Here is a 288,358-nt window from a genome sequence, read left to right on the forward strand (position 1 = left end):
TCTTCAATACACCTTGGCATATATATCTATATATATATATATATATATATATATATATATATATATATATATATATATATATATATATATATATATATATATATATATATATATAAAGAACATATTTCAACTTTACAGAAACACAGTCACTGGATGATGTCATCAGTGATGTAATTTGAGATGTCATCAGTGCTGTTATCAGTGATGTCACTGACCATGCCATAAATAATGTAGTATGTGACATCATCAGCAGTGCATTGCGGGGTCGCAAGTTATAATTGGCTGAACATACTATAACGGCCAAATTTCTCTGGTTTTGTACAAGTGAAATGTCCAACTAACTATAATGTCCCTGAAACCTGTGTTTTTTTCAGTGAATATCTATATAAATAAAAATGTAAATGTTCGTTTGTGCAAAATCGCAAATCTCCGAAAGTTCTTCACCGATTGCTTTGAAATTTTGACACAACGTTGGATTCGATTAAGCGCATGTTTATATATACACAACGTGGGATTCGAATAAGCGTGTGTCCAATACGCACGTGTTCTTAATCGAAATGCCGAACAGACCCTATTGATGTGGTTGCTGCGCAACAACTACAAGGGACGCATAGAGGCAATAGTCTACATTTATTAGGATGGACAGTTGGTGTCAGGATGGCAAACCGGGAAGTGAGTGAAGGGAGGGGAGAGGAGTTGGTTCACTTTGCAACATTAAGAAAGGACACATAGAGACAATAGTCTACATATATTAGGATGGACAGTTGGTATCAGGATGGCAGACCGGGAAGTGGGTGGAGGGAGAGGGGAGGAGTTGGTTCACTTTGCAACATTAAGAAAGGACGCATAGAGACAATAGTCTAAATATATTAGGATGGACAGTTGGTGTCAGGATGGCAGACCAGGAAGTGGGTGGAGGGAGGAGCGGGGAGGAGTTGATTCACTTTGCAACATTAGCGCGTGTTTATATATAAACAACGTTGGATTCAAATATGCGTGTGTACAATACACGTGTGTTTTTAATCGAAAGGCCAAACAGACCCTATTGATTTGCTTTCTGCGCAACAACCACAAGGGACGGATACAGACAATAGTCACAAACACATATTGTGTACCCACAAGCATTGTGAAATTAAACATATTAGAAACGCGCGATTACTCTTTTCTTTTTCTTCCATTTAACCAGACTGAGCCACAGCAACGCGTTGCAGTGTACAGCTAGGATATATATCTATACTAATATAATAAAGAGAGAGCCCAAACCTTTGAGGCGGGTAATCTCAGGAACCACAGCACCAATCACAACACCCAATACAGCGTTGGGGACGGGCAGTTGCAGCAGAAGGACATAGGTAATGCAGACGCCCACCATATACATTTAAAAGGTAGAAGAACTGTGCCAGCAAAATAGTCCCTTGTGGGCGTGTCTGCGTTGTGCTGTGGGCGTGTGCTGGGGGCGTGACAAATGCTGGGGGCGTGTGGTACGTTCTGCCCATCATGCCATGTCTCATATTGTGTGCTGTGGGCGTGTGCTGGGGGCGTGGGATTACGGAAAAAAAGCGAGAATTGTGCCCAATATTTCATTGTTTTTTCTTCCCAGGTTCTGTACATTCCAGCTCCGGGTGTCCACCCTGCTCCCTTTAAATACCCCTGCACCCCATAATCATAACCCACCCTTACTCCTTAAAATACCCCAACACCCTTAAACACTAACCCATCTTAACCCTATAAATATACCCTGTACCCCAAAACCCAAACCTATCCCTAAACCCTAAAAATACCCCTGTACCCCAAAATTTAAACCTAGCCCTGAACCCTATAAATACCCCTGTACCTCAAAACCCAAACCTACCCCTCTACCCTAAAAATACCCCTGTACCCAGGGGTATTTTGCTCAGTAATTTTACCTAGTGCCGGGAGCAGGGAAATTGGGCGCATATTGGAAAGATCTGTTGGGGGTTTATTATGTTTTTTCATTAGAGGCTTTACAATGGCTTTCTTCCATTCAGCAGGAACAGTGCCTGAGCTGAGGGATTGATTAATGATGGAGTTGATAAGAGGGTTGACAGCCTCAATAAGAAGATGGAGAATAGCCGGGGGGCAAGAGTCGGTGGGGGCTCCCGATCGGCAAGTCATGATGGCCTTCTGGGATTGAAGCAGGGACACTGGTGAAAAATTACAAAAAGAGGGTAAATTTGTGTTAGGGTGAAACGGAGGGATGGCGGGGGAAGGGAAATCCTTGTGGATGTTATTAATTTTCTCAACAAAGAAGTCAGCAATTTGATCACAAAGTGTTTGAGATGGGGGGATTTCCAATGCCAGGGCTTTGGGGTGGGTAAAAGACTTGACAATATTAAAAATGGTTTGTTGTTTTTAATTGGCTACTTCTATGGCTGTAGTGAAAAACTCTTTTTTGGCTTTCTTTATATGGGACAGGTATAGTTTCCTCTGCCGAATGTATAGGGTTCTGGAGGTGGGATCGTATGTTTTCCTCCACTCTCTTTCAAGAACCCTGCACGTATGGTGGCTATCGGTGAGGGCCTGGGTATACCAAGGGGCGTTGGGCTTCCTTTTATGGGAGATTGGTTTTTGGGTGGTTGAGTTGGAATTATCCAAAATCAGTTTATTGATCCAGATATGGAAATGTTTGGAGTCTTGCGATACGTCTCCTACGATAGTGGGAGGATGGGAGGGGAGCTGGGGATGTGACTTAATGGACTCAGTTACTTTCTTCCAGTTTATCGCAAAGGTTGAAGAGGAATTCTTAATGTGTGGTTGGGATGAGGATTTTGCCTTGATGAAAAAAGGTATGAAACAATGGTCGGTCCAGATTTGTGGGATTGGGGGAGATACAGTTAGAGTGACTGAATTTGTGCAGATGCCATCTAATGTGTGGCCAGCCGAGTGCGTGGGGGGAACGACCAACTGAGAAAGTCCAAAAATATCAAGAGATTGTTGAAAAGTTAAGGTGTGGGGGTCTACGCGGGATTCCAAATGGAGATTGAAATCGCCGAGAAGAGTAAAGCTGGGGTAATGGGTCAAAAGAGATCCAAGGGTGTCATCCAGGGAGTCCAGGAAAGGCGTAGCGTTTCCGGGGGGGCGATACACAAGTCCTCCAGTAAAAGAAGTAGAGGAGTTAATGTGAATCACAAAGCCTAAACTCTCACAATCCTTAAGTGAGGTCAGTTCAAATGTGTGGTACTTGATATCTTTTCTAATGATGATAGCTAACCCACCTCCCCTGCCGACTGGTCTATCTCGTCTGAGGATGGTAAAATCAGGGGGAAGGGCAGTTGCCAGATCTGGATTAGATGCGTCATTTAGCCAAGACTCGGTGATAAACAGGGCGTCTAAATCATGGGAAAGTACAAGGTCATGGATGTCTTGTCCATGACAGGCTAAGGATCTGGCGTTAATAAGTCCACAACGGAAGATAATTGGCTTATGGGAAGGTGAAGAGGAGGGGTGTGAGGTGATGCCAGTGGGTCCCAAGGATGACCATCTGCAGAAGCGGCATGAGAATGGTCCCCAGAGGTGGGCAACAGGAAGGTGATCCCTACAGCTATAGCTTGCTGTTGTCGGGCGCATAGAGAGCAGCGCGTTAGAGTCATACCTGAGAACAGGATGTGATTGGGCAGCATGGCCCGCGCCCGGCGCAGTCCTGGCGCGGACGGGCGCAGACGGGCTTGGCTTAGGCGCGGCTTCGGCGCGCAACCGGCGCGCCCGCTGCGCCAGCCCGCTGCGCCGTCTGGCTATGACACACATATTATAGTGTGAGGAGGGTGGGAGTCCTGCGCGACTAGAGCGCTGACCCCGCTCCTCCTAAGATGGCGCCCACCGCCGGCCGACGCCTGAAGTCGTCTACGTCGGTGGTGGCTGGAAGAAGGAGCGTGAAAGAGTGTCAGAGTGCCTCACTTTATTTTCCCATATATTTCTAATTAAAAGCCCCCCAAAATACAATTAAAAAATGCGGTCAAACAATTTTGCTTTCAAAGATTAAAGTGCGTTAGCTCGTTCTCTTAAAATACTGAAGAATCAGCGTTAGCTCGCAGCCCCTGCAGCTGTCTCGGGGAGAGCTCTTAAGGCAATGCGGCCTCTAAACAATACGATTAAATATCAAGGGAGGGCGGGAGTCCTGCGCGACTAGAGCGCTGACCCCGCTCCTCCTAAGATGGCGCCCACCGCCGGCCGACGCCTGAAGTCGTCTACGTCGGTGGTGGCTGGAAGAAGGAGCGTTAAAGAGTGTCAGAGTGCCTCACTTTATTTTCCCATATATTTCTAATTAAAAGCCCCCCAAAATACAATTAAAAAATGCGGTCAAACAATTTTGCTTTCAAAGATTAAAGTGCGTTAGCTCGTTCTCTTAAAATACTGAAGAATCAGCGTTAGCTCGCAGCCCCTGCAGCTGTCTCGGGGAGAGCTATTAAGGCAATGCGGCCTCTAAACAATACGATTAAATATCAAGGGAGGGCGGGAGTCCTGCGCGACTAGAGCGCTGACCCCGCTCCTCTTAAGATGGCGCCCACCGCCGGCCGACGCCTGAAGTCGTCTACGTCGGTGGTGGCTGGAAGAAGGAGCGTGAAAGAGTGTCAGAGTGCCTCACTTTATTTTCCCATATATTTCTAATTAAAAGCCCCCCAAAATACAATTAAAAAATGCGGTCAAACAATTTTGCTTTCAAAGATTAAAGTGCGTTAGCTCGTTCTCTTAAAATACTGAAGAATCAGCGTTAGCTCGCAGCCCCTGCAGCTGTCTCGGGGAGAGCTCTTAAGGCCAATTTCCCTGCTCCCGGCACTAGGTAAAATTACTGAGCAAATAGTACAAGCAGAGTTAAAAGCCTTTGTGGAAAATAACCATATTCTCCACCCACAGCAATCTGGTTTCCGCTCTGGCCATTCCACTGAAACCGCTTTGATCGAGTTATCCGACACTATTAAGTTCCTGCAGGATGAGGGGAAACACGCTGTACTCATCCTGCTCGACTTAACCGCAGCATTTGATACCATCTCTCATGCAATCCTTATCCACAGAATGCGAGAAATCGGTGTGTCGGATACTGCTCTAAAATGGATATCTTCATTTCTATCCAACAGAACACAAACAGTTTCACTTGGCCCTTTTCTCTCTAGCGAAAGAATTATTCCATCAGGTGTGCCCCAGGGGTCCATTCTTAGCCCTCTTTTCTTTAATATTTACATGGCCCCCCTGCTCACCCTGATTGAATCTCACGGCATCCTCGTAACATCTTACGCGGACGACACCCAACTTGTCGTCACCTTAGACAAAAAACTTCCCGATGCCGCCCTTAGATTCCAGAATTGCCTCTCCCAAGTCTTCGCGTGGCTCAGTAATAACCATCTTAAGTGCAATAGCGCCAAAACTGAAATTATACCCTTAGGCAAAGACACCCTCTTCTCTCCTAAAGATTGGTGGCCTCAACACTCCGAAGCACCCCCTAATGCAGTTTCATCGGCCCGCAATCTGGGTGTCCAATTTGACTTGTCTCTCAGTTTTGACGACCATGTGCGCATCACTGCAGGGTGCTGTTTTAATCTCATTAGACAGCTAAAGAAATTCTTTGACTTTCTCCCTATTTCTGCCAGAAAATCAGTTGCCGTGGCTCTGATCTTGTCCAGGTTTGATTATTGTAATTGTCTCCTGGCAGGCATAAAGAAGTCCACCCTCAAGAAGCTACAGAGCGTCCAGCATGCGGCGGCCAGGCTCGTTCTTGGACTCCCGAGAAGGTCCTCGGCCTCTGCGGCCCTCAATACCCTCCATTGGCTGCCCCTTCACAAAAGGATCCTTTTTAAACTCCTTGTTACTGTCTTTAAAGCCACCAAGAACACAGGCCCCTCCTACCTTGCCAAGCGCTTCCCTCAGTATATTCCATCGCGCTGCCTGAGGTCATCAGGAGCCAATCTGGTTATTATACCCAGGTTTAAGCTCAAAACGAAAGGTGGAAAAACCTTTTCATTTCTGGCGGCTAAGGCATGAAACGGCCTCCCCTTTGACCTCAGGCACGCCCCCTCAGAAAGCCTTTTCAGGAAACTCCTGAAGACACGGATTTTCCTTCAGCCTGACTCTTTGGTCCTCGCAGCCATATGATTCCTGTTCCCACCAAGCTGGTCTCTTCTGATTGTCTCTGATTGCTCAGCGCCAAGATGCTCCTTCCGGAGCGATAGTCGCGCTATATAAAAATCAATAAATATCAAATTAAATACCCCAAAACCCAAACCTAGCCCTGAACCCTAAAAATACCCCTGTACCCCAAAACCCAAACCTACCCCTGAACCCTAAAATACCCCTGTACCCCAAAACCCAAACCTAGCCCTGAACCCTAAAACCACCCCTATATCCCAAAACCCAAACCTAGCCCTGAACCCTTAAAATACCCTTGTACTCCAAAATCTGGAACTTCCTCCCAGTTCAGATCGGGACGAACCCCTCATTTATGAGCTTCAAAAGAGGATTAAAACACCTTCTCCTCAACCAACACTTCAGCCCTTCGGACTACAACACCTAGCTCTCAACTGGACTCTTTTCCTCTTATTACTTACTGTATGTATGTTTCTTTCCCGCGAACTTCTGCGACCCGACAACGAGTCTATTCTGTAATCTATGCTCCCCAAAATGACTTTGTCCATAATCTGTTATGTGCTTTGATACCCCCGGTTCTCGCCAGCACTATGTAAAACTCTTCAAATAAATAAATAAATCTATGACCGCTCGGGATTGTACCTCTCAGGAACTCAACGAAGAAAGAGTCAAAGGGTCCTAATTAAAAAGCATGTTTTACCCTATGACTGTTCACCTTCCTTTACCCTAAGACATAGGCGGACGGGGGAACAATGATTACTTTGGCCAGTGCTTTACAAATGGATCAGGCATCCTCTGAACAAGCGCACAAGGAAGGGATGCTAAGAGTGCAGGTCCAGTATAGATAAGGAAGTATGTGTCACTCTTTCTATGCATGCAGGCTTGATGTATTTTTGGGTGGGATACCATGAGAGTCCAGATTGCTCTTTGAAGCAGAGTCAGGGACACTTTTAGGCATGAATATTTCTCTTGCTTGCATATTCTCTACACTGAATGAGACACAGTACTCTATGCATGTAGTACTTATACTCTGGTGTTTATGGGCATGCCAAAAAAGAGGAACATTTTCCAAGAAGGGACCTGAGCAGCCTTAGGACAAGGGCCATGGGCTCGCATCTGAAGGTTGAAGGCACCAGTTGGTTTCTAGTCTACCCACAACACGCTAAGAACTTCGAAAAGACAAGTGTCTGCAGCAGCCGTGTTTAGTGTGGTGACGCCCGATTCTTTCCCCTAAACGATGGGTGGAAGTCTGTGGAATTTTGTGAAGAACTGGCATGCAAAAAAAGAAGCATTTTGTGGGCTTTGGGGCTGTGATTGATTACAAGATAGAATTTTACTATGTACTTATCAATAAAGGACTAGCTTTGTTGTGTTTATAGGGAGACTCAGTACGTATGATGGCAAACCATTTGGTTTGGTTGTTAAGCCCTCACCCACCAACCTAGTTGGTGGCATGCTTCATCATCGGGCCCTCCACAGTGACACCGAATGTGTCCCGGGTGTGCTTCGACTCCAGATTACTGAGGAGCTGGTATACTTCTCTGAGTGTGCTGTGAGGGGGTGTGTAAGAAAGTGATTTAAAAGCTATGCAGTAGGTCCCAGTTCCCGAGGGTATATAGAAAACTTTAATATCTGGGCCCACGCTAGCGAATAAAAAGGCAGACGGACGCAGTGGAGTGAATTATGAACTCCCACGTCCTATGTGGTCGACATGTTTCACCAGATTCAACCATCATATCCTTCTGGGATGATCTAAAACTCACAGTGGACAAAAACGGAGTAACTGCCCTATTACATCCGGATATACCAGCTGCATTTGACACTGTCCACCACCACACGCTACTGCGAAGAGTTCACAGTATCGGAATCCGTAAAAATGCTTTAAAGTGGATTGCTTCTTTTATCACAGACAAAGTGTAGTCAGACTACCACTGTTCACATCACGTCTTCACACACAACACTGTGGCGTTCCTCTGGGCCCATCATATCCGCTCTATTATTCAACATCTATAGGGGGTTACCCTTACCAAATCTGATTAAATCATGCAACCTCACCTGTTACAACTATGCAGGTGACATCCAACTCATTTTAAAAATGGAAAGCCCCAAGGACCTCTACAATTAAAAATGTGATGACTGTCTTTGTGCCATAAAAGCATGGATGATAAATAACCATCTAAAGTTCAATACAGCAAAGACAGAAATTATGACATGCGGCCGAAGGAAAAGTACCAGCCTACCGCCATATGGCCTAAGGAGCTTGAAACCCCTTCGACAACATCAAAAGAAGTTAGAAACCTAGGATTAACCAGACCTATCCCTAATACCGGATGCTAACAATGTCACAAAGAGTGCCTTCTACACAATGAAAACACTACATCAGTTACCACTTGCACATTGAGCAAGCAAAAGTCAAAACTCTCCCTCAAAATCACATGTTTTCTCTTAGGTTCTTCTGAAATGACAAGCTGTCTTTGTTTCCAGGGTGACTTTGCATCAAGGTGTTAAGCTACAGAAGGTTTCCATCCAGGATGAGACTTGAACAAGAGGAGTGCTGATTGTCATTTAAGTGAGGCATTTGTGTTGGGCCCAGATGGAACTGAAAATAAGAGACCTCCCACAACTCAGGTTGCTGCTCAAAAAAGTAATGTAAATAAAGTGCAGGCACCGCTGAATATGTCCAGTGTCAGTAAATTGTACCGACACACAGCACATTTCACTAGTGCTCACCTAGATGCCAAATCTCAAAAGTAGCCGCAAGAATCTAGCTGACTCCCTATTTAACCAGCATTTTTGCTGGCCCATGACTGCCTACTGCTATTTCACTGGTGGCACAGTACTAACTTAGCCACAAATTGTGTCAGGCCAGCTGCTGACGTGAAAATGTGTGACATCCACTGATGGAGGAGATAGGAGCACCTCTACCAGGGCACAAGTCCTAAAAAAAGAAGACATGGAGCAAAGAGGCTGGAATGATGGAAGCTGGACGGAATGTCAGACAGAATCTCCATTCCTGGCTTACTGTAACTCAGCCTTCTAACATCTTCAGTAAAATCCAGATTCTGCCAACAGGTACATGAAGAATGAAAACTGTCCTTGAAGTTAGCCCTTCTTAAATGAACATATTTCAGCTATTGAATCACCTCTTAGCTCCAGAACTCTGAAGCAGTTTTTAAAGGCTTGAACAGGTCCATGCTCTAGAGGTGGGCGGAAGAGATGTTATGAAGTTTCCAGCTTTAAGCGTTGACTTCTGTTAGGGATATCAGAAAATGCAGCTGTAACATGTGGGTGCCCGGTGCTTGCGCCCCAGAGTCACAGGGGACAAAATGGCGGGGCCAGGCACAGAAAGATAAACAGGGCTTCAAGATAGTTGTTTAGGTTCTGAAGTTGCATCTCCCCGCTCTTCTCCTCAGCATCCCTCAGCAGCACCTAGGAGACTGTAAGGCAGGGATCTTCAAACTAGGGGGCCTCAAGTTATCCTAGGGGGGTGCCAAGTGCTGGCTAAAGAACGAATTTGCTGATCACAGTGCCTTTGTTTTCAGCAGAAAAAAATGAGGAGCAATAAACCGCTTTGTAATGGGCCCTCACTAACATCTTTTGCCATGTATGTCCTGGCTGGGAGAAGGTGTCATAAGGGAAGCGACTCAAAATGTTCTTCAAAACAAGAACTTAACTACAGTGTTTAAATATGTCCAGATATATCTAAATATTGCCAGTTTAATAGAATAATTGTGAATTTTTTTAAGGGGGGGGGCAGTGATTTTTTTCTCCCAGTCTGAGGGGCGCAGCATTAAAAAATGTGAAGACCATTGATGTAAGGTGTGTGACAAGGGGTCGTCGAATTGTGTTGTCAGTTGCGCCATCCACGGCATTTTGGCCAATTGCCAGATTTCTGCTGGATACCTGATACACCGGATGAATGCACTTTATCATAGGTGCTGGGGACTTGTTTCCTCGACATCATGGGCGTGACACTCATAGGGTGTACGTCGGGCTATATTGGGGGAGAAGAATTTCTTCTACCTACTGTTCCGGTCTCTCGTTTTTGCAACGGTGCCCTATTTTAGGCAACTATCAGCCAGATTCATCATTGAAAATTGCGCTCGCAAAGGGCCAGATTCTGAGAATCTGGCCCTTTGCGAGCGCAATTTTTGCATTTGGGATTCATCATCCCAAATGCAAAAATCGCTAATAGCAAAATCTCAAAATTGCGAGGAATTGCATTTAAGGAATCTCTATTTGAGATTCCTTAAATGCAATTCATTAACCATTTTTAATTTGCGAATTCGCAATTTTTGGCCGCTATTTACCGCAAAGTCTGACTTCGTGGTAAATAGTGAAAACTTAGAAAAAAGCACTTTAGTGCATTTTTCTAAGTTGTATGTTAGCCAATTGCTAATCGCAAATAAGGAATAACTCCCCATTCATTCCTATGGGCCTAAAGGCCCATAGGAATGAGGCCCATAGGAATGAATGGGGAGTTATTCCTTATTTGCAATTAGCAATTTGCTATTCACAAATAAGGAAGCTGTAGGAATCGCAATTTATTTTGCGATTCCTACATGAATCCCGTTTTGCAAGTCCTTAATAGCGATTCCTTAATAATCGCTATTAAGGACTCGCAAAACGGGAGAATGATGAATCTGGCTGTATGAGATGGTAGCCCTACTCCGCTGAACATTGGAAAAGGTGCTTTTTTATGATCATTTAGCCCCTTTGGGCAAATACCTTGAGACACGGGTTATTTTTATAGAGGCATATTATCCATGAATCCGGTTCTCTTCATTTGATTGCGGAGCTCTTTATAAGATACGGTGAGAACATTGGCATTGTTCCTTGATTATTTTGAAACATAGGTGGACTCCCCTTATAGGAAGAAACTAACTATCTACCATTGAATGAGGATACTATCTTTGGAAGCATCTTTGATGTGGATTGTATGATCAGTTTGAGAACGTGAATACCCAGGACGACTCCACCCTGGTGACGCACAGCATTGAGGACTCTTACTTAACTGATTGAGATCACCATAAATCAAGGTGCTCTCCACGTAAGCCCTGGCGAAGTTCCTGTGGCACTAGGGTAACGAAACGCGTTGGCTGTGCCATTTTTTTATGAAAAGAAGGAATATGAATAAAGAAAAGAACTTTCAAAAAACTTTTTCACGCAACTGACTTTTTCTATGAACATTTGGTTTCTTATACATCTTCTGGCAGTGGGTGTTGGGAGAAGTTGCACAAGCATATATTTGAAACAGACAGAATTATTGTGCTTGACCTTGGTCTGCTGCTGTGCCTTTTGTATTTTTTGCAAAGTGTGTCCTGTGCACACGATTCTCTTGAAATCTTGGGACATATTATCGAGCCTGGGCGATAAAATTATCGCCGCTTTATAGGCAGGAAACTGCTGATAAAGTGGCGATAATGGGCTTGATAATATGCTCTATGGAATTCCAATCGAAGCTCATGTTAGTTGTCCTTCACATTTAACATGAGCTTCGATTGGAAGTCCATAGAGCATATTATCAAGCCCATTATCGCCACTTTATCAGCAGTTTCCTGCCGCTAAAGCGGCGATAATTTTATCACCCAACCTTGATAATATGCCCCCTTGTTCTCAAGTGAGAACTCACGAAAACTTGGTAGATGTTCAGTATATGATTTCAGAGTCCATTGTCATAGAGTAAGTGTATTTAATAGTACAGTCTTGATCAGTACATACAAGAGAAGATAGCCGACACGTGTTTCGTCACACCGTGTTGTGGCTGTGACTCTTCAGGGCTGTGGATGGTAGTGGGGCATCTAGTATTGTAGAACGGCGCGCCAGAGATGGACGGATCGCGGTCTGGCAGTGTCAACGGAACTTCTGTTGATGTGATGCATGTTACAGGGCAGGTATGTCCTGATCTGTGTGCTGTAGGAGTGCGGTGTCTAACACGGGTATGTGCAGACAGCACGCTCATCATACGGGTTGTGTATTTTTTGGCCAATCGCCACCCATTATTTTAAGTGAGGAAAAACTTGGCGCCCTCACCAGGAAACAGACGTCTTTTTCTTTCCTTACTCCCCCTAGGGCTTCTTACGCCTGTAATTACCTATAATTAACTGTGAACTTTATGGTTTCCGGACAGAGAGGGGCAAACCAGGGGATTTTTCAGTGGACGAAACGCAGAGGTGTGGCGGCTGCGCCCAGTCTTGGAAAGGCTGCATCAGGCGATGTGCGAGGCTTGGCCACGCACAAAATGTTTCTTCTCTGACATGGCTCAAGAGCGCGCCAGTAAAATGACCTCCCCTGGGCAGGTGCAGCCCTGAGGCGAGCACTTGCTAGTCACACCTTCGTTACTCCTTGGGATGCAGGGCTGGGCTCTGCTCCAAGCACACAAGGCGCATGGACAGGCACTGAAGGTACCAGCCTGTCCGGCCTGCCCCAGCACAGTCGGCATCAGAGGGCAGGCTTCCAAGCGCTAGGGCCTTAGGACGCCCCAATATCAATGACCTGTCAGTCTGCTGCCCCTCACTTTCCTGACAGGAGGCACTACAGTAGCTGAGCGGCTAAGGGGGCGTGCAGGCAGGCTCCAAGAGCTCAACCCTTCCATACTCCCACCGGCCACTAGGTGTCACTGCTCACAACTCTTCATTCCCAAATTCCGTGTCCCTGCTATCTGTAACCCGAGAGTGCTCTTCCACTAGGGGTCACTGTTTGTTAATCACCCCATACAGACCTCTTCGGCCTGACTGTATCCAATGGTATATGTGTAGAAACATGGCTGACATTACTACAGTGTCTCTAGAACATTGACTCACAAAATACTGCTAAGGCAAGTATATCTGGTAAATACTAATTTACTATACTCAGGGCCACTGGAATTTTGTAATTGTGCGGTTGCGCACAATTATAGATTAGCGCATTTGACACATAATCCATCATCTGCGGCATAATCTGCTGATAAAAAAATTAGTTTTTAGCTCAGACGGTTCAAAAGGTACTAAAAGGCAGTGATATGTGTTGCCATTGCCAGGCAGTAGAAGACCTTTTAAAAAGGTTCGCTGGTTGCTTTTTAGGTCTCGGCGTCAACGCGCGGAAGCGCGTCTCCGCCGAGATCTTTTGTCAGCGACTATCATTCCCAGGAGACAGTCCTGGCCACGCGCATCCTTCCAGGCGATTTGTAACTGGAACGCGCGCTGTGGCCAGGCGCTGTCTCCTGGGAAGCGCAAGCACCACACACGCATGCGCAAACACACACACACAAGCGCCCATGCACGCACACACATAAAAACATACAGAGACACCACCCCTGACTCATACACACACGCGCACACACACACAAGTGCACCGAGGCCCCCCCTCCCCCTCCCCCGCCGTCACCGTTGCACACATACATACACACACACACACGAGCATACACACACACAAGTGCACCAATCGCGCTCCAGCCTTTTGGAACTTACCTTACCTCAGCTCGCGGCGCCCAACCTCCTGCTGGCGCGGCCCCGGGGCTTTACACCGCTCACAGGAGCCCCGGGCCGCGAGACGCAACGACTCCGCCTGCCTCCTCTTCCGGTCTGAACGTGGCCCCGCCCCCGTCACAGGCGACCGTGCCTGACTTCCGGGGCGGCCGCGATACTAAGAATGCGTGAGGCACTGGTAGGAGAGGAAGCTGTTGGTGTTGCCGAGGTGAAGACCTTGGACGGCTGCTGCCACGCTGCCTGCCGCGATCATGGAGGGAGGGTTGGAAATGAACTTGATGTCTGTCGCGCAGAGTGCCACAAAAGTCTGAGCGTGCTTGCGGATAATCTGCCTCGTGTCCTCGCCGAGGGGCATTTTGGAAAGGAAATGTTCAATGAAATCGTGAGGTTGTGACAGAGGCCAAGTCCCACTTGAGTTTGTTCAGCGTCAACAGCTCCATTTGCACTAATTCGTCGGGTCCGATGGAGTTATCAGTATAAATGCAAAGTTTTTCCGCCGTTAGAGGAATGGTTTCTTTCATTTTTGAGGCCACGAACATGCAGGTAGCCCCAGCAGCTGCAATCTGTTTTTCTTCAGCGGTTCCACCGACAAAAATCTGTCCAAGTAATTCATGGCTAATGGGAACACCTCCTCTTCACATTTCTGCTCTTCACAAACCTCCAGCATCCAGGTGGCCACGATCTTCCGCATGTAGGGTTGCACTTCACGCTGCACGCACTTAAAGTAGGAAGCGGACGGCGGGCAGTTCTCCTCCGCCTTCAGCATGGTGTGCAGCACCCTGTCGTTCAGGAGGTGCTGATCCAGGTAAGCCCTTCGGATGGTTCCCACCTCACAGCACAGCACCTGATGTTCCATGTCGCCCCCGGCGCGCGGTGCCTGCTCTTGAGAGGGGGTGCGGGGTGCCCGTGCTGTCCTGTGAGTGAGAGAGCTCCGGAGTGCAGAGTGGTGAGTGCAGAGTGGTGAGTGCAGAGTGGTGAGTGCAGAGTGGTGAGTGGTGCAGAGTGCAGAGTGGTGCAGAGTGGTGAGTGGTGCAGAGTGGTGAGTGGTGCAGAGTGGTGAGTGGTGCAGAGTGGTGAGTGGTGCAGAGTGGTGAGTGGTGCAGAGTGGTGAGTGCAGAGTGGTGAGTGCAGAGTGGTGAGTGCAGAGTGGTGAGTGCAGAGTGGTGAGTGCAGAGTGGTGAGTGGTGAGTGGTGCAGAGTGGTGAGTGGTGCAGAGTGGTGAGTGGTGCAGAGTGGTGAGTGGTGCAGAGTGGTGAGTGCAGAGTGCAGAGTGGTGAGTGCAGAGTGGTGAGGGTGAGTGCAGAGTGGTGAGTGGTGCAGAGTGGTGAGTGGTGCAGAGTGGTGAGTGCAGAGTGGTGAGTGCAGAGTGGTGAGGGCAGAGTGGTGAGGGCAGAGTGGTGAGGGCAGAGTGGTGAGGGCAGAGTGGTGAGTGGAGAGTGGTGAGTGTGCAGAGTGGTGAGTGGTGAGTGCAGAGTGGTGAGGGTGAGTGCAGAGTGGTGAGTGGTGCAGAGTGGTGAGTGGTGCAGAGTGGTGAGTGCAGAGTGCAGAGTGGTGAGGGTGAGTGCAGAGTGGTGAGTGGTGCAGAGTGGTGAGTGCAGAGTGGTGAGTGCAGAGTGGTGAGTGCAGAGTGGTGAGTGCAGAGTGGTGAGTGCAGAGTGGTGAGTGCAGAGTGGTGAGGGCAGAGTGGTGAGGGCAGAGTGGTGAGTGCAGAGTGGTGAGTGCAGAGTGGTGAGTGCAGAGTGGTGAGTGCAGAGTGGTGAGGGCAGAGTGGTGAGGGCAGAGTGGTGAGGGCAGAGTGGTGAGTGCAGAGTGCAGAGTGCAGAGTGCAGAGTGGTGAGTGCAGAGTGGTGAGTGCAGAGTGGTGAGGGCAGAGTGGTGAGGGCAGAGTGGTGAGGGCAGAGTGGTGAGGGCAGAGTGGTGAGTGCAGAGTGGTGAGTGCAGAGTGGTGAGTGCAGAGTGCTGAGTGCAGAGTGGTGAGGGCAGAGTGGTGAGTGTGCAGAGTGGTGAGTGTGCAGAGTGGTGAGTGTGCAGAGTGGTGAGTGTGCAGAGTGGTGAGTGTGCAGAGTGGTGAGTGTGCAGAGTGGTGAGTGTGCAGAGTGGTGAGTGTGCAGAGTGGTGAGTGTGCAGAGTAGTGAGTGTGCAGAGTAGTGAGTGTGCAGAGTAGTGAGTGTGCAGAGCAGTGAGTGCAGAGCATTGTGTGCTGTTGAGTGCAGAGTGCTGTGTATTGGCAATGTTAATGACAATGCCCATTTATTTTTGATTTAAAGAAAAAAAATGTCATGAGCAATGCCAATAGCTCTACCTTTAATGATGCCGAGACCATTGCATTGCAAATGCTTGTTGCTATAAGTGGGTATTAAAAGGAGGTGCAAACAATGCCCAGACACTGTTAACAAGGGTACACATGTCAAACTATCACAAAGTGTTTGCATTACGCCGCACGAGTTGCCTTTTCTTGCCACATAATTTACTCAAACCTGCCACATAATTTGTCCTCCCCTGCTCCCTAAATCCAGTGGCCCTGGCTATACTTCAATCAGCATCTCTGAATCTTGAAGATGTATTGCATAGGTAATTAGAGGTGGAGATGTGAACAGTAAATATATACGTACCTTCGGTCGAGTTCGCGCTGCATAAAACTGCACAGAAAGGGCAAACTCCGCCCCTTCCCACTCAGCGTCTTAATTACATACTAGGAGCTTCCACTGGAGGTCGTGACCCCAATGTTATGGTATGTAAATAATTCGTTTGAGGTTTGTATAGCGCCAGTTCACCTGTCAAGGTTTCAAGGCACCGAGGGGGAAACAAAAACCTAACATTCAGGAGTCTGTTGAGTGCGGCAAAGACACAGGTTGTCAAGGATTTGCCAATGTCACACTCCAAATACAGGGGGAGACGGAAACCAGTGACATAAAGTGACCTGCCGTCAGGGTAGAGGGTGTGGTATCAGCTCTGAGTCACTAAGCACATGACGTGCATATTTCCACACTCAATCTATGCAGAACATGTCTCCCTCCCTGTTCCTAGAGAGGGCATGCACACAATAAAAAGTGCATTAATGGCGTGTCTGCAGGGCAGACAGTCACCTCCTTTGTAGATGAATTCCATTAATGGGTCTGTCATGCAGGAAATTGATAAAAGTCACAACAGGAGGCATCTGAGACAGTTTGTAGCAGCCTCACTAAGTGGAGACTGACTTGGCCTCAGGATGCCCTCGCATTAAAAGGCTGCAGGCGCCGGAACCCTTTAACCCTATGTTTGTCTGATCAGAAGGTTTTAAAGTTTCCAGTAACTGAACTGTGTTCCCCTCAGATTACCATGAAATGTGATTTGACTGGGGGGCGCCGTCTTTGTCTGATGGGCGATCTGTTGAAAGTAACAGCCCTCGAAGAATTAATGTATAAGGTGCACATTTTATAAGGTTGGATTTATTGTGATTTAGTAAAGATTTTTATTAATTAACCAGAGACAATATTACTTTCACTAGAAAGAATAAAAATGTAACATTGCACATCAAAGCAACATAACACCACAAAACAGCCAAGCCCAATACTAATATAACACTAAAAACAGAACCATAATGAGAGATAATAACCCACAGCAAACCAAAGTAAAACATTAGTACACGTCACGCAGGCAAAACTCGCGTTCTCGTGCTGGTTGGCTGTTTTTGTTGTTTTATTGAATTGTGCTATTGTTTTTTGTGAAGGTATTGCTGTGTTGTGTTCTTGTGTTGTGTTGGTATATGTGATTGCAGTGTACTATTATTTTGTTTTGTTGGCATGTAGTAGTGTCGTCCATCTTTGTGTTCTAGTCTTCTCTCCTGATTGTGATATGGTGTTGATTTAATGTGATGTCGTGTTGTTATTGTACCGCAATCCACTTCATCATGCATTTGAGAACTTTTCCAGGAGGTCCCAGTACAAACGGGGCTACTGGACTTTGACTGTGACAACACTGGTGTCCATGACCTAACCTTACAATTGAGCCCAGGACTTAATTTGATGCAATTTAATTTGTCATCAATGAAGCTATTAATGATGTCATATGTCACGAGTGTTGTCATTTGTGAGGTTATAAGCAGTGCATGGAGAGGGCACCAGTTATGGTTACCAATGGCAGTAGAGCATTCATGTCCCCAGACGTCAGAGTTTGATCTGTGGCCCGAACTTCATTCTTCTTTTTTCTAATTTTTGCATAGTTTTCCATGTTTTTGTTTTCCTGGAAGATTTTGGCTAGTTTGATTTTCCTTATATACTTATATATATATCAATCCACATTTGTGCCATATTCATTGGTTGTTTGGGACAAAAGTTTATACTGTGTTTCAACAGGGTGGTTTCACTTTCGTTTATCTTACGTTTAGATAGGTTGATCACAGCCAATTCATTGTTATCCACTGATGTGTTTTCCTCTTGTAAGGAAGACTTCATTATTTGGCAAAGGTTTGTCGCATACCCTTTGTTTTTAGTCCAGTTCTTTCCTCCGAACCACTTCCTCATTTGTCCCCTCCTGGTTGATTTTTGGTTGTTACTGATGGCTCCCATTTGCGGCCTCTTCCCCTTCCTCTTCCTTTTGGGGTATAGTGTTGATTGCGGCTCTGCTCCCACTGTCTTTGCTGTAGGACGAGCCGCATATCCCCTAAAAAATTCCGGGCTCCTTGATCCAAATTAACTTCCTGCTCGCCTTCACTGGCTTCTGTAGATGTTAATGACATTGCACTGCCCGGACTTTGGGCTGTTCCCGACGTTGCTCCATATTGTGTGAGCATGTCAAATTTTTTAGCATATTTAAATATGCGGCCCTGCGCATAATCCTGCTTGTCCCTCTGAAACTTTGTTTGTTTTCGTAGCTTTAGTTTCCTCATGTTTTTCCACATATTTTTCAAGATCTTCCTTTAATTTTTTCATTTCCGGATTCATATCGGCGGTTGCTAGCTCCTTTTATAATTCCTGCAATTCCTGTTTGATTTTCTCCAAAGCCAGCTCTATATGTTTCAGCAGAATTTTTATTAGGCCAAGCGATGAGTTTAACACAAATTCACCCCACTCCTGTAGAAGATCATTTGTTGAGTCCAGTTGGCTTGGCATAAGTGAGATCCTTAACCCTCTTGGTACTCTCTGTACGTCTAAATATTTCCTTAATGTCGTAACTCCCACCATTTGTTTATTTCTTTTTTACTCAGTCTTTCTCAATTTTCCAGTTTACTCCTTAGGTCCGTTTTTGTAGATGGAATGTTTTTGTCACTTGATTATTTTTGTTTGTCCACTTCTTGATCAAATAAAGAATCTAGTTCTTCAGTTCTTTTTGCTTCTCTTTTATCCATTTTTGTCTCCTCCTATCTTGCCTTGGATTATCGATTTAATTACTTTTTTTTTTGTTTATAGCCTTTTTAAGGAAAAACAACCCATCCGCTCAGTTGCAATCGAAAAGTTTTGCTCACTTGTATGTCCGTTTGTTTTTCATCAAAACACAAAATACAGGATATTTTTTAGCCCAATCCCAACTCTATGCGGAAATAACCAGCTTTGGATGATCCAATAACAATTCAAACGTTTAGGATTTAACACGCTCCGCACTCAAACACTCGCTCACCTCCACCCTCCGGCGATCGGTTGCGTGTGCTTGCTGTGTTCCGCGTCTTCTTAAAATGTCTCTTTTGTTTGGTTTTCACTGGCGGTCACCCGGTCTGGCTTTTTCACATTTCTCGAAAGTAGCTCCCTGTCACACAGACCCTGGGCGCTTCTAAATCCGGTGCGCCTTCGGCAGTAGAGCCTTGCCGCATTACATTTTCCCAGAAGAATCTCCGGTTGGAGATCAAATGAATACGCACTCACGGGTTGTTTATATCCTTCGGATTTAAAATTTTAATTCATTTGGCATAAGGTAACGGAGACAACCGACGCATTTCGCTATGACAAATAGCTTGATCACGGTTACATGGTTGCTTTCAAATTAGCTAATAAAAACAGTGCACAATAATCACATGTTCACGTTTTTTTCAGTGAATTTCAAAGGTTTTTAAATGCTAATTCCTAACTATAACATGTCTGAAATCTATGTTTTATTCAGTGAATTTCAAAGGTTCTGTAAATGACAATTTTTAAATGTATTAATTGTTATATTTATTTTTTGATACTGATTTTGCACTACATTTTTTAAACTATTTATTTTTAGATATTTTATTTTTTGAATTACATTATAATTACATTATACATTACATTACATGATATACTTTCTAAGAATGAATTACTTTAGTGTAAATACTTTGCAAATAGGCAATAGACTTTTACTTGCAGTAGTTACAGTTGTTGCAATGGGCAACAAAATTTCTAACACAATGCAACATTGAGCTCAATGTGAATTTCTAGTTAAATGCAATTAGTTACTTTATGGCTTATTCTTCTAACCACAGGACTTGAGCCTAGATTTAGTCTTTGGACATCTCCTGTAAACAGTTGAGTAAAAGCGTTTTGGTTACAGTAGTGATTTTTAAGGAATATTATTGTATTTTAAAAGTTGAAACTTGGAATTTTTTTTTACATAGAATCACCAATGTTACCCTAAGGCAGGAAATTCACTTAGCAGGTAAGAAGTGTTATCGTCACTTTTTCTTACTCAGTGGTGGATCCTGGATCCAGCACTGGTGCATCTCCTGTAAACAGTTGAAAGAATGCGTTTAAGTGATACAGCCGATTTTTTAAGAATATTTTTAGTTTCTGAAAATAGACACAGAAACTTTTCTGGTGAAAACCTGGGGAGCAACTAGCCCACCAGATACCTCCAGTATGCGCCAGGGGGCTGCGTTGCAGAAAGGGTGTTCAGAGGCCACGCCCCTTTTTACAACACTCTGCAACGCCGCTCCGTGGTGCTTACTGGAGGTACCTGGTGGGCTAGTTGGCCCCCAGGGACCCTCAGGATTGACAACAAATTTATTCCCCAACTTAAACCGCGCCCCAGGGTGTGTTTGCACACATGTGATACTAGGCCCGCCCCCTTCCTTCACCACTGTGCAAACGCGCCCGTGGCGCATTTTAAGTTGGGAGATTAACTCCCCTTGAATACTGAGGGTCCCTGGGGTGCAACTAGCCCACCAGCTACCTCCAGTAAGCGCCACAGAGCTGCGTTGCAGAGAGGTGTAAAAAGGGGTGTTGCCTCATAACACCTCTCTGCAACGCAGCCCCCTGGTGCATACTGGAGGTTCCTGGTGGGCTAGCTGGCCCCCAGGGACCCCCAGTATTCAAGGGGAATTTGTTCCCCCTCTGCAAAGTGATGCTGGTAGGGGACATGACCTCCAGCACAATGCTGGTCTTTTTCTTTTTTGTGTTTTTTTTTTGTTTTAAGAAAGGGGGCTGTGTGGCCCCCCTTTTCCTAATATTTTGGCCCTGAGGACCCCATCCCCCAGGGCCTGCCCCCTATATTTTTTTTCATTAAAAATTCTGGAAGGGGGCCCGTGGCCCCCCTTCAGAGGCCATATCCAGCCCATGGGACCCCATCCCCCAGGGCATGGCCCTTTTTAAAAATAAATAATAATAATTCTAGGAGGGGGGCTGCCTTGCCCCCCTCCTTAGTCCATTTATGGCCCCGGGGACACCATCCCCCGGGGCCGGCCTTTTTAATTTTAATTTTTAAAAAAATTATATTTCGGGGAGGGAGGCGCGTGGCCCCCCTCCCGGGCCATTTCTAGCCCCGGGGACCCCATTCCCCGGGGCAGGTCCGGAACACTGCAGGAGCCGGCCCTGGGGTGTGGCGGTCCCCAGGGCCATCACAAGGCTCCAGGAGGGGGGGCCGCGCCCCCCCCCATCATCTGCAAAGCCCCGGGGTGCTGGGGGGTCCGTCATGGACTCCCCAATTTAAATATTTAGTGCCCCGGGGATGTGGTGGTCCCCGGGGCGTGTGGGGGAGCTTGAGTCCCCCCCTACAGGGTACACATATTAAAAAAAAAGTCCCGGGAGGTGGCGGTCCCCGGGGCTGCGGGGGGCAGTGTGCCCCTTGCAAATAAAAGTGCATTTGAGCCCTGGGGGGTGGCAGTCCCTGGGGCTCAGGGGGGCTTTAGAGGCCCCCCTACATTAAAGTATAAGCCCTGGGAGGTGGCGGTCCCTGGGGCTGCGGGGGGCTCTTGTGCCCACCGCAATTATTCAAACTTTGCCCCAAGGGATGGCAGTCCCAGGTGCAGTGTGGGGGTGGGATTGGCCCCCCAAAACTCATTTTCCAAAATGCCCCCGGGATTTGGTCCCCCAGATGCTAATTAGATTTGAAGCGCGGGAGCCCGCGCTTCGTTTTATTTTTTCATCGGCAGGATTTGCGCATCCTGTGCGGATTTTGCCGATTCGTAAAAAATAATTTAAAATATTTTTGGCCTTTGGGGTCCCTGTGAGACCGCCTGAGAAAGCCTAGGGGATCAGGGTGTTTCTACCCTGCCCCCTTTTCGTGTTTTGCGTGTTTGTTTCTAAGGTTTCGGTTTCTTGTGCCTCGGTTCTACAGGGGCACAAGATGGCTGCCAACACTTCCTGATTTGGAGTGTTGACAGCCAATTAGCATACAGCTCGTGCACGGCAGGGTGTGCTTCGGATACGTTGATCCTGCGCGGCCATAGATATATAAATGCTTTTAACAGTCATTTTCTCAGGAACTACCAAACGGATTTACACCATTTAAGCAAAAGGCACGAGTCTGAACTGAGGACTGCCTCTTTGCAAAATTTGGTGTAATTCCGTTCAGCAGTTCGGGCTGTATCTGCGTCAAAAGGTCCCTATGGAAAATTGCATGGGGAAAACACATTTTGGGACCCCCTTTTTTCTCGGCCCCCGCTTGACGAATCACCCCGAGACTTTCAGGAAAGGAGTGGAGCAGAGCTGATAATTAGTTGTGAAAATTTCGCAAATATTCGTCAACCGGCGCCAAAGTTCTTCCAGGTAGAATGTTGCGGATTTGCTATGGAAAATAGGTTCTAACTATATCTACCTACTGGCGGCCAGTAAGTCATATATATATATATAAATAGAAACTATTGATTGGTTCAAAGTAACATACAGCTATTCATACCGTAATTATGTCCAACAACACAAATGAGTATCAGATCTAGGGCTCTAGATTTCCCCCCATGTACATATTATATGTGTCTTATTAAGCGCATCTCCCACTATATGTCGAGATTTTTAAGGATTTTTTATGGGTATTAAAACCATAACTGACATAATTTTAAGTGAAAACTTGCTAAGGAGATTAAACAACAGATTGCGAACTTTGCACTAAAGCTCTATATTTTGCACATACACTTTGCACTTTATTTGATTTGCACTAGCACTTTTTTAGGGACATAGAACTAATATACGCCAAAATGGTATAGCATGCAACAATCAACAGAATGTACCTCAACATCCATTTTGTAATACCTCTGGCAGCAAGCAATTAGCATGGGTTGATGTCATGTCTATTGATTTTAGATAAAGCAAAGCATGCCAAGAATGTCGCACGATAAACTAACGCATTGATATGTTATCGATAGGACAATGGCACAAAATGTGGAAGCTAGATGGCACATACCTATTCATATTTCTGAGGAGATGTTTTGATATTGTGTATTCCACATGAGGATTTACAAATTCTTTGCTTATCCAAGAGGTTTTATAATCGTATCTGTATTAATACAGTCATATTAACAAATCTTGTTTTTATCAAAATACGAAAGAGGTTACATTCATATGTATTGTCACAATTACATAAGGCAGTGAGAATGTGTTTTCTATGTCCATGATATTATTTGCACATATGGAACCAATGAATGAGCACCTTTCACTTTAAATGACGGCAACTGCGCGTATTTCATGTCATGTGATCAAGGCCTGTAACGGGCTGAAACGCGTAATGGCGAGACTCTGAACCCTATTGGAATAAAAGCAACAGAAAGCACAGTACTGTGGTCGCGTTCCATTTTTTCCTTCCCGAGGACGAGTGACGGTGGTTTGGAATATATACATATATATATATATATATGATCAAGGCCTCTGAGCAGGCCGAATGTCAGGCTCTGTTTTAGCTCACATATCGCGCCAGGATACTCTGTAGTAGCAGAGCGCGTAATAAAATGTTTTATACATACATACATACATACATGCTGGCAAGGTGCGCTTCTCTTGAAGTAAATCTATAATTGCTCACCTGCAAACTCTGGGTCAACCACTCTTTTCTTGCTTCGAATTGTTCCTGAGATAGGGGGCTCGGCGATTTGGACTGAGTTCTCAAGCATATATATATATATATATATATATATATATATATATATATATATATATATATATATATATATATATATATATATATATATATATATATATATATACACACATTCTGGCAGATACCACATGGAGCCCAACATAAATGATGGCAACAATAGATGTTGTATCTTCATACAAATTGATAGATCATGGCATAGGGCTACAGGCCTGCGCACACGGTTTGAAACAACGTAGTATATCTGAACTCCATCACTCAGCAATGCTATCCTCAATGATTGAAATATGCTTCAAAAACAATGTGTTTCTCTTCAATCAGAGTCTGTACCATCACCTCTGCAGCACCACCATGGGGATTTCTTTCACACAAAATTATGCCACTCTTACAATGGGATATTGGGAAAGAGAAATAGCCTGCGGGCCAAATAACCATCAAGCTCTAGAAAGATCATGTTATGGGTCAGATATATAGATGACCTCTTTATAATTTGGAATGGAGAAAAAAGAGAATTCATGGAATATTTCAATGAACTAAATACAAACTCCTAAGGTCTACGGTTTACGTGTGCCACTAGTAAAATTACATTTGACTTTATGGACACTACATTATACATAGACCAAGGAGAAGTACATTCAACTCTATACAGGAAAAAGACCTCCACAAACAGTGTACTGCATGGCACCAGTTTCCACCCAAAACCATTACTGAGGAGTATTTCCTATGATGAATTCATAGGAATTAGACGCAACTGCTCCAAGGACACTGATGCCAAGGAAAAGATAACAGAGACAGCTGTAAGAATAAAAAGGAGAGGATATCAAACTAAAGATCTGAGAGTAGGACTACAAAAGATTGAGAAAGTAACAAGAAAAGAAATTTTGATAACACAAAAAGAAAAAGCAAAAATGAATGCAGGAGTAAAAGACAAACAAGAAACACCAAGACTTAGCTTAATATACAGTAAAGAAAGTCACAAAATTACAAGGACAGTACAACAGTTCTGGCACCTAATGTCACAGGATCCTAACATTGGCAACATTCTAGGCAAACAACCTCTGATAACATACAGGAAAGCAAAATCATTACAAGATCAACTAGTACAGAGCCACTTCACAGACAAACCGAAGAAAAACTGGCTTGAAGACCAACAATTGGACTCTGAGAAATGCAATAAATGCAAAGCTTGTGAAATAGCAACCAACACCAAAGAAAAATCGGATACAGAAGGAAAGAAAATTAAGATCAACCGCATAATTACTTGTACTACTCAATTTGTGGTGTATGCTATACACTGTGCATGTGGCTTACAATAAGTAGGAAGTACTGTATGTATGTTAATAAAACATATCCTAGAACATATAAGAGCAGTCAAAAACAAAGACTCAAGCTATGAGACAGCAAGACACGTGGCACAGTGACAAAACAATAACTGAAACAAATGGAATTCTTTGAATTGGACACCATCCCTCAAAGCGAAAGAGGAGGGGATAGAAAACAAAATTGAGACAGCTTGAGTCACGCTATATCGTCAGGATCAGGCTTCGTACAAAGACTCCTAAAGGGCTGAACAATGACAAAGAACTGTACACCCATCAATAAAATCAATCTGTTGGATAATAAGACCATGATATAAACTTGGAAATATATTAGAATTAGTCTAGGGTACTAGCCCAGTACTGATGTATGATATACGGCAATCTGACAGCTCAGTTATAGATTATAAAAAGTACATGATCCACATAATTATCATCTGAGGTACTATAACCAAAGGCATGAGATATATAATTAAAGATAACTAGTGATATGCAGGGTGCAATGCATATACGTGTAACCATTTGGGAACTTCTAACTGCTAGATGTATACTCTGTTAAAATGACAAGAACACTAATTTGGTACACCCCATTGATCAGATGAGAAACTTTAATGTACAGACTGGTGGGTACTATACCAGCAGATAATTGAAAATTGGAAAATTTGAAATAAATGTCATGCGCCCGAATGTAAAAACTGGGGATTGATAGAAATTCTAAAATGTACATACCCATTTTCTATCGGCTAGCAATCAATGTTAAAATTAAATCAACCCATTCCTGTACAAATTATGTATGTACAAGGTTAACTGCCACCTTTTGTATTTGACAACAAGCATATTCATATATGTAATAATACAACTCCCAGCATGCCACATTATGGGCCTGCAAGGGGAGAGGTATACAGATACGACTTAGCCAATTGTCACTCAACCGTGAGCAAGGCTGTGAGGCTGAAATGCGTTGGTGGAGGCAGACTGGCTCTGCTTATGAAATAAAAACATCTTTCCAGATTCCTTAGTGCGACGTACCTTGATTTAGCAAAATAAACAGAGGTCACTGGTTCGGACTTACAAAAAGGCACCCGCTGTCGAGCATGCCGAGTTTGAGAACACATTGTTTAAAAAAAGTAAATAAAAAAAAAATATATATATATATATATATATATATATATACGAAGATAATAAAGAGAGAGCCCAAACCTTTGAGGCGGATAATCTCAGGAACCACAGCACCAATCACAACATCCAATACAGCGTTGGAAAGGGCGGTTGCAGCAGAAGGACATAGCTAGGCTATGCAGACGCCCACCATTTACATTTTAAAGGTAAAAGAACCATGCCAGCAAAGTAGTCCCTTGTGGGCGTGTCTGCGTTGTGCTGTGGGCGTGTGCTGGGGCGTGACAAACGCTGGGGTGTGTGGTATGTTCTGCCCTTCATGCCATGTCTCATATCGTGTGCTGTGGGCGTGTGCTGGGGGCGTGGGCGTGTGCGGGGCGCAGGATTACGGAGAAAAAAAAAGCGAGTGGTGTGCCCAATATTTCATTGTTTTTTTCTTTCCAGGTTCTGTACATTCCAGCTCCGGGTGTGCTTGCCCCGCGCTCCCAGTGACGTGCACCTGCTTTACTGTATGGAGGTCAGGCATGGCTCTATTCCCAAGGGCCGGAAGGAGCGCAAACAGGGGCCATTGTGCAGGAAATGTAATCTCGCCTTAACTTCCGGTGATGCCTGAAGCGCACACTGGATTTTCCACTTCTGTTGCGCACAGGCCTCGCGCCACGCACATACGGACACAAGGCCAGCCTCCACAGAAATAGCAAGAAAGGGACTATGCCTCCCCCGGGAATATGTGACGATATTCCACAAACCAACATCCCGCATACCATCACTCCGCAATTTTTATAACGCTGGACTATTACTCCGCAAAGACATCATTTCTAAAACTTTTACAACGCATATGACTTTATCACACATGCCATTATAACGCAAATGCATGTGTGGTAAAGTCATACACATTGTAAAAGTACATTATTAAAACATCAAATATATGTTTGTATTTTTGTGTATATATATATTTATATATATTTATATCCCGACTGTAATGGCGAATTCAGCCTGCGCCGCTTTTTTCTGGTGGGCCTCAACGGGGTTTCGCCTTACCCCCGAATATCCGCCGACAGGGTTGTCATATCTTTGCTTAAAAAGACAACAAATTGAGGCCCATTTGCATTTCACAGTGAATCTTTATTGGCGTTTCATACCCAACGCGTTTCGCAGCCGCTTGATCACGAGTGAGTTCAAGTGTTGAACAATACAGTTATATACAAGTGAAACCTTCATCATGTGACTCTTTGATCAGTAGTGAAAACATACTCTCTCACCTTCGGTTATAATTGATATTACATCACTTTTCGTCATAAGTTGTGTTATTTCACACAAGAACATTATTTACAGTTTTAACAAGTTTAAACTTATCTTTTAGTCCAAACTGTTATGGTGATAACTAAAGATCGAAAATAATCCTTGGGGTAGCTTAAAGGATTATGGGACTTGTAGTTCCTGAATACAGGGATCACCATAACAGTTTGGACTAAAAGACAAGTTTAAACTTGCTAAAACTGTAAATAATGTTCTTGTGTGAATTATAAGCCCACTCGGGTGGAACGATGTGAAAGGCATCGCATGCAGTGAATGGGCGCTGATAAATGTGTTGACGATAGACGCATTTAAGTTCGGAAATGTTTAAATGCAAATATTGGTTTAAGCCCATTGGGGCGGAATGTAAATATTGGTCGTAAATCAAGGTGGTGACTAAAGATCGAAAATAATCCTTGGGGTAGCTTAAAGGATTATGGGACTTGTAGTTCCTGAATATAGGGATCACCATAACAGTTTGGACTAAAAGATAAGTTTAAACTTGTTAAAACTGTAAATAATGTTCTTGTGTGAATTAACACAACTTATGACGAAAAGTGATGTAATATCAATTATAACCGAAGGTGAGAGAGTATGTTTTCACTACTGATCAAAGAGTCACATGATGAAGGTTTCACTTGTATATAACTTTATTGTTCAACACTTGAACTCACTCGTGATCAAGCGGCTGCGGCTGCGAAAAGCGTTGGGTGTGAAACGCCAATAAAGATTCACTGTGAAATGCAAATGGGACTCAATTTGTTGTCTTTTTAAGCAAAGATATGACAACGCTGTCGGTGGATATATATTTATATATATATATATACACACACATTTTTTCAATTTAAAACATTTATTCTTTTGAATTGCATTATTTATATTATTTTTATTTATTATTTTATTTTATTACCCCTTACACCCTAAAAACGAATTCCACCCTGCTCCCTTTAAATACCCCTGCACCCCATAATCATAACCTACCCTTACTCCTTAAAATACCCCAACACCCTTAAACACTAACCCATCTTAACCCTATAAATATACCCTGTACCCCAAAACCCAAACATATCCCTAATCCTTAAAAATACCTCTGTACCTCAAAACCCAAACCTACCCCTGGACCCTAAAAATACCTCTGTACCCCAAAACCCAAACCTATCCCTAATCCCTAAAAGTACCCCTGTACCTCAAAACCCAAACCTAGCCCTGAACCCTCTAAATACCCCTGTACCACATAAACCAAACCTACCCCTGAACCCTGAAAATATCCCTGTACCTCAAAACCCAAACCTTGCTATGAACCCTAAAAATACCCCTGTACCCCGAAACCCAAACCTAGCCCTGAACCCTAAAATACCCCTGTACCCCAAAACCCAAACCTAGCCCTGAACCCTTAAAATACCCCTGTACCCCAAAACCCAAACCTACCCCTGAACCCTAAAAATACCCCTGTACCCCGAAATCCAAACCTAGCCCTGAACCCTAAAAATAACCCTGAACCCCAAACCTACTCCTGAAGCCTAAAATACCCCTGTACCTCAAAACCCAAACCTAGCCTTGAACCCTAACAATACTCCTGTACCCCAAAACCCAAACCTAGCCCTGAACCCTTAAAATACCCATGTACCCCAAAACCCAAACCTACCCCTGAACCCTAAAACTACCCCTGCACCCCATAAACCAAAACTATATCTGAACCCTTAAAATACCCAAATACCCCAAAACATATACCTCAGAACCACAAAACATATACCCCTATACCCATACTTACCTTATCCAAACATTAAAAAAGCATGCTTTTACCATTCATTTCGTTGTAAATGTATGCGTGGTAAAAGCAAATAAAATGTAATGCCATGCGTTATAATGGCATTGCGGAGTCATGGTACTTTTGTAATGAAAGTATGCAGAGTGATGGTATGCGGAAAGAAAGTTGCGGAATAATGGGTGTTTACCCTCCCCTGGTAAGTACATTGGTGGCACGGCGGCCCACATCTCCAGCAATATACTCATATTTTTTCACCTCCCATTTGAAAAATGCACAGGTCTCTCTCATTGATGGCCAGCACCGACATACACTTTTAGACACACCTCCCGCCACAAGTTCTAGAATCTCGAACTTTAGAGCTGGGGAGCTACGTTCGAATCTCGGCAACGGCTCAACATCCTGTGATTCCAGGCAAATCGCTTTGTCTCCCCGTGCCTACCACAAATGAATGTGTTCTTCTGTAATGTAAATTGTGCTCATGCCATGTTGTCGAGTTCGCCCTATATAATATTGTAAGGAAAAATAAAGTAGGGAAACTTGAGTTCACACACTACTGAATGCACACTCTTAAGGGCATCAGTGGTGCACTGTGAATCGGAGCGTTTCACAGGCCTGTCACAGATAAGGAATTCTATGAAAACGAAATCCAACAAAACAATATACTACGGGCCGGCAGCAATTCATACCCGGACAACGTAGGGACGGGCTGCTAGTAAGTAATACAAGCAGACACTCATTCATACAGCTACTCTCACAATCACTCACTCTCACATATTGTCATTTATAAACTCCAACACTCATATATACTGCCTTTCACATACGTAGTTACCCACACATATACCACTGAGACATCTAAACACTCACCAACACACCCATACATACACTCACCCAACCATACAGCCCTTTACAGATGTACACTTGAACCCATACACCCAGTGAATCACCCACTCACACATCTATACACAAAAACACCCCCATCCAACCAAACAGAGACACACAGGTACCCATACATATACTCAGACAACTAATCAATGACCCATATAGACAATCATTTAGCTACTCACCAACCCATGCAGCCACTTACATACCAACTGACAGACTAATACAGACATCCACACAGTTTAGTCACTAACCCATGCATTCAGACACGTTAGGTTTGGGTTTTGGGGTACAGGGTTATTTTTATGGTGAATCATACTACCTTATCCAAACATTAAAAAAACATGCTTTTACCATTCATCCATTTACAACGAATTTCGTTGTAAATGTATGCGTGGTAAAAGCATATAAAATGTAATGCCATGCATTATAATGGCATTGCGGAGTCATGGTACTTTCGTAATGAAAGTATGCGGAGTGAACCTACCCCTGGACCCTAAAAATACCTCTGTACCCCAAAACCCAAACCTATCCCTAATCCCTAAAAGTACCCCTGTACCTCAAAACCCAAACCTAGCCCTGAACCCTCTAAATACCCCTGTACCGCAAAAACCAAACCCACCCCTGAACCCTAAAAATATCCCTCTACCTCAAAACCCAAACCTTGCTATGAACCCTAAAAATACCCCTGTACCCCGAAACCCAAACCTAGCCCTGAACCCTAAAATACCCCTGTACCCCAAAACCCAAACCTAGCCCTGAAACCTTAAAATACCCCTGTACCCCAAAACCCAAACCTACCCCTGAACCCTAAAAATACCCCTGTACCCCAAAATCCAAACCTAGCCCTGAACCCTAAAAATAACCCTGAACCCCAAACCTACCCCTGAAGCCTAAAATACCCCTGTACCTCAAAACCCAAACCTAGCCTTGAACCCTAACAATACTCCTGTACCCCAAAACCCAAACCTTGCCCTGAACCCTTAAAATACCCATGTACCCCAAAACCCAAACCTACCCCTGAACCCTAAAACTACCCCTGCACCCCATAAACCAAAACTATATCTGAACCCTTAAAATACCCAAATACCCCAAAACATATACCTCAGAACCACAAAACATATACCCCTATACCCATACTTACCTTATCCAAACATTAAAAAAGCATGCTTTTACCATTCATTTCGTTGTAAATGTATGCGTGGTAAAAGCAAATAAAATGTAATGCCATGCGTTATAATGGCATTGCGGAGTCATGGTACTTTTGTAATGAAAGTATGCAGTGTGATGGTATGCGGAAAGAAAGTTGCGGAATAATGGGTGTTTACCCTCCCCTGGTAAGTACATTGGTGGCACGGCGGCCCACATCTCCAGCAATATACTCATATTTTTTCACCTCCCATTTGAAAAATGCACAGGTCTCTCTCATTGATGGCCAGCACCGACATACACTTTTAGACACACCTCCCGCCACAAGTTCTAGAATCTCGAACTTTAGAGCTGGGGAGCTACGTTCGAATCTCGGCAACAGCTCAACATCCTGTGATTCCAGGCAAATCGCTTTGTCTCCCCGTGCCTACCACAAATGAATGTGTTCTTCTGTAATGTAAATTGTGCTCATGCCATGTTGTCGAGTTCGCCCTATATAATATTGTAAGGATAAATAAAGTAGGGAAACTTGAGTTCACACACTACTGAATGCACACTCTTAAGGGCATCAGCAGTGCACTGTGAATCGGAGCGTTTCACAGGCCTGTCACAGATAAGGAATTCTATGAAAACGAAATCCAACAAAACAATATACTACGGGCCGGCAGCAATTCATACCCGGACAACGTAGGGACGGGCTGCTAGTAAGTAATACAAGCAGACACTCATTCATACAGCTACTCTCACAATCACTCACTCTCACTTATTGTCATTTATAAACTCCAACACTCATATATACTGCCTTTCACATACGTAGTTACCCACACATATACCACTGAGACATCTAAACACTCACCAACACACCCATACATACACTCACCCAACCATACAGCCCTTTACAGATGTACACTTGAACCCATACACCCAGTGAATCACCCACTCACACATCTATACACAAAAACACCCCCATCCAACCAAACAGAGACACACAGGTACCCATACATATACTCAGACAACTAATCAATGACCCATATAGACAATCATTTAGCTACTCACCAACCCATGCAGCCACTTACATACCAACTGACAGACTAATACAGACATCCACACAGTTTAGTCACTAACCCATGCATTCAGACACGTTAGGTGTGGGTTTTGGGGTACAGGGTTATTTTTATGGTGAATCATACTACCTTATCCAAACATTAAAAAAACATGCTTTTACCATTCATCCATTTACAATGAATTTCGTTGTAAATGTATGCGTGGTAAAAGCATATAAAATGTAATGCCATGCATTATAATGGCATTGCGGAGTCATGGTACTTTCGTAATGAAAGTATGCGGAGTGATGGTATGCGGAAAGAAAGTTGCGGAATAATAGGTGTTTACCCTCCCCCGGTGAGTACATTGGTGGCACGGCGGCCCACATCTCCAGCAACATACTCATATTTTTTCACCACCCATTTGAAAAATGCACAGGTCTCTCTCATTGATGGCAAGCACCTACATACACTTTACGACACACCTCCCGCCACAAGTTCTACAATTGCGAACTTTAGAGCTTGGGAGCTACGTTCGAATCTCGGCATCAGCTCAACATCCTGTGATTCCAGGCAAATCGCTTTGTCTCCCCGTGCCTACCACAAATGAATGTGTTCTTCTGTAATGTAAATTGTGCTCATGCCATGTTGTCGAGTCAGTCACGTACCTACTAAATCATCCATTCAGACACTTATACACCCACTCATTCTTCAATACACCTTGGCATATATATAAATAAAGAACATATTTCAACTTTACAGAAACACATAGTCACTGGATGATGTCATCAGTGATGTAATTTGAGATGTCATCAGTGATGTTATGAGTGATGTCACTGACCATGCCATAAATAATGTAATATGTGACATCATCAGCAGTGCATTGCGGGGTCGCAAGTTATAATTGGCTGAACATACTATAACGGCCAAATTTCTCTGGTTTTATACAAGTGAAATGTCCAACTGACTATAATGTCCCTGAAACCTGTGTTTTTTTCAGTGAATATCTATATAAATAAAAATGTAAATGTTAGTTTGTTCAAAATGGCAAATCTCCGAAAGTTCTTCACCGATTGCTTTGAAATTTTGACAACGTTGGATTCGATCAAGCGCATGTTTATATATACACAAAGTGGGATTCGAATAAGCTTGTGTCCAATACGCGCGTGCTCTTAATCGAAAGGCCGAACAGACCCTATCGATGTGGTTGCTGCGCAACAACTACAAGGGACGCTTAGAGAAAATAGTCTACATATAGTAGGATGGACAGTTGGTGTCAGGATGGCAAACTGGGAAGTGAGTGGAGGGAGAGGAGAGGAGTTGGTTCACTTTGCAACATTAATAAAGGTCGCATAGAGACAATAGTCTACATATATTAGGATGGACAGTTGGTGTCAGGATGGCAGACCGGGAAGAGGGTGGAGGGAGGAGCGGGGAGGAGTTGATTCACTTTGCAACATTAGCGCTTGTTTATATATACACAACGTTGGATTCAAATATGCGTGTGTACAATACACGTGTGTTTTTAATCGAAAGGCCAAACAGACCCTATTGATTTGCTTTCTGCGCAACAACCACAAGGGACGCCTACAGACAATAGTCACAAAACCATATTGTGTACCCACAAGCATTGTGCAATTAAACATATTAGAAACGTGCGATTACTCTTTTCTTTTTCTTCCATTTAACCAGACTGAGCCGCAGCAACGCGTTTCAGGGTACAGCTAGGATGTATATCTATACTAATATAATAAAGAGAGAGCCCAAAGCTTTGAGGCGGGTAATCTCAGGAACCACAGCACCAATCACAACACCCAATACAGCATTGGAAAGGGCAGTTGCAGCAGAAGGACATAGGCTATGCAGACGCTCACCATATACATTTAAAAGGTAAAAGAACCGTGCCAGCATAGTAGTCCCTTGTGGACGTGTCTGCGTTGTGCTATGGGCGTGTGCTGGGGGCGTAACAAATGCTGGGGCCGTGTGGTACGTTCTGCCCATCATGCCCTGTCTCATATCGTGTGCTGTGGGCGTGTGCTGCGGGCGTGTGCGGGTCGTGGGATTACGGAAAAAAAAGCGAGTGTTGTGCCCAATATTTCATTGTTTTTTCTTCCCAGGTTCTGTACATTCCAGCTCCGGATGTCCACCCTGCTCCCTTTAAATACCCCTGCACCCCATAATCATAACCCACCCTTACTCCTTAAAATACCCCAACACCCTTAAACACTAACCCATCTTAACCCTATAAATATACTCTGTACCCCAAAACCCAAACCTATCCCTAAACCCTAAAAATACCCCCGTACCCCAAAACCCAAACCGAGCCCTGAACCCTATAAATACCCCTGTACCTCAAAACCCACACCTACCCCTGAACCCTAAAAATACCCCTGTACCCCAAAACCGAAACCTACCCCATGAACCATAAAATACCCCTGTACCCCAAAACCCAAACCTAGCCCTGAACCCTTAAAACACCCCTGTACCCCAAAACCCAAACCTACCCCTGAACCCTAAAAATACCCCTGTACCCCAAAACCCAAACCTAGCCCTGAACCCTAAAAATAACCCTGTACCCCAAAACCCAAAACCTACCCCTGAACCCTAAAATACCCCTGTACCCGAAAACCCAAACCTAGCCCTGAACCCTAAAAATACCCCTGTATCCCAAAACCCAAACCTAGCCCTGCACCCTTAAACTACCCCTGTACCCCATAATCCAAAACTGTATTTGAACCCTTAAAATACCCAAACACCCCAAAACATATACCTTAGTACCCCAAAACATATACCCCTATACCCATACTACCTTATCCAAACATTAAAAAAACATGCTTTTACCATTCATCCATTTACAACGAATTTCGTTGTAAATGTATGCGTGGTAAAAGCATATAAAATGTAATGCCATGCATTATAATGGCATTGCGGAGTCATGATACTTTCGTAATGAAAGTATGCGGAGTGATGGTATGCGGAAAGAAAGTTGCGGAATAATGGGTGTTTACCCTCCCCCGGTAAGTACATTGGTGGCACGGCGGCCCACATCTCCAGCAACATACTCATATTTTTTCACCACCCATTTGAAAAATGCACAGGTCTCTCTCATTGATGGCAAGCACCTACATACACTTTTCGACACACCTCCCGCCACAAGTTCTACAATTGCGAACTTTAGAGCTGGGGAGCTACGTTCGAATCTCGGCATCAGCTCAACATCCTGTGATTCCAGGCAAATCGCTTTGTCTCCCCGTGCCTACCACAAATGAATGTGTTCTTCTGTAATGTAAATTGTGCTCATGCCATGTTGTCGAGTTCGCGCTATATAATATTGCAAGGAAAAATAAAGTAGGGAAACTCGAGTTCACACACTACTGAACGCACACTCTTACATGCATCAGCAGTGCACTGTGAATCGGAGCATTTCACAGGCCTGTCGCAGATAAGAAATGCTATCAAAACGAAATCCTACAAAACAATATACTATTGGCCGGCAGCAATTCATAGCCGGACAACGTCGGGGCGGGCTGCTAGTATATATATTCAGAAATATGTGGGCTCTTTAAAACTCAGAGAGACTGCCTCCCGTGATCAAGGCTTGCATGAGCTGAAACGTTGGGATTAGGAAGCCTCATGTCCTTCGTGCTGTTCCACCATTAAAGCAGTGTTGATTTTCACCCCAGCCAGTGTCGGTGCACCTCTTTTTTACATGAGAGGAGGACTGGGTGGTATGTTTACTGGAAGCCTCGCACCAGATGCACTGGCCGCCCCTGAAAGTTCGGGCTAATTGCGTGGAAAAACTTGGTTGGACAATATATATATATATATATTCAATACCAATTGCCCTTAGCAATAAGAGGTCACACAGCAGCATTCTGCCATCCGGCTTTTGTATGCAAACAGCCTGTCACTTGCATCGTGGTTCTCGGTTATGCCAACGCGTTTCGAGGCAGGACGCCTCTTCATCTGGGGCTGCAATTCACCACATTGAAAGCACGCATTTGAAATATACACTGCCTTTATTTATTTCCATGACCCCACTGGGCGTTATTCCAAGTCCATAGTGCATTGTGGGACATGCAGTTGTCAATGCGAGTGTTTGTTTGTTCGTTTTCAAAGAATTTCAACGTGCTGAAAAAATTATTTGTACCTTTTCATTCATCCTTAAGTAGGCGATGTTTGTGAAGGCTGCGTCGTTAAGCATTTGTAGAACGTTGCGCTTTAGGTCCCGAACTGTTCAGAACCAGGCTCCCCCAGCTGGCAAGGGTTTACGTGTCAACTGGTGACGGTGCTCCTCTTCACGGCCGGGCCGCCGTGGAAGTAAATTCAATACCAATTGCCCTTAGCAATAAGAGGTCACACAGCAGCATTCTGCCATCCGGCTTTTGTATGCAAACAGCCTGTCACTTGCATCGTGGTTCTCGGTTATGCCAACGCGTTTCGAGGCAGGACGCCTCTTCATCTGGGGCTGCAATTCCCCACATTGAAAGCACGCATTTGAAATATACACTGCCTTTATTTATTTCCATGACCCCACTGGGCGTTATTCCAAGTCCATAGTGCATTGTGGGACATGCAGTTGTCAATGCGAGTGTTTGTTTGTTCGTTTTCAAAGAATTTCAACGTGCTGAAAAAATTATTTGTACCTTTTCATTCATCCTTAAGTAGGCGATGTTTGTGAAGGCTGCGTCGTTAAGCATTTGTAGAACGTTGCGCTTTAGGTCCCGAACTGTTCAGAACCAGGCTCCCCCAGCTGGCAAGGGTTTACGTGTCAACTGGTGACGGTGCTCCTCTTCACGGCCGGGCCGCCGTGGAAGTAAATTCAATACCAATTGCCCTTAGCAATAAGAGGTCACACAGCAGCATTCTGCCATCCGGCTTTTGTATGCAAACAGCCTGTCACTTGCATCGTGGTTCCCGGTTATGCCAACGCGTTTCGAGGCAGGACGCCTCTTCATCTGGGGCTGCAATTCACCACATTGAAAGCACGCATTTGAAATATACACTGCCTTTATTTATTTCCATGACCCCACTGGGCGTTATTCCAAGTCCATAGTGCATTGTGGGACATGCAGTTGTCAATGCGAGTGTTTGTTTGTTCGTTTTCAAAGAATTTCAACGTGCTGAAAAAATTATTTGTACCTTTTCATTCATCCTTAAGTAGGCGATGTTTGTGAAGGCTGCGTCGTTAAGCATTTGTAGAACGTTGCGCTTTAGGTCCCGAACTGTTCAGAACCAGGCTCCCCCAGCTGGCAAGGGTTTACGTGTCAACTGGTGACGGTGCTCCTCTTCACGGCCGGGCCGCCGTGGAAGTAAATTCAATTCCAATTGCCCTTAGCAATAAGAGGTCACACAGCAGCATTCTGCCATCCGGCTTTTGTATGCAAACAGCCTGTCACTTGCATCGTGGTTCTCGGTTATGCCAACGCGTTTCGAGGCAGGACGCCTCTTCATCTGGGACTGCAATTCACCACATTGAAAGCACGCATTTGAAATATACACTGCCTTTATTTATTTTCATGACCCCACTGGGCGTTATTCCAAGTCCATAGTGCATTGTGGGACATGCAGTTGTCAATGCGAGTGTTTGTTTGTTCGTTTTCAAAGAATTTCAACGTGCTGAAAAAATTATTTGTACCTTTTCATTCATCCTTAAGTAGGCGATGTTTGTGAAGGCTGCGTCGTTAAGCATTTGTAGAACGTTGCGCTTTAGGTCCCGAACTGTTCAGAACCAGGCTCCCCCAGCTGGCAAGGGTTTACGTGTCAACTGGTGACGGTGCTCCTCTTCACGGCCGGGCCGCCGTGGAAGTAAATTCAATACCAATTGCCCTTAGCAATAAGAGGTCACACAGCAGCATTCTGCCATCCGGCTTTTGTATGCAAACAGCCTGTCACTTGCATCGTGGTTCTCGGTTATGCCAACGCGTTTCGAGGCAGGACGCCTCTTCATCTGGGGCTGCAAATCACCACATTGAAAGCACGCATTTGAAATATACACTGCCTTTATTTATTTCCATGACCCCACTGGGCGTTATTCCAAGTCCATAGTGCATTGTGGGACATGCAGTTGTCAATGCGAGTGTTTGTTTGTTCGTTTTCAAAGAATTTCAACGTGCTGACCTCTTATTGCTAAGGGCAATTGGTATTGAATATATATATATATATATATATATATATATATATATATATATATATATATATAAATGCTCAGAACTTCGAACAGCTTTCCGAAGCTTTCCGAAGAAAAGACGACACAACGTGATGGAGAAACCTTCTTTTTATCCCTTAGTCGCTTTCAACGCGTTTCGCCTGACCCAGCAGGCTTGGTCACGATATATATATTTCAAAAAATCTTCCTCCATAGAAGTCGGCAAGGGGACACGACGGGGCTGAAAACACAGTTAATTCAGAGCCTGGCATGATGCCTTTCGGCGGAAGCCTTTCTCAAATGCCTCTGGCGCTGAAGTTCCATTTGGTTCAAAAGTGTTGGGCCATCCTCCTAAAGTAGTGTGGGACCCAGCTGACCACGTTCTCAGACACGCCCAAACAGTTCGTGTTCAGAGGACTGCATTGTCCATAATGCAGTTTGTTCATGGCGTTTTGGGAGTGTTACTATCAGCCTGAGTTTTGATGTGCCCAGAAAGCAACACCCTCGCCAGCAGAGGCCTGACCTCGCTGCATCCCAAGCCATGACGCGCGCCAGAGTATAGTACTAAAAAGCGGCTACCTTAAAGGCAGATTCCGCCCCAACAGTATTAGAGGCCGTGTGATGCGCTTGATAAAAGATATGTTCCCATTCTTTACCCGACAAAGGGCACCCCAATTCAGTCTCCCAACAGACCTGGGATTCATACGCTGTTTGTTAGGACGTCCCAAGATCATGGTATATAATTCCGACATAAGTTTACGGTCATCCTTCTTGCAAACAAACCATTTTTCAAAGACGGTCAGAGGGAGAGACATCAAAGCAAAGTTGGACAGTTGAGTCACCCAGTGTGCTAACTGTGAATAATGAAAAGCATTGAACTCTGGCAGATGGAAGTAGTCTCCACTCAGCTGCGGGAAGGGGATCAAGCCGTCAAGGATGAACAGGGAACCCACCCTTTTGCAGCCCTCCTCTCTCCAGCGGTGGAAGACTGGGGATGCACACCCGATGGAAAATCGGGATTCTCAGCAATGGGAGTCATAGGGGAGGGAAACGTAGTCCATCCCTTGCGCTGCGCTAATTGCTCCCAAGCCTTTATAGTCGGGGACTTCACCGGGGAGGAATAAAGGCCCCACGCTCTGTGTTTCCGCGGCAACCATAGCTCACGCCAGATATTACAGCCTGCCACCGTCTGGTCCATAAAGTTCCAATGTTTGCTAGACAAGGTTCTGTGAAACTCTGTGATATATCGGAGACAGGACACCTGATAATAAGCCATCTGCAGAGGAAAGCCCAGACCACCCTCAGCCCTCGGTGTCGTGATGAATGATAACGCGAGCCTCGGCCATTTGTTGTTCCACAGGAATCTATTAAGAAGCACTTGTAGCTTCCGGAGGGTGCCCGGCGGTGGGCTAACTGGTAGCTTCTGAAAGAGATCGTCAGCATACATACAAATTTTGTGCGTGCCGGCACCAAACTAAGTCGAGTGATACCCGCATTGGAACGTATACGTTGGGCAAAAGGCTCCATATAGAGCGCAAAAAGCAACGAGGATAAGGGACACCCCTGTTGTGTCCCTCTAGTGATAGGAAACAGGGCTGATTTGCACCCGTTTACTCGCACCGCCGCCATAGGGGCCGCTTAGAGGCATTGAACCCACCGAACAAAATTATCACCCATCCCAAAGGCACTTAAGACCGCAAAAAGGTAATCCCAGTCCACCCGATCAAAGGCCTTCTCTGCGTCGATGGAAAGGAGAAAAGCCTGAGCCCTATACCGGTGGGCCAGATCTATTTTTTAAGTTCAGAAATACATTTATTAGGGGAAATATTACAGCAATATAGATCAAGTGAAAACAATGTATACTAGACAAATTACATACAATATATGAAGTATGGGCGAATTTTGCGGATCTGCGTCCGCGGATTCGTGCGAAATTGCAAAAAAATCTGCGAGTTTGAGGAAAAATCTGCGAACTCGCGTATTTGCAGAAATATATACTGGAGTACTTTCTACTGGCTAATCAGTAAGTGCTAGCTCATTGGGTAAATGTATAGTGCTTTTCCTACACTGCAGCTGCGTAAAGGGCCAGAAGAGTTGTCTCCAGTGACCATGTGTGTGTTACTACGCCATCGCGCCGAAGGGCGCAGGGGTCCCTTGAGTGAGCTGTCCATCATAGTGCGTAAATGGTGGGAAGACGATGCACACCGCTAGTGTGTGGGCGGGGCCAAATGGGCGGGGCTTCTATGCGAGTTCACATGCTTCTTGTGTGTATAAAAGATCAGAAAACGATCAGAGCAGCAGATGAGGAGAAAGAAGCTCCTGGTCACAGGAAGTGCACGGGGATTGCGCTCGTGAAAATGAAGGATGAAAAGGCCTCCATCCAGCATCATAGCTAATTTTCGACTGTAGATATGGGGAGAAAGCACAACTGCCCAGCCTCGCCAAAGCTCACGATTGTTTTTGGGCTGATGAATACATTACTGAATTTGAGCTTCAACTCGGGCACTGTAATGATTGAAAGCAGCGCAAGAATTCGCAGGCGCCACTAACCTTAATCCAATGCCCAGCAGGGACGACTGGATGACAGTCCTCGCCACCTCCCACTGCACGTCACCCAACAATGGGACAATCACCGCTATTGGAGCGAGCACAGCCGGAGGCCGCAAGGAAAAAAGGTGGAGGGATGTGGGTGTGTCAGATCTCTTCAGTTCGGGTTCTAGGTTCAGCGGCTTACTGGTAAGACCTCCCTGGAGGTGGGTGAGAAGACAGAGAGAGGATAATGTAATTCTGTACTGCCTCAAATAGTCCCACTTCCCCTGTGTTCCGGGACTTACCACTTTCGTGAATGTGTACTCCGTGAATGAAGTCTGTATCATATACTGGAGAAGGTATGTCTGCCCCAAAGGTGTCGAAAAGTTAACTCACTTTCCAAACAGGATCCGGCAAGGAAATTCAGGGAAGTATTACTCTCCACGATAAGTTTTGTAGACAAGGTAATGTTTGTAGAAAAGACCCAAAATACACCTTTTGGGTATGTATACCGTAGTGTTTCTGCAGGCTCAAACAAGTCTGTTGTACTAAGATTCCAATAGAAAACAAACTAAGAAAGGTGCGACCTGCACAAGTCTCGAATGAGGCTTCAAAACAAACTAAAAGAAAAGGTAGCGGAAGAGAGCGAGCCCACTCTCCTCGATGATTCCAAACAAACGCGGTTCTGTTGTACTCACAGGGACGCGATGGGCATCTAGTAATCTGACCACGCAGGCACTTCATCGTCGCGGCGGGTGTCTGCAACTCTGACCACGCAGGCACTTCGTCGTCGCGGCGGGTGTCTGCAACTCTGACCACGCAGGCACTTCGTCGTCGCGGCGGGTGTCTGCAATTCTGACCACGCAGGCACTTCGTCGTCGCGGCGGGTGTCTGCAACTCTGACCACGCAGGCACTTCGTCGTCGTGGCGGATGAAGGTAACTTTGACAAGTAGGCTTAGTCACGGATTCTCCAGGGCAAAAACTCCGGATGAACAAACATACAGAGGACGAACCAGGAACAGGATTGACAAGCCCCATTTTGTTCCAGGGGTGGAGCTTAAGTAAGTTCTTCCCATTGTGCCAGATCCCAGCGCCGCTTGGCCTTCTGGGACTGGTAGTTTTTCCGTAGATGACCTGAAACATGATGTCTGCGGCAACCTGCCGCTCTGCCAAGGGTGATCGCTACAGAACCCCCTCTCGAGGACTGCCATCCCGGCGGTCGTCCTGGCTTACCGGGATAGCGTTCATGAAAAAGAGCAACCAAATCAGGACAATGCAAGTGATCCACAGGTTCCCATGTGCAGTCTTCGGGGCCGTAGCCTTTCCACTCGACTAAATACTGGACACGACCCCGTACTGTACGGGAATCCAAGATGGACCCTACTTCATACTCCTCCTGCCCTTCCACTTCCACAGGGCCAGGGCGCTCAGGCAACGGACACCAGGTAGGCAAGGTCGTAGAAGCGATACGTGAAAAACCGGATGTATGGACCAAGACACGGACAAAGAGAGTTTCATGGCCACAGTATTTATCACCTCACAGATACCATACGGACCTATATATTTAGGTTTCAATCTGTTCATTCCTTTCAGGTGCAAGTTGCGAGTAGAAAGCCATACTTTATCGCCTACCTTATATTCGGGTTCCTGGGACCTTCGTTTGTCAGCGAAGGTTTTCTGGGCGTCTTGAGCCTTTTTCAAATTGTTCCGAGCCTCTATCAAGATCGCCCGGAGATGAGCATGGTGTTCATGGATGGCGGGAACTAGGGAATTAACAGGCCACTCAAAGGGGAGCATGTTCGGGTGGAATCCGTTCAGACAGAAAAAGGGAGAACATCCCAGGGTGGAGTGTACTGCATTATTGTACGCAAATTCTGCCAACCATAAAAGGGTGGTCCAGTCGGTGGCGTTTTGTAAGGTGAAACAGCGAAGGTATTGTTCTAGGGTTTGGTTCAACCGTTCTGTCTTACCATCCGTTTGTGGATGATAGCTGGACGATAGGCGAGCGTCTATCTGTAGGATGGTACATAGCGCCTTCCAGAATCGAGAGGTGAATTGTGTACCCCGATCTGTTATCACCACACTTGGTAGCCCATGCAGACGTACAATATTTTGCAAGAATACTGTCGCTAATTCTCCAGAGGTAGGCAAACCCGGTAGAGAGATGAAGTGTCCCATCTTGGTGAGATGATCTACCACCACTAAGATGACTGTTTGTTTCTCACAGGGAGGCATTTCTACAATAAAATCCATAGACAAGGTATGCCAGGGTTTAGACGGAATAGGTAAAGGGTGCAACAATCCCGCTGGTTTAGCATGACAAGAATTTCCTTGCGCACAAACCGCACAGTTTTTTACGTATTCCTTCACATCAGTCCGGATACTGGGCCACCAAAAGGACCGTTCCACAGTAGCGATAGTTTTATATATACCCATGTGTCCTCCCAGTAATGAATCATGGGCCCATTCCATCACTTTGTTTTGCAACTCAATTCGGGGAATGTATAAAGCATGGTTATGATACGCTAATTGATCCTTTTCACAGCGATGATCTGGCTCTTCAAGGACCCATGCGGGTATATCAAAGTCAGTGAGGGCGATTTTGACGTCCTCAAGAAAGTCGTCTGAGGTGATCAATGCAATAGAGGCCTCGGAGTTCTCGATGCCCTGAAGTATAGAAGGGGTTTCAACAGGTTTCAATGTGTCATCCTCCCCCAACCGAGAGAGAGCATCTGCCTTACCATTCCGAGTTCCAGGTCTATATCTGATAACAAAGTCGAAGTCAGAAAAGAAAAGGGTCCACCTCAACTGACGAGGCGTCAAGGCCTTTGCTGTTTTCAAAAACAGGAGATTGCGATGATCCGTAATGATCTCCACTGTATGCACGGCCCCAAGGAGGTAATGTCTCCACTCTTCACATGCTCTTTTAATGGCCAGGAGCTCCTTGTCCGTAATGGTATAGTTCATTTCACAAGGAGTGAGCTTCTTTGAATAAAACGCCACTGGATGAAGCTGTCCGGTGTTAGGGTGACGCTGTGACAGTATCCCACCAAGAGCATATTGGGAGGCATCCGTTTCAAGAATGAAAGGCAGCTGTGGGTCTGGATGCCGAAGAATAGGTGCTTGAGTGAACCTCTCCTTGAGGGTTTGAAAGGCCTTTTCTGCTTCTGCCCCCCATTTGAACAAAACGTTTTTTCTCAAGAGGGACGTGATTGGATGTATTATCTTGGAAAAATCCTGAACAAAGCGCCGATAATAATTGGCAAAGCCAAGAAAGCTCTGAACGGATTTGACAGTCTGCGGTGTTTTCCAAGTAAGAATGGCCTCGACCTTTCTCATGTCCATCCTAAATCCTTGTGCATCGATCACATAGCCCAGAAACGCCACCTGTTGGACGTGGAAAAGGCATTTCTCAAGTTTGGCATACAAAGAGTTTCGTTGAAGCCTCTCCAATACTTCCTTGACATGTGTGATGTGCTCTGGGAGAGTGGCAGAATAAACCAGAATGTCGTCGATGTAGACGATACAAAAAGACTCCAAACACCCCCGCAACACCTCATCCATGAAGAACTGGAAGGCAGCAGGGGCGTTACATAGGCCAAACGGCATCACTCGATATTCATAGAGACCAAATTTGGTTCTGAATGCCGTTTTCCACTCATCCCCGGTTTTTACTCTCACAAGATGGTAGGCCCCTCGAAGGTCGAGTTTGGTGAAATACTGTGCCCCTTTGAGTTGGTCCATTAAAACGGGAATCAAGGGCAAAGGATAACGGTTTTTAATCGTCACCCTGTTGATGGCTCGGTAGTCTATACATGGACGCAACTCCTCACAATCCTTCTTGGGGATGAAAAACATAGGTGAAGACACAGGGGAAGTGGAGTGTCTGATAAACCCGGTGGCCAAATTGTCGGCGATATAGGTTTTTAGATACTGTGTCTCCTTTTCAGTCAAGGCATACACTCTGCTGCAGGGAAGATCTGCACCTGGAACAAGGTCCACACGGCAATCATATGCCCTATGTGGAGGCAGATGAGTAGCTTTTTTCTTATCAAACAAAGAAGCGAATTCGTGGTACTCAGCCGGTAAGCGTGGCACAGCAGAATCTGTCGACTGAGCAGGCCCCTGCTAAGTAAGAGGCCGGCGAGGGTTCAGAGGAACTGTGGAGAACCTCCTTGTTCTGACAATGTTCATGGCAATATTTGGATGTCATCCTTACCGTGCGAGTTGACCAGCATACTGAGGGGTCATGTAAGGTAAGCCAGGGCATGCCTAGAATGAGCCGGAATTGAGGGGCATCTATGAGGTCGAATTGGATGTATTCATAGTGATTAGCTTCATATTCCATTAACAATGCAAGGGTGTGTTGAACCACAGGCCCTGACGACAGGACTGTGCCATTCACTGCCTTGACCGTCTCGGGCGTTGTTTTCTTATCGCAGGGGATACCCATGTTCAATGCATAAGCTTGATCAATATAGTTCCCTGTGGCCCCCGAATCCAACAGGGCGTCAACCTGGAAGGGTTTCTGATTTATCACCTGTAGAGACACATTAATATTCATGTGCGCAACTGCAGGGTGAAGGGTGTTAGCTACATAAGGGGAGACCGGAGTGGACGGGAGTCTTGAATCAGAGGTCTCTTCCTGATCTTAGACCTTCTGTTTTCCGACGGCTCCTCCATCCTCAAGGTGGCCTGTGCTCTGGGAAAGGTGTTCTTCCCAGATGTAGAAGCCCGGGCTCTACATTCATTATTAAAATGTCCGCTTTTACCACAATACATGCATAATTTGAGTCTTCTTCTCCGGTCCCTTTCTTCCTTGGTAAGGGGGCCCCGGATTCCTCCAATTTGCATGGGTTCTGGCCCTTCTTGGGGCTTGGCTTTCTCCTCACCCGTTTGTCGGGGTCTGACCAGAGGATAGGAGTACCTAGCATCCCCTCTGCTCCGATCCCCTCTCCGCTCCAACAACCTGTGGTCCAGTTGTACTGTTAAATCAATAAGTTCTTCACATGTAGAAGGCAATTGCACCACTTGTGCTAACACGTCCTTCAATTCACCCCGAAGACCCTGATAGAACAGAGAGATCCGTTTCTGAGCCGGCCAGTCTGTTTCTACTATGAGACGATTGAAGGTTGTAATATATGATAATAGATCCTGTGATCCTTGGCGTAATGTCATCAACTCCCGGTCTAATGATAACATGTGGGACTTTCTGTCGAACAGTTTTCGCAATTCAAGACAGAAATCGGCAAAATTGTGTAGTACGGGATCATTCCGTTCCAACAAGGGAATGGTCCAACTGGATGCGTTTCCTCCCATATAGGACATTACGAAGGCTGTCTTGGATGATTCATCCTGAAAGACTTGGGGTTTACAGAGGAAGTGAAGGCGACATTGGTTTAGGAATGTCTCAAACTTTCTGGGGTCTCCATAAAACCTTTCGGGAGGAGCTAGAGGTATGCCATGGGTCTGCAGTATGTGTACCTTGGGGGCTGCGTCCGTTGACGTGGAAGGGGCTGCAAACGATCCTCCAGGTTGGAATGAAGGAGGGGGCAAGGTAGCAGGCCGAATCAAAGGTTTGGCACTCGGCTCCTTATGGGCAAGATCGGACATTTCTCTGCGCAAGTCCGACACCTCCTTATATAAAGCTTGATTCTCGGCACGAGATGTCTGGACCTCGTTTTGTAATTCTGTGAAACTTTCCAACAAGGAGGTGAGGATGGTATTGGTATCCATCGTCCGGGCTGGTTAGCGTTCTTGGGCTTGTCAATCTGTAATGATTGAAAGCAGCGCAAGAATTCGCAGGCGCCACTAACCTTAATCAAATGCCCAGCAGGGACGACTGGATGACAGTCCTCGCCACCTCCCACTGCACGTCACCCAACAATGGGACAATCACCGCTATTGGAGCGAGCACAGCCGGAGGCTGCAAGGAAAAAAGGTGGAGGGATGTGGGTGTGTCAGATCTCTTCAGTTTGGGTTCTAGGTTCAGCGGCTTACTGGTAAGACCTCCCTGGAGGTGGGTGAGAAGACAGAGAGAGGATAATGTAATTCTGTACTGCCTCAAATAGTCCCACTTCCCCTGTGTTCCGGGACTTACCACTTTCGTGAATGTGTACTCCGTGAATGAAGTCTGTATCATATACTGGAGAAGGTATGTCTTCCCCAAAGGTGTCGAAAAGTTAACTCACTTTCCAAACAGGATCCGGCAAGGAAATTCAGGGAAGTATTACTCTCCATGATAAGTTTTGTAGACAAGGTAATGTTTGTAGAAAAGACCCAAAATACACCTTTTGGGTATGTATAGCCGTAGTGTTTCTGCAGGCTCAAACAAGTCTGTTGTACTAAGATTCCAATAGAAAACAAACTAAGAAAGGTGCGACCTGCACAAGTCTCGAATGAGGCTTCAAAACAAACGAAACGAAAAGGTAGCGGAAGAGAGCGAGCCCGCTCTCCTCGATGATTCCAAACAAACGCGGTTCTGTTGTACTCACAGGGACGCGATGGGCATCTAGTAATCTGACCACGCAGGCACTTCGTCGTCGCGGTGGGTGTCTGCAACTCTGACCGCGCAGGCACTTTGTCGTCGTGGCGGGTGTCTGCAACTCTGACCACGCAGGCACTTCGTCGTCGCGGCGGGTGTCTGCAATTCTGACCACGCAGGCACTTCGTCGTCGCGGCGGGTGTCTGCAACTCTGACCACGCAGGCACTTCGTCGTCGTGGCGGATGAAGGTAACTTTGACAAGTAGGCTTAGTCACGGATTCTCCAGGGCAAAAACTCCGGATGAACAAACATACAGAGGACGAACCAGGAACAGGATTGACAAGCCCCATTTTGTTCCAGGGGTGGAGCTTAAGTAAGTTCTTCCCATTGTGCCAGATCCCAGCGCCGCTTGGCCTTCTGGGACTGGTAGTTTTTCCGTAGATGACCTGAAACATGATGTCTGCGGCAACCTGCCGCTCTGCCAAGGGTGATCGCTACAGGCACCTGCATTATTTATATCTGTAAGTGCTTCCTGTTGAGGTTTAATTTTTGTGACAGGAGCATCATGCCAGAATGAACCCTGCCCTTCATATTTATCCAAGAATACGCCATCGTTTTGTGCGATACCTCCACTCAACTGGAGTACTTTCTACTGGCTAATCAGTAAGTGCTATCTCGTTGGGTTAATGTATAGTGCTTTTCCTACACTACAGCTGCGTAAAGTGCCAAAAGAGTTGTCTTCAGTGACCATGTGTATGTTACTATGCTGTCGCACTGAAGGGCACAGGGGTCACTTGAGTGAGCTGTCCATCATAAAAGGTAAGTGGCGGGAAGACGGTGCACACCGCTAGTGTGTGGGTGGGGCCAAACGGGCGGGGCTTCTATGCGAGTTCACATGCCTCTTGAGTGTATAAAAGGTCAGAGACCGATCAGAGCAGCAGATGAGGAGAAAGAAGTCCCTGGTCACAGGAACTTCACGGGGATTGCGCTTGTGAAAGTGAAGGATGCAAAGGCCTCCATCCAGCATCACAGCTAATTTTCGACTGTAGATATGGTGAGAAAGCACACCTGCCCATCCACGACAAAACTCACGATTGTTTTTGGGCTGATGAATGCGTTTCTGAATTTGAGCTACATCTCTGGCACCTGCTTTATTTATATCTGTAAGTGCTTCCTGTTGAGGTTTCATTTTTGTAACAGGAGCATCATGCCAGAATGAACCCTGCCCTTCATATTTATCCAAGAATACGCCATTGTTTTGTGCGATACCTCTACTCAACTGGAGTACTTTCTACTGGCTAATCCGTAAGTGCTACCTTGTTGGGTAAATGTATAGTGCTTTTCCTACACTACAGCTGCATAAAGTGCCAGAAGAGTTGTCTCCAGTGACCATGTGTGTGTTACTATGCCATTGCGCCGAAGGGTGCAGGGGTCCCTTGAGTGAGCTGTCCATCATAGTGGGTAAATGGCGGGAAGACGGTGCACACCGCTAGTGTGTGGGCGGGGCCAAATGGGCAGGGCTTCTATGCGAGTTCACATGCCTCCTGTGTGTATAAAAGGTCAGAGACCGATCAGAGCAGCAGATGAGGAGAAAGAAGTCCCTGGTCACAGGAACTGCAGGGGGATTGCGCTCGTGAAAGTGAAGGGTGCAAAGGCCTCCATCCAGCATCACAGCTAATTTTTGACGGTAGATATGGGTTGAAAGCACACCTGCCCAGCCTCGACAAAGCTCACAATTGTTTTTGGGCTGATGAATGCATTACTGAATTTGAGCTTCACTCGGGCACCTGCTTTATTTATATCTGTAAGTGCTTCCTGTTGAGGTTTAATTTTTGTGACAGGAGCATCGTGCCAGAATGAACCCTGCCCTTCATATTTATCCAAGAAGATGGGGCTTCTAAAAAAAATCCGCCCGCGAGCGGATTTGCGTTTTTTTCGGCAATTTCGCGAGATTCGCAGATCGCGAAATTGCGAAAATCCGCAAATTCTGCGAGCGGAACGGATTTTTCGTGCATACTTACAATATATCAATTATATAATGAAAAAACAAATATGGTTCAAGTGAGATATAATGTACATCATGCATAAGAGAACAACATCAGTATATAAACACAATTGCATTGTGCACAGAACATGAATGTAAAAAAAAGAGAACAAAATAAAAATAAGGTAAAGTATATAATATTAATCTAAAAGAATGTCATGGGGGCTTAGCAACTTCTTGTTGTGTAGGAGTCGGACGATGAGAGCGACTTGCGCTTGTGTCAAGGAAAAGTGTAACAGGTGACCAAAAATCTAAGCGCTTTGGTGCCATGTGTAATGGATATACAAAGGATGTATCTAGTCTGTGATTGTAACAAACAGCATACCACCATGCCTGATAAGATAATTTAGTAAAGTCTTTCCAATTCTTGGTGAGTTGCTGGAAGGCTACCACCAACAATAAGTCTATGATCTTGACATTGGACTCTGAATTTGCCCAAATAGGGGACAAACTACCTAGAAAGATGTGTGAGGGGTGAGAGGATGGTTGAATTAAAATGGAATTGATTTGAAACCATACCTCTTCCCAAAAACTGTGGACAAATTTACATGTGAAATAAGCCAGCATGTGGTAGCCATCAGGACCAACAAAGATCTGGAAGATGAGAATGTCTTGCATGAAGTGTAAGTGGAGAAAGTAATAGTCTATTATAAATTAAGAAAAGCGTTTGTGTGGTGATAGCTGTCTTAGAGGATTTACAAATTTTGAGCCAAATTTTCACCCAAAAATCTGTCGGCCAGGAGACTTCTAAATTAGTTTCCCACATCAATTCAACCATGGTTTTGTCTCTTGGGCGAGATGAAGTATGAAAAAATGTATAAATAGTGGATGCCTTGGATGCATTAACAACAAGGATCCGTAGGTTGTCCGTATGAATAAGCGCATGTGAAGTAGTTGGCTGGGACGACGTAAATTGGGCATGGGCATTACGAATAGCTTCCAATAAAAGAGAATATTTGGACCTAAAGGTTGAAGGTAGGGTAAACAAAGTACTAGCCCGTTCAAAGGACATAATTTGATCTTGATCATAAAGTTGATGAACCCAAATAATACCACGTTGTCGCCAAGATTTCCAAAAGAAAGGTTTAATAATAATCAAAATATTTTTATTATGCCAAATTATGCCAAATAGACGAGGTAGAGAATGAAGTTTGGATAACAGGCGGTATTATCCTGCAAGTATATTGGGGTAGAGACAGATTGTGGTGTATGCGTAAAGGAAAGATACTACTGAAATGAAAATGGTAGAAGGAAAGATCTTTCAAGCAAAGCCCATTTAGGGAGATACATAGAGGGGTCAGAAAGCCATTATGACGCTTGGTGTAAAAGGAAGGATTTGTGATAAGTAGGAAGATCAGGAAAATTCACCCCACCATCTGACTTTGGACGAATGCAAGATTTTTTGGTGCTTCATAAAAAGGAAGATAAAATGGAGATGAGTTTTTAGAAATATTTGGAGGGGGCACAATGGAATATTGGAAATTGTATATAATACTATGGGCGAAAGCATCATTTTAATGGTATCTAAACGAACCCACCACAATAGGTATGGGGGTGCCACTTCATTGTTAAAGACGACAATTTTTTAATGCAATTTTCCATACAACGGGAGATTGTCCCTGAAATGGTGGGTGTAAAGTGTAGACCTAGGTATTTAATATATTGGGGGCTCCAAGTAAAACCTGATGCAATGAAATCAGCACTGAGAGTGTATTTGGTGAGGTAAAATCTCACATGTATCTTTGTTTAACTTATAACCAGAGACAAATGCAAAGGAATGAACTTCTGCTAAAAAAGCAGAAAGAGAAGTTTGAGAACATAATAAAAATAAAAGGACATCATCTGCATATGCTGCCATCTTTACAGTGGTGTCCTTAATAGTGAAGCCAGGAATATCGGCATTTTCACGAATCCTTAACAGAAAAGGTTCCAAAGCAAGATTAAAAAGGAAAGGAGAAAGTCGACATCCTTGTCTAACGCCTCTACGTAAGTGAAAGTAAGAAGGAACAGCACCATTTGCGGATACAGCTGCCCTAGGATTGGGATATAAAAGAGATATTAGAGTAGTAATCTTTGGGCCAAAGCCAAACCATTTACGTACTCGGAAAGAATAGGGCCATTCAACTCTGTTGAATGCTTTTTCCGCATCCAAAGCTATGGCTGCTAGAGGATGTGTGAGGCCTTAGACAAAATATCAAAAAATAGGCGGGTATTGTTCGTGATGAGGCGCCCTTTAACAAAGCCGGACTGTTCAGTGCCTAACAAATCAGGTAACTGAGATTCTAAACATAAAGCTTTTGAAAAGATTTCATAATCGATATGGACTAAAGAGATAGGTCAATAATTCTAACAATATTGGGGATCTTTACTTTCTTTAGGTATAAGACAGATGAGAGCACCTGCAAAAGAGTCAGAGGATTGACCAAATAAAAAACATTGAGGAATTCACTAACTTGATATTTGGACCGCTATGTTTTCAACCAATATCTCACAGGCTGCGCAACATTATATGGGAATGAAATCGAAATGCTCATGTAGAACTGAATACAAGGCTCAGCTTTCTTTTGGTTTAACTAGCATCTCTGAAATATGTTCTACATTGATTAAGGTTGATGTGTTGCAAAGGCTGTAGAGGATGTGGTTTCCTTTCTGGGTAAGTAGAGCACATCACATGCATATTTACACACTTACTCAACCAGGATAGAAAATGTCTGCCCCCCTACTTTCTTAGAAAGGGCATATGCACAATTAGATTATTTGGATGTTGAGTGCTCCATTGATAACAATGCAGTTCTCTGGGCGTCCAATGGCCAGTAGAGGGCCAGACATCAACATTCCAATGTTTATTCAGGGCTCTTGCAATGAACCAAGGTTTCACGAAGCCTGAAGGAACTTCAACACCCTTAGGCTCCGGGAGGCCTTTATTTTACAAATTAGAATAATCTGCCCTCTAGGGGCGGAATGTTCAAATAGCCTTAGAACCCTCGGCAGTGGGCTCTACTGGCCATTAAGGGCCCTTCTCCCTTGTTAAAGGCCCAAGCCAAATGCTGGAGTGGGCCTTTCAAGGCTGGAAGCCTGCTGTGGCAGACTCCAAGACTATATTAAAACAGCTTTAATGACAACTCTGCAGGGCGTTGACAGTCAACTAATCCGTAGATTTAAGTTAGTAGGATCTGGCATCCAAGGAGCAAAATAAATGTGAAAACAAGAGGCATTCTGTGGACTATTTGGAAATAGTCATGTCTAAGTAAGTGGAAAATAGGTTGGCATCAGGATGTCCTCACACCAAAGACTGTCTGGATTGGGAACATTCAAACCTATATTTGGCTAATCAGGAGGTTTTTGAAGTTTCTAGTATTTGGACTGTTTGCCCATAAGGTTACCACTACATATTACGTAACTGGTGGGCGGTCACTTTTTAAAATGATGGGTGATCAGTTTAATGGAACAGATGTAGAATGAATTTATGAGGTGCAAATTTCATACTCTTGGTTTTAATATGATTTTTTAATGATTTTTATTAATCATACAAATAAATTATTGCATACTTACTCGCTTACTTACACTAGAAAAAATAAAAATGTAACATTGCACCACTAAGCAACACAACACTATAAAACACCCAAACACACATTTAATATAACACTAAGAAACATAACCACAATAAGTCAATAAGCCAAAACATACCACAAGAAAATATAAGTACACATCTCTCAGACAAAACACAATTGTATTCTTGTGTTGCTGCGTTATTTTGATGGAATTGTGGTAAATTCTGTAGCAGTATTACTGTTTTGTGTTGGTATATGTTATTGATGTGTACAAATATTTTGTTTTTTGGTCTGTTGTAGTGTTGTGCAATTGTATTGTGATGCCTTTTTATGTTGTCATGCTGTGTTAAAATTTGACATGGTGCTATTTTATTGTGATATAGTGCTGTTATTGGACCCTAATACACTTCAGTATGATTTCAATAACTATTGTTTGCATAAGGACATGCTGTGATTTGAGCTTAAGAACAAAATCTTAAAAATGAACTTTAAGGATGGGACGAAGAACTGTGCTGAGGTTGTAGTTTCACTTACTCGCCACTTGTCCTGCTTTTTGATATTTTTGTTGTGAACCATTTGTTCTTGGGTGCCATGCACCTCTGTAAAATATATCCTCTTATTTTGTCTCTTGTGACATTGTTCCTTCTTGTTTACTGCCCTCCCGAAGGCCAGCAGGACATTTACATTACCTGCGAAGGTCAAAATTGAAAGCATTAACAGTGTGAGCTCTGGTCCCCCACACTCTCAAAGAGCTATAAAAACATTCTTTCCGTTCATGTTCTGCAGCCCAGGCTCGGCCACCAATTAACCCCTCCTTCCCCGGCTCTGTGTGGAAATGTCACTTGCACACATGCAAATGGGTTCAATTTAAAAACAAGAGGATAAAGGTATGCAAGCAGCGTGCACGTCCCTGCTCGCTCCCTCAGCAAAACTCCATGGGAGTGAACTTGGGAGAAAGGGTGGGACATGCGCCCACCATTAGCAATTTGCAGGCTACGATTTTTAAAGGACACACACACTCCAATCCAAAGTGTGGGAGGAGTCATACCCCACAAAGTACAGACAACAGATTACCTAACAGTGCAAGCGCTGTTTAGGCTCCACCTTAAAAAGGATGTGCTCTTGCCTAAAATTAAGATTCACTAGCAGAAGTCACAGATGAACTCAGCGAGTAGAGTGAACTAAGAGCGAAGGCCTCCCTGCCAGCATGAGGGCCGTGCAGAATCCAGTAACCATCACAGGGAACTCTGCCACCCACGTAGCTTGGACGCCCACACTGGAAAGTAGTCGGCATTGGGGAATCACCCAGCAGAAGTGGATGGAGAGAACTAGTCCAGAGCCCAACAGTCTCGGATCCAACAGAAGATTGTCAAGCACCGGAACCTCAAAAAAGGGAAATACTTAAGCCTCAATGTTCATTACCGTGATGTGTTGCAGCTGAGGCACATTTGCACCATCGCAGAGGATTCTGGGAAATGAAGTCCTTTCCCAGTTTCAGTGTCTCTTTACACACAACTCGTGCATTCGTTTCCCTGTAACCCGTCTATACTTCCTGGGCTGTTCTAGGGGGCAGCCACTATGGTGAAGGATCATGACAGTAGTCCAGACAATTGTAGATGACTGCTAGATGAAATCCTAGAAAAAACAGCCTTCAGCTTCTGGTACTTCTTATATCAGCTAACTCTCGAAAATCAGAGCATGGGCAAAGTACTTCAGAAACAAGAGAGGTATTGGTCACATTAAGTCACTCTGAAGAATAATCTAATGTCTATCTTGGAGCAGAGATCACAGAGTGCCCCATCATTAGGTGAAAAATATAAGGTGACAAAGGCAAAAATTAATAAAGAGGCCACAACTTTATCCATAAGCAAGGCTAACCAAACAAGGAAGAAATTGCCAAAAAACAGCTGAACCTGTCTCCTTACAAGAGGAGACGATAGAAGATACAAGGTTGTTGGTAACGCACACCCTGGCCTGGTGTGTGACACCATTTACAAACTCCATTCTTACATTCACCGAATCCCCACAGGAAAATGCGATAATGAAACAAAAACATGTATATCAACTAAAAACACAAACCAAAATCATATACAAAAAAACACAAGTAACAAGCAAGGATGACTCACACTTAAGTTGGACATGAAAAATATAGAGTGCAAGGAGAAATTGGGTCAATGATATTATTATTATTATTATTGCATTTATTGAGCGCACAGCTACCCGGAGGTTTCCCGGCGCTTGCCTTGGGAACCCGTCCTGGCTTTTCCCTGTGAGATAGCCCCTACAGGGCATCCCCAAGGTGAAAGCCAGGCATCCCACCGCAGGGGGGCCGTTGTGGAGATTAAGCAAGCTTAATGCCCAGAGTTGCAGAGTGAGAACCCATGATTAGAGCAGGCACCGAAGCGAGAATTATCGAGTCTGTGGACATTTGAGCTCAAGACCCTGCCGCGTCGGGAATTGAACCCTGGTCCCGGGTCTGACCTCAGCTTCCGGGTCTGCCTGCTCTACACCGTGAGCCACACTTCTCCACAATGATACAATCTGACACATCCAACAAGTACTCACTGCAAACACCCCACCTCGAATAACCACTCCATGTAAATCTGTCCAGTATCCCTCGACAAGCTCCAGGGTCACAAGAGCTTTTTCATCGTTATCAGGAAGTGAATAGCATATACCAAGATCTTGAACTACAAAATTCACATTTGTAGAATCTGATTCCTGTCAGAGGAAGTAACCCCCCAAAGTGATCCTCTAATCTATCCCAAAAATTGCCATATAGATAAACTTAACATTGGATTTTGATTGCAAACACATCCAATAACAGCCATCCCAAGAAATAGTAGACATTACCAGGCCAAGAAGTTGACTGGAATAGACTTAACTTAAGCCCTGATACGAAAGTGATCTTTCATGGCAAAGAAACTATGGAGGGGAATAATATCCTGCTAAATAAAATTATTTCCATACCGCAGCATCAAACTAAAGGAGACAATGACAACAAGAGAAGGGGGACATCCAGACTTGACTCAAGAGACCTCAGAAGACCTATTGTCAGTGAAATTAAAGGAAACAGATCAAACACTGGATGTGAGTCTATGAAAAAGACACACAATTGATGGACAGAATGCAGAACAAATCAAAACATTCAACCCCTGTTCAAGAGATCTGGGTTAAATCCATCATTCTTTTGCTCACCATGCCACCCCAGTTCAGACCTGGCCATATGCAAATCAGTCTTGACCCTGTGCCTCATTGGAAAATTCCAGCCCAAACTGCCAAGCCAGGTCCTCCCTGGACCGGAACCAAGCATCCTGGAACCGGTTCCAGGGTTTCACCCCTCTTCAGCCAGAATAGCTTGATTCCAGTGGCACAGTGAGTCCAGGACCCACGTCTGGGCATGTGGGTCTATGAAGCCTTTACAGTTCACTCAACCCTGACAACAATAATCTTAGCCAATAGTGATATTCTTGGGGGGAGGAGCCAAGATGGCGACCGGAGTAGAAGCGTAGGCTCCCGGCTCCGCCTGCCTTTGAGCCCCGCACCGAAATCCTGCTCACTATCCTGGTATATTTTTGCAGCGGGACGCCTGCGAAGACGCGCTGACATCGCTCGCGTTCCTCCGAGGTCTCTGCCTGCCTGGTGACCGGAGATATCTGCGAAGCCGTCTGGCGGCCTCCGCGGCCCTGGAACCGTGCCTGAACCGCCGAGCGCTGCCGGGCTCGGATGGATCGATAGCGGCCAGATTGGCCCAGGCGGTGCCGGTGGTTGGGAAGCGTGGACTCCTGAAGGGGACACGGACCGGATTGCTTAGCTCCGACATTGTTTATCGCACATCGCGGTTGCAACACGCTTGCGAGGAAGGGGCACACTGTGCATGCATTTTCTTTGTTGTGCGCTGGAGGTGTGCCGTGTAGACTTCATTATTGCTCTTGTCCGACATCGGCGGACCACTCTTGGATTTGCCCCAGCTCTGTACCGGAGACGAGATGGCTCTCTGCAAGGGTCGTTTAATTGCAGTTGGCCTTGCTAGCATCAGTGGCTCAGATTGCAGCTCGCCCATGCCGCACTCGCCCCAGCTCTCCCATTGCCTTTCCGGCGGGATGGACATGCCCGATGGCTTACAGAAAGGGAAAGATCGCTTACCCCTGCCCTGGGACTGCAGTACCCTGACTGATGTTGAGCTGGGGGACGGATTGCATGAAACCTCTCGTGATGTTGAGATGGGGGGATCGCAGTCTGTACTGTCCTATGGGGCCGTCCTAGTTGCCCTTTGTGATCTACGGTCTGCGCTGGAAGATGGCTCCCGAGTATTAGGTGAGAAGTTTGATCACATCGCATTCGTACTGGGGCGGACGCGGCGGTCCTGCTCCCAGCAACGTCTGGATTTGCCTTTACCGGTGATTGAAGGGGCTATAGTGTTTCCACATGTTCACAGCGAGGAGTGGACTGTTTTTGACTGTACTGGCACCTGCGGACGGCCGTCCGCCAGCTCTAACTGTGCTACAATGTTTCCCCCTCCTCCGAGGAATGAGTCTTTGTCTGTTTTACCACCACTATTGACTCGGGCACCGCCTATGCAGCTAATGGCCCCCTCGACTGCTATTTCTTTGCCGACTCCGTTCTCCCCACTGTGGAACTTGTGCCATCGGGTGAACCTGGAGGCGCTATTCATTGAGGAAGACGGAACTAATGGTGACTGGCGACGTCCATTTTGTATTTACATGCCTCTCCTCTCCCGTTCGTGGCCATTTTGTCTCTTTGTCTCAGGTGGGGCTGGCTTTCCCCAGGGGGTATGTTTCGGGAGGCATCCAAGATCGGGCCAGGGCTAGGTGGTTTCCTTTGTAGTTGTGAGTTACCGGCTGGCGGAGGATAGGGTTAGAATGCTTTTGTAACTGATTCGGACGCGCAATATGTGATGACTCTCCCCATTTGCATTTGTAACTGTTATTTGCTATTTTGCTACTGTTTCATGGGGTGGAGGATGTATGCGTGGCTGGGGAGACCGGGAGCACATAGATTTGGCCCTCCTCTCGGTTCATATGTGACTCCTTTTTCCTTCCTTTTCTTTCTCGCCTGTATTTCGGGTACTCCTTTTGGACGACAGGCACACTGCAAGGGGGGGTAGGCCGTAGCCTCTGCATGCGTGTAGGGTGGGGGGAGGGGGGAGGGGCTTCCGTTTGTCTTCAGTTCTATGGGCCTTATTTTTTCTTCCTTTTTGATCTTTGTTCCTTTCTTACTTCTTCTTTGGATCGGTGGGTTGGATAGGTGGGGGGGGTAAAGATCGACACGCAGTATGACTATTCATGATCTATCCTTATATATTGCTTCGTGCCGCTACATTGACTATGTTTTTGCTTGTTTAATGACTGCTGGTGGAAGTTGCCCGCTCCGGTTCTAGATGGTTGTTTGGTCCCTGATCCTTCTTAGTCTCTATTCTTCATAGTATATTTTAAAAGTTTTAAAAATTAACCTTCATACCTCATGTTTCTCGGCAGTTCAATTATATCCAGTGTAACTCGGACTGATTGTTAACTTGTACTGCGATACTGCTGGGATCCGTCTACCTGCAAATGTGCTTACAATGTCATTGAGGCCGGCCGGATGGTTGTAGGCCCGTATTTGTTTTCTATTTTCTGCACAATAAAGGTTTCCAAAAAATTATAAAATAAAAAAAAAAAAAATAGTGATATTCTTGATAACTGGGGTGTAAACGTCACAAATAATGCAGATGAGACTTATTCAATGATCCTGGAGCAATCAGGGAAAAAAGCATCCAGCTGCGCGAGTTTGACATCACTGCAGCTTTTAGATCCGAGTCGTCATTCCAATAATAGCCTGACTAAGAAAGATACAACCAAGCTCTTTGTTGTTCTTCAAGATCAAAAAAGGAGAAAGAAGTTATGAACTTGGGGAGAGGATGTAGCCTTATGGCTAGAGCGATCGACCTCGAAGCTGGGGAACTGGGTTCGAGTTTCAGCAGCTATGCTCAACATCCTGTGAATCTGGGCAAATCAATTAATCTCCCGGTGCCTAACAAAAATGAATGTGTCCTTCTGTAATGAAACTGGTGCTCATGCAAAGTGCTCTGATATCCGATGTCTCAGGTCTAGTTTGAGGTATATCAAACTCTTTAAAAAAAACTTGAAACCTGGCAATGCTGGATGGAAAAGTAATGACTGGACAAGTCTAGCCACTGCACTATCAATTTCAAAATTCAGCCAACCATAGATATTAAAGACGGCCAGGCATCCAGCCCAGACAAGTAAAATAATTATTTTAAATATCGCTGGGATAAAAACAAAAACAAAAGTGAGAACAAAGGTTGGGACACCTTCATAAAAATTGCTACAATCCTGCTGTAATCCATTAATTCCAAGAAACCAGAACAGTAGAAGATATGCCTATGGATGGATTCATTTTTTTCCTTGCTAAGACCAAGTCAACTGTCGGTAGACTGAGTGCAGGCTTGACCATCTGGGCTTCAGTTTCACTTTCTCTTAAGGTTCAAGTACATGCAACCACCAATAACAGCATACGTCTTACCTTTTTGCAACAATTATACAATAAAAAATCTCTTTAATATATATTTGCCTCCTGACAACTGCGATAGAAAGCAAGAGTTATTGCAAATCCTGGGATCTCTCGTCCTCCAAACATGATTCTAGGAAATTCAGACAACTCAACCAAAGTAATGCTTGTATGTGATGATTTCAATGTAAAACCACATGAATCTCTAATAGATTCAGGCAACATCAAGGAGTAAATTCCTTGGGGTATATCATCATTAACAACAACAAAAACGTTCTGAACTTTCAACAAAGATCTGATATTTACAACCTTTAGGGCATCTTGTGATTTCCGCACATTAAACAGAAGGATATCCTGCAGGAGAAAGTTGCTCAGGTGCCAATTGCAAAAGTCTGATTGATTACATATTGATTAATAAGGAAACTTGGAACCTTATGCCAGTTCTACAAGTTGTAAATCACCTGAAAAGCGATGATGACCCATTAATTGCACTGGTTATGAAATATAAGGGAGATAAAAATACGCTCTTAGTCGATAACTCAAATTTGGGAACACAGTATATTACTTAGCAAGAACACCACTCTAGAGGAAGTACTCCAAGGAAAAATAGAATTGATTACCATGCTAAATGAAACTTCTGGCAAGACTACAGAAACCTTAATAGCCTATGAGGCCTTGATAAACTTGTTCTTGCAGCACAACCAAAAAGCATTACTTAGAAACAAACTGGATAGGCTGGAATAGTTTGGCGGCCATTGCCTGATGGGAAAAAGAAAGGTTAAGCAAGGCCTTCAGGTCATGACATTGGTCTCCAACTGGAAATATAAAGTTAGGAATGCAAGCATGTTTTTAAACTCCTGCTAAAAACTCAAAAGAAACAACTACAACTACATTTTGGGACCTGTTTAAAAGGGTGTCAGGAATAAAAAATGACAAAAACATTCTGGGACCTAGTCAGATGAGGATGTGTTTGGACCCTCCTCAAAATTAGAAACAGGAAATGGTGGGATCACTTTTCATCCATCTACTCAAATACTAGTTCAAAGACAATGGCCAATAACTTAGACTTCAAATGCACCACCCAACTCGAAAATCATAGACATTATATTTAACAAGGAAGCGATAGAAGAGGTAATGTTAAGCCAAAAAGCAAATAAGGCACCCCACCGGGATGGAATTTCCTCTGACACCTACAGAGAAGATGTCAAGCTCTGAAATCCACTTTTACAAAATGCCTACAAGGCAGCCAGGGACTGCACAAAAGCTAAAACGGTCTCCATTTTGTGAAAAAGACGTTTGTTCAGACCCTATTAATTATTGACCCATCTAGATAGTGCTAGAAATTTTATGGGAAGCTCGTTCTAAATCATGTACAAGAATGGCCCTAGAGGATCATTATAGTATGCAGCCTCCAAGAGGAATTCAAATATAGAGTTCGTACCAAGGACCTGTAGACCGTACCACATACAAATAGCCCAAAAGTCAACTCTTTTCTTTGTTTTTCTTGACTCCGTTGGTAGAGATCTTCTATGGACCACGGTTAAAGATCTGGTGGTTACCTAATGGATTACGAAGTGTGACACAGTCTCTCCCTCAAGGCACAACAGCAATGGTGAGATCTGGGGTGTAAGAAGAATGTACAACAGAAATACTGATACAAAAGGTAGTCCATAGAGGAAACATATTAGCCCCGACTTTATTTTCTTCTTATGCAAAAGATATGGGAAGAGTTCTTAAAACCTAGATCTGGAGGTCCCAAAAATCAGAGGTCAAAAAGCTCTAATCCTACTGTTCCCTCACGATGCAGTGATGATGGCACAAGCAGAACTTTCAATCATTGATTACTCTAGGGCTTTGAAACTTATTGTGTCACCAAACAACTGAGCATAAACGTGGAGAAAACGTTTATGCTGTTGAATCCATAGAATCCATACTACAAGCATATAGCATGAAAGTGGTAGCCGCCACGTAATATGGAGCCAATTCCTGGGGTTAGAAAGAAGTATCAGAGATACAAAAATTGTAGAATTGATTTCTACAATGCATGCTATGCATGGGGACCCCAATGGAGGCCGTAAGACTGGAAATAGGTATAACTATTATTGAGTCTCAAATCCAGAGTTGACCTGGATTAGGAAAGCCAGGTGGGGGGGAGGGCTTTTTCACTGATGGGAGCTAATCTGTAGAACTCCCTTCCTTCCCCAATTTCCACTCTGGAAACTCACTCCTTATTTCGTAAGGCCTTAAAGACCTGGCTTTTAACCTGTCCTTTTCTGTAAGCCCTGAAAAACAAGGACATCTCTGACTTTGATCTCTCTCCGCAGCGCCTTGTTGCCCAAGGGCTAAGTTTGCGCTCTACAAATTTTATATTCATTCATTCCTTCACCTGTATTGTGCTGGGGCACAATATGGACCACCCTGTGGCTCAACTCTACATAGGGACCGTCAGAGAAATTATTGATCATAAGAACACAAGAAAAATCGAAAAACAAAATAAATTAGTAACTTCTCCATTGGTTTGAACCAATGATTATACCTTATTAAATAATGAATTTGTAATATTTTCATAGAAATGTAACTTAAACGATTTAGATCTCGGCTGACGGATTGCTCTGTCACAATGGTGATGGATATCCAGTCCACAAAAATATAAATCCCAAAGGATATAAGGGGATTATATTTCAGCGAACGGGATATCGGACATAGTAACCCATCCGTCAAGATCTAATCAAGCCCATAGTTTTTATGGCTTATTAGCTGAACATAAAATTATTTTTTTTTAAAATGAGGTGGAGACACAGCTAAGGCTCAATGCAGATCAGATCTGCTAAGTGCTGGGAACCAGTGAAAAAGTAAACTGCTAAAATAACTCAAATACTATATCACATTTTCATTAATTTAAACTGGTGGAGTACTGCTGTTTCTACCACATGCTTACTGCACCCCGCTTCACAGCTAAAACAAGCGGGTGGATTACACAATTCAAAATAAACGAGAAACTATAACCCATTGTTACATCTTAGCAGAACATAAGGAAGCACTGAGCATAGGCAATTTTGTTTTCTCCTGGAGGGAAATTGATGAGGTTTCCAGCTTGCTGTGAATTAGGAGTTTATCATTGGAGAATGCAAAGGACCAGTAGTTGTTTCATGTCTTTTTTGAATGTGTGAAGTGAGCACATTTTATATTTCCAGGGGGGCACCCTGAAACATTCAAGACAAATGTTCTTGTATCTTACTTCGCAGGTAGCCACTACCTCCAGAGTGGGTGAGGTTTCATGCCAGGTATCTCAGGGCACACAATGCATGACGCTGTGTGCTATGCAGGTGACTTTGGAATGTCTCACTTCTATGGGAAGAGTTGTAAATATAACAGTTTCACAGCACTTGAAGTGCTTCACTCCTGCTACCAGCTTTGCTGCTGCTTGGTGAGTTGCCTTTAGAAGAGCCATGTCTACTTTATGAATACCCCTCAGAAGGTCCAGACATGGCCAGAATTGTACTGCATTTTGGGGTCCTCTGCAGTTAAAAAATGCATTGATAGCTCAGAAAAATGTTCAACAGGCGTTCTGGGGGGTCTTAGATTTTGCATGTATGTGTGCATGTGTGAAGCCTAAAGGTTAAAATTTGTCTTGCGCGTAAAACTAAGTAACTTTGTACATCCGATGATCTTAGCTTTGCAATCCAGTATGTTAAGTGGGTCAATCCATTTGTGTATTAGGATTGAGCTCTGTGGAGGGGAAAGGAGTAGGAATTTGGACTTTCCGGGCTTTAAGTGGTGGAGAAGCATCTAGGAGTCAATATTTCCTAATATTTGACCCAACAGGGTTACGTAATGAGCGTTGGAAACTTTTAAGTAAAGTTGTGTACCATTAGCATGAAAATGATGTGATATGCTTGACTGTTTCACCATAGTTGTGAGAGATTCAACACACAAATTAACACTATTTGTTGGTACAATTCAGCCCTCTGGCACACCGTGTAAGAGGAGCATGGGATCTGAAACAGTCATAGTTAGGGCCTCATTTACAACAATCTGAGGCAGTGCAGTGCTGCACGTCACTTTGCTGCGCTGCCTTGCATCCAAAGAAAAGGGCAGGAATGTGGCGTTCCATGAGATACAGCGCATTCCTGTCCTCTTACATTGTGCTGGTGCAGAAATGGCTGCTTTGCACCAACACAGGCACCATGTGTCACTGTGACTCGAGGGTGTATGCGTTGAAATCAGGTTGTTTTTGTGCAGGAAGGGACACCTTTCTTCTCGAAAACAACCTTTACACCCTCCCTGGGGAGGCGCAGGGGTTTGATGCACTCCCGGATTTATGCTATGATGTGTATCTAGGAATGTGTCAAAAACCATGGGCGTTGTGGTGGGTGTTCCCACTCAACGCGCATGGCACGCCTCCCTGAGGCAGAGTGAGGCAACGCAGTAACTTGGGCTATGAGTGCCTTACGCCATATCTACGAGGCCATGAAAAGCCATGCAGGGTGGCTTTCCGTCCTCTTAGGTATGGATCTGCACTCTCAGCCCCCTGATGGTCAGTGAAAGTGATGTGCAGGTGGCGCACAGGGCTTATAAATAAGCCCCTCAGTTTTACTTGTTGAGATTGGTTCTCAAGGCAAGAGGGTCAACGCAGCCAAGAGCCTTTATTATTCACATTCTTCACTGAGTGCCTTTATTAGCATGCGCGGTTGTAGGTGGACCTTCTCCGTCCCTCCTGATCTGTCCGTCAGCTCTGACTATAAGTATGTTGTGGTTGACCATATCAAAGGCTGTCGACAAGTCAAGGAGGATGAAACACGACTCTTCCCTGTTGGTTTGTAGAGTAATAATTGTTGTGCTGCAGCCTGTTCAAAATAAAAACTTGCACATTGGGGAGCATAAAGTCCAACTAGCATTCACTGCGCAGGAGCCGGCAGTGGCACAAAAGGCCAAAGACAATTGTCATTTCAAAGCACCACGGCTCTCTGGAGCCTCGAGCAAAAACCCATGGAAAACCCGCCTTGTATTTTTATATGGTTTCACTCAGTAAAAGTCAATGAAGGTTAACCGTGTGACAGAAACTTGTTATTCTCAGTGGAAACTTTTTGAAAGGGCAGAAGGCAGGATATTGCCCCAGACTAGGAAACACAGACAGCCTTGAGGGGAGGATGTAATACATATGTACAATACCAGCCTCATTGGGCTGAAAACTCTGTGGTAACGCACTTGCGTTAGCGCACTAGTGTTCCGCTAGGCGGAACAGGAAACGCGTCACGCGAAGACGGAAGGCGGCCATTTCTAGTCATTGGCGCCGACCGCTTCACGTAGAGCAGAAGTGTAACCCCGGCGCTCCGTCTGTAATAAAGAATCACTTAAATCCAATGAGCGTTGCTCTTCTTTTAAGATTCCATAATGGCGACGAGACATCGGAATCGACACAGAACCCCGGAAGCAAGCTGAAGGGCAATTGAGGTCAGAGGACGCTGATTCTACCGGCGGACTCGAATTCCACGTGCTACATATCACGACGGAGCGTGGCAGAGGCCTACACCTGGCTCCACACGGCGCTCAACCCTACCGAAGCACACAGGAAGGCCCAGCAGAGGAGGTAGGCCTGCAGACACTCAGGGCACCAAGCACCGCGGAGGCTCGAACGAGCGAGCGAGCGTAGCGACTGAGCCCGCGCCAACAGAGGCGAACCCAGGGGCAGTGGGGAGCACCACCCCAGAGTGTGCAGGACTAGCCAAGCAAGCTGGCGGAACAGAGTGAAGGCAGGGGGGAGTCTTCGACCACTCACCCTGAAGAGACCACAGGAGTGCAAGCAGTAGGAGGGGCAGGGGCGCAAACACTACCTACCCCTTCCAACGCACAACTAAGGGAAGACAGCGAGAGTGACCCGGAAGAAGGGGACCCCACCAGGCATAACGCCCCGGGCAGCCCCCAAGGGAAGACAGTTTCTGCCCAACCCACCAGGAACAGAGAGGGCAGAATGGCGGTACACTCGTCGTCCCTCACGCAACTGGTGCCGTTCCTGACCAACCCAGGGGAACCGGAGAGACAATGGGAGGACTGGAAGAGGTACTTCCTCAACTACCTCGACGCTTTAGAGGAGGAGGCAGGCGCTCCATACTCAAGTAAACGCAGAAAGAAAATCTTGCTACACAACTTGGGCCCGGAGGGGATAAGAATCTACGACACCATCGTGAAAGTAGAAAGAGATGCCGCAGACACCGATGTTTTCAGCCACACCATTGCTGACCTAGACGCACACTTCCGGCCTGTGGTTTGTGTCGCGATTGACCGCTACAATTTTTTCCAAAGGAAACAAAAGAGTAGCGAAACTGTAGATGAATATGTTGTTGCCCTGCAGAAACTCGCCATCTCATGCAAATTCGGCGCTCTACACGACGAGCTCATCCGAGACCAAATTATCATGCACACGTCGAGCTCCCATGTCCAGGAGAAGCTATGGGTAAACGGAGATGCCCCAGTCAAAGAAATTTGGGCCATGGTCAAGAAAGCCGAACTATCAAAACGCTGTGCCCAAGCAGCTAAAAAAGACTCAGGAGGCACGCAGTCAGTGTGCCAGATATCGACACAACAGAAAGGGGAACGCCCGAGGCAAAAGGAGCCACAGAAAAAACCGGAGGGCAGAAAGCAGAAGTCCACATATCCCGCCGACCAGAGAGGAGCTAAGGGAGGACGTCTGAGTTGCTACAGATGTGGGAGTGTCAATCATCTTGGAAATGATAAGGCGTGCCCGGCGTTCCGAGCAAAGTGCTCGTTTTGCGGAATATTTGGCCATTACGAGAAAGTATGCCGCCGGAAACCGAAAGGGACAACAGTGACATTCGTTGACCGAGACGATACCAATGAATCTGAGGGAACTGACGACCAGGAGGAAATACTGTACATTGATGTCCAAGTATTGGAGATGGACGACTCGGGTAACGACAAGCCCCGATTGGACATGCACATCGGGGGTATACCGTTAGAAATGATAGCGGACAGCGGAGCCCCCATCTCGATCATCCAAAGGAAGTTATGGGAAGACAAATTTGCGTCCACGCACGGTGAGAAACTACGTCCAATGGACTTGCGTCCTGTCACGTACACTGGGCAGAAGATCCCAATGTTGGGGTATTGTCCCCTGTCGTTCGAGTTCAGAGACCGCCAGGCTATATGCAAACTGTACGTAGCAGAGAAAGGCCATTCAGTCCTGAGCTGGAGAGACCAGGGAGCCTTAGGGATCCAGTTGAATCCGGGTGGTATCGAGAAAATCCTACTTATGGACATGGAGAAAGGAGACGATGTGGAGTCATGGAGGAGGGCGTACCCAAGAGTGTTCAATGGCCAAATTGGGGAGCTGGCGAAATGCAAACACCTAATCAGACTAAAGGAAGGAGCAACGCCAGTGGTGCACAAAGTAAGGAACATCCCGTTCAGGAGCAGAGAGGCAGTACAACAAGAGTTGGACAGACTCGAGAAGGAAGGGGTGATCAGAGCCATAGAAAGTGCAGAGTGGCTCTCCCCCTTGGTGGTAGCTCAAAAACCCAACGGCAAAGTCAGGCTATGCGTGGACCTGAGAGAATTGAACAAAAACATACTTGTTGACAAGTTCCCCCTGCCACGCATAAACGAGATGTTGTCAAAGACCAAAAACATCAAATGGTTTTCGACAGTGGACCTGTCATCGGCATACCATCAGGTCAAGCTACACCCCTCCTGTACACACCTTACCTCCTTCATCACACCATTCGGCTGTTACAAATTCCTAAGGATGCCATTCGGCCTAGCTTCGGCAGCCGCAGTCTTTCAAAAGATGATGCACAAATTGCTGAGAGGAGTGGTCGACGTTCAATTCTTTCAGGATGACATCCTTGTAATGGGGAAGTCCATGCACGACCACAATGAGAAGCTCCACAAAGTGTTCAAGATCCTACAGGACAACGGACTGACAGCAGAATGGTCTAAATGCAGATTGGGAGTGAAATCAGTCACTTATTTAGGTCACAAAATAAGTGAAGAAGGAATCAGGCCTAAAGCCGCCAACATGAAGGCCATTCAAGACGCACCCACCCCAGGCAAAAAGGAGGACGTTCGGTCATTCTTAGGAATGGCCGAATACTACAGCAAGTTCGTGCCACAATTTGCCTCCAAGACGCACCACCTACGACAACTGCTCAAGGAGAGGAACAGATTCCAGTGGGGTCAAGCGGAACAAGAAGAGTTCGAGACTTTAAAGAAAGAGATGAGCGCCACCATCCCGCTCAAAGGATTCGATCCCCAGGCAGAAACAATCCTCACGACAGACGCAAGTGACCGAGGACTGGGGGCAGTCTTAATGTAACGTACTGAGAAAGGAGATTTGCACACCGTCAGCTTCGCATCCAGGTCTCTAGCCCCCAACGAAGAGAAGTTCAGCGTGGTGGAGAAAGAGATGCTGGCAGTGGTGTGGGCCATGGAGAGATTCCGCCAGTACCTGTGGGGAGCGCGATTCTTAGTAAAAACGGATCACAAACCCTTAGTCCGTGTGTTGACATCAAGTGGCCATGCGCATGCCACGCCTAGGATCGCAAAGATGACCCTGCGCCTGTTAGACTTCCTCTACGACGTGGAACACATCCCTGGGCCACAAAACAGAGTGGCGGACTTTCTCAGCAGGGCAGCTGCCATGGAAGCGAGGAGTGACCAAGAAGTACAGGAATGGGCAGGCTATGTGGTCGCCACAATCCAGGAGGCAGAGAAGGCGATAAGTATGCAAGAGTGGGAAGAAGCATACAAAGAGGATGTTGATCTGGAAGCTATCAAGGGGTATGTAGTCCACGGGTGGCCAGAAAAGAGGCACCTAAGAGAAGAACTCCGAAGGTACTGGGAGGTCAGAGAGGAACTATCGCTAGCCGAAGATTCTATCTTCCTGTTGAGAGGAGACAAGGTGATACCACCCAAGGGAGTACTGGAACGCCTGATGGGACTACTACATGAAGGACACCAGGGCATCACCAAAACCAAAGCCCTTGCCAGACAAGCTTACTGGTGGCCGGCTGTCGATGCGCAGATAGAAAGGCACGTGAGACAGTGCGAATCTTGTGCCAAAGCAGACAAATCCCAAAACCTGATCAGACCACCCCTGGGGAAATTCCCCATACCGGATGGCCCATGGGAAGTGCTGTCAGTAGACATCTTAGGACCAGTCCTAAACAAAACAGGGACTCAGAAATATGTAGTAGCACGTTGGACAAATACTCCAAATGGCCAGAAATCAAAGTAAGAGAAAACATGGACACGGAGGCGGTGGTGAACTTCTTACAGTCCACATTCCTAAGAGAGGGCATTCCAAAGATCATCGTTAGCGATAACGGCCCTCAGTTCACTTCGACAAGATGGACAACCTTCACCGAAAGGAATGGGATAGAAGTGAAGCACCCACCCATTTACCACCCCGCAGGGAATGGCCAAGTGGAGCGGTTTAACCGCGTGATCATGGGAACCATCCAAGCGGCCATCAACGATGGGTTGGATTGGGAGAAGGAACTGGAGAAGATGGTGTGGGCATACAGGATCACCCCGGGCAGCACCGGGTACAGCCCTTTCAAGATTTTGAGGGGGAGAGAAGCGTTCACCAAGGACAATCAGGCGTGGAGGAAGTTGGTGATACAGAGCAGATGGTCTCCGGCAATAGTGAAAAGGAACCTGGAAAGAGCACAGGAGATCTATACGACTCACTTCAATAAGAACCACAAAGTAAAGAAGGCAGAGCTGGAGAAAGGGTACTGGGTAAGAGTCAAACTAGCAGTCCACAAGAAGAAGGGTGAGAGCAAGTTCTCGCCGCCATTACAAGTCTTGGAACCGTATGACCGATCAGCCTTGCTAAGCGACGGAAAGGTATGGTCACAGGACAGGATGGCCAAGTGCAGCAGGACAATCAAAGAGGAATGCGACGTGGAAGATGGTCTAGAGAATGTCGGAAGAGATGGAGAAGAAGAAAGTAACAGAGGAAGGAACGTGGACGTGGAAGAAGGACCGAGGAGGAAAATGGTGCAGGAGAGCGAGAAGAACAGAGAAGCGAAAGGAATGGAGAGAAGGACAAGGACTTGACAGACAAGAGTGGTACTCAAGGTAATGAAAGCATGGAACAGGAGTGCAGAGAGGGAACGATGAAGGTGAGAACCAGAGTGGGAAGAGAAGTGAAGACACCAGAGAGATTCAAAGACTTTAACATGGACTGGAAGTAAGAACTTTTATTGTTGAGTTACTGTGTGTAAAGGGGGGAGATATGTGGTAACGCACTTGCGTTAGCGCACTAGTGTTCCGCTAGGCGGAACAGGAAACGCGTCACGCGAAGACGGAAGGCGGCCATTTCTAGTCATTGGCGCCGACCGCTTCACGTAGAGCAGAAGTGTAACCCCGGCGCTCCGTCTGTAATAAAGAATCACTTAAATCCAATGAGCATTGCTCTTCTTTTAAGATTCCATAAACTCTTGCTCCCGCTTGCCAGGTCTCAAACAAGGCTACTGCTGTTAAGAAATGTGAAAGTTACAACCATGATCTCGTCGAGTTTGCTCCTGAACCCCATGTGTCAGTCCAGTAACTAACCTGACTTCCAATTAAAAATCTTCTCCAGTTGTAGAGCTGCTCACCTCGATCAGTTCAGCATGACATGTTTAATGAACTTCAGTCACAATTCAGAACCGGCTTTTGAAAACTTAAATCTCACCTGCATCATGTTCATATGCTCCTGTGTCACCTAGTGTTAGTAATCACGTATTGTGCAACGTGTTCAAAACGCGGCTGCCAGGGCTTTGTTGGGGCTTCCATGGACCTGTCCCACAGCTGGTGCTAGCAGGAAACTCCATTGGTTGCCCATGGCTGCACGTATTCATTTCAAGGCGCTGTGTCTGTCTTTTAAGATTCTGAAGCTGGCCACGCCTAGCTTATTGGCTAATCTTCTTACTCCCTGTGCTCCCTCCCGCCAGTTGCACTCTCGGGGGCAGCACTTGGTTACTGTCCCCCGAGTGAAACGTATTCGTGCTGGTGGCCGGCCCTTTCGCTATCTGGCGACTAACTGTGGAACTCTCTACCTCTTCGAATTCACAGAATGGAAAGCTTGCTGGAATTTAGTTAAACCAATAAAACCTTCCTCTTCCCCTCTTGCTAGGCTCTGATTTCTTCCTTCTCTTCTCCGCGTTTTCTGCCTTTGGTGTTTTGCTTGTTGTTTGGATGCTTGCAGCGCCGGGACGCCCCTTTGTTGGGGCAGCTGTGCGCTATTCAAATCCTAATAACATAACATAACATATCTAACTCAGCATGTATAACACTTTTTAATCAAATACAAATGTCCTTTTAAAGTTGTTTACATCTTCTTGTGGGCTCAATATGCTTGCTAATTTTCTTGGCTCTAGCCATAGGGCTGGATGATGCACCTTTGCCCATTTCCTGTCCGCGCAGCCTCGCTTTTGAACTTGCAGGTGGAAGAAGAATTTTAGGACAATAATGAACCTAGTTTAGTATTAATGGATGATATCTTGTCCTCAAGGACATCTAGCACTTCCTCGGGGGGAAGATCCTGCCACTTGTTCATTAGATACGTTTTCCCTGAGACTAACAAGTTTCTTTCACGTCTTTAAACAATATTGACTTATATTGAGAAAAAACATTACCGACTGGCGGTCACCAGTAGGTAGTTATAGTTATGTACATATATATATCCAAACTATCATCACAAAGGTCAAAGAAACGATGTCCAGGCCATTTTATCTTTATCAGCGTGTTTTTATTTCATAAACGCCCAGTCACTCGACGCGTTTCGGAGGGAAAACTCCTTGCTCACGATATATATATGCCTAATTTTCTCTGAATTTTAGCTCTTTGCTCCAAATGACTATTTTCTACAGGTATTTAGACAGAATATTGGAAACAGAACTAACATGGACCAAGACACTGTGTCAAGACTGTCGAGGACATAAATATTGTGTACGTAGGTTTATATAGGTAAGCAAATTTCTACTATATATATATACCTACTCTACATACATGTACCTTGATGATATATATATATATTCAAGGTATGTAGATGTGGAGTTAAAAACAGTAAATCTATACTTACCTACTTGCGCTTCCCCTCTGCGCCTCAAACTTGGTAATGTAGGAGAGCTTCCTTCACTCTCCATTTGGTCTCCGTTCTCCTCTCCACTGCTTGGGCAGATCTTGTGAAAGGAGTGAGACATCAGCCCCCACTGCTCCAAATTTAGCATCTAATGCATTTTGCGACCAGTTGATGGCAGCAATAATGATATTTGTCTCCGATCCAGTAACCTGGGCCCCCCAATCGACTCCTGCTGGCTCAGCATGCCTTACCTGGCACGTACCTCCCTCCTCCACAGGCTCCTTTAGTCAGCAGCAACAGGATACCCAGGGCTCCTGAAGGTTCCCCCAGCCCCTCTAGTGCACCAGGGGATGCCATTGGCTTACCTCAGTGTATGGGTTTCCCCCATTAGTCCCTCTTACAGACTCCATCTGTCCTGCAGCACCGCATACAACTTGAGGCCACTCGGCTACCATGGGGCCCAGCGCAATCCCTTTCGCAGACAAACTCAACCTGGTACTTCTCCTTAGCTGGCCTACCCTCCATGTCCAAGGCAGAGGTTGCAAGGCGGGTAGTCCGAGGCGTGCGGAGCGTGAGGATATGCACTCTGTATGGCCAGCACCAGGCCTCTTCCTCTCTATGCTGCAGCTTCTCACCAAGCATCTGTGTTGCAGGAAAATCAGCCCCTCCTGGAGGTCCAGGTACACGTCCACATGTCTGTTGGATGGGCAGACGCTAGGGGTGCTCAGGTCGGATTCAGGAGGAGTAAGGGTGGAGGGCTCGAAGCCTGTCTAGGTTGCGGCCGCCATGTTGGCGTCCAGACCATGCCCCAATCATGCTATTGTTTAATGTTTGTTACTTATGTATAGATAAGCAAGAACTAGATGGAACTAAAGGGTTGACAACTTTTTAGTTGCTTCAAAGAATGGTTGAGCATTTTGGACAGGAGCTGATGTTTCCGCAGTAATAAAGCATTTGTATGAAGTTAAATAGACGTATTTTCAATGCTGAGTAAATGTAACCCTGGTCTATGAAAAATTATTCAGAAAATTGTTGAAATGAAAAAGTCATTAACAAATCAGAAGTCATTTAAACCAACACAAAAGATGTAATAGATTAAAGAAGCTTAGTTAGCAATTCAAAAAAATTAAGTTGACTTAACTATCCCAATTGCGGTGCCTAAACAAGTATCGGCAAGCCTTTTGGGTATTCTTGTTTTGTTATGGATTTTGCAAAACGTTATTGTTTGGGAAGCGAATAAAAGAACACTGACAAAGACAAAAATGTACTTCAACGGCCATATGTAGGTAAATCTCATTTACCGACTCTAAAATACCGAATTTTACCGATTCGGTATTTTAGATTCGGTAAAAGAGATGTAGGTAAAAATTCGGTAAAAAATACTGAATCGGTAGGATTCGGTATTTACCGATTCGGTAATTACCGAATCAGTAAAATTACCGAATTGTCAAGGGGAACAGGGTGTCACTTTGACACCCTGTTGCACCCCTGATTCTGGCTTGTGTGCCATGTGACACACAGACATGCCCTTAGGGCATGTCTGTGTGCTACATGGCACAGGTGTACATGCACAGATGTGCATGTACACAGGAATTCGTTATTTACCATGCAATAGTATTACATGGTAAATAACGAATTCTTAGGGGCCTGTGGCACTGTTTGCTGTGCCACCTACAAATAGATTTACCGATTTGGTAAATTTACCGAATCGGTATTTTACAGAATCTGTAATTTTACCGAATCAGTAAATTTACAGATTCTGTAAAATTCAGGCCCCCTACATCTCAATCACCAAATACCGGTCGGTAACAGCCGAAATCGGCCGTTACCGACCGGTATTTGGTGACCTACATCTGTCCCCAAATCTTTATAAAACCTCACTCTGCCACAATACTGCAAGGCACTGAAGGGAAATGCTTTGTGTGTTGGTGTGCTAATTGACAAAGGGCAGCAATCATTAACTGATAGTGAAGTGAGCCAATGGCTGAAGTGGGCTGACACATCACCCTTTGATGCATAGGCTGAATTGGGTGGAAGAAAATGTGAATGATACAATCACATACCAAGGGATGAAGTCTGGTTGAAAACCTCTATAAGTAACTATGTATACACATAGGGCCATAATATCAAGAATGGCGATAACATTATCGCCGCGTTAGCAGCAGGAAACTGCAGCTAAAGCGCGGATAAGGAGCTTGATAATATGCCCTCGTGAATACCCATAGAAGCCCAGGTTTGATGTCCTTCACACCAGAACCTGGGCTTCTATGGGAATTCTCAAAGGCATATTATCAAGCCCCTTATCAGGGATTTAGCTGCCGTTTTCTGCCGCTAAAGCGGCGATAATGTTATCACCGTTCTTGATAATATGGCCCATAATGTTTGTACAATCAAAAGGTCTTTACTAACACAGACTTATATAAGGAAATTGATCTGGCATTGGCTGCCAGCTTCTTGAATTTTGGAAGGGCAAGGAAGGAAGGAAGGAAGGAAGGTAGGAAAGGGTGAGACATGAAAGAAGGAAAGAGGGGGTAAATAAAGAAAGAATGAAAGAGGGAGGCATGTAAGAAAGAAAGAAAAAATGTAAGGCACAAAAGAAAAAAGGAAAGAATGTAAAGCATGACCGAAAGCGGGAAAGAATGGAAAGCCCAAAGGAAAGAAGAAAAGAATAGAAAGCACAAAAGAAAGTAGAAAAGAATGGAAAGCATGAAAGAAAGAAGGAGCAGATGCAAGAAAGAAGGAAAGAGGAAGACAAGAAAGAAAGGATAAAAGAGAAGAAGGAAAGAAAAAACTAAAAAAAGGAAAGAGGAAAGAAATAAAGACAAAAGGGAGGAAAGAAAGAAGGAATTAAAGACAGACAAGGTTGCAAAACTAGAGGACCCTTGTGAAAACACAGCAATCCCGAACTGATAGTGAAGTGATCCAATAACTGAAGTGGGCTGACACATTGCCCCCTTGAAGCATGATAGAGTGGGTGGAAGAAAAATGTGAATGATACAACCACATACTAATGGATGAAGTGTGGTTGAAAATCCCTATAACTAACTATGTTATACAGATAATGTTAGTACAATTAAAGGTTCTTGGCTAACGCATGCATAAAAAGGCAATCTGTCAGGTATTGGCTGCCAGCCTTTTGAATTTTGGAAGGAAAAAAAGAAAGAATGGAAGAAAGAAAGAAAAAAAGAAAGAAAGAAAGAAAGAAAGAAAGAAAGAAAGAAAGAAAGAAAGAAAGAAAGAAAGAAAGAAAGAAAGAAAGAAAAAATAACAAACAAACAAAGATTGACAAACAGACAGGGTGCAAAGCGAGAGGACCCTTGTGAAAGGGCAGCTAATGTTATCTCATAGTGAAACCAAAGCAGTGGCTGAAGTGGGATGATGCTTCCTGAAGTGGGTGGAAGAAAAATGTGAATGATAAAAACACAGACTAATGGGTGAAGTCTGGTTCAAAAGCTATATAGTAACTATGTTGTACATATAATTTTAGTATAATCAAAAGGTCTGGCAAATAGAGACATAAATAAAGGCAATTGGTCTGGAATTGACCGCCAGCTTCTGGAATTTGAAAAGAAAGGTAGGCAAGAAAGAAAGACACATGCAAGAGAGAAAGAAAGACAAGAGAGAAAGAAGGGGAAGTAAAGAAAGAAGGTAAGATGGGGAAGGAAAGATAGAAATAAAGAAGGGACGAGGGAGGAAAGAAAGAAAGAAAGAAAGAAAGAAAGAAAGAAAGAAAGAAAGAAAGAAAGAAAGAAACGAAAGAAAGAAAGAAAGAAAAAAAGAAAGAAAGAAAGAAAGAAAGAAAAAAAGAAAGAAAGAAAGAAAGAAAGAAAGAAAGAAAGAAAGAAAGAAAGAAAGAAAAAAAGAAAGAAAGAAAGAAAGAAAAACAGACAGTGTTTCAAAGATAGAGAACCCATATGAGCTTATGTTCAGAGTTCATCTGAGCTGCTTTTATGGTGTGAAAAATCAGCATCTAGTGAAGAGAAGGCCACTTCAAAAGGAGTTGACAGCAGAAGTGACAGAAGACAGGAACTGTTAATGCTGGAATATACCTAGCGCTCACATCAGGCTATACAGATAAAGATAAGACTAAAGTAATAAGGTAAACAGAAAAATACTGGCCCTAAAGGGAACTACCTTGCGTGTAGATGTTAAAGGGCTGAATGCAGTCCCTCAAAGTGAAATTAGTCAGTGGCTGAAGTAGGCTGGGCAACTGCTCCATGCTGTAGTGGGCCGAGAGACAATGCAAATAACACTAGAACTGAGCAGTGGATGAAAAGAGTTGAATGAAAGCCCATTTAATTAAATATATTATACATATCATTTTAGTAAAATCAAAAGGTCCTGACTGCTGTCAGACCTAAAAATACCATTGAATTTGTGAAACAGCTCATTATTTTTTTTTATTCAAATCATTTTTATTGAGGAAAAAGAAAGGAAATACAATACAATAAGGCTTCAGCTACAGAGATCGAATCAAATGTGCTGTTCGACAACAATACAAAAATTTAAATAAAAGCAAAAAATACAGATGTCTGGTGATGCCTGGAGGCAGGACTACATGAAGATAATTAAACAGAGCAAGTATATAAATAGAGAAATGTAAAGTTACTTCAAATTCCAAGCTGTCAGTAATTAGGTCAGGCACAGTACTCTGCAGTATACAAGCGCATCATGGAAGGATACAGCATTAAATGACACTTCACGGAGGATCAAAATGAAATGAAGACGCATCAAGTGATTTCCAGAGTCTCATATTGGAGGATGGCCAGGTGGAAGATTGCAACGCCGGATTATCTGCTCCTCTCAGAAATGAAAGCCAGTCCTGCCAGATTTTAAAATTAACCTCTGACGCGCTTTTCCATTTACTTAAAACCACTTTACACGCCAATGTGAGCATCAAATCTAAGAGTTGGCGATCTTGTGTATTTGGCAAGTTTGGTTCAAGAGCCCCTAATATGTCGTATACAAATTCCCTCACGGGGCGCAGATTGAAAACATGTCGTATGCAGTCAAAGATTTTCCCCCAGTAGGTTTGTAGGGAAGGGCAGTGAAAGAGCATATGGGCTAGATCGCCAATTCCAGTCTGGCAATTCCAACACGTGGGGGCATCTCTCAAGTGGCACTTAAAAAGTCTATCCGGGGTCCAAAATGTCCGGTTCAATAACATGTATTTTGTCTGGGAGAGGATTGGTGATACCTTATTGGATAGGGCAGTTCTATGAATTATGTCCCAGTCAAACGCAATACCTGTGGAATTGGGTTCTGATTCCCATTTGAGTTCAACTTGTCTGTGTAATCTCTTGGGCAAAGGAAGTAGTTGCTTATATACTTTAGATACGAAGTGACCTGTCGCCATGAGACGTGGTAAGTGGGTAATGAGCCAAGGTGTGTGAGGATTAAGGCCACGAGTTGATATGATGGCTTTCAATTTCAAGAACTCATAGAAGTCCATGGGTGTTAAATCATGTGCTGCCTGTAGTGTACAGAAAGGAAGGGGCTGTGACCCATCATAGAGGTCTTTTACCATATTAATTCCCTTCTTGGACCAGGCTTCCAGGTAGGTAGTTTTACCGTTAGATTTAAGGTTAGGTTTCCTCCATAGGGCCATGAATGTGTGATAGCGCGCGCAGGTCACCCGACTATTATTTACCAAAGTATGTACACCTGGACCCATAACGTATTTATCACTATAATTTATTTGGTCAGGTAACATACACACTACTATCAGTAATACTTGTGTTTTTATTTCCGTGTACCTGACTTACCAAATCCTTGTCACAGGCACTAATGATCACGATAGATCAGGAGCTATCAGGGGTAGGAAAATAACACCAAACAAAATACCATATACCTTGCAAAATGTTTATACCATGTAATAACCACAAACACAAGAAGTTTTCAAAGCTTTATCTAGTTATCATTTTCTTCATATGCCATGAGAATGAAATTTACACAGATCAAAACATCAATAACTAAGATCAGAAATATAGTGTAACTATGAATCAAAGTAAGAATCATCTATATAACTTGAAAGAGAAAGGAAGGGGGAAAATAAGGAACACGCTAAGTTTTGTCTACCAGACTTTCACGACGTTGCTAAAGGTGGGTAAGGAAAAGGAACATACTAATAAATGTTGACTCGAAACATACTAATGATTCAGAGGAAAACGAAACTTATCAAGATGTACTTATTTTCTATAGGAAAGGAAAAAATGGGAACATGCTATATATGCAGACAGTTCAGTATTTGACTAAAGGTAGGGAGAAGATATGGAACATGCTTGAAAAAAATACTTTACATGAGAGTTACATGTCAGAGAAAGTATACATAGGCAAGTTTGCTTTATTTAAGACAAAAGAGAGAAAAGATTTAGATAGACAACCACCCACACAGGATATATTGACCTAGAACAGGACGGAGACTAACCCTGGCCACGGGTCAGTTTTGGGAAAAGCGGGAAAGGACCCTCAAGGACTTAGGATGCCAGTAGGCGAGCAGGTACAGTTCATGGACAGTCAGGACAGGATCACCCCAGGATTTGGATCAGCACTGGGCTCACCAAAGGGTACGACCAACACCTGCAGCTTCGGATGCAACGCCTGCGCTACTCCCTCTCTGCAAGGAATCTGCCAATAACCCCGATTGGGTTCTCGAATCTCCCAGCAAAGTGCTTCGCCAGCACTTAAGGTTCTCCACCCCAGACTGAGTTTGTGGAAATTACGGACAGAGTGCTCCGCAGCTCTCTGTATCAATCACCTATAGCGTTCGTAGGGTCAGTGACAGGTCAGCTATTTGGACAAGTCGGACAATTTCTTTAGCTAAACCTAGGCTAGGTATACTGTTTTCGGGTCAGTGTACCACCCACCAATGTTGCAAGTGAAAGGATCCCCAACTTCGGATTGGACAAGAGAGGTGGTTAGGTCATGACACCACCTATAATTTTAACTTTCCCATACTAAATATTCAATTTTCGAACCCACCCCTTACATTCCCGTTCCCATGGCATAGAAATTCAGAAAACAATAGCACACACATTACAACACTACAATGTAGCAAACGCAGGTATGAGTTTTGAGTCTTCTCGCTGGGGCATGGTTCAGGTTCCCATGAGCATCTCAGCTTCGGCAGCCAGCTGGCTGGTTTCCACTGCTGCAAGACTCTTTTCCCTCATCACGTGATTGGTACCGCACAGGCTTCAAGATGGAAGGGCGCACCTCTCCCAGGCCTGCACAAAGATCGATACATGAAAAGTAAGCGAAAACAATTTAGAAACACAGAAAAAATTAATACACTGTATACCATGATTGGCTATACTACATCCCTTACTTTATAATAACTATAGCATTAGGAGTTAAGCAGAACAAAACGGCTGAGCAAAAGCAGCGGTGGCAAGCGAGGAGCATGGTAGAAACAAAGCGGCCATTTTAGCTGTACTGCGCATGAGCGAAAAATTCCCTCCAGAACTGCAAGTGCGTCACATCACATGGGTATGACCGATGCATGCGCAGACTAGAATCCCACATAGCAGCGACCATTTTAAATGCAAGCGTAGTTAGGATTAGTAAACACATAGGCAAGCGTCACTGGGACACCCCCGTGTAGTGTAAAAGTGCAATATTAATAAGACAAAACAGGTTGATTATGACGTTACATTATTCGAGGTTCATGAGTACAAGCAAGTCGCGTAACATGCGAATCCTTGCTCCATCATGTGGACTTTCTGATTTTTAGGTTAGATTTGTTGGACTGGTCAAACCTTAACAGAGCTCGCCTGGTATTTAACAAAATATATTTGGAGTGAGGCAAGTGAGATAGATCCATGGTAAGTAGGGTCGGTAGTGGCGAGTGGTCTAGGATAGATTTCTCAATATTTAACCACATTGGGACATAAGATGGAGTGTCAATCAGCCACTGTGCCCCCTGTTTGCAGAGGAAAGCTGTCTGGTAATTCCTGAAAGAGGGGATACCCAGGCCGCCCTTTTCTTTCGCTAATTGCAGCTTTTTCAGTGATATCCTGGCTTTCTTACCCTGCCACAGGAAACCACCAAACAGCTTGTCTACCTTATTGATAAAGTCATCAGTGAATGTCATTGGGAGCATGCTGGCCAAGTAGTTCACCAACGGAGGGGTCATCATTTTAAGGGTTTCCGCCCTGCCCCACCAAGAAAGAAACTTGGGTGACCATCCGTCCAGTAAAGTGGAGATCTTTTTTAGGGTTAGCGCTTCATTGATTTTTAAAGTGGAGATTAGATCTTTGTTAAAATCGAGTCCTAGATACTTAAAGCAGTGTTGTTGCCAGGTTAGACCTGAGCTTCCCAGGATATCTCTATTGCCTGTATTATTAAGTAATTTGACCTCCGTTTTGACCTTGTTCAATTTGTATCCCAAGACTAGGGAGAACTCATCAATGGTTGCCATAAGTGCGGGGATAGCCTCACCTGCTCTCTCTGACATAACTAGTACTTCATCCGCATAAGCGGTGAGTTTTATGTTACATTCCTGAAATGGGATACCAGCAATTGCATCATTATTTCTTATGTGGTAGAAGAATGGCTCGATCGCCAGCAGAAATAAAGAGGGGGATAGGGGGCAACCTTGTCTTGTTCCCTGCTGTAAACGTAATGAGGAGGAGAAAGAGCCACCTGCTTTAACCTTCGCCGTGGGACAGAAATAGAGAGACATTACTAGTTTTGTGAATGTTGCCCCCAGGTTAAATGTATGTAGGATTGCTTCCAGAAAAATCCAGTTGACTTTGTCGAAAGCCTTTTCGGCGTCTAGGGTTATTGCCGCTGTGGGTGTGTCTAGGAGTTTCGCTTTTTCCAGAACATGCGCCAATACCCTGGTGTTGTCGCTGGACAGTCTGTTTTTTAAGAACCCTGCTTGTGAAGGGTGGATTAGTGAGGGAGTAATCGCTGAAGGCGAGTGGAGAGGATCATGGCTAGAATTTTACAATCAAGATTAATGAGGGAAATGGGCCTATAGTTTTTTGGGAGAGAAGGGTCTTTACCTTCCTTTGGGAGCACTGCGACTATGGCTTCAGACAGTGTGCCTTTAACTTCCCCTGTGTCATATATTTCCCAAAAGAGGTGAAGAAGAGGTTCGCCCAGCAGAGAGGGAAAAGCTTTATAGAATTTGGCCGTGAACCCATCGGGGCCAGGAGCCTTTCCACACTTTAATGATTTAATCGCTTGTTCTATTTCAGTGGTCGTGATCGGTGCATTAAGGTTTAGCTGCTCTTCTGATGAGTGCGTCGGAAGGTCACATTCATTTAAGTAGTCCTGAATCTTGTTCTCCTCTACCAACTCGTTCTTAGCATATAAAGCTTCATAAAAGTCATTAAATACCTCGGCTATCTTATCTGGTTCCGAATTGGCGACCCCTGATGTGTCTTTAATGACATTAATTGTGTTCTTCTGCATTTTAAATTTAAAGTACGCGGGCAGGCTCTTACCCACTTTGTTTGATTCGCAGAGTTTAAACCTCCTTCTCCTATCCAACCGTACCCCAGCCCTTTCGCTCACTATTTTATTATATTCATACTTCTTGCTGGCCAGTGCATTCAGTGTCATGCCATCCCTGTCTATTAGATGTTTGCTTTCTAGGGCCAATATTTCACATTCTAAGGTTTCCAATTTCTTATTGTGGTCTTTATTCATTGCTGACCGAATCTTAATGCACACCCCCCTGATAGTGCTTTTAGGGCCTCCCAGCGAATGAGTTCGGAAGGGTCTCCCTGTTTATTAAGTTCCAAGTATGATTTAATAGCAGACTGGATAGCAGACCGGTGTTGCTCTTTATCCAGTATTTCGTCATTCAGCCGCCAAGACGTTTGTCGGGAAGAGGGCTTCACATTGGTGATCGATAATGAGATGCATGAGTGGTCAGACATAACCCTTGGTTCTATTGATGTTTCTTCTATTCTTGGGACACCATTTTGTGTTATCAGGAGATAGTCGATACGAGAATAAGGATCGTGTGGGGAGGAGTAGAATGTGTATTCCCTGCCCGTGGGGTTTTGCAGTCTCCATGAGTCGACAAGGTGAAAGCCGCTGAATAAGTTAGTAAAGGCCTAGTGGGATTTCTTTGGCCGAAAGGGACACCGTAAATCTCTATCGAGGGTAGGGTCCATGGGAGGATTAAAGTTTCCAACCAGTATGTGTACGGCTGAGCCTGAAATGGTTTCAATTTGTTTAGCTAGGTCCGACCAGAATGTTAGGTCGCTGGTGTTTGGGGCATATATATTTGTAACATAGAATTCTGTGTTGTCTTTGGTTAGCCTAGCTGTAACCCACCTTCCCTTATTATCTGCTGTAGATGAGAGCAGTTCAACCTTTGATTTTTTCCCTATTAACACTAGTACTCCATTCTTTTTCCCCACTGCTTCAGCCCCCACAACCTCGGAGTAGTATTTATTCCTTAATGTGTAAAACTGTTTAGCATCAATTTTAGTTTCCTGCAGAAGGACAATATCCCCTTTCTGCCTACGCAGATAGTCCAGTATTTTTTGTCTCTTGATAGGATGGTTCAGGCCTTTGACATTAAGGGAGAGTACTTTCAGTTTGTCCGTCGTGGACACGCCAAGCGGTGTATTAATTGTGGAGTGCACCATCTTAGAATGACACAATCATTACATAATCCACATGCCACAAAGTTAGACATACGTGTGCCTGGGGCTTCAACAACCCATGCCAGTGCTCATGCCAACAGGGGACCCCTGAGTCCCGTGACGATGTTATCGCCCACCAAATTATGTATGAGTCTCCTCGTGCAATAGCAGTGATCTTCCTGAAAGTGTTGCTAAGTACAGTGACAGACCAACCTAGGTAGCGAGTAGTCGTATCAGCTCATAGATATGACATGTAACAGTCAAACAAAGTCAGTACAAAAAGTAAAAGAGAAAAAAGAAACATACCACACATACCCCCTCCCATCCCCCTGTCCCCCCACCCAGCCCTCCCCAAAAGTAAGCAAAAGGTATGGTGACTGGAGAAAAATCGCAGCATTTTCCCCCCGTGGGTACTCGAACAACATTGTAAATATTGGAACTGTATCATCAAGTAAATCTTTTGCTAACTTTAACAAGAGATGTAATCTAACATCAGAAATCTCAAACGCATGAAGGTTGAGGCAGAAGCCACTCTATTTAAAAAAGAATGTGGCGAACCATGTGAATTGGGTTTACACAGTGTGCAGACTTGCACTTTGTACAACAGCTAGAAAACAGTGTAGCTCTAGGCCTGGGATTTTGAGCATAGATTAAGCTTTTCCTGTCAATGCCAACAGAGCTAAAACAACGACAATATCTATAGAGACAAATTATATTACAACAGCTGGAGGCCAGTGCTTCACTTCAACATTTCCGTTGTGTAACGGGAAACACTATAGTAGGCCAGGGCAGTATGCTGTGAGTAAGTCAACATAACACATAACGTAGAAAGGCATCAGTTTGATTTTAACATGGTTACTATTTCATCGTGCTGCCTAGTTAGAGGATGATAGCAAGGTACCAGCAGGTACTCGACTGATTGTCAAGAGTACCATAATCTCACGTAAATATCAATACTACTGCCTATGCCAGATACATAGAAAGTCTTACTATTGACCAAAGCATAACAATAATAACAGAGAGAATGTCTTTAGACACAGCGCATGTAATTAAAGGATACTAATTTGTAGCCGGCCACTGAGGCAGCCATGTTGTCTGGACCGTTGGTATCCATATAATGTTCTTCGGGACCACCCAACATTCTCTTGAGCTTCAAAGGGTCCGTAAAGACATGTGGGGCTCCCTGTATGATCACTCTGTATTTAGATGGACCTATGAATCCAAACTGATACCCCATTGATCTAAGTTGTGGACGAAGCGCTAGAAATGCCTTCCTTACATTCACCGTTTCCTTGCTGTGGTCCTGTGAAATGTATATTTTGGCGTTCTTCCATAAAATGTGATTGTGCTTCCGAGCAAAGGCAAGAATCTGTTCTACGTGCTGGTAGTGTAAGGGTTTGCAGACAATGGGTCTAGGACCTTTCTGGTTTTTGGTTATCCTACCCGGCACTCTGTGAGCCCTGTTGAATTCTAGGGGTTGGTTGAAGGTCATGTTGGTGGCTTGTGTGAACCATGATTCCAGAAACGGTACACAGGAACCCTACGAATCTTCGGATCCCTCCGGAATGCCAAAAATGCGGCGGTTCCCCCTCCGATTCCTGTCCTCCAATTCAGCCAATCTCCTTGTTGTCTGGTCCGAGGCTATGGTCAGGCGTTTGAGAGCTCCGCAGGTTTTGGTTTCTGCATCCTCTAGTCGGCTGATCCTTGATTCCGTTTCGGTTAGCCTTGCGTTGGTATCTCTTATATCCTGTCTACTTGCCACTACCTCTTCCTCGTTGCCTTGGCCAAGTCTTTTACCTCTTTCAGTCTGTTTAGAATCATTTCTATTGCTTCACTAGTGTCTTTCTTGCCCTTGCCCTTGATGGGTGACCCTGGATTCGAGTGGTCAGATTTGACCCTTTTCAGGTTTTTTGTTTGCTCTTTGTTGTCCATGATCACTGCTTTTTAGCTTTAACCGCCAAAGTGTGGAACAGTTGGCTAACAGTGACAGCCGGTTCGTGATGCGACAAGAACTGATGTATGTGCCACTTCCTTGTCGGAGCGTAGATGTATTCCAGCGTGTATCACTAGCCATCAGTGATTTAGGGACCAGCTCACAGGCTGTAGCCGGGCACCAGCTTGAGACCAGCTAGCGTAGCGCACTTGCGAGAGATGGGGACCGGTCAGAGTGTTACAGGTATGACGCAAAGGTTATTGACCCTCAGGAAGTGTTCGCAGTAATTTAACCCTGTGTGAGGTAGCTGAATTGGTTAGAGTTGTGACCAATATCCCAGCCTTCGCTGTTCAGATCAACTCTGAGGATGTAATTATCAGTTCCACAGCGCCGGCATTGACAGCATTGCAGGCAGTATGTGGATCCCTTATTAGAGGTGATCACCCGTGATTGTCGCTGGTATGCTCACTTCCGCCCTCAGTTTAATCGGACCGGTTCACAGTGCACATTGTGGGACATGACTGAAATGTCTTGCAGACTCGTTCGCTCTTCTGATTAGTAGAACCTGTGCCCGCCATTTTGTGGACGCTCCCTTCCACCTGTTGCAATCAGATCTAATGGCGGCGCACAACACCTAAGGACTGTGCATTGGACATGTATTCTCAAGCCTCGTTAATCCGGACTTATTTCAGCGCTGGCATGGCATTGGTGGTGACGAGCCCTGGCATGGCACAAACCTGTGCACATTAACTTTCAAGACTCGAGTCCCGGTTATAAAGACTTGCGCCCACCATCTTGATAGTGCACCATGCGTGTTATAAGTTCCGCGCGGATCAGCCTGATAGTAGCGGATACAAAGGCAGACTCTACTCACTCGTGGAAGTCCACGGAAGCCCAGCTGTTTGTCCCCTTCGCGGGAGACCGTATCACATGAGGTACATGCGTGTGGGCTGTTCGCTCGACCTTCGTCAGCAGTCAGCTGGTTCCGCCGTGTGTTCGTTCTCCCGCCGATGCCAGGCGCAAGAGTTCTCAGGTTTTCACGATTTGCATTGCTTCTCAGCCACCTCCACGCCTGTAAAACCGCTCATTGTATTCCTCTCACATTCCGATCCAAGAATATAGTAACTGTGCTGTATTTGGACCGACGTACGATGTTCCAATCTCGTAATTAAGCCTTCGTCACGGGAGGAGAAAGCTCTAAGCCGCCATTTCTCTCTGCGTCCAAACCAGGCCCCTCGAAACAGCTCATTATATTTCAGCTTGTGCCAAGACAGCAGAAGGAAAGAATATTGTGGAACTCCACCTAGACGGCCTAAAAAATTAGCTCTGATGCTGGTAGGGAATTGCCAATAAAACAGGGATGATGGTTACCAGTTAAAAGGTTTTAATTCTGGAAAGAGCAAGTGCAATTATCTTACATCTTTGTTTTCAGTGAACATAGGGCCAGTGCCATTTGTCATTTGGGTTTATTGGATCCTGAAAAATTTACAGTCATCCAAGATCACATTGTTTTTTTTGTTTTTTGTTTTTTTAAAACCTTTATTGCAGCATTCATCAAATACAAGTATGGGCCTACAACCACAGGGGCCGGCCGCTAAACATAAGTAGAACCCACTATATCATGGTACAACACAGCTCCTCAGCCGACAACCCTGAGGTTCGGCAGCGATTCAGGATGGAACTTGTATTAGAACGCATAGATAGATCACAGGATATAATAAAGGTTTTATTTTATATTATTTAAATGAACGGATCAGGTGCCATACAATCTAACAAAAGGATACGGGGGACAGGCCAAGAAAACGGGATATGCATCTAGAAACAGCCATTCGTGGACTTCTGGCGTCACTGCTTATGAATCAGAGTAAACAACAATACAATATACATTTTCGTGAACGCCAGTTCTTAGGGCCTGCCCACCCAGAAGTCTGACTAACGTAAGAAGCATGGGCACTAAATTCCAGATCACAATGAAATCAAAATAAAGCACAAAACATACTGATCCTAAAGGAATAAAGGGAAGGGAGAAAAAGGCCATAGAAAATAAAAAAGGCAAAAAAAAAAACCTCCAACCCCCCACCCTGCACCCCTGCCGATGGCTATAGCCTAACCCCACTAGCAGCGTGCCTGTCGCCCCAAGTAACTTAAACTCTAAAAGAAGGAAGAAGAAGAATGGAGGAGGGCATATTCGTACGTGCTCCCAGCCCCTTGGCCCCCCGGCCAAAAACAGACACCCCCTGTCGCAAAAGACGGATGTAGAGCGACTCTTTCAAAAGACAATGGGGGCACTGTGATACACCGCCCAGGCTCTTTAATCAAACAGTTGCAGTTCGAGCATCTATAATAAGAGTTCCAAACCATCCCGATTTAATTGATCTTAACCTTGACCCTTTCGAACCAGCACACGAACCCTCCCCAGCGAGACCCATAAGCACACAAACAAGTCATAGAGGAGAGGGAAGTCATCGAAAGTCAATCCATTACCACATGTAGCTAGTAAGTCCACAAGAACTTCAAGCGCAGAAAGTTTCCCTCTCCGAGCTGGACAGTCCCGATGTTTCTTGCCCCGGGATCGTAAAATCTCCCCAAAAAGGAAGAGACAACCACAAGATGAGAGAAGAGTCTACAACACAAGTTTCTCGGGGGGTGGGGAGGGAACGCCATTCGATACCTCCTAAGTCAATGGTGATGGAAGGTATGGTGGTACACTCACGGCCTCTGGGACACCATCTTCCAGGGCGCCATCCGTTGGTTTCAATACTCGCTTCAATACTCGCTCCCACACGGGGTCCTCGCACAGAGTCAAAATGGCCGCGACTTGAATGGCTGTAGATTGCTGTTTCAACCGTGGGGCAGGGTCCGGTACCTCAGAATCCCAGTTAGGCTTGCATCCATTTTAGTCAATAAAACTTCCACTTGCGAGTGAAACGCCCAATGTTCTGCCAATATTGACCTCAGCGACAGCTCAGACGCCGTTCGATTCATGGTCTCACGCCCGATACCAGTCACAATCAGCTCCCCGGGTGAATCTGGCATCTTCGGGGGGAACAAACAGGATCACGAAAGGGCAAGCATGGACGGTGACCTGTCGTTATCCACAGCCGCGTTTACCCGGCTTAACACCGCAGGCCGGGGTCCCGACCTGCCGAACCCCGGCCGGGATCCATACCGGGTCCGCGGGACGGGGATCCCCACCCACAGTCAGCAACAGCAAGGTCACCTCTCTCTCAACGCTGGGCAAAGAAAACAATCGCCACCAAATTCGGGCGTAGACGAAGTCTCCACTACGATTGACCAGACCCTGCCAGGGTCTCTCAGCCGATGTTGTTGCACTGCAGCCTGGCTTTGCAGATACTTGAGGCCCCTTGCTTCACCGCTGGAACAGGCCACGATCTTTAACTCGATGTAATTTCGTGAAATCAGCCGAGAAAAATTTGGGGATTTCACCATCGGAATGAGGAACACTTCATCCACGCAGAGGCTGTGCGTAAAATCAGGATATTGTACAGGATCTTGTGGCGGAATACGGAGGTCGGCGGAGCCGGGAGTCTAAGCAGCCATCTTGTTTGCCGTCGTAGCTCCTCCTCAGTAAACTCCAAGATCACACTGTTAACCAAGTCATGAGAACCTAGGGGCACAGGGTCAGATAATTTACTTATACAATTGATGAAAGGTCCTGGCCTATAAAAATTCTTTATAACAGGTAAAATCCAACGTTCTTGGAGGAGGACCATACTGATCTCAATGCAAAAAAATTGCCTAAAATTTGACACAAGAAATGATATGCATATCACCCATTTTGACACTTCAGGCAAAATATTTGCTAAAACAATCTAAGATTATTTACAGAACTGAGTAAATGAACATGACATCTTACCAAATGAGTAATTTGGCCTTCTCAAACAATCTTGTTTTGAGTGTTTCAAAAGTGGCCAATGTCATGTTGGATAATTATTCTCGTTATAAAAGGCAGGCGATTTGTGTTGCCTTTATTGTGTTTTTGGGATGTTTTTTACAAGGTGGATATACCTACACTATGGTGAAAACTATTGTCTGTAGACATCTCAGTTCATCCTTTAAGAGCGGGGATTTCGCTGCACACTGGTACCTGGTGCGGGATATGACATGTTGCTAGAGTGGGCATTTCAGGAAAGGTGTAATACCTAAAGGGTTAAAGCACAGGTGTATTTTCAGTTTGGCCTTTCTGCCTATGTCATCATCACCTGCCCACCATTGTTACGAATCTTCCTAATCCCCCCGTGATTGGAAGTTGCGGTTTACACACATTATCATTATCATTCTTGACGAAACACATTATCATTATCATTCTTGACGAAACTCAAATCAGTCTTCAGTGAAGTTAGAGGATTCTTCTTACTATGCCGTTACCCTTTTTTTTAAATTAACATTGGTGAAATCAACATTGTGTTTTTTTTTAATACAACAAAAATGGGACCTCCAATTGGAAAATTGAGAATGTAGTATTAGAAACAGTTGCAGCTAGGCATATTAGGATATGGCTCTACCGTGGAATTTGTCATTTAATCTTGTCAAAAATCAATTTATAGAGAATGTTAGTGTCCATGTTGCTAGTTTATGGGTTCTCTACACTGTTTCTGATAAAGAACAACTTACTGGCACATGTATCAACGTAGGCTTTTCTGATTCCTAAATAGCGATTTTTAAGGAATCGGAATTTAGGAATCGCAAAAGCCTATGCATGTAGGGATCGCTGTAAAAATAGCGATTCCTAAACGTTCCTTAATTGCTACTCGCAAATTGCTAGTCGCAATTAAGGAATGCTGTCCCATTCATTCCTATGGGCATACAGGCCCATAGGATTCAATTGGAGATTGCATGAGCAATTTGCGAGTACCAGTAGGTACTCGCAAATTGCTCATGCTATTTCAGGGTGCAAGGGTGTCAAAATGACACCCTGTTGCACTCCTGAAATTGGTGTCTGCACATATGTTGCACACACACATGTCCAAAGGGCATGTGTGTGCGCAACATGAAACTTTGTAAAATGCACAAAAGTGCATTTTTTAAGTTTTTGCAAAATACTATGAAGTTCAACTTCATGGTAATTTGCTACTCCTATTAACGAAATCGCTAATTTTTTAACTTTCATGCATTGCATTTAAGGAATCTCAATTTGGGATTCCTTAAATGCAATCGCAATTTAAGGAATCGCAATTTAGAGATTCCTTAAATTGTGATTTTTGCATTTGGGATGATGCATCCCAAATGCAAAAATATCGGTGGCACAGGGGAGGATTCTGAGAATCTGCCCGTTTGCGACCGGTTTTTGGTTTGATGCATAGGGCCCCTAATTCTTAAAGTGTGTGATTAACAAAGTCCTTCAACCTTTATAAATGGGCTTTGATGCTTTCGACATTGTCTTTTCCGACCAAAAACGATGACAAGATTCTGATGCATTTTAACAATTAGAATTAGCCTATCAGTTCTAGACATGAGACTTGAACTCGAGCAAATAAATCCTTTTGCCAGAAGAAATTTCAATTAAGACTCAAGCATAATCTTAAGCAAGCATGTCTAGTTTGTGTTGAGTCATTCTTCCCATATTGATTCATAAAAAATCTCAATTAAAATGCGACAATTAGTTGAAATGTAAGTATCTCAAAACAATATTAATAATGGGCTCAAAATATTTACGTTTTATTTTGGACAAACGCCCTTGTATGTCTATCTCTGGTTTTATCTATATTATAGATTCTGCCAAGCAGAGTAAAGTATTTAATCTGTCAATTATTTTTAATTCTGTGCCCAATTAACTCCCATGATGATCAAACTTCGGAAAAAGCTACTGTATTAAAACTAGGATCTGAATTGTCTCCTGTGTCAATTTTGTAAGCAAGATCTGTCATATGTTCTTTTACAGAAACTCACAGATCCAGTCTCAGTGATCAGTGTTAGTAAACGTAGCCACTGCACGAAGTTCTAAAAGAAATAATCACAGGAGAGAAACTTCCAGCCAGCTGCCATGTTTTCCCTACAAGGAGTGCAGGGTTTCCACAACAGTGGTGACCGTGAAACGCGATATGCTCCAGGGTTGGGGTATGCACTGGAAACTTCACTTGAATGAATGAGTAAATACATTATTTTATAGAGCGCAAACAGCTGCTCAAAAGGGCTTTCCGGCACTAGAAGTAGAGTGCAAGGCAAGCTAATTACTTAAAACCACTACAAAGAAGTAAAGAACCTGGGGGCATATTATCAACGGCCAGCGATTATTATCGCTTGCCGTGCTTAGCGATAATTTTATTATCGCAGGCTATCTCTGGAATTTATTGCCCTGGTAGCGCGCTAATTAACATTGTGTTACTCCAGGGCGATACAAATTTCAGAGATAGTGAGGTTATTGCCGTTTTGCAGGGAACATCGAGGGTTTTCCAGCGATGTTCCATGCAAAACGGCAATAACCTTGCTGATACGACCCAAAGGGTCGTATCAGCATAATCCATCCCAATGTTAGGGATAGGTAAGTCTGCATTTTAGCAGATGCTAGTTTTTAGAGAAACCCGCTAACGTGTGGTAAAATGCTGGGGCAGCCTTGTAAGTATCGCAATGTGAACATCAGCGATATTTGCAAGGTTGTCCATCCGGGGTACACCCACTGACGTCCACTTTGCATCTCATTAGAGATGCAAAGGGAGGCATTGGGAAAAAGGGTGCTAACATGCGAATATGCATGTTAGCACCCTCTTGTATATAGGGTGACAGTTTTATCTTTGCTTTTTTGGCTTTTTAAGCCAAAAAAGCGGAGATAAAGCCCTTGTAAATATGCCCCCAAGATTTATTTTTTTTAACGAAACTTTATCCTTAATCATGTGTCCCGATAGAAGGTCATTCTATGATTTTGCTGCTAAGAACGAGAAAGATTTACCTCCCATTCTTTTTAGTCTAAACGTGGGCAACTTAAAAAGCACCCACGGCCAGATCCTGAAACCGGGGGTCTTCATCATAGACTGCCAGCAGAGGTGGCCTTCACCGTGCTTCAAGGGAGTGCGCTCACCAGCTGCTCAGGAGTGACACTTCGGTGCTTTCCCACAAGGAAGCTGCTGCTCAGAAGGGGAGAGCTGTGGACGAGCTGAGGTGGGACGAGCTGAGGGCACCTGCACTGCTCCACAAGGGGGAGTCCCATGGATCCAGAAGTGTGAGGGGTTCTGGGTACCAGCGGATGGAGGATGGTGAGGACCTCATGTCAGATATGTTCAGTTACAGAACTGAGTGCAAAGAAGCCACACAGCTCGAAGGAAGAATGGACCTGAGGCTTCAGAAGAAGGACCACCAGGGCCTGAGGAGAACCGCTCTGACCAAGAGTCCTGCACCAAGGTCCAGGCATTCAGCGATATCAATCAATCAATCATGGGCACATGTAGATCGCACTACATACCAGTGAGGGTCTCAAGGCGCTGGGGGGTGGGGGGGAGGAGGAGAGACGTGCTGGTACTGTTCGACTGTTCGAAGAACAAGGTCTTGAGGAATCTTCTGAAGGTCAGCAGGTCTTGAGTCTGGCGTAGGTGGATGGGGAGGGTGTTCCATGTCTTGGCGGCGAGGTGGGAGAACGATCTGCCTCCGGAGGTCGCTCTTCGGATGCGGGGGACGGTGGCGAGGTCCTGGTCTGCGGAGCGGAGCCGGTGGGTGGGGGTGTAGAAGCTGAGTCGGCTGTTGAGATTTGCTGGTCCAGTGTAGTTGACAGAAGGGCACGTGACCAGGGTGGATGCCCGGCTTGCGTCAGTCATGGGTTTTGTTTATGGACCCAGGATGAACCCAAGCCACAGGATCTGCTGAGACGCGCACATTGTTACTCCACCGCCTTCTTGACTGATGCTGGTGTAACCTCTGATTACCTCACTGACTGGTAGAACCTCTGCTTACCTTATGACAACACCTTAGACACTGCCTGGGCATCAGGTGGCAGAGCTTGGGCAAGTTGACTGTCCTTGAGCTGGAGGCCAAATGATGCACACAAAAGAAAGTGGGCGCTGCCATGTATTGTTCATGAAGGAAGGACCCCAGACACGTTCTACTGCTTGAGACAAGAAAGAGACGATTCGTGTGGAATCTGATCTCTACTTAGGCAGGGAGAGGCTCACTTGGGCTGAGACGCAGGTGTCACCTGAAGGTCACAGGTTCGAATCCCAGCTTCTGCAGGTTGTTGCATCTGCAGAATTGAGCTTTGTGTAACCACAGGTCTGATGTACAAATATCCGAGTGTGAACTCGCATGAGACTGAGCGTTCACAGCGCTTTGAGCCAGTACCGTCTTGTGTGCGTCGTTGGTTTCACAGGCCTGATACTTCGGTTTGGCGGGTTCCTCGGCTGTGAAAATAGCCTGTAGCTGCTGCTTCTTTGAGGAATGTCTGCAGAGAGAATGCTTTGATCAGCGAGCACGCGCCCTTCTTCTGAGTGCTTTTGGGCTCTCCTCCCATGAGCTCTAAGAAAGCGCCTGGTGTCAGACCAAAGCGTCTAACGCTTTCCAATCCCTACTCAAGCACCAGCTATCCGCACGTGCTCCGGGCCAGGCACCTCTTACAGACGGGCGCGTGCACCAAGAAGAGGCCCTGCCTAGGCCACGTGCATCGCTCAGGTGGGAGGAGGGGGCACAGATCTACCTACCAGGCTCTACACTGCCACGGAGGGGCACGCGGTGCTAGAGGAGGGCGACCAGATATTTGAAGCCAAAACAAAAAATACAAGTAGGACCGCAATTTCACACCCACCGAGGTACGCAGAATGACTTAAGAGCAGTGGTGGAAAGTAGAGGGAAGTTAACCGGTTAGACCGGGTTCCAGCAGCTACTTTAAAGCCGGATCCAGAGAAATATCCCGAATGTGTCCTGCTGTCACTTTCAGAGACTGGGGGCATAATTCAGCAGCGCCCTCATCTTGCTTGCATCCTGTTCGGGGTTGCAACCTGCAGGCAGTGAGTGAGGGGGCTTTCTTACTATTACTTCCACCTGGGCCTAAAACAATGGCCTGAATTAAAATGGAACACATAGGGGATATGTACAAGGAAGTGACAGAGCGTGTCTTTAGCCTCCTTGACTTAACGCCTCTCTCCGCCACTTCTGAAACGCAAGGCTGCACCATATTTATAAGAATGTGGTGCAGCCTTGCATTTCCCCCAGCGATGGCGCTGAGTTTAGCAACTTAACGCCAATGCAGACACCCTGGCACCAGAGTGCAAGGGCGTCTGCATGCAGGGGAAGATTGTTTATGTACAGGAAGGTGTCCCTTCCTGCACATTAACAATCCTAGAAATGCCACCCTGCCACTTCCATGCGTGCTGCTTCATGCAGCACACATGGAAGTGATAAAATGGCATTTTAAAAAAAAGTTTGTTTATCTGCAGGAAGGGACACCTTCCTACACATAAACAAACAATGGCATTTTGCTTTTTGCATGTGTGCTGCACAAGGCAGCACATATAGAAAAAGAAAAAACGAGGAGAAATAATGCATTTCTCCTCGTTTCACCATCTTAACCATCTTAAGACCAGTTTTTACTTGGTCTTAATTTTGGTGCTGCCTTCTATGTACGCCACCCTTGTACATAGGGGTCAGCGTCAAAATCAATGGGTGTTGAAGTGGAACGCCCACCACAACTCCCACTGCCCACCCCTTTCACGCTAACCATGCATGAAAGGTGGGCCTTATTTACCGGGCAGTGTTAAGCCATGTTAAGTACTTAACGCTGCCTTGTACATAAGGTGAATCCCCTATCACCACCACACCGTCTCTATACGTGACGTTGTGGTGGCAATAGTGGCTTGTACATATGCCCCATAAAATCTTGTTCTGGAGACCCTCTCTAAAAACAGGCACAAGTGCTGAATTTAGTGGAATTTGCCGGGACAGATGATCAAAAACTTGGACTGTCCGGACAAGCCTGGTCCCCCTACAAAAGAAACACCAGTGTAGTGCCCCTGCACCTGGAGGTGGACGTGCCAACAAATTAACAGGATGAGCCCTTCTTTTGTTTCACTATCCTCTTGCCTGGGAGCCAACTGGAGCCTAACACCCAGATGACAGGTAAAACAACTGCACACAGCACACCACGTCACAAGAACTTTAGAGAATGCCTTGGGGCAGGTTTTTGACATTGTAAGAGATGTGCATGCACTTGTCGAATGCATGATTTATTTGTGTGGATGGGTGTGTACACAAATAATGATATAAAAGGCACTTTCTATCTTTATAATTAATTACTTTATAATGCAACTCATCCTAGTGACTGGACACAGCATTGACCCTTCCAAGAACTGCATTACCCACTAGAGTTCTCTAACACCTATTATAACCTCTTAAGAGTTGCTGGGCCCACAAAGACCTCTGCAGCAGGTGTCTTAACCCTGTAGGATGTTTTAAAAGGCAGCCTCGTTGTAACCAAATAAGTAAGCATACATTGATTTACTATTGAATATGTCCTTATTGTCAATTTCTTTCCAGCAGATAAATAATGTATAGGTTGACTGTCTGACTCTGCTTTTCAAGGTCCGCCCCCTCAGGACTCCACCCCCTTTTTGCCTTTGACCCTCAATTTATTAGTTCCCAAAGTCATTTTTTTCAAATCCCAGCACTGCTTAAACAACAGGTCTCCCTAATGTAGCAGACACAGACTCTGAGGCACTAAGAGGCATAAAATAAATACAACTTATACACAGACTATAATAGGTGCTAATTAATTGGTTTCTGAAAAGTAGGATACTTAAACTGGCACTGGAACACATGGAAGCTTGTTCTGGGGACCCTCGCTAAAAACTGACACAAGTGCTGAATCTGGTGGAATCTGCCGGGACAAATGATTAAAAGCTGTAACTGTCCGGGCAAATCCTGGGCACCCGGTCACCCCACAGAAGAAACACCACTGTAGCGCCCCCTGTACATAGAGGTGGGCAAGTCAACAAATTAACGGGGTGGGCCGGCCATAGCCGAGCCAAGGGTCTGGTTTGGTACTTAAGAGTCGATCTATGAACATGGTTACCATGTAAACCATTTAACAAACCACATAAAATATGATAACGTCTTTTCAAAATTCAAAAAAGTGAATTTCTTAAACATGTGTCACATTATAGCACTGCACTGAGGATAACTTAGCCCCACATGGTTTGGCTCATGAAGGTAGAACTCAGATGACGTACACTGTTACGAAGAGACACCAGACCTTTTTATGACATAAAGTATCCCCTGCTGTACATTATAAGGCTATTGTAACCATGGAGTGGACTGAGGCCGAAGGCTGAGTTGATTTATAGGGCCGTGGAACCCTGAAGTGACTTGTAGTATCCTTATAATGTAAGTCAGGGCCAGGGTACTTCATCATAATACATCATCACAGCACAACTCTTACCACACACCACTTAAATACTTAGTGTGGTGCTGTTTCATGTGAAAGAGAAAGAATGTGTGTTGACATAAAGAATCGTTTTAATACAAGTCGGATTTTAAAAACGTTTCAGCGCGGAATGTGTAGAACCATGCAAGAGCAGGGGATTTGTTTCTGTTTCATCAAGTGACAAATGTAGTTCTTTTGTCAAGTGAAATATATTTCTCCAATGGGAAAGCTTGCAATTAGGAATTGGATTCCTCTTTACTGGCTAAGTAATTATGTAGCTCATCGTCCTTTGGTGCTATATTCCAGGTCTGGCGGCTTAGTGGACTAATACATCCACTGTGGGGGCCTGTGTTTGACCCCGAGGTCACAGGTACAAATCTCGATGGGTCCACTCAGCTTTTTACCTTTCTAAGTTTAATAAAATGAGTACCATTGAGTTGGGTAACAAAAAACATCTGTTATACAGTGCCAGATACCCTGAGTTGAACATGTGCATTGCAAATACATATGCCATGTAATGAGTATATACAAGCATTATAAAAAGTCTTCAAACTCTTAAAAATATTCATTTCTTTACAGAGATTAGCTCTGTCTTATTTATTAAGGATTGTAGGAAAATGCCCCTCTTTGTGTGGTTGCCCCCATATTTTTAGTACTGATGCTGCTAGTTTTTGGCTCTGTGCACTGGGACGCGGTTAACCAGGCCCCAGTGCGTGTTCCCTGACCCCTAAAACATGTTGAAATTGGCTGCACTCCTGATTGATATATTTAACTAATATATCTTTGGTATATGATCCAAAATGTTAGCCAGGGTCTGTGAGTAAAATCTCACTAGTGGACGTCAGCACATGAGGCGTCACCTCTAAAGTGAAAATGCAGCCCCTGCAGCCTCAGTAAGCAGTTTTAAAACTGCCAATTCAACCTGGCAAAATATGCCTTTTACCAGGCCTAACCCTCCCTTTTTAATATTTATGAGTCATTCCTAATGTACGCCCTACATGCCCATTGGGCATGGTGTGTGGTATTTGAAAAGGAGGCCATATGTATTTATGTTATAGGTGCCCTGGTAGTGAAAAACCTCTAGTCGCTTCTCATTGCAGCAACGCTTTTTCTCCCATATGAAAGCGCTGGGTCAAATTATAACACCTTATAATGCATAACTTCAGTTCGGGACTGGTCAGAAAAATTATTCAAGGATTCATTTTATTAGTAATTCAAAATCCAATCTGTCAAGTCAGATTCTATATATATATTTTTAAAAATCCTATTGGTACATAGGTTGTTCACAAGTTACCACACTGGTCGCAAAAATACTGGTCACAAATTGAGACCAGTACAGTATTTCGCGTACATGTCCTAGTGCATCTGGCCCTAAGTACTAATCATAGCTCCATTTGCTGTTTAGAGTAACTGGAATAAAAGAAGGACATTCCATCTTGTATTACTACAGCAGAAAGGTCATCATATTACCACAGTGCTGCATCATGCAGAATGCAATAAATAGCATAGTACACTCAGCGCTTCGGCATGTATAGGTTATGCCGCAGTATTTTTTCTTGTATATTAGTAAGAATGAAAGGTATTTCTCCATAACAAGGGATCGAATACTTAAACAGACACCTAAACTACCCATACTCCCCCACCCTACGCTTCGGCAAAAAGAAGTATTTATTGTGGGGCAGGGTTTCATCACTGCAACCGAGCAAAGGGGCTGCCCTGCCCCAACATGTACCCAAACCAACTGGTCAAGTTCAGCCCTCAACTACCCACATTCGAAACACGTTCATCCAGGCACAGAGGCCCTCAGAGCACCGGGGGGTGGGGGTCCCAAGTGATCCTCTTACTGCTCAAGATCACACACTGTGAGTTGGTCAGCAAGGTTAACCTCAGTGTGGGGCCAGGAGAGAGGAATTCCATCTCCCTGCACCCTCTTTCCTTAAAAGCAAGTTATATTCTTGAAGTCTGTGATGACTCCGATGTTACAAGACTAATCTCGACCTTCTCCTTAATCATGGGCACAGCGGTCACTGCATGGTGCTCATTCTCCCATCTATCTTCATTGCTGTGTTGTCTGCATATCCACGAAGAGCGTGAGCGGCTCCAGAGCTGACTGCGGTAAAGGAACCGCAGCTGGGAAGCCCAGGTCCCCTTCCCCATGGGCTGGTCATTAACCCCTTCCCCGCGGTCAAATGTCAAATGTTGTATACATGTAAAGCGCACAGCTGCCCCAGCAAAGCGGCGTCCTGGCGCTGTATACCGCTGGTGAACCCATCCTGGTTTTCCCTGTGAAATGGTCCCTCCTGGGCATCTCCAAGGCGAAGACAAGCATCCCCGGCGCTGATGGGGCCGTTAGTAGAGATTAAGCAAGCTATTGCCCAGAGTTGCTGAGTGGGACCCATGGTTGGAGTAGGCACCAAGGCGAGAATTATCGAGTCTGCTGACCATGGCCCAAGACCCTGCCACGTCGGGAATCGAACCCTGGTCCCGGGCCGACCTCGGCTTCCGGGTCTGCTGCCTCTAACCAGTGAGCCACACCACTCCCCGTGGTGCGGGGGGAGGGGGCCGCGTGTGGTGCTGCGGTGTTTACGACTCTGCCCACTCAATGGAACGCCCCGCACAGGAGGGGAATTAGCCCCACGTAAGTGTTCCACGGCCGTTATGACGGGCTCAGCTCGACATTAGCACAGCTCCACTGTGCCTCATGACGAGCTGAGTTCGTCATGAGCGTCCAACGGGTTAAGCCATCAAGTGCCCCGGGGAGGTGGTGGTCCCTGGGGCGCAGGTGGGCCTAGTGAGCATGTTCGCATACATATATTCCAGTGCCCAGGGAGGTGGTAGACAGTCCGCGTTTGTCTTTTAAGAGTGCTTGAATTAGATACAGGAAACAACAGTTAACTAACTGCATTTGCCTCTCCAGTCTCGTGAGCGGCCAAACCGGAAGTAGGCAGATAAAATCTACCCCTACAAGTCATAAGATGGAGTTTAAATGATTTTAAATCCGATACATTTGTTGGAACGTCATAGTAAAAAAAAGCATAGCTGGGGAGCTATTTGAACATTCTTCATAATCTGCAGCGACCTCTCTCATTTTGTTTTTATCAAATGTTAAGTTTTTGTATCTAATGAAGGGCTCGCCAAACACTGATGTCCAAGGAATTAGTTACATTTCTGAGGACTTTTTTGGAAGAGGACTGAGGGGTTAAAGTTCACATACAATTCCGGTCAAAGACAGGGATCTGGAGTCCGACGCAGTTTGGGAGGTAAGTCAAGTTCCTAGTGGGTGGCAGTCGCCTGCACCACCACACCACCAGCAGGGGGAGACTAGTCTTCTAGAGGCAACCTCTTTGTCACTTTATTGTCCGTCATGGAAAAAATGCTCGAAACTGCAGCAGAGTCTGTGGACAGTTTGTGCACACAATTTTTTTCCTCTTTTTAGACCTCTTTGCAAACTCTGTGATTTAAGATATCTGGCTACTCATTAAAAAAAATGACTGGGGAGCAGGCTGGGCCTTGTAGAATACTGACTTGGGCCTATGCATAAATAACTGGAGGCCACACGTTATCTGTGTTAGTGGTCAGTATGAAGCCTGCCACGCCCAGAGCCCTGGGCTATTTATTGCTAACCTAGTGTGCCCTCCGTCTCCACGTAGGGTGAGACCACTTGATACACTCTTGAGGGGGGGGCGGAGCAGTAAGGCACTCCTGTTCTTTGGTTACCGTGGTTGCGCCCACCTCCGGCAACATTACATTCCTCCTTTACCCCAACATAAAACAAATATGAACATAGCATAAACTGTTACAACTTTTAACCATTGTCTCTGGAACTGGCGGAGAGGTAAGAAAGGAACAGTCTTACTTTTATGCAGGAAGTTGCACAGCACGACCCCTTCACCTTCTGCAGCGGGCCACGAAGTCTCGGTACCTTTGGGATGGCTTCGGGCAGGGGCGCAGATTGTACTGGCTTTGGCTGCGCTCGCCCGACAGGGTTTGGGCTGGTACTCCTGAATCATTGGTCTCGGCAGTTTCTGGGTGACTCTGGGTCACTTGCAGCTCATGTCTGCTCAGGGTTGGTTCGACTGAGTCTGTGTCCGGGGCCTCTTCATCGCTGGGAGCGTCCTCTTCTTCTGCTCCTCTTGGGCCTTGTGTCGGTCTCGTGTAGGGTTCTGCCGGGTCCGGGAAACCATCCTCTTCTTTGCTCCTGATCTTTTTGAAGAACGACACGTTTCTGGTGACTTTCTCTCTTCCTTTAACCGCTGTGATCATGGTGCCATTGACGTTGGTGACAGTCCATGGGTCCAACTCGAAAGGGAGGCGGAACTTCCCCCCGGGATGGCGGTCTTTCACAAGCACACAGTCGCCCACTTGGATGGGGCTGTCCACTGCTCTCCTTCTCCGGGATGCTTCCTTGTTGGACTTTGTTCGTCGTTCCTGGGAACGGTTACCGGGAATCGGAGCTGATGCCCACAGGGGATGGTGTGGGAGAGTGTCCATAACTGCCCTATTGAAGCAAAGGCGGCTTGGAGGGATCCCCGTGGTGCAGTGGGGCGTTAGCCTATATTCTCGCAAGAACTGGAAGAGGGCCAGCTCCATGTTCTGGCCGTCTGCTATCGCAATCTGGATGGTATTATTTAGAGTCCTCATTAGTCTCTCGACTTCTCCGTTAGCTTGAGGCCATCTGGGAGTGATCTTCCGGTGTTTGATGCGGTGCGATTGCAGGTACTCCGCTAGTTTGCAGCTGGTGAATGGGGGTCTGTTGTCGGTGCGCAACTCTTCCATGAGGCCATGGGTCGCGATGATTTTTTCCAGTTTTGGAATTATCTCCTGAGCTGCGGTGGATGGCAGGATCTCGATTTCGGGGTATCTTGAGAAATCGTCCACTACTACAAACATGTACTTCCCACCGGGAAGGCTGCCAAAGTCTGCGCTGGCACGCACCCAGGGGGCGGTCGGTCCTTCTTCGGTGATCACAGGTGCTGGGGGGTTGGGCAGGCCGGTCGCCAGACACACAGGGCAGCGTTGGATGACGTCTTCGACTTTCTTATCAAGCCCCAGAAACCAGAGCTTGTTCCGGATGCGATTCTTAGACTTCACAATGCCTTGGTGGGCGCCATGGGCCAACAGGACTGCTTGCTGCGTGAGACTGTCCGGCAGTACCAGGCGAGGGCCCCTCAGGAGGCACCCTTCCGGCGAGATGGATAATTCACTTCGGACTTGGTGGAGTGCTCTTAGCGTTGCCTGGGCCTCCGGGGTGCGGAATGACTCTGGGCTCTGGAGTGGTTTCCAGTTTCCTGACTGGATTGCTTGAATAGCGATCTGTAAGCAGGCGCCGTCTTTGGTGGCTTGTGTTACGTCCCCTAGGGAGATGGGCAGAGGTCTTGAACTCTCCACGATCATTCTGACGTATTCTTCCGTGGCGTCGGCTTCCGCGGCTTCTGCTTCAGTGACCGGGCGGGCGTGCCTCGACAGGTAGTCGGCCGGATTCCTGGTGCCGCGGCCGATACTCCACCGTGAATTGGTATTCCTGGAGCTGGAGCACCCACTTCTCGATGCGAGGAGGAGGTCGCGAGGATGACCCTTGGAAAAGGGGAAGGAGTGGCTTGTGGTCCGTGATCACCACAAACGGGTGTCCGTATAAGTAGATGTGGAAATGCCGGCACCCCCACAGGATGGCCATGGCCTCTCTCTCAATCTGTGAGTATCGTTGTTCTGTCGCAGTGAGGGTCCTGCTCGCATACGCAACAGGGGCCCATTCTCCGCACTGTTGTTGTTGAGTCAGGACTGATTCAGAAAAGGGGGTGGTGATGAACAGAGTGTCTGAATTAAGCAGACTACTCTTACCCAGTCCAAAGACCAGTCCTTGTTGTAAATATTTTTGTCCACCCTAAGCGTGGAAGGGTATACTCAGACATGAGTCCCTTGCTCATTGCACCATCAGGATTCAAGCAAGCCGGGCCGAAGACGGCTGTAATGCCAGAAACCGGTCCCCGGTAGCTTGTTTCCTTCCCAGTGTAAGAATTGACTTTTGTAGTTTGGTTTGCCCTGTTCCCATCATGCACTGGGACAGGAACAGACTAATTTGCATACAGCCAGGTTCTGAAACTGGGATGGTGCAGTGAGCTAAAAAACGGTGTTGGATCTAGCCCTGATCTCTTGACTGGGTGAGAGTATTCTGCTTAATTCAGAGACTCTGTCCCTCACCACCCCTTGTTGTAAATATTGTTGAGTCAGGACGGCGCCTAGGCCGGTCGGGCTGGCGTCCACCACAAGTTGTGACTCGTAGCGAGGGTTGAAGTAGGCCAGGGTCGTGTCTGCTGAGAGTGCCGCTTTAGTTTTCTGGAAGGCTTCTTGCTGTTCGGGCCCTCACTCCCACGTGGCGGTGGATTTCGTGAGGTTACGAAGAGGGCCAGTGAGGTCCGAGAGATCCTTAATGAAGCGCCCGCAGTATGTGACCATCCCAAGCAGGGGCGTAACACAAGGCCCCGCAGCCCCCGCATTGCGGGGGGGGCCTCGCGAGGGCCACTGGCTCCGGGGGGCCCCTCACGTATAATACATGCTGCTTGCACACACAGTAGGCTGTGAAAAAATGGTGCGCAGCGTGGGCCCCGGGCCGGGCCCTTGCTAGTTTGAAATGGTGGCGGCGCCGGGGCCCCTGTGAGTCTCCGTCTTTAGTTTTTTAAATGGTGCGGGGGGGGGGGGGGCGGGGGCCCCGCCCCCGGCCCGGCCGCCGGGGCCCTGGGAGTCAGTGAGTGACTGTAAGCACATTAATTCGAATTAAATGTTATTGTGCGCGCCGCGGGCGGGCCGAGTCAGACTTCGAAATGGTGCTGGGCGGGCCCCGCCCCCGCGCCCCGAGAGTCAAGTCAAGTCCGAATTGGTGGGGGTTCGGCCGGGGGCCGTGTGAGTGAGGCACTCTGTCAGCCGCCTCCTCTGTCTGATGCTGGCAGGGCGGGCCAGTCACAGTGGCACGGCACCCCGGGCACAGTCACTCTGAGTCTGATGCAAATATTATAAATGCCGAATCGATTGATGAATCAGGCGGCGGGACAGACTGTGGATGCGCACACACACTTGTTTACTCCCAGTCGGTCCTGTCCAGTCCTGACTTTCTTTCACTTTCAATTCCGACACTTATGCACGTTCGGTGTGGGTGGGGGTGTGGGGGGGGTTGGGGGAGGGCTAGGGGCAAGTCATGCTGGCTGGTGTCGTGAGTAGTGACCAATGATGCCCTCATTACATTTGTCGGCACTCGGTACAGCACATGCGCAATCGCCGGCGGCGCGAACTCAAGGTGTGACATCAGGGGCCAGGGGCGCGCATAGCCCGCCCACCGAACCAGGCCAAACCCAAGCCGCCCATCGTCAAGACAAGAAGAGAAGAGATTAGAACAAGAGAAAGCCAGCCAGGCCCGCCGCCCACCGCTCAGACAGACTGTCTGAATTTAAGTAAGTTTGTCCCTGTGACACTGACCTGCGGGGCCTTCCAATCCTGATTGAAATTGCCCGGCCCCGGCCCCGGCCCCTGCCCTGTCCTGCCTGGCTAGCCTTGCGCTCTGGGTGTGTGCGCTGTGCGTATTAGTAGAGCTCAGGACTGGTAGAACTTTGAATGGGCAATTAATTCAATGGCATAGGGCGAACGGGGCATATATATGGGCGTCTGTGAGGTGTGGTAGCGGCCCATAAGAGGAGAACATTTGTTAATCGATTCGTGAAGTAAAATCAAATGTGGAGGGGAGCAGCAGTAGTTGGATTGGAAGGCAGGGGCCCAGGGGGTGGTGGGTGACGGGTGTGTGAACTCTGGAAGGTATCGCTATCATTCCAAAGGACCAGGGGTTGGTAATGGGCTGGGGGGAGGGAGATGGTGAGTGGCACTGGCGCGGCGTTGGATGTCTGTGCGGGTAGGAAGGTTGTGTGAGGTGGAACGCTTGCATTGAGGTCGGAAGACGTGACGGGTACCCCTGAAGTGTAAGTTCGGGTGTCCGTGAAGAAGTACAGCCAGGGTAAGTGTCCACGGGACCAGAGATTCAACCAGGTAGATGACGATGTGTTGTCATGGGGTCAGAATTGGAAGGGTAGAATGGTGCAGTCGTGCTGCCAGGTGCCTCCTCTGTCTGACTCTGATGCAGGGCACCCGGCCCGGGCACTCTGGTCTGCCGCCCCCCTAATTTAACCTCGCGTTTCACATTGTGATGATTAAAGACTTGAGGTGCAGACCGGCTGGTGTGTAGTGTACCCTACACCCACGCAGCACGTGCATGCAGCATTCACCAGATATGGGGCGCTCCCCTCCAAGGGAGCAGTTGTGCTGCTCCCCTTCCGCATGAAAGGCTGAGTCCGGCCTGACCGGCTTGGAAGCTGTGACCTTCAGGTCACTTACAGACCTCAGTAGCAAGTGCTCAACCGGCTGAGCTGTCTTAGCAGCTGTCGAGGTAATGGCCCCTGCACACTCAGTGACAACCTATCATTAGTTGTCAAAACCCGGAGACGGAGCTGATTGCTTTCAGGGGGGGCTGCAAGTGGCCCTGGGGTTTCTTTCCAGTACTCGGTGTTCTAATAAATCTGTGACTTTGTGGATGGGAAATAAAGTCACTTTGATCCTTGTTTAGAAGCATCTATTTAATGATTCTGTATTCAAATTCTGAAAATGATTCTCTGTGCTGAGAATTTTTAATGTCGTTAGAAAGTGCCTGATGCCCGAAGAAACATCTGAGAAGTTACCATTAGATGCAACTGGAATACAAGTGTTTGTCAAGAAATCGCTGCCTACGTGTGCAGTTCCCATAAATGAAGGGCCGATATCAAGGAAAGGGTGCAGCGCTGCAAAGAGGGTTGAGTGAGTCTTATGGCAAAAATCGCTATATTTGTTGAAGACGTCTTGGGTCTTGATCGTCTTATTTGGACTTATTAAAAGTAATGTGCCACGGTAGAGCAATACACCTTGTTTGCTGTCCCAACGGCAGTGGAGAGAGAGAGAGAGTGGACAGCTTGGAGAGAGAGAGAGAGTGGAGAAAGTGAATGGAAAGAGATTGAGAGAGTGGAGACAGAGAGTTGTCAGAGAGTGGAAAGAGAGAGCGGAGAGAGTGAAGAAATTGGAGAGTGAGAGTGGAGAGAGAAAGTGGAGAGAGAGAGTGGAGAGAGAGAGTGGAGAGAGAGAGTGGGGAGAGAGAGTGGGGAGAGTGAGTGGAGAGAGAGAGTGGAGAGAGAGAGTGGAAAGAGAGGGTAGCAAGAGAGTGGTGAGAGAGTGGAGAGAGAGTGGAGACAGAGAGGGGAGAGAAAGTGGTGGGAGACAGTGGAGAGAGAGAGAGTGGAAAGAGAGAGAGTGAAACGAGTATAGAGATTGGAGAGAGAAAGTGAGTGGAGAGAGAGTGAGTAGAGAGAGAGAGTGAGTGGAGAGAGCAAGAGTGGAGAGAGCGAGAGTGGAGAGAGCGAGAGTGGAGAGAGAGAGAGTGGAGAGAGCGAGAGTGGAGAGAGAGAGAGTGGAGAGAGAGAGTGGAGACAGAGAGAGTGGCAACAGGGTAGAGAGAGATAGTGGAGAGAGAGACTGACAGAGAGAGTCAATGACTGAGAGAGAGAGAGACTCACTGAGAGAGACTGGCTGACTGCGAGAGAGAGAGAATGACTGACTGAGAGAGACTGACAGACTCAGAGAGAGAGACTAGGAGAGAGAGAGACTAAGAGACTGACTGACAGAGAGAGACTGACAGAGAGAGAGAGAGAGACTAACATAAAGAGAAAGACTGACTGACAGAGAGACTGGGAGACTGACAGAGAAAGAGAGACTGACCGACAGAGAGAGAGAGAGACTGACCAACAGAGAGATAGAGAGACTGACAGAGAGAGACTGACTGACAGAGAGAGTCACTGACAGAGAGATAGAGACTCACTGAGAGAGACTGGATGACTGTGAGAGAGAGACTGACTGAGAGAGACTGACAGAGGAGAGAGAGAGAGACTGTCTGGAAGACTGACAGAGAGAGAGACTGAGAGAGAGAAACTGAGAGAGACAGTCTGGCAGAGAGAGGGACTGGCAGGGAGAGAGACTGACTGAAAGAGAGACTGACAGAGAGAGAGAAAGAGAGACTGACTGACTGAGAGAGAGATTGAGAGAGAGAGAGACTGGGAGAGAGAGACTGACAGAGAGAGGGGCTGACAGAGAGAGACTTTCTGACTGAGAGAGAGACTGACAGAGAGAGGGAGACTGACTGACAGAGAGAGAGAGAGAGAGAGAGAGAGACACTGTGATGGAATTTGGGTCAAAGTGAGTATGAAGCTTTGCAATGCCTCTTAAGATTGCTATTGTCTACTAATAAAAATGTATTATCAAAATGTGCTCTTTGTAGTTACATCTGCTTTTGAAATACTGCATTGTCGCTTTGTCTAATGTTTTAAAACGGAAACGAGAAGGAGCAGTGGATGCACTTTTGTCAAAACTGAACGATGAGTGGGCCCGACGTTGTATATCATGACAGGAGTCTGCATCAGAAAACCCACCTATAATTGGGCAAACTACCCTGGCGTACTGATGGCAGGGACCCTGTAATGAATGGACCACCACCTATGATAGCCTGCGGGCAGACTAAGCCCAACCTTTAACTCCACCATCCAGTGTTACTTATCACTGCTGTATTGGTGACAGTGGGGTAACAATCGCCCCGCATCCTCTGCAGTATGGCCGGTCGCTGGCCTGACAGCTCTAGACTGGCATGGATGATGGGAGGGGGGCCCCTCCATGTAGTTTGCAGGGGGGCCCCCTCAAGTTTCGTTACGCCACTGATCCCAGGAAAACTGCGGACGGCGGTCACTGACGTAGGGGCGGGGGCTTAATGGATGTCCTTGACTTTGTTGGGGTCTGGTCCTACGCCTAGGTCAGAGAACTTGTAGCCGAAGAAGCTGATGTCTTTTCGTAGGAACTCGCATTTTTCCCTGTGAAGGGTTAGGCCCCGCTCTTGTAGCCTGGCGAATACAGCTTGGAGGCGCTGGATGTGTTCGTCCAGCGTCGCTGCGTGGACCAGAATATCGTCATTCACATTCAGCACGCCGTCCAGACCTTGCAGGACGTTCTGGATAATGTTCTGAAATACTTCTGCTGGGCTAGAGATCCCGAAGTTGAGTCTAGTATATCTCCACAGGCCGGCGTGGGTGGAGAAAGTTGTTATCGGGCGGGAATCAGGGTGCAGGGGGATCTGATGGTATCCCGATCTCAGGTCCATCTTCGAAAACCACTTTGATCCTGATAGCTCGCCGATGATGTCGTCTATGGTCGGCGTCAGGTGGCGCTCCCTCTTGATTGCAAGGTTGGGAATGCGCATGTCCACGCAGATCCACACAGCATCCGGTTGTTTCGTTTTTTTGGCTACCACGATGGGGGATACCCACGGGGTGGGCCCGCTTACCCTTTCGATTATTCCGGCCCTCTCAAGCACTCGCAGTTCAGCTTCTACTTTGGGTCGCAGGTGGAACGCGATGCGTCGGTGTCTGAGGGCCACTGGGGCGACTGAGTGATCAATGTGGAGGCGAACGGCGGGTCCTCTCAGGCAGCCAATCCCTTCGAACAGTGACGTGTGTTGTAGCACGAGGTGGTCAAGGCCATGGGCTTGAACTGTAAGGGCGAAATGGATCAGCCCTAGATCTTTGGCGGTTCTGCAGCCAAGCAGGAATCCAGATCCTTCTTGCGATACGTAGATGTTGGTGTGTAGTTGATTGGAGTCATGTGATACAGCTGTTCGGAAGACACCGCACAGGCGTAGGGGTTTGACTGGTGCCATAGGCGTACACCTGCACCTCTGTGGGGTGGAGCACTGGAGGAGCGTTTAATGTCCGGTATACGCTGGCTGCCATTAGGTTGATCGTCGCTCCAGTGTCGATCAGAGCCGCCACCGCTTGATCTTGCACGTGTACTGTGCACATAGGCTCTGCGGACGGGGATCGCGGCCAAGGTGTTGAGCATTCGCACCATGTGGACGGAAGCTGCGTCCGCATCGTCGTCGTCCATGTCACTGCTGGTGGAGGTGTTTGGCAGTGGTTCTACCTGTCTTACCCTCCTGGGCGGGCCGTTGAGCTTTTTCCTTTGCATCGTTAAGCACACGCTAGCGAAATGGTTGGCTTTTCCACAGGCGCTGCAAATCTTCCCTTGTGCAGGGCATGCTCCATTGTGGGGTGTTGCTCCTCCGCACCATACGCAGGCGCGGTCGTGAGGTGACTGAGCTGGGCCTGGTCGTCCTCGTCAGGGTGTCTTTGTGCGTGAGTCGGTGGTACTGGTTTTGATGGCGCACACTGGTTCCACCTTGATAGCGACTGGGGTTTTGGTTCCATATGCGCAGCTCTGGCTTTCGATAGTTCCTTGGATCGCCCTAGCGCCAGGATGTCGCGCATGGGCATGTTGTCTGTTTCTAGTACTCTTTCTCGCAGTTTCGACGAGGCGCATCCTTGTATGAATTGAGCGCGGATCTCGTCGTCAGCGTCTGGAAGTGTGCATGTGCTGGCTAGCTTTTTAAGCCTCGCATAGAAAACGTCCGCCGACTCTTCTGGGAGTTGGCGGGCCTGGCGGAGTAGGAACCTTTCATAATCCGCGCTGGCGAATGGTTCGAAATACTCCGTTATGGCGTCGCGTGGCGTAGTTCCGGGGCGGGCCTCCTTCCACCACGTCCTTGGAAATGTCGTGAATAGCCTCCCCTCCAAGGTGTAGAAGAATCGCTCGCCTACGTTCGACAGCGACCTCAGCCGCCACAAAGTAGTTTTCTAGGCGTTCCACCCATTTTTTCAGCCTGGCTGCTTGGGATGGGGGCGTGCCCGTGACCGTGAAGGGCTCCAGCGCGGGCACCGCGGCCATGGCCATGAAAGAGAGTTGGAGGAATGTGGGGCCAAGAGTGCTCCGTTACTGGATGGCCAGGCGCTTAGGAGCCTGTTGTGGAGAGGATTGGCAGCTTAGCAAAGTCTCAATAACGTTGCACGCGAGATGCGTGAGGAATTGCAGGGTTTCCCGCACGCGAGATGCGTGGGAAACGGCAGGGCGGCCGCTGCGTAGCACGCGTGAGGCGTGGGGAGGCGTCCGGCGGCAGCACGCGGCAGGCACAGCAGGCCGGCGTGGAGGCGGGAGCTGGGGCAGACGTCTGCCGGATAGCGGGCTGGGTTCAGGGCTGCAGGCACGCACCTTGGGCTGTATGGCCGAGTCGGCTGGTGGAGCGGTGAAGCCACTGCAGGCGGGGCTCACGTCGCTGGAGGCACAGGTGCCGAGGAGTGCAGGAGGAGCAACGGTGAGCACGATGGCCGGGGTGCTGGTCGGTAAGGCAGTCGCTGGGCGGCAGGAAGCACTCCGCTGGCGGGTTGCGCCGCGCACGCTGAGCGGGGCGCACTGCAGGGCTGCAGGTGCTGGCTCGCGTAGGGCAGGGCGGCGGAGAGCTTGGCACGCGATGGGGGGTGGTGAGACCACCGTCGTCGCCAATGTAGAATACTGACTTGGGCCTATGCATAAATAACTGGAGGCCACACGTTATCTCTGTTAGTGGTCAGTATGAAGCCTGCCACGCCCAAAGCCCTGGGCTATTTATTGCTAACCTAGCGTGCCCTCCGTCTCCACGTAGGGTGAGACCACTTGATGCACGCTTGAGGGGGGGGCGGAGCAGTAAGGCACTCCTGTTCTTTGGTTACCATGGTTGCGCCCACCTCCGGCAACATTACAGGCCTCGTGCCGAGAAGTACCAAAGATAAATAAAGCAAATGTAACAGATCCCTTGCCCCTACCCAGACTGCGAAATGCAAAAATGAGTTTGCTCAATTAATTCATACAAAATCATACAATATAACCTCATAACATTCTTTTTACTCAAAGACTAAAGTGAATTTGTCTTCATAACAATATTTACACTGCATACTTTCCACACCAAATTCAGAAGTATGCTGAACAATTGTAAACATAGATTAGGAACATTATGCATGAAATTAAAATATGAACAAAGTATATGACATCAATGGCCTATGTCAGGGGGAACTTTAAAAATAAGAAAATTAAATACACAATGTTTAAAACACAACAACGGGGGAACATGTCACATTGAGACATGAGCCACATGCAAACAAATAGTCCTTGTGATATGTCAGTACCATCAAAGAAATGCAACTTAAAAAAATGACAGCCAACCTTCACCAGTGAAACACAAACCACGCAAATGTGCATATCAGAATCCCACCAGTTATCTGTATGAAAAAAACGGGCAGATTCATGAAAGACCCGTTTTGCGAGTCTGAAATAGCGATTCATAAGGAATTGCTATTACAGACTCGCAAAACGGGATTCATGTAGGAATCGTAAAATTAAATGCGATTCCTACAGATTCCTTATTTGCGATTAGCAAATTGCTAATCGCAAATAAGGAATATTCCCCATTCATTCCTGAATGAATGGGGAATATTCCTTATTTGCGATTAGCAATTTGCTAATCGCAAATAAGATAGCGATTTGAAGGGTGCCAGGGGTGTCCAAAGGACACCCTGTAGAACCCCTGAAATGCACATTTCAACAGGTGTTGCGCACACACCTGTCCTAAGGACATGTGTGTGTGTAACACGCAACTTAGAAAAATACTTTGAAAAGCATTTTTCTAAGTTTTCGCTATTTACCACGAGGTTTGACCTCGCGGTAAATAGCGGCCGAAATTTGCGATTTCGCAATTTTAAAATGTTTCAAGAATAGCATTTAAGGAATCTCTAAATAGAGATTCCTTAAATACTATTCCTCGCAAATTTGCAAGTTTCTAAATAGCGATTTTTGCATTTGGGATGATGAATCCCAAATGCAAAAATCGCACTCGCAAAGGGCCAGATTCTGAGAATCTGGCCCTTTGCGAGCGCATATCAGCTTGATGAATCAGGCTGAAAGTGCGGACTTACTAAAACAATAACGTCAACTCAATGCAGGGCCAATTCTGGCAAAACTCCGTCAAACCGCTGGAACGACAAGACAATGCGGCCCCCAGGGGAAGCGAAGGTCGCAGACCAGTCTTCCCCCGGGGTTTTCGCGCAATACGGAAGGACAAGGTGGAGGGCGGGACTACAGGGGTTAAAGGAAGGGGTGGGATGGGGGAGGGCATATAAGGTGTCAGGAGAGGAAGATCCGGCCTCTTCCTGAAACCTGAGCACCACCGGGAGGGTGTTTGTTAATTTTGTGGTAGCTGTAGGGTAGTTTTGAATGGGGGGGCCGATTTGTCGATCGGCTTTGTGGTTGGTCTTAGCACTTTTAGCCCTGTGGCTATGTGGAGATGCCCCTGGGGAGTTTGCGGCGTGACTGGGGTCTTTCCACCCCGAGGAGACTGCGGAGCTTGAGCTGGCCGAGAGGAGAGGCAGCGTCGGGCACGGCCCCTGGCCTGGGGGTCTACCCGAGTAGTAAGTGGTGCGCGTGCGGGGGAGTGGCCGGGTGCGGAGGCGGGGGTCTGGACTGCGGCCTTCCTGCTACTGTGCGCGTCGGTGGGGGCTGGTAGTGAGGGGTTTCCCTGGCGGGAGCGGGCGGGGGCCCTGCGCCGCGTGTGTCTGGTTCTGCTTTCACTGAGGCTTTCCCTGAGTTTTTCCCGGGTTTCGGGTGCTCTGCCTTTGTTGGGGGCGGGGGGGGGGGGAAGTGACACGTGACCGGTGCGAGGCCGATGGGGGCCCCGCAGCGGGGGCGGGGGGGGGGTGTGCTTGCATCGCCGGCGGCCTCGAGGGGGTGTTTCCTGCTGGGTGATGGGGGGGGGGGGGCGGGAACAGCCCCAATTTTGGCTGGGGGGTGGGGTTTTGGTACGGAGCTGCCCCTTGCCTTTGGTAGCATTCCTTCCTTCGGCAGATAGGCGGGCCTGAGTTTGTGGCGGGCATTTATCGGCAGAGGTCGGGTGGTGGGGGTGGTGGGGGCGGGATACAACGCTGCCCTACCCATGACGGGCGGGCCGGCGTGGCGGCGTCACGTGGGCGCCAGAGTGGACTGGAGAAGGTAGAGGCGGGGCCTGGATGCTCCTGGGGTGTTGGCCAGGTTTGGGTGTACCATGTAGGTGGAGGACTGCTGCCCATCTTGACTTAGCGGATGCGCAAATGGGGGGGTGGTCCGGGGGGGCTGCTCACGCACGGACAGGGGGATGATTGTGCAGGGCTATGCTGGAGGTTCAGAGGTTTTCGTTTTCAGGACTTGGGGATTTGGCATTTGTGCTTTCCTAACTGCTGACGTATTCTGAAATATTTCTGTAGTTCCTTTTGTGGTTGAGATAAACTCTGACGTCCCACGACTTTCCTTTCGACTCAGTGCAGTCTAGCAAGATTATGTGAGAATTACCTTTTCGGAAAGTCTCTACCTTTGCAGTGCGATAAGGAAAAGTAAACGCAAGGGTCCTTGTTAGAAGGATAAGAACCAAACTGCGAGAATTTTGACCTCTATAATGGCCGGGCCTTTCACCTTTGTCTTTCATAACACAGCAACTGGGACATGGTAAGACCAAAATATAATGGCATCTTTATTGATCATTCAGATTCTGATCTCCAACATGTTTCTTTTGGGGTTGCTGCCCCAACTTCCGGTGGCAATATATCCATGTACGTTCACGACTCGAAAAGCGTGCATTCGGTTTCCAAGTGAGTCTATATTCTGAGAAATGGGTTGGGTGAGAGTACTGGACCAGAATGAGGTGCAGTGTGAATAGAGTCCAGAAATCCCAGAGGTGTAAAGGAGGTTAAAGCCAGGCGTAACCTTACTCTCTAAAGCGGTAGCTTGGTCAGGCAGTAAGGCAGTACCAGAGGACAGTGTGAGCATGTGTCGTGCACACTCAGTCAGCAAACTGTTTCGGATACAGAATGAACTCCAGGCCGATTGTTTATATCAAAATATAGTTGCTTTCTTTCTAGACCCAACAGGGATCAAAAATATGCTGTTCGCAATCTGGGAGGTCTCGGATGAGTTATTTGCAGTAAGCCAATTAACTTTGTAAAGACAATAGGTACGGGGTTGGAGTAGGCAACACACTTCTATACACAATTTAGCAATTTAGCATTGGGCTCAATGGATTTCCTTATATGAACGCAGTTGATTACTTAGTGGATTATTTTGGTAATTCCAGAACTGGCTCCAGGGTTGCATATCTCGGGTCTATAGAAGTTAGTCTGTACGAATTGTAAGAGTGCATTGTACCTGATTTCGGGAGTCTTGCCGGGTCTGCTCTCTGTTTGATGCTGGCAGCGATTTTCATACCTGCTTCCTTATGTTATGTGAATAAGCCGTAAGGGGGCTGGGGGATCACCATGTATTCTTGGGGACGACTTCTTCTTTAATACCAAGGGGTCAGGAGGTGAGACAGGAGCCAGGTTTGTCGCCTGGAGGAGGAGGGGGGGGGGGGGGTTTCTCCCAGCAGGTGTGTAGTGAGGAATCCACACATGACATGTAGTAATTCTAGAAATGACATCATATAGGAATACAACAAGGTGATCGCCACAGGAGGTGCGCTAGCGGGGGTGTGGGCGTTTAGGGGCAGGTTCCCCGATGATTGGGTGGTGGACGGTAGGAGAATGGGGCGAAGGACATTGGAAGGTGTTGGTGCCGTTACGTTTGCCATACGGCGCAGGGGATGTACGGTTGCCTTGATTTGGGGACACATGCAGGGGAATGGTTGCTGGGATGGGTCAAGCTGGCAATGTCCTGAGGTGCTTGGCAGGGGAAGTGTTTCCAAGGAACGGAACATGGGGCGTCCTGGTCGGGCGCAGTTTTTGTGCTTGGGGGAGACAGTTTGGTTGGCTGAGGATTTGGAGGTCCAACACATGACGCTTGGGGTGATGGGGGCGGTCCGGTGTGACTTGATGGTGGGGGCCTTTGGTCAAAGGGAGCCGCCTGTCATGGTCCAAGAATGGTGGGGACTGTTGCTCATTACTTGGGGGTGATGGTACAGGCAGTGGATGGTCGTCCACGGGCGCCTAGCTTGGCCAGGATTGGCCAGAGACCATTTTGGGTACGGAATGCAGGCACGGATTGGTGAATGGTCGTTCACTGAGTGTGGTGGGAGCCACAGTAACTTATCTGACACATGGGGAGATGGGGGATGAGGTGTGCATGGCCGTGCAGGATTTCGGTTATTACCAAGGATCGATTTGGTTTGATCGGGGATTCCTTCTTGGACCGCGAGCGGTCTACGGATGCTATTGTTTGCCGAGGGAGGCAGAGGATGGGGGTATGGGGTGGATGGTCGTTCACCTCGGAAATGGTGAAGGGGCACCTTGGGTGCCTAAGGTATGGCCCGGGCCGGTGGTGGTTTTTGTGAGCCAAGGACGCGTGGTGGACGGTCGTTCACCACGAAGGGGGGAAATGTACGACTCGCGTAGATGTACAGGATGACGTGAGGGAAACAGGCTGGGTTTTTTATGCTTACCTCCGTACACAGTTGTTTCATTGGCATCACTTGTGCATCTGATGTTGGCGTCACGCTCTTGACTGTTTCTTTGTCTTGAGCTTTTGGGGCTACTCATTCTGTGCGGAGGGGATGCACTTACATATGGGGGGGGGGACATATGATTGCATGTTCCTCGGCTTTGGGGGGGGCTCCTTTTATGGGCCAGGGGCGGTCAGAATAGTTCATTGGCTGCCGTAGGGGTAATGGATGGTGGCGCCTGGGGTGGATGGTCGTTCACCCCAGGAAAGGGGGGCACCTTGGTTTGACGATGAGTGGTCCGGAGCGGTCGCTTGTCCTGCTGGACATGAGTACGGGTGGTGGGAGCAGGCCTGGTGGTGGATGGCCGTTCGCCACGGGGGGGAGGACAGTTTTTGGTTCACAGGATTGGGGCCGGACATGTGGCTAGTCTATTTGGGGGTTGGTCCAGGTGGTGGATGGCTGTTCACTGAGTTGTGGGGGGTACCGTTTCCGGCTGGGGTAGGTCCTAGGTGGGGTTTGCTTGCCCGACACACAGACACAGGCGGGAGTGATGGAATATCACTGCATTGCGACCAACATTCATGGGGGGTTTTTTGTCCTGGGGACGTTCCTGCCTTGCAGGGGACGGATGTTGAGTGGACGGTCGTTCACCGGGTGCTGCTGTGGGAGGCTGCCTTTCGGCGCGGGAAGGACGGGCGCGTGGGCCCCTTCTGGAAAGGGCACCTTTCGCGATTCATGTTGGCAACGAGAGTGGTGCTTTGCTGCAGGACGCAGGGGGAGGTGGTGGATGGTCATCCACTGGGAGGCTGTAGGGTCGCTGGCAGGAGGCGAAAGGTGCACAGGACAGGGGGGGGTGGGGCAGGTAACCGCCCTCCGGGGGTTCCCTGGGTGGCGGTACTTTGGAGGGGTGGGGAGTCACATACGGGCAGATCCACCCCTCGGGTGGGGGGAAAACGGTACACAGGTGAATGATAGTGGGGCATGGGAGGCAATGAGCGATAAAGGCAAAGTCAACAGAGGATGCTTGGAGGGCAAGTGAAGGTGAGAATGGGGAAAGGAAGGAGGTTATCGAGTGAATGGGTGAAGAGTCAAACAGGTGAGATGGTTTTGGAAAGGCAGAAAGGAGAATGCGTGGGTATGGGATGGAAATGTATATTTCATACATTGAGATACTGTTAATAAGTCTAAATGATTATGGAAATGTATATTTCATGCATTGATGTACTGTTAATAAGTCTAAATGATTGCAACCTTGTCCTAATAAAGGGCCTTTTACGCTTCAAGTAACAGCGTGGAGTGTAGTTATTGCGCGAACATGTTATCGCCTACAATCTGTAACCAGGTTGTGGATATTAATGCAGGATCATATTTCCAACTCATTACCTGGCTGAACATTTGTTGCCAACATCTATGCCACAATATAGGAATCCTGGTGCACCCGGTCCAGGCAGTGTAAAAACATCTGCAGGAATTTTACAAAATCAACATTACCAAACTTTCTTTATAAAAGATCTATGATGGTTGATAAACTCAATGTCGACATTCCATAACATCAATTTCCATTTTAATTCAGAAAGCTGTTCACATCCACATCGCGTTCCAGATATTTCAAATGTTTATTGCAAGTGACGCCAGATTCAGTAAAATAAGTGTTGTCTGTAAAAAACGATATGTTCTAGAAAGTGGTATCTGCCAAAGAATTATACTAACCCATATCTATAAGAAGACCGCTGCTCTTACCTTACTGTTTGCAAACAATCTCAAAATTCAGCCTGGTTCATGGGTTCATCCCGACTGAATGTACAAACGCGCATCCGCTCATTTAAACCACGGCACAATGCCCGAGCTCCCCATGTTCAGGGGCGTAACACAGGCCCCCGCAGCCTACGCATCTGGGGGGGGGGGGGGAGCGTGCACCAGGGGGCCCCCTCAGCAGAGCAGCAAACCTCCTCATTAATTAAAAGGTGCGCGCGCACGGGGCTGGGCCGGGGTGCCGGAGGAACTACCCCCATTCTTCCTCTAGCAGTGCGCCATTGTCCGTGTAAACAAACAAAGCTATTTCTTTCATTTTCATAGCCAGTAATGCACTAGAAAAGCAACAATCATTGCTAGCAACTCTGGCATACTTAACATAGAAAGAAAGGGAAAGGAACGGAGGCCCGATCCGAAGTGCCTGAGAGACAACAGACGTAACACAGGCCCTCACAGCCCTGGGCAACGTTGCGGGGAGGGGCGGGGGGAGGGGGTCAGTGAGTGCTCCGGGCCCCCTGGCGGGGTCAGTGAGTGCTCCAGTGGCCCCCCTCACTCAGCGGAGATGGAGCCAGCACGCATTTTCATGATTTAAGTAGTAAACACAGCGCACTAACGGCCACTTAATTAATGAAATGATGCGCATGTCCACTGTGGCCCCGGCCGGCCTCTGATGTTTTTATGAATTATGGTGCACAGCGCGCAGATGTCTCCGCGTCTTCAGGGTGAGGCATAGGGTGGAGCTGGTGAGCAATGCCATACAGTCATGCGCAGTGCCCAGCGCGCAATTGAAAGTGCGCATGACGAGTGATGAGAGGCATCCCAGGACCCAGCCAGACTTCTGAGAAAGACTTGCGGCGCCCCCGGCCATAATTGAGTTATTACTAGCCCTTGCCTGGCTAGCCCTCTTCTGCTGCCCGCTCACGCCTGCCACTGAAGCTGCAAGCCAGGCCTCAGAGTCAGATGAGTCCAATTCTTTGTTGCAGGTGTCGAGTGCTTTAGCTCTCAGGTCATTTCAAGGGTTGCAGCGCATTAAGTCCTTTTTTAGGTCTCGCCTGTCGATGCGCATGCGCATCGAGCAAGCGAGAGTATTGGGACTTATCCACTCTTTCCCCAACTTGCAAGGAATCGTGGCGATTCCTTGCAGTGCCCGTGACTTTTAAGCTCAATGCGCATGCGCATTGAGCTTAAAAGCGCGTGCACATCAGTTCCCTCAGCCGCACTCCAGGCCCCTGCTGCTTTCACACCCCCTCCCCGCTCCGCCCCCTCCCCTGCCCGCCGTCTGTTCCCTCAGCCGTCTGTACCCTGCTGCTTAACACCCTCTCCCCCGCTCCGCCCCCTCCCCGCCATGTCGCATTTCTCCTCCCCCCTCCCCACAGCAATGCCCTCCTAACAACACACACACCCTCTCCCCCGCTCCGCCCCCTCCCCGCCATGTCGCATTTCTCCTCCCCCCTCCCCACAGCAATGCCCTCCTAACACACAGAAGCCCACCTCCGGCCCGCCTTCCCCTTGCTGACTATGGTTTCTTCTGCTACCCCTCCTCCCCCCTCCATTTGCTGCTGACGCCCCCACCACCCCTCCCCGCAGAAACGGAGGTTCCCTGTTGTTGCGCCCCCGGGCTGAGGTTACTTCCGCTGTTCCATGTTCGCTTTCTGCTGGTTGTTTGAGGCACTCGGTGCTTTTCTCATCGTTACAGACCTCGCGTTGTCCTTTGTTTTTGTTGTACCCTGTGCTCTGCCAGGGGCTGCCAGTCTCATTCCTCCCATTGGCGGGGTTTCGATGACGTCCGATGCGACGACCAATAATGTATTTATTGATTATTGTAGACGTCCCCTGGCTTATACGTACCACAACCTATCAGCAGTGCACTTTGTGACCGGTTGACTCAGCACTTGTCTGTAATAAGCGCCACGCAGCGCCGCAAAGAGTCATTCATTCAGCACCAGAGGCTGAGACTTGTTTACGTTTTCATGTTCATGTGGTGACAGGAAAGAGCATCATTCCTCATGAGGCAGAGCGTGCCGGGTAGGAAACCCGAGGATTGTGCGTTGTTCCACACATGGGGGCAGGGGTGGGGTCTTTTGCCATTGACGATAGATTAATAAGAAAATGTGCTATTCTCATTGGCCGGCGGAGTAAAAAAAAATCAGACTGTGACAGTATTTGATAATGGTAATATGCAATTGTAGCCTGCAGAACGCCAACCAGGTGTACATTATAGGTCAATTTTGCAAATGCCTTCCTGATTACGTGAAGTAGTGGTACATGATCACTCTTACATGCCTTTGTGTATTTGCCCCAAAAGGTCCGACGCTCTGTTAATAAAAAATACAAAGAGTGACTGGCATTTCGTTTTGTACTAACTCCGTGTGAAGATTCCCTATTAAGGTGTTTTGGGTCAAGTCGCAAAAATGTGTACAAGTATGTGAACGCAGTATTGCAGGAGCTTTGGTCCCTTTCGGAAAACATTCTGTGAAAGTAAGTACTACTGGAATCAGACCGTTGTAGAGTTCCCTTCGTATGAGTGGCATTTTTAGTGTATTCCACGAAGTCGAAAATTTGCTCCAAATTTACTTGTAGCCCTATTCGAGCAAAAGGCACATTTCCCAAGGTAATTATTTGTGAGTGGGCCTTATTGTAACAAGGTAAACTTGTTTTGATTTCTTGCATGGCTGCCTTGCTCACAATCTACAGTCTTGTACAGAGGAGATGGATAATTATGTTTTATTTTCTTAATTTGCATTTCTTCACATCTGTTCTCCACCTTATGGCTACTGTGCATCCTTATGTGTCATTTTTGGCCTCCTATGTGCTACTGTCCCGGTGATTCATCTGAGCAAAGTCCTGTCTTTTGCCAGAATTCTGTTTTGTTTTTTGCATTTGACAATCTGATAACTGTGTAGCCTGTTCTCTTCGGAGGCTGAAAGTTGTGTAAACCTGCTGCCTGCCAGGGTTGAAGGGAGTCTTGGGTTTTAAGAACTGAGATACAAGTGCGTGCCGTGCTTTAGCATAGAATATGTTGTTCCATTTATTTATTGCACAGCTGTCGCTGGTCCAGCAGTCCAAGGTGACTTTCCAAGCGATTCTGAGGTTTCCATCCTATACTGGAGTTTGCTTCGGCTTGTGAAGATGTTACATGTAGTGAGTGGTTGTGGTTCTATATGTTAAGTGACTGGATCAACCCCACTCACCCTCACCCTCACTCACCCTCAACCCCTCACCCTCACTCACCCTCAACCCCTCACCCTCAATCCCTCACCCTCACTCACCCTCAACCCCTCACCCTCAACCCCTCACCCTCACCCTCACTCACCCTCACCCACCCTCACCCACCCTCACCCTCACTCACCCTCAACCACTCACCCTCACTCACCCTCACTCACCCTCACTCACCCTCACTCACCCTTACTCACCCTCAACCCCTCACCCACCCTCACTCACCCTCAACCCCTCACCCTCACTCACCCTCACTCAGCGCAACCACAGCATCTTCACTAAATATATTTAATAAACTTTAAGCTATTGGCAATATAAAATAAAATCCATTTTATTTACGTATTAATTATTAATTGTTTTTTAAAGCCATTGAGTTTTTTAATATCAATACATATAAGTCCAGTTAATACAAAACATGTTGCTTTACAAATGCTAGAGGTGTCACATTTACAAAAATTATAACTATTGGCTTTGTAAAGAAGAAAGCTATTAATTTAGCCATTTAGAAAAAACAACACATAAATAAAAAACAAAAAAATAAATAACACCTATAGCTCAAACTTTACTACTGCGAGACCTATTGCATTTCCAATGCTTGTTTCTCTGGCTTTTCCCCATTACAAAGTGAGGCCCTTGTGCCTCATAGGCACCCTCTGCCAATATAACAAGCATTTACAATGCAATGGTTTCGCCTTTGGAAAAGTTAGAGCTATTGGCATTGTAAATGACAAAATTTGTATTTATGTGTTGGTTTTGAAAAGAGATAAATAAATGGCATTGTCATTTATGTAGTGCTGTTAGCACTCTAGTGTATGCACGCCCTCACACACCCCTACATCCGCAGGCCAGGCGTGGCCTGCGGGGTGAATAAATGGAAGGCGTGCGCTCGGGCACGTCACTTCCGACTAAGGCTGATGGTCCGAGCCACTGGCTGTCGCACCGCGCTGCCACCCCTGCGCAAGCGACAATCACTAGGCAGGCCCAGAATCCTGCCACACCACATTGGCGACGAGCGGAGGGGGCCCAACCCTCGCCCGTTCACCTCGACCCCAGCGGAGCAGCCTGCCCGTTTTCCGCGGTGCACACCGCGTGTGTCCCGGCGGTTTCGCCGCATTTACTGGAGCCGGCGTGCTCATCCCTGCTAGCCTCCTGCCTGCCAGAAAGTGCCTGCTTTCACCCCTGCTTCCCTGCGGTGAAGGTGTGTGTCACCGCGCTGCCCGCCGCTCCACTGCTGAGCCACCCGCGGAGAAGTCTGCCGATTACCACGCATCTCGCGTGGTACGCGAGGGCTACGAACCCTGCCATTTCTCACGCTTCTGGGGTGAGGAGCAAGGATACTGCCAAGCCAACCCATCTACCACTGCACATCTCACGTTTCCGGCCTGCTGAGGCCTGGGGAGGCCTGGTTGCACCTGGAGGAGTCCCAGCAGACGCTGTCTGCCCGAATAAGACCTTTCACTGGCCAGCCACGAGGCACGTGGTCTTGGCGGCAAGCTCGTCGACGGGAGAGTGGACGGAACGACTGCCGGCTACAGGTACGGACACTGCTGCGTCCCTGCATAGGAACCTCTGCCCTACCCATTTGTGGGAGTCGCCGCCATGGGGGATGGTGATGCTGTGGCGCCCGTTATCAACATTCCGTTTCAGCACGCTGCTGCTGGGGTGCTACCACTATTCAGTGAGGCAAGTGACCCGTCCACGGCCTTCCCCGATGGAAAATTTGGCTGGAAAGGTTGGAGAATTACTTTGTGGTAACGAGGGAGACGGATGACGCAGTGAAAAGATCCCTCCTCCTTCACTACGCAGGGGACGAGGTCTTCAGACTTTTCAAACACCTCCCTAACCCGGGCGCAGCCACCACCTATGCTGCCGCAGTCACAGCCCTCAACAACCATTTTGACCCCCAGTTAAACATGAACTTTGAGGTCTTCAAATTAGGGCAAGCTTGCCAGCGGGATGGAAAACCCATGGATCAATTCCACACCCGAGTGAGGGAGCTGGCCAGCTCCACTAACGAGGACCAGCCAAGGGCCATACAACGTCAGCTGAAAAGGGGTGCCGTGACAAAACGTTAAGGGGTCATATCCTGCGAAAACCGGGGATCTCCCTGGAAGATATCCTCATCCTAGCGAGAGCTCACAAACTTTCGGATGTCAGAGCGACGGCCATGGAACAGGCCCTACACAAGACTCCCGCCAAAACCGACACCGTCAAAGTTGAACGTGCTGACGCTGTGCGGCCTCGGACACGTGGCCAGGCACAAAAGGGATACCGGAGAGACCCGCCCCAAGCCCGCTGCGGATACTGTGGGCATGAACCCCATGCGGCCAAGGACTGCCCAGCTCAAGGACAAACCTGTGGGAACTGCGGAATCCCGAATCATTTTGCGTCAGTCTGTCGCAGGAAGAGCCAACCCAGGAATCCCAAGAAGCCATGGACGCCCACGAAAGCCGTCCGTCAGCTATCACTAGCAGACCCACCCCCGGAGAGGGCTGAAAAACACCTGCCCACAATCTATGACGATTCGGACTCGGAAGACGAGGAAGCATACGTGATCTCTTTTGCCCGGGAGCTGAAGCAGAGGCGACGACCACAACCGACGAGTGTGGTACAGATGGGGGAGAATGCGGTAAAAGCTATCATCGACACAGGCGCCACCGTCAACGTCATGGGGCTGCAACAATTTAACAAGCTACGCCCTCGACCCGAGGTCCTGCACTCAATGACAAGAATCTTCGCTTATGGAGCGGACACACCACTACCTCTAAAGGGGAAAATTGTGATTCCCATCCGGGCCGATGAGGCAGAAGTAACAGCGACGGTGCACATAAATAACCGGGAAGCCGACACCTTACTGAGCAGCCACACCGCTGAGGACCTGAAGCTAATCGCATTTGCTAACCGCATCAGAACCCATCAAGTGGATGAGCTGCTGGAGCGCTTCCCTGAACTGTTCAAAGGGCTAGGATGCATCAAGTGCGACCCCATCAAACTCCACATCGACAAGTCCGTCACCCCCACAGCACTACGCCACAGGCGGATACCTTTCCATCTTCGGCCGTTGGTGGAAAAAGAACTGGAGAAACTCGACAACCTGGGAGTTATCGAGAAGGTAACAGGACCCACCCCATGGGTTTCCCCCATGGTCATAGTCGAAAAACCTAAGCAACCCGGTGAAATCCGACTATGTATCGATATGCGACTGCCGAACACCGCCATCAGAAGAGAAAGGCACTTGACGCCCACTATGGATGACATAGTAGCCGATGTGAATGGCTCGAGATGGTTCTCAAAAATCGATCTCAATGCAGGTTACCATCAACTACCCCTCGCAGAGGAAAGCCGCTTCATCACTACGTTCAGTACTCACCTTGGCCTCCGGCGATATAAGCGCCTCAATTTCGGAATATCTTCCGCAGCGGAGGTATTCCAGAACACCATCAGAGAGCTTTTGTCAGGTTTGCCGGGGGTAATTAATGTCAGCGACGACATTCTGATTCACTCTGCCACCGCGTCTGACCATTACAAACACCTGCGGGATGTTTTGAAAAGACTGAGCACACACGGAGCAACCCTCCATAGAGACAAATGCCAATTCTTTCAACCATCAATCGAGTTCTTTGGTTATGTCTTTAACCAAGAAGGGGTGCAAATTGACCCAAGAAAATCCAAGTCAATAAAGGATGCTCCGGCGCCGAAATCACCAACGGAGGTGAGGAGCTTCCTTGGGATGGCCACATACTGTGGCCGGTTCATACCGGGCCTGGCAACCCGCAGCGAACCTCTCCGTGCACTGACGAAAACGGACGCCAAGTGGCAGTGGGGCCCGAAAGAAAATGATGCCTTCCAGGGGATAAAGGATGCTCTCCTTGAAAATGCAACACTATCATACTTTGACCCCGCCAAGCGGACCAAAGTGATTGTTGACGCCAGCCTGGTGGGCCTGGGGGCAGTTTTGACCCAAGAACACGAGCCCGGCCAATGGACGGCCTTGGCTTTTGCCAGCAGAGCGTTAACCCCAACCGAGACCAGATACGCTCAAATTGAGCGGGAGGCCCTGGCAATCAAGTGGGCCTGCAGTCATTTTCACCTCTACCTACAAGGACATTCATTTGTAATGGTGACCGACCATCAACCCTTAGTGCCTCTCTTCAAGGGCACAGCGCCCCACCCCCCACCACGCATTGAGAGGTGGGTGATTCAGCTTCAGACATATGGCATGGAAGTAGTGTACAGACCGGGAGCCAAAAATCCGTCCGACTACCTGTCGCGCCACCCACTACCTCAAGAGCCAGTGCCTGTTGATGATGACTGCGACGAATATGCCCGGTGGGTAGCGCTCACGTCCTGCCCTCAATGCATGACCATCGAGGAGATCAAGGAGGCGACGGTGGATGACAACCCGTACATGAGGCCGCTGCAAGCCGTGCAGGAAGGATCCTGGACCAACTACCTACACCCTCCCGACACCTGGACAGCGGCAGACAAGGAAGCCCTCACGAAGTTCTGGCACATCCGCCACAAACTCAGCGCCACGGAAGAGGGTGTGCTGCTGAGAGGGACACGCCCGGTAATACCAAAACGCCTCAGGCACCGAGCCACCCAACTTGCTCACGGCGGCCACCAGGGAGCCACGAAAATGAAGGCACGCATGCGTGAGAAGGTGTGGTTCCCTGAATTGGAAACGATGGTGGAGGACTACGTAAAAAACTGCATGTCCTGCCAACTGACGAGCGATCCCGAAAGGCCAGCCCCGATCATCACTGAGGAAGCATGCACGACCCCCTGGACCAAAATCAGCGTGGACTTCGGGAGCTTCCCGGGAGAGGGACACACGTTGGTTGCCATTGACTCGTATTCCAAATACCCTTTTGTTGAGAGGGTGCAATCCACGGCATTTAAACACGTGGGGCCGGCGCTGGAAAGACTGTTCTCCATGTTCGGTTACCCTGAGGAGCTAAAAAGCGACAATGGACCACCGTTCCAGGGAGCTGAATTCGCCACATTCTTGAAGAGCAGAGGCATCACCCACCGGCCCATCACACCCCAATGGCCGCAAGCCAATGGGGAGGCATAAAGATTTATGCGGACACTCAACAAGATGTTCAGGATAGCGGTGGTAGAGGAGGCCGACCCTGAACAAAGGCTACATGAGTTCCTAAGGGAATATCGAGGAACTCCCCACTGCACCACCCAGAAGAGCCCGTGGTCCCTCATGTTCCAAGGCCGACACCGAGATCTCCTCCCCACAGCACCGGAGCCGGCGCCGGCTCCGAGCAACGTGAGGGAGAGTCAGGAACGTCGACGCCGAAACAATCAGCGGATGAGCCAGCGGCGGAGAGCAGCACCACGACGACTATATCAAGGGGATCGGGTAGTCATCAAGAACAGACGCCCGGGAGGAAAATTCCAGACCCTCTACGAACCAGGTCCATGGACTGTAAAGGCCACAAAAGGAACTATGGTGACCGCTAGAAGAGAGGGGGAGGAAGTACCAAGAAACACGTCGTGGTTTAAAGTGGTTCCCCCAGGCCGAGGGCAGATGCTGAAGACCCGGATGGAGTCAATGAGTCACCCCGAGCCGCGACACAAGATGGAGGAAGCAACTCATCAGCCGAGACCCGAGGGCCAGTGCCTGAATCTGAAGGTGGGCTCTCAACCATATCTACTCCCATCAGAAACTCACCCCGCAACAGAGAGCAAGGACCAGATCACATCCCGCGGTACAACCTGAGGCCGAATCCACCACCCAGCCAGAGACTAATGGACTATGCCTGTCAGCTGAGACCCTGAAGTCATCATCAAAGGGACACGCAAGTACAGAGTGATTGATTAAAATTGTTGTTATGTAACGAACATTTAGGGTTTGGACGTTTTGCAAAAGTTGCCATAGTTGGATAGAGATGTAGTGCTGTTAGCACTCTAGTGTATGCACGCCCTCACGCACCCCTACATCCGCAGGCCAGGCGTGGCCTGCGGGGTGAATAAATGGAAGGCGTGCGCTCGGGCACGTCACTTCCGACTAAGGCTGATTGTCCGAGTCACTGGCTGTCGCACCGCGCTGCCACCCCCGCGCAAGCGACAATCACTAGGCAGGCCCAGAATCCTGCCGCACCACAATTTACATTGCCATTAGCTTAATCTCGGCAGTCACTCTGCAATCCCTAGCACTCCCTAGCAGTTACTCTGCAGTCACTATGCACTCTCTAGCACTCCCTAGTCACTCTGCACTCTCTAGCACTCCCTAGCACTCCCTAGTTACTCTGCACTCTCTAGCACTGCCTAGCACTCCCTAGTAACTCTGCACTCTCTAGCACTCTCTAGTCACTGGGGTTTTGACTGTGAGGAGTCGAGTGTGGGTTCTAGGGGTACACTGTCAGGATGAGGAGGTGTGAGACGTATGCAGTACAAAAGGGGGTGGTGATGGACGGAGCATCTGTACCAATCAAACACTCACAGCCAGTCAACAGATCTGGGTTTAATCCATCACCGTTCTTTAGCTCACTCCGCCACCCCAGTTCAGACATGGCCACATGCAAATCAGTCTGACCCTGTGCCTCATGGGAACAGTCCAGCCCGAGCTGCCAAGCCATGTCTTCCCTGGACCGGAAACAAGCTTCCGAGGACCGGTTTCTGGCATTCCAGCCGTCTTCAGCCCGGCTTGCTTGAATCCAGTGGCAAAGTGAGCAAGGGACTCATGTTTGAGCATACCCTGCCAACTTATGGCGAACAAAGCGGTACAAAAGGGGGTGGTACCGCTGTGTGAGACGTATGGACAGGACTGGTTTAGGAGAGTCAGTCCATGGGCGTGGCTTCAGGGTGGTATTTGGGGGGGTTACACCCCCCTAAAAAATGTATTCTGTAGTGAGAAGTTTGGATATTAGGACTTTCAGTTAGGTATGATGAAGCGTATGTCGGATTTCACCCGGGATTTTTAAATGCCCACTTTGACAAAAACACACACACTCTCTCTGTCCTTTCTGTCCTGAAGGCCCTAAGAAAGTAGTATAAAAAAATGTCCCGAACAATACACCCTACTCTCTGTTACCACGGCCCCTTAAGCCTCCACCCCCTCCTCCCATGTCCTGCTTCTCATATATTGTGTTTTAACAAGATGTCCCAGCGCGACTTGGGAAACCTGAAGCTCACACCCCCAATCTTATTGACTAAACTACGCCCCTGCGCGTCATGCACATGGGGCTGGTGGTGGGTGTGGACAGCTCGTGCTCCCGTAGTCCGTGGCTGACTGCAACCTCCAAATGAACGTGTCCTTGTGTAACGTAACTGGTGCTCATGTAAAGCGCTCCAGTACCTTCGGGTCGAGTTTGCGCTATATAAATCTGAAGCCAGTGATTAAAATGGGCCGGTACTGTCCGGTACTGAGTACCAGCACATTTCTATTTTGAGAGGGAGAGTGCCTACACTTCTCAAGAGAGTCGCAATACTTATAATTGTAGAGTACCAGTACTTCTCAGAAACAAGCTGGCACTCTTGTACAGGGTACCTGCACTTCTATTCCTCCATTTCAAACATTGATCTGCACACAAAAAAACACACAAGTGAGGAGTGAAGCCCCGCATCCCGGAGATGATGACCTCAGCGTGCTTCACCCGTGCCCTTCACGCTGCATGGCGCCCTCAGGCCGCTAGGTGGCAAAAGATCTGCAACAAGTCACACAGGATGCAATTAAAACATATGAACAAGCTATCAACCTCAAAATCAAGTCAAGTCACTAAAATGTATTATAACATTAAATCAAGAAGAGCAGGGGGGGTATAACTGACTGAAACAACGTGACTGGCGCTATGTGAGTGAATATGGGTGAGTGAAGGTGTGTGTTAATGGTCTGGGTGACTGTGTGTGCGCGCGCGTTATGTTAGAGAAAAGGTTGAATGCCTGAATTAGTTTTGTGCGGCTAAACGGGATTCCGTGATCTGAGTGGGCTTCCAGTGGATGGGTGCACCATTCACTGTGACTGAAAGAGTTAATACATGAGGGAATGAGTAAGCCGGGGTTGGAGCTTAGATTTCTCTAGTAGCGCTCGCTGCTGACCTCCAGGCGCTTTGTGACTATGTGGATTGGGGGTTCCGTGTTACTTAAAGGTAGGCGCTATTCATTTAAAGCGCCTACAGTCATTGGATTGCATCTGCGCCCGGTGAACATGTCATGATGTCAGGGTATGTGTTATTACACATCTGGACAGGCTTTGAGTTCTCTACCTCGAAGGATAACGGGTCCCTTGTGCCCTGCCTTGGTCCCAGCATCGCGCCCACAGACCACCCCAGCGGAGGCTCACTGTACAGACCTCACGGTTATACTGAAAACACTACAATTGAGGGGCGCAGAACCCCATATTTTCACTGCCCCGCAGGGCTGATTAGAGACAGCTTGTATAGTCGGATTAAAGCCCCACTGGTGCGATAAAACCTGCACATTTCTTATTAAACGACTCCTTCTTGGGGGGGGGGGGCTCCGGAGCAGGGTCTGGGGCGGGCAGAGGTAGGAGTACAGGCAGGAAACCCAATCAGGCACCTCCGATTGTTCCAACACATGTGTTTCCACTGAAGGGCGCGTGTTTCAAGCAGTGCACATTGGGGGCTTAGGGACAAACATGCAGTGCACCGGGCCAGCATCCCCTTGGAAGAGTGGGGTACATGTGCCATGGGGCCCTGCAGCGTCCAGGGCCAGCTCTGGCTGCCGCATCACCCCTCGAAAGAGTGGGGTACATGTGTGCTGGGCTTCCCCTAAGCTCCGTGCTGGGCTGGGCGGTCTCACTCACCAGTACCCCTCAGAGGAGTGGGGTACATGTGTACTGGAGACCCCCTAAGGACTAGGCATCTCTCTGCTGTTTCAGACGGCAGCCTCCTGGGGTATATAAGTACTGTCTGGAGACCTCTAAGCACTAGACCAGCTCGGGCTCCCTCAAACGGCAGCACGCTTGCGGAAGAGTGGGGCACGCGTGTTCTGCCCCCCCCCCCCCCTGAACACCGAGCCAGGGCTGGGGTTTCTCAGGCCACTTCTCACCTCAGGAGAGTGGAGAGGATGTGTTCTGGGGCCGCCTGAAACTCGCCTGTAACCCACATACACTGCCCCTGACTTGACCTAAACTTGGCCGTCCACTGAGTCCCGGAGACAGCTCAGTGGGTTAACACTCACGCAGCAGCGATCTGCGTGTAACCTCTATGCTACGGATAGGAATCCTGCGTGATGGGCTCAGCCGTTCATTGCCCTCGGAGTTGTTCTATGACCATGTCTGCTGCCGCTATCAGTCTTGGTGTAATGAATGGGATAAATTGTTACCTTGATGTTGCAGCTCAGGACAACAAGCATTAAACACGAACAGCGGGAGGGGGGGCGGGGGCACAAAGACGACAGCCACGCACGATAACCGGAGCATACATACCGGGCAAAGACGGAAGACGGAGACGACAGCCACGAGCCAAGTACGACATAACACGGAGACCACAGGCAACCAAATGACAAAAAACGGCTTGAAAAAGAAAAAAAAAAACACCGCCCACCGCCGCATGACGTAGGGAAAGGGGTGGGATGAGAAAAAAATCGCCGGGAACGCCCACCAATGGCCTTGCTGAAAGACGGACGCCTCTCTCTTCCAATGGCTAGCCTTCATTTATGGAGCTAGCCAATGGAAGACAGAGGCGGGACTAAGCCCAAACTGTAGGAACATAAGATTTCTCCTGGGCGGAGCTAGTGCTCCGGCCCAGGCGAAAGATAAAAAGCGCCGACCGCACCACCTGTCCTTTTGTGCCAGTGAACACTATGGGGTGGGGGAAGCGTGCTCGCTCCAGTGAGTGTTGTATTTTATTCCATTTTGCACAGCCCAGTGCAGGCGAGCGACTGGAGGATTTCTGCGCACCTGGGGATGGGCGCGGTGCGCGTGCTCCATGTGGGTCAGTTCCTCACAGCGCAATGCCAGTGATCGCTTGGGGCAGCATAATGGCGTTGGTTCTGGGCAAGTTAAATGTGGTAAGTCCACATCTAGTATATCAGCATTTTCACTTTTGGCTTTTAATTAACTTCAAGCTTAGCCTGTGGTGGGTTTTGGACTGTGGTTTCTGCATCAGGTGGTTTGGTAGACTTACCTGACATTCGATATTATGCCATGTGTATTCCTTTTTATGGCTTTGGTACACATGTTTAACTGCATTCTTATATTTGCTGCTTGTCGAATGTACTATTACGGCGGAACAGTTCTGTATCTAACTCTTCTCCTATTTTTGCCAGTAGACACATTGAGATACTGGGCATGCCTATTGGAAATTGGTCGGGTAACTCCCGTTTCAGTGTTATTGTGTTGTGGGTTTGTGAGTTAATTAGGGCCTAGTGCAATGCAGAGATGTTTTATGGCATGGGCAAAAGGGGCTCTGGCCCAGCCCTCCCATCTTTCTGGGGCCCATCATTAAGCATCCAGGACAGTCCCAGAAAGTGGTAAAAATTATAGGGCCATATGAAAAGGGGACACCCAGGTTTCCAATATCTGGTAAATATTCAGAGGCTTTGCACTGAATGGGGGCCCCGTGAAGGACTGGGGGCCATTAAAGGTTTTTTGAGCCAACAAAGAGGGTTGTTGATAATCAGACTAGAGCTGCTGAGGGATTTTATGATCTGAAAATGGATAATAAGTTCAATATTGTTCTGAGCAGGGGACCCCCAAAATAATGTTTGGACCAGGACCCCCAAAATCCTTAGGATGTCCCTGGTGGAATGGTCTTAAGGTCTCACTTGGTTATGTTCTCGCTGCTTCCGTACGGCTGGAGATCTGCAGAGCATTTCTGGGGTGGCCGCGGTGGCGGTGTCTCCTCGGTTACCAGGTGATTGGTCCACAGGGCTCTCTGTGTTGAACCAAACCGGTCTATTGACAGCAGCCTGTGTAGCTATATTGCTGTCCCTGAGCAATTTTGGTTGGGAGTCTACCACTCTGGTGCGGGTGCTGGCATTATGGTACATTTAATGTTGCTGTTCCTACGGGCCAGCAAGGGAAGCGGCGCTGCACGCAGTGCAGCAGACTTTTTCTTGCTCCACTATTCTGTTCGCCCATCTGGTGATCTGAAAAGCCTCTCTCGGTCTGGGATGAGTATGTTTGGGATGCCATGGCTGCCTTCTGATATCCTGGCGGTTTAGCTCAGGATCATTAAAGAAAAAAGGGTTCATAATGATAAAACATTTTGTTTTGCGCAACAGCTACGTCTAAGACTGTCCCCGTATATGTGGCAAAAGGTCTGAAGATCTAAAACCATCACTATTCCTGCACAAAAAATTACGTTTTCAACTTTCTTTTAAAATGTTGTACTGTTCCTTGTAGCTCGAAGCTTCTGAGAGGTCTTATTCCATGCTTCCGCTCCTAGGTAGGTCACTTACCTTCCTCCGGTTTGAGCCATTAATTTGGGCACCGCTGCCAACAGTTTATTAACTGATCTCAGTTTTTTTGTGTGGGCAATAAAAGCTAAATCTTACTATAAGGTAAGCTGCTCCCGCTTGATATAAAGCCCCATGCACTCAAACTACATGCACTAAAACTAGTGCTTCAAACTGAATCCTTTACTTAATGGGGAGCCAGCGGTAATCTCGCAGATTTGAGGAAATCTGCGTTCTGATTGGTAGATTCAGAAGCAGACGAGCAGGGGCGTTTTGGACAACTTGCAGCTTACCCACCAGCCGCTCTGGTAATCCAAAGTATAATGCATTGCCATAGTTTAGCCTTGACGTTATTAGGGCCTGAATTACATGTTGGGAAAGATAAGAAATGTAGAAATTTCCTCAAGAGAACGTAGGACCCCAAAACCAGTGCCCACCACTGATCCAATTTGAGACTTAAAGTAAGAAAAAAACAGAATCAGATTTTTCCGCAATACACTTTGGAGAGCTTACTTGCACCTGGATGCCCTCCCAGGTTAATAGTGTGCTATACAAATCAACATAATAACTGAGTATGTTCCATCTTATTGTGTATGGGCCTCCAACTATGCCCTTCTGTTGTCCTGATCTCCTTTTACTCTGTTGTACTGTGTTTCGTAGCCTTCTTTTGTTTGGATTGGACTTAAAGCATTTTCTGGCGCTTGATGAGACGATGGTCTCTGTTTCTTGATTAACCTGTGCCTTAGAGATACAGGTGATGCTGTTGCCCCATTCCACCTGATTGGTTCCCCGTTTTTTGGCAGAGCTTCATTAATTCAATGGGGTCAGCGCCTTTGGTTCATGTGGGTCACAGGGAGGATGGTGGCCTGCCATATTCTTTCATGGTCTCTGCTTCGGTGGTAAGGGCAGCTTCATATGGGGCATTGACATCAAAAACCTTAGGGAGGGATTTTGAGGCTATGGCAGGGGCTATTACAGAGGGGGTGAGTGTGTTTGATGTCCGGGTTCGTATGGATCGGGAGATTGCATTCCTAGCTGTTACGTCTGCAGTTTCTGTTAATGGCGTCTGTGGCATCCTCCTCTGCTATCATGGCCTGACGGTTTATCTGGTTGGAGGACTGGTAGGCGGATATGGCTGCAACTTCTTCATTTCTTAGGCTGCCGTTGGGAGTGTCTGGCTGTTGGGTGAATGGGTGAGTGGTCTGCCTGGATGTCCTTCATGGATTGGTTGCACGCCTGGTCCTCTTCTATTGATTTTTCTTGTTTGGCTGCCGGGGTGCCCAGGAGTTTCCCCCCATTTCAATTCCTTCCATATGGACTGTCTCTGCCCAGTTGGGTAGGAGGCAGGACATCTTTCCTGACATGGGTCCCTCGGGCAGTGCTCCTGGCTTAGAGCCTTGGGCTGTACAGTCGGCACATGATCTGTGGAAGGTAAAATGCTGTGTCCCTTCCTGCATCGGTGCTTGACTTTCCGTCTCGTGGGTGTGGAGCTTCGCTTGAAGCTGCCATCTTATCGACTTCATCTTCCTTCCTCCAGTTACGGGGTACCTCCCTGCTCTTTTTCCAAGATGGGTCATCCCAGTTTCTCTGGTTTTGATCGGTCTGGGGTGTATACTGTCCTTTTTCCTGGTACTGAAGGTTACCGGGGGGATTTCAGTCAGGGGTATTTTAGCTGGTGCTAGGTCTGTGGTGCTTCGTCTAATGGGTGGAGCCAATTCCATTCAACTTGTATCCTTACAGCAGCTACTTCCCCCAAGGTCTCTTGAGGTCCTCATGACTACGATCGGTTTGCAGGTAGTGTTCCTACATGTTCCGGTATGGTGTACAGACAAAATATCGACTCCAAAATATCGACTGGACATAATATCGAGTTTTAAATATAGACTGGACAAAATATCGACTGGACATAATATCGACTACAAAAATATCGTTTTTCAGGTAAGTGAAGTAATATCGACTGTATAAAATATAGATAGCAAAAATATCGAATTTTTAATAATATATAATATTTTATAGTGTATTTTTATGTAATAATATGTGTGAATAGTGTGTATTAATGTTATAAAATATTTTATTAAATTAATTTTGTTTTATAATAATTGCATAATGTAATTCTGTAGCGGGTTGTGGGTTTATAGGGGAATAGGGTGGGAAGTAATTTAATAATAATTAATTAATTAATATATGTTTGTTAATATTTTTAATTAATAATTAATTGATAATTAATTAATATTAATTAGTTAATTAATTAATATAATTTTGAACATATTTTGTATTAGTAATTAATTGTTAATTAATTAATTGTAATTAGTTAATTATATTAATTAGAGTAAATTTTTTTTAATATATATAATTTTGTGTTATTTTTAAGTAATTTATTTGGAAAAAATAATATTAATTATTAAAATAATTACAGCTAATGTTCTAATATATTTACTTTATTGTTATTGTTAATTAATAATTAATTGGTAATTAAATAATATTGATAAATTTTGGGTAAAGGAGCATTTTTAGGGTTCAGGGTCAGTTTTCAGTTTTAGGGTAAAGGGGTATTTTTGGGGTTCAGGGTCAGTTTTCAGTTTTTGGGTAAAGGGGCATTTTTAGGGTTCAGGGTCAGTTTTCAGTTTTAGGGTAAAGGGGTATTTTTAGGGTTCAGGGTCAGTTTTCAGTTCATGGGTAAAGGGGTATTTTTAGGGTTCAGGGTCAGTTTTCAGTTCATGGGTAAAGGGCTATTTTTAGGGTTCAGGGTCAGTTTTCAGTTCTTGGGTAAAGGGGTATTTTTAGGGTTCAGGGTCAGTTTTCAGTTTTGGGGTAAAGGGGCATTTTTAGGGTTCAGGGTCAGTTTTCAGTTTTTGGGTAAAGGGGTATTTTTAGGGTTCAGGGTCAGTTTTGGGTTTTTGGGTAAAGGGGTATTTTTAGGGTTCAGGGTCAGTTTTGGGTTTTTGGGTAAAGGGGTATTTTTAGGGTTCAGGGTCAACAAATAAGATTGTAAAAAATTATTTTTATTATTTTCATTTATTATTTAATTATTATAATTTAATTTAAGTCGTTTTAAGTATATTTTAGTAATTAAAATTTAATATTAATTTAATTTAACACTGTTTTTAATAAAGTCGATATTTTTTACATCTATATTATTGTTAACGATATTTTGTACTCGATATTTTTGTACTTACCTGTTTGTAGATACAAACTCGATATTTTGACTGTCGATATTTTGTCCACGATATTTTGGCAAGTCGATATTTTGTCCCTCGATATTATTTCAGTGATCCGTTCCGGTATGTCTGTGTCTTCAGTGGTTCCTGGGGTTTGCTGTGTGTGTGGGGGGAAGGAGGGGTTGAGGCTTTTCCATTTCCTGGTCCTGCCGTTCAGGTTGTAGGCCTATCTACTGATTTTTGCCATAATGTTGGCTCCACTGATGGCTGTTCTTCTGTCTCATGACTTTTTAGTCTTTGCAGGGCAGTTGTTTCTATGGGCTCAGTCGTCGTTAAGTTCTTCTTGGCTTTCTTGCTCAGCAAGATCTGGACTGTCAGTCTGTTCACCTATGCAGGGGATTTCATTCTCTCTGGACTTTTGCCCTTCTCCTCACATGTTTGCCAAGGTGTGTTGGTTGTGGGGTCGCCTCTAGGTGGGCCGGTTTACGTGCTCTGTCATTGCACTTCTTCCCTGGTTTTGTTTCTGGAAGTTGGGAGGATTGGTTTTGAGATTGGGTCCCCTGATGGGTCCTTGGCCTGTGGGCCTAACGTTTGTTTCCGTCCGTTTCCTTGCTCCTGAGGTTTCTGTTTTGAGTTCAGAGGGGGAAGGCTCAGGTTATTCTGGTGGCTCCAGTGTGGCCAGTTCTGTTTGATTTCCTCTGTTGATGTAGTCGGTGGTGTGTCTGGAGTGGCGGGTTCCACTGGTTTGCTCTGCCCTGTGGTTTCAAAGTCTCTTGGTGCCCTCTCCGGCGATTCCAAGTTGGTGTCTTGGCGATTGATAGGGGTAGGATCACGTTGCAGTGTCTCTTGGCTTCTATCTCCTCTTTTGTGCTGGCATCCAGAGGGTGTCTGCCAGGTATTCTTCTGTTTAGCACTGGAAGTTGTTTGTGGTTTGGTGTGTTCTAACACCTGTGGTTCCATTTTATGTTTCTCTACCTCATTCCTCCAGGATGGGCTTTTCAGACTTTCTGGTTCCCTTGAAAGGGGTTTGGTGGTTGTTCTGGGACTGTCTCCAGATTCTTAGAGAGGTTGTTCATTCTACGTCCATTCCCTCAGGTAGTGTGCCCCTCCTGTACTTTACGTCTGGTTCTGCAGGCTCTTCAGTACGCCCAGTTTGTATCTCCATAGTCTGTGGGACTGCACCTTCAGACTTTGCAGGTGTTTTTTTCTGGTGGCGGTAAAGTCGGCTTGAAGCAGGGGCATTTCACAGGCCCCTGCAGACCCCGAGGTATGGGGTCCCCAAACTTCGGCTGAAGAGCTCCTGCTAGAGTCTGGAGGGGGCCCCTCCACTTATCTTGCAGGGGGGCCCCCTCAAGTTTCGTTACGCCACTGCCCACGTTTCTGCCAAAATACACGAAATCAGTGCCACTTTGCTCACGTACAAGCCTTCCCAATTACCATGCGAAATATATCTGCAGCGTTTAACTTTGGCCACCACAATCTCTGTCGTAAGCCTTTCATATACTCGACCAAGAACACGAAACGTCAACACCATCGCATTCGCGATGATTCTAAACAACAGACTGCGCACCTTTGTTCCTACCATAAAATAGTCTAAAGCAGCCGCCATCTTCAAACATATCTCGCAAGCTCTCAAGCGAACGTAATTCAAAACATACTGCTAGATTCATGAAGCATTTTTGCGGGCGCAAACGTTGCGAATCGCAGAATTCGGCCGTTTGCGCCCGCAAAAATGGCATTAGAAATTCATCAATGGGTCATGAACTCGCAATTTGAAAAATCGCAAAAAAATGCGATTTTTCAAATTGCAATCGCATTTAAGGAATCTCAATTTGAGATTCCTTAAATGCTATTCATGAACCAATAAAAAATTGCAATTTCGCTATTATTTTGCCGCAGTTTACCGCAAAGTCAGACTTCATGGTAAATAGCGAAAACTGAGAAAAATGCACTTGTGTGCATTTTTCTCAGTTGTATGTTACACACACACACATGTCCTTTGGACATGTGTGTGCGCAACATAAGTCTACATTTTTATTTCAGGGGTGCTACAGGGTGTCTTTTGGACACCCCTGGCACCCTTGAAATCGCATCCTTATTTGCGAATAGCAAATTGCTAATCGCAAATAAGGAATAACTCCCGATTCATTCCTATGGGCCTTTAGGGCCATAGGAATGAATGGGGAGTTATTCCTTATTTGCGATTAGCAATTTGCTAATCGCAAATAAGGAATGTGTAGGAATCGCAATTTATTTAGCGATTCCTACATGAATCCCGTTTTGCAAGTCCTTAATAGCGATTCCTTAATAATCGCTATTAAGGACTCGCAAAACGGCTCTTTGATGAATCTAGCAGATAGGGCCATATGTATCAAGCAAATTAGCATTCGCAAAGGCCGAAATTCGCAGAATTTCAGCCTTTGCGAATGCTAATTTGCTAAATGGTATGTATGACACATTTTGGCAGAAAAATAAGGAATCGCAAAATTTGCTATTCCTTATTTTGCGATTGCACTTAAGGAATCGCAAATTGTGCGATTCCTTAAATTCCTTCATTCCTATGGGCCTCCTGGCCCATAGAAATGAATGAGAAATTTGCGATTAGCAATTTGCTAATCGCAATTTAGGAATATTTTCAAGGGTGCAGGGGTGTCACAAGAACACCCTGCTGCACCCCTGAAAATGACATGTGTTGGCATATGGCGCCCATACATGCCCTAAGGGCATGTATGAGCGTCATATGGCAACTTTGGATTTTAAATAAATTGCTTTATTAAAAGAATGTTAGTGTTAGTGATCGAGGCCCTCCTCCACCTGCAGGTTTCCCTGCGCCTAATCCCTAGTGGTCCAGTGGACCTCTGTCTCCTTTCTCTCACTCTGCTCCTTCACTCGTTTTTCTACCCTTTCTATCTTTCACCCTTCTGCACCTTTCTGCATCTCTGCTCTTTTGTGCCTTATTTCTGCCCATTTTCCCTTTCTCTCCCTCTGCTCCTTCACTCGTTTTCACTCGTTTTTCTACCCTTTCTATCTTTCACCTTTCTGCACCTCTGCTCTTTTTTGCCTTATTTCTGCCCATTTTCCCTTTCTCTCCCTCTGCTCCTTCTTTTTTCTACCCTTTCCATCTTTCACCTTTCTGCCCTTTTCTGCATCTCTGCTCTTTTGTGCCTTATTTCTGCTTATTTTCCCTTTTTCTTTATCCCTTCTTTCCTCCCTTTACCTTTCCCCGCCGCTGCTGCCCCCGCAGCCCCTCCCCCCCCAGCGCGACCGGCCCAATCCAGCTCCTCTCCCCGCTCCCGCCTCCCAGCTGTCCAGCCCTCCCCGACCCCTACTTAATGGCAGCGGGCGCGCCGCTGGTGCACCGAAGGCGCGTCAAAGGCAAGCACGTCTGCGCCCCTCCGCGACCCGTCCGCGACCAGCACCAGGAACCCTGGACCTCCGCCCCGCCAACGCTACGACCCAGCAGCACTCCACGCACTCAACCCAGGCTGCAACAACAACTGCAAGCTAGCATCACTAGCCGACACCCATGGACCCTTCAGCTGTCACCGCTGCCGGCACACCTGCAGCACCGCCAAGAACACGGATCCAGCACAACCCGCCCACAAGAACACAACCGAACCGAAGACCCTGCAATGTATCCTCCTCAACGTCCGATCCCTCCACAAACACGCCACAGAAATCTGGGACCTCCTCGACAGCACCACCCCGGACGTAGCATTCTTCACCGAAACCTGGACCAACGCCACCTCAGGACCGGACATCGCCATCGCCATCCCCCAAGGATACAAGATCTACAGGAAGGACCGCCCCACCCACCCAGGAGGAGGAATCGCCATTGTCCACAAATCCAGCCTCCGCCTGAGCACACTCCCTGACAAGTCCACAGAACTGATGGAACACCTTCACTTGAAGATACTGGCCAGCCCCACTGCCGCCCTCCGAGGAACCCTCATCTACCGACCCCCTGGACCCCACGGACCCTTCGCCAACTCCATCACGGACATTATCTTCCCGCAGGCCATCGCATCCACCAACTACACCCTGCTGGGAGACCTCAACTTCCACCTCGACAATCAACTGGACCCCAACACCACATGCCTCCTGGGCAACCTCCACAACATTGGACTCTGCCAGATCGTGACCGAGCCCAGGCACTCAGCAGGACACACCCTCGACCCCCTCTTCACTACAGGAAACTCCATCACCTTCAGCCACACCACCGAACTCCCATGGACGGACCATCGTTGCGTCCACTTCAGCTTCAGAACACCCACCATCCACAGACACCAGCACCTGCTTCCACAAAGAAACTGGACCAAAATCACCGACGACCAGCTCATCTCCTCACTCAACAACTCCACCCCAACCATCGCGGAAAACGACGACCCCAACACTGCAGCCCGAACTCTGCATAGATGGATCTCGGACAGCACCAACACCATAGCCCCCCTCAAGAAAAACAACAATACCCGTGCCAAGAAAGCCAGATGGTTTACCACCGAACTTCGAGAGTCCAGGTGCACATGCCGCCGCCCCGAAAAGGCCTGGAGAAACACCAAATCCACAGAAGCCCACAACAACTTCAGATCTGCCACCAACGCTCACCATCAACTCATCAGAGAAACGAGGAAAAAAGCGATTGAAGACAGAATCTCCACCCACGCACACAACAGCAAGGAACTCTTCAGCATCATCAAGGAGTTCGCCCAACCCACCAGCGAGTCTACCGACATCCCTTCCTCACAAGACCTCTGCGACAAACTCAGCACCTTTTTCCACCACAAAATCAAGAGCATCTACGACAACTTTGACGAAGACAACCAACACACTGAACCCTCACCAACCACCCGCGGAGTCCCCCAGGGCTCCTCCCTCAGCCCGACGCTCTTCAACGTCTACATGGCTCCACTTGCCCATATCGTCAGAACCTACGGACTCAACATCGTGTCATACGCAGACGACACCCAGCTCATCCTCTCCCTATCCAACGAGCCCAACACCGCCAGACGCAACTTTCGAGAAGGCATGGAAGCCGTCGCCAAATGGATGAAAAACAGCTGCCTACAACTAAACACCAACAAAACAGAAGTACTCATCATGGGCCCAAACCCCGACGCCTGGAGCGACACCTGGTGGCCCACCGCCCTCGGAAACCTGCCAACCCCCACAGACCACGCACGCAACCTGGGAGTCATCCTGGACTCCGAGCTCAAAATGGACCGCCAGATCAACTCTGTCTCATCTTCCTGCTTCCACACCCTTCGCCTCCTTCGTAAGACCTTCAAATGGATTCCCCTCGAACACCGAAAGACAGTCACTCACGCCCTGGTCACCAGCAGACTCGACTATGGCAACGCACTCTACGCCGGAATGAACAAAACCTCATCCGCAAGCTGCAGAACATCCAGAACGCCGCCGCAAGACTGGTCCTCAACCTGCCAAAACACTGCCACATCTCCCAGCACCTGCGCACACTCCACTGGCTCCCCGTCGAGGCGAGAATCACCTTTAAGATGCTCACCCACGCACACAAGGCCCTCCACTGCACCGGACCAGCATACCTGAACAGCCGGCTCAAATTCCACGCACCCCAAAGGACCCTATGATCAGCCCAGCTCTCCTACGCCGAGGTCCCCCGCACCAGAAAGACCCGATCGGGAGGCCGCTCCTTCTCCTTCCTCGCGGCCAAATCATGGAACGCCCTTCCGCCCCACCTCAGACAGACAACATCGCTCCCCATCTTCGCTAGAAACCTCAAAACCTGGCTCATCTACAAACCCCCCTCCTTGATGGAATGGAACCTGCACCCCCCCACCCCTAGCGCCTTGAGACCCTTACGGGTGAGTAGTTGCGCTTTAACAAACTCCTGATTGATTGATTGATAGGTGTGTCCCAACAGGCAGACAGAAAAATGTCACAGTGGTCACTGACAGTAGTCAGGAATGAGACCCAGGCCTTATGCCTCTCAGGGCTCTCAAACCTCTATGGCGTTTATTTATTTATTTATTTATTTGCTGGTTTATTTAGCGCTTGAATCAACTCCAGCTGGAGTATCTATGCGCTTTTGGAAACCGGTAAAACCGAAGGCGTGAGTTGAATTGAGTGGAAACTAGATCTCATTTTTGAACAGTGTGGTTTTCAAGAGTTTTCGGAATGTAAGGTGTTCTTTACATTGTCTCAGAGACAGAGGGAGTTTGTTCCATAGATTGGGTCCAGTAATGGATAGAGCTTTACACCTGTGTCTGTTTTTTTTGGCACGGGGGACCACTAGAAGGAGATTGTTACTGGACCAGAGAGATTGTGTTGGGACGTAAGGGACAAATTTCCGCTCGAGATAGCCCAGTCCTTGTCCATTCAGGCATTTGTGGATTAGGCAGCATATTTTAAATTTGGCTCTTTGTCGGATTGAGAGCCAGTGCAGCTGCTCAAGAAGGGGTTTTGAAGCAGTTCTCGGGGGGGGGGGCGTTGAGAACAAGGTGAGCTGCCGTGTTCTGAATGACCTGTAACTTAGCCAACACCCCTTCGTTGGCAGAAAGCAACAGGCCATTACAGTAGTTGATCCGACTAAGGATCAATGTCTGAACAAGGGTTTTCCTAGCAGAGTCTGGTAGCAAAGGGAAGACTTTGCGTAGTAGGATGATGGTATGGAAGCATATTCCTGAAATGTAGTTCGAGTGACAGGTCTTGGTCAAACCGAATCCCCAGATTTTTCATGACCTGTTTGGGTTCAGGAACTGCTCCTAGGTCTAGTGGCCACCACTCCGGAGTCCATAGCATTTTAGCCTCCCCAAACAACATTCCCTCCGTTTTGCTGACGTTACATTGAAGGTAGTTGGAGGACATCCAGTTTGCCACTGCCTTCATGCCTGAAGAGAAGGAGTTCCTGACATCAGCGGAGAGAGTCTTAAAAGGGAAGAGGAGCTGCGTATCATCTGCGTATGATACGGGGATGAAGCCATACCTGCGCATCACTCCTGCCAGGGGTGCCACGTAGATATTGAAAAGGGTAGGGCTCAGACAAGAGCCCTGTGGCACCCCCTTCGAGATTTCTACTTCCGCTGAGCAGTACGCCCCCATGGTGACTCTCTGGGTGCGATCAGATAGGAAGCTCTTCAACCAGTCAAGGGCTTTGTTCTTAATGCCAGTGTTCGACAACCGTTCAGTCAAGATGATGTGAGACACGGTGTCGAACGCTGCCGACAGATCTAATAGAACCAAGATGACTGAGAAGCCCTTGTCCTGGTACATGTGTAAGTCATCAGTGACAGACAGGAGGGTGGACTCCGTGCTATATTTGGGGCGGAACCCTGACTGGGAGTAGTCCAGGGCACTGGCAAGTTCAATGTGTCCGGATAGGTGACGATTTACATGTTTTTCAATCAGTTTCCCCAAAAATGGTAGTAAGGAGATAGGTCTTAGGTTGGTTAAGTCAGTCCATGGGGTGGCAGTGTTTTTCCTGATGGGTCTGACGAAGGCTCGTTTCCATTCCTTGGGGACGGTACCTGAACTGAGTGAGAGATTCACCAGTTTTACAATCGTAGGGCCGAGTTGTTCTGCTAGGACGGGCATTATCCTGGTAGGGATGGTGTCCTCTGGACTCCCACTCTTGATCTGTTGTATCAGTGAGGAGGTCTCTTGTAAAGAGATGGGAGGGAAGACATCTAAGGAGTAAGTATCCAGTTTAGGTTCCGTATCTATCTGGGAAGGCACCGGATCTGAGGAAATTACCAGGTTGGCGCAAAGTATTTTGTCATAAATTTTGTCAATTTTGGTGGTGAAAAAGCAGGAAATTTCGTCGCTTAGCTGTTGAGATGCCTTCTCAGGGGATTCACATGCAATAGGCTTAACGAACGTTTGCAAAATTTGGAAGAGCACCCTAGGGGAGTTACCTGCATCTTTTATTTGTGAAGCAATATGGGTTTTACGTGCTATGCGAATAGCTTTGTGGTAAAAGGATAATGCATCCCAATACTTTTTCTTGTCCTCTTGAAGGTGGGAGGTTCTCCATCTTTTTTCCAGTTTCCTTGCACTTAGTTTAAGTGTTCTTAGATGGTCAGAAAACCAGATTTCTTGTTTTTTGGCGAGTCTAGATTTGAACTGTTTCAACGGGGCAATTTTGTCTATGACTTCCTTAGTTTCTCCTTCGAATTTATTGAGGGCAGTTTCAATGTTGTCCTGAGGTAAGAGGAGCGGGGGATTACATTTTTCCTTAAAGGTGGCGTCAATGACTTTGTGCCACTGTCTACGGACACTAGGTAGTGAGGTTGGACATGGAGGGATAGGTACATAGTGGGGGGTGGTGAATTCTACAATACAGTGGTCAGTCCAGCTCACCTGAGTTGCAGGTGGGCAGGCAACCAGCGGGATGTTGGAGAGTATCAGATCTAAGGTGTGACCTGCCTGATGCGTGGGCCCACAGTTCCTTTGTGTTAGTCCTAAGGAGGACAGGTCAGTTAATAGGGATTGTGCCTCGCTACAATCTGACCTCTCACTATGTACGTTAAAGTCTCCGACTAATATGAAATCTCTGTCGTTGTTGACATGTGAGGCTAGTAGTTCTACCAGCGTGTTGGAAAAGTTATTGCAGGGGCCAGGCGGGCGATATACTAGGACACCTTTCTGACTTTCTTTGGGGGACCTAGTTATTTTAAAAACTAGAATTTAAATTTCAGATAAACTGAGTTTTTCTAGGACCGAAATAGTCAACTCTTCTTTGTGTACAATAGCAATCCCACCGCCAATTTTTGAGGGACGGTCTAATCTAATTATTTTATAGTTACTCGGGATTCCTAGAGTTATGGCAGGGGTACAGTGTGGTTTGAGCCATGTTTCTGTAAGGTAGCATATGTCTGGCTGTTTAGACGAAATTAAATCCCAAACCTCCGCGGAGTGTTTAGAGAGTGACCTGATATTACAGAGGATATTTTTCCTCCCTAAGGGAGGGTTCTCTGCAACCTTAGTAGTAATAGGATTCAAGGGCTTGGGACAGCTTCTAACGTGGGTCTCCCTCACATGCATGGAAAACTGGGTGTGGCAATGGTGGCAAGAAAAAGGGCCTTCGACCTCCGGGAGATGGCCACATCTGACGCCCAATGGCGGGTATGTGTTAAGTCCCAATAGTACCTGCGGAGTATAGGTTGTCCTTATCGGGGAGGGTGTGTGAGGCATTGTTTTAGCAGCCTCCATGGCCCCTGGCCCCGTCCTGGCGCGGACGGGCGCAGACGGGCTGGTCTTTGGCTTGTCTTAGGCGCTGACTTAGGCGCCCCTCTGCGCGCAACCACTGCGCGCTTGAGCGGACGAGGGGCTAAATAGCCTTTCCAAGTGATAGGCTAGAGCGCTAACCGCTCGACTGACCCGGGGTGCCTGGGCGTGTCTGGCTCGTACCTGTCCCGCCCTCCGCTCAACGGTATTGGATACCGAGTCGGACCAGGGCGGGCAGGCTGAAACACTGAGCACAGACTTCTACGAAGAGCCCTGAAGCCCCTGACAGTTCCGGGTAAATGGGGGATGCGTGGTGAGTGAGGGAATTAGATTAGCAGTCAATTCTATTCCCACTTGTGAGAGCGTGGGTGGTTTAAAATTAGTAGAAATCAATTTTAAACGGCGCAGTGCTTTTAAAATTATTAATCAATTTCAAACAGTCTCAATGTCTGCAGCATGCTCTACTAAGTTAAAATATAGTTTCCGCTTTCACAAGCATTACCTGGCACCAAGCGGGGTCGGGAGACACTGCCACTGTCCTTCCCTTACCGTGATGAGCCAAGCCTCCTCGCCGCCTAAATAGCCCTTCCAAGTGATAGGCTAGAGCGCTAACCGCTCGACTGACCCGGGGAGCCTGGGCGTGTCTGGCTCGTACCTGTCCCGCCCTCCGCTCAACGGTATTGGATACCGAGTCGGACCAGGGCGGGCAGGGCTGAAACACTGAGCACAGACCTCTACGAAGAGCCCTGAAGCCCCTGACAGTTCCGGGTAAATGGGGGATGCGTGGTGAGTGAGGGAATTAGATTAGCAGTCAATGTGGAGAAGTGTGGCTCACGGTGTAGAGCAGGCAGACCCGGAAGCTGAGGTCAGACCCGGGACCAGGGTTCAATTCCCGACGCGGCAGGGTCTTGAGCTCAAATGTCCACGGACTTGATAATTCTCGCTTCGGTGCCTGACCTAATCATGGGTTCACACTCTGCAACTCTGGGCATTAAGCTTGCTTAATCTCCACAACGGCCCCCTGTGGCGGGATGCCTGGCTTTCACCTTGGGGATGCCCTGTAGGGGCTATCTCACAGGGAAAAGCCAGGACGGGTTCCCAAGGCAAGCGCCGGGAAACCTCCGGGTAGCTGTGCGCTCAATAAAATGCAATAATAATAATAATAATTCTATTCCCACTTGTGAGAGCGTGGGTGGTTTAAAATGAGTAGAAATCAATTTTAAACGGCGCAGTGCTTTTTAAATTATTAATCAATTTCAAACAGTCTCAATGTCTGCAGCGTGCTCTACAAAGTTAAAATATAGTTTCCGCTTTCACAAGCATTACCTGGCACCAAGCGGGGTCGGGAGACACTGCCACTGTCCTTCCCTTACCGCGATGAGCCAAGCCTCCTCGCCGCCTAAATAGCCCTTCCAAGTGATAGGCTAGAGCGCTAACCGCTCGACTGACCCAGGGTGCCTGGGCGTGTCTGGCTCGTACCTGTCCCGCCCTCCGCTCAACGGTATTTGATACCGAGTCGGACCAGGGCGGGCAGGCTGAAACACTGAGCACAGACTTCTACGAAGAGCCCTGAAGCCCCTGACAGTTCCGGGTAAATGGGGGATGCGTGGTGAGTGAATGAATTAGATTAGCAGTCAATTCTATTCCCACTTGTGAGAGCGTGGGTGGATTAAAATTAGTAGAAATCAATTTTAAACGGCGCAGTGCTTTTAAAATTATTAATCAATTTCAAACAGTCTCAATGTCTGCAGCGTGCTCTACAAAGTTAAAATATAGTTTCCGCTTTCACAAGCATTACCTGGCACCGCCAAGCGGGGTCGGGAGACACTGCCACTGTCCTTCCCTTACCACGTTAAAGAGCGGGGGGCAGTAGCCCCAGGGGCTTGGCACCCTTTGTCCACTCTCCCTCCTGTCAAGTCAGGTATGAAATCCTGGCACTGACCCACCAGCCCCAGGCCTGTACCTGGCGGCTGGACCAAAGACTGGGGTGGCCTTTCCCACACCCGGTCCTCCTCCTTGGGGCTCTGTACCCTCCCACCTGGAGTGGTACCCCCTTCCAGAATTGTCAGGGCATGGGGGACACCCTGCACCTGGGCCTCTAACCTAGGGTCTAAACCCTCAAGCTGCACCAGAGTCAGAGGCGAGGACTCCCTCTCTCTGCACCCCCTTCCAGAGTACTGCCCACTCCCAACTTGAGTGGTACCCCTAGAAGTGACAGGGGTCAGGACACTGATTACAGTGGTCCCACCCTCCAGGTCAGACAGCCTCTGAACTTGGCTTCCCAACTCAGGGACCCAACCCTGCAGTTGAACACTTGCCTGGCGCACTAGGACTTCCTTGGGAGCACGCATGCCCCCCTGAGGGTAACACATAACTCCTGTGTTGTGTGACAGTCTGCCTGGTGCAGATCTCCCGTCCCCTGTCCATCTGACAGTGTGCAAAGATTCCCCTGGACAGAAGTGGTGTCACCATGGTCATTTCCTGGGGACGCAGCCCTGCCGGCGGACCTCTGACCCACTGGTTCTCCCACTGGGGACTCTTTCCCCCTCTCACCCCTCCACCTGGACCTCTGCACCCTCCCAACTGGAGCGGTACAGCCAGACACCAGAACTACTGTAGCTCTGCTTACAGAGTCTCCACGTTCTCTAACAAGTGGTAGATCCTCCTCAAATGGCCTACAAGTACAGCCTAGGCCCCTGACCTGGCTGGACCAGATGTTCCCTTAAGAAACTATCCAGTGCCTGAAACTGGGTTTCGGGTACCTTGGGACAGAACCCACACTCACTCCTTCTCCTCTGAGACAGGACGTGAGCCCCTACACCCTTCCCGCTATACTGGGACCTAGCTGGGCTACACTGAACCTCTTCCATCCCACAGGACTGGAAGTTACCTGACCCACTCTTGTTGGAATCACTCCCCAATGCTTCTTCAGACCCTCTGGAATCCACCAATGGGACAGCCTACAATGTGAGCTCCCTGGGGTCAGAGAACTCACTCTCAAACAGATGTTGGCATAGCTCTGGAAAACAGGGACTTAAAATATGCTCTCCCAGAATTGGATCACACAGCCCCCTACAAGGGTCAACAAAACTATCCTTCACCTCACCATCCAGTGCCTCACACACATACTCCACACCACTCTCCTGAGATTGGCAAGACAGTATCTGACTGTCTCTGTCCCACAACCCACACTCTTCTGGGTGGTCTCCATACTCACATTCCAGGACCTCAACTTTGGGGGATCCCCTCTCCCTGTACCTCTCATCTAGAGTCAGTAGAGTGTCCCTCCCACTACTAGGACCATGAACCCCTACGCCAGCTACCCTATTCCCTTCAGGGATGCTGCGCACTACTGGAGCTACCTCATGTCCTTGAACCTCCTGTTGTATGGTAACCCCCTCCAAGTCAGGTGCCACGTCTCTGGGTGGGTTTACTACTCTTCCAGCACTAGATACCTGAATGTTGCTGCCCCCATCTGAGCTGGACTCCACCTCCAACCCAGCAAAGCTCAATCTCTGAGCTACACACGTTTCTGGTTGCTGGGCTGAAGCCCTCCTGGCCTCAAGCCCCTCGAGCTCCAAGTGAAGTTTCCTCATACTTAAGTCATGCGCGAGCTGCATTTTCATTTCTTGCAGGGCTAACTTCCTAGATTCTAGCTCCAGTTGGTAATTTATTTCCAGCTCTGCCAACTTCAATTCATGATCTCGGGTTGCCTGACTGTCCCCCAGCTCCTCGACAGACATCGGGCAGAAACACTGCTACCTAACGGGGAGTTTGCACCCCTCCACTCTAGAGTCAGGGGTCTCTCCAGCTGCTGTTCTGCCTCCTCAAATTCAATATCTTTTCATGGGGCATTCCTTGCCTTGACCCAGGCCCTCAGCGCCTTTTGGAACTGCTCCCTTCTGAAGAGTCCGGTCATGGAAATTTTCAAATTTTTGCAGAAGCTCTTGAGCTGTTTCTTGGTGTAGTCTTCTAGTTTCTCCCAATCACAGTCAATAGAAGAAATGGGTGCTGCCTTTTCCATTTTCACTGTCACAGGCATGACTTCAAAAACAAATGGAGATCTCTTCTAGTAAGCAAAAATTAAAAGGAGTCTGTGGCTTCAGTTACTGGACTGTACTCACTGTGCAATAACAACTGCATAGACACTACAAATGCAAATTTGTGATCCAACCACTGCCATCAATGTTAGAATTGGGGTCTCTGGTTGGCGCAGGTATGTACTTGCGACAAGCAGGGACCTTCTTCTCTAAGTCAGGGCAAAGGATTACTCTCCAGAAATAACCCCTGCTCATCCTCTAGGTAGTGTGGCGCAAGCAGTCAAGGCTAATCTCAGGAGCACATGTGGTTAAGCATTTGTAATGTCCCACCCAGCAATCACCAACCCACCACACAGAGACACAAGGCTGTTTGTAAGGAAAAATATATCCTTTATATGGGTTTCTTTAAGCAGGCTTTTTAATACAGTCTTCACTTCAGTAAGGGTTCCAGTTACTCTCCAAAATGCTGCCACAATACTTAAAATGCAAGATTGAACTTTTTTCTCACTTCTTGAATGTTTGTGCGCTTTGTAGCGCTCTTGGTACGTCCCATACTGCTTTAACTAAGGTGCCCCGCTAAACCTCACGCATTTCGCATGAGCCGGCTGGTGCGGCGTACAGCAGGGGCATTACTTAGGCCCCGTGCGAAGCGTACAGTCCTCAGGCCTTCACAGCAGTTCTCATCGCACACTTCCCGGCGTGAAGGCAGCAATACAATGCGCACAGCCTTGAATCTTGTAAATGGAAATTGTGAGGCGCACAGTTACGAGGCACCCAGTTCTGGGTCTCAAGCCTTTGACACAGGGGGTGCGAGGCGCACCAGTACGCACAGCAGTTCGAGGCGCACAGTTCAGTATTCTGATAGAAGTAGTACAGTGCGCACAGGTCAGAGGTGTACAATCTTCAGGCCTTCACAGTTCTTTAAAATAGACAGTACACGGCGTACAGGCACGTTTAGGAGCTCAGCATGTTTTGGGTCTCACAGTGCGAGGCGCATAGGGGAGAGCGCAAGATTCAGGGATAAAGCAGCAATACGAGGTGTACAGGCTATCCGAATGGAGCCGTATGCTGCGGACAGTCTGAAAGGCAAATCTGAAGCGCACAGTTCTCTAAAATGCCGCCGTACGCTGCGTGTAAGCCATAGTACCTTGCTTTCTCTTGGCGGTCCGGGGAGGACGGCCCTACGCTGTGGTCCGGCGTTGCGGAGCCTTCCTGGAGGGCGGGGTGGCACGAAGACCACGGGGTCACTCCTCTGGTTGGCGGTGTTCTGGGGGATGCAGGCTCAGAAGGGCAGAGTCCTGGGGTCCTGGCGAGGAGAGGTGGCTTGAAGCAAATCCAGCTGCGTTTCTCACTGAGGGGGGGGGCGAGCTTCGATGAAGGCAGTCTTTGTGGTGTGTTCCACGGCTCAGGGGCTCAAGTTCACGTTACTTGGACCAGCTCATCCGTTCTTGCGGTGCTCTCCTGACGTGTAGCAGCAGCTCACGGTGCTTGGGCCAGATGGGGCAGGCCTTTCCGGTGTGAGTTGCGTTTGCAGGTGTCCAGGAGTCGCGTTGCTCAGCGGGATGAACTGCAGGGCTCTCAGAGTACGGGACAGCTTCCCTGTTGCACACAGGTCTCTGGGGTCAGCGCTGAAGGGAGAGTTCACACCAGCAGCAGCTTCCTTCTTCAGGGGGGGTGGCGCCCAATGTTCCTGGGGCGCAGTTCAGGGGGCAAGTTCACAAGCAAGCCCTTGGAGATCTTTGTAGAAGTTTGCCACAAGTTGAAATAAAATAAAGTCTCTGTAGTCTTTGTCCTTTTCTCCTTCTTGCAGCAAGGCACCCACCACAGGCCAGTCTCTCAGGATTAGAGACAGTAGTCCTCCTTGTAGCTTTCCCAGGTCCTTCTCTTCGGGCAGAGTTTCTTCTTAGCGCAAACATGATCTGATTTGCTAGGAGCAGGGCTCCTACTTTTATAAGACATTTCTTTTGTTCTCGCTGGCCAAGGGGACCTTTGCCTAATTCAGTCAGTCTATGAGCACTTTGTTTTGCAGGCCCTGTTTTCTCCTTTCAGTTAGCAGGGCAGGGACATCAGACGCTCCACAGGAGGTGGAGTCAGCATTGTGATGACAAGTACAGTCAGAAGTACTCTGTTGACAGTCCTCCCTTTTCCTGGGCCAGGTGCAGGCCAGAGTCATCAGTCGCTCCCCAGGGGGCAGAGCCAGCATTGTGGTGGCAGAGCACAGCCCTATTCAGAGTCAAGGGGCATTCCCCCCACCCATCCTGGTGTAATCCCTCTATTCATCACCTGTCATCCCCAGCCCTGTCACTCAAACAACCCAGACAAGAGATACACATAAGAGCAGAGGCGGGCTGAAATGGTTAGGCAAGCAAATGCTAACTTTCTAAAAGTAGCATTTGCAAACACAGGATATTAAAATAAACTTTACTAAAAGAAGTATTTTATTATTCTGAGTTCAGGCATACTAAACTTTATTTTCTACCATGTTCCCTGAGCCTGCTGGGATTATATAGTGTTATAATTCCAGCAGCCCATTCTGGCCTATGAGAACAGGTAGCCTTACAATAGTGAAAAACGAAAATGGCTGTAATTCACTATTAGGACATGCCACACACTTCAGGGCTTGTCCTACCTTATGCTTACAATGCACCTTGCCCTTGGGCCTACCATAGGGGTGACTAATATGAAGTTAAGGGAAGGTTTAGGGACTGGCAAGTAGGTGCACTTGCTCAATCAGCATGACAGTACCAGACTGCACGCAGGTTCTGCAATGGCAGACCTTAGACGCATTTTGCTAGGCCGCTTCTGTGGGTGGCACAACCAGTGCTGCAAGCCCACTAGCGACATTTGTATTTACCAGCCCTGGCACTCCTGGTGCACTTGACTAGGGACTGACAGTAAACCAAATAAGCCAAACATGGACACCAATCAATGTAACAATTTACAACAGGGAGAGCATATGCACTTTAGCACTGGTCAGCAGTGGTAAAGTGTCCAGAGTCATTAAACCAACAAAACAGGTCAGAGGAAATATAGGAGGAAAAAGGCAAAAAGTTTAGGGATGACCCAGCTGGAAGGTCCAAGTCCAACGATGCCCTTATATAGGTACATTTCACATTGCCCTAATATAGCCATAGAATTCATACCCATATTTAGACATAGCCCATGCAGTCCAAATACAGGCATGGCAGCTTCCACCTGTACCAAAATGTCACAACCATTTCTTGGAAAATCGGCTTAAGCAGTTAGGGACCTCCTCTTGCTTGAATATTGATTTGTCCAAGAACTCATGGAGTTTACAAAGAACTACTATTCTTTGGGGTTCTTTACTGACGTTATTATGCCCGACTTTACGTCAAACTAGGCACCTTCAAGGTATAAATATGCCTTCACTTGCTTTAGCAAGACATAGTGGTTCGGAGAAGTTTGACTATCTACTTGCCCAACGCAGCTCGCTACAGCATGTGCCGAAGGAAGCCGACCGTCCAGCTGATGCACTGATCGAGACGCTGTCCTTTCTCTCACTGAGAATCCAGCTCCAGTGTTTCCAAGCTCCCCTTGCGGGGTGTTGGGAAATCGAGTCCTGAGACAGAGATACCAGACCCACTCCATTCTAAACTAAGGTATGGAGATGATTAGGCCCTAAGAGAAATCTTGGATAGATTCTTGGCAAAGAAAACCAAACCTATGCTAGAGAATACTTACTCCCTCCCGCGTATTAGACTTAGGTTAGGTACATTGGGGTAGGCGTATTTCAGATAGCACTAGTTGAGCATTTTTAGTCTGTGTATTTATGTATGTACTTTTATATGGCTTAGAAACCATACAATGCTTTTACAGTATTATTTTATAATTCTATTCTCGCTGTACGCATTATACTTTGCAGCCTGCATTATGATTGTAGTAGTTCACTTTACTTGCATGAGAAAGAAGACTGTTCAATAAATCCTTTTATTGAAAACGCCCGCCTCTCTATTTCTCTGCACCTCTGATAAAACGAAGCATGCACGATTGACTGAGTAAAATATCTATCTACTGTTTCCACGACTCTGAAGATACGTTTATTTTTGGGAAACAAAGTTGTCATGTTTATGCGTTGTCAGGAACGAATCCCTTCTTGTGAATTCAAGAAAGTTTCTAGTGACCTGTGAGCTAGCTGGCACTCACAATTAAGCTTAGTATATTCGATAGAAACCTGGTAAACATAAGTCCTACGTCAAATCTATAGGATATATTATTCCAATGCGCAGAGCCTATTGGGAATATAGGACTTACACGGCGCCCAACCAGGGGTGTAACAAACACCCCCGCAGCCCCCGCGGTGCGGGGGGGGCCCAATCTCCAGTGGATGAAGGGGGCCCCTCAGCTGAGCTCTCCGTAGAGAGCTGTGTGTGTCTCTCTCTAAAGCAGCTGCTGCTGTCTGCAGCCTGCTCCTCGTGCTGCTGACCTTTGACTGAAGAGAAACAAAGTATCAACTTCCATTGTTTCTCTTCAGTCAAAGCCACGAGCCAGGCCCGGAAAGAGGAGGGGGTGGGGGCCCTAAAATAGTGCATTCTCCTCAGGGCACTATTCCTTTGAGAAGGGAGGGAGCCAGGGCTGTGAGGGGTGAGGGGTGAGGGGTGGGGAAGGGGGGTTGTCAGGGTTTGGGGGCCTACATGGGCTGGGCACCTCTTAATGTGATTGTGGCACCCTTAAAAAAACTGCTTCCCTGCCTCCCCCTACAAGTTATCTAAAGACAGGATTACAATGTTGAAGCTGGCTCTGTGTTTCCACATCAGCATTTTAAAAGTATGCTTACCTTTTCTGGATGATTTTAGCCGGCTCGACTACGCATGTCTAACATGCGAAAGTGAAAGCGATTTGCTCATCCCTCTTGAGTGGGCCTCGATAAATGTGGAGAGCTGGCATGCTGGCATGTGGCGAAGACGCAGTGCTCTGCTATGTGATTGTGCACAGGTTGTCCCATGGTGAATTATAATTATTAGAAAGAACACTCCAGATGCAGAAGCACTTCCTCAGCCACCTAGTTTGGGACAAGGAACGAGACAGTGAGTAAGTTTATTTTTATTGTTGAAAGGTGAAACAGAGGTCTCGGTGGAATGGGATAACGGGCCTGCAAGTAAGGGAGGATTATCTCTGTTCAGACAGCCTGTAGGTCCTTTCTCCAACATACGTGCCTGTATAATATAGTTTGTAATCACTGTGACATTTTTAAGAACTTTTATACATAATAGAAATTGTGTTTTCCGACAAGTCATGGTTCTTTTAAACAAAATACAATTTTAATTGCTTGCTTTATCGTAGTCCGTTTCACGCTCACACTGACATCTGTTTAAGTCCTCCAAGTCATTTGTTATTCTCTCGGTGTACCAAGTCAACCTTCCCTCCGAGAGCGGTAAGCTGAGTTACAGTGACAATCGTTATGTACAGTACATAGAGGTGTCAAAATGGCATTTGTACAAACATTAATTTTATTGTGAGAGAAAAGCATCCTCATTAAAACATGAATGCATGTGAGGGTGATGTGCTCTCTGCCCACCCTTGTTTGGGCGATATATTGTTGGTAGTTCTTAGTATTTAGTGTGTATCCTTGGCTTGTGATGGTGGCACTTTCCTTGTATGGCCAGAGTACATATGGATACTGGATGAAAACTGCAAACTGATAGTAGAGCACCCGCCATGCATTTACTAAAAATAAAAAGCTTGTCTATTAGGTCAAAATTATTTTCTTTGAAGAAAGTGATCAGTTTACGCTTTGGAGTCCCGGCGGAGGGGGAGAAGGGTGCAAGGCAGAGGGGAGAAGGGTGCAAGGCAGAGGGGAGAAGGGTGCAAGGCAGAGGGGAGAAGGGTGCAAGGCAGAGGGGAGAAGGGTGCAAGGCAGAGGGGAGAAGGGTGCAAGGCGGAGGGGAGATGGGTGCAAGGCGGAGGTGAGAAGGGTGGAAGGCAGAGAGGAGAAGGGCGCAAGGCAGAGAGGAGACGGGTGCACGGCAGAGGGGAGAAGGGTGCAAGGCAGAGGGGAGAAGGGTGCAAGGCAGAGGGGAGAAGGGTGCAAGGCAGACAGGAGAAGGGTGCACGGTAGAGAAGGGTGCAAGGCAGAGAGGGAGAAGGCTACAAGGCAGAGGGTAGAAGGGTGCAAGGCAGAGAGGAGAAGGGTGCAAGGCGGAGGGGAGAAGGGTGCAAGGCAGAGGGTAGAAGGGTGCAAGACCGAGAGGAGAAGGATGCAAGGTGGAGAGGAGAAGGGTGCAAGGAAGAGGGGAGTAGGATGCAAGGCAGAGAGGAGAAGGGTGCAAGGCGGAGGGGAGAAGGGTGCAAGGCAGAGGGGAGAAGGGTGCAAAGCAGGGAGGAGAAGGGTGCAAGGTGGAGAGGAGAAGGGTTCAAGCAAGAGGGGAGTAGGATGCAGGGCAGAGAGGAGAAGGGTGCACGGCAGAGGGGAGTAGGATGCAAGGCAGAGAGGAGAAGGGTGCAAGGCGGGGGTAGAAGGGTGCAAGGCAGAGGGGAGAAAGGTGCAAGGCAGATAGGAGAAAGGTGCAAGGCAGATAGGAGAAGGGTGCAAGTTGGAGAGGAGAAGGGTGCAAGGAAGAGGGGAGAATGGTGCAACGGGGAGGGGGAGAAGGGTGCAAGGTGGAGGGGAGAAGGGTGTAAGGTGGAGAGGAGAAGGGTGCCACGGGGAGTGGAGATGGGTGCAAGGCAGAGAGGAGAAGGGTGCAAGGCAGAGAGGAGAAGGGTGCACGGTAGAGAAGGCTGCAAGGCAGAGAGGGAGAAGGTTGCAAGGCAGAGAGGAGAAGGGTGCAAGGCAGAGAGGAGAAGGGTGCAAGGCAGAGAGGAGAAGGGTGCACGGCAGAGAGGAGAAGGGTGCAAGGTAGAGAAGGGTGCAAGGCGGAGGGGAGAAGGGTGCAAGGCAGAGGGGAGAAGGGTGCAAGGCAGAGAGGAGAAGGGTGCACGGTAGAGAAGGGTGCAAGGCAGAGAGGGAGAAGGCTACAAGGCAGAGGGTAGAAGGGTGCAAGGCAGAGAGGAGAAGGGTGCAAGGCAGAGGGGAGTAGGATGCAAGGCAGAGAGGAGAAGGGTGCAAGGCGGAGGGGAGAAGGGTGCAAGGCAGAGGGTAGAAGGGTGCAAGGCAGAGAGGAGAAGGGTGCAAGGTGGAGAGGAGAAGGGTGCAAGGAAGAGGGGAGAATGGTGCAACGGGGAGGGGGAGAAGGGTGCAAGGCTGAGGGGAGAAGGGTGCAAGGTGGAGAGAAGGGTGCCACGGGGAGGGGAGAAGGGTGCAAGGCAGAGAGGAGAAGGGTGCAAGGCAGAGAGGAGAAGGGTGCACGGTAGAGAAGGCTGCAAGGCAGAGAGGGAGAAGGTTGCAAGGCAGAGGGTAGAAGGTTGCAAGGCAGAGAGGAGAAGGGTGCAAGGCAGAGAGGAGAAGGGTGCAAGGCAGAGGGTAGAAGGGTGCAAGGCAGAGGGTAGAAGGGTGCAAGGCAGAGAGGAGAAGGGTGCAAGGTGGAGAGGAGAAGGGTGCAAGGAAGAGGGGAGAATTATTGCAACGGGGAGGGGGAGAAGGGTGCAAGACCGAGGGGAGAAGTGTGCAAGGTGGAGAGGAGAAGGGTGCCACAGGGAGGGGAGAAGGGTGCAAGGCAGAGAGGAGAAGGGTGCAAGGCAGAGAGGAGAAGGGTGCAAGGCAGAGAAGGCTGCAAGGCAGAGAGGGAGACGGTTGCAAGGCAGAGGGTAGAAAGTTGCAAGGCAGAGAGGAGAAGGGTGCAAGGCAGAGAGGAGAAGGATGCAAGGCAGAGAGGAGAAGGGTGCAAGGCGGAGGGGAGAAGGGTGCAAGGCACAGGGTAGAAGGGTGCAAGGCAGAGAGGAGAAGGGTGCAAAGTGGAGAGGAGAAGGGTGCAAGGAAGAGGGGAGAATGGTGCAACGGGGAGGGGGAGAAGGGTGCAAGGCCGAGGGGAGAAGGGTGCAAGGTGGAGAGGAGAAGGGTGCCACGGGGAGGGGAGAAGGGTGCAAGGCAGAGAGGAGAAGGGTGCAAGGCAGAGAGGAGAAGGGTGCACGGTAAAGAAGGCTGCAAGGCAGAGAGGGAGAAGGTTGCAAGGCAGAGGGTAGAACGTTGCAAGGCAGAGAGGAGAAGGGTGCAAGGCAGAGAGGAGAAGGGTGCAAGGCAGAGGGGAGTAGGATGCAAGGCAGAGAGGAGAAGGGTGCAAGGCAGAGGGTAGAAGGGTGCAAGGCAGAGGGTAGAAGGGTGCAAGGCAGAGAGGAGAAGGGTGCAAGGTGGAGAGGAGAAGGGTGCAAGGAAGAGGGGAGAATGGTGCAACGGGGAGGGGGAGAAGGGTGCAAGGCCGAGGGGAGAAGTGTGCAAGGTGGAGAGGAGAAGGGTGCCACAGGGAAGGGAGAAGGGTGCAAGGCAGAGAGAAGAAGGGTGCAAGGCAGAGAAGGCTGCAAGGCAGAGAGGGAGAAGGTTGCAAGGCAGAGGGTAGAAAGTTGCAAGGCAGAGAGGAGAAGGGTGCAAGGCAGAGAGGAGAAGGGTGCAAGGCAGAGAGGAGAAGGGTGCAAGGCAGAGGGGAGATGGATGCAAGGCAGAGGGGAGAAGGGTGCACAGCAGAGGGGAGAAGGGTGCAAGGCAGAGAGGAGAAGGGTGCAAGGCAGAGAGGAGAAGGGTGCAAGGCAGAGGGGAGTAGGATGCAAGGCAGAGGGGAGAAGGGTGCAAGGCAGAGGGGAGAAGGGTGCAAGGCAGAGGGGAGAAGGGTGCAAGGCAGAGGGGAGAATGGTGCAACGTAGAAAAGGGTGCAAGGCGGAGGTGGAGAAGGGTGGGAGGGGGAGAAGGGTGCAAGGGGGAGGGCGAGAAGGGTGCTGCAAGGCAGAGGGGAGAAGGGTGCAAGGGGGATGGAGATGAAGTTAAAAATGTGCCCCTCCCCCCCCCCGGAAACATTTCTGCGGATGCCCATGGAACGCACACTACTTTGTGAGAGAGAGTGGAGAGAGAGCGTGGAGAGAGAGAGAGTAGAGAGCGAGAGTAGAGAGAGAGAGTGGAGAGAGAGAGAGGGTGGAGAGAGAGGGTGGAGAGAGAGAGTGAAGAGAGAGAGTGGAGAGAGTGTAGAGAGAGTGTAGAGAGAGTGCAGTGAGGCAGTGGAGAGAGAGTAGAGAGAGAGTGGAGAGAGAGAGTAGCGAGAAAGTAGAGAGAGAGACAGTGGAGAGAGAGTAGAGAGAGTGGAGAGAAAGACAGTGGAGAGAGAGTAGAGAGAGAGTTGAGAGAGAGTGGAGAGAGAGTAGAGAGAGAGAGTGGAGAGAGAGAGTGGAGAGAGAGCGTGGAGAGAGAGTAGAGAGAGAGAGAGTGGAGAGAGAGTAGAGAGAGAGAGTGGAGTGAGGCTGGAGCTAGACAGTGGAGAGAGAGAGAGAGTGGAGAGAGCATGAAGACAGTGGAGAGAGTGAGCAAGAGAGTGGAGAGAGAGAGTGGAGGGAGACAGTGGAGAGAGAGTGGAGAGAAAGACAGTGGAGAGAGAGTAGAGAGAGAGTGGAGGGAGAGAGAGTGGAGGGAGAGAGAGTGGAGAGAGAGAGTGGAGAGAGAGAAGAGAGAGTGGAGAGAGAGTAGTGAAAGAGAGTGGAGAGAAAGTGGAGCTAGACAGTGGATAGAGAGTGGCGAGAGAGACAGTGGAGAGAGAGAGAGTGGAGAGTGGAGAGAGAGAGTGGAGAGAGAGAGTGGAGAGAGAGAGAGAGAGAGAGAGAAGAGAGAGAGTGGAGAGAAGAGAGAGAGTGGAGAGAGAGAGAGAGAGAGAGAGAGAGAGGAGAGAGAGGGGAGAGAGAGAGTGGGGAGATTGTGGAGAGAGAGAGAGAGAGAGAGTGGAGCTAGACAGTGGAGAGAGAGGGAGAAAGTGGAGAGAGAGACACTGGAGAGAGAGAGGGGAGAGTGGAGAGAGAGAGTGGAGAGAGAGAGTGGAGAGAGAGAGAGAGAGAGAGAAGAGAGAGTGGAGAGAGAGAGAGAGAGTGGAGAGAGCGAGAGAGAGAGAGAGAGGAGAGAGAGAGAGAGTGGAGAGAGAGAGGAGAGAGAGGGGAGAGAGAGAGTGAAGAGAGAGTGGAGAGAGAGTGGAGGGAGACAGTGGAGGAGACTGTGGCAAGAGAGAGAGAAGAGAGAGAGAGTGGAGAGAGAAGAGAGAGAGGAGAGAGAGAGTGGAGAGAGAATGGATAGAGAGTGGAGAGAGAGTGGAGGGAGACAGTGGAGGGAGACAGTGGAGGAGACAGTGCAGAGAGAGAGTGGAGAGAGAGTGGAGAGAGAGTGGAGAGAGAGTGGAGAGGGAGTGGAGAGGGTGGAGAGATAGTAGAGAGAGGGTGGAGAGAGGTAAGCTGAGTTACAGTGACAATCGTTATGTACAGTACATAGAGGTGTCAAAATGGCATTTGTACAAACATTAATTTTATTGTGAGAGAAAAGCATCCTCATTAAAACATGAATGCATGTGAGGGTGATGTGCTCTCTGCCCACCCTTGTTTGGGCGATATATTGTTGGTAGTTCTTAGTATTTAGTGTGTATCCTTGGCTTGTGATGGTGGCACTTTCCTTGTATGGCCAGAGTACATATGGATACTGGATGAAAACTGCAAACTGATAGTAGAGCACCCGCCATGCATTTACTAAAAATAAAAAGCTTGTCTATTAGGTCAAAATTATTTTCTTTGAAGAAAGTGATCAGTTTACGCTTTGGAGTCCCGGCGGAGGGGGAGAAGGGTGCAAGGCAGAGGGGAGAAGGGTGCAAGGCAGAGGGGAGAAGGGTGCAAGGCAGAGGGGAGAAGGGTGCAAGGCAGAGGGGAGAAGGGTGCAAGGCGGAGGGGAGATGGGTGCAAGGCGGAGGTGAGAAGGGTGGAAGGCAGAGAGGAGAAGGGCGCAAGGCAGAGAGGAGACGGGTGCACGGCAGAGGGGAGAAGGGTGCAAGGCAGAGGGGAGAAGGGTGCAAGGCAGAGGGGAGAAGGGTGCAAGGCAGACAGGAGAAGGGTGCACGGTAGAGAAGGGTGCAAGGCAGAGAGGGAGAGGGCTACAAGGCAGAGGGTAGAAGGGTGCAAGGCAGAGAGGAGAAGGGTGCAAGGCGGAGGGGAGAAGGGTGCAAGGCAGAGGGTAGAAGGGTGCAAGGCAGAGAGGAGAAGGATGCAAGGTGGAGAGGAGAAGGGTGCAAGGAAGAGGGGAGTAGGATGCAAGGCAGAGAGGAGAAGGGTGCAAGGCGGAGGGGAGAAGGGTGCAAGGCAGAGGGGAGAAGGGTGCAAAGCAGGGAGGAGATGGGTGCAAGGTGGAGAGGAGAAGGGTTCAAGCAAGAGGGGAGTAGGATGCAGGGCAGAGAGGAGAAGGGTGCAAGGCAGAGGGGAGTAGGATGCAAGGCAGAGAGGAGAAGGGTGCAAGGCGGGGGTAGAAGGGTGCAAGGCAGAGGGGAGAAGGGTGCAAGGCAGATAGGAGAAGGGTGCAAGGTAGATAGGAGAAGGGTGCAAGGTGGAGAGGAGAAGGGTGCAAGGAAGAGGGGAGAATGGTGCAACGGGGAGGGGGAGAAGGGTGCAAGGCGGAGGGGAGAAGGGTGTAAGGTGGAGAGGAGAAGGGTGCCACGGGGAGTGGAGAAGGGTGCAAGGCAGAGAGGAGAAGGGTGCAAGGCAGAGAGGAGAAGGGTGCACGGTAGAGAAGGCTGCAAGGCAGAGAGGGAGAAGGTTGCAAGGCAGAGAGGAGAAGGGTGCAAGGCAGAGAGGAGAAGGGTGCACGGCAGAGAGGAGAAGGGTGCAAGGTAGAGAAGGGTGCAAGGTGGAGGGGAGAAGGGTGCAAGGCAGAGGGGAGAAGGGTGCAAGGCAGAGAGGAGAAGGGTGCACGGTAGAGAAGGGTGCAAGGCAGAGAGGGAGAAGGCTACAAGGCAGAGGGTAGAAGGGTGCAAGGCAGAGAGGAGAAGGGTGCAAGGCAGAGGGGAGTAGGATGCAAGGCAGAGAGGAGAAGGGTGCAAGGCGGAGGGGAGAAGGGTGCAAGGCAGAGGGTAGAAGGGTGCAAGGCAGAGAGGAGAAGGGTGCAAGGTGGAGAGGAGAAGGGTGCAAGGAAGAGGGGAGAATGGTGCAACGGGGAGGGGGAGAAAGGTGCAAGGCCGAGGGGAGAAGGGTGCAAGGTGGAGAGAAGGGTGCCACGGGGAGGGGAGAAGGGTGCAAGGCAGAGAGGAGAAGGGTGCAAGGCAGAGAGGAGAAGGGTGCACGGTAGAGAAGGCTGCAAGGCAGAGAGGGAGAAGGTTGCAAGGCAGAGGGTAGAAGGTTGCAAGGCAGAGAGGAGAAGGGTGCAAGGCAGAGAGGAGAAGGGTGCAAGGCAGAGGGTAGAAGGGTGCAAGGCAGAGGGTAGAAGGGTGCAAGGCAGAGAGGAGAAGGGTGCAAGGTGGAGAGGAGAAGGGTGCAAGGAAGAGGGGAGAATTATTGCAACGGGGAGGGGGAGAAGGGTGCAAGACCGAGGGGAGAATGGGCAAGGTGGAGAGGAGAAGGGTGCCACAGGGAGGGGAGAAGGGTGCAAGGCAGAGAGGAGAAGGGTGCAAGGCAGAGAGGAGAAGGGTGCAAGGCAGAGAAGGCTGCAAGGCAGAGAGGGAGACGGTTGCAAGGCAGAGGGTAGAAAGTTGCAAGGCAGAGAGGAGAAGGGTGCAAGGCAGAGAGGAGAAGGATGCAAGGCAGAGAGGAGAAGGGTGCAAGGCGGAGGGGAGAAGGGTGCAAGGCACAGGGTAGAAGGGTGCAAGGCAGAGAGGAGAAGGGTGCAAGGTGGAGAGGAGAAGGGTGCAAGGAAGAGGGGAGAATGGTGCAACGGGGAGGGGGAGAAGGGTGCAAGGCCGAGGGGAGAAGGGTGCAAGGTGGAGAGGAGAAGGGTGCCACGGGGAGGGGAGAAGGGTGCAAGGCAGAGAGGAGAAGGGTGCAAGGCAGAGAGGAGAAGGGTGCACGGTAGAGAAGGCTGCAAGGCAGAGAGGGAGAAGGTTGCAAGGCAGAGGGTAGAACGTTGCAAGGCAGAGAGGAGAAGGGTGCAAGGCAGAGAGGAGAAGGGTGCAAGGCAGAGGGGAGTAGGATGCAAGGCAGAGAGGAGAAGGGTGCAAGGCAGAGGGTAGAAGGGTGCAAGGCAGAGGGTAGACGGGTGCAAGGCAGAGAGGAGAAGGGTGCAAGGTGGAGAGGAGAAGGGTGCAAGGAAGAGGGGAGAATGGTGCAACGGGGAGGGGGAGAAGGGTGCAAGGCCGAGGGGAGAAGTGTGCAAGGTGGAGAGGAGAAGGGTGCCACAGGGAAGGGAGAAGGGTGCAAGGCAGAGAGGAGAAGGGTGCAAGGCAGAGAAGGCTGCAAGGCAGAGAGGGAGAAGGTTGCAAGGCAGAGGGTAGAAAGTTGCAGGGCAGAGAGGAGAAGGGTGCAAGGCAGAGAGGAGAAGGGTGCAAGGCAGAGAGGAGAAGGGTGCAAGGCAGAGGGGAGATGGATGCAAGGCAGAGGGGAGAAGGGTGCATGGCAGAGGGGAGAAGGGTGCAAGGCAGAGAGGAGAAGGGTGCAAGGCAGAGGGGAGAAGGGTGCAAGGCAGAGGGGAGAAGGGTGCAAGGCAGAGGGGAGAATGGTGCAACGTAGAAAAGGGTGCAAGGCGGAGGTGGAGAAGGGTGGGAGGGGGAGAAGGGTGCAAGGGGGAGGGCGAGAAGGGTGCTGCAAGGCAGAGGGGAGAAGGGTGCAAGGGGGATGGAGATGAAGTTAAAAATGTGCCCCTCCCCCCCCCCCGGAAACATTTCTGCGGATGCCCATGGAACGCACACTACTTTGTGAGAGAGAGTGGGAGAGAGTGTAGAGAGAGAGGAGATAGAGAGAGTGGAGAGAGAGCGTGGAGAGAGAGAGAGTAGAGAGCGAGAGTAGAGAGAGAGAGTGGAGAGAGAGAGAGGGTGGAGAGAGAGGGTGGAGAGAGAGAGTGAAGAGAGAGAGTGGAGAGAGTGGAGAGAGAGTGTAGAGAGAGTGCAGTGAGGCAGTGGAGAGAGAGTAGAGAGAGAGTGGAGAGAGAGAGTAGCGAGAAAGTAGAGAGAGAGACAGTGGAGAGAGAGTAGAGAGAGTGGAGAGAAAGACAGTGGAGAGAGAGTAGAGAGAGAGTTGAGAGAGAGTGGAGAGAGAGTAGAGAGAGAGAGTGGAGAGAGAGAGTGGAGAGAGAGCGTAGAGAGAGAGTAGAGAGAGAGAGAGTGGAGAGAGAGTAGAGAGAGAGAGTGGAGTGAGGCTGGAGCTAGACAGTGGAGAGAGAGAGAGAGTGGAGAGAGCATGAAGACAGTGGAGAGAGTGAGCAAGAGAGTGGAGAGAGAGAGAGTGGAGGGAGACAGTGGAGAGAGAGTGGAGAGAAAGACAGTGGAGAGAGAGTAGAGAGAGAGTGGAGGGAGAGAGAGTGGAGGGAGAGAGAGTGGAGAGAGAGAGTGGAGAGAGAGTAGAGAGAGTGGAGAGAGAGTAGTGAAAGAGAGTGGAGAGAAAGTGGAGCTAGACAGTGGATAGAGAGTGGCCAGAGAGACAGTGGAGAGAGAGAGAGTGGAGAGTGGAGAGAGAGAGTGGAGAGAGAGAGTGGAGAGAGAGAGAGAGAGAGAGAGAGAGAGAGAGAGAAGAGAGAGAGTGGAGAGAAGAGAGAGAGTGGAGAGAGAGAGAGAGAGAGAGAGAGAGAGAGAGAGAGAGGAGAGAGAGGGGAGAGAGAGAGTGGGGAGATTGTGGAGAGAGAGAGAGAGAGAGAGTGGAGCAAGACAGTGGAGAGAGAGGGAGAAAGTGGAGAGAGAGACACTGGAGAGAGAAAGGGGAGAGTGGAGAGAGAGAGTGGAGGGAGAGAGTGGAGGGAGAGAGAGAGAGAAGAGAGAGTGGAGAGAGAGAGAGAGAGTGGAGAGAGCGAGAGAGAGAGAGAGGGGAGAGAGAGAGAGAGTGGAGAGAGAGAGAGGAGAGAGAGAGGAGAGAGAGGGGAGAGAGAGAGTGGAGAGAGAGTGGAGAGAGAGTGGAGGGAGACAGTGGAGGAGACTGTGGCAAGAGAGAGAGAAGAGAGAGAGAGTGGAGAGAGAGAGAGTGGAGAGAGAAGAGAGAGAGGAGAGAGAGAGTGGAGAGAGAATGGATAGAGAGTGGAGAGAGAGTGGAGGGAGACAGTGGAGGAGACAGTGCAGAGAGAGAGTGGAGAGAGAGTGGAGAGAGAGTGGAGAGGGTGGAGAGATAGTAGAGAGAGGGTGGAGAGAGAGTGAGACTGAGAGTGAGAGAGAGAGTGAGAGAGAGAGAGAGAGAGAGAGAGAGAGTGGAGTGAGAGAGTGGAGAGAGAGAGTGAGAGAGTGGAGAGAGAGAACGGAGAGAAAGAGAGAGTGGAGGGAAAGTAGAGAGAGAGTGTGAAGGGAGAGAGTGGGGAGAGAGTTGGGAGAGAGTGGAGAGAGAGTGGAGAGAGAGTAGATAGAGTGGAGGGAGACAGTGGAGGGAGACAGTGGAGAGAGAGTGGAGAGAGTAGAGAGAGAGAAAGTGGAGAGAGAGACAGTGGAGAGAGAATGGAGAGACAGTGGAGATGGAGTGGACATAGTTGAGAGAGAGAATGGAGAGAGAGAGAGAGTGGAGAGAGAGTAGAGACTGGCAGACTGACTCAGATACTGAATACTGACTGACTGAGAGACTGACTGGCTGAGAAACTGACAGAGAGAGAGAGAGTGAGACTGGCTGACTAAGAGAGTGACTGACTGACTAACAGAGAGAGAGAGAGAGCCTGATTGAGAGTGAGACTGACTGGCAGAGAGAGAGGCTGACTGAGGTAGAGGGATACTGACTGACTGAAGTAGAGAGATACTGACTGACAGAGAGAGACAGAGAGAGAGGCAGAGACTGACTGACTGAGAGAAATAGACTGATTGACTGCGAGAGAGACTGACTGACTGAGAGAGACTGACTGACTGACTGACTGAGAGAGACTGACAGAGAGAGAGAGAGACTGACTGAGAGGGGGACTGACAGGGAGAGAGAGAGAGACTGACTGAGGAGAGAGAGAATGACTGACTGAGAGAGACTGACTGACTGGGAGAGAGAGACTGACTGGGAGAGAGCGAGACTGGCTGACAGAGAGATAGACTACGAGAGAGAGAGAGAGACTGGGAGACTTACTGGCTGAGAGAGACTGGCAGAGAGAGAGAGAGACTGACAGAGAGAGAGACTGACAGAGAGAGAGAGACTGACTGAGAGAGAGATTGACTGACAGAGACTGACAGAGAGAGAGACAGAGACTGACCGAGAAAGAGAGACTGACTGACAGAGAGAGAGACTGACTGACAGAGAGAGACTGACTGAGAGAAACTCACAGAGAGAGACTGACTGACTGACACAGAGAGAGACTGACAGAGAGAGTCACTGACTAAGGGAGAGATAGACTGACTGAGAGAGACTGGCTGACTGCGAGAGAGAGAATGCCTAACTGAGAGAGACTGACAGAGGGAGAGAGAGATTGTCTGGAAGACTGACTGACTGAGAGAGAGAGACTAAGAGAGAGACTGAATCACAGAGAGACTGACAGAAAGAGAGAGATAGAGAGACTGACAGAGAGAGAGAGACTGCGAGAGAGACTGACAGACAGAGACTGACAGGGAGAGAGACTGAGAGAGAGAGTGAGAGAGAGACTGACAGAGAGCGGGACTGACTGAGAGACACTGACAGAGAGAGAGAGAGAGAGACCAACTGACTGACAGACTAACAGAGAGAGAGAGAGACAGACTGACTGACAGACTGACTGACTGACAGGGACTGACTGACTGAGAGAGACTAAATGACAGAGAGAGATAGACTGACTGACTGAGAGAGAGAGAGACTGACTGACTGACAGAGAGAGACTGACTGACTGAGAGACTGACAGAAAGAGAGAGAGACCGACTGACGGACAGACTGACAGAGAGAGACTGAATGACAGAGAGAGATAGACTGACTGACTGAAAGAGAGAGACTGACTGACAGAGAGAGAGAGAGACTGAAAGAGAGAGACTGACTGACTGAGAGAGAGAGAGAGAGAGAGAGAGAGAGAAAGAGAGAGAGACTGTGATGGAATTGACGTCACTCTGTGTATGAAAAATATGCAATGCCTTTTAAGATTACTATTGTCTACTAATAAAAATGTATTATCAAAATGTGCTCTTTGTAGTTACATCTGCTTTTGAAATACTGCATTGTCGCTTTATCTAATGTTTTCAAACGGAAACGAGACGGAGCAGTGGATGCACTTTTTTCAAAACTGAGCGATGAGTGAGCCCGGTGTTGTATATCATGACTGGAGTCTGCATCAGGAAAGCCACCTAACATTGGGCAAACTTTCCCGGCCTACTGATGGCAGGGACCCTGTAATGAATGGACCACCACCTATGATCGCCTGCGAGCAGACTAAGACCAACCTTTAACTCCACCATCCAGTGTTACTTATAACGGCTGTATTGGTGACAGTGGCGTAACAATCGCCCCGCATCCCCTGCAGTATGGCGGGTCGCTGGCCTGAGAGCTCTAGACTGGCACGGAGAATGGGGGGCCCCCTCCATGAAGTTTGCAGGAGGGCCCCCTCAAGTTTCGTTATGCCACTGCGCCCAACATTTGGTAAGGCACTAATTTACCGCTAGATACTAGAGTAACTCAGTCGTGCTTTTCACAGAGACCCCTTTTTTTCCTATAAAATACTCCAATAGACGTCTGGAGTGGGTAAATGGATAAAATATCCGTCATAACTGAGTAGGACGAAAATCCTATGAATTAGTTTTTGGTTTGTTCAACGTTGAAGGATACAGTGTTCCAAAATATTGTGCACCTTATCTTTGTTTCCATGAAACTTGCTCTGCAAAGTTTCAGTCAACAAAATGTCGGATAACGAAATCAAGAAAGGTAGAGCTACAAGAGGCAATAACGCAACCGGTGGAGCTGCAACCCAACCGGGCTTAGACATTACAGGTTTCCAATAATACGACCCGGATGCTATAATCAACCAAGAAAACTTAAGGAAAACCATCACTATAAAGCTTATAACAAATGGCCTATCACCAAGAGGTGGTAGGGTAAATTTTGTCATAGAAGCACATGAATATCGGCAGACAGAGGTATTCTATTCATGGATTTTCTTCCCTGAAGCAAATGCAGTATCACATGTGTTTCACTTCTACAAAGTAGAGGAACATCCAACGGAATATACTCCTTTCGAGGATGTTGAAATTCCACTAACATACCAAGAGCATGCGCTCTGGTTTAAAGGCGCCCTACCACATCAAAATCACATTACTAGGCTTGGTCCACTAGGTAGACCAGGAGCAACATGGCCAGTACTAGCCAGCTATACACCACACCCTGCCATTGAAGAAATGACGGGTGCGGAACTATTAGTTCAAGTGAAAAAATTAATCAAAATCCATAGACAATTGGTTCAATATGTCATGCAGACACTAAAAGTCCAACCTTACTATAAGGATTCCACAACAAACCCCGTACCAGGGGAACACAAACAAAATCACACCATAGACTATACAATCAGTCATTGGTAAATTGCCCGCAAAAAGAGAACAAATTCCATTCTGGATAGGTAAAATATTTACTCAAATAGAGGCAGTATTTCCCAATACTATCCCTCATGTGAAACACAGGATTTTAGCAATCTGTTTACCAATGGGGATCGCACCACACCTGGAGGACTGTGACACTTGGGGTACAATCTTTGCTGCAATCTACACAAAAACACATGGTGTTCCGTCTATGGCGGTAATACCAGATGTCCTGAAACAGATTCAAAATGAATACTGGGCAGAGCCTGCTTTAAATCTGGGTATGAAACTACTGAGAGATTTCAAACAGGTCTCAGCTATAATATTAGCTAATATTAAAGGTGAGGCACCATCTTTGGCGATCCGCCAAAAATTAAGAGAATTTGGTGTAACTGAGCAACCATATGAACTGGCCACTGTAATTGAAAGATCCTATGAAGTACTAGGTAGAGATAGTTTGGGTGGGAAACCAGTTAAACCCCAACTAACAGAAAGTCCTGAAAAGGTTTTCATTAAAAACAATCTCACTATTCCTCAAAAGAAGTGGGAGAACCCTAATCAAACTTCCAAAGAGAAGCGTTCTTAATCCCGAGGAAGGTCTCCTCAAAAGGAGCCCACTGAAAAGAGGTATAACCTCAGGAACAGGGATAATTTGAAAAAACCTGATAGATATCAAGATACTGATACACGTTCCTCTCGTACCTTTCAGACTTCCTCACAGAAATCGGAAAGAAGAGGATGGTCAGAACACAAAGAAGAACGCGTGAAGTGCAAAGACGATCAACACGTTCCAAAAAATAAGAAAACCGAATTCACCAAAAAGAAGGTAGCAGGTCTAAAAATCAGACATGCCGAGGATCTTGAGGACACAACTCAAGAACGGGGAGGGGGCCCAGACAATTTTGGACAGCACAGCAGAAGTAACCATAGCTCGCAAAATCTTGAAGGATCATCTGGAGACAGTGGACTTGAATGACTACATCCAAGTTGAAACTGCTGATACCAGGGTTAGTGTACCTCATAAGTTATATGAAGTAACACTCCGGATGAAGGGGGATATAGCAAGGAAAATAAGAGCTCTCTTTTGGGAGAAACTCTCTAAGGGTTATGAGATTCTTCTAGCTGAAAAAGACTGGCCAAATAAATTTGTCAGGGAGTGCTCACATGCCGAAGACATCATTATACCAGCCTTTTCCAATCATATTCCAATTCATTTAAAATACACCTATGCCAGAAAATGGGCTGTAGCCGAGGCTCCAGCATTATATAAAAATCATGTAGGATGGGATGAGGATTTTCCTCACCATAAAATCCAGTTAAAAACTCAACCAACTGCACAGAGGCAGTATCCAGTTAAGCAAGAAGCTAAAAAAACAGGTCAGGGAGATATTAGATCAACTTGAATACCAAGGGGTGATTGAAACATGCACCTCGTCAATAAACAATCCTTTGTTTCCTGTCTCCAAACCAGACAATACATATTGTCTAGTTTTGGATTACAGATATTTACAGTTGCAAAACCTTTGCAGTACAAAATGCACACAGTGCAGCACTAATGAATAAAATTGTGCGTAAAAAATATAAAACCACATTAGATATTTCTAACGGTTTCTTCTGTGAAAACACTGCACCTGAAAGCAGGTATTTGACCGCTTTCTCAATTATGGGGACACAGCGTCACTTCTGTCGTCCCCCCAGGGATTCAAGAATAGTCTGGAGTTATTTTTAGCTAGAGTAACAGAGTTACTACAAACGTATGATGATGAGGCATTATCTCTATGTCGATGACATCTATCTAACAGACGATGACTTGGACTGGCACTTGAACAGAGTAAATATCATTATACTTGTAATTCGCCCCTGAAGGGTATAAATTCAACTTTAAGAAATCAAGAATTGCCCACCTAAATGTCCTTTTTCTAGGATAAAAGTTATCAAGTGAAGGCAAAAGTCTGGCAGACAACTTTTTTGAAAGGTGTGCGCTGCTCCAACCTCCAAAAATGCTGAAAAACTTACCGTCAATTCTAGGTTTCCTAAATAGCGGAAAAATATACATTCTAAATTACGCCGAAAGGGTTAAACCTCTCTATGAATTAATCAAACCTGATTTCAAAACAACTAATTGGACTCAGAAACATACAGAAATTTTGCGTTCAGTGCAAACAGACATATTAGCAACAACACATTTACAGACATGCGTAAACGTATGAAATCTTGTAATCTGAATCATCCCAGGAAGATGTGGATTCACGTACTTAACCTTTAATGAAGGTGAAAAAGTACCAATTGCTTATAAATCACACTTGTGCACGCAAGCTGAAATGAAATTCAGCTCTACAGAAAAAATTCTGACAGCGGTTCAAACTGCAGTAGCAAAAGAGAGAGCCCTCGCACAGGGTAAGTGCAGAATGGTCATTACTCCTGTACCTGCCTTAGAGGCAGTGACAAAAGCAAGCATTCTGAATGCAAAGGCTTTACATCCAAGATGGATACAATGGGTTAACTCTCTTACTTTAAAACTCAAGAATTTCTACAATACAAACAAGAATGTACTCTGCCCACTGAGATTCTGCCTCTGGAACAATACGAATGTATAATTTATACAGACTGATCAGCACAGCCCGCAATTGGGGGTAAACAAGCTTATAGTGCTGCGAGCGCGATCGTTAAAGGTCGCTGGCACAATGGTAAATTCCAACCTATGGTCACAAAAACACAATCTCTCGGAGATTGTACAGCTCAGGGAGCTGAACTACGAGCATTCAAGATGGCGCTTAAAAATACCGATCGCAAATTCCCCACACTCATATTGTGTGATTCCTATTACTGCGTTCAATCTTACGATGAATACTTGCAGAACTGGATTCAATATGGTTTCAAAGATGCAAAAAGTGGCATAATCAAGCATAAGTTGCTTTGGGAACAAGTAGTTCAGTTATAAAAAGAACTACAAAAGACTCAAGTGATCCATACACTGAGTCATCAACGTGATGGCATTCACTTTGCAGGGAATTCATTGGCTGATGAAGCCGCAAAGGCAGCTTTGTAAATGGCTTCCTTAGCTGCAATCACTCGTTCAAAAACAAAAATAGACAGCAAAATAATGCAAGCTGTCACCGCTTCCAACAAAGGCAGCGGTAAAACATTGCCGAAAGGCTTTCCACTCAAATACTCATATATAACTGGTTGCAAATAATGTTCTGTTTGCTCGAATCCCTGGGGTGGGGGATAGAGTAATTCTAAACATGGAGCATAGATTAGGACTAATTTTAGCAGCACATGAAGGATTTGCCTCTGCACATGCAGGTGTTTCCGCCACAGTATCGTTATTAAAACAAAGATACTGGTGGCCGCGCATGAGGAAACAGACCAGAAACTATGTTTTGGAATGTGAATTCTGCCAAAAGATGAAGGTTTCAACAGTGAAACACCCGGCGCAGACACCCCTGTTAAATTCAGATAAACCATTAGCTTGCGTTTACCTGGATCACTGTGGTCCCTTACAGAGGGATGTTAAATATAAATATATCATGGTCACAGTGGATTCATGCTCAAGATTCATTTGGATGTGGCCTCAGCGCTCGGCTAACGCCCGAACTGTTATAAAAGATTTGTGAGTCCTTATTGGCACATACACAGTTGGCACGCTACATTCTGACCAGGGTCCTGCATTTAGCTCCATAGCTTACAAGGAGGCCATGGCCAACCTGGGCGTTGCATTGTGGTATTCTAGTCCATTCCATCCTGAGGTAAATTCTGTAGTAGAGATAAAAAACCGGGACATAAAGCAATCTATAACAGCTAGGGTATTAGGCTCGGGTGACGGGTGGGTCAAACATCTCCTAAGTGTCCACCATAGTCTAATCTGCCAAGAAGTTCTCTGGGTGGAATCACTCCATATGAAATCCTGTTTGGTACTAGAATGATTGTCCAGGACCTTGATCGTCACACTTCAGTGGTAGAACAAAAACCTTTTGATATCAAAGACCGTTTGGCTGTTTTACAGGACTTAAATGAAACAAGGAGAAGTCAAAGCAACACATTACAGAAGCCAACGACCACTGAAGGGGAACCACCCATCCCAGCAAGATCTGCCTGGATTCCAAAGATTGGGGATCTAGTCAGAGAAAAGATTGCGGATAAGAAGGAATTTGGGCCTTCTTACAGACAACCAGTACCTGCGCTAGCATCCACGGATCAAGAACAGTGTTACTGCCGCCCCTTGCTGGAAGAAAGGAGAACAGGTTTGTATCTATCGACCTGGTCAAACCACATCATGTGGCCAATCATAAGTAGTAGGCCAAGTGGACTCCAAAGATGTAGCAGATGACCAAATCTGGCTACTATCCAAGAGGTTCAAACTGAGAGACTCATCACCTTTGAAGAATCTGCAGTGCAAAAAGGACTAAGCAATAAAGCCATGGAACTTGTGCCTGTTGAGACCCAAATAACAGTTCGTCAAGAAACACCTGTCTACAATGATATAGAATCTGACTATACTAATATGACAAGGGATTCAGCAGCTCCAGCGATTTCAAGTAATCCTAATGCAATACCTACCATTGACAGAACTGCCTCTGGCTATTTCATTAACTTTGATACGTTTTCCAAGGATCCCAGTGAGCCTGAAACGACGCCACCAAAAAGAACTTTAAAAAAGCAAGCAACAGAACTTTTTCATCAACTTGAAAAAAAAAATCTAGTTTCACCATGGGTTGAACTTTGGATTGTACTAGGCGTACTTTTTCTCCTACTTTGGCTAATTCTTGCATTAAGTTTGGAAATGCTGATAAATGGAAGATATAGTAAGAAGGACACAGCAAGTAAAAACATCAACTTACTCCTCAAGCCACACAAATCATCTCATCGTGAACAAAGAGACTTGACATCAGTGAACATCACAGCCGTTCCTATACCTGGTGGTATAGCTTGGGACAGAACTGATTATGACATCTTTGGTCCTGCAGAGCTGTTGAAGATTCTACACTAATTCAAGGTTTCCTTGAGTGACTTTGTTTCACCCAGCACATTTTCTGATGATTGTGAATTTGAGGCTGTTAATAATATGATGTCAGACTTAGAGATGTCTGCAAAATTTATAAAACATGAATACTTAGAAGGTTCATCAGATTATGAACAAATGTACTGTTATAATCACTATGGTCATAATTATTTGCACAAATCTGCAAACCCTAGAACTGATTATACTTTTAATCAATGGGAACATTGTCCAATGCCACCGATGGGTAGCTCAAAAACATTCTATGAAAAATGTCCATACTTCTCAGGGTTTAATGTCTCGAATCCAGAAACATTTTACTTTAAAAATGTTAAAAAGACAGGAACGAAAAGTATGTTGACTAATACTAAGCAAATGTATTCTGCGGCCTTTTATGCTCAGCTGTCCACATTAGGTTTTGAGTTTTGGAGAGACAACATTGAGACGAAAACTGTTCGGGCACAAAAGACTGGCAGGTGCAGGGATAAGAAGCTTTATTTCGAGCCTGCGCCATCCCTGAACAAATAATGTTTTTGAAAGACACTGACCAACAGACATCCTGTCTTGGTCTAGCTAAGATAAAAGATTTGAACAAATCGTCCATAGCCACACCTACACCTGATAGTAAAAACACTACAGAGGGGGCGGTCGACGTAAAACAATTTTACTTAAGAACAGAACTGATCCTGATTGGAAGAAATGGTTAATCTGGCCCACATGCACAAACAACTGTCAAGATAGATTCCTGAATAAAACACAAGGGTTTACATTCATTAGGCTAGATCCAAGATATGTCCAGAGGGGAAACAACCTTTACAATGAAACTTTTACAATGCACTACCATTACAACTAAACTTTTACAACGCAACATCCATTACAACGCATGCCATTACAACGCAACCATTACAACGCATGACACTACAACGCATACCACTACAACGCATGTCATTACAACGCAGTCATTACAATGCATACCATTACAACGCATAGTATTACAACACATAGTACCCTTACACTTTCCAACACTTACCCTACTGTTTCACCCCCTGGAGTTAGAATAGTAATTTGTACCCCTACACTATCCAACACTTACCCTACTATTGCAACCCCTGGAGTTAGAATAGTAATTTTTACCCCTACACTATCCAACACTTACCCTACTATTACACTCCCCTGGAGTTAGAATAGTAATTTTTACCCGTACACTATCCCACACTTACCTTACATGCAATGTAATGTTATGTGTTGTAATGGTATGCGTTGCAAAGGTAATATGCAATGTAATGGAATGTGTTGTAAAGGTCGTTTTTTAAAAATTCGTTGTAATGGCATGCGTTGAAATGGAATACGTTGTAATGGATGTTGAGTTGTAAAAAATGTGTTGTAAAGGTATGCGTTGTAAAAGTATGCGTTGTAACGTCATACATCCGTCCAGAGACAACATCCAGGGGTAGTGAAAACATACAGTGTAGGAAAACTTCCTTGAGTGGCTACAAAAGTCCAATCTAACAGAGGTAAAACAACACTTATCTTTACTTTAAGATGGCGTTGATCTAAGGGACTTTTTAGAAGGACCAACTAAACTGCGTCGTACACGTTTTATATACGCTGGTATATATGCCATTTATAATGAAGCTTGGAAAGCGACACAAGAAGAGACTGCAGAACGAATATAAGAAATTGATCGTATTAATTTAGAGAAATCTCTCTCTTGTAGTTGACAATGGGTTAACGACTCTGTCATCAGGAATGTATTCTTTGGACAGCATTGTATCCGCTGCCATAGTCATAATGGAACAGGACTTGCTCATGCTACAGCATGGACAGTCATAATTGCTTTCTATAATGCTTTTAAGCTGGACGTTACAAAATCTTTGTTCTGGATATGTGCTATTGCGTCTAATCAACACCACGTCATTGTTTTCTGTATTTAACCTTACAGATAAACAAATCACTTTGGCACAAAGAGGAGCAGACTATACAGTACTGAGAAAAACCTGCAACAGAATGGCTAATACACGGGACAATCACTCTGCCTGTCACAATTTTACATTTTGAATATTGTTTGAAACATATACCAGCAGGTGTATATGAAAGGTTGGGTAAAGAATACATCAAGTCAACCTGGGATTTACCATATACACACAGATGTTGGAGTGGGGTGAAAGAAGTATTTCTTAGTGGTACAAACTGCAAAAGTGCACTAAGCGGTACACTTTTATGTCAGGGTATTAACTTACACGGGGCCTGCGATGGTTCTTCGACCAACTTATCCTGCCACCTGCAAGGTTCTTCAGCTGCAGTGATAGATCCAATTTTTAGGCAGCTTTCTAATGGAAGCTATATTGTGTTGAATGATCACAGCAGCTGTTTATTGTTGCCAGGAATAGCCTATCTCGTAACTGTGTCAGCCAGGGTCACATGCTGTATGCAAGTATTGTTTCCTAAAACTAAGACAGATGGGGAGTCGCCGTTATGGCCTTCACTGAACATCTCTTTTATATGAATTGATACTTTAAGAAGAATGAAAGCCATTCTTTTACAAAAAACTGTGCCACTGACCTCGTCCAAAGAGACGTATGAACTACAAGATGCAAGGTCCTCTGCGGAGATACATGCCCTTTTATGACAAATTGCCCTATACAATTTGCAGAAATGTTAGGTTGTATCTTAAACATGTCTGATACCAGTGGTATTACACATGTATTTAAGACAGTTTTTTCGGGACTGTTAGCACCATTTGAAGCAGTCCTCGGCATATTTCCGAACTTCGTGCACTCTGTGTTCGGCGGCCTGCCTCTCATTTTGGGACTCGTAGCAGGAATACTATTTTTGCTCCTTCTGCTCCGATATGGCAAGTTCAGTCACCAGCGACACCCAGATTACCTTAGAGAACACTCTCCTGGCAATGAAGTGTTGCGAGCGCATGATACAGATTCTGGGCTTGGCTCGTTTAAGAGATCCGAATACCAGGTGGTTTCTATCATTCCGACCAATCTGGCAAGATTGCATCTTACCTGTTCTACGATGCCTGCTATGTGAAGTAGAATGCATGTTAGACATCTGTCTGACACTCCCATCAGTGCTGCCAACGGATGTTGATACTTTGCTTGGATCGGTAACGGCTCATGCACTGTGTTGTCCCCAGTGGCAACCAATCCTGATGACGGCATTCATTGAGGTCTCACAGACGCAAACTGCTGACGGTGAGATACGTGGATCGACAGGCACACCGATACCATCTCCATCTCCTTCAAACATTGCTAATACGGTTAATGCTGATGGCGATGCTTCTCATTTTTGTGCAATCGATCTACTTAATGAAGTGGTCCAACTTTCACCTACTGTGGTAGACAAAATCTTTACCAACTTAGAAGATTTGATGTTTTCCCCAACCAATGAGACTGACTTTTGAAGTTAGCACACAGCATTCTATGGGACTCTATTCGACCTTCACTTTTCAAAACATACTTCTGACTTTGGAACTCTATTTTTCCATGATTTGACTTTTTTCCAAAAACTGAATATTTATTTTTTTGGGCACAAAGTAATCTGCTTAAAGTAAAACTATTCCTAGAGAACACAGAATTGTTTGAATACTTCCAAGAGACAATATTTGACCTTGTCCACAACCAAAACAATTTATATATTTTGTCATGGAATGGTCTCGACTTTTTCCTCTGTATCTAAGAGCCATTTCATAAATGTATTTTTAGTGATTCATTCGCATAGCATTTCCAATGCCATACTATATGCTTTGAATGAAAACATTGCTTTTAAAAAGCGTACAGCACAAATACCATTTTCATGTACAACCATTTCGGATGCATTACTTTGTATTTGGGTGGGGTTTCAACACATCATGCTTTAGATATGTTTATGTGCTTAGAATTTAGTAATGTTGAAAATAATAAAGTGGAGTGGGTGTTGCATGGCGTTTTAGGATCCGAGCAAAATTTTCTGATTCATGCCCTTATATAGGTACAATTCACATTGTCCTAATAAAGCCATAGAAATCATACCCATATTTAGACATAGCCCATGCAGTCCAAATACAGGCATGGCAACTTCCACCCGTACCAAAACTGCACAACAATTTCTTGGAAAATCGGCTTAAGCAGTCAGGGACCTCCCCTTGCTTGAACATTGATTTATCCAAGAACTCATGGAGTTTACAAAGAACTACTATTCCCTTGGGGTTCTTTACTGATGTTATTATTCCCAACTTTACGTCAAACTAGGCACCTTCAAGGTATAAATATGCCTTCACTTTCTCTAGCAAGACACAGTGATTCGGAGCAGTTTGGCTATCTGCTTGCCCAACGCTACTCACTACAGCAAGTGTCAAAGGAAGCCGACCCTCCAGTTGACACACAGATCGAGAAGCTGTCCTTTCTCTTGCAGAGAATCCAGCTCCAGTGTTTCCAAGCTCCCCTTGCGGGGTGTTGAGAAATCGATTCCAGACCTCCTTTATTCTATACTAAGGTATGGAGCTGATTAGACCCTAAGAGAGATCTTGGATAGATTGTTGGCAAAGAAAAACAAACCTATGCTAGACAATACTTACTTCCTCCTACGTACTAGACTTAGGTTAGGTACATTAGGGTAGGCGTATTTCAGATAGCACTAGTTGAATATTTTTAGTCTGTATATTTATGTATGTACTTTTATATGGCTTAGAAACCATGCAATAGTTTTACAGTATTATTTTATAATTCTATTCTCGCTGTACACATTATACTTTGCAGCCTGCATTACGATTGTAGCAGTTCACTTTCCTTGCATGAGAAAGAAGAGTGTTCAAAAAAATCCTTTTATTGAAAACGCCCGACTCTCTATTTCTCTGCACATCTGATGAAACGAAGCATGCACGATTGACTGAGTAAAATATCTATTGTTTCCACAACTCTGAAGATATATTTATTCTTGGTAAACAAAGTTGTCATGTTTATGCGGTTGTCAGAAACTGATCCCTTCTTGTGAATTCTAGAAAGTTTCTAGTGACCTCTGAGCTAGCTGGCACTCACAATTAAGTTTAGTATATTCGATAGAGACCTAGTAGACATAAGTCCTACGTCACATCTATAGGATAAATTATTCCAATGCGCTGAGCCTATTGGGAATATAGGAACTACACTACAGTTTGCTGAAGAAGTCCTCCCTTCAGAGCTCTGTATTCTTGGCCTCTCTACAGAGCTCAGTATTCTTGGCCTCTCTTTAGAGCTCAGTATTCTTGGCCTCTCTTCTGAGCTCTGTATCTCTTGGCCTCTATTCAGAGTTCTGTATTCTTGGCCTCTCTTCAGAGCTCTGTATTCTTGGCCTCTCTCCAGAGATCTGTATTTTTTTTACTCTCTTCAGAGCTCTGTTTTCATGGCTTCTCTTCAGAGCTCTGTATCTCTTAGCCTCTGTTCAGGGCTCTATATGAGTTGGCCTCTCTTCAGAGCTCTGTATCACTTAGCCTCTCTTTAAAGGTCCTCGTCTCTTGGCCTCTCTTCAGAGCTCTGTATTCTTGGCCTCTCTTCAGAGCTCTGTATCTCTTGGCCTCTCTTCAGAGCTCTGTATTCTTGGCCTATCTTCTGAGCTCAGTATCTCTAGGGCCTATCTTCAGAGCTCTGCAGTTCTTGGCCTCTCTTCAGAGCTCTGTATTCTTGGCCTCTCTTCAGAGCTCTGTATCTCTTGGCCTCTCTTCGGAGCTCTGTATTCTTGGCCTCTCTTCAGAGCTCTGCAGGTCTTGGCCTTTCTTCAGAGCTCTGTATTCTTGGCTTTTATTCAGAGCTCTGTATCAAATCGAATCAAAATTATCTTTATTTCGATTGTTTAGAAGCAATCATAAAAGTACAGATAAAAATACATTAATTACATTATTAAAATACATAATTATAGTACAGAAATTCATCAATCAATTCAAGGGGTTGAGGCTCAGAAGTAAAAATGTAAAATTTAGAGTGTTTTTACAGTGCTTTTAAAAGTCCATACTTTTCCTGGTGCACATCACTTCTTTTAAATATAATGTTATTGTTGCAACACATAGGTGGTTGTCAAGACATTGAATATTAAGCATTGCCAAACGACACTGTCGATGTCCTATGTCTCTTAATAATGGGAGTAAAACATTTTTCCTTGTTGCATCATAAAATTTACAAAACAGGAGGACATGGATAGTACTCTGAGGTGAAATATAATCACAGGGGCAAGGAGGTAGATCATGCATTCAATTATTAATCATAGGAAAACTAACCAGTCTGTGGAAAATACCAAATCTAAAGCGTGAGAGTAAAAAACGCTCATATTTATTCGATACATAGATTAAATAGGGCTGAATGTTAAAAGTCGTTAAAACCATTTGATGCTGCCAGACAGAAGGTTTTAAGACCTCCGTTGCAATTCTATTTGAGTCTAGAAAAGCTAGACCCTCCCTCTTCAACTCTTTCCGTGAGATAGCTGAGATACTCTGTATCTCTTAACCTCTCTTCGGAGCTCTGTATCTTTTGGCCTCTCTTCAGAGCTCTGTATCTCTTGGCCTCTCTTCAGAGCTCTGTATTCTTGGTCTCTCTTCAGATCTCTGTACCTTTTGGCCTCTCTTCAGAGCTCTGTATCTCTTGGCCTCTCTTCAGAGCTCTGTATCTCCTAGCCTCTCTTCAGAGCTTTGTATGTCTTGGCCTCTCTTCAGAGCTCTGCATTCTTGGCCTCTCTTCAGAGCTCTGTATATGTTGGCCTTTCTTATGAGCTCTTTGTGATTGGCCTTTCTTCAGAGCTCTGAATATCTTAGCCTCTCTTCAGAGCTCTGTATCTCTTGGCCTCTCGCCGTACTCTGTATCTCTTGGCCTTTCTTGGCCTCTCTTCAGAGCTCTGTATTCTTGGCCTCTCTTCTGAGCTCAGTATCTCTTGGCCTCTCTTCAGAGCTCTGTACCTCTTGGCCCCTCTTCAGAGCTCTGTATTCTTGTCCTCTCTTCAGAGCTCTGTATCTCTTGGCCTCTCTTCAGAGCTCTGCATTCTTGGCCTCTCTTCGGAGCTCTGTATTCTTGGCCTCTCTTCAGAGCTCTGCATTTCTTGGCCTCTCTTCAGAGCTCTGTATTCTTTACTTCAATTCAGAGCTCCGTATCTCTTAGCCTCTCTTCAGAGCTCTGTATATTTTGGCCTCTCTTCAGAGCTCTGTATCTTTTGGCCTCTCTTCAGAGCTCTGTATCTCTTGGCCTCTCTTCAGAGCTCTGTATTCTTGGCCTCTCTACAGAGCTCTGTATCTCTTGGCCTCTCTTCAGAGCTCTGTTCTCTTGGCCTCTCGTCAGACTCTGTATCTCTTGGCCTCTCTTCAGAGCTCTGTATCTCTTGGCCTCTCTTCAGAGCTCTGTATCTCTTGGCCTCTCTTCAGAGATCTGTATTCTTGGCCTCTCTTCAGAGCTCTGTATTCTTGGCCTCTCTTCAGAGCTCTGTATTCTTGGCTTCTATTCAGAGCTCTGTATCTCTTAACCTCTCTTCAGAGCTCTGTATCTTTTGGCCTCTCTTCAGAGCTCTGTATCTCTTGGCCTCTCTTCAGAGCTCTGTGTGAAAGCGGCCAAAAATACAAAAGGACGCTTCGATGAAGAACCATAAACATTTATTAGGTTAAGAGGTTAACCTTACGACCTCAGCCACCGCTTCTCTCAGAGTCTGCTTCTCACACTCGCCCCGGCGCTCGCCTTGGAACGCTGGTCGCGGTGACATTCTAAGTGATGTCAAAGCGAGCAGCTCCATTACATGCGGAGCCGCCGGGGGGAAATACAGGTGGGAGATACCACACATCCCCCTCCCCTGCAGAATGAAACATGAGAATTAACAAAAGAACAATAGCATTGCAGAGCATCACATCATAACATATTGATCAAAATATCTGGGGGGTCTGGTCACTCTCCTACTAGACCTACCACCTGGGTGGGGAACTGGCAACAGCTTCTTAGTGTTAGAACCTTTGCTCTCCCCCACATCACCTCCTCCCCTTCACTATTGGGGTCATGCCCGGGTGGGTGAAATCTCACTACTCTTCCCAGGTTCCAGATCTTCCCCTCTTGAGTCTTCACGGCATTCTTGAACAATTTGGTGATCTTGGTTGGACTACTGTATCCTGACCAACTTGCTCTACCAGTAGGGGTCCTGATCTTGATGTTATCCCCTACTTTGAACCCGGCCTCCCGTGTTGATTTGAGCCGGTCAGATCTTTCCTTTCTTTCCAACATGGCTCCCTCTTGTTTCTCCAGGCTTTTCGCTTCTTTGGAGTGATCCGACCATCCTTTGTGCCACTCCACCCATCCTGGGGATAGCTTGGTGTTTGGTACTCTTGCCCGGAGCCTCTCGAAGGGGGTGACTCCTGTTGTTTGGTGCGGAGTGAACCTGTACGCTTCTACCCGCCTCCATATTTCTTCCTTCCAATTTAAAACACTGGCCTTGGCTAGTTGGATGCTTTCCTTGAGAGTTTTATTAAAACGCTCGATCATTCCGTTGGTCTCGTGGTGATACAGAGCACACTGTTTGTGTGTGATACCTCTCCCCTCCAGGAAGTCTTCCATCTCTTTGGAACATAATTGCCAAGAGATACAGAGCTGTGTGTCTTTGGCCTCTCTTCAGAGCTCTGTATCTCTTGGCCTCTCTTCCGAGCTCTGTATTCTTGGCCTCTCTTCAGAGCTCTGTATCTCTTGGCCTCTCTTCAGAGCTCTGTATTTCTGGCCTCTCTTCAGAGCTCTGTATATATTGGCCTCTCTTTAGAGCTGTGTTTTTTTGGCCTCTCAGCCCGTCTGGGCTGAGGATAACAAAGAGAAAGGCGGCTGCCACTACGGCGATCCCGGCCCCTTTCACCAGGTAGCCCTTCCCTGACAAACAGCTCTTGCATGAACTCAATGACGACCTTGGTTGTGACTTCACTCACTAGTCTCACCTCCAGCCACCTAGAATACATGTCCATGAGCACCAGAATATACGGCGTGCGCACTTCTCCCGTTAATGGCCCCACGATGTCCAGTGCCAATTCCTCCCAGGGTCCTGACGGTGGCGGCCTGCACACCATTGGAGGTGTCAGTTGCTTCAAGATTTTGTCACTGTTGCTGCACGGAATGCAGTCCCTAATTTTTCTTTCTATTGCAAGGTCCATGCTTGGCCACCAGTAGTTCTCTCTCAGCCTTTGCTTCGTCTTGGTGATACCCATGTGGCCTTCGTGGGCTATTTCAACTAGGTTCTCTCTCACCGACGCAGGTGGTACTAGTCTTGTTCCCCTGAACAGGCATTCATCGACTATGGATAGCTCGTCTTTGACAACCCTGTACGGCTGCAGAGTCTCCTCCCTTTTATCTCCGTGTTTCCACCTGCTCTTTATTCTTTTGCACACCTCCTCCAAGATTTCATCTTCCTTCATTGCATTTTTCCATGTTTCTTCTCCTAATGCCCTCTGGATTGCGCAGACATTCTCCATCTGAAGTTCATCCGCTTCATCTTCCGCCCTGTCATGCATCTCTTTCGCCTCTTCTTCATTTACGAGTCTCGACAAACAGTCTGCTGCAAAATTACGCGTTCCCGGGACGTACTCGACGCAGAAGGTGTATTCCTGAAGGCCGACCACCCGACGCCTGATCCTGCTGGAGATGGCATCCAAGCCCTTCTTGCTGATGACTTCTACCAACGGCTTGTGGTCAGTACGAAGCGTGAACTGTGTGCCCCACAGGAAGTCTCTGAATTTTCCCAATGCCCAGGATACTGCCAGAGCCTCTTTTTCGATCACTGAGTAGTTGTTTTCAGACTTCTGGAGTGATATAGAGGCGAACGCTATCGTTTCTTCACCGTCTTTGCCTACTTGAGTGAGGACTGCTCCCAGCCCTTTAGCGCTAGCATCGGTGGTGACCACTGTCGCCCGGTTGGGTATGTAGGACTTTAGGCTGGGTGCTTCTGCCAGTGCCCTCCTTACGTCTTCAAACTCCCTCTGACACTCCTGACTCCAGTTGAACTCCGTCTCTTTCTTTAGTAGCAGCCTGATGGCCTATGTCCTCCCTGCAAGGTTCCATATGAACTTTCCGTAGAACTCTAGCATACCCATAAATGACTTGATTTCGTCCTTACACGTGGGGGGCATCAAATTTACCATGGTGTTCTGGAGCTCTGCCTTGGGACAGATTCCTTCAGCTGTCACCTTGTGTCCCAAAAAGTCTAATTCTGCGCAGCCAAAGACACACTTCTCTCTTTTCACCGTTAGACCTTGCGACCTGAACCTTCCCAGCACGCATCTCAGCCTCTCATCATGCTCTTCATGGTCTTTTGCACATATAAGCACATCGTCCTGATAACACACGACGCCTGGGATGTCTTTCAAGATGTTCCCCATGAGCCTCTGAAACACGGCAGCCGCCGAGACTAATCCAAAAGGCATCCTTTTGAACTTGTATGCGCCCATGGGTGTCACAAACGCCGTGAGTTCTTGCGACTCTTCGTGCAGTTTGATCTGAAAATAAGCCGAGGTGAGGTTGAGTGTGGAGAACACCTTTGCCCCCTCTAGCATGCTCATCATCTGGGTGATGTTCGGTAGAGGAAATCGATCGACCACGACCTCTCTGTTCAGCGCTCTTAGATTGATGCAGAGCCGAACCGACCCATCCTTCTTCTTTGCGGCCACGATGGGTGCCAACCATTCCGTCGCTTCCACCGGTTCGATGACTCCTGCCTTGCACAGTTTCTCCAGTTCGGACTTCACCTCTTCTTGGATGGCGATTGGAAGCTTCCTTACCTTGGCCCCGACTGGCTTAGCATTAAGGGTGGGCGTAAAATCCATTTCGCGGGCGAATTTGCGGATTTTCCGCGATTTCGCGATCTGCGAATCTCGCGAAATCGCGGTAAAATCCGCGAATCAGCGGGGACGAATTTTCAGCCAAGCAAGGGTTACAGCAGCAGATGCAAAAGTTGAACCTAATTTCTTTGTAACCTTTTACAAAAGGGTTACAAACAAATTAACTTCAACTTGGAAACCTGCTGCTAATTGCTTCCTGGCGCCTCCTAGCCTACTTGCAACTATTCTCTGACCCTGCTCTGGCCCTTGAAGCAGGGTCAGAGAATAGTTACAAGTAGGCAACGGGGCACCTGTCCAAGGAATTAAACCTCATCAGGAAGCACTTAAAGATATAAAAAAACAGGAAGAAGGGAGAGGATGGCAAATACACCCATTTTGAGTTGTCAGGAGGGGTTAAACTGAAAGAGACCTTTACAGCACAATTTTCATATGCATTTTGCTAAAAATAAAAAGCTGTATGTTCTGTAGGGGCAACTCAGGAATCTGGCCCTTCAGAGATCCGGCCTCTCTTTCTTTCTCTCGTTCTCTCTCTCCCTCTCTCTTTCCCTCTCTTTCTCTCTCTTTCTATCTATCTATCTATCTATCTATCTATCTATCTATCTATCTATCTATCTATCTATCTATCTATCTATCTATCTATCTCTCTCTCCCTCTCCCATAAACGACTGCATGGGTAACTTCGCTATGCAAGCGGCTCGCGAAGACGCAAAAATACCCGCGAACACGCAAAAAACCCCGCGAACATGCAAAAAACCCTGCGAACACGCAAAAAAACAAAAATCCGCAACTTTGCACAAATTCGCGAATTTTGCGGATCGCGAATTCGCAAAATTCACCCATGCTTACTTAGCATTCTCTTTCAACTTTATCTTGTGACAGTAGTTCTTTAAGCATACTAGCTCTTCTCTGAATACTTCTTTGAACTCAGACACAACATCATCTTTTTGTTCCTGTATCTCCTGTACCAAGATCTGGGGATTACTGTTGGGATTGAGATAGACCCCCAACTCCTTCTGTGCTTGCCACCCCAAAATGTTATCCCTGACTGTGGACACATACACTTTGGACACTGTTGACCTGTTCCTGTATTCTATTTTGCCCCAAAAGTACCCTTTCATTGATATGGGGCGGCCCGCATACTCTCCAGGCCTCACATCCATTTTCCTCAAAATTATCTTCCCCTTGGACACACAGGCGAATTCTCTTGCACTAATGATTGTTATTCTAGAGCAGGAATCGAGCAATGCCTCTAACTCAGTGCTCCCCACTTTTATGGTGTCTTTGGGGCTGCTGGCCTGACCCTCATCAACCTGCACTACAATTTCTTCACACATGGTGTCCTTAAGGCTTTGGACCTGCCTTTCATTAACTTGCACTACAATTTCATCACAAACTACGTTCGTCCTGTCTCTACTCTGTCTACTGAACCCTTTTCCACTCTTGCAATACTGTTTAAAGTGACCTTTCTTTCCGCACTTGTTGCATGTGAACCTGAGGGCGGGACACTCTTTGTCATTGGCTAGATGCCCCTGCTTGCCACATCTATAGCAGGTGCCCTTGAATGATCCTCCCACTCTGTTTTCCTTCTGCTCTCTACCCGCTACTTTCTGTCCTTTGATCACAGACACAGCCTCAGATTCGGTCACCACTTCACTCACACTGGGCTTATCCTCGTTTCTTTTGTCCCCAGTGTCTTGCTTTATTTCCTTGACGCACTGCAACATGTGCTCAACCTGTTTTGCTATAATTAAAACCTCCCTCAAGGGCGGATCATCCTTGAGCCATAGCTCCTCACGTACCCGTTCCATTCTGCAAGCTAATACAAACTGATCCCTGATCCTTTCTTCACTTGCACCACCAAACTTGCATGTCGCAACTAGTTTCATTAATTCAGAGACAAAATCTTCAATAGATTCCCCCTCCTTCTGTGCTCTCTTCTCAAAATTATACCTCTCCATTATGGTGCTCGTCTTAGGGAGGTAGTGTAAATCCAATTTCTTCGGACTTACTTCTAGCTCATTAAGACCCCTCGCTTCCTGCGTCCCTAAATCTGGGAGGTGATCTAAAACTTCTTCCCCTTCTGCTCCTAGGTAGTATGCTAATAATGCTACCTTCCTTTCTAGTCCAAGGTTCGGCCCACACACAGTAGCGTAATTCAAAAACACTTTCTTCCACTTTTTCCATTGAATAGTAGGGTCACCTGGGTTAGTCAGGAAAAAGGGCGGGGGAGTCACACTCTGCATGGTACAGTGTCACAGGGTGTTATGGCAACAAGGAAAACCCAAACAATTTGTGTATTACTGTACTACAGAGCATAGGTGGGGCACAGTGCTATTCTCAACCCTCTAGCATTGCAAGATACTTAGAATCAACTACCCTTCACAGTATATTAGTGAGCGTTTACAACATTAGTAGGCACAGTGGCGAGGCCGCCAGTCCATGGGGATACAGCTCATACACTCGAAGATGCTTTTCCTTTGACTAGCACAGAGTAATCCAGACAGGCAGTGAAAAAGCCCACAGTCACGGTTATATGCGTAGCAAAACCGTCAAACCAGCCAACACCCCAATGAGGAGAATGCCACAGACCAGTGAGGAGGGTCCACACAAATTCAGTGGTTATACACAGGCCAGAGTTCACAGGGGCAAAGCGTTAATGCCAATTACAAAAATGGGTACATCGCAAACGCTTCTCTTTATTGTAGTGCGAAACAGCAGAGGGTGGAGTGCTGCTTGCTGCTAGACACGTCGCTGAGTACGTCAAGATAAAGAGATGTTCGAATGGAAAATGTCTTTATGCACTGACAGCTTCCTGTTGAAAGCAATGCAAACGCTGCCGCTGGTGCGAGGCTAGTCCAGCAAAAGTCACGCCGTCACTGCTACTGATTCACGTGATGATAGCTCTTCACAGACATCGCAGGCAGAACTGCGCACTTCTCGCTTCCCCTCGTATGCGCTACTAATTTCTGCTCATGCGCTTCCGTGACTGCCTGATACCAGCTCACCACAGGATTCACAAATAGGTGGAGGAACAGCGCGCCTGGCTTTTACATGCCAGTTTGATTCAGCTGGTGCTGCGCTTCGCAATTAATAAGACACTCCCCACACCAAACGCCTCACCCGCTAAATTGGCCCAAGACGTGGGTTCACTACTTCCAGTTTGTTACAAACGGGTCTATGCACAACACGCCTATGACAGCTGGCAGGCGTTACCTTACTTCAAAGGATGACACGCAAGGGTGTAAATCTTCTCACTGACCCGCAGTCGTTCTTCAGCACGACTGTATGCCACGGGATCGTCACCTCACTTCCCGACCCCGCTGTTGCTTCTAATTCCAAAAATTCCTTTGCGACGCGGTCCGCTTCAAGAGCGTTCTGATTCTTCTCCCCCTTCAGATGTCATCTTTATTTCTCCGTGCGTGTTGAGGTCGCTGGTTTTAACAGGTCCTCGTCGCTAGTGTGAAAGCGGCCAAAAATACAAAAGGACGCTTCGATGAAGAACCATAAACATTTATTAGGTTAAGAGGTTAACCTTACGACCTCAGCCACCGCTTCTCTCGGAGTCTGCTTCTCACACACGCCCCGGCGCTCGCCTTGGAACGCTGGTCGCGGTGACATTCTAAGTGATGTCACCGCGAGCAGCTCCATTACATGCGGAGCCGCCGGGGGGGGTAATATAGGTGGGAGATACCACACTCTGTATTCTTGGTCTCTCCTCAGAGCTCTGTACCTTTTGGCCTCTCTTCAGAGCTCTGTTTTCTTGGCCTCTCTTCAGAGCTCTGCATGCTTGGCCTCTCTTCAGAGCTCTGTATCTCTTGGCCTCTCTTCGGAGCTCTGTATTCTTGACCTCTCTTCAGAGTTCTGTATCTCTTGGCCTCTCTTTAGAGCTCTATATCTCTTGGCCTCTCTTCAGAGCTCTGTACTCTTTGGCTCTCTTCAGAGCTATGTATTTCTCGGCCTCTCTTCAGAGCTCTGTATCTCTTGGGCTCCGTTCACAGCTCTGTATTTTTGGCCTCTCTTCAGAGCTCTGTATCTCTTGACCTCCCGTCAGAGCTATGCATTCTTGGCCTCTCTTCAGAGCTCTATATCTCTCTGCCTCTCTTCAGAGATCTGTATCTCTTGGCCTCTCTTCAGAGCTCTGTATCTCTTGGGCTCTGTTCACAGCTCTGTTTTCTTGGCCTCTCTTCAGAGCTCTGTGTCTTTGGCCTCTCTTCAGAGCTCTGTATCTCTTGGCCTCTCTTCCGAGCTCTGTATTCTTGGCCTCTCTTCAGAGCTCTGTGTCTTTGGCCTCTCTTCAGAGCTCTGTATCTCTTGGCCTCTCTTCCGAGCTCTGTATTCTTGGCCTCTCTTCAGAGCTCTGTGTCTTTGGCCTCTCTTCAGAGCTCTGTATCTCTTGGCCTCTCTTCCGAGCTCTGTTTTCTTGGCCTCTCTTCAGAGCTGTGTATTCTTGGCCTCTCTTCAGAGCTCTGTGTCTTTGGCCTCTCTTCAGAGCTCTGTATCTCTTGGCCTCTCTTCTGAGCTCTGTATTCTTGGCCTCTCTTCAGAGCTCTGTATCTCTCGGCCTCTCTTCAGAGCTCTGTATTTTTGGCCTCTCTTCAGAGCTCTGTATTTCTGGCCTCTCTTCAGAGCTCTGTATATATTGGCCTCTCTTTAGAGCTGTGTTTTTTTGGCCTCTCAGCCCGTCTGGGCTGAGGATAACAAAGAGAAAGGCGGCTGCCACTACGGCGATCCCGGCCCCTTTCACCAGCCCCTACATGGTTTGTTCTCAGGGCAGGGTGGTGCCAATTGAAAGTGGGCTCAACCCATACTCATCGGCTCGTGAGGATGAATGGCAGAAGCGCCACTAATGCACTTTGCCCCTGATACTTGCATGTTACGTCCAGAGCTCAGGAGCACGTGCCCGCTGAGCTGTCTAATACTTTCACTTAGTACCTGCTACATGCAGCGCTCTCTGGCAGGTGCACTAACCCACTGAACTATCCCACTCCAGCTACATCCTGTGGCCTGACCAGGCACGCAACACCCATTGGGCTCACCGGGCTTCAGCCCCCCCCACCCCCCCCCCCCCCCCCCCCCGTCGCCTCCTCTGCCCGGGCTAAGATTACACGCACTGAAATGGTGCAAGAAGGCTGCGCATCCGATCGGAGAATGTGATTTTTTAAATGCTTTCTGAGAGGCCCAGCAGCCCGAGCCAGACAGCCAGCCTCTGAACAGTTTCAGCGAATGAACCCCCCTGCCCCCACCTCTTGTTTTCCTTTAGGGTTGCGCAGAGGCGAAATCCTTGCCTGAAGGCAGGGATTTCACCTAAGTACTTGATGGGTTGTGAGCATGGGGTGTGAAGATGTGCACAGCAGGGGAAGGCATGGCCAGTTAAGGTGATGCTTTTCCTTTGTAAAGGAATTTCTGCTGGCATCTTAGCCCAGGGTGTGCTGTCTGTGCACTTGTATAGAAGTGTATTCCATACAAGTGCACAGACAGCAAACCCTATGACGCCAGCAGGAATTAATTTACAAAGGAAAAGCTTCACTTGCACTGGCCATCCCTTTCCCCCTGCTGTCTGTGCATTTGACCCACATTGATCTACACAGTGAGACCTTCGGGAGGGGCTGGATGCCAGGACACAGTGCTGCTGATCAGCCATACTCCACAGTATAGTATCAGAAGAGCAGGCAGCAGTTTTTTTGTGTAAGTTCCAGTAACTTTAATGCATTTTTCAGCACAGCATTACCTACTGCCTGCATATCTAGGTTACTGTGAATGTTGTTCTTGACTTACATACATAGAAACGTCAAAGAGGACAGTCCCCTCCAAATATGCAAATGTAGTGTAAGTTTGTAGTGTTCATTTTTTTTGGGGTGCTAGTGGGTAATTTTAGAGTTCAGGGTGGGTGTGGGTTTTATGGTGCCAGTGAGTAATTTTATGGTTCAGGGTGGGTTACGGGTGGGTTACGGATTGGGGTGCCAGGGGGTAATTTTAGGGTTCTGAGCGGGTATGGGTTTTGGGATTCCAGGGGGCAATTTTAGGGTTCAGGGTAGGTATGGGTTTTGGGGTGCCAGGGGACATTTTAGGGTTCAGCGTGGGTATGTGTTTTGGTGTGCCAGGGGTAATTTTAGCGTTAAGGGCAGGTGTGGGTTTTGGGGTGTCAGGGGGCAATTTTAGGGTTCAGGGTGGGTATGGGTTATGGGCTGCCGGGGGGAATTTATGGTTCAGCATGGGTATGGGTTTTGGGGTGCCAGGGGTAATTTTAGGGTTTAGGGCAGGTGTGGGTTTTGGGATGTCAGGGGCCTATTTTAGGGTTCAGGGTGGGTATGGGGTGCCAGGGGACATTTTAGGGTTCAGCGTGGGTATGTGTTTTGGTGTGCCAGGGGTAATTTTAGGGTTCAGGGCAGGTGTGGGTTTTGGGGTGTCAGGGGGCAATTTTAGGGTTCAGGGTGGGTATGGGTTATGGGGTGCCAGGGGGGAATTTATTGTTCAGGGTGGGTATGGGTTATGGGGTGCCGGGGGGAATTTATGGTTCAGCATGGGTATGGGTCTTGGGGTGCCAGGGGTAATTTTAGGGTTTAGGGCAGGTGTGGGTTTTGGGATGTCAGGGGGCTATTTTAGGGTTCAGGGTGGGTATGGGGTGCCAGGGGACATTTTAGGGTTCAGCGTGGGTATGTGTTTTGGTGTGCCAGGGGTAATTTTAGGGTTCAGGCAGGTGTGGGTTTTGGGGTGTCAGGGGGCAATTTTAGGGTTCAGGGTGGGTATGGGGTGCCAGCGGGGAATTTATGATTCAGGGTGGGTATGGGTTATGGGGTGCCGGGGGGGAATTTATGGTTCAGCATGGGTATGCGGTTTGGGGTGCCAGGGGTAATTTTAAGGTACAGGGTGGGTGTGGGTTTTGGGGTGCCATGGGATTAATTTTAGGGTTCAGCGTGGGTATGTGTTTTATAGTGCCAGGGGTAATTTTAGGGTTTAGAGCAGGTGTGGGTTTTGGGATGTCAGGGGGCTACTTTAGGGTTCAGGGTGGGTATGGGTTATGGGGTGCCAGGGGACATTTTAGGGTTCAGCGTGGGTATGTGTTTTGGTGTGCCAGGGGTAATTTTAGGGTTCAGGGCAGGTGCGGGTTTTGGGGTGTCAGGGGGCAATTTTAGGGTTCAGGGTGGGTATGGGTTATGGGGTGCCAGTGGGGAATTTATGGTTCAGAGAGGGTGTGGGTTATGGGTTGCCGGGGGGCATTTAAGGTTCAGCATGGGTATAGGGTTTGGGGTGCCAGGGGTAATTTTAAGGTTCAGGGTGGGTGTGGGTTTTGAGGTGTCATGGGGTTAATTTTAGGGTTCAGCGTGGGCATGTGTTTTATAGTGCCAGGGGTAATTTTAGGGTTTAGGGCAGGTCTGTTTTTGGGATGTCAGGGGGCTATTTTAGGGTTCATGGTGGGTATGGGTTATGGGGTGCCAGATGGGAATTTATGGTTCAGCATGGGTATGGGTTTTGGGGTGCCTGGGGTAATTGTAAGGTTCAGGGTGGGTTTGGATTTTGGGGGGCAAGGGGGAATTTATGGTTCAGCATGGGTATGGTTTCTGGGGTGCCAGGGGTAATTTAAGGTTCAGGGCGGGTATGGGTTTTGGGGCTCCAGGGGGGTGATTTTAGGGTTCAGGGTGGTATTGGGTTTTGGGGAGCCAGGGGGTAATTTTAGGGTGTGGGGTGGGTATGGGTTTTGGGGTGCCGGGGAGGGAAAATTTTAGGGATAGGGTGGGTATGGGTTTTGGGGTGCCAGGGGTAATTATAGATTTCAGGGCGGGTATGGGTTTTAGGGTGTGAGGGGGTTAATTTTAGGGTTCAGCATGGGTATGGGTTTTGGGGTGCCTGGGGTAATTTTAAGGTTCAGGGTGGGTTTGGATTTTGGGGGGCAAGGGGGAATTTATGGTTCAGCATGGGTATGGTTTCTGGGGTGCCAGGGGTAATTTAAGGTTCAGGGCGGGTATGGGTTTTGGGGCTCCAGGGGGGTGATTTTAGGGTTCAGGGTTGTATTGGGTTTTGGGGTGCCAGGGGGTAATTTTAGGGTGTGGGGTGGGTATGGGTTTTGGGGTGCCGGGGAGGGATAATTTTAGGGATAGGGTGGGTATGGGTTTTGGGGTGCCAGGGGTAATTATAGATTTCAGGGCGGGTATGGGTTTTAGGGTGTGAGGGGGTTAATTTTAGGGTTCAGCATGGGTATGGGTTTTGGGGTGCCTGGGGTAATTTTAAGGTTCAGGGTGGGTTTGGATTTTGGGGGGCAAGGGGGAATTTATGGTTCAGCATGGGTATGGTTTCTGGGGTGCCAGGGGTATCAGGGCGGGTATGGGTTTTGGGGCTCCAGGGGTGTGATTTTAGGGTTCAGCGTGGGTATGTGTTTTGGTGTGCCAGGGGTAATTTTAAGATTCAGGGTGAGTATGGGTTTTGGGGGGCGATGCATCAAACTAACAAAAATGTGTGCTTTAATTGTTGTCCAGTTTCAAATGCAGAATTCACCACATTTTTTTCTCAGCTTGACCTGAGCATTAACTGATCCTGATTATCTGCCATTTTAGCTCCGCCCCATTGATTTACATTAGCCACGCCCCTTCATCTGCCATGTTAGCCCCCCCCCGAAATTAAGACGTAGAGCTCTGTATCTCTTGACCTCCCGTCAGAGCTATGCATTCTTGGCCTCTCTTCAGAGCTGTGTATTCTTGGCCTCTCTTCATAGCTGTGTGTCTTTGGCCTCTCTTCAGAGCTTTGTATTTCTGGTCTCTCTTCAGAGCTCTGTATCTCTTGGCCTCTCTTCCGAGCTCTGTATTCTTGGCCTCTCTTCAGAGCTCTGTATCTCTCGGCCTCTCTTCAGAGCTCTGTTTTCTTGGCCTCTCTTCAGAGCTCTGCATGCTTGGCCTCTCTTCAGAGCTCTGTATTCTTGGCCTCTCTTCCGAGCTCTGTATTCTTGGCCTCTCTTCAGAGCTCTGTATCTCTCGGCCTCTCTTCAGAGCTCTGTATTCTTGGCCTCTCTTCAGAGATCTGTATTTTTGGCCTCTCTTCAGAGCTCTGTATCTCTCGGCCTCTCTTCAGAGCTCTGTATTCTTGGCCTCTCTTCAGAGCTATGCATTCTTGGCCTCTCTTCAGAGCTCTGTATCTCTTGGCCTCTCTTCAGAGCTCTGTATCTCTTGGGCTCTGTTCACAGCTCTGTTTTCTTGGCCTCTCTTCAGAGCTGTGTATTCTTGGCCTCTCTTCAGAGCTGTGTGTCTTTGGCCTCTCTTCAGAGCTCTGTATCTCTTGGCCTCTCTTCCGAGCTCTGTTTTTTTGGCCTCTCTTCAGAGCTGTGTATTCTTTGCCTCTCTTCAGAGCTCTGTATCTCTTGGCCTCTCTTCAGAGCTCTGTGTCTTTGGCCTCTCTTCAGAGCTCTGTATCTTTGGCCTCTCTTCAGAGCTCTGTATCTCTTGGCCTCTCTTCAGAGCTCTGTATCTTTGGCCTCTCTTCAGAGCTCTGTATCTCTTGGCCTCTCTTCAGAGCTCTGTATTTCTGGCCTCTCTTCAGAGCTCTGTATTTCTGGCCTCTCTTCAGAGCTCTGTATCTTTGGCCTCTCTTCAGAGCTCTGTATCTCTCGGCCTCTCTTCAGAGCTCTGTATTTCTGGCCTCTCTTCAGAGCTCTGTATTTCTGGCCTCTCTTCAGAGCTCTGTATCTTTGGCCTCTCTTCAGAGCTCCATATCTCCCTGCCTCTCTTCAGAGCTCTGTATCTCTCGGGCTCTGTTCACAGCTCTGTTTTCTTGGCCTCTCTTCAGAGCTGTGTGTCTTTGGCCTCTCTTCAGAGCTCTGTATCTCTTGGCCTCTCTTCAGAGCTCTGTATTTCTGGCCTCTCTTCAGAGCTCTGTGTCTTTGGCCTCTCTTCAGAGCTCTGTACTCTTGGTCTCTCTTCAGAGCTCTGTATCTCTTGGCCTCTCTTCCGAGATCTGTATTCTTGGCCTCTCTTCAGAGCTCTGTATCTCTCGGGCTCTGTTCACAGCTCTGTTTTCTTGGCCACTCTTCAGAGCTGTGTGTCTTTGGCCTCTCTTCAGAGCTCTGTATCTCTTGGCCTCTCTTCCGAGCTCTGTATTCTTGGCCTCTCTTCAGATCTCTGTATCTCTTGGCCTCTCTTCAGAGCTCTGTATTTCTGGCCTCTCTTCAGAGCTCTGTATATATTGGCCTCTCTTTAGAGCTGTGTTTTTTTGGCCTCTCAGCCCGTCTGGGCTGAGGATAACAAAGAGAAAGGCGGCTGCCACTACGGCGATCCCGGCCCCTTTCACCAGCCCCTACATGGTTTGTTCTCAGGGCAGGGTGGTGCCAATCGAAAGTGGGCTCAACCCATACTCATCGGCTCGTGAGGATGAATGGCAGAAGCGCCACTAATGCACTTTGCCCCTGATACTTGCATGTTACGTCCAGAGCTCAGGAGCACGTGCCCGCTGAGCTGTCTAATGCTTTCACTTAGAACCTGCTACATGCAGCGCTCTCTGGCAGGTGCACTAACCCACTGAACTATCCCACTCCAGCTACATCCTGTGGCCTGACTGTTACATGCAGCGCTCTCTGTAACAGGTGCATTAACCCACTGAACTATCCCACTCCAGCTACAACCTGTGGCCTGACTGTTACATGCAGCGCTCTCTGTGACAGGTGCATTAACCCACTGAACTATACCACTCAAGCTAGAAGCTGTGGCCTGCGTTTTTCATGCCATTCTCTGCTGCACCTTGTGCCTTCCGGGGGCGGAGGGAGAGGTCTACGTGGGGAGCCGCAGCCAGGAAGCAGCGTCAGGCCTCCGGGGCAGCGCGTGACAATGAGAGGCCTTACCTGCAGCGCCCTCACCGCCAGCATCACAGCATTCATCCTTCTGAAGCACCTGGATTGTTTGTGCGGCGCCACCTGTTTACCGTTGACAAAACAAGTTGTGCACAAACCAGAAACTCGAGATACGTCCCTGGCCTGCACCAACGCTACAGGTGGGTCCGAAGTATGGATCTGGTGACGTCGGCACCTGATGCTCTGAACCTATATCCACGAACAGGCATGGCCTTTAAAGAACGTCCCTCCGGAACCTGAAGCGTTCCCGTTGGCTGGGATGAAGTTTTAATTCTTCTGAACATTAAATCAACAACTAACAAAATATGGATTATGTTTCAGGGAATTATGTTTTCTACGAATGTGGACTTTCATCCTAAAAGAACATTTTAGAGGAGAGCGGCCGTGGAGTTCAGAAGCTAATAAAAAACAGTAACTCTCCTAGTTATGTTGACATATTCAGAGTGCTGCCCTTCCACAGCATCTCTCAATCCAAGATGGCTGCTTTCCCAACCTCTGGTTAGAGCGATATCCCAATCCAAACCATTATGAGGAATTCATTTCCTGTTTACTTCACTTCCTGTTCCTGTAACATTATCTCCCACTGACACTACTATTTAAGGACACCTGAACCAGTGGACGTCGCGTTGCAAATACTTTCTGTTTCATTTTTTCTTTGCCTATGTATTTTTCTCCCTCTATTTTTGCTGTCTTTATTTTTTCTTCGTATTTTCTTCATCTTGCCTTCTTGGTTTGGATCCTTTCACTCGGCTGTATTTCGTTTATTCAGTGACTGGGTGTTTCCTCCCCTAACTACTCCACAGTATTCTTCAACCAAGCATCTATAGTCCTGACTGTCCAGCAGGTTTCTCATGCTCCATTGGCTGTTTCCTCCAATCCGTGGCCCATCTTTGGAGACACTTGCCACCGTCATGTGGTCTTCCAGTGGCAACTGGACGGAGGCAACCTTTCCTTAAGCAATCCTGGGTCTTGCTATCCACACAGGACGATCACTTCCCCCCTGAGCAAGCCGATTCCATTGGAAGGGGGAAACAACCTTTACAATGCAACTTTTACAACGCACTACCAGTACAACAAAACTTTTACAACGCAACATCCATTACAACGCATGCCATTACAACGCATAGTACCCTTACACTATACAACACTTACCCTACTGTTACACCCCCTGGAGTTAGAATAGTAATTTTTACCCCTACACTATCCAACACTTACCCTCCTGTTGCACCCCCTGGAGTTAGAATAGTAATTTTTACCCCTACACTATCCAACACTTACCCTACTGTTGCACCCCCCCCGAGTTAGAATAGTAATATTTACCGCTACACTATCCAATACTTACCCTATATGCAATGTAATGGTATGCGTAGTAATGGTATGCGTTGTAAAGGTAGTATGCGTTGTAATAGAATGCGTTGTAACGGTAGTTTTTAAAAATTCGCTGTAATGGCATGCGTTGTAATGGAATGCGTTGCAATGGATGTTGCGTTGTAAAAAATGCGTTGTAAAGGTATGCGTTGTAAAAGTATCTGTTGTAACGTCATACATTCATTGGAAGGTGTGACCTGCAGATTACACAGATCACACTACCCCACAGCTATTTTGTTTGAATAGAACATATATTTATTTATTTATTTAATGCATTTTTATAAAGCGCTGACTTTACCCGAAGGTGTCAGAGCGCTGTACAATAGAACCAGTTACGTTACATGAGACAACTGTTACAGAAATGGAACAAACAAAAATAGCAGCCATAGAATCGAAGCGACGCAGGCAAAAGGAACACAATATCAAACACAGCAAGCACAGAATGTACAAACAAAAATATAAATATATGTGACAAATTTGCAATGACTAAAGAACTTCCTGGCGGGGTCTGAGAAGGAGGGGGTTAGTTCTGAAAGTGTCTTTGGAATAGAAGAGATTTGAGGTCCACTTTGAATATCCCATAGCAGCACTTCTTAACATTTTAACTTCTGTGGACCCCCTCTGTATCATCACTAGAAGGTGGGACCCCCGCTAAGTCATTATTAGAAGCAGGGGACCCCTGGCAAAAGCAATTTCTATGATCTGAACCTCAAAGCAATACATACAAAAATACAAAAATAAGTGTACACCAAAGATATGCTCAAATATTGAAATATTCTGTTTAATTCTCAATCAAATATAAAACAAGTTTTACAATTTTCAATTTTTCTTCTATAATTGAATATACTTCATTCATTTGAATGTATTAATTTTAATAACAGTGAATTTTGTAAGAGTCACGGACCCCCAGAGTAGGCCTCAGGTAACCTCAGGGGGTTCCAGCCCACAGGTTAAGCACCACTGACCTATGGCATAGACTCTGTTTCTGCAGCATGCGCACTGGCTAGGTCAGGGTAAAAGTTGCAGTACACCAGGGCAATGTGTATAATGTTGGGAATTTCGCACTAGGCTTGTTAGAAGAAATTCCCCAAATGATGTCAGTCGTGTAATCACTCCGCCGTTTTATGGAATGCAAGAAGCTGCTGTTCAAGGAAATGGTGTTTTTTTGTGCTATTTCTTAAGTGTGAAATGTGTGCTTGGGTCAAAAATGCAGACCTGCCAACTTGTGAATTTTTCTCACCTGCTATGAGGAGGGGCGTGGCCATGAAGGGGTGGGGCTTAGTGCCAGCACAGCTCGAAACACTTCTAAATCTACAGCTCCCCCTCCCACAACACCTCACCTTCCCCCTTCACCCCTCCCCTTTACCAAAAACCAAAACAAAAGCTTTTGAGGCAGCCGCTGATGTCCTGGGGAGGTTTCACATCTGGTAATCGACATGGCTGAGCTAAACCTGCAACCAATTAGCTGGAACCCTGCCCCCTGCAGGCGTTTCCAGCGCGTTGTGTGCCCACCGTGTGAGATCGGCTGCTCACCTGGTGACCGTGTTCAAGGACCTGATATCCTGTGACCCCAGTGGCACCGTGTGAGATGGCAAATCTGAAAATCGAAACAAGGATGCATTTTGCATTAAAATATGGCGAGCAATTACATGTTTGAATTTCATGTAATTACACCTAATTTCAAGTAAATTAGCCGAAATTAAACGTAATTTTGTGAAATCCAACAACGCATTTTTCGCACACCCCTAGTATTAACCCACTGGGCTTTTTTACTGTCATCAGGTCATGTGACCTGCACTGTAGACTCTGAGCTCTTTGACAGGTACCCAACACAGAACTATCTCACTGGGCTTTAAACCCAAGGCCAGCAGGGAGTAGGCTCATCTGTGCAGCAGCTGCTTCAAAATTCTCAGCTATGTCAATGGCACTGGAGCCTGCAACCTAAAAGATTAAACTCACATATCTACCAGGAGTGCATTAGACTTTTAAGTAACTATATAGGACGCTTTGAATGTATTCTACTGCTAGGAAGTGCAGGGTTTGCTTTGTTTAATATTAGGGTAGAGGTCAGCCTATTCTCTGCACCCCAGTTCTTAGTTCACTGCAGTGTGCAGACTCCCTGCAGACCATACTCCAAGCAAGGCAACTTTTAGGGGCATATGTACAGGAAAATGCCAGAAGGCGTTGCTACGCCAAATTTGACAGTGCCGCGCTCCAACATTTTCTAAACGCAGGGATGTGCAGTATTTACAAAAATACGGTGGACCCAGTCCTTAATTTGAGCCGCTGGTTTCCAGTGCTCGGCACCGGCACTTAATTGTCAAAAACTGCACTTTTGACATGGGTATTATTTCAATATACGTTAAAAATTACTAATACCTGCCACCAAAGTCATTGTAATTGTTTTTGGGGCATGGAATAGTCTGAAGTGTCACTCTTGTAGGTGTATGATAGGTAGTAGTTGTGTTGGTTCTATCATTGCCGGTGCTGCCAGGGGTAATGGGTGGTGCAAGCATCAGTATCTGATAAGGCCCTGGCACTTATAGTTTAACAAATTAAGCACTGGGCGCACCCTACATGTCCTCTAGCACAGACGCGAAAAAAGCTGCCTAGCGCCAGTGCAGGCACTCTGCCGCCATGTTGCAAGGGTGTCTGCCCTGCAGAGGTGATTGTTTATGTGCAGGAAGGGGCACCTTCCTGCACATATAGAATTAGAAATTGCAATTTGATCTTTCTATGTTTGCTGCAGAAAGCAGCACACATTGAAAGAGCAATAAACAAGAAGAAATTAACGCCATTCTAAGGTCAGGTATTACCTTGCCTTGTTTTAGGCACTGCCCTAGCCTTGTAAATCTGGGGCAGCATCAGAAAGTACTGGGAGTTGCATTGGAACGCCCACTGCAACACACATTGCACAGCTCTTTGCTGCAGCGTACTGCGACGGAAAGGGGCATATTTACAAGGTGGTGTTAAGCCCCATTAAGTGGCTTAGTGCCACCTTGTAAATATGGGGAATGGCGCAACGCCACCTGAGGATCAAAAAAAGGGAATTTCCAGTGGTGAAACGGGCTTGAAAATGTGCCCCTTAGTGTTTCCTGCGACAATCACTTATTGGGGAGTAGAACCTCGCCACAATAGAGTAGCCTACAGCCCGAGGGAGTTCCCCGGCTGCCGAGACACTCCGTGTCATTCTGCCACCCAGACCAAGCTGTGGGGCCCCTAGCTGAGGGAGAACACCATTGGTGACTCTTGGCGTGTCCCTCGGATGATTGTACGGCATATGGGAAGCTGCGTGTCGATCCAGCCACGCAGCTGAAATCCATGATGGAGGCACACATGGCCTACGAAGTGGCGACTGACCCGGGTGACTATTGTGCAGTCTTAACGCCCTTGTAGAGACCTGCTATGCTCAGAGGAATCTGTGCAGCCCCTTTGGGGGTTCAAGACTGATGGTGTGCCCCCTGCTGTGTTTCTGCTGGTGTTAGAAGCTGGCTGCCCTGCTCCTGGGGAGATGTTTGCGCATTTTCTTTGGAATGGAGGCGATGATGGCCCCGGGACCTGGTCTGCATATGCTTTGGAACGGATCACTGAAATAATATAGAATTCCAAAATATCGACCTGCAAGAATATCGTGTCAAAAATATCGACTGACAAAATATCGAGTTTCTATCTACAAACAGGTAAGTACAAAAATATCGAGTTTAAAATATCGTTTACAAAAATATAGTTGTAAAAAATATCGACTTTACTAAAAACACTATTAAATTAAATTAATATTAAAAACTAAGTACTAAAATATACTTAAGAATACTTAAATTAACTAATGATAATTAAATAATTAATGAAAGTACAAAAAAAAATATTTTATCATATTTCTTAAAACATATATATATAGTAACAAAATATAATTAAATAATAGCCAATATTATTAATGTACAATAACAATAGAGTAAAAATTACTATTCCCACTCCAGTGGGTGCAACAGTAGGGAAAGCGTTGGATAGCGTAGGGGTTAAAATTACTATTCCAACTCCAGTGGGTGCAACAGTAGGGAAAGCGTTGTAGCAGGGTTTCCGTTCTCCCACAGAACTGTGCACAGAGATCTAGAACCTGGGTGAGTCAGGGTGACCCAGAACTCACCTTTGTTTCAGAAATCCCCTTACCTAGCTAGCTACAGTGTCTCATCGGTAGTAAATACTTCCCAATGACTTAGACAATCCAGAACATGAACTTAGAATACCTCAGGTATCGTGGAACACATGAACACTCTTTCGTTATATAATCATTACAAACCGAAACTGGGAGGCAGAGAACACACGTGCAAGTTTGAAATGTTTATTTTTCAATGCAACATTCTCAAATGCAGTATCTTGTATAATATCAACATACATATTATAAAAATCAGAGTTAGCAGCATAGTCACTAATCCATAATAAGCAAAAGGTGATAGCATGTTATGATGCAGAGATCTATATAATTCTGTATCATTTATATTTCGCGCACCCTAATTAGCATATTATATTATATCTAAGAAGGTCTCATCTGGGTTCTTAGCAGGGCGGACCCATACCTCTAATTCTCAGTAGGAGGAGATCACATCAACCGCTACCAGCTCTCAGCATGCGAAGCATCAAGTGTGTTTTTCATTCTCTGTAACTCTATCTTAAACCCACGTAGAGCCCAAGCTTGGCAGCAACAGTATTTGTGTTATGACTAACGTGGTGCGAGGATCAGGCCTTCAACAACCTTGTGTTAGGTTATTCTTAGAGTGTGCAGTTCTCAGTGTGCAGACAGTTGTACCAAGTGTACCAAACACGACTGATACCAAGGCAATAACATATTATTCTCAAATAAACCACATCTTTCGTCTAGGTTGAAAGCTACAATAACAATTAGGTGTCGTGTGCAAACCGAAGCAGAAAGAAAATATGGCGTTTAAACATTTAATAAGCACATGCTAACTTAACACAATATATAGAAACGTAGTAACCATATGACACCCCCCCAATGATCCGAGGACAGTTAAAAATGAAAAATTATAAGCCAATACTGTATGAGAGGCAGGACATGAAAGCAGAGTTCAATGATATTGAGCCAAGCTAAATATATGTAAATGTATGTAAAATTTAAAAATAAAATTCAGGTATGAATGCCTATAGTGGCCACACAAAATATAAAAAGTCGAACTTGACGCCTACTCTCAGTTAATAGGCCCGGAACATCTGAAAAAATCGAATGTTCGTATTGAAAAAGGCACCATTCAGAATTACTAAAAAGTCACGTGCCATAATGATGGAAGTCTTCAAAGTCACTCATGGGTTGAATGAATATGCAAAATAGGTAGCTATAGCTTCCAACATGAAATCACTGTCATCATCCGAAAACAGTTCAGCCATCCAATTAAGCAATGGGAAAGAACATACGTGCTCCTCCAACACCGATTCCTCTAGCAACATCAGAGGACAACTCAGTGGGTTCTCGAGAACGCTTTGTGCCAGAAAGTCATGCGCCGCTGCGAATATGTCCCACTGACCCATTAGTCCATGCATCGCTGCCACAGCCATAACCCTTTTGCCAGAACAGACCAGCTCGTGAGCCACTACGGGGTTCATCAGCTGATCAAAGTTGACGTCAGGAGAAGTCGGTAAACAGAGACACAAATCAATGGCCCAGTCGAAATCACAGCTCAGGCAATGAAACACGGGCTGGACACATGTGAAATAGGAAAATCTGAAAGATAATCCAAAAGCCGTGCTTAAAGTCGCAAGCGGCAGGGAGCCATAGTAATCAAGCATCCGGTTGCGAAACTGCATCAGTAGGTGCTGAGCGTTTCCTTGCGCAGGATGGGCATCCATGTTTTATAAAGTAAAATATCACCAGAACGCCTGCAGCCAAAGCCAGCAAAATAGGAAATCCGCCAAACAGGCTAGCGAATATAGAATGAAAGAACGCAGGGATAATACCAAATACTTTTTCAAATGTAGTCACGAGACCACTGCTAACCATTTTAAAAAAATGAGCCAGGCTCGTTGTGGAGGAGGCATTGAAGATTTGATGAACCAGCTCGCAGAAATGAAACGGCAAATCAGTACTTAAAAGTGCCTGTACTTCTGTGCGTGTATTTGCTATGTGAAGGACATAAGTTTCGCGGGCAGAGCTCAGGGCCACCTGCTTTTGAGACAATAGGGCTCTTATACGGCCTAAACCATTGAACTCAGCTTTCAAGGTTGGTATTCTTGGCCAAATTAAAACATCTGAATTCCCATGCGTGGGTGGATATAACACATTCTTGCAGCAAACCACCCTTTCTGACACGGTAACCACATATGCGATACCGGCCTCTAACCCACAACAAAATTCGTTATTCAAAAGTAAATAACTACCGTTGGACAACAAAGTGAACGTGGGAACTATTGCAGGAACTGGTGTCCCTTTCAAAACACAGGCCAAATTAGGTTTGTCCTGATTACAAGAACCATGCAACTGGATGTGTCTGCATATTAGTGAGTGGTCAGGTGACTGTGTACATTCTTCACCATTCAGATTCACTTCATTTCCCTCTTTTAGGCATCTATAAGTGTATGGTAAAGACCATGTCTCATGGAGAAAAGCACTGCCTAATGGTTCATATCGCCCAATGGCTATATATTTCATACAATTTGTAAATTTATACAAAGCAAAAGGTAAGGTAATAACACCATGGATAAGCCATGTAGCAGCGGTCACTTCAGCCACAGAAAAAGGCAAGGATTCTAATTTTTCAATGTGTAACATAGAAAATGTCGCATCTCTCATTGATAGCATGCGCTGTTTTTCAGTCAGATTAAATGGGGCAAATAGTGATGAGACGTTCATAAAATTCCAAGGCACTCGGCCATTCTTAAGAGTTTGTAGTGTCCAAGCAAACTGCATCACAGAACGTAATTGATTTTGACCATGATACAACACGGACACTTCATCATGTACAATGTCAACAACAGAAGACACAATATTGTTTAACGTGTAAATCCGGGAAGAAAGCGTGTTAATACTGTTATGAACAACTACAAGCACCTTTTCTAAATTTGCTTGATCAATAGCTCTCAGGCGTTTAGCAGCCTCAACTTGGGTAACTTTCCAAATTTCATTGTAAATCGCATACAGCCATCGTTTAGATCTACCTTTAGCTGGGCCTTTTATAAAATCGTTCAAATCCACATTATTATTCAATAGAGACAGATGTAGTTTAACTGCAGCTATTGTGGAATGTTGTAACCAATTCTGACACAGCTTCCCCACAGAATAAGTCGTGACAGTGTAGTCTTCTTCAAAACGGGGATCGAGTCTGACTTCTGTGAACCCCTCAGCCAAACCCAGAAAACGGCGTTGGCAAGAATCAGCACTCCTATGCCACACCAGCCAACCCTTGGAATCCAAACTGGAAATGTTAAAGGACGAATTGTGCAAAAGAGTTTGCAACTCATGAATGGACAAATCAGTAAAATTACCCCAACCTGTATATTCCTCTAAATCTGGGATGGTCGGTGCATTTAATTTTTTAGAAGTAGCCAATCCAAAGCATGTTGTTTGGAAAATGGTTGAATTTAAAAACAACATGTGATGCGGGATGAGACATGCACGGTGCAAAGCCTCAGTGCCTTGTACCTGCCAATCTTTGGTGCCCCAAACCGATTTAAGGTCAATTGTTCCTTTCCAAAACTCGTAGCCATCTACAGCCAACTTGTCTAGAAAGGACGCCGAATACAGCATTTTTGTATCTGTAAGTTTAACTTTGGACATGGGCTTTTGTGTCATTTTAAAATAGAATGACTCGGGATTTGATTGATTAAAGTCTGTAAAATAGGTGTATTTTTTCAGAAACGTATTGGAGCTGCCACCGAATGGAGCAGGGCAGTGTTCCCATTGTGTATAATTTACAGCAACCCTCCTGGAATTTGTTTTATGTAAAAAATGATTACCATAGTGTTGAAAACAAAACAAATCGCCATAATTAATAGAATCTGTATACAGATCCTCAGCATCGAAAGCAGCATAATACTTCAAATCAGAGAATAATGCTTCTACGGCCTGAATATCCCAATCATCAGAACGTATATTTTGTTTAATCACATCTCCCATGTTTACTCTAAGCACATTTGGAACATTAATCACTTCAGTGGGCCCATGTATCTGAAACCTAACCGCATCCCACACAATCCCATCAAGGACAGGCCAAGCAGTAATGTTAACTGTATTTAAGTTTCGTTTCAGTCTGTGCGCTGAATGTGAAGAGGAAAGAGGGGCCAATGTTCCATTAACCCCTTCGACGCTGATGACGAGCTGGGCTCGTCATGCACTGCCCATTGACTTCAATGAAAATCTCATTATAATGGCACTAAGGTCCTTAGCATCCAAGTGGTTAAGGTACCGAATTCCTGTTCTTTCTTTAACGTAGTGTCCATCAATCAGACGGAAAAAATAAAACACAAAACCAATTGACATAAAAAGATAAAATGAAAATAGGATCAACCAAATGTATGTCCAAGGGGGAATTAAAAAATGTTTTTTAAACAACGTGGCATATCTTGCAATGTTTGAGGGTTTCTTTGAAAGTTCCGAAACAGAGTCAAAAGAGAATCTGGACTGGTTGGCCAAACGTGTCTGCAAATCAGGCATTGATAAATCTGCAGGATAGGTGTAGGTCAGCTCATCAATGTTAGTAACAGGAATAGTATTTAATAAAGGACTGGATATGGCAGGCATCTCGAGGGACACCTCCTGTTCTGCGCCAGATGTTATTGCTAGTACAGAGTGCCTCACCATGGAAGGACAGGATACAGCCGGTGTCATGCTATGAAGAATCGGCCACCCTGTGTGTCTTGACATTGTCAATAGAAATAAATCTGTTTTCCTTACGACCAGGAAGTGGTGGTAAAATGACTGTTCTTGTGCCCTTCACTCCAAGAACTCGAACCGGTGCTCGATATGAGGGACCAAACTCTTTCTTGTTATCGATCTTCTCTCAAACCAGTTCTCCAACTCGGGGTAGCCAGCCAACTACCGGGATCTGCAGCGCATCATCCGATGTGGAGGGCAAATGTTCCTTTGCAAGACTGTCTCTGGTCTTTTGTAGATTCTGTAAAACATTGCAATGTTCATCTACGTCAAAGGCCGTGGCCTGGGCCTTGGAGTCTAGCCCATCAAGGTCAGGTACATACATCTTGATACCAAAGAGCATTTCGTATGGGGTCCGCCCACCCAGAGACCTTCTAGGGAGATTATTAAGCGCACGCTGCACGCCTATGAGGTGGGCTAACCAGTTTCTGCCAGTGCCTATAACTCGAGCTGTCAAAGATTGCTTTAAGTCGCGGTTCATTCGTTCAACTACACTGTTACCCTCAGGTCTGTAGGGACTCGAAAACTTGACTTGGACCCCCATCGAAACCATAGCATCCTTATACGCCTTAGAGGCGAAAGCCGGACCTTGATCCGAATGGAAAGTACCACAGGCAAAAATTCCCACAGACACGCAAATCCTTAATGACAGTACGTGAATCAGCGCTCCGATGCGGCCAAACCCACACAAAGCGTGTGCATGAATCAACTGCTACTAAGATGTACTTATACGCAGTATCAGAAGAAAATGGACCGCAGTGATCCAAATAAACGCATCCAAGTGGTTTATTCAAGATGTACAACTGTGTCTGAGGCGGACGCGCAGCAGTTGAAGGCTTAATCTGCTGGCAAATGTCACATTGAAGGACATAATCACGCGTCTGTTTATACAGTCCCCGCCACCAGAACCTCTGTTGTAGCTGAGTTACAGTGGCTGAGACGCCCGCATGCGCAGACGCCACACCTTCATGAGCCGCTGTAATCAAAGCAGCCTTGCGATCCGAGTTGGGAACTAGACGTTCGCCAACATCAGGGATTTTCACATAAGGAACCTTATCGGGACTTAAGTGGTATGTGTATTTAGAAGGGAACCCCGCAGGATATTTACTTCCCTTCTCTGTTGCAGCAACTGCTGCCAAGATGTCATCATCTATTTTGCTTTTGGATCTTGTGACTGCTGCAACTAGGTATTTCGATACTGCTGACTTCGCTGCTTCATCAGCAAGCGAATTGCCAACAGCGTGGACCCCCACGCGCTGATGACCGAGAGTATGAATCACAAACACGAGTGGCAACTTCTCTTTAAGTTCCGCCACTCGGACCCAGATCGTTTTATGTTTAATTGTGCTACCTTTGGAGTCACGAAATTCATTCTGAATCCAAAAGAACAAGTTTTCATTGTAAGACTGGACACAGTAGTAAGAGTCACTTACGATCAAAGTCGTCACACTAGGATCTGCGTACTCCAATGCAAGCATCAGAGCACGAAGCTCTGCTAATTGTGCGGTGCAGTCCCCAAGCGTCTGCGTGTGCACGACACTGGACTTGAACTCATCGTTCACCATGGCACCGACCACAATGGCGCAAGCGGAAACGTAGACATGTTTAGAGCCATGCGCAACCTGCGCCGAACCATCAGTGTAAATGATGCAATGGAAATCCTCCAACGGCCGCATTGCTAAAGGAGCAGGATGAACAAATTCATACTGTAAATACTCCTGCGACCGTAACGTGGCGTCAAAAATGAACGTGACATCCTGGGACGTCAAGGATGCAGCCCATTGAATCCACCGAGGGTGCAAAGCTTTGGAATTAGGTACACTGGCTTTCGTAACCGCCTCTAAGGCAGGACACGGGGTAACAACCAACATGCGTTTTCCTTGTGACAGGGCACGTTCTTTAAGAATCGCCATCTGCACAGCCGTTAAAACTTTTTCTACAGTGGAAAATCGCAGTTCAGCCGAAGTGTACAAGTGTGACTTGTAAGCAATAGGTACTGTATCTCCTTCATTAAAAGTCAGGTACGTGAAACCCACCGCCCCAGGGATAATCCTTATCACCAGGTTGGTCTGGTTATCACGAGTCTGTAAGTATTCAGAAGCGAGCAAATCAGCCTGCAAAGACTGCAGAATGGCCGAATGCTCAGGCAGCCAGCATGATTTGGAAAAAGATGGTTGTATCAAAGCATACAAAGGCTTGATACGCTGGGCATATTCCGGAATGTATGTTCTCCCGAAATTTAAAAATCCCAGCAAAGACTGTAATTTTTTCAGTGTTGTCGGAGAGCGCAATTGTGCGCATTTCTCCAGGAAGTGAGGTGCTAAACCCTTCCCTTCGTTGTTAAGCTCGTAACCTAGAAACAACACTGTGTACTCTGCAATGTGCGACTTTGCAAAGTTAAACTTGTAACCAATGTCTGCAAAGTTACAAATTATGCTATTTACTCGACACAGATGCTCCCAAAGATCGTCGTCTGTGAGATAAATGTCATCCACATACGAACAAGCAACTGGGTCGAAGCTCTCCAAAAGAGAGACTATGCGGGCGGAGAATACTCCAGGACTGTTCTTATAGCCCATTGGAAGACGCCGAAACATTTTTTGCACACCGCCGCATGTAAAACTGGTCCATTGGGAACTTAGACCGTCTAATCTATGGGCATAAAAACCATTGGAAATGTCAAGCGTGGTTTTGAACCGTTTACGCTCAAGACTATTCACTAACGCAGAGACATGAGTATTCTGTACTGCGCAGTTACGGCAATGCGAGTTCAAATGCCTATAATCCAAAACCAAACGATATGAGCCGTTCGGCTTGTTTACAGTAAAAAGTGGGTTATTCATCGGTGACACACACGTTTCAATTACACCTTGATATTCCAATTGTTCAAGGATAGCCGCGACTGAAGCTTTGGCTTCACGTCGAATGGGATATTGAGGTTGAGGCTGTGGTTGAGACCGTAAAGGAATCTCGTGGCTAGGTGACAATTTATCCCAGCCACACTGATTATGGTACACAGCCGGCGCAAGCGCCAGAGCCCACTCTTCTGCAAAATGCAGCGCTTCCACTCTTGGTACAGTGTGCGCGAAACTGGGTAGGATTACCTCCTCCCCTCGCGGAGCTGCGAGAACAAAAGGTGGGGGCCAGTCAGCCTCCGAAAGCAAAATGTCATATGTAGACGAGAGATTTTCCCAAAATACCCCTTTTACAGTTCGCTGCATGTCACCTTCAATTAACAGGACAATTTCAAAAAGTCGTTCAGGGGGAGCAACATGCGTGTCAGCAGTTTCAATCACAACATAAGAATCAGTTGCTGTCACCTTCAACAGTGGACAGAGGGCCTCTCTCACTATGGTAATCTCTGCCGCGCTGTCCAGCAAGGTCAGAGCCCACGTCAGATTCCGAAGCCGCGTTCTCACTATCTGGGGCATAACGATGCGCTGTCAGGGCAGCGACTTTCTTCGTGGCAAACTGTGGTCTCTTGGGCGTAGAGCCTTCCTGCTGATCTCCACCGGTACGTGGGCGGGGTTGACCACGTCCTTGCTGGCCACCCCGGCCCCTGCCGCCCCCTCCTCCACCGGTTGACGGAGCCGATGAGTCCTGAAAGGAACGAGGAGAGCGTTGGTCAGAAGCCTGAAACCTTTCAGGCGATTTAATCATCGCGCGGTCGCGCAAATCATAAACTCGATCCGACTGCGCAGGCAACGGAGACGCAGGAGAAGAAACCTGTGTTTGTTGTTGTTGTTGCTTACCCTGATTCTGCTTTTTAGGCCAATTTTGCTTCTTGGACTTTTGCTGACCACTAGTTTCCGAAGTTTGACCCTGGGGCTGTTTCTTCTCCTTATCAGGAAAAGCTTTAACCCCCATTGCATTGCGGCCAACCATTTTGTAAGCAGCCACAATTATCCATGCCAACCGTCGGGGTCGTTCGGCCTCGGGAACCAACGCCAACGCGTTAGCAACTTGAAAGTTCACTGCATCCCCCTTGACATTCGCAAGGATCAGATCGCAAACTACATCAAAGGAGCCACACAGGCGCATACCCAATTCAACAGCCGACTCTGGTCCGTGCTCGTCTTGAACACGTTTAAGGACCCCACCTAGATTGGTCACAGACGGGGAGCCATAGCACCTCGAATAGACCGCTGCAAAAGTCTTGCCCCAGGTCTCACAGTCAACAAGTTCAGGAGCCAAATCCTTCGGCAAACTCAGTGTAAGAATCCGGTGTTTATCACCCAGACTCGTGTTGGGAAACACAGCTTCCAGCTGGCCGAATTTCTCAGCAAGCCAGAAAGGAAAATCATCCTTCTCTTGGGGCTTCTTACCCATCACGGAATTAACCATGACCGGATTGATTTTCAGACCAGCATGTTCTGCACGAAGCTGTGCGCCCCTAGGGGCCGCGTCCTGAACATTACGGCTAGTGTAATGTACAAGCGCTCTAATCACTTCCACCGCGACTTCATGAAGCCGTTGCAGATCAGCCACGTTACAAGTGGCGCGTTGAGGGTGAGGAGTAAATCCAGCCAAAGCGGGCCAAGGTGTGCCCGGAATGGACAAAGGACCTAACCTCGGAGCGGTTAAAGCGTGTGGTAGGGCGCCACCAAACCAAACTCCATGCTGCCAAGCGTCAATAGGTACCTCCAGTGCTCTGTACGGAGCATACGCAACCGGTACAGCCGAAGCAGTGTATGAGTGGAACACACCAGAATTAGCGTCCACTGGCGGAAATGTCACCCACGAATAAAACAGTTCGTACGGGTAAGCATGTTCCGCACTCACCACCAGAACGACAGCCAAGCCTTCCACTGGAACATCATACATCCGCAAATGGTCACGCACCGCAATGCGACTATGCTGCGGGATGTCCACGGCTTGTGCCATGTCAGCACAGAAAAGTGAAAACACAAAGATTACTTTGTAGCACAACTGGGTAGTAATTCAAAGAAACCTTTCACAGACAGATTCAAGCTTGAAAAAGACCTATTTCAAAAATAGGTAGGTTTTTCCGACACTGCCGTTTTCCGGAAACTGGAATGAAGGCGTTAGGGTTTGAATGTTATACTACTCGAGTGTCATGATATAAGGCCAACCAACGTTGGGCGCCATGTAGCAGGGTTTCCGTTCTCCCACAGAACTGTGCACAGAGATCTAGAACCTGGGTGAGTCAGGGTGACCCAGAACTCACCTTTGTTTCAGAAATCCCCTTACCTAGCTAGCTACAGTGTCTCATCGGTAGTAAATACTTCCCAATGACTTAGACAATCCAGAACATGAACTTAGAATACCTCAGGTATCGTGGAACACATGAACACTCTTTCGTTATATAATCATTACAAACCGAAACTGGGAGGCAGAGAACACACGTGCAAGTTTGAAATGTTTATTTTTCAATGCAACATTCTCAAACGCAGTATCTTGTATAATATCAACATACATATTATAAAAATCAGAGTTAGCAGCATAGTCACTAATCCATAATAAGCAAAAGGTGATAGCATGTTATGATGCAGAGATCTATATAATTCTGTATCATCTATATTTCGCGCACCCTAATTAGCATATTATATTATATCTAAGAAGGTCTCATCTGGGTTCTTAGCAGGGCGGACCCATACCTCTAATTCTCAGTAGGAGGAGATCACATCAACCGCTACCAGCTCTCAGCATGCGAAGCATCAAGTGTGTTTTTCATTCTCTGTAACTCTATCTTAAACCCACGTAGAGCCCAATCTTGGCAGCAACAGTATTTGTGTTATGACTAACGTGGTGCGAGGATCAGGCCTTCAACAACCTTGTGTTAGGTTATTCTTAGAGTGTGCAGTTCTCAGTGTGCAGACAGTTGTACCAAGTGTACCAAACACGACTGATACCAAGGCAATAACATATTATTCTCAAATAAACCACATCTTTCGTCTAGGTTGAAAGCTACAATAACAATTAGGTGTCGTGTGCAAACCGAAGCAGAAAGAAAATATGGCGTTTAAACATTTAATAAGCACATGCTAACTTAACACAATATATAGAAACGTAGTAACCATATGACAGCGTTGGATAGCGTAGGGGTTAAAATTACTATTCCCACTCCAGTGGGTGCAACAGTAGGGAAAGCATTGGATAGCGTAGGGGTTAAAATTACTATTCCCACTCCAGTGGGTGCAACAGTAGGGAAAGTGTTGGATAGCGTAGGGATTAAAATTACTATTCCCACTCCAGTGGGTGCAACAGTAGGGAAAGCGTTGGATAGCGTAGGGGTTAAAATTACTATTCCAACTCCAGTGGGTGCAACAGTAGGGAAAGCGTTGGATAGCGTAGGGGTTAAAATTACTATTCCCACTCCAGTGGGTGCAACAGTAGGGAAAGCGTTGGATAGCGTAGGGGTTAAAATTACTATTCCCACTCCAGTGGGTGCAACAGTAGGGAAAGTGTTGGATAGCGTAGGGGTTAAAATTACTATTCCCACTCCAGTGGGTGCAACAGTAGGGAAAGCGTTGGATAGCGTAGGGGTAAAAATTACTATTCCCACTCCAGTGGGTGCAACAGTAGGGAAAGTGTTGGATAGCGTAGGGGTTAAAATTGCTATTCCCACTCCAGTGGGTGCAACAGTAGGGAAAGCGTTGGATAGCATAGGGGTTAAAATTACTATTCCGACTCCATTGGATGCAACAGTAAGGAAAGCGTTGGAAAGCGTAGTTGTAATAATTAAATTAGTAAAAATCACATATTAACTAATTAATATAAAATTATTAACAATTACTATTAAATTAATTAACACATAAAAATTAATTATCAATTATTTACTAATTACTATCAATAAATATATTAACATATTTAATTATTATTAAATAAATTACTTCCCACCCTATTCCCCTATAATCCCACAACCCGCTACTGCATTAAATTAGTAAAATTTACATATTTACCAATTAATCAAATATTATTAATTATTTTGCAATTACTATTAAATTAATGAACACATATAAATTAATTAACAATTAATTTTAAATTAATATCAATTAATTAATTTACATATTTAGTTAATTATAATTAAATTACTTCCCACCCTATTCCCCTATAAACCCACAACCCGCTACAGAATTACATTACGCAATTATTATAAAAAAAAATTCATTTAATAAAATTATTTATAACATTAATACACACTTTTCACACATATTATGACATAAAAATACACTATAAAATATTATATATTATTAAAAATTCGATATTTTTGCTATCTATATTTTATACAGTCGATATTACTTCACTTACCTTAAAAACTATATTTTTGTAGTCGATATTCTGTCCAGTCGATATTTTGTCCAGTCTATATTATTTACTCGATATTATGTCCAAACGATATTTTGGACTCGATATTATGTCTGTGCACCCTTTGGAACCTGTGGGTTTGTGGAACTGGCTGACAGCCCTCCTTGAAGTGCCACTGGATGAAGACAGAGTTTGCCAGCACTCCTCTGCAGGATATGACTCGCTGCCACCTATAGTGAGCGCAAGCTGAAGGCTCGAACCATTTGGCCTGTGGCTACCTGGAGCCTACTGATTTGTTGGGCTGTCCCTCGTTCTGCACCTTCCGGAGGGTGTATGCCACTGACTGGGTCTCCTCTGCTGGCTGTGAGGGTTCTCTTTGCCTGGCTCAGTACCCCTTGGCACCGATTGTTGCTAAGATGACTGATCACTGCCCCCACAATGGGCAGGCACCAGCAACACCGGGAGGAGGGTGCAACCAGACTCAGCGCTGAGCCTAGCAGAACACCTGAATGAAGTGCACCCGCTACGACTGACTGCCTGGACTCTGACATACTGGATGGGATCTTGGCAGCCATTGGCTACACCTGTGACCTGGTGGAGAATAAAATTGATAGCTTAACAGTTGATCTTGGACTATTGCGAAATGACCATAAGAAAATGAATGAGCCTGTGCACAAGGAGGCAGCAACAGTTGCTGACTTTGCTCCAGAGGTGGGCAAACTTAAACACCGCTTCACAGACATGACAGATCTGGTACAGGATTTGGAGTCAGGGTGGAGGACCAAGAGGGACGTGCTTGATGGAACAAACTTTGGGTGATGGGCTTCCCTGAAAAGATTGTACGGTCCGCCATGATATTCTTCCTTGAAAACACTGGCTGCAAGAGACCGAGGCCCCAGAAGGCCTCTTCGGATTCTATACCTTCAAGAGAACTCAGAGTATCATTTAGCTTACCTAAGCCTGGCACGCTTCCGTGACCATGGTTGCCAGACTACTAACATACATGGATTCCAACTGTATCTTGCAGCAGCATACCTGTCAACTTGAAGAATAATCTCACAGTGTGAGGAGGGGGCAGGGCCTTGAAAGGGGCGGGACATCATGCCAAGAAGTACCTAGGAAGCATTTTTGAACCCCACCCCACCCCCAAGCCCTTTCCTCCCAAAAGATATGAACCCCACCCCACCCCCAAGCCCTTTCCTCCCAAAAGATAAACCTTGACGAGGCTGGTGCAGATGTCCTATGGTGTTTTCACACCCCTTAATGGATGTCAGTATTTCAAAGCCTCTCAAAAATAAGCTGAGAAAAACACTATTTACAGTGGTTTTCGGCTCATTTTCCCTGCCAAAGTGTGATATCTGATTCTCACCGGGTGTCCAGGTGATGGGGCCGATATCGTGTGTCACACTGTGGCACCATGTGAGTTGCAGGTATGCAGCAAGCATGAGCGCAGTGCCCTATCTCACAGACAATTCAAAAGTATCCATATTCCCAGACTTCACTCCTGCGGCTCAGAGGCGCCCTATCAGAATGTGAAATAAACTGTAACCTTAGTATCCAATATGTATTGCTATTCCGCGTGCGACTAACCGTGCAGGTTGACGGGAAGGCTGAATTTTTCTCTACTCCAAGAGAGGTATGGAACTGGGTGGACAGATATAGAGTGAAGGTGAGGGTGGAGGGCACGAGCAATACCCCCTCTAAGCCTCTGAAATGTAAAAGACTGATATCAAGATGGCATGCAGGGATCCGCGGATCCTTGTGGCAGATGTGGGATTGGAAGGCGCAGGTGTTGGTGGCGGCACCTGCCCCTGTGACTTCAGAAGACGCTATGGTTACCATAGATCAGACTAGAGACTGGAGTGAGGTGCCAGGCCTTGAATCTGAGAGCAAGTAACATTTGGACGAAAATGGGAGCATACCAGTGGTGACTCCGGGCATGGCAGATGAGATAATATGACTTCCTGAGCCTGTAATGCCTACTTGCTGTTCTTGATTTGTGTCACTGATTGCATGGGTGACGTTGTACCCTCTATTTGTGTTTGCTGGAGACATTGGGATGCTCGGTAAGAGGATGGATGGTATATGGGCTCCTTTAGATAGCTCTGGCCTTCCCCCTCTTACCAGCACTTGCTGAAGTGGGTCAGGATGGATCGGCTCCAGTGGTGCTCTATTGTCAGGTTCTGCACAGTACGGGTGGGGTGCAGTTGGCACCTAGTCCTGGGAGGAGTTTGCCGAGGGTCGTGGTAGGCTAGTTTTAGCTGTTTTCTGTTTTGAGTGCTGGGTTGGACTTCTAACAAATGTGCCATGTGGGGTGGGCGGGCGTGGCTGGAGAGGAGCACCACAGTTATGCCAAAGGACCAATGCATTTACTACTAAGGGCTGCCTGAAACTACTGACTACCCTGGTCAGAGATACAATATACATATTGCTATGTTACAGGAAACACATTTAACTAAATCTGAGTGCCAGGCTCTCCAGAGATGATGGTGGAGTTTGATCTACCTCGAGTTATATTGTCCTTTTCCACTTGGGTGGATGGGATGTTTCAGTATGGCTTGGCCCTCACCATGCTGATCTGATACACTACCCTAGAGTAGTTGGGGGCAACTTCGGTTGTGTTATGGATGTAAAGCTGAATGGGTCACATTCCCCTCCCTGAATCGTCTACACAGAAGACTGCCAAGGTATTTACTTCCTGGATAGCACAGTGGGAATTGATTGATTAATGGAGGGCGCTTAACCCTCCCCTGAACGGGTGTTATTATTTCTCTGAGTCCCAATGAGCTGCATGTCTGATTGGATAGGCTATTGTGTTGCTCCATGATACACACTACGGTGCCTGGGACTGAGCATCAGGCTAAGACACTATATGATCATAACACCTCTCTGCATGAGCTTGCGTGGTGCATCTTCTTCCCCCGTGGCTATTCTTGCCTAGATGATCTGCATGGATGTGCTGAAGGACGCCATGTTTAGATCAGGCCTGGGGGAAGCCAATATTAATAACTTCACTGAGAACATGGGCATGGCCTCACCCTAACTGGTCTAATGGGAAGCGTTCAAAGTGGTGGTCAAGGGACAGTGTATAGAGGCCATGGTTGGTGTCAGGGTGCAGCTGCACAAGGACATCTGCACTCAGGAAAGACGTCTGAACATACCCAAGAGGAAATTCCTGCACAACACTATGGTTGGGGACCAGCTTTGGTTGGCGAGAGAACACTTGAATCTCCTAGAGCGTCTTAAGAGCGATAACTCCAAACAACGTCTGTCCACGGTGCATGAAAAAGGAAATGAGGCCAGGAGGCTACGAGAAGGGCTTATTGACATGGACAGGTCTCCCACACCTATACTGGGTAGCAGAGATGAGACAGGCACCTTAGTGCACTAACAAAAGGAAACCAACGACACCTTCAAAACGTACTATAATATGCTCTACTCCTTGCTGTACGGCACTGACACTCCTATGTTGGTGCTGGCATTGCCACTGATCACCCCATGATGAGGTGGAGGGTCCGGGCTCTGCAATCTTGGTACAGGAAGTCTGGGCAGTTATTAAGGAGCTGGCTCGGAGCAAGGTGGCCATTACTGATGGGTTGCCCGTTGAGCTTTACGTGTCCTTAGTGGACAGGCTAACACCCAAGATCATAACAGTGTTTAACAAAGCTTGCCGAATGAGTAGCCTGCCTCCTACCATGATGAGAGAGGTGCTTATTGTTTCTCTTCCGAAAAAAAGGGAAAGACCCTGCATTGGTCTTTTTCTATAGGCCCCTTCTGAGGCTCGAAATCGACTACAAGATATTGAACATGATCTTGTAAATAGGTTATTACCCAAGATAAGTGGTTCACCCAGACCAGACTGGAATTATCCCTAACCGCAACACAACGTCTAGCATTCGGAAGTTAATCCAAGTGTTTCATTGAGTGTTTCTGGACTGCCCGTGGCGCTGATTCTCACAGTGGATATGGAGAAAGCCTTCAACTTCCCTCAGTGGGAGTACCTGTATGGGGTGATGGAAGAATTCGGCCTGGACAGCAGAGTCCTTGAATGGACTAGACCATTTTACACCACCCATTAGCCCGGATCATGAACAGGGTACTCATATCGGATCGTCAATGAGAGGGGTACATGACAAGGAAGCCCCCCATCTCCTGTCCTGTTGCCAATGCCATTGGCTTGTACTATGGGTAAGCGTGGGCGTAAAATCTGTTTCGTTTGCGAATTTGCAGATTTTTGGCAATTTCGCGGTCTGCGAATCGCGCGAATTCGCCCCAAAATCCGCAAATTTGCAAGCTGCAATTTATTTTGCTTAGTCGCGCTTGAAAAATACAATATCGCGCCAGCGGCGTTGACTTACCGTGATTCTGAGTCCGCCGAGTTGTTTTTCTCCCGGTTTGCGTGTGCTCCGCCATTTTCGATCGTGCTGCGTGATCTCGCGAGAGATTTTCCAACTCATTTACGTAATCGCGGCTCGCCATATTGCACAACGAGAGTTTGACAACGCGAGTACGTCATAAGGGCCCGCAATCAACCATTGCGTGAGTAAACAATGCTGAATACGTAGATGTGGCGCGCAGCTGACTTCCGGCGGGAGATTTGAACAGCTTGTGTTCCCGAAATTGCAAAAATTGCAATTCTGCACAAGAAATCCACAGCGGGAAGCATAAACCTTCTGAAAATGATGATTTTGATCAGAATAACTCCTCAGATTGACATTTGGCTGCACTTTTTGGTGCAAGGAGTCCATTCTTTTGGGGGGGGGAGGAAGGAAGTGCCCCAGAGTCTCCTACTTCCTGTTCCTGTCCAGCAGGCTCCTCCCAGTGCTTTGTCCTTGTCCTGGTCAATTTTGATTTGGATCTGGAGCTGGAAGGATTACTTTTTGTGGCTGCTGCTGGATATTTGTATTTGAGGACTTTTTGGACTTTGGAGTTTGGATCACTTTTGGACTTGAGATTTTATAAGTAAGTTGGTGTTGTTTGTTTGGGGAATTGCAGTTGAGGCAACTACAGTTGTAAAACTTTTTTCACAACTTAAAGAAATATATATTGTGGGTAACCACAGTATCCAGTAGGCCCAGGGTTAGTCATGGGTACACGATACAAATGTTTTTGGGATTTTTTTTAACTTAATTCTCATTTATGTCATGGAATTTTAGCTCACTGTTATATGTTGATTTTTATTTTAATTTTGGGGTGCCTGTAAAGCCTCACTAGCCAGTAGGCCCAGGTGTAGTGAGTGGTGCATGGGCCTAGTCTTTCTGTGGGGTGTCTTGAATTTAAACATCATTGAAGGCATGGATGGCATGGGATTGTGGTGATATTTGTGTGTTTTTTCGACTTTTTGGGGTGTTGTTGGCGCCTGGCCATGTGGGTGGGGGCCATTTTTAGGTCCGGTCCAGGCAGGGCCTGGCCATCCTGCTGGGGGCCAAGAGTCCATTTTGAAGCCACTCAGTTTGCCCTGCTTCCAACCATTATGCCCAGGGGTACTTAGTGTTGCATGGACCTAGTCTTTCTGTGGGGTGTCTTGAATTTAAACATCATCAAGGGCATGGATGGCATTGGATTGTGGTGATGTTTGTGTGTTTTATGACTTCTTGGGGTGTTGTTGGGCCTAGCCATGTGGGTGGGGGCCATTTTGAGGCCTGGTACAAGCAGGGCCTGGCCATGTGGTGGGGGTTAAGGGGCCATTTTGAAGCCAGGCAGTGTGCTCAGGCCTGCACCCAGTTTGCCTTGCTTTCAACCATTATGCCCAGGGGTACACAGTGGTGCATGGACCTAGTCTTTCTGTGGGGTGTCTTGAATTTAAACATAATTGAGGGCATGGATGGCATTGGATTGTGGTGATATTTGTGTGTTACTCGACTTTTTGAGGTGTTGTTTGGGGCCTGGCCATGTGGGTGGGGGCCATTTTGAGGCCTGGTACAGGCAGGGCCTGGCCATGTAGTGGGGGTCAAGGGGCCATTTTGAAGCTGGGCAGTGTGCTCAGGCCTGCACCCAGTTTGCCTTGCTTTCAACCATTATGCCCAGGTGTACTCAGTGGTGCATGGACCTAGTCTTTCTGTGGGGTGTCTTGAATTTAAACATCATTGAGGGCATGGATGGCATTGGATTGTGGTGATTTGTGTGTGTTTTTCGACTTTTTGGGGTGTTGTTGGGGCCTGGCCATGTGGGTGGGGGCAATTTTGAGGCCTGGTACAGGCAGGACCTGGCCATGTGGTGGGGCTCAAGGGGCCATTTTGAAGCCAGGCAGTGTGCTCAGGCCTGCACCCAGTTTGCCTTGCTTTTAACCATTATGCCCAGGGGTACTCAGTGGTGCATGGAGCTAGTCTTTCTGTGGGGTGTCTTGAATTTAAACATCATTGAGGGCATGGATGGCATTAAATTGTGGTGATTTTTGTGTGTTTTGTCGACTTTTTGGGGTGTTGTTGTGGCCTGGCCATGTGGGTGGGGGTCATTTTGAGGCCTGGTACAGGCAGGGCCTGGCCATGTGGTGGGGCTCAAGGGGCCATTTTGAAGCCAGGCAGTGTGCGCAAGCCTGCACCCAGTTTGCCTTGCTTTTAACCATTATCGCCCTGGGGTACTCAGTGGTGTATGGACCTAGTCTTTCTGTGGGGTGTCTTGAATTTAAACTTCATTGAGGGCATGGATGGCATTGGATTGTGGTAATTTTTGTGTATTTTTTTACTTTTTGGGGTGTTGTTGGGGCCTGGCCATGTGGGTGGGGGCCATTTTGAGGCCTGGTACAGGCAGGGCCTGGTCATGTGGTGTGGGTCAAGGGGCCATTTTGAAGCCAGGCAGTGTGCTCAGGCCTGCCCCTAGTTTGCCTTGCTTTCAACCATTATGCCCAGGTGTAGTGGGTGGTGCATGGACCTAGACTTTCTGTGGGGTGTCTTGAATTTAAACATCATTGAGGGCATGGATGGCATTGGATTGTGGTGATTTTTGTGTGTTTCTCGACTTTTTGGGGTGTTTAACTGATGTTCCTCCGGCTTTCATTGCTTTCAGGTGCACATGAGAACCACCAGTGCCAGGAAGACGTCCTGCAGCGGTGTGTGCAGCACAACATCACGTGACGTCACGTGTGGCCACAGACAAGACAACTCTGCAACTCGTGCAACTGCGGCCTGCTGTTCTGACATCTGAAGAAGATGGCCCCAAAGAAAGTTGGCCGTAGCGCCTCAGTGAAAAAAGTTGCCAGTGCCATGCCAGTAAGGAGCAGAATAAGCAAGTGGCACCACCTACCAAGGAGACTGGTGTGCCCACCAGCACCTCTTTTGGGAGAAAAAAAACTACGCCTTCAGCAGCAGCTTTGTCCGCCTGGGACCAAGCTGGAAGCAGCACCTCCGCTTCATTGGGCTCAGTCCCACCACGCCAAGTTAGGTCCAAGACCACGAGTGCTGCTGCAGCAGCCACTTTGGTTGTTCAATCACCATCGACCAGTGATGTTGGCTCATCACAAGAAAGTACCATCCAATCAACGCCGGGTGTAACTCAGCTGATGAGTGTTCATCAACCACAGCTGCAACAACAACCACAGGTGCAACTAGTACAAGTGCAAGTACATGGGCAAGGAGAGGCGCAAGGAGAGGCACAAGTAGAGGCGTAAGGAGAGGCGCAAGTAGAGGCGCAAAGAAAGGCGCAAGTTGAGGCGCAAGGAGAGGCGCATGTAGAGGTGCAACTAGAGGTTCATGGAGCGGCACAACTGCCTACAACGCTTGTTCCTCCAGAAGTTATGTTATGTTATGTTATGTTATTATGGTCTTTTATAGCGCGTGGCTACTCCATGGAGTGTCCCGGCGCTTTTATTAACGAACCAGTAACAAAGAAAAACACAACACAATAAAATGACAACCCAGGCAGAAATAAGAAAGAACAACCTAAAGGGCGAAAAGCCAAGTTTTAAGGCCCTTCCTGAAGTTCAACAGATTAGAGGTACTGCGTAATGCTAGGGGCAGAGTATTCCAAAGCTGTGGCGCCAACAGCTTAAAAGAGCGACCTCCAATATGAGCCCTTTTTACTCGTGGGACCACAGCGAGGAACAGTGATGCAGACCTCAAAGATCTGGCCGGATGGTAAAAGGTAAGCCTCTTCTGGAGATATTTGGCTCCTGAGGCGTGAAGCGCCTTATGGGCCAGGGTCAAAGCCTTAAAAACTATCCGCTTACGGACAGGCAACCAATGCAGCGAGTGCAGAAGACCAGAGACTCTGGCTTGCCTGTGCAGACCGAAAATGGCCCTTGCGGCCGAGTTCTGGACCACCTGCAGCCGTTGCAGGAGATATTCCGGCAGGCCAAGATATAGGACGTTGGAATAATCCAGTCTTGAGCCTATTAAGGCCTGCACCGTCGTCTTCCTATGTTCCTCAGAAAGCAGTGGAAGGAACTTACGGAGCATCCTGAGGAGGCCAAAGCATGTTCCTGTAAGACTGAGGATCTGAGATCTTAACGCCAGACCATTGTCAATCTTGACCCCCAAGTTCTTTGCCAGCTGGGACGAGCCCGCTGGAGGGAACATGTTAACCGGCCACCATTCCTGCCAATCTGGATCGGATGAACAACCGAAGAAGAGTACCTCAGATTTATCTGAGTTACACTTGAGGCAGTTAAGCTGGAACCATTTGAAAACAGCCCCAAGGCACTCACGGATACTCTCTCCATCAAAATCTTCTCCTTTCCTGCACGTAAAGAGGAGCTGGGTATCGTCGGCGTAGGAAACGATCTGGGCCCCAAAAGACTCAGCCAGTGCCGCCAGAGGGGTCATAAAGATGTTAAAAAGAGTCGGGCTCAACACAGTACCCTGCGGAACTCCGACTCCCAAAGGCGGCATCATGGCAGAGCTAGGTGGGACCCAGACGGTTTGTCGATGGCCAGCCAAAAATGATTTAAACCAGCTGAGCACCGTCCCCCTCAGACCGATCTCATGAAGTCTGGCGAGGAGACCCTCATGGGGGACGGTGTCAAAGGCCGCCGACAGGTCTAGCATTACAAGGATAGCCTTGCCTCCCGAATCCAGTGCCTCTTTAATGGCTTCAGACACCTCCAAGAGCGCCGTCTCGGTGCTTAAATTGGGGCGGAAGCCAGATTGAGTGGGGTGCAGCAGATTGTACGATTCCAGAAAATTGGAGAGCACGGTGTGAACATGCTTCTCAAAGATCTTAACCAACGCAGGGAGAAGAGAGATCGGCCTGTAGTTAGCCAGAACCTCAGGGTCAAGACCAGGTTTCTTGAGGAGGGGAATAACATTCGCCTGTTTCCAGGCCTGTGTTACCACCCCCGACTCAAGGAGAGATTCAAAAGTGGGTTTGCCAGCGGATTCACGACTTCAGCCATTTTAGCCAAAAATTTGGCCGGACAAGGGTCAAGAGGCGACCCAGATTTAAGATTGGCCATAAGTGCCAATGAAGATACGGCACATCAGGAAATTGATATTCAAGCGGAGGTACTATCATCCGAGGAAGCCACTCCTCCTGAGGATGATCCATTGTCTTCCAGATGCCCAACAAGAAAAAGGTCAAGGAGGGTTACTGCTACTACAAGTTCTTCTTCAAGCCCCCTTCATTCTGATGACCTTGATCCTGATTGGAACCCACAAATGCAGTCTGAGAGTGAGGCACGTCATGAGCCGACAATGGTAGCTAAGCCTAAAAGGAAGGTTCCGGCAAGGCTTCGACTTATGTGTGATGGCGACGAACAATAAGTGGTGTCTTCTGCTGCTGATGACCAGTCTGACGACAACCCAGTCATCACAGACGTCAATCCAGCCCCAGCGGGCATGGAACAGATAGACATTTTCACCCTATCCCGAATGGCTGCTGAGCGGGATGTGGGCGGCGTGGCACTGGTACCATCACCAACGCAGTTAACTACAACACCAACACGACCTACAGCTTCCATCTTTTTTAGTCAGAAGGGCAGACAGGGACCTCCATCCAGCTCGACCTCCATTACCTCAAGTAGTGGTGCTGTAAGTGAACAACAGAAACAAATTCAGCCACACCCATCCTCCACTTCATCTGGCATTGTAAGTCAAAGTAGGACCTCCACCACCAGCAGACATCTCCAGTCCCCAGATTGGGACTTCTTTACTGTTAGCTAAAAGGCAGAAAACATGGTTGTTTGTTAGATTTGTAAAGTATTCGTTAGTCGGGGTAAGCTAGGTACCAACTATGGTACCGGAGGCCAGAGAGGTCATCTCAAAAAACACCAATCTATCCAGTGGTATGCGCACCTAAGGAAGATCGAGGAAGTCCAAAGTATAACTGATCCAAATGCATCCATTCACATTGCATCTGATGCTGACAAGGGGCTGATTGTGCAGGGGGAAGTCAAGTCAAGAACCGAGCGACATTTTTTCTGGTACACCTAGTACCCCTGGCAGCAGCACTGCAGTGGTATCACCCACACCCTCTACCCCTGCAACATGTATGAGGCACACTAAGAGTCTGGGACAGACACCAATGCAAAAAAGTACATCAATGAGCCTAACTGGTTTGAAGTCTGCATCATCATCATCATCATCACGTAAAACGGTCCAGCCCACCATTAGAAGCATGTTTTGGTCGGAGGCGTCATTTGAACGCAACCACCCAACTGTATAACGCAAAGCTGGCTAAAATGCTAGTGCTGGACCTTCTCCCTTTTTTCTTTCGTGGAAGGGGTGGGGTTTCTAGAATTTGTTGCAACAGTCTGCCCTAAATGGAAGGTTCCTAGCCGGTCCTATTTTGCCAGAGTTGCGGTTCCAGCACTACATCAAGATGTGCTGGAGGTGATTGGGGCAGCTTTGCAGAAGAGTGCTGTTCACACTATCCACTTGACAACAGACATGTGGACCAGTTGCCAAGCCCTTGATTACATGTGCATCACTGCACACTGGGTCTCTTTTGCAGGGGTTAGAGACATGTCAAGTGTAGGTGTTGACCCGGACACACTTTTTCAAGCTACTCAGAAAGAAGCAACATTAGCCATGTTTGCCATGGTGAAAACTCATACTGCACCTAACTTTTTGGAGGAGTTTGATTTTAAGGCCCGGCAGGAGCTGAGGAGCATTCAACATGAACGTAGACTGCCAGTCAAAGGACTCATCCAGGAGGTGGCAACATATTGGAACACAAACCTTTAAATGCTTGAGCCTCTGTCTGAGCAGTGGGGGGTAATAAATGATTATGTCTATAAACTGGGTTCTACTATGAAAGACATGAGGCTAGAGTTGGTGGAATGGAAGCTAGTTGCAAGCCTGACAGATATGCTTCGTCCTTTTGAGGTCTTCACGCGTGAAGTCAGCAGGGAGGACTGTTCTTTGGGCAAAGCTATCCCATTGTTGGCCATGCTAGAGCACCATCTGAAGGCGGTGTCTTCAACGTTCCGAGATGATGCTCAAAAGCAAGACGCATATCATTTGGCGGAGAGGTTATTAAGCCGCCTAGTTGACAATGAAAGGCTTAAACACATACATACAGAACAACATTACATTTGTGCCACTATTCTGGATCCACGGTATAAAAAGGCAGTGGCCAGCAGAGCATTCATTCCTTTTGATGAAGCAGATGTTTCAAAGTACAAACATTGGCTAGCTGTGTCAGCCAGTCGGTTCGAAAAAGAGCGGCAGAAAATTCAAGGAGCCGGCAGAAGTACAACTGAATCAGCAGGCCATCCGGCGTCAAGTTCCACTTCTGAATCTGTGCCCAAGGGAGTCACTTTCCCTCACAGCCGTTAACGACACCAGCAGCAACCATATCATCGCCCTCCCCTGCACCAGGCCGAGCCATAATATTGTCGGAAGAGAATTGGCTAACTCATCAAGGGTTTGCTCGTTACAGTGTGCAAAGGTCACAGGTGGTTTGCAAAATGGAGCAATGGTGGAGAACCTTGAGTCGATGGTGAAGGCCTATCTGGATGACCCAACAGAGGTATTTGTTAATAAGAACCCATTGCTGTATTGGTACAGGTAAATGCCTCTATGACCACTGATCTAAATTATTTGTCTTGCCCACTCGCAAGCGTGTCTTCTGAACGTGTTTTCAGTGCTGCTGGTGCCATTGTAACTTCAAAAAGGACCCGCCTCTCGCCCAAAAATGTGGAGAAGTTAACACTGATCAAGATGAATCAGCACTTCATACCACCAGATTACAAAATACGTGAATGCACGCAGGAAGAAGAGGACACCGACTTAGGTGACGGAAGTTCTTCTCTGTTAGCTGACCTACTCCCGTCTCAATTCTTTTTTTTTTTTTTATTGAGATGGTTCCGGGTATCAAAGTACATAAAACAACAGGATAAGATCAGAGATTAAAGTTGATACATACATCTTACATTTGCAACAATAAAAGACCAGGTTAAAAAAGACACAGAGGCCACACAATGCTGAATATAAACAGTTAGATCAATTAAAACCAATAGATCTTTCCCGTCAATCTTACTTATCTAACTTCTCTCCACTTTCTGAGGGGAGCCCAGATCTTCTTGCCAAATTCCCTCGATCTCTTTCCTTTAAAATCATACAAACATTCCTCTATATTATGGGTTCCCAGGAGCTTCGTTATCCACATCTGAAACATGGGGGCTACAGAGTCTTTCGATCCAGCCGATATTAAAATCCGAAAAACGGCCATGGACAGAAAAATAAAAGCTTCGACATCTCGTTCTATCTTCAAGTTACCATCCCTGCCGATCAGAACAGTCGTTGGGGATAGAGTAATCTGTTGCTCTAGCAGCCCCGCTAAAAACTGTTCCATTTCTTTGAGGACTGGTGTAAGACTCTGGCAGTTGTAAAACATGTGCAGTAAGTCTGCAGGGCCTTGATCACACCTAGGACACCTGTCATTTTCTCTCTTATCCCACATGAACAACTTGGCAGTAGTAAAGTACAAATTAAAAATAGTCTTGTAATGCTGGGCCTTCAGATTTGATGCTCTCAGTATTTTCTTATTCAACACCAACGCATAATCAATGTCTACATCTGGATCCCCAATTTTTTGAGCCCAAGAAGATTCAGTTTTTTCAATGTCATCTCCCAGACCCTGCTATAACCAATTCTGATCTTCTTACCACCTTTCCTTACATAATCCACAATTGGGTTAATCTCCTGAATAACAATCCTGGGTCTGATTGACTTAACTGTTTGTTCCAGTTGTCGATATAATAGCCATTGGCTGGCTGGTATACCATAATTCTGCTGTAGTGTATCAAACCCCATTATCTCATCGCCAATCATAACGTTCCCCAGACATCTAACACCCAGCCCCTTCCATATCCTACTATTGCTATTCTGGCCCAGATGAACGAAAGGATTTGACCTCCAGAGATCTAATATGCTATTGATTTTTGGTATCTTCAAGAATCTCATTATTGACTTCCAAGTCCCCCAGGCACTAAGCAGCACCTTGCTTCTAATCCTTTTATAATATCTTTAGCTGACTTCTCGTGTAAAGAGCCCCAGTGCTCTTTCTCCTACTAACAACTCATATATGGTGGGGGTTCTGTAAATAACAACCAGCAGGCCTATTTCTTCATATTTAAATAAAACATTCATCTGTATCATTAAACAAACCCAATGATACAGCCTCAAGTTTGGTGCTGACAGTCCCCCTCCCTCCAGAGGTACAGATAATCGGGCCAATGACCTACGAATTTTACCATATTGCCACACGAATTGGGAGAAAACAGCTTCCATTTTCTTCAACAAGCTCTCTTCCACTAATAAGGGGATAGCGCGGAATAAATACAGTAGTTTAGGAAACATTGACATTTTCAGTACATTCACCCTACCGATCAAGGATAAATGTAATACATCTATTCTTTTTAGTTCTTTTTCAATTGCCGCAATCAAGGGTACATAGTTCTCCTGTATAATTTTATCAACATTCGCATTAATCCTCACCCCGAGATATACTGCAGACTCCACAAACCTCTGATCAGCCTTATAGATATTGTTTGTACTGATTATTAATGTTTTTTCTTCATTCAACTTATAACCGGAACAGGCCCCATATGCCTTAGCCAGTTGACACAATTCCACCATTGCTGTCTGCGGATTAGTGGTAACAATTGCCAGGTCATCTGCATATGCCAATAATTTTGTAGTATGACCATTTACTATTACTGGGGAGATTTTGTCTGAGGCTAAGATTTCCCTAATCAGGGGATCTATATAAAGTGAGAACAGTATTGGGGAACAAGGGCATCCCTGACGAGTACCTCTCCTAATTACCACCTCCTCCGAACGCATGCCCATAGCTGTAATCCTAGCAACCGGATCTGAGTACATTGCCTTGTTTGCTTTCAGACACTTTCCCCAAAGCCTCTTCTGACGAGGACATCCCATAAAAATTCCCATACCACGCGGTCGAAGGCTTTTTCCGCGTCAAGGAGGATCATGGCCATTTCTCCCCCCCCCCCCCGTGGCGGCCATAGCATCAAATAGCGAGATCGCACGCGAGGTGTGATCGGTGGTACCTCTACCTGGAACGAATCCATGCTGCCACGGGGAGACGAGCTGGCCAATGATCCCCCCCAATCTCTTTGCCCAAACCTTAGAGTACAGTTTTGTGTCAACATTAATCAGCGATATTGGCCGATAGGAACCCGGGTTCTTCTCTGGTTTCCCCTTTTTATTAAATACCACTATGTTGGTCTCTTTCCAGGAATCAGGAATTTCCCCGGAGCAGATTATGCCATTAAATAAGTCAAGCAGTAGTGGAGCAATTTCCTCCTCTAAACTCTTATAAACTTCCAGCGGGATCCCATCTGGGCCCGCCGCTTTCCCTGCTGCTAGATCCTGTATTGCATTCCTTATCTCATCAATGGTTATATCCTTGTCCAGCTCCTCCCTGCTTCTATCATCTAGAAACGGGCATGCAGCCCCAAGCCCTTGACATGAGGCTGGTCCCCCCGCCTCCTGGTCATATAATTTTTGATAAAATTTCTGGAACACTCCTACTATCTCTTTCGGGTCTGAATACTCTGTCCCATTATCCTCTATTCTGGGGATATTATTTTTATTATTTTCTTGCCTAATCCGCAGATCTAGCGCTCTTCCAGCTTGTTCCCCTGTCTCGTAGTGCCTTGCCCTTGACGCCTGATACTCTCGGGTTCCTTTTGTGTAACCACCCTCTGAATATCTCCCTTAATCACAGCCATAGTTCTCGCCGTTACCCTACCATCTTGGCCTAGCCCTATCTCCTCAATATGCCGTTTCTCTGACATCGCCAACTCCAAAATGAGCTTCTCTACTATATTTCTATCCTCCTTCCTTAACCTGGCAGAACTGCTTATCGTTTCCCCCCTTAAGGAGGCCTTGAAGGCTTCCCACACCCCATTACGGGATGAGCTATATCTGTTGGCGTCAAAGAACTCTTTCGCCCATTGTTTAAGGTGTCTTACAAACCTATCATCATTTAACAGTTTCCTTTCGAATGTCCACCTTGTTGCTTTCCTCGAGATATTGTCCACTTGGTATAGTAGTATCAAGGGATTATGGTCAGATACTGTTCTGGGTAGCTTGGCAACTTTAACATTACATAGCTCCCCTACCAAGACAAAAAAGTAATCCAACTTAGAGTATTTCTGGCAAGGATGCGAGAAATAAGTAAAGCCTGGATCAGCGGGCTTTTTTTCCCCCCAAACATCAGCTAGCCCATGCGACTTCAGTAAGGAACCTAATGCCCGAAATACCTTGGGTTTATGTCCCGTATATTTAACTCCCTGCCTCCAATCGACCGAGATATTCATATCTCCACACATAACAATGGGGGTCCCCCAATCTACCAACTCCTCCTCCAGAACATCAAATACCGTTGGATCATCCTCATTCGAGCCATAAACCACACATAATGTAATTGTCAGGAATTACCAGGGCGCCTACCTAATAGAGTTATTGACTACATCTCCCAGAAGTCCTGGATGTGGGAGTGTCACTATTTAAAGATGGGCGGGAGTGTCTATCACTGTTCGTGATTTTGTAACTGACAGTGAGTTGAACTTTGCCTCTCATTCCTGTGAAGCGTTTTCCTGCAGTTCCGTGGGAAGCGCTAGCTGTTTGATACTTGCTTTTGGCGTGTGGAGGAGCCGTGCCTTTGTTCTATTCTCGTGTAAGTTTCCTTGACTACGGCCGGCTGACTCGGGTGCTTCCGGGTCGCGGTCGGGATTCCAGAGCGTCTCTGTAGCTGAGGCGGTTAGCAGCGTGTCTGGGTTGGATCTGCTTGGTAAAGCGGCTGGAGGAGACATAAGCCAAGGAGAAACGGCTTATCCTTGGGAGCGGACCTTTCGGATGACATCTCAAAGTTCCTGTAAGTTACAGGGAGTGCGTGATTTAATGCGCTGCCTGAGCATTCTTTTGTTGCACTATTAAGAGTGAAAGAGATAGTTCTCTTAGTGTATTGACTTTCACGGCGGTGTGAGGTTTATCGTGTTATCTGGCCAGAGAGAGAGCGGAGCGTAGTGGGGGGCATTTCCTACACATTACCATTACGAAGAAAGTCACTAGTGACTCTGGATGTTAAGTGCCAAAGCGGAAGGTAGTGGGGATCTACACCTTGCCGTGTTTGGAGTCTGATCACTTGGGATCCTGTTGTTTATGGTCTAAAGAGCGGAAGACAGTAGTAGGAGGCTACGTGTTGCCGTGTCTGGATTGGAACGTTTTTGGTTACTTTTAAAGAGACTCCGTGCTCTTCACCTTTAGTTATCTTTGGAATCACTTGGGATCTTGGTGTGCAAAAGATTCAACTTATGAATACTACCTGAAACAAGGAAGGGTGCGTTACAGAAGGAAAGATTGAATTCAAGAGTATAACCTGCTTTTTTGTATTCTTTACGGACCAGAGGTTCTGATATCTGCTATATGTTACAACAGGGAGAGGTGGATTACACTTAATACATAAAGGTGATTCTTAAGGATCTGTTTAGCGAGAATGAAATGAGTGTAGGTTTACATTGTGGATATATTTAACCTGGTGTGTTTATTTTCTTGTCTTTCAGCTATCCCTTCCCTGCAGTCCCCTTCCGTCCCCTCCTTGTTTCTTTATTTTCCCTCACCCTATCCCTCGAACACACTGTGTTATATACAACAGTGTGTTGGTGAGGTCGGGAGGTGGAGCTCTATTGCTACAACCGGATCCTGCAGCGTGGAACCTGACAGTAATACCTACATTCAGTTCTACTAGAACCCATCTGCCAGTCCCGTCAGACTTGGTGCGTCTCACACCCCCCACATTCCATTTCCCCATGATGGCGACCCCCCTTGTCATTGACGATTGCGACAAACAACCTAATAGGGCATACCCATTCATATTCAATATATTCCTTTTTGCCCAAGGCAGATGGGTCTCCTGTATACACAATATATCTATATTATAAAACTTAGCGAAATGGCTCAATCTCTGCCGTTTCTTCCAGTCATTTAGCCCCCCTGCTTTAATAGAACAGATCTTAATGTGTGACATCGCTGGTGTTACTGCTGCATCCAATCTGCCTGCTCTTATCCATTATTCTGCGAAATACCGACTCCTTGCCCATTACCATCTCGATTCTTTTTGCTTTTCTACCCCCCTCTCCTTCCCCCCTTCCCCCCCTCCCCTTCCCACCCTTCACCCCCTCTGGCCCCTCCAGCCCCCCCCCCCCCCCACCCCCTCTTGTCAGAGGCGCTCAGACCTGCTGGTCTGTGCACGTAATGGCTCGCAGTTGAGACCGAGGAGATTTCCAATAACCTACAAAGAGAAAAACAAAACCTAACCCTTTTATGTTAGAACCCCCATCTGTTGCGCCCATGTCCCCATCACCCTACACACCACACCCCACACACCACTCCTGATAACCATCCCCCTCTTTTTTTTTCCCCCCTTTGCCCCCCACAATCATTGTCTATCAAAAAGTCATCTTTAGTCCTCTTTAAATTATTTCCCTTTTTTTTTAAACCAGTTTCCTTATTCTAGTCTATCAACACGTTGGGTTTCGAACTCATCTTTAGCCATTAGATCCCTGGTCACCTCTGCTCTTCAGCGTGTTGCTAAACTCTTTGTGCGTCCAAATACTCCTTGGCTTTAACCTCAGAAGAGAAGTACAAGGTTCTACCACCGTTAATTATTTTTAGCTGAGCTGGGTTGATCAGATATGCCTGCATACCCTTGTCCTGGAAGGGTTTTATCATCTGCCTTAGTCTCCAGCGTCTCTCCACGGTGACGTGGCAGAAATCCAGACGAACGAAAAAAGTGAAGCCATCCACATCCTTTTTCGAGTCCGGTCTTGCCCTTTCTGATATTGCCTGCCTCAGATTATAGTTACCCAGAAAGATAAGAATTGCTCTGGGCGTATCCCCCTCCTTGGCGTTTTTATGGATTTTGAAAGGGGTGCGATGGGCCCTTCGGATCTCCCTTGCCCAGTCCCATCCCTTCAGCTCCGTGAAGGCATGCTCGAACAGTTTGGTCACAAAAGCTCTCATGTCCGACCCCTCTGATCCCTCCGGAATCACCAGTATGCGTAGATTATTCTGTAGAGACCTGTTCTCCAACGCCTCTAGCTTCCATTGTACATCTGTCATCTGTTCACCCTGGAGATCTACTCTGCTTGAGGTGGCCGCTGTTTCCGCTTCGGTCGATACCACTCTCTCCTCCTAATTTGTAACCCGATCTCCCAGATTCACACATACTTTAGTCAGTTTTCTCACCACCCCTTGCATTTTTCTCACCGCCGCCTGTGATTTGCGACTCTCTTGGCGAGCCTCTTCCCTGTGCGCGATTATCTCCTTGTGTATCACCTCCAGAAGTGACATCTGTGCCGCTTCCCCTCCCGGGCTCTCGAGTAGGGGGTTAGTTGTCGGATAATCCCATCTGCGTCCCTGTGTTTTTGCTCCTGTAGTGGACTTCACCGCTGTTGTTGGGGAGTTGAAATCCTCCTGGTCCAGGTCACTATCCGTAACCGAGCCACTGGCTTCTTGCTCCATGCTGTCGTCTTCCTCAGACCATTCCCCCCCCTCCGAGACCGAGAAAACTGGGGGGCCTGAGTCTATGTCCTGGGTCACAGGGGTATTATCAGCTTCCCCCAGGAGGCCAACATTCTCTTGCGAGTTCGTTAGAACACTTTACTGAACTGGGGTGTCAACTATATCTTCCGTGGCCCCTGCACAGTCTTTTGGACAACTATCCGCCTCAGACACTTCAGCTGCGGCCTCATTTTTTGGATCTTTTTCCTTATCACTTTTATAAAGATATCGGAAATAGGGGTAGTACCTTGTTTGCCCTTGATAGCTGCTTGTTGCTACACCATCTCCCTTGCGGGGGACGTTTGTTTTTTATTTTTATTGCCTTCATGTTCCTTCTCCTGGGCTGTTTCCGCCAACTCCGCTGCAGCTTTTCTTCTTGAAGCTGCCTTAGCACTTGCACTCACTTTGGGGGCCAAAATCTCCGTCCTCCGATCTTTATCGCCAAATTGCTCACCGGAATCCAGTTGAGTATTGCCCCTCTTCTTTTCAGCCTCCGCAGACTCCAGAATGCTCCGTGTCTTTTGCCGCTGGTGTGCCTGCTGAAGCTTCTGATGCTTCCTGAGCCCCACCTCCGCCCGACTCCGTGAACTCCGCAAACTCCGCTCCACTAGCAGGCCTGCTCCGAGGACGTCTCCTGACGTGAGCGACTTCAGTGCCAGCGTCAATTCCAGAAGGAGCCGCTTGAGAAGCCGGCGGCAGGTAAGAAACACCATAGGGCAGTCACTCGGTTTGTTGACTACTCTGCCGTATTACAAATTATTTTCCGACAGCTTTCTCAATCCTCGTTGGTGTGATTTGGTGTGTGTATGGCCGGCGGCGCCCTGATTCCCTGTCTCAGAGCCAGAACCGCATCTCCTCGGCCTCTCTGCTTCCCGGCCGTCCTAAGCGGCCGCCATCTTGCTCCCATCTCAATTCATTGAGTTTGAGGACATGCTCTACTTCCCTGACACCGAGGCCTGAAAATGACTTCCTTATTTTCGTCCTTATTCACTTTTATTCCTGTGTGCCTTTCTTTGTTTTGCAACTTTTACCACAACAAAACTCTAATCACCTAATCACAACAAGTCCATCAGCAGCACTGTCTTCATCTTATTTTCCTTATTGATTTGAAGGTGCCGCAGTCTACATTCCTGAGGTTCACAAGTTCACAACTCAATCATGCTCCTCTATACTCCCCCTCCAGACTCCCTCTATCCATTTCCCTCAAGGCAGATGGATGGATTACGACGAGTCCCCTCAAGTGGGATTGAAATTACTGACTGACTACATGCTTGCTGATTGCTGACAGAGTTACTTCTGATATTGACAGGAAAGGCTGCCCTGTGGGCCCTCACTTTCCAAAGAAGATGCGGACAAAAAGTAGAACTGGTAATGAATAATTGAGAAGATGGCATGCAGTGGACAGCAATGGCTGTCTGGCTCTGATGAAACCAATTGCTGTTTGTTTTTTGTGCATGAAATGATGAATCATATGTCTTGTCTTAGTTATTATTTAATCCTTTACACAGTAATTGTAACTCATGTCAACTACTCTGTTTTTTTTTACCTTGTTTAATTAAAATTGGACTTCAAATTCAGGGGCCACTATGTTGCATTTTACAATATACAAAATGTCCTTGGAGTGGACTCACTTGCCAATATACCATGATGATTGATTAAATAATATATATTTTTTCTTTACAGTCACTCACTGGGATGGATGGATCATCAGCGTCGGTTTACGGAAGAACTATCGCCAATTTGTGAGTGGCAAACAGGTAAACCAGTCTACAACAACTACTACAGCAGAACTACATGTCTGTCTATTCGTGGTATGTGGTGGTCGAGGCCGAGGCAGTGTACTGTTGTTGTTATGCCAGGCAGAGTCCACTCCAGACAGCAGTTCATGTAAAATTGGAGCTATGTGGCTTGCTGCATACAAATAGATATGCTTTGTCTGTCTGACAAAGAGCCTAGGTATGCTACATCAGGTTGCTTCACTCAGTGGTGCCTGCCTGGCACTGCCTCAAGCTTGGGCTAAACATCCGTTTTGTTTGCGAAATTTGCTGTTTTTCAATTTTTCACAAATCTCGCGAAATTACCAAAAAATTGCAAATTGTTGAGCGGAACGGATTTTTGGCCCATGCTTGCGGCAGGGCAATGCAGACGGTCAAGGCAGCACCACTGAGTGAAGCATCCTCCTGATGTAGCATACCTAGGCTCTTTGACACAGACAGACAAAGCATATCTACGGTTTAGGGTTCAGAGCGATTTACTAGGGATTTTGGGTTTATTTTGGTAGGGTTCCCGCTGAGTCTAGGGCTCAGGGCCCGAAGCAGGCTCGTTCATAATGATGTTGGCAAGGTTTTAGGGGGGCTTGGTGTTCTTTGGTCCAGAATTGGCAGAATTTTGGCCTTTTTGGGTGTTTTGGTTGCGCGTGTGTTTGGGTGAAAACTAAGTGAAAACTAGTAGTAGACCTTCTTCTTCTTCTTCTTCTTCTTCTTCTTCAAAGAGCGCAGTGGTTCGATTTTGTTCTGCCTTGCTGAGATTCTTGGGAATCGCTGGATGAAGTGTCCAGGTAAGTTTCAAGAGGATCGAAGTAGTGAAAGTGCTGAAAACAGCAATTTTTTGTGAACAGCGCAATTTGTCATGTTTTGAATATACCAGTATTGCATGTTTTTGGGGGGCTGTTTGGGGGTGTTCTAGATTTGTGGGGGTGGGTCGGGGGGTCTGGGAGCACTGCTGGGATAGTCTAATTTTGCTTGCGAGTGGTTTGAAGAAAATCCATGGTGGAAAAGTCAGGTTTGGGCCTAGTTGCAGACAGCGTTTTGGCACAATTTAAACTGAGGCCTAGCAGTATTGCGTGTTTTTGGGGGGCTGTTTGGGGGTGTTCTATATTTGTGGGGTGGGGTCGGGGGGTCTGGGAGCACTGCTGGGATAGTATAATTTTGATTGCGAGTGGTTTGAAGAAAATCCATGGTGGAAAAGGAGGGTTTGGGCCTAGTTGAAGACAGCGTTTTGGCACACTTTAAACTGAGGCCTAGCAGTATTGCGTGCTTTTGGGGGGCTGTTAGGGGGGGTTCGTGATTTGTGGAGGGGTCTGGGAGCACTGCTGGGATAGCATAATTTTGATTGCAAGTGATTTGAAGAAAATCCATGGTGGGAAAGGGGAGTTAGGGCCTAGCTGCAGAGCGCGTTTGGACCAATGTTGACTGGTTGGCTGAAAATTTTTTAAGTGTGAGTTTTTGCATTTTTGCTTTTTGCCTGTTTGAGGGTGTTCTACTTTTTTGCGGGTGGGTTGACGGTTCTAGGGGCATAGCTGAGAAGGTCTAATATTGGGCGCAAGTGGTTTGGATAAAATCCATGGTGAAAACGTTTTCCCGTTTTTGCTCACTTGCCTGTTTTTGGGGGGATGTTTGGGGGGCTTCTAAGTTTTTGGGGTGGGTTTTGTGGTCTGGGAGCACTGCTGGCACAGTCTAATTTTGATTGCATTTGTTTTTCAGAAAATTCATGGTGGAAAAGGGGAGTTAGGGCCTAGCTGCAGAGTGCGCATGGAGTGATCTGGGAACTAGGCCTACATTTTTCTAAGTGTGAGTTTTTGCAATTTTGCTTTTTGCCTGTTTGGGGGTGTTCTGCTTTTTTGCGGGTGGGTTCAGGGGTCTGGGGGCAATGCGGGGAAGGTCTAATATCGGAATCAAGTGGTTTGGAGAAAATCCATGGTGAAAAAGTTTTTCACTTTCAGACTTTTCGCTCACTTTCGTGTTTTCGGGGGGCTGTTTGGGGGGGTTCCTGGTGTTTGGGGGGGTTGGGGGGTCTTGGAGCAATTCAGGGCATGCCTAATTTTGGTTGCAAGTGGTTTGGAGAAAATCCATGGTTGGAAAGGGGAGTTAGGGCCTAGCTGCAGAGCTAGGAGTGATCTGGGAACTAGGCCTACATTTTTCTAAGTGAGACTTTTTACATTTTTGCTTTTTGCCTGTTTGGGGGTGTTCTGCTTTTTTGCGGGTGGGTTCAGGGGTCTGAGGCAATGCAAGGAAGGTCTAATATTGGAATCAAGTGGTTTGGAGAAAATCCATGATAAAAAAGATTTTCACTTTTCAGACTTTTCGCTCACTTTCGTGTTTTGGGGGCTGTTTGGGGGGTTCCTGGTATTTGGGGGGGGGATGGGGGGTCTTTGAGCAATGCTGGGCATGCCTAATTTTGGTTGCAAGTGGTTTGAAGAAAATCCATGGTGGAAAAGGGGGGATTTGTCCTAGTTGCAGAAAGCATTTGGCACTATTTTTAACTTAGGGCTCGTTAGGGTTAGCAGTATTGCATGTGTTTGGGGGTGTTCTAGATTTTTGCGACTGGGTTCTGGGGTCTTGGAGCACTCGTGGGAATGTCTAATTTTGGTTGCAGGTTGTTTGAAGAAAATCCATGGTGGGAAAGGGGGGTTTTGGGCATACTTTCTGAGTGCGTTTTGGCACGATTTGAAATTTGGCCTCTGCAAGGTAGGCAGGTAGCAGTATTCTGCACGTTTTTGGGAGGGTAATGTGGGGTGTTCTAGATTTTGGGGAGTGATACTGTCACCTCTGAAACTGAAAGTGTTATTTTTGCACTACACAGCGTACCTTATATTGTTTTTAATCTGTGGTGTTTTTTATCACTTACTGTTGTGTTTTTCTACCAACAATTACAGGCAGGCTTTTACCCTGTGCCATCGAACGATGTACTCAGGCTTACCATTAGCGATCCGCAATTCCGCAGCAGGCAGGCAGTGGACAGTGTGTCTGGTCACCAAGATTGATCGACGGAGCATCCAATGGAATGAAGGAGTACCGCGAATAAGAGGAATGGCTGGATGCATCAACTTCACACAAATTCAACAGAACACCTACAACATACAGTTACAGTATCCTCTTAAATTCTCCTTATCTTTTAAATGATATTGTTGTGAACTTGAACTTACTTCTACGAGTGTGATTCTGTGCGTTTGTTTGATCTCTGCTTCAAATTCATCCCTCCAGCTAATTGATACGTCTTTGCTATTTTTAAAAATAATTTAATGTTCTAATAATAAGTCTTTATTCTCTCTGAGGGCAGAGAGGCAAGTGAAATTGCGTAATTACTGCAGCCCTGTACTGTCAACTTGTTTCTTCGCAGTTACTAGTAAGTTGCAGTAAGTAGTAGTACTACTTTTCAGTAACCTAACCAAACAACTTCATGCATGCAGTAGTGCACCTCCTTTATGTCCCAAAGATTTGTTTCTCTTCATTTGTTGTTTGTCCATGCTGTGTTTTTTTTCCTCTCTACCAAACTTTCCTATTCCAAAACCCCCCATTCCCATCCAATTTGCAAACCCTAACCCTCTTCCCCTGGGCTGTGTGGTATTTCATTGAGGTGTGACTGACAACATCAATAAATTCCACACACTTGCTGGGGAGGATAAGGTCTAAGCAACCGAAATCATTCCAATCAGAAGTTCATGTGCGCCATCGTGGATTGATGATCATCAAGGACATCCTCCTCCTACACGACGTGAAGAATCAAATGCTTAATGCTTACGTTACGTTGATGTGTCCTTTGCCTTAATTTCTTATAGCAGTCAAACGCCATGCAACTACTACTTATATTTACATTAATTTAGCACTGCTTAGGCTACAATTTATGGCACTGTTCTCTACCGTACTATACATTGTACTGTTTCTAATGCTACGCTCAGGCCACTCAATGTTTCATTTCCTTTTTTTTTATATGCTGCTACTGCCAGTGTGTACCACTACTGCTACCAGCACAACAATGATATTGCATCTGTCGAGGATTCAAGTCAACAACCAACCTTAATCACCATTTGCAATGCAGACAGCCCTGTGGCTACCCCTATTCTCAAACACGAATCACAGGTAAGATAAGCATTTGGAGAGGTAGAATAATGGGCTAGGAGTGGGAGGAGAGCAGAGACTGACAGTACTACTAGTAAAGTACAGAAGTAGGGCTACTGAATTCACTAACTTGGTTAACTTCATTTTGGTACATTTCAGGACTAGATGTTTCATTCATGCTGGTAAGTTTGAAGAAACCAAATGTCCAGTAACTACAGCCAACCCCCACACAAAATAATATGAACGTGTATACTGTGTTTTGGTATGAAAAATATCATTATTAAGAAATATATATTATTGATGTTGTTGCCACAAAAATAAAATAAATTACCCCAACTCACCCCCCCTCACTAACCAAACCAATGTCCAAAAGTACAAAAGTCCCCTTTCCCAAACACCCAATTCCCACCCCCCAACAGTCTTTAAAAAAGGGGCAAGGGACAGTCACTTCCTCCGGTAGCGTAGTGTGGACAGTTGGTGCTGCACGTCCCGCAGCTCTTTGCTGAGGTCCCGGAGCTGGCGCTGATGTTTTTCACCCATCGGCTCCAGGTATTCCACTCTTTTACGGAGCCGGCGCTGACGTACCATCCAGGATCTGGCCGGGGCTGCTGATTTTGTTGCAGCTGTGCGGTGGCGGGGGGAGGGTGTCGGGCCACGGCTCCGTTTGGCTGGAGGCTTCTGGCTGGTGGACCCGGGGGCACTGGAGAAGGATGTAGTGGTTGCTGTCGCCTCCTGCTCCCGAGCCCACAGCCGTCGATACTCGGCACAAATAGCCTCCAGCTTACGTGACCTGGCCCGGACAGCCATCTCCTAGCGGGTGAGTTTTTTGGGAGTAGCATCTATGAAGAAAGAAAGAAAAATACTGTAGCCAATAGTCTTTAACATAAAGTTAAAATAATTCAATGGAAAGTTGACTCTCAGTAACACCTGCAAGTAGCAAACACAGTATAACATGTTGGCATGTATCTTTCTGCCGTCTTTGTAAGCCTGTGACATTACTGGGAGATTTAGGAATTCCACTAGCAGCACTATGGGTGGACTCACTACTACATACATAGTCAGAGAGTACTAAAAAAAGTCCTTTTTTACTTTTTTCTCTTGTTTTGCAAAAGAAATTACTAATACCTGAACTTGTGGTAGTCGGCATAATGGCAGCTCACTCAGCTTGCACCCAAGAAATACAGACACAAGCCATGATGACGTAGACTCGCAGTGCTTTAAGCAGTACATGCAGGTGGGGATAGGAAGGTCTTACTTTTCTATAGGGTTGGCACTGCCACTGGCCATACTTCATCCACTCAGCGTCTGCTCTACTACATCATACACCTCTGCTATCTATGAGGAAAAAGAAGATAACATCCAGGCTTCCAAAGTACGTCTATGATTCTTCTTAATGTTTCAAATGTACCAAAATGTCTTTTTGTCAACAACCAACTAACACCTTTTTCATTATATTTCGGAATCCACCGTCTTCTTATCTTGACTTGCATTAAAAAAAAACATTCTTTACAGTCATAAATATTAAGACTCGCTCGTCCTTCGTTTCACCCTTCTTTTACTTTTCGTTCTTCACATCCCTAAACTACATCTGATATGACTTGGCTTCACAATAAAAATTTGCCAGCTGAGTTGAAGAGAAATAGAGGGGGCCATTGCTTACCCTAGAAGTACCGCCGCTAATGCTATTACAAGTCAATGTTGACTGTCTTCTCCGTGATAGCCCAAAAAGTAGTTCTAAATTAGTAACTGTTCTTCACAGAACAGTGTACTTATACTAGTGTATTGTGTACAACTGTACAGTACATCATACACTCCTTTGCGAGCCTACTCAAAAAAATTTCAATAAGTAAGGAATATAATAATTTACCACCGTCCGCCGCCGCTGAGTCTTCCACCCCAGCTCCTCCTGTTGGCGCCGCCGCATCCAGCCCTAGAGTGGACCCCTCCGCACTGCTGGCCCCGGCACTGGTGGTCATCTGTGCCGCATCAGATGTTGTGACGTCTAGGAGAAACATGTCATATTTTCAGATGCCATACATAACCCTCTATTTTGTCTCGTAATGGAAGAAAATGTTACATAACACATTTTTTATTACTGGGATTGAAAAACAGTAACGGTTTTGGGGAGGGTGTTCACCTTTTATATGCTTATTCCATTAAATGCTACACTTCTTATGACAACTGATGAATGCTTGCTTAACGTGCACCATTTTTCTAATTACAGAAAGAAGATTCCATTGCCCTTCTGCCAACAGGACGATTCACCAACTACTAGTAAGTCATCACCAGCAGTACTTTAAGTACTTTAAAGAAGGTGGGGGCTCCCGCACAGTTATTCTAATAATTTCATGTGTCTGTTAACTATTATTAAGTTTTAGTAATAATAATTTCATTCATGGGAATGTTGTTTAAACTTTAACGTCATCTTCATCCATCACCATTGCTCACTCTGAATACTACGCTATTAAAAATAAAGAAATCATGTTTTAATTTCTTAATTGAAAATAAAACTTTAAAACTAACAAACACTGTGTAGTTTTTGTTCATGAGTGAGTGAGCGGAAGGGTTTGAACTACTGCACTTGGCAGTCATGTTTCAGTGACTCAGATAGGCCGGGACTCGGCGGTTGTCTTCTTCTGTTCTTCTGGGTCGTAAAATCATTGGTCAGACACACTAGATAGTCGGTCAGGGGATTGGGGGTTCAACTTCTGTTCGGACTGAGGTATGTCAAAAGTCGAACTGCACCTATCATCAACAATGTCCTATTTCTCTTGTCCAAACTTCTTTATGTGCAGAATAGTCCCTGAAACACTAGCGGTATGGGGTGTGCTCCTCTCAAATCAAAAAGGCAACTGCTACCTTTTACTTGGTGTAAACAATGATATTTTGTTGTTGGAAATTGTCAAAGCACTTACATTAAGAAGACTGAAATAGATAGGAAAGGCAACCCAGAGGACTGCACTCAGTGCCTAGAGCTATTGCTGGATCAGAGTTTTGTTTAACACCGTTTGCCGACTGGGCAAGCTTAGCTACCTACACAGACGACTCATAATCGTAAATAGTAGTAGCATAGAGAGTGATGGTAGAGGCAGGATAAGAATGTAAAAAGTAGTCTAGATTAGAAGATCAAAAACTATTTTGTAAAACATAGAATTAGGAGTGCGCTGTTGTATCCCTTGCACTCATACGGCATAGCATTGTAATGTCTATTTTGGCATGTCCTGTGGCATTCGAACTACACCATGAGAGTGCAGTTTGGTGGTGGTGTATCTCATTTTACAACATCGTCTGCTGCTGCTCTGTCACGATGCACACCACCAAACTATGCCCAACACCGGAGGAACGAGGATGCTCCCAGTCTCCTGCCAGCACCCCGCAACGTCCACTGAAGCACATATACAGTGAACCTATTACTGGGGCACCGAGAGAGGGTGGGAAAAGATAAGACACAGACAAAAGGAAAAACACTGCTGCTGGCCACCTCCTTCTCCTATTCTATCAACATAGGGTACGGACAGCACCTGCATTAAGAGACAAAACCAAAAAAGCAACCTTAAGGCATGCAGCTATATTTCTCAATGATCATGCACACACAGGCCCATTCCTCAATGTAACAGAAGAATCCCTTACCAGTTCAAAAAGCAATGGTTGTTCCAGAAAAGGGGGCAATAGATTCTTCAAGAAACTCACTGTCCCAGGATACACTCCTCTCTTCAATGGGTTAAGTCAAGTCCAGGGGAAAAAACTATTTTGTTAGAGAAAAACCCCTTCTTTCTTAAAAACAAAAGAACCCGAAAAACATAACAAAATAGTGGCCACTAAGAAAAGAAACAAGGTGTAAAGGAAATAAATGCGATAAAAACTAAACACTCGCGTTCTGGCCAAACCTCCACTCAACGACGTGGAGCGGTAACAAAAGTTCAGGAAGGGAACGAAATGCGATTCACCAACCTGGTAATATTGTGTCTTTTACTGTCCAAACTGGAGCGATTCCATAAAGCGGGTATTCTTCATCCACTGTACGGCTCCACATGTACAGCACCAATGCTCCCAAAAATGCAATGAAAAACTGCAAAAAGGCTCAGATAGTTGCGCATAAACCAAGGATGCAGCTTGATCCCAAACAGCAGCTTGCAGGCAAAGACAGGGTCCCAATCAAAACGCCAATCCAAATGAACAACTAGGGGCTCCTGGAACTCCAAACAATGATCCTTCAGGTGGGCTGTAACAATACCGATAACAAGCACTGTGATATGCCCCAGATCCCTCTAAGTAGGAGGTTACCCGGACATGTGACCTGATGTGCATGAACATAGAAACAAGACTATGGGGGGAAAAATAGAGAAACCAAGCTAAATCCTAACAGTACCTCCCTCCAAAGGTCTCCCTACAGGGCGAGGCTTAGAGGGATGACGGAGATGGAAACTACGTACCAAACTAGGAGCATGGACCCCACCTGCAGGCTCCCAAGTACGATCTTCAGAGGGATAGCCTTTCCAGTCCACTAGTTAAAAAGCCGTCCCCTCCTTCTCCTAGAATCCGGATAGCGTTTACCTCGAATTCCTTATGCCTGTCTACCACTAAAGGAGGAGGTGGTGGCACTCTTACTGAGGTTTGAACATATGGCTTCAAAAGGGAGGTGTAAAAAACAGGGTGCACACGGTACTCATCAGGTAGCTCAAGTTTCATTGCCACAGGATTCACCACCTTCACAATAGAAAAGGGACCTACATAGCGAGGCTGCAATTTTCTCTTAACTGGAGGTTTCTTGATGCCAACCACACCTGATCCCCTACCACATAGGAAGGAGCGGGAACCCTATGCTGATCTGCATATTTTTCATAGCTTCCTTAGCTGTCTGTAAATGTGCCCTTGCCTTTTCCCAAATATGAGTCAAAGACTTGCTAAGGGTGTCTATAGCTGGCACCAAACACGACGGTTGAATAGGTATAGCCTTAGGGTGGTATCCCATTGAACAAAAAAAAAGGGGTCATCCCTAAAGCTGATTGCAAGCTATTGTTATACGCAAATTCAGCTAAAGGGAGAGCCTCCACCCAGCTACATGCCAAAGAGGTTAACAGACACCGTAAATACTGCTCCATGGTCTGATTGGTGCCTTCCGTCTGACCATCCGTCTGCGGATGGTATGCAGATGACAGACGAAAACTGATTTGCAATGAAGCACACAATTCAGACCAAAATGGGACCCACACTGTGCCCCCCTATCCGAAACTATCGCTGCTGGAAACCATGCAACCGTGCCACCGAAGCCACAAATGCTGAGGCTAACTCCCTTGCCGTTGGTACCTTAGGTAGCAGAACAAAATGTGCCATTTTAGTGAATAAATCTACTGCCACTAATATGGCAGTAAACCCGGACACTAAGGTAAGATCTTTCACAAACTCCATGCTTATTGTATGCCAAGGGGCTGAGGGAACTGGATGTAAATGACCAGAAGGACTAGAATGTGAGGGTTTGTTTATAGCACACACAGGACAGGAAGCAACAAAGACCTGGACATCATGAGCCAACGTCTCCCACCAAAACCATCGTGAACAGAACTCCTTAGTTTTTGCTATCCCAGGATGTGCCACCAGGGACGACGAATGACACCATTGAAGAACATGGTCTCTTAACTCGAGAGGGATAAACAACCGATCCCCCCCATACAACAACCCATCCTGTACCGCAAATTCAGGGGTCCACAACCAAGGGGTTAGGTCTATCCCCTTCAATCTCCCCTTGACTGATTACAGAATATCTTCCACAGAAACACTCCCCACTATCTTTTCACTCGCTATCATTGGGGTTATCTCCTTCTCTACCCCTGATTCTGCTTTATCCACATGTATGCATGACAAGGCATCAGATTTCAATTGCTAAGCTACAGGTCTATATGTAATAATGAAATCATATTCATTAAAAAACAATACTCAACGCATCTGCCTCGGGGTTAGAGCTCTAGCAGAACAAAAGAATTCCAGATTCTTATGATCAGTGTAAATCTATCAAATGGCGAGCACCCCACAAATAGTGTCTCCATTCTTCAAACGATAACTTGATCGCCAGCAATTCTCTCTCAGCCTTGGTATAATTGCGTTCGGACGGCAACAAGGTTTTAGAAAAGAACGCAATTGGATGCATACACCCTGTATCCGTATCCCTCTGGGAAAGTACCACCCCCTTCCCCCACTGCACATAGGGAGGCGTCAGTCTCAACATAAAAGGGGAAAGCAGGATCAGGATGAACAAAAACAGGGGCCGATGTAAATTTATTGATCAATTGCTAAAATGCAGTTTGCGCCCCAGAAGACCAAACAAAAGGAACCCCCTTCTTTAGCAAATCAGTTATAGGTGCCACTACATCGGAGAAGCGAGAAATAAACCGCCAATAGAAATTGGCGAAACCTAGAAGAACCTATATGTCCTTAACACATGCAGGTGTAGGCCAGGTGACAAGGGCTTCAGTCTTACGGGGATCCATCTTAATGCCATCAGCAGAGACAATGAAGCCCAGGAATTCTACACTAGAAGCATGGAACGTACATTTCTCTAACTTCACGAACAACTGATGTTCCTTTAGTTTCTCCAACACTTGATATACATGTGACTCATGCTCAACAGAGGATTCAGAAAAAATCAAAATGTCATCAATGTAAACAATAACACTCAAATCAAAAATCCCTTCAAAACTTCATTAATGAAAAACTGAAAAGCTGCCGGAGCATTACTTAAACCAAAAGGCATAACACAATATTCAAACAAACCAAACTTCGTTCTAAAAGCAGTTTTCCATTTGTCTCTGGCACGACCACGAATGAGATGATAAGCTCCCCTTATGTCCAACTTGGTAAACACAGTGGCATGCTTCAACTGATCTAAAAGCATGGGAATCAGGGGAAGGGGATATTTATTCTTGATCGTGACCTTATTCAAGGCCCTTTAGTCCACACAAGCATGCAGACTACCCTCCTTCTTTGGGATAAAGAAAATAGCAGATGACACAGGTGATGAGGAGGGGCGAATAAAGCCATTGGCTAACATCTCATCCAGATATGCCTTCAAATAATGTTCCTCTGGTCCTGACAAAGCATAAATTCGACTACTGGCACTAGAACGATACGACAGTCAAAAGGGCGATGCGGTGGAAGAGTATTGGCCCTTCCCTTGTCAAATACATCACTGAACTGGGCATACGGTGTCGGTACGAACCTCACCTCACCACTATCCCCTGCAGCACATGTCGATGGAGTAACCCAATCAGTTGCAACCTGATAGCAGCTCTGTAAACAATGGGCAGAATCCAAAGTGACAGTTCGCCTCACCCAATCTATCCGGGGATTGTGCTTTTGCAGCCAGGGCACCCCAAGAACAACCCCAAAGGAAGGAGCATCAATAAGATCAAAACAAATCGACTCAGAATGACCATTATCACATAATAAACACATGGGTTCAGTTTGCCTTGTTATCGATCCCGAAGACAATTCAGTCCCATCAATAGCACGTACAGGTTCCGGCTGTTCTTTAAATACACACGGAACCTTCAATTTTTCTGCTAACCTGATATCCATAAAATTCTCGGTTGCCAGGGAATCAAGCAGCACTGACAAGGTGGTTCTATTACTGTTCGAGATCACCAAACAAGCAGAAATAAAGAAATGCAGCTGAACCCGTTGTACTGCCCCTGCCACTTCGTATGATGCATTATTTTCCTCCACATCCTCCACTCCACACTGTTTGCCCATAAATGCCACAGTATTTCTTGGAGGGAGACTAGATGGTTTAACCGGACATTCACGGCATAATGACCCCCCTTGCCACAATAAAGACAAAGATTTTGGACTTGCCTTCTTCCATTTTCCTCATTGGACAAAGGGCCTCTAACCCCACCTATTTCCATGGGTTCAGGGCCTGATTTAGTCTCTACGGGATGTCTTATTTCACTCCATACTGGCAGTACGCGCGAGGCCTGATAACGATTCCGCTCCCCACGCCTTTCCAATAAACTATGATTTAGTTTTACCACCAAATCTATAAATGCTACGCAATTCTCAGGGGGATCCACTACTTGTGAAACAATGTCCTTTAGTTCCTCACACAATCCCTGATAGAATAAAGAGTTTCTCTTAGCAGAAGGCCATTGTGTCTCTGATACCAGGCGATTAAATGAGGAGACATACGTCATTAGATCCTGCTTACCCTGCCTCAACTTTAACAATTCAGCATCGCTAGCCTGCATGAATGCGTGTTTAGCAAACAAACACGGCATCTGTTCTTTGAAAGCCAAGTAATTACATAACACAGGATCATCGTTATCCACCAATGGAACTGCCCACAAGGTGGCTGTACCAGCCAGGTATGATATAATAAAGGCCACCTTGGCTGAATCATCAGGGAATGCTGTGGGACGACACACGAAAAGCAAATGACACTGATTCATGAATGTGCTGTATTTATTACAATCACCTGAAAATCTTTCGGGGACAGACAGAGGAACTGGAACAGGAGTAGTAGCATTAACCGATATTGGGGTACTTTCTCCCGCTCCTTGCCCCCACCCTCTATCGTATTTGAAAGTGGCAGGTTGTACTATTGGCCCCTGACCCCTGGTCTGATCTCTAGCCCTGACTGCAGTCAGTTCCTGACGTAATCCCAAATTCTCTTGCCTCAAATCCTGTACTTGTGACTGTAAGGACGTAATGGCCCCCATTAAGTCCTGCAATGTAGGACTGGCTCCTCACCCTCCATTCCCAGTCTCATCCATCCTCGCCCAGGCAGTGTTATAAAACGTGGGCTTGTTATTCTGTCACGATGCACACCACCAGACTATACCCAACACCACAGGAACGAGGATGCCCCCAGTCCCCTGCCAGCACCCCCGCAATGTCCACTGATGCACATATACAGTGAACCTACAACTGGGGCACCGGGAGAGAGAAAAAATAAGACACAGACAAAAGGAAAAATACTGCTGCTGGCCACCTCCTTCTCCTATTCTATCAACATAGGGTACGGACAGCACCTGTATTAAGAGACAAAACCAAAAAAAGCAACCTTAATGCATGCAGCTATATGTCTCAATGATCATGCGCACACAGGCCCATTCCACAATGTAACAGAAGAATCCCTTACCAGTTCAAAAAGCAATGGTAGTTCCAGAAAAGGGGGCAATAGATTCTTCAAGAAACTCACTGTCCCAGGATACACTCCTCTCTTCAATGGGTTAAGTCAAGTCCAGGGGAAAAAACTCCTTCGTTAGAGAAAAACCCCTTCTTTCTTAAAAACAAAAGAACAACCCGAAAAACTTAACAAAATAGTGGCCACTAAGAAAAGAAACAAGGTGTAAAGGAAATAAACGCAATAAAAACTAAACGCTCGCGTTCTGGCCCAAACTTCACACAACGACATGGAGCGGTAACAAAAGTTCAGGAAGTGCACGAAATGCGATTCACCAACCTGGTAATCTCGCGTCTTTTACTGTCCAAACACGAGCGATTCCATAAAGCGGGTATTCTTCATCCACTGTACGGCTTCACATGTACAGCACCAATGCTCCCGAAAATGCAATGAAAAAACTGCAAAAAGGCTCCGAAAGTTGCGGCATAAACCAAGGATGCAGATTGATCCCAAATAGCAGCTTGCAGGAAAAGACAGGGTCCCAAGCAAAACGCCAATCCAAATGAACAACCAGGGGCTTCTGGAACTCCAAGCAACAATCCTTCAGGTGGGCTGTAACAATAACGATAACAAGCACCGGGATATGCCCCAGATCCCTCTAAGTAGGAGGTTACCCGGACATGTTACCTGATGTACATGAACATAGAAATAAGACTATGGGGGAAAAATAGAGAAACCAAGCTAAATCTTAACAGGCTCTTGTGGCAGGCCACTCCAGAACACAGAGACACACTTACCGCACTTCCTGCACAAAGACATATCCGAGACACCCAGTTTTCCTTGCCGGATAGGCACACCCCTGCAGTAACCTGTGTACACAGGACCAGCACACGTGTGTTGTGCTTGCAGGAGGATGCGTGCTTAGCTACATGTCCAGGGTCACAGCCAACGCTGAGGTGACAAGGTAATGTCTGCTGAAGACAGCACATTGTGATGTTGCATGGCCTGTGCCTATCATGCTAACACAATGACCACACAGACGCACTTGCTCAGATGCGGGTTGGGGGGCGTTGGGGGTCCTGGTGTTGTTGCAATGAGTCGAGGCCCTTATGGGTATCCCTGTATCGTGCTCATTGACTCCATAGCACTTGTGGGTGTCGTAGCATGGCTCTTGGCTGTGTTTCCTTTCATGCTGCAGATAGTCGTCCTGATTAACACCAGGAGAAATTCCTGGTGGTAACATGGGTTACAGCCGGAATTAATTTCGCATTGCAGTTGTGAAAGTTGTGATGTCATATTTTTTGTGCAGAACAATTTACAAACTGGGTAGTGTATCCCGTCAAGATGTAGCACCTGACGCACTATTCCTAATCAATATAAATGCAATGAGATTTTTTCATTGATTTTGTGTGTCCTCTTCAAGTGGAGGCACTACCTATGTGCAATTCAATTCAGGATTTTAGTATTCTGAAGAAATCGCAAAGGTGCACTTCGTGTGTTTTTGCACGGGACGGATATTCTGCATTTTATTGTCAGCAGTTTAATGCAACTAAAGTTGAGATAAATCTAACACAGTATTAAGAAGTTGGTGCATACTGCAGAGATCACCAGTATTCTCGTGATAAGTGCTCAAAAATGTTACACCATGGTGGTTACCAGTAAATAACAGTAATAGGAACAAAAAAGAGTCACACTTCAGTTGAGAAAACAACCGAAAAGGTTAATAATTTTTTTTTATAAACAAATATAAACCATAAATTATTTGTAATTTTTTATATATATATATATATATATATATATATATATATATATATATATATATATATATATATATATATATATATATATATATATATGAAGAAGAAAGGTTCCTCCCCAGCCTGCTCTGCGCTCGCAGACACCGCCTCCACGCCAGCAAGGAAGAGGACCGGACCAGCAATTCAGCAAGATGGTAATTATATATATATATATATATTAACCAATAAACAAAATGTAACAAACTTAATAGAAAAGAACAAGGTGGATGAGTGCCGCGGGGTCATGGATGTCGACGGCAGAGCCTGGAAAATAAAGCACAAAATAAGGATGTGTGTAATGCGCATATCAAAGGACTGAGAGAGAGAAACAGAGAAGGAAAAACAAGCCAGAGAGAAAAAGAGCGAAAAGGAAAGAAAGGGAGTAAAAAAGGGAGAAGGGAGAGAGAGATAGAAGGAAAGGAATGAAGAGAGTGAGAGAGAGAGAAGAGAGGGAAGTGAGAAAAAGAGAGAGAGAGAGAAAAAGAGAGAGAGAGAGAGAGAGAGAGCTAGAGAGAGAGAGAGAGAGAGACTGTCGCCTCTGCGCATCCATGAGCAAATAATTTCCTGGTGCCAGCAGAGTGTGCAGCCGTGGGCCGAGCCCACGTGCCTGTCAAAACCCTGCTGATCTCAGATGTGTTGCTGAGTCCTGAGTCCTGAATGACAGAGACCACATCAGATACTCCGCCGATCTCAGATGTGTTGCTGAGTCCTGAGTCATGAATGGCAAAGACCACATAAGATTCTGCGCAGATCTTACAGATGTTGCTGAGTCCTGAATAACGGACACCACATCAGCTTCTTCGCGGGTCTCCCAGATGTAGCTGAGTCCTGAATGGTGGAGGCCAATACAGCTTCTCCGCGGCCCGGCAGATCTCACACATGTCGCTGAGTCCTGAGTTGTCAATGGCAGAGACCACCTCAGGGTTTGGTGCCGCTAAGCCTGTGGAACTCAAGTTTGTGTCACGTGGTGGTAGGCTCCTGATGGCCACATAGGTTTGGGTTGGGCCTAACCCTACGCATATGAAGTCTGCACCAAGGGGACGGTAGGCCCCTGTCGGTCATACATCTGAGGATGCGACTAACCTTCTGCACAACTTTTCATGGACTTTTTATGGATGAGACCCGTGGAGCATTCGCCAGCTAGTCAGCACCGGAAATAAAGGATGTGACATTGTCGATCTGTTATATTTGCGTGGTCACATGGCCTGTGCCGGATGAGTGTGGTGTGTGTGCAAACCTGCCCTCAGGGAGTGGCCGTGAGATTTTGAGAACTAGACCACTGACCTGGACACCAACAGTGAGTACTCCTGCGACAGGTAGCTATGTGGGGCCAACGGTGGAACGTGATCGGAGTGATGTGGAGTGGCGTACGATGGAACAGGGCAGGGATAGATACAATGACACAGGCAGTAGAGCGGACGGGCCACAGCGGTCCCTCTGCGAATCTGGATTCGAACTATTCATAACTCACACTATATAAGTATTGAAAAAACATTTTTGTGATTCAGTTCATCAGCTGGCATCTGTCTGAGGCATTTGTGAAAACATATTTCTATTTCTATTTATATAATTTATAGATCGGACAACTGCCCCAGCAAAGAGGCGGCCCGGCGCTAACAACAGAATAGGCATCATCACTACAGGAAGCAGTCTACACAGTGTGGAAAAAAAAGGTTTTAATAGCTTTCCTAAATTCAGACAAGTTGTCACGCCCTTGAATTTAGGGTGGCAAAGAGTCCCAGAGAGTCGCCGCTCTATACCGGAGGAACAGCCTCCCGCCCGAGTTCTCCTGACCCGAGAAACCACCAACAAGTGTTGGCCCATGGAGCGAAGCGGACGGGAAGGGACATAGGAGGAGAGCAAGTCTGTCAGGATATTAAGGGAGGTCAGTTTCAAGATCTTGGAGGCTATACAAAGAGCCTTAAACTCAATTCGTTGAGCCACAGGCAACCAGTGAAGGCGATGAATTGTATAGTTCACTGAACAGACTCTACACAGGCCCAAAAGAGCTCTTGCTGCGGCGTTCTGTACTCTCTGTAGCCTATGTATTTCAGCCTTGTTGGCCCCAAGGTACAGAGAGTTTGCATAATCAAGTCTGAATATAATCAAGGCTTGAATAATGATCTGTCGGGTCGGTGCATCAAAGAAACCTAAGATAGGTTTCAGCCAGCGCAATAACCCAAAACAGGTGCCCGCTACCTTCTTTGTTTGAGTCTGGAAGCTGAGAGAGGGATCCATCCAAACCCCTAAGTTCTTTACCACCTGTTTAGGAGGAGGGGGCCTTCTTTGTTTGAGTCTGGAAGCTGAGAGAGGGATCTATCCAAACCCCTAAGTTCTTTACCACCTGTTTAGGAGGAGGTGGGTGTCTAGATTCATGGGCCACCAGTATCCATTCCATAACCTATAACCCATTCCATAACCCATAATCCCATGATCCCTTCCCACCTGCAACACCGTCTGAGTTATTTCTGTGAGTGATACCCCTTTGATGCTCCCTCTCCCCACATTAGCAGGTAACGTACCCTCTTCCCACATTACCAACATACCCCCAACAACCTTCTTGGGCCCGGAAGTGTCCCTATGCGGTTGGAGAAAGAAGCATCTTAGTCATGTATAGATTTACATATTAAAAAAATTATTTAAAGAAAAGAATAACAAATAAGACTGAAGGGAGTCTGGTGCTGTGGTCGCTGCCATGAAGTTGGGGTCACTGTCAGACTCAGGACACAGTTACACATGTGGGATTGGCTTGTGTTAAATACGGTTAGTGGTACCAGAAGCATTGAGACTGTGTGAGCTTGTGATGATGGTTGATGTGGACGGGTCGCACTTGAGCAATGTGTCTTACCTACTGGACTGCGTCATGTGGAATCAGGACTGTATCGGAATTGTGTGGCCTGCTGACCGTAGTGTAGGCCATAGGCAGCAATGAGAAAGGGCCCACAGGCATGTGCATACGTTGGTGGCCCACCGGCCTGCGTAGCGCTGGTTCAGTGGCACCACTTGTCGGCAGACTTCAATCTGTAAAAACTCCTCGCTAATCAAAGGGAGTGAGGTGCTGTTGTCGCTGCCACGAAGTTGGGGTAGCTGTAATTCGGGACTCAGGACACAGTTGTGTTAAAGAGGGTTAGTGGGACTACGTGTTGCCGGCCTTGCATATCGAAATATGCCTCACTGATCGAAGGGAGGGTGGTGCTGTGGTCGCTGCCACAGACTTGAGGTCAGTGGGATACAGGACTCGGTACACAGTTACACATGTGGGATTGGCTTGTGTTGAATAAAGTTACTGGCACCACTTGTCGCCGCCGTTGAATATGTTAATATGCCTCACTGATTGAAGGGAGTCTGCTGCTGTAGTTGTCTCACAAAGTTAGGGTCACTGCTATTCAGGACTCAGGACACAGTTACACCTGTGGGATCGGCTTGAGTTGAACAGAGTTAGTGGCACCACCTGTCGCCCGTCTTCAACAGTGTAGGTCAGAGGTAGCGGTGAGCAAGGGCCCATAGCCATGTGCATACGTGGCCTCACCGGGCCTGCGTAGTACAGGTTAAGTGGCACCATGTGTCACTGGCTTCCCATATGCAAATATCCTTCACTGATTGAAGGGAGTCTGGTGTTGTGGGCGCTGCCACGAAGTTAGGGTCGCTGCCATTCAGGACTCAGGAACCAGTTACACATGTGGGATTGGCTTGCGTGGAACATGATTAGGTGGCACCACGTGTTGCCGGTATTCCACAGTGTAGACCAGAGATAGTGGTCAGCAAAGGCTCACAGGCAGGTGGCGTTTCATTGTGCTGCACAGATTGGGAGCATTTGGTCATCTTAACCCATTATTGTCTCTTACACAATTTACTTCGCTACTATTCTTGAATTGTGAACCGTGTAACCCCAGTGTAGGGTGCAGGCAGTGGTCAGGATGGGCGCACAGCCACGTGTCGTTGAGTTGAGCTGCAAAGTTAGTGGCACCTGGAGTACTCAGCATGTGCGCACCCTGCGATGATACGTGGTTCCGGAGGGCTGCACTGGGAGCCTCGATAAGGTCACGTGGAGATGACATATGGTGCAGTGAGTTTGTAGCACCTGAAGCAAGCAGCGTGCGTGCATCCTGCGATGAGGCGTGGTGCAGGCGGGCCGCACTGGGAGCAACGTGTCTTGCGAACTGGACTGCGTCATCTGCAATCGCCACTGCATCTGAATTGTGAGCCCTGCTCTCCACAGTGTAGATCGAAGGCAGTAGTTAGCATAGACATTGATGAATGTTTTTTGTCACTTCTTGTCAAAATCCGAGGACATAGAGTACAGTTCTCTGTGCAATTAATAAATCAACGCTGAATTCAAAGTGTGAAACCTGCTGTCTGCAGTGTAGATCAAAGGCAGTAGTTAGCATAGACATCGAGGAATGCTTTTTGTCACTTCTTCTTGACAAAATCTGAGGACATAGAGTACAGTTCTCTGTGCAATTAATAAATCAAGGCTGAATTCAAAGTGTGAACCATGCTGTCAGCAGTGTAGATCAAAGGCAGTAGTTAGCATAGACATCGAGGAATGCTTTTTGTCACTTCTTCTTGACAAAATCCGAGGACATAGAGTACAGTTCTCTGTGCAATTAATAAATCAAGACTGAATTCAAGTTGTGAACCCTGCTGTCTGCAGTGTAGATCGAAAGCAGTAGTTAGCATATACATCGAGGAATGCTTTTTGTCACTTCTTGACATAATCCACGGACATAGAATGCAATTCTCTGTGTAATTAATAAATCAAGGCTGAATTCAAATTATGAATCCAGCTGTCCACAGTGTAGATCAAAGGCAGTTGTCAGTAGAGACAAAAGTCTGCGATGCTGTGCCGCTGGGTTCGCAGGGGGCTTGTGTGGAGGAGGCCCGCAGTCATGGTGGCAGCTACGTGCCAGGGTGAGTGCCTCCGCTCTGCAGACTCGTTGGTCTTCCCAGAAGTGAAAGAAATTCACAGAAGCCTGTGTTATGGGGAGCACTATTCACTTATTCACAATTACGTGATTCGTTTTTTCTTATTTTGCATGCATTTTCAATCCAATTTAAACATAGTAAATTTGTCAACCTTATGCTTCATCAAAAGTTCAAACAAGATGTCTTCACAATCTTATTGATCAGACTGCAAACATAAACCAGCAAAAAAAGCAAAACAACAAATTCTCATCAAACGATGATTGTATTTCCTTTCTTCAAGGTTGTTTTTATTCTTCTTTTTTCATCAGTAAATACGACAATTTGAGTTCTTCAAACAACTCTCCATCATTTAACAAATGAAGACATATCCCAATGCATTTCGGTATGCACCTTCGTCAGGGGAATGCACTATAAGTAACAAAAAATCTGTCATATATATACCAAAGAGGATACACTATTTACAATTACAAACCAACAGTTTCATTATTTTGTGAACTAAACAAAAACCAGAAGATCTCCTAGTGTCATAAACACATCATATGTGTGATTAAAAAACATGCTCACAAAAGTTCACCTGTCACCTTATAAACCAAACCGAAAATCCAGTGAGCAACCCAATGTTGACCTCACCTCCTACTAACTGCATGCAAGAAAGTAACCTTGTTTCAACATAAAGCCATGCCAATCACCAAACATTCCGGAATTTCAGAAGTGCTGTGTCTATGCACTCTTACCTTCAATTAAAACAATAAAGCCGGCAAAAGTCAAAGTCTGTAATTTCCTTATTCTGAAACAACATAGTCGCAAGACACTTAATACGCTGACTTCATAGTAACGTAACTAGCTTGTACATTGCTGCTGGAGCCGGTACTTACTCGGTCTTCCTGATCCCACTTTTGAATCCTTATCACGCTACTCTAGTAGAGTCATACCATAGATCTGTAACACATCGGAAGAAAAACTCCTTAGTATTTACGTAGTTTGTGTTACACTGTATAGTTGTCCCTAATCTTTGCTGCGGAGCCTTACCTTTCTCTTTCTATTCAATTGCGCTCCGTGGAACTCTGAAGTGCTCTCGCTATGTCGCTCTATCGCTAGAACGAACCGCGTTAGAAACGCCAGTATATGGCGTCTGACGTCAAGTTGTTAGAAACATAGGAAACGGACTACTAGCTTATTCGTACTCATCCAAAATGGCGTACGTGTGTTTACTAATCGGGAAAATACGAATGGAAAGTCGACTAATCCCATTCCATATTGCTAAAAATGAAAATAGAACTATACTCACATTACAATAGAAAAATTGAAAAATTGAAATATAATAAATGAATACCCCAGTAAAATTCGTGTTATTAAGGTATGTGAGATTTTATGAGCATGAATATCAATGACACCTGAATATAGTAGAAAAAAACATTAAAATACAATTACCAAGCATATATATTACAACACAATTTCATAGGAAACAAATCATTTCGATCTTGTCATTGAGACCATTGGGGTCAGCGTCCTAAGGGACTTTATCCAATAAGTTTCTCTTTGTGCCAACAGTCTAGCTGTGTCAACATGTGGTTTTTCCACCAGTCTCTCTAACACAGTAAATTTCAATTGAGGTATCGTATGCCCCCTCTCATGCCAGTGCACAGCCAAACATGATTTCATGTTTTTTGTACGTATCATACTCTTATGTTCGGTCATCCGAACCTTCACCTTCCTTGTGGTGCGTCCAACATATACAAGTCCACATGGACATTTAATCGCATATACTAGAACACTTGAATTGCAATCAGATGTATGTCTCAAGGTTATATGTCTTCCTGTTTGGGGGTGGGCAAATGAATTTCCTACCAATACATTGCCGCAATGGCCACAGTTTTGACATTTCATCATACCTTTCTGACCCAGGTCTGTACTATCATGCCTGCGACCTTTCAAAATCTCCTTAATATTCCTTGATCTGGAGTGTGCAAATAGAGGTTTGTCTAGAAATACCTGCTTGAAATCGGGTTCTTGCTCAATCATTTCCCATCGTTTCCTTATACATTTTTTTATAGCCGCTGTGGCTGTGGAAAATTTCAATACATAGACTTCCCTCCTATTTTTACCCCTTGCGCTTTTTTCCAGCATAGTGGATCTGGGCATAGCTCTTACTCTGTTCTCTGCTTGGTCTAGAACTGTGTCTGGGTACCCCCTTGCTTTATACTCTTCACGCATTCTCATGATAGTATCAAGCCCTTGCTCCTCATCTGAACAAATTCTTCTTGCCCTGATGAATTGTGACAGTGGTAGGTGTCTTTTTAGTGATTCTGAATGAAAACTATCAAAATGTAAAGCATTATTTCTGTCTGTTGTCTTTTTAAATACACTTGTCAAAAGTGTGTTCCCTTTTCTTGTGATCACCTCCACACACATATCAAAGCAATGATCTTGAGACTGAAGTCTCTTTTTTTAAGTTTATGAGGAAGTTGAGACTTAGATGGTTCTTTTATCAAATAAACACAGAGAACCCTGAACCTATGGCAGACACCTCAGGAACCAAAGTATTTAAACCAAAAAGCACATTTATGCCACCTATGACACATAAAGCTCTAGATCTTTTTGAAACATTGGTAAAAAAAGATTTTGCTGAATTAAAACATCATGGAAAAATGAAAAGGAATTTGACTAGACAAGAAACCTTGGCACTTAATGAATTGGCTTCTAATGAGACACTGACTATAGTATCTGCGGACAAAGGCGGAGCACTAGTTGTGCTCAACTCGGCCTATTACCATCAGAAGGTAGATCAGCATGTGAAGGACACCAATACCTACATACAGTTAGAGACAGACCCCACAATGGAGTTCCAAAGGATTTTATCTGAAATCCTAAAAAGAGCCATTGAGTTAGGCAGGATTGATGAACAAACAAGTAGGTACCTGACTACAGAACATCCCAACAGGCCACATATATATATGTTGCCTAAGATGCACAAAGACCCGGAAGACCCACCATTCCGACCCATTGTGGCGGGATGTGGGTCATTACATGAACCACTAGGGAGATACCTAGACCATTTCATGCAACCTTTGGTGCAACAATGGTCAACTTTTGTACAAGATACCACGGATTGTCTACGAAAATTACAGAATGTGCCAATCTATGAGAATGAGGAACTGTGGCTGTGCACGGTTGATGTTTCAGCCCTGTACACCTCGATCCCACATATGGAAGGTCTAGAGGCAGCAGAGTGGATGCTATTGAGACATGAGTATGAGGAGAGTCATAACATTTTTCTTCTCGAACTACTCCAATTTTGTTTATATCATGGATACTTTCAATGGCAGGATTGTTTTTTTCTACAAAAGACGGGTACCTCTATGGGGTTTACCGGGGCACCTACCTATGCAAATATGTTCATGTCCAAATTTGAAGATCAGCACATATTACAGAAAGAAAAATGGCAAACACATTTAGCACTATACCTAAGGTATATCGACGATATACTGGTGGTGTGGAAAAGATCAGAAGAAACATTAAGAGCACAACTTCATGAGTTAAACAACTGTCATGCCTTCATCAAATTCACGTATACCATCAGTTCAGAACAAATAAGCTATCTTGATATCATGATCACAAGAAAAGGGAACACACTTGTGACAAGTGTATTTAAAAAGACAACAGACAGAAATAATGCTTTACATTTTGATAGTTTTCATTCAGAATCACTAAAAAGACACCTACCACTGTCACAATTCATCAGGTCAGGAAGAATTTGTTCAGATGAGGAGCAAGGGCTTGATACTATCATGAGAATGCGTGAAGAGTATAAAGCAAGGGGGTACCCAGACACAGTTCTAGACCAAGCAGAGAACAGAGTAAGAGCTATGCCCAGATCCACTATGCTGGAAAAAAGCGCAAGGGGTAAAAATAGGAGGGAAGTCTATGTATTGAAATTTTCCACAGCCACAGCGGCTATAAAAAAATGTATAAGGAAACGATGGGAAATGATTGAGCAAGAACCCGATTTCAAGCAGGTATTTCTAGACAAACCTCTATTTGCACACTCCAGATCAAGGAATATTAAGGAGATTTTGAAAGGTCGCAGGCATGATAGTACAGACCTGCGTCAGAAAGGTATGATGAAATGTCAAAACTGTGACCATTGCGGCAATGTATTGGTAGGAAATTCATTTGCCCACCCCCAAACAGGAAGACATATAACCTTGAGACATACATCTGATTGCAATTCAAGTGTTCTAGTATATGCGATTAAATGTCCATGTGGACTTGTATATGTTGGACGCACCACAAGGAAGGTGAAGGTTCGGATGACCGAACATAAGAGTATGATACGTACAAAAAACATGAAATCATGTTTGACTGTGCACTGGCATGAGAGGGGGCATACGATACCTCAATTGAAATTTACTGTGTTAGAGAGATTGGTGGAAAAACCGCATGTTGACACAGCTAGACTGTTGGCACAAAGAGAAACTTATTGGATAAAGTCCCTTAGGACGCTGACCCCCAATGGTCTCAATGACAAGATCGAAATGATTTGTTTCCTATGAAATTGTGTTGTAATATATATGCTTGGTAATTGTATTTTAATGGTTTTTTCTACTATATTCAGGTGTCATTGATATTCATGCTCATAAAATCTCACACAACTTAATAACACGAATTTTACTGGGATATTCATTTATTATATTTCAATTTTTCAATTTTTCTATTGTAATGTGAGTATAGTTCTATTTTCATTTTTAGCAATATGGAATGGGATTAGTCGACTTTCCATTCGTATTTTCCCGATTAGTAAACACACGTACGCCATTTTGGATGAGTACGAATAAGCTAGTAGTCCGTTTTCTATGTTTCTAACAACTTGACGTCAGACGCCATATACTGGCGTTTCTAACGCGGTTCGTTCTAACGATAGAGCGACATAGCGAGAGCACTTCAGAGTTCCACGGAGCGCAATTGAATAGAAAGAGAAAGGTAAGGCTCCGCAGCAAAGATTAGGGACAACTATACAGTGTAACACAAACTACGTAAATACTAAGGAGTTTTTCTTCCGATGTGTTACAGATCTATGGTATGACTCTACTAGAGTAGCGGGATAAGGATTCAAAAGTGGGATCAGGAAGACCGAGTAAGTACCGGCTCCAGCAGCAATGTACAAGCTAGTTACGTTAGACGGAAGGAAGACATTCCAGACCCCTCCTAACAGACAAGGAACAGCGACAAGGGACCAACCAATCTGACTGAAATGAGAGCAGGGACTAAAAAGTGATAAGGGACTAAAGAACTTCAAGAGAGAAAGTCCTTTCCCCTCACGAAATAATATGCAGATTCGGCCAACATCCTGCACTGACTAACTCACCACCAGACAACCCTTCTCATAAAGAGGGATAGTCAATCAATTAATTTAATTAGTCAAACAATTAATTTAATAACTGTCGGCTCCCTAATAAGGATGGTACCCTAATTACAAAGGATCGATCAGAAGAAGTTAACATAACTACAAAGGATTAATCAGAGACTCTTTAGACATTCTCTCTCACAAATAGGTATAGGCAATGGATTAAGTAATTACTGTGGATGGCACCACAATTACAAACGATTGATTGAATGTGGTAACATAATTACAAAGGACGAAGTAGAGGACACCCACTACAGAGAAACCATACTTACCACTACGAAACTGTAGCTCGGAAGTCACTCCAACCTCTGTATCTTACATGATTACAAAGGTATATTAAGAGCTAACCTAACTACAAAGTAACTACAAAGAAACTATATCTACCAACTTGAAACAGTAGTACTGGAGTTACCTAGATTCCTATATCAACCACGAACTACACAGTACAAAACACCAGCAGGAACTTCAGAAGACCCACAACGTGAAGGTGAAACGGAAATGGAGGGAATATATCGAGGGCCGACCGGGTCTCTTGCAAAGAATATAGAATATCCTTCCAATCTATCCAAAAATGCTGCCAAAAAATACAAACATACTACATTGAGAGAAAATCCGGACATTCTGTTCGCTGACCCATATTTTGATAGAGTTAAAGGTGTCATGATGAATGACCTGATATTCTACACAGACAAAACAGCTAAATGGCGCAATGCCATTACAAAAAGGCTGTTCACAAAAACAGTAAAAAATATACCACATGGCACAAAAATAAAGACCACAATAACTAAAAGATGTAATACAGAAGTATGCATTACTATGTATAAAAAGGGAATAGTGCTGATACAAGCAACTAACAAAGAACTCGAGAAATTTGAGATAACTTTCCAAACCTTAAAGGAATCCATAGTAGGACCAAATCACCAACAAAACATGACCCCACCAGACATCACACCTGACAACAATGACCCTGTCACTAGAGATGCTAATCCAACGGAATGCCGGAATAATCTGATCTCTAACGCCAGAGAAGAGATTCACCTGAAACTGCGATGGCAATACCGGAGATTGAGTTTAAAAGGATTACGGTGTATAATAACCTTGGAAACAGAGAGAAGAACCAGACCTCAATGGAAGAGCCGTTGCCGCCATCACAAGATGCCAATTCACTTGAAGAGGGTAGCTCAGCTCAGAGTGAATCCCCCGATGAAGAGAACTACGAAAGAAACAAAGTAGAGGCTATTTACCTTCCCCAACCTCCCTCGAATATGAGGCTAGAGTCCCATAGACCTTTACCCACAAAAACACCCCCTACACCAAACAACATAGGAAACAATGGTAACACCCTTAACAGAACCAGGAATCACAACCTAACTAAAGATACAACAGTAAGATATGTGGCAATGAGATCAGACCATTCACTGAGGAGAGCAAAATGCAGAACGCAAACAGACAGATCTATCTCACATAAGAAATCATCCGGAATACAGAAAGAAGTCAAGGAGCTAAAGAAACTAATAGGCAACCTGGCTCAAGACTCGATGAAAATCTCACAGACAATTGGGAAAATCTGGGAGATGACGATAAATACGCACACTAAGGTCTCACACATCCAGAATCTTGTACTCCGACCCAACAGACCTAACAGAACCAATCCCTTACCAAACGAAGAAGCCCTTACCCTACTTCGATCTTATGAACAACCGGCTCCGAGAAAGGAAGAGAATATCGAAATTGTACCTATTGACTCTAATAGATTGTCCAGAAAGAATGATAGGAAAGTAATCCACCACAACCTACAACATATCCAAATAACTGCAACCGAAACCGAAAATATAAAGAGCGTTAAATCACAGAAAACCCTGAACTGCCTACTACTTAACTGTCGTTCGGCAACTAAACATGCATCAGACATAGCCGCCCTAATCATTAACAAGGAAATCGACCTGGCTATCCTCACGGAAACATGGCTTAGTGAATCATCCTCTCCTACCATGGATCTTCTAGTACCACCACAATATAACATTGTCAGGTTAGACTGACCGAGGGGAGTGGGAGGAGGTATTGCGTGCATTCACCGCTCAGAGATCGAGGTCAACCAATTCCAATCCGACCCTTTAGAATCCTGTGAATACCTTGGTCTTAACATAAGATTACTAAATAATCAAAGCTATAACCTACATGTGTTCTACCACCCACCTGGAGATAACGCAAAGTTCACAGAGCATCTTATAGAGATCATAACTGCCAACTCTAACCCGGATGCCAACAACATATTCCTAGGTGACTTTAACCTCCACTGGGACGACGCCAATGACAAACTGGTTAACTCGATTAAAGACTTCCTCTATGAGCTAAACCTTACACAAGTATGTACCCAGCCCACTCACTCACAAGGAGCGACTTTAGACTGGATTATTTCAAGAAACAAAGAGACAGTAATCCTCGCCATAGACCCGTGTGATTGGTCTGACCATCACGCCATAACATTCGCGATACCTACAATGAAAAAGGGCAGGACCGTGCAACCCCGTAAGTTCAAAAAACTGACACGAGATACAAAAGAAGCTAATATTGAACTATTGGTTGAAAGATGTGAGAAAGACCTGAAGCCTCGTAACAACAGACAGAATGTCAATGAGCTGACGGATCACTACATAACCTCGATCGGTAATATAGTTAATGACACCTTGCCTCAAAAATTGAAAAGAGTCTTGGAAAAGCCAAAAAATCCTTGGTTCAATGAGCCACTGAACGAGGACAGGCGAAAACTGAGAATGGCTGAAAGGAAATGGAGACAACATCCCTCCTCCCCCGAGCTGAAAGCCCTCAGAAAAACAAGGAAACAATATAACAAAAAGATAATCGACTCCAAAAAAGAATTTATAAGGGCTGAACTGGACAATGCCATAAACAGACCACAAAAACTCTTCGAGATTCTAAAACAACAGTCAAATAAACTAACCAAAACGGCTCAAGAGAATCCAAAGAACCCCATAAGCTGCGCGGAATTCTCCACATTTTTTACGGAAAAAACGAAACTGCTAGAAATTGAGCTCACAAGTGCAGCGGCTAACCTCACGACCCTTCCCTCATCTAAAAATGAGGCTAATGCGTCAACGGAGGATCTTCAAACAAAAAAATAAGGCTCATTGGGACACATTTGAACTATATGACCAGGGAAAGATCGCCAAAACGCTAGCAGAACTTAGACCGAACAACCACTATCAAGACCCGTTACCGGCAAAATGTGTAAGAGAAATCAGCCACACTCTAGTTCCGATCTGGACTGAGATAATAAATGCCTCACTTGTACAAGGAACCCTCCCTGAGTGCCTAAAAACTGGGCAGGTTGTTCCCATCATCAAATAACCAACAGCGGATGCAACAGACCCGAATAACTACCGACCAGTGACCAACATCCCTTTACTGGCCAAACTCATTGAGAAATGCGTGCAGGGCCAACTGAGTCAACACATCGCTAAGTTTTCATTACTTGATGACTGCCAATCAGGTTTCAGAACAGGGCACAGTACCGAAACTGCGATCCTACATATTGTTGATGACGCCTTACAAGCCCTTGACCAAAATCATGCGTGCCTACTGATCCTTCTAGACTTGTCATCAGCATTTGACACAGTAAATCATGAGATCCTGATGATCAGGCTACAAGACAGGATGGGTTTATCTGGAAACGTACTGAAATGGTTTAATTCCTTCCTGCAGAACAGGACTCAACTATTCCTGGTCAACCAAGCAATCTCCTCCCCATGCCCTAACGCAATCGGGGTACCTCAAGGTTCAACGTTATCCCCAGATCTATTCAACTTATATGTAGAACCCCTCACGGAGATTCTCCGAAAATCACAGATCTCCTACCACATGTATGCTGACGACACACAAATATATATGAAGATTGCCTGCAGCGATGACATTGACCTAATGAATACAACTCTAAAGAAAGTGTTGCAATGGCTAACAGCCAATCATCTGAAACTTAATGCCAACAAAACAGAATTCCTGTTAATCTCACCTACAAGGAGTCAACCAGAGGTAAAGGAATGGGCTAAATTGGTGACCGCGCTTAACTGCACTCCGACCCTAGTTAACTCAGCCAAATCCCTAGGAATTACATTAGACGAGAACCTCGACATGAAAGAACACATTAACTCTATGGAGAAGAGTGCCCGTTTCCACTTGAACTATCTAAGAAAACTGAAACCGTTTATCTCAGAAGCGGATCTAAAACTTGCCATCCAATCGCTAGTTATCTCGAGGATCGAATATGGCTGCACCACTTTAGCCGGCCTACCGAAAACATCCACTGCGCCACTAAAAGCCTGTCTCAACGCAGCGGCAAGACTCATCACAAGAACGAGGAAATTCGATCACATATCTCCTCACCTGAAGGCACTAAACTGGTTACCTTACGAAGCTAGAATTAAAATGAAGATAGCCTGTATCACCCACAAAGCGGTCCACTACAACACGCCTAGATATCTAGCCAAGAAAATTAAGCTATCAGGAGGTAACAGACCAACTAGAAGCGCTAAAGAGTTGCTATTGCAGCCGGCCTTCTTCCGGAAGAAAAAGACCTATGACCGAGCATTCTCCGGAGCCGCCCCCAGAGTCTGGAACTCACTCCCTCCTAGCATCAGGAAGATTAAAAATACTGTAACATTTAAACGGGAACTGAAAAGCCACATGATGAGTAAATACCCTACATAGAGATGCCTACAGACCATTAGTATGAACATTTACGCCAAAAGAGGATCAGACTCATCATGAATAAGCTGAAGATCAATAAGACAATTGACTGAGTACAGCTCAAGCCTCGGCTGTACACTTTACTGCTACCTCATATTTATGTGATCTCAACACTGTATCTCACACCCAAAAGATATTACCTCTACCTTACTTTGTTTATCTTTTGATCCTTGCTACTAGCTAAACCTATTCAACTCTTATTACTAATTTACTCAGGTAATTGTACTGATAATAATATGGAACCCTACCTCACCGAGCTGACTGTATGACTATGACACAAGCGAAACTCTATGCACCTCTAAATGCTAATTGCACAGGCGTTATGAATATATTTATCTAATCACCCTAGATAGCATATCACCTTCTACCTTCATATCTGTTTGCTGCTATTACTGTTATAATTGTTATTATAATGTCAATCTGTAATCATCTATGTTAAGCACTCTGATACCCACGGGTCTTGTTCGCGCTATAAAAAACACTATAAATAAATAAATAATAAATAAATACTATGAAGTCAGCGTATTAAGTGTCTTGCGACTATGTTGTTTCAGAATAAGGAAATTACAGACTTTGACTTTTGCCGGCTTTATTGTTTTAATTGAAGGTAAGAGTGCATAGACACAGCACTTCTGAAATTCCGGAATGTTTGGTGATTGGCATGGCTTTATGTTGAAACAAGGTTACTTTCTTGCATGCAGTTAGTAGGAGGTGAGGTCAACATTGGGTTGCTCACTGGATTTTCGGTTTGGTTTATAAGGTGACAGGTGAACTTTTGTGAGCATGTTTTTTAATCACACATATGATGTGTTTATGACACTAGGAGATCTTCTGGTTTTTGTTTAGTTCACAAAATAATGAAACTGTTGGTTTGTGATTGTAAATAGTGTATCCTCTTTGGTATATATATGACAGATTTTTTGTTACTTATAGTGCATTCCCCTGACGAAGGTGCATACCGAAATGCATTGGGATATGTCTTCATTTGTTAAATGATGGAGAGTTGTTTGAAGAACTCAAATTGTCGTATTTACTGATGAAAAAAGAAGAATAAAAACAACCTTGAAGAAAGGAAATACAATCATCGTTTGATGAGAATTTATTGTTTTGCTTTTTTTGCTGGTTTATGTTTGCAGTCTGATCAATAAGACTGTGAAGACATCTTGTTTGAACTTTTGATGAAGCATAAGGTTGACAAATTTACTATGTTTAAATTGGATTGAAAATGCATGCAAAATAAGAAAAAACGAATCACGTAATTGTGAATAAGTGAATAGTGCTCCCCATAACACAGGCTTCTGTGAATTTCTTTCATTTGTACTAACTTGACTAGGGGCTAGTCAAGATATGGGTCAGAACCAGGTATAATTGTTGAAAGTTATACAAAACTGTTAAAAATAAGGAGTGCATATCACATAATATTGTTTGAATATCTTCCCAGAAGTGAACCACGCCCAGGGCCAGACCTATTTATTCATACTCCTACGCTGGAGTGGCGTACGTTGGACCAGCCCACTCCGCTTCTGCTTCTAGGGTGGGACAACACAGCTACATGACCGAGATCTTCCACACTGTTTGAGGTAACATGGTTGCGTCCACTGTGCACTACAATACAAGTATCAATAGTATATCTCCACATGGAGAGGTTTGCGGTTTGCAGCATTACACTTGCCATTGTGTGCATTATTATTGATGGGTGACTTGCCTTCTTTATATATAGTTGGTTGCCACATCTCCCTACATTCACCTATTGTGCGGCTGAGGGGCCATCGTATTTTGGGAAGGTTCGTTGTCCTGTTTTGCGCTGCCTCTGTGGTAGTAGCGGGGGGTGGTCCGGGGGGAGGTTCTGGTGGTGGTGGCGCTGGGTGTTGTGGTGTTGTTGGGTGTCGGAGCTGCATGATCAGTAGCTCTATCACGTGTTGGTCTTTAGATCTGGCTGTGAGTTGGGTCTAATTCACACAGTAGATAGTCGACCTCCTTACACCAGTTAAAGGTTGATGTTAATTTGTTACTGGTAAGTCGGCTTATCGTTAGCTTTTTGGATCGCATTGCAGATTTGGCTGGTTGTTGAAAATATGGGGAAGTGGTGTTTTCGTGTTTTTTTTGGCACGGTAACCCCTACTTTGCATATCATTAGCGTTAGTTGGGGCTCTCCTTTGTGGCGATTTTGTTGGCGGAAGGTATCGATGGAAGAGTGGTGAGATTTGCAGTTTTCACCAGGTTGAGAATGGGATGATAATTAAAAAACACAGAAAAAAAGATATGTTTAATGAACATTATAATTAGAAATTAAAAAAACCTTTGAAATTCACTGTAAAACCCATAGGTTTAAGGTACGTTATAGTTAGAAATTAGCATTTAAAAGACCTTTGAAATTCACTCAAAAAACAAAGGGGCAGATTTATGTCGGACTTGCGCCGCCGTTGCGTCACGCAAAGGCGGCGTAAAAGTGGTGCATCCCTGCGACCCATTTACAACGTGACACATCTAGGCAGATGCGTCACGTTGTAAAGCCCTGCGCCACATGTGGGCGTTCCAGCGCAGGGTGAGCGTTCCAGGGCAGGTGCGCCTCGCAAAAGTGCCTGCGTGAAATCTACAAGATTTCACGCAGGCACTTTTAGGCCAATGCTGTGTCAAAACCCTGCGCCTGCTTGAAGCAGGCGTAAGGCTTGGCACAGCATTGGATGGATATGGCCCCCCCAGAGCATTGCTGGAGCTGCGTCGTGCTTGCGATGCAACTCCAGCAATGCGCCGCCTTTACGGCACATATGCGTCACGCATCTGTGTCGTTTTTGCCCCATGGTGCGCCGCATTGTAAATGCGGCGCACCATGGGTGGCGGAGCTGTGGCGCACAATAACTGGTGCATCCCTGGGGATGCACCAGTTATTGGTTTCTTCTTTTTCTGCCTTCAGCCTCACTCGCAGCGCCGGGACGCCCCTTGGCTGGGGCAGCCGAGCGCTAAATAAATACCAATAACATTAACATTAACATTGTAAATCTGCCCCAAAAGGTTTTACAGACGTTATAGTTAGGAATTACCATTTAAAAAACCTAAGAAATTCACAGAAAAAAACATAGGTTTTAAGGACGTTATAGTTAGTTGGACATTTCACTCATACAAAACGATAGAAATTCCGTTGTTGTAGTTAGTTGAGCTAACTATAACTTGCGCCCCCACAATGCACTTCTGGTGACGTTACATATTACAGCATTCATGATATGGTCAGTGACATCACTGATGACATCATCCAAGTGAAAAACTGATGCACCTCCTCACACCTTAATAAAACCTTTGATAGACCCACTTTAAAATATAGACTACCATTTTCAAAATAATAGAGACACCAATGCTAGTTACTACGTAAGCACTCACTGATTCCTAGGTCTACACATACATCCACTCATTCACCCATACAGTCACTCATACATGCAGTGTCTCATCAATACAACACTATTATAGGCACTCATACACCTATATAAACACTGACACACTGCCATTTATCCAGAGTTCCTCACACATCTAGCCACTCATGCAAAAAATCAAAAACACTTCTATTTACTCACCTATACTGTTATACACAGACATACAGCCACTCTCAGAATCACTGACTCTCACGTATAGTCATTTATATACTCTCACATGCACTGTGTTTTACATATTTAGTTACTTGGACATGTTGCAGTGAGATATCCATTCACTCACCAACACACTCATACAAACACTCAACCCCCCCATACAGCTGTTTTCACATGCACTTTTGAACCCATACACACAGTAAATAAAGAACTCACACATCTATGCACAGAGTCACACACCTCCCACTCACCGACACACACACTGAGGCACCCATACAAATACTCAGGCAACCAATCAATAACCCATATAGACACTCATGGAGCTACTCACCAACCAATGCAGCAGCTTACACAGCAATAGACAAACTGATACAGACATTCACACAGTTTAGTGACTAACTCATGAATTCACTAAGACACATGTATTCACTCCCTTGTACAGTCAGTCACGCACCTACTAAATCCTCCATCCAGACACTTATACACCCAGTCATTCTTCAATACACCTAGGCCAATATGTATATAAAACATTTGAACTTTACAGAAACACAGTCACTGGATGATGTCATCAGTGATGACATTTGAGATGTCATCAGTGATGTCACTGACCATGTCATGAATGATGTAATATGTGACATCATCAGCAGTGCATTGCGGGGGCGTGAGTTATAGTTAGCTTAACTAACTATAACAGCGGAATTTCTATAGTTTTGTGTGAGTGAAATGTCCAACTAACTATAACGTCCCTAAAACCTATGGTTTCTTCTGTGAATATATATATATCACTTAGCCTCGTGACACCTTACACTGCTTCGCGCAGAAATGAAAAGTGCAGACCTTCAATAGTGCAATATTTTTTATTTCAGTTCTCTTTTGCCTTGACGTATTTCGGCCGTACAAGCGGCCCTGATCCCATGACTGCGCTTAGCAAATGATCCCGCTTTTTAAAGTGCTAGTGCCTACCCACATTCAATGAATATAGAAAAAATATTTGTGTATACCAAGGGTCACTTCAAAAGAATATATATAAATATTAACCTCTTCGCCGCTAATGACAAGGGTAACTCGTCATGGACTTTCCATTGATTTCAATGGAAATTGCAGCAGAGGAGTAATTGTACCTTAGCACTAAAGGGGTTAATATATATACATATCACCATAAATGCTTCTGAGTGCCAAATGATGACAATTTCCATTTTATATAATATATTTGCAATTTAATTTTTTTGCATAAATGCATTATTGACCCCGTTTCTACAGTTTGTGAATAATATAATAAATAAATAATGTGATGATGACTAAAAAGTGCTCACTAAACGTGGGAATGAAAACATATCTACATAAATTATCCAAACAAATTGAAAACATTACAAATAGATACACCTAATAAAAATAATGCATATGAATACTACAGTTACTTGATTCCTTGTGTTGCCCTGCTTATAAGTCCTTTATTATTCTTATTTTTATTGATCTATATAGTTTGGCTCCAGCTTGAGCCATTACTCAAAGAGGTCATTTCACTGAAGTACATTCCTCCATTCTATAGCTAATGCTATTTACATGCTTCGGAAAACTTAATTAATTACTAGTTACACGCCTCCCTTTCTCAATAAATAATTAAAGTGACTAAGTGCTACAGTACTTGGAATCAAAGTGACTCATGCAAGAAAATGTGGTCTCGGAAACATTCTTAGTTCAAGCTCAGGTGTGCCAACATATGCTATGTGCTGTTGAAATTCATCTGATAAAGATTCTATCCAAGGTGTTGAAAGGCTAATGGAAAAAACCTCACTAAAACACCATATAAATAGCAAATACAAAAAGACAACCCTACTAAAAAATGACCAGTATGAAGACACAAATATATAAACTACCCTTCTGTCTAAAAACCAATCATTAAAACCAAGGTCAAAAATCTGTTCTGCGCATAAATGCTGTTCCTGTGGCAAATCCCAAATGATGTAAGAAGGTCTACAATTCATCAATTCCTAGATATTTTACATAAAGAAACAAACAAACAGTTTAATCTTAAATTCATATCTCATGCATTAGCGGTTGACCATTCTACAGTTGTTTGCTAGATATAAATAAAATTGGCAATCATAAAAAGGTATAAAGATCTTCAGTTACGTTAAGCACACCCGGAGACTTAGAGTCAAACTCCAAAATGTAGCTAGTCTCCATGCGTCATCATTTAGCCTCTCTATCCCCCCCTCGTTTTGTCATGGGGATAGCTTCAATAGCAAAATAACATACATGTTGTCGATTGCTGTCATGTACTGTCTGTCTATATATATTACGGCTCTGGTTCCAAATAATAGACCAGCGCTCACAATAGAGGTTAAATCCTCACTTAGAATGTATTTGTTGTTTTGAACAAATAAATCCTAAGTAAGGATTTAACCTCTATCGTGAGTGCTGCTCTATTCTTTGGAATTGGAGCTGTAATTTATACGTGAGCCTTCCCTTGCGTGACCAGGCACCTGTGACTAGGTGTAGTAGTGAATGGCAGGAGCAAAATATTTGTATATATATCCACAAACTCGTCTGAGAAGAGGAGCCTGCAACCCTGCAGGGTGGCTACGGGCACAACAGGCACGGAGCAGCCTGTCAATTAATAAACAACAGGAATTCCGAAGCCCAGTTCTGGAACAGCAAGGAATTTATTTAAAGTACAACAAGCAGTGTGCTCTCGAGTCTTTTTCTTACACGTTTCAACTCCAAATGAGCCTTGATCACAGGTGAGGCTACTTGCCTGTAAGCTGACTACGTGCTAATTTGCTTGTAGCCAGGCTGTCACGTGACTCCCAGAGTGCAAAAGAATACATCTCCCAAAATGCACTGTTAATGTGAACTCTTCCTTAACAACTGCAAATGTATTTTCAAACATCAAACATAATTATGTCCAAATATTGCAGTAGTCTATTGCCATGTCATGCCTTTCAGTGCATTTGTATAGAAAGAACCACATGCATTTTTCAAAACAGTCTGGTGTGAGAAGTTAGAACAAATAGAGAAACAGAAACCCTGCCTAGATTCTTCAAAGAGGTCCCCTAAGGGATCCGCAACAATTATATATGGGGTGACATTAACTATGTATCGGAGCCATTGACATCAAAAAACATTAGGATCAGTCCATATATTTTTTATAAGCATTTTAGTGTTTTTATTGGATCTGACATTTCATAAATACAGCACATTCAATTGATATATACATATGATTCTGTTTGATAAAACTTAATGAGGAAAAGGCAAAGATTTCATGTAATATTTCAAACAACAAAATACAAAATTCAACAAAAGCCTGTGTTCCACACACTCCCGGGCAAACAAAGAAGGGGGGACTTTCACACACACTCATAAATTCAGGGGATCAATCACATTCGCATTCATTCATACATTTCATTCATGGATATACATGACATAGCCTGCACCATAGACATAAAGTTTTAGGGTGCATGGACGTAAGTGCAAAATAAGAAGGCAGATTAGATGGAAAAAACTATAGCCCACATGGACTAGAGTGCTGCCTTTCTTAAGAATAACGCCAACACGCGTTTCGGTGTTGAGCACCTTTGTCAGGGCAAGCGGGTACAACCAGGGAGGGAAAAACACACAGTAGGAGGTCAGAGATCGGGGATGGGGTTTTAATAATGTGTCAGATATTTTCCAAGTGCAATTATCGTCCTCCAGATTCTTTAAACGAAAGGTCCTCAGCCGGATTCTGGTTTCAAAAGGTTCACGGCTACCTAGTTCTTAAAAGGGGTCTCTCGTCTGGCGAATGGAGGATCCTATGTTCTGTCCTACTCGGGTCACTTAATGGTAATTGCACCAGTTCCACGGAGGGGTTAGCAGTCAACGCCTCCCAAGTAGAAGATGGGAACTGATTATGAAACAGAGTCGGTGTTGTGCCTGGAGGGTGGGTTCAGATGCTGATTAGAGGATAGCAGCACAGGATGGTCAAAATAGATCCCACGTTTCGAACCGTGGCTCAAAGGTATAGATTTTTCCGGAATGGATTTCAGGACACAGACTTCCAGGCGCCAGGTACACGGCTCTCGTCCAGGACGGCAACGACCAGTCGATGAGGCACGGTGGTGTGAGAAGTTAGCCTGGCATATGATGTCCACTAGTTCTAGTGGGCACCTTGCAACAGTCTAATCGACCCTTATTGATGGTGGTTGTTAAGTCAACCTTATAGAAAGCTATCCGATGGTAGCATGGACCAGCAGTCATCAGGCTAAGACTTCAGAGAGCGCATTAAGCAAGTTGTGTTACCAATTCTAATCCCTTGAGTATCAAATGAAAGGACCCCACACAAGGTATATATCAAATATATATGTATTTATTCTAAACACAACCCCTCTGCACTCTTTATGAGGTCAGAGGTAAAAATACAATACAAATCACTGAGTTAATATATATAAGTTGCACAGTATACGTTATGCCCTAGGGGCCTCACAAACCATATACTAAAATAGTGGTATAAGAACCACAAGAGAATTAGAAAGCAGGCCTGGGCCCTGTGGAATCAATAATCAACCAAAGGTTATGAAGTAGGAGGCCCACGGGAGACCCGTGTAGTGTCTAAACACAGGCGCGGGTTACCATTGACTTTCTATGGGAAACGTAGATGTTACAAATATACAATTTAACGACACTTCCGGATGGACTATGATGGAACCCTTTTAAACTAGGACACTTCGAGAGTCAAGACCCACGGAAGCACCGGAGTACTCGCATTACCTCACCCAGGGAAGCCGGGTGCATAGGTGTCATTTCGTGTCGGGTTTCGTCATCATTTTTAATGGAGAGCTACAAAGAAGTGCTGCAGGCGACCAGAGGAAAAGTGTCCAGGTGGATCCAAGGGTGGATCGAAGATCTGTAGAACCTGAAAGCAGAAGGGACAGAGTCTGGGTCACTTGCCAGTGACCAGGATGGAACCAGGAAGGAACCAGGCGATGTTGGGTGATTTCAGGTGAAGATGTGAAGTTTGTCTCTACAGCCACGAGCACCAGGAGGCGTCGACGAAAACCAGGAGCTGAATTTGAGCTGTCCCACAAAGGATCTAGTTTATTTATTTATTTATTTGCAAACTTGTACCGCGCTAGGAATCGACTCCCAAAGGAGTATCTCCGCGCCATAGGCATCATCTGAGAGCAAAAAAGGCCCAGTCATATATCTTAATTCCCCAACCAGATAACTAGTAATTAAAAAGGAAAGTTTTTAATTTTTTCCTAAAGGGAAGATGTTCCTTGCATAGTCTGATTTCCTTGGGGAGTTAATTCCATTGCTTTGGGCCGGCTACTGATAGAGCCCTTCCCCCCTGTCTTGTCTTCCTGAACCTGGGGACACATAACAGTTCTTGATCTCCTGATCTCAGAGATCTGGAGGGAACGTATGGAATGAATTTTTTGGTTAGGTAATCTGGACCTTTACCAATAAGGCACTTATGAATGATGCAACAAGTTTTGAACATCACCCTCTGTTTCACTGAGAGCCAGTGAAGTTTGACTAATAATGGTTTTGAGGGAGTACAGGCCGGGACATTGAGAACAAGGCGTGCAGCAGTATTTTGCACAACTTGTAGTCTAACAATAATCCCCTCATTGGCGGCTAGCAGCAAACCATTACAGTAATCCAGCCTACTCAGCACGAGCGACTGTACTAGTGTTTTCCTGGTGGTGTCAGGTAACAGGGGGAATACCTTCCAGAGAAGCCCAATGACATGGAAACAGGAGCTGACCACTTGATTGGCATGTTGTTTAAGGGCGAGCTCCTGATCCAGTTTAACTCCTAGATCTTTCACGACCACTTTGGGCTCAGGGACTGGGCCAAGATCTTGAGGCCACCAGTCAGGAGTCCACAGGCGTTTGGCTTCCCCAAAGAGCATCACCTCAGTCTTAGAGACGTTACACTGCAGGAAGTTTGCTACCATCCAATGTGCCACTTCTTTCATCCCCCGGGCAAAGGAGTTACGTACTTCAGGAGTCATGGTTTTAAACGGAAAGAGGAGTTGAGTATCGTCCGCATACGATACGGGGATGAACCCATGGGATCTCATGATGTTAGCTAGGGGCGCCACGTAGATGTTGAATAACGTTGGGCTCAAACAAGAGCCCTGTGGCACCCCCTTAGAGATCTCCACCTCCTCTGACTGATATGGACCCAGAATGACTCTTTGAGTACGTTTGGTGAAAAAACTCCTTAGCCAGGCCAGCGCCTTGCCTCCCAGACCAATGTCAACTAGTCTGGAGGTCATGATGTCATGTGACACAGTGTCAAACGCCGCTGACAGATCTAAAAGCACCAGGATAACGGAATATCCTTTATCCTGTAGCATATGAAGATCGTCAGCGACAGACAGCAAGGCGGTCTCAGTGCTGTGCCTAGGCCTGAACCCAGATTCGGAGGGATCTAGCCCCCCCGCACTTTCGATGTATTTTGACAAGTGCCGATTCACAAACTTCTCAGTGAGCTTCCCTAAGAAAGGGAGGAGAGAGATCGGTCTCAAGTTGGTCAATTCAGTCCAAGGGATAGAATTGTTTTTCCGTAGAGGCCTCACCAGAGCGCGCTTCCAGTCTAGGGGGACTTCCCCTGTACTCAAGGATAGATTAACTATCTGCCGAGTTCCAGCACCCAGATCGTCCGTCAGTAGTGGCATAATACGTGCCGGGATGATATCTGAGGAGCACCCGCTCTTTGTTTGGGTGATTAGAGCAGTTATCTCCTCCATTGAAATGGGAGGGAATTCTACAAGCTTACTAACCTTGTTTTCTGCTGTCCTGATGTGTGGCTGAACAATATAGTCAACTGTTCCTATATTGTTGGGGATGGATTTGGAGGCTAATATCTTAGCATAAATGCCTTCAATTTTTCTAATACAAAATTGTGAGATATTGTCACAGAGTTCCTGGGATTCAATCCCCTCAGTCTCACAAGCAGTGGGCTTGATAAAGGTTTGTAGGATTTGATAGAGGACTTTCACGTTTTTACCAGCTGCTGATAATTGGGCTGCTATATGCTGTTTCCGAGCAGTCAGAATAGCTTTGTGGTAGCTTTTTAGTGAAATCCTATGGTTCTCTTTATCCTCTGCCTTGCGTGTGACCCTCCATCGTTTTTCTAGCTTCCTCGCAGTTACCTTTAGTTGTCTGAGATCGTCAGTGAACCAAACTTCTTGTTTTGGGGCAGGCCGAGGTTTATATGTTCTGAAGGAAACAACGTAATTTATGGTTGCTGTCACAGCTTCATTGAATTTACATAATGCAGTGGTGGCATTATCCCCACATTCTTCCCAATTGGGTTCAGTGTAGTTCCCCCTAAAGCCCTCTGGTGTTAATTTATTCCAGGGTCTCCTGACATCTGCCATAGTCCTCTGGATGCCCTTTGCTTTATAATTGGACCGAGTGTAAAATTCAATAATGGAATGGTCAGTCCAATCCACTTGGATGGGAGGCAAAGATTTTATGGCTGTAGAGTTACATAGCACTAGGTCCAATGTGTGGCCTGCTAAGTGTGTGGGCCCCTGATTCATTTTGTTAAATCCAAGTGTGGCCAGATCAGTCAGAAGAGTCTGTGCCTCCACACAGATAGCAATTTCGCTGTGACTGCTGTGACAGTATCCGGACTGGACCCAACAAGCCTTGGCAAACGCAACCCACGCAGGATGTCAAGAATGGCTTCGGTGCAGACCAGCAAGGTCTGAGGAACTTCTCCTTTGTAGGAAAATTGGACCAAGCATGGAGCAAAACGAAAAACGAGTTAGATTCAAAATGGAGTCTTCAGGGGCTCACTAGCGGAGTGTCGCGGAGTGTGGAGGCCCGAGCTTCAGTGCAAATGTTGCTCGGGGCTAAGGCTTCAAGCACCCCAATATACAACTTCAAGATAACTCGTAGAAGGAGTGCAGCTTGCAAAATGCAGGATGTCCAGGAGTTCCGGTCCCATGTCTCTCGTGTCCGCCACGTGTCTCAGCTTTGCTGTGGGTGTGGGTCGGGGTCAGAGATGTCTGGAAGTCTGTGTCCTGTGTTGCAGATTCTTCGTGATCCGGCGGGAGCCTCGAAAATGAAGACTGGCAAAGTTGCTGTTGGTGCCTGTTTGAACAGAGTGGTCACTTCTTGATCACAAGGGAGATCTCTTCTGTCTTCCAGTCAGAATGGAACATCGAAGGTCCAGGATATGTCTTGCAAAGATTCGTCCAGGGTAATGTAAAGTCCTAGGGACACAGCTCCTATACTTATACTGAGTTTAGGGGCTGGACTACACTTAAGGTCCCTCCTATGGGTGGACCTGGGAAGGGGGTGGTTACACCCCTTTCTCTTTGTCCAGTTTTGCGCCAGAGTTGGGGCAGAGTGCCACAGCAACCGGTTTGAACTAGGAAATGCATGGAGCACCTTGTGTGCCCCAGGCAGTGTCTGGAAAGTATTCACTGAATGAAGCCATCCCTGCCCCAATACACAGCAGCCTGTCTGGGGAGGTGCTGGCACCTCCCTGGACAGGAAATCTATTGTCCAGACCTCCATTGCCAGAGTTTCATCCAGCAACAGGAGGTCAGACTTGTGTCTTTGGCAGCAGCATCCATTTTATGATGCTGAGGCTCTGCTTAACTTTAACCGGGTAAACCAGTAACTACATGTCTTCTCCCTCTAGAAGGGTGGAATGCTACACCCACCGCCAGGACTAGCGGGGGGGGGGGGTTGGTATTCCAAAGTGTTTGACACCTTACACAACATGTTTTGATAAAGCCAAACCAAAGTTAGCATTAACTGCGAGGATTATAATGCACTTAAGAGTATATGGTATGGCTATATCATAGAACAGCTATAAGGAGGTGGTTCCGAAAGCTGCAGAGGGGCTCAGCTCCTGCTAGGGCACCCTCTCACATAAAACCAAGCACTCTACCTCCAGGATTGTTAAGGCCTGCCATAGGAGTGACTTATAGATGTATATGTGTCTATATGCATATATAGATATAGGTATACTATTTCTAAGTAAGGGATCATTACACCCCCTTACCCAGGCTGTGTGAACAGACATGGGGGTCAGTTTGGAAGGCAAACCAGGGGTGGCACAATACATGCTGCAGCCCCTGGTTGGCCTAAGGTGCACCTATGCCCTGGGTACCTATGGTACACACTGCAGGGGCTCACAAGGGTGACCCAGTAACCAATCTGGTATGTACCTAAAGTACATGGTATCAATTTAGAGAGAGAACAGCTGGGCTGTGGGTCTGATTGGCAGGCCCACAGCCACACTAAAGTCAAAAAAACAGAGAATCACAGCACAAAGTGGGGGTAACCATAGGAAGCAGACCCTACTCTCATATACAACCAACCCCCAAATGCAGGGACATTAAACTAACCTTGACCAGTTGAGTCTTCATGTTCTAAGTGGAAATATCTGGAGAGTCCATTAGCATTGGCATGATTACTCCCTGGTCTATGTTCCACTGTAAAGTCCATACCCTGTAGGGAAATGGACCACCTGAGCAATTTGGGAGTTTCACCCTTCATCTGTTTTAGCCATAAGAGGGGATAAACCTTGAAGTGAGTACCAAACAAGTATTGCCTCAGCTTCTTCAGTGCCCAAACCACATCAAAGGCCTCCCTCTCAATAGCTGATCAACGTTTCTCTCTTGGGGTCAGCCTTCTGCTAATAAAAGCTACTGGCTGGTCTTTACCATCTTTATTCGGTTGTGAAAACACAGCCCCTACCCCCGACTCAGAAGCATCTGTTTGAACAATGAATTCTTTGGAGTAGTCTGGACTTTGCAGAATAGGTGCAGTGCACATGGCCTGCTTTAGGTCATCAAATGCCTTTTGGCAGCTGACTGTCCACTGAACTTTTTAGGTATTTTCTTGGAAGTTAAGTCATTAAGGGGTGTCACTGTGGACCCATACCCCTTGACAAATGTTCTGTAATACCCAGTCAGGCCCAAGAACGCTCTGACCTGAGTCTGGGTGGTTGGAGCAGCCCAGTCCATTATGGTCTGGATCTTGCTCTGCAATGGTTGAACCTGGCCTCCACCTACAAGGTGGCCCAGGTATACAACCTGACTCTGCCCTATCTGGCACTTGGTAGCCTTGGTAGTTAGGCCTGACTTTTGCAGGGCCTCCAAAACATTTTTCAGGCGCATCAGGTGATCTTCCCAGGTGGAGCTAAAGACAGCAATATCATCTAGATAAGCTACACAGTAGTCATCCAGACATGAGAGGTCTTGGTTCGCCAACCTTTGAAATGTGGCAGGTGCATTTTTCAGACCAAAGGGCATTACCACAAACTGATAATGACCACCAGGGGTTGAAAATGCTGTCTTTGGCTTTGCATCATGAGCTAGTTTGGTTTGCAAGTAGCCAGCTGTCAGGTCAAATGTGCTAAAAAACATTGCAGATGCCGAAATGTCAATGAGCTCATCTGCGATGTGTATTGGATGGGCATCTGTCCTAGTGACAGCATTGAGACCTATGTAGTCCACACAAAACCTCACCTCTCTCTTACCATCTTGAGTGTGAGGTTTAGGGACAAGGACTACTGGACTGGCCCAAGGGCTCTCTGAGGGCTCAATGACTCCCAATTCCAACATCTTTTGGACCTTTGTCCTGATACAGTCCCTGACATGATCAGGTTGCCTGTAGATCTTAATTTTAACAGGCAGACTGTCCCCAGTGTTCACTTCATGAGTGCACTAGGTAGTCTGACTTGGAGTCAGTGAAAACATATGTCTGTAGGACTGTAGAACTTGTCTGCAGTCCTGCTGCTGTTGGTCAGTGAGGCTGCATGCCAAGGCTACACCATCAACTGGACCATCATCAGAGTACTGAGAAAGCAGATCTGGGAGAGGGTCACTCTCTTTTTCCTGTCCTTCATCAGTAGCCATGAGCAAGCCCATGTCTGCCCTGTCAACATATGTTTTCAGTCTGTTGACATGAAGCACCTGTGGGGGCTTCTTGGAATTCTAAGGTCAACCAAATAGGTTGACCTTGGAACCTTCTGTTCAACAATAGTGTGGGGTCCACTCCACTTGTGTTGGAGAGCTGCTGGGGCCACAGGCTCAAATGCCCACACTTTCTGTCCTGGCTGGTAAACAGTCAGCACAGCCTTTTGGTCATGCCAGGCCTTTTGCAATTCCTGACTAGCCTCAAGGTTTTTGGATGCCTTTTTCATGTACTCAGCCATCCGGGAGCGGAGACCAAGTACATAGTCCACAATGTCTTGCTTGGGAGGTTTTAGAGGTAACTCCCATCCCACCTTCACCAGACAAAGGGGTCCCCATACAGGATGTCCAAACAAAAGTTCAAAAAGGCTGTAGCCAACCCCCTTCTGTGGGACTTCTCTATAAGCAAACAAAAGGCAGGGCAGTAGGATGTCCCATCTCTGCCTGAGCTTTTCAGGGAGACCCTTAATCATGCCCTTTAAGGTCTTGTTGAATCTTTCAAGTAGACCATTGCATTGTGGGTGATAGGGTGTGGTGAACTTGTAGTTCATTCCTCACTCTTTCCACATTGCAGTCAGGTATGCAGACATGAAGTTTGCACCTCTGTCTGAGACAACCTCCTAAGGAAAACCCACTCTTCAGAAAACTCCCAGGAGGGCTCTTGCCACAACAGGTGCTGTTGTGGTCCTAAGTGGAATAGCTTCTGGGTATCTGGAGGCATGATCCACTACCACCAGAATAAACCTGTGCCCAGAGGATGTTTGGGGATCCATTGGTCCACCAATGCCAATCCCTGCACCTTCAAAGGGAACCCCCACCACAGGTAGTGGTATAAGGGGGGCCTTTGTGGTGCCACCTGATTTGCCACTGGCTTGGCAGGTGAGTGACACAGGAGCGACAACACTTCTTGGTATCTTCTGACATGTGAGGCCAGTGAAAGTGAGGAACAAGCCTGTCCCAAGTCTTGTTCTGGCCAAGATGTCCTGCAAGGGGAATATCATGGGCTAGTGTTAAAAGGAAGCCCCTGAATGCCAAAGGTGTGACCAACCTCCTGGTAGCTTCAGGCTTGGGGTATCTAGCCTCTAAAAACAGGAGTCTTATGGGTCCCAGTAGCATTCCCTGCAGCCTCAGCAGCAGCTTGCTGTCTGAGGGGTTCAAGAGAAGGGCAGTCTAACTGCGCCTGCCTCAGATCTTTCCTGGAAGGTCCCCCTGTCCCAAGAAACTCAACCTGATCAGGCTCAAGCTCTTCTAGGACAGTTCCTTCCTGGGTCTCACAATCAGCTTCCTCAGAAGGCTGGTCCTCTTCCTGAGGCACGGGGGAAGGCACTGCCTTAACCCTAATGCTTCTCCTCCTGGTAGGCAACTGGTCCATTATTCGAGAATCTAGTGCCTGTTCAGTGTTGCAATTTCTGACCTGTGACCTAGCCACAGCAAGGACATGTGCTGAGATTCCTAACATTTCTGCATGGGTCCTATACTCCACTTCAGACCAGGCAGAAGTCTCCAGGTCATTGCCAAGCAAACATTCTACAGGGAGGTCTGAGTTAACCAAAGCCTTCTTGAGGCCAGTTACCCCTCCCCAGGAGAAATTAACAATTGCCATACTGTGAGTGGTAGTGACATTGCTAGCATTGGTCACTAGGTAATTTTCACCTAGTATGATCTGTCCAGGGTCCACAAAGCTGGGCGTCACCATTGTGACACTAGCACAGGTGTCCCTGTAGGCCTGAGCCACTTTATCATTAATTAAAGGAGTTTGTCTGTACTTGCCCAAGTTATTGGGACTCACAGTAAAAGACAGAATGATGTCCCCATCACAGATCAAAACAGCTTGAGTGGGTATTCTGACTAGGCCAGAATCCATCTCAGTTCCCAGGGTTAACCCTACTACACCCTTCTGTTGAGAACCACCACTTGAAGCTGAACTAGGGGGAACAGTTGCCTTAGGGGCAATGGTGGATGGAGCTGCCTCCTTCTTGGTGCTTTCACTGGTCCATGGAGTATTTACTTTACAAAATTTGCACCATGGTTTCTTTGAGCCTTCTTTCTTTTTAGATTGTTGGGAAGCCCCAACATTAGAAGCTTTTGGGGACCTTGAGACGACTTCTGGTCTTTTGCTTTCTCCCCACCCTTTTGGTCTTGCTTCTTCTGATCACCACCTTGGTTCTGTACCTTCTGCTTCACCCTGGTTCTGACCCATTTGCCTGCCTTCTTACCCAATTCTTGGGGAGAGGTTAAATCAGAGTCAACCAGGTGTTGATGCAATAGCTGGTTTTGACAGTTATTAAGAATCTGTTCTCTCATAATAATTTTATACAATCCTGTATAGTCACTTACTTTACTGCCCAGTAACCAACCTTCCAGAGCCTTAGCAGCACAATCTACAAAATTAGTCCAGTCCAGAGTCTGTATCTTTTGGGTGTCTCTGAACAGCAACCTGTACTGTTTAGTGTTTAGGCCAAACCCATCTATCAGAGCACTCTTCAGGATATTGTAGTTGTCAGCATCCTCTTCTCTAACAGTGAGGAGATTGTCTCTTCCATTGTCTGCAAAGGAGAGCCACAATATTGCTGCCCACTGACTTTGGGGTACCTGCTGTACTTTGCAAGCCCTCTCCAAAGCAGTTATCCACTTGTGGATGTCATCCCCAATCTGATAGGGAGGGACAATCTTGTTCAGGTTTCTATGGTCATGAGACCTTTCCCTACCACTAGGGTTGTTGCTGCCACCAGTGGGCTCTAGCCCACACAATTTCTTCTCTCTTTCAAGAGCCAGGGTCTCTTTTGCAAGGGCAACTTCGTGCCTCTTGAGCCTAAGCTTGACTTCTCTCATCCTGGCTTTATGCTCTCTTCTCTGAGGGGAAGTCATCCTCCTTTGGGCAGAGGAATTGGACCCTACTGATGAGTCAGAATGCCCAGATTCACTGGAAAGGGATCTGGGCCTCCTATTCCCACAATTAGGCCTAGCTAGAAGGTTAGAAGGAGGCCTTCCTATGCCTTCTCCACCTCCAGTTAGTCATGTGTTTCCCAGGTTAGGTTCTTCAACCTCATCCTGATCTACATCCTCATCATCTTCAGAGACCTATGGGGTATCCCCATCAGGATTCTCTTCTGATGAGGGATGCCCCCCTTCTCTACTACCTTGGCTACTTGGGTCTGATGCATTTTCTACATCATTATCTACTAAGATATCTACCAGGTGGTTAAAGGTTGGACTCTGTCCTTGTCTTAACTTTCTGACCACACACAAGCTTCTCAATTCTTGAAAAGAGAATGTGTCATACTTAGAAGGCAACCTTAGGTTGTCTTATGGCAGAGGCCCAGTAGGCCCTGCTTTCAAGGACATGGCTAGTGTGGTGTGGTGTGTGCACCTTCCTACACTACGTGTTTCCTACTAGAACCTCTCTAGGAGTTCTAGTCAGGGTATGCTAAGCCCTTACCACCTACAACTGCTAAGTTCTGTAGAACTTATGTATATAAGACTTGATTCAGATGTACCCACAGGTACCTTGATATGATATTTCAAATTATATTCTCAAGATTATTTGGTAAAACAATGCAAGCTCTTATCCCATCCGCTGCACACCAATGTGAGAAGTTAGCCTGGCATATGATGTCCACTAGTTCTAGTGGGCACCTTGCACCAGTCCAATCGACCCTTATTGATGGTCGTTGTAAAGTCAACCTTATAGAAAGCTATCCTAGAGAGCGTATTAAGCAAGTTGGTTTACCAATTATAATCCCTTGAGTACCAAATGAAAGGACACCACACAAGGCATATATTGTCAAATTTAAACCTAGAAGAAGGTGAATATAGGCACAGAACTACATGTCCCATGAAACCCGTAGGACACTCTGTCTTCGCTGTTTACTATCCTTTCTTCTGGCTTCCTATATATGCCTCTCTTTCCTGTGGACCGGTGCTTGTCACCTGTGTTCCAAGGTGAAGTCTGTGTCGTTTGGATCCGCTTCTTCTGTTCTTATTTTTAAACGTTGTTTGCTGATTCTCCAGTGGATGCTGCAACGTTTATTCCACCCGCCTTGCTTGCCAGGAAAGAAGGCGTCTTATTTCACTCGCCGGCAGAGTCCTGGAAGCCGTGAGTGATTCTTGAATTATTTACGATACTAACGCGGTCGCGCTGGAGCGCGACCGTGACCCTTGAGCCACCAGCAGCCTTTGGCACTGTTTGTGTGAATTTTACTCGTATACTTGCTGGAGCGCTAACACGAGTAACAAGCCTAGTAGCTGACATCTAATCAGCGCTTGCCGGCTCCTGGGAAGTTTTGAGCGCGTGTTCATGAACGGGCGCATTTCCTGGATTAATCTTTATTTTGTACAATTGCTGAAAAGGGTGTCTTATCCACATCTGTTGGGTTGTTTGATTATTGTTTGTTTTGCCTAGTGGAGCCGTTGAGAGGTTCGGATTAGGGACGATATCTCTTAGAGGACAACAGGGTACATTCTAACATTGGGAAACTGGATGTATACGTCAAACTACTTACAGGAGAAGAGAGAACGGTGCAAGACTACGATTCCAGATAAGTACACTTCTTCAAGTGACTTCATGCCTTGTCAACCCTATGCAAACCGGAACAAATAGCTTTTTCTTTGTTTTTTCTATCTTTGTGCCTGTTTTTACCTCATGGCGATTGTGGCAGATGTTAAGTGAGTTTAGTTACACCGTAACCATATATGTACATAACTCTCATTACGTGGGTTAGGAGGGAATCTCATGCCTGTTGTATTGTGTCTCTCATACAGGAAACAAGAGGCGGTAATAGGAATAAAGCCTGCAACTCTTTCATCCCACGCCCTTGATGTTCTGGCTGTCACAGCTTTTGTTTTATTTATCCCTTTTTTCCCCTTCCCCTGTGGAGGTGATATCTGTGGAGTGTTTATTTACTACTCACAGGTAGCACCACAATCAGGGAAGGGGTTAGCTAGCTTCTGCATCGCTCTTGCTGTACCCGACTTATCAAGGTTAGTATACCAGACTCTATTGTGACATATATCAAATATATATGTATTTATTCTAAACACAACCCCTCTGCACTCTTTATGAGGTCAGAGGTAAAAATACAATACAAGTCACTGAGTTAATATACGATAAGTTGCACAGTATACGTTATGCCCTAGGGGCCTCACAAACCATATACTAAAATAGTGGTATAAGAACCATAAGAGAATTAGAAAGCAGGCCTGGGGCCTGTGGAATCACTGGGGCTGCTCTAATCAGCCAAAGGTTAGGAAGTAGGAGGCCCACGGGGACGCGTGCAGTGTCTAAACACAGGCGCGGGTTACCATTGACTTTCTATGGGAAACGTAGAAGTTCCAAATATACGATTTAAGGACACTTCTGGATGGACTACGATGGAACCCTTTTAAACTAGGACACTTTGAGAGTCAAGACCCACGGGAGCACCGGAGTACTCGTGTTACCTGACCCAGGGAAGCCGGGTGCATAGGTGCTTTTCCTGTCGGGTTTTGTCGTTGTTTTCAATGGAGAGCTGCAAAGAAGTGCTGCAGGTGACCAGAGGAAAAGTGTCTGGGTGGGGGGCGTGGCTTGGCTGGCAGCGATGGCGGTGGTGTGTTAGGCTCACTCCGGCCGGCACAGTAAATATCCTACGACATATCCTATCCTGAGCGCTGAATTTCGTTACATGGCGGTCTCGGTCCCTCTGTCACCGTTCGCTGCCCCGGAGACCGAACGGGACTCCCGGATTGAGGAGAGACACTCTGCGGTGAAGGAGGGGCCTGGCGCTTCTGGGACGCTTTGGAGCCGGGGCCTTGAGTGTTGGGCCTGGCCGGCGCTGTGGTCCTCTGGCCAGAGGGAGAGAGCTTTGTGCAGCGCCCACCCTCCCGCAGATCCCCTGCTCGGAGAGAGGCTGTGACGGCCGAGCATGGGGAAAGGCAGGCTGCGCTGCCTGGTGACGCTGCAGCGATGGCGGGGGGCCTGGCTTGGCTGGACGGCGCTGAGAACTTGGGTGCAGGCTGTTGATCGGCCCCGGCAGGATGGCGGCCATTTTAGGCATTCCGAGCAGCTGGCTCTGACCCTGTAGCCTACCAGCTGGACATTGCTGAGCGCGGCACGTGGTGCTGCTGTACCTCTACGCCCTTGCTGGGGTCCCCTGGCTGGACGGATTGGGGGTGAAGTCGGGCGAGAGCAGGAAACGCGGCCGTGCTACTGAGGGGACAGGCGGCAGTTTATACAGTGCCACAACAGCCTGTTTCACCATAGTGGATGGTGGAGGGAGCCGGAGCTTGCCTGGTGGAGATCCCCGGGCTCGAGGGTCAGCTCCCTCCCATCTCTCCCTCCTGCGCAGATGGTGGAGCCGTGATGCATCTGCCTTGGGCCCCCCCCATATCTGGCTCCGCCCCTCAGTGAATTGGTGGTGGCCCTGACTCCGCTGTGCCCGGAGGCCTCCTCGAGCCGGGCCGACTGTAGGGCTGTGGCACGAGTGATCTGGCCAGGAGGGGCTGAAGAGTGCGCCAAGGGGCTTGCAGTGCAGGTGTCGGTGGTCAGTGCGGGCCACGGTTTACAGATTGCTGTGAGACATTTGCTGAGGGGAGAGGCCCAGCCCGCAGCTCGCCCTCTTGGTGTGCCTAGTCCTTGGCTGGCCGGTGCTGCTCTGTGTTAGGGTGCGGGTCCCTGCCTCCTACTCTATCCTCTACGATCATCATAACCCGAGGCGGGCACTTCAAACAAGGGATGCTGGACAAGTTCACGGAGGTGGGCCAGGCGGCTGGTGGTGGGGGGCTACAAAATCCTCTGCCTGACAATGCGGCGCTGTTGGCGGCCATCACGCAATCCAGAGACATGCTGGATGCCAAGATCGGGGCCGTTGGCTCGGACGTTATGCTGCTCCATCAGGACTTGAGGAATGCGGTGGAGCGGATCACTGGCGTGTAGACGCGCATCTCGGAGGTGGAGGATGATATGTCGGTGCTAAAAAAGAAGGTTGCGCGCGTCGGAACAACCAGCGCTTCGTGGGATTTCCGGAAGGTTGTGAGGGTAACAATGCAGAGCACTTATTGGCCCAGTGGCTGGAGAGCTGGCTTCCTCCAGATGTGCTGTCTCGTTGCTTTGTGGTGGAGCATGCCCATCGGGCGCTCATGCAGAAGCCCCCAGCCGGGGCGCGCCCCCCGCCCATCATCGCCAAATTTATGAACTATGCTGACCGGGATACCAGCTTGCGGCAGGCGAGGGCAATGGAATCTCTCACACATGACAATGCCAAAATCCTTATTTTCCCGGATTACACGTGACTCATGCAGCAGCAGCGCCACCCATTCCTTGCTGCTAAGGCCCGACTCCGGGGCCTAAACCTCCAGTATGCTTTATTGTACCCGGCGCGGCTGTGGGTCATCTTTCAATCTCGCATGCTGTTCTTTGAGTCCCCCAAAGAAGTCTTCCAGTGGACGGATAAAAAGGTGTAGCTACGGGTTACCGCGGCTTTAGGGGGAGAATCGGACTCCTCATCGAGTGGTGCGGTCCGGGAGGGCCTCCGGAGTCAGCAGCGCCGTCGCAGAAGATCGCACTCAGGCCGGAGCTCGAGGTCCGGCTCCGTCCTGCGCCAGGGGAGTCCTGTGCCGGATCGACAGCAGCCAGAGGGACTCTGAGAGGCTGATTCTTCAATTGGGACATTGCTGTTGGACACTATGGACACTCAGGTGCTCAGGTATCGTGGGCTGGTGGCCCGCCCCTAGTGAGGTGCGGGTGGGGGAGCGGGAACCCTGTTCCTATGGGTTGCCACTCGGGAAACCATTGGAGGGGGCAGCCCAGGGTCCCCCATGGGCTGCGGTCCGGCCGCAATAGGTGCTTCCATGTTTGGGAGGTGCAAGGTGGTGGGATAAGGGTTTGGGGGTTGGGGTTGTGGGAGGGGTTCGCACTTGTTGAGCTGCTGCTTGTTTGCTATGTACTGTGCGTATTGAGTTACCAGGACACTTGTCACGTTTGCTGCACCATGGTCTTATGTCTGCGTGAGATAGGGAGGGACGGGTAGGCCTTGGCTCCTTGCGAATTGTGAGCTGGAACGTCAAAGGGTTGCTGGACAAACTAAAGCGGGGCGCTATCCTTCAGTATGCCAAGAGGGCAGGGACGGATGTCCTGCTTCTACAGGAAACACACTTGCTGGGCACAAAGATACTGTGTCTTCAACGGTTTGGGTTCACACATGTATACAACTCAGGCTTCATGAGGGGGTCTATGGGGGCTGCCATCCTAATACACCGAAGGGTTTCCTACGCACATGAGCGACTCTGGACGGATACGCAGGGCAGGTATGTCTTTATACAGGGTAGAATAGGGGGCAACTTGGTGATCCTGGGTAGTGTATATGCCCCTCCGCCTTTGCAGTGGCCCCTTGTGGAGAAACTTCTGTCCCTCTGGGGCGGCATGCCAGATACACTGTCCATTGTGGGTGGGGAATGGAATGACGTCATGGATTTAGGCAGCGACAGATGGCGTAGCAGGGCGACTGAGGGGAGAGGGGCGGTTGGCACCTCCACCACCAAATTGTATGCACTGGTGACAGGTCTGGATTGGACTGACACTTGGCGGTACTTACATGGCTCAAGCAAGGAATACACATACTTCTCCGGTGTTCATGACTCATTATCTAGACTTGATTACATATTTGTTCCCCGGGGACTGGCCCATAGAATCCTATCAGTAGACATTCTGCCGAGAGCCTTGTCTGACCACTCACCAGTTGCCCTCACGTTTAGTATGGGCCCTGCCAGGCAGCCCTTTAGATGCCGTATGTCCCTGTGAGGAAATTCCTCCATGTGACAGAGCTAGTATGCTCATTATAATGCAGAACGCAAATGATTCTTGCAAATGTTTTTGTCTCTGTTTCTTAGTCACTAGTATAGCTTAACACCACTTTGACCTGGTCTTCTCTTTTTGTGTTTCACTAGTATGTCGGGGTGGCATCTGATACAGGACGACTATAGGACGCACATGGCATTGGAACTGGTTCACTACCTTGAGTCCAGCGTAGGCTCGGTGGACTCTCCGACTAGCCTCTGAGAGGCCCTAAAACCTACTATGGGGGCGTAGATATCTCATGATGCGTGGCTGCCCGTAGGGAGCGGCGCAAAGAACTCGTGCGGCCCGAGGCAGAGGCGGAGAACTTAGAGCGCAGTTGCCGGGATGCGGAGGGGGGCCCCAAACGGAGACAGCTACTCCTCGCCCAACAACAATAAGCTTCGGTTCTGATGGATGAAGCGCGACAGGCCTGGCTTGCTACTCGTAGTCGCATTGTAGACCCCAGGGCGGACCCATACTTGAACCCCCGGCTATTGCGGATAGCTTCGCTCTGTACTATGAGGAGCTCTATGCGTCGCGGGAGTGCTTGGCGGTCGACACAATCCAGCGCTTTATCGATGACCTCCCCCCACGGGCGGTATCTGACGAGGTGCGAAATTTGCTGGATAGACCCACTGACCGATAACGAGATAGGTACGGCTCTGGGTGAGCTGAATCCTGGTAAGGCGCCAGGGCCCAATGGCTTTCCCTGCGAATTCTTTCAGAGGTTTTTCGTACAGTTGGGCCCACGGCTCCGCCCGGTAATAGAGGAGGCGTGAGAGGGGGGAGCGCTCCGGGCAGACTGGCGACATGCGGAGGTTGTAGTCTTTTTGAAGCCGGGCCGGCCCTCGGAATGTCACGCTTCCTACCGCCCGATATCATTGTTGAACACCGAAGCTAAAGTGCTGGCCAAGGTGCTAGCCACTAGACTCAAGCCACATATAACGGACCTAGTTCACCCGGATCAGGGTGTTTTTTAATGCCCCAGAGGGCTACCCATCACAATATTCGACGCGCTCATGTTGCGGTCTCTGCGTGGAGGACCCTGGGGGGGCGGGCGGCGCTGTTCCTTGCAGCTATGGACCGCGCCTTTGATTCCCTAAGTTGGGTCTATTTGTTCGCCTTATTGCAACGCCTAAATCTAGGCCCGCGTTTCTTGGCGTACGTGTGGCTTCTATATACCGACCTCACGGCCTCCGTGCGTGTGGGGGGTTCGATCTCTCGCTCCTTTGCGGTTCAATGGGGAACGCGTCACGGCTGCCTCCTGTCTCTTAACTGTTCGCGCTCGCTATGGAGCCCATTGCGGCGTGGGTGCGCATAGATGCCCAGCTCAAGGTGTTCAGATGGTCCGTGGGTCGAACTGATAAAATAGCGCTGTACGCGGACGATGTATTGTTTTTCCTGACTGACTTGGACCGCTCGGGCCGCTGCTGCTGCGCATTCTGCAAATCTTTGGGGAAACCTCTGGCCTGTAAATGGACCCTGCCAAATCCACACTATGGGTGCTTGGCGAGCCGGGACGGGTAAGGGAGTGGGCCTCTGGCCTCCAGATTGCGATGGACGGGATGAAATACTTGGGGGTATTCCTCTCAGAGTCCGCCGCGATCTCCCATGAACGTAACCTACCCCGGTCTGGGATCGTGCGCGTGAGGACATGAAAGTATGGTCCCGCATGCCACTGACCATCCATGGGAGATCGGCCATCTTTAAGATGGTGGCGCTCCCGCGTCTCGTGTACCAGCTCCAAAATCATCCGTATCGGATTCCGCCGAGTTGGTTCCAACAAGTCAACTCGGTGCTGAGTGGGTTTTTGTGGGGGGGGGGCCACGTGCGTGGCCTTGCGGACCTGCTTCCGTTCTAACTACACTGGGGGTTTAGCCACTTCGGACGTCCTCTCGTAATACCAGGCAGCCCATCTATTGGTCCTAAATGACTGGTGGTATGGGGACAGGGGAGACCCTGCCTACGCAGTGGAACGCTTTCTCATGGGCTTGGCATCGGTCCACACTCTACTATATTCAGCTGTGCTTCGGCGCCGCCTTCCCTCGGCCACGCAGGTAGTGTTTGTTGTATGGTGACAGACGCTACGTAGAATGGGATGGTCGAACATGCTTACTAGAGAGACCCCTCTGTGGCACAATGGTTGCCTGCCCCAATTGTCAGTGCTCGTGGGATTTCGGGGATGGGACGCTATAGGTATCTCCTCGTTGGGGGATGTTGTGACGGTTGCTCCCTGAGGTCATTCCAGGAACTCCGAGAGGAATTTGGGATGCCCCACTCTCAATTTTTTAAATATCTCCAACTTCGTCATGCCCTGGCGCCCCATCTAACGGCCCTGGAGCACCTCCCTGACTTTAGCCCCCTTGAGGCCAAACTGTTTATGGGTGAGCTGCTGGACAAGAAACTCTTGCGCATCTATCAGACACTGGTTCACTATTGCTCATCCAACTTAGTTAAACTCAAGGCTGCATGGGAGGGGGACTTTGGCGTCCTAGAAGAGGAGGACTGGAATGAAGCCCTGGCAAGCCCACAAACTGCAGCGATCTCCACTCGCCTGCGCCTCATTCAATTCAAATATTTACATCGCACATACTTTACACGGCAGCGGCTGTGATTTCGGGATTTGTCGGAGGTGTTGGCTTGGGTGCTAACCCGTGATACCAAACTAGCTTTGTTGCATGTCATGGAAGGTATTGCGGGCAACTGGCATAAGCGGCACTTGTTACTATTGGGCCTCACGCTGGCCAAACAAGACATTGTTAAGGCCTGGAAGGCGCCCCAGCCCCCGCCTCTGGCAGCCAGGAGGTAAGGTATGGACTTTTGCATGGGATTGGAGCAGCCTATATTCCTAGCCAGGGGTTGTCCTGGCAAACATTTCTAGATTTGGAAGAGGTGGGCTGATTACCGTGGGCTGGACTTAGACACTCCGCCTGATGGGCCTGCAATCCCGTAGCCTTGACGTCTGGACATTTGATAATATTGTGATGTGTCTTGATATGCTTCTGTACATCATCTTTACACATGTGTTCTTTGGGTTTCAGCAGCTGCGCGGTTGGGAGGAGGGATGGAAGGGGGTGGTTGGGGTTCTGTTCTTGCAAAAGTCTGTATCTTATATTTCTGATATGCTATTTCTTGCAGTAGTCTCCGGTGCTCTGAGCAGTGCATCATATGTGAGTCCAGACAAATAAAATCTGTTTTAAAAAAAAAAGTGTCCGGGTGGATTGAAGATTTGTAGAACCTGAAAGCAGAAGGGACAGAGTCTGGGTCACTTGCCAGTGGCCAGGATGGAACCAAGAAGGAACCAGGCGATGTCGGGTGATTTCAGGTGAAGATGTGAAGTTTGTCTCTTCAGCCACGAGCAACAGGAGGCGTCAACAACAACCAGGAGCTGGATTTGAGCTGTCTCACAAAGGATCTAGTTGACTGCAGTGTTGGTATCTGGACTGGACCCAACAAGCCTTGGCAAACACAACCCACGCAGGATGTTGAGAATGGCTTCGGTGCAGACCAGCAAGGCCTGAGGGACGTTTCCTTTGTAGGCAAGTTGGAGCAAACCTAGAGCAACCAGGAAAGTGAGTTAGATTCAAAATGAAGTCTTCAGGGGGCTCACTAACCAATGGACTAGGAACCAGGAAGATGCGTCAAGCTGAAATGCAAGAGCGGGCCCCATGGAACACTCGTGGAGTGTGGAGGCCTGAGCTTCAGTGAAAATATTGTTTAGGGCTGGGGCTTCAAGAAGCCCAATGCACAACTTCAAGATACCTCGTAGAAGGAGTGCAGCTTGCAAAATGCAGGATGTCCAGGAGTTCCAGTCCCACATCTCTCGTGTCTGCCACGTGTCTCAGCTTTGCTGTGGGTGTGGGTCGGGGTTACAGATGTCTGAAAGTCCATGTCCTGTGTTACAGATTCTTGGGGATCCAGAGGGAGCCTCAAAAATGCAGACTCGCAAAGTTGCTGTTGGTGCCTGTTTGAACAGGGTGGTCACTCCTTGACCACAAGGGAGATCTCTTCCATCTTCCAGTCAGAATGGAACGTCGAAGGTCTAGGATATGTCTTGCAAAGATCCATCCAGGGTAATCTAAAGTCCTAGGGACACAGCTCCTATACTTATACTGAGTTTAGGGGCTGGACTACCCTTAAGGTCCCTCCTATGGGTGGACCTGGGAAGGGGGTGGTTACACCCCTTTCTCTTTGTCCAGTTTCACGCCAGAGCTGGGGTAGAGAGCCCCAGCAACCGGTTTGAACTGGGAAATGCAAGGAGCACCTTGTGTGCACCAGGTTGTGTCTGGAATGCATTCACTGAATGCAGCCCTCCCTGACCCAATACACAAAAGCCTGTCTGGGGAGGTGCTGGCACCTCCCTGGACAGGAAACCTTTTGTCCAGGCCTCCCCTGTTGGAGTTTCGTCCAGCAACAGGAGGTCAGACTTGTGTCTGTGACAGCAGTATCCATTTTGTGATGCTGAGGCTCTGTTTAACTTTAACCGGGTAAACCAGTAACTATATGTCCACTCCCTCTAGAAGGGTGGAATGCTACCCCCCTTGCCAGGACTGGCTGGGGGTAGTATTCCAAAGTGTTTGACACCTTACACAACATGTTTTGATAAAGCCAAACCAAAGTTAGCATTAACCGTGAGGATTATAATGAACTTAAGAGTATATGGTATGGCTATATCATAGAACAGCTATAAGGAGATGGTTCCGAAAGCTTCAGAGGGGCTCAACTCATGCTAGGGCACTCTCTCACATAAAACCAAGCACTCTGCCTCCAGGATTGTTAAGGCCTGCCGTAGGAGTGACTTATAGGTGTATATGTGTCTAAATGTATATATAGATATAGGTATACTATTTCTAAGTAAGGGATCATTACACCCCCTTACCCAGGCTGT

The 288,358-nt window shown here is 46.7% G+C and overlaps 1 pseudogene; it reads right to left on the reverse strand.

Moving 5' to 3' along the window:
• Positions 1–13,719: 13,719 nt before the first annotated feature.
• On the reverse strand, positions 13,720–14,418 carry LOC147700961 (G1/S-specific cyclin-D1 pseudogene; annotated as a pseudogene).
• Positions 14,419–288,358: the final 273,940 nt, after the last annotated feature.

This window comes from Lissotriton vulgaris, chromosome 7 (assembly GCF_964263255.1).
Source record: "Lissotriton vulgaris chromosome 7, aLisVul1.2, whole genome shotgun sequence".
NCBI classification, from domain to species: Eukaryota; Metazoa; Chordata; class Amphibia; order Caudata; family Salamandridae; genus Lissotriton; species Lissotriton vulgaris.